At 39.3% G+C, this 282881-nt stretch overlaps 2 protein-coding genes across 14 annotated transcripts; one reads left to right on the plus strand and one right to left on the minus strand.

Moving 5' to 3' along the window:
* The first annotated feature begins 9890 nt into the window (after positions 1–9890).
* EPB41L2 (erythrocyte membrane protein band 4.1 like 2) lies at positions 9891–131680 on the plus strand. Of its 13 annotated transcripts, XM_054196290.1 has the most exons (26): positions 9891–9989; positions 13934–14015; positions 55755–56239; positions 57599–57808; positions 77054–77158; positions 83507–83549; positions 91458–91533; positions 93067–93285; positions 93741–93828; positions 95446–95598; positions 96728–96825; positions 100934–101106; positions 103309–103490; positions 105038–105685; positions 107658–107690; positions 107893–107955; positions 110695–110841; positions 112208–112312; positions 115162–115308; positions 116371–116424; positions 116633–117193; positions 119073–119195; positions 119711–119809; positions 121891–121971; positions 124592–124730; positions 130436–131680. In XM_054196290.1, the coding sequence occupies exons 3-25, from the start codon at positions 55769–55771 to the stop codon at positions 124697–124699; spliced, it is 3987 nt and encodes a 1328-aa protein (XP_054052265.1). In that variant the 5' UTR covers positions 9891–9989; positions 13934–14015; positions 55755–55768; the 3' UTR covers positions 124700–124730; positions 130436–131680. The 13 variants fall into 13 exon arrangements, with proteins under 13 accessions (XP_054052265.1, XP_054052254.1, XP_054052255.1 ...); XM_054196279.1 differs by lacking the exons at positions 105038–105685; positions 107658–107690; positions 112208–112312 and adding an exon at positions 25872–25943; XM_054196280.1 differs by lacking the exons at positions 105038–105685; positions 107658–107690; positions 115162–115308.
* Positions 131681–136909: 5229 nt separating this feature from the next.
* Positions 136910–141821, minus strand: SMLR1 (small leucine rich protein 1). The gene is made up of 2 exons (XM_054196305.1): positions 141593–141821; positions 136910–138348 (listed from the first exon to the last, which is right to left on the minus strand). Exons 1-2 carry the CDS (start codon positions 141723–141725, stop codon positions 138236–138238), a joined length of 246 nt encoding a protein of 81 aa, XP_054052280.1. The 5' UTR covers positions 141726–141821; the 3' UTR covers positions 136910–138235.
* Positions 141822–282881: the final 141060 nt, after the last annotated feature.

The raw sequence follows: 282881 nt of genomic DNA on the forward strand, positions 1-282881 counted from the left end.
GTTAGAGAGATGGATGTTTTATCTGGATCTCCCTCAGATATATACACTAATGTAATTCGTCACAGAACAAGAAAACTTCTAATAGTCAATCCTGATCTTTCTATGAGAAAAGAAAACACTGTGTGGAAGTTTAGTGTTATGGTCAAATGCCCATGTAGCAGTAGGAAACAACCAGCAAGCTAATTTTCTTCTTCAAGTTATTTTTATCTAATCTCTCAAAAGAGTTGATTCACACTACTGGGCCATATTTCAGTGTAAAACATACAGGATAAAAGTCAGGCCCCGTTGCTGTCAAGAGAGATTGTTTTTTAGTGAGGCAGTGAAGCTGGGATTTGACCTTTGTTTCTCTTATCATCATTAAATTCTTACATGGAATAGTGAGAATTACAAACATTGACATAAGTACCAATTTTTCTTTAAAATATATTTTTCAGACACATTTTCTGACAGCAGCGCACACGGCCTTTTGTCAAGGAATTTCCTATAAAGGTATCTAAGCTGCGCGGGAAATCTCTTGTGGGCAAAACTAGTTTCTAGCTCTGCAAACAGACAAAAAATATGAGCTATATACCTAAAGGTCTGCAGGAGTCAGGTCTTAGCAACCTTGGGCCGATCAATCCAAACATTAAAACTCAGTTATACGGTAAGTTGTCAATAGCCAGGTTCCCCGAATCAGCCATGGCTGTAATATAGATGGGGCCCTACAAGCTATTCAAAAAAACATTGCAAAAGCTGCTTGCCATTTAATGATTGCATTAACACCATTATCTACTACCTAATCAATGCTGTGATTGACAACTTTGCAAATCAGATTAGCTTTCAGTCTGTGTATGAAAGCAGCGTGGCTAGGAATGGAAAATTGCATGGGCCCCGATTTATGGCAGATGAACAGCAGTCAAAGGTACAAAACAGAAAATCACTGATATTGCAGATTAGTTGTAAGAACCAAACCCCAGAATCTATTAAAGTCAGCCCCTGTGATTTTATTCACAACTTGCGTCCCATCGCTCCAATGCTGCTCGCGTACAGTGAGGGGAAGTTCCCACCCAATGACATCATAGTTTGTCTTTGGCTACAGCCAGCTACATATTTTTAAAGAGGTCCTGTTTGTTCCATAACTGAACTCTTCACCTTTTGATTATATGTTTTGTTGGGGGGGGCAGGGGGTTAAAGGGAAAAAGCCTGCTAGTAAATTTACTTAAACTTGGCGTTCACAGGCTGAGACTTGGGTGGGCTGCATTCCCTCCTCCGGTTACACCCTACCTGAAATCCTTGTATGTTAAATCACTTGACTAGTTCAGCCTTAATGATTGGGTCATACCCTGGGAAGCAAGTTCAGAGATACTGGAAATGTGTGCTTACAAAAACACACATAATTGTAGAAAAATATGTGGATAAACTAAGACAAGAAGATTGTGACTGTACTGAGAAAAAAAGCAGTTATTTGGGAGAAAAAAATTATCTCTTAGTTGTGATGAAGTGTCACAAAATACACATAATGTGCTACATTTCCAGTGACACATATTTATGAATGAAAATAAAACGCCTGCTAATCAGGAAACTTTAGTTTTTCATACTAACACCAACTTGAATATTCCTCTCTTCTTCAGCTGCTGCAAATGCATTCCCTATTAGTTATATTTTCTTAGCCTACACAAACATCACACAAACACAGTCACCTCATGAGGGCTAGAATGGAGGAGGAGCTGGGTTGTCATGTAAGTACTGGTGTAAGAAAAAGAGATTTCTGTGAATTTCTAGATCTTCATGGCGTTGGAGTGAGCTATCGATAAGCTTGAACTATTGGAGACGTTTTATGTCACAATCAAGTGAAGTGGATTTATTATTACAGACACACAACTTTGTGTTTTCAATAGTAGCAATCTCCAAGATGGGATCTGCAGGCAATTTTGTAATGGTCTGTAGATAATTGATAGGATGCTAGTGCTGCTTCCTTGCTTCCAGATACTTGGAGGAGTAGCCAGGAAAAGAAAAGTCAGGAATCTTATTTAAGCACTTGGAACGGGATAGAAGTAAGTGTCTTAACTGCCTCTTGTATGCAATGTTCTCGCAGAGAAAGTGAAGGCCAGAACCACAGCTGGAACAGTTAGGAATGACTAAATATTTTCTTAATGTTACTTTTCCATTGGAGCAGTTGCTCTGGTTGTCCCTGTTTGATCCACAAATTAAACGGGAGGTGACCCACACCACCAATATTCTGTGGTCCTCACTACGGCCTGGGAATGCCTGCTTTAGAGGATCTTCAGCACATACCCCAAAGAAATGAAGCAGAGCAGATGCTCGATATGATTTTTGTGTTGAAGAAATGTTAGCTTTTGGGAAACAGGTGAGTGGTTGGATACGGTATCAAATTTGTGGTTTTACAACTTTACTAAAATTGTGAGGAGAAGAAATGGGTAAGTACTATTGCTACTTGGGTTTCTTGGTGGTCATTTTTCAGAGGGAAAAACGGGATGGTCGTTTTTCTGAATTGCTGATTTCATTTTGTGCCTATGCTGTGAATTCCTGTTTTTAACTTTTTGCCATTGGAAAGTCTTGAAAAATTAGCAGGAAAATGAAGTCAGTGACTGGTATAAACTTAAAACATTTTATAAAGGAATAGGGAATGTAAAGAAATATTCTGTTCAAAGCCCTAGCAGGAACATGACTTTATTCCTGTAGAAGTATTCTGATACATATTCTGATTTGTCTTTGTTGGAGTAATGAGGCCAAGACGCCCACGCAGAGTTGGGGGGTTAACACGTAACTCATCTAATTAACCAATGGCATCTTCTCTCACTGTGTGGTCTGTCACATTGCGATATGCTCTTTCCAAAGCACTCTTAGTGAGCGGTTTGGCTTCCTACCATAGGACACTGTGATACAAGAACTTCTTTAAAGAATCCTGGTGAGTCTGTTCCTACGAGGTGTTAAGTGATTTACACTAAGTTGTAATCAGCCTCGGTTTCTTTGAACTTTGCTAAGTGGTAAGGTTGCCTGCAGCTTGGCCTCAGGTTCTTTAGCTGGATGACTCTAGGAATATGTATGATAGATACTACGCTGGTGACATAAATATCAACATTACCACTGAGGATAATGGGACCAGGGTGGGACCCTAGCCTGTTTGGCACAGCTCTCATGGGACTCCAGTATAAATAAAAAACATCCCTCCCAGCCTATGTTTTTTCCAAGATTCTATGTATCAGCCCCATTAAAAAGCTTTTCAATTGTGATAATTATACATAGCTTTTGTCAGCTAAGTGAGAGCCCTCTCTCACATAACCCCATCTGCTCACTCTGAAATTGCAAGCTGAAAGTCAAACCAAGAAAATCTTTACGCTCAGGAGGAAAACAGATCAGCATGATCAGTGTGGTCCACAGGCCTTTTATAGCAGCAATTCTTCAAGCAGGAGTAGAGATCAGAGCTTATACGGGCACACAGAAATCTCCTGATGAGGCAATACCACCTGTGCACATCTCCGCACAAAGAACATGTAGGCTACTTCCTTGAATTAGCTTTATGAGATAGCTATAGGATGTGCCTCTCTAAGTTAGATGATGATGATTATTATGATTATTAATGCACGTGTATCCATTTTATCTAATCCTTTCCACACTAATATCAATATCTTAGAACTTTCTTCCAGTCCTCTCTTTTATATTCAGCTTCTTTCTTCTACACTGTACGAGTGAGCCTTGGCCTCCTTACAAGGTGTTTGTTCTCTCATCCTAAATGCTTTTCACTTTATGGCCTTACACCTAAAAGTTGTAGCTACTGTCTATGTGCCAAATTTATCCATCACAGCTTTTGACGTGATGAAGGCAAGCTCTCTCCAACCAGATTCCATTAGCTTTCATCGGTAGTTAAATAAATTAGAATCAGAAGCATTTTAGAGAGCTGTTAACAGAGATTGTATATGAATTGAGAATTATTGGCTTTGCAATTAAAATCACAGATATGCAACAATCACATTTTTACTCAGCTGCCAAAGACACGCATCCTTTGCTTTTCTTAAAATTATTTTTTTCCCCTGGAGTCTTCATTGGTTGTTATGGTACAGCTATGAAATAACATTGTTTTCTTTCTTAACGGGCTTTCGTCCTCTACCTTATTACCACACAATAATGTTTCAACTCCATTCCTTTTGGCATAACTGATTTTGAGTCCTGGTTGGCCTGCCAGGTTGGATCTTTCTGTTGTGGATGTTTGCTCTACAAACAAAATCTAGGTCTTCAGCAACACTTGCCACTTACTCATGCCAATATTTGTTATCCGCTTCACTACTCAGTCTGTAGCAGTGCCAAGCAGCAACATCAAGAGAATACAGGCTTTTCACATCAGCAGTCACTTTGAACTACTAGTTGGTTTTTGCTGTTCAGGGGAATTATGTTGTGGCATTGATTTTGATGCTTAACAACACTACAGAATCAAACAAATGGGGAAGATAAAAGACGAATACCACCTACGGGTATCAATTTCACAACCAACATGGTATATTTCCCATGTGTTTCTCTCTCCCTCCCTTATCTCCAGTCGAATAAAGAGTTTAAATTCATTGTGATTACCTTACATCACATACTGCTCATCTTCTGGATTTTGTTATTTTGTGTTTTGCCTTTAGCACTTGTGCCTCTACAACTTCTATTGCTATTAAAGGTGCAAAGCCCCTTAAGGTGTGCTTTTTCTTCCGGAGGTAAAAGCAGGCGTCTTTTCTTCAATGGTGTGGTCTGAAAACCAACATCTCCTTCTACAGGGGTGACATGTCCTAACTTGAGGACAATCTGACAATCTTCAAGTCAGTATAGCAGTAACCAGGAAGAATCTTAGCAATTCAGAAGGTGCACTCACAAGAAAGAGTCTTTTAACCAGTAGTGTCTGCAAGATTGGAATCTTAGTAATTCCAAAACCCCACAATTACATTTATCATCTTATAATCACCATACAAGAGCTGTCAGAGTGTCATTGCTGCATTTGTCCTCCCTGTCAGCACCACAGCTGGGGTGTGAGAAAACTCATGCCTTCATACTGCAGCAATATAACTTGTCTCTTGTTTTGGGCTGCGTCTGACGGGTCAAAATCCAAGGCCAGAGGGAATCCACTGCACGCTTCTACTGCCAGAGACGCAAAGCAGAATCACACATTAAAAAGTACCCAACTGGAAGGGGCATTCCTTGACCAGCAATCAAGTGTAGTAGCAACATCCACTCCTGCGATGCCAAGGGGTACCTTTCACATGATGTCATGCATGTGTATTAATCGTGTAACTCTGAGATGCTCCATACAAATCATAATACTGGGCACATGAAGCCTTGTGTGCTGAATGACTGAAAATGCTGTCCATGAAGAGGGTCTTGATTGATAATGCAGGTTTATCGCATTAAAGTTTCAGATACAATGAACTTCTTTTCCTAATGCACATTTTTATGCCATAGCACGTTTTCATTAATTATAGAAGATATTTTCACATGCTTTTTCAATGCTTGGAACCTCGCTGGATGCCAGCAGACGTGCCAGCAGACAGAATTCTGGACAAAAAAGGAGACAGATACATTTCCTTTCCAGAAAGCAGCCTTCTAGAAGCTTATTCCCACCTATAAGAAAACTTTATGGAAGAAGTGCCAACATGCAAGAAGAAGAGATACACTCTTTCAGGAGACCAGTTTCTAAACCACTCAGCATTTTATGCACACAATGGTGCGTAACCACAATAGTGGTGCTGAAGAATTAAACTAAAAATTAAGCTCAACAGTAGTTATATTATTGTAGTAGGACTAAACTTTGCAGGTTTTGCATTTACATCAGCATTTACAGCAGTATTGCATTTACATCAGCCATTTCTTTGAACTTTTTTCATTCTTCAAAATCTCTAAAATGGAGAAAGCCTTACAAACAAGAAGGCAGCATCAGTATTTTTCCTTATGCCCTGTTTTCTAACATCCAATAGTTTACAATAGGAAATGGGTATTTTTCCCATCATTTATTTTCTTTTGTAACAGGCAGTGCTGATGGCTGTGCAGCCAGGCTAATGTAGAGTCTTTGCTGAGTGAACATTATGAAGGAGGAGTTACATTAGTGTCATTTAGGTAAAGCAAAGAAGCAACTTACTGGTGCAAGAGTTGAGCAAATGGCCATTTTGACTACAGACTTATCATCTGTACAGAGAGCAGCTCCAACACAAGGTTTAAAAATTGCTATGCTTCCCGCCAGTTGTATGGCTGTAGTCTTTATTTCTGTTAAACGGTGCTTTGGTTGGATCAGCACATTCAAAAAATTTTGCATATTGAGTCCAACAACAGATTGATAACGGTTCTTATCACTGTGGCACCTACACAAAATTTAGACATAAACTCAGAAAAGCGGAGAGAGGGTGGAGGATAATATTTAAAACTGGATTAATGGCATTTCTCTAATACTAGTGCAGCAGCAGTACATCTCCTAAAAATTATCAGAGTATGAAAACCACCACCTGACATGCTGTAGACAGAATGACATAGACTTCATTTGGCTATCCAGATGTTTCATCACTCTGCTTATAAAATTCTCTACATCCTTCTACTCCTTAGGCCATGTGTGTCCCACAATAAAAGAGTTAAGAAGAGCATACACCAAAAATTGTATTACATTTTTTATTTTCTAAAACATAGCTTTTTAAACCGATGAAATTGCTAGAATATTTACTTTTGCAAAATTGTACATCAGAGAAGAAGAAAAGTTTGTCATAAGGCAGCAGATTGTTCCAGGAACAAACAGCCTAAAACCAGTGTGAGAAGAAACATCAGCGTAAATAAACCTCTCTGAGGGTTACTGCTAACTGGGGGTCTCAGCAGAGCTGTCTGAGGAGCAAAAAGAGGCAATTCTGAACCAGTTTCTTTTGAAATCTTCCTTAATTTTCTAATCTAGAGAAATTTCACTACAGGCATTTCCACTGGTTTTAGCAACATTGTGAACATTATTGAAGACAAGATTGTTGCAGGCGCAGCTGTTTTTATTACTATGCCAATTAAATTTGCTCAGGCCAATGGTATTAAATACTGGCAGCCACACAAGTGGTAGCAATAAGAAAAAGCAGTTTGGATGGTGCAAAATCAGGTACCTTACGAAAGCCGCAGAGACCGAGTGTCTCCCATTATGTCTGTAAATTCAGCCTTTAAAAGTAATAGTTACTGTTTTTAGGAAGGCGTGTGAAGCTGCTGTATCATTTTCTTCAGGAACTGGAGCATCTTCTGCTATCATTCCTTCATGCTTAGATGTTAAAGCATCTGAGGAATGAACCAGGGAAGATCATACATAGAGTTTTAGAGACTGTTCTGCATATAAAAAGCATCTAGAGGTAAAATCCTAATCTAGTTGGTATTGTGGTAGTTGTAGCATCTGCTATATCAAAGAAAGAACCACAGTGACTGGTTTTCCTGAAAAAGAAAAATGATACTCTATCTCCTCTTTGAAAGAGTTGAAGGCTTTTTTAATGCTGTTTTTGAACATGGAGCAAGAGATTCTGAAAATACTTCATTAGCTTTATTGAAATTATGCATTATAGTAATTAAAACATGAAGGTTACAACATCAAGCAATATAGGTATTAAGAATTAAAACTGCTTGTGCACATGCATTATAATTCCTTCTTTAATTATTAGTCCCTAACCTCTTTCACTGGATGCAGAATGAACAATGCTGAATTAAGCACAGATATCTAATACTGCTTGGTCTCTATTCATTGCCGACTCATTGCTTCTCTGTGTGCTTACATTAATTTCCTTTAACAGCACTCTCATGAGCTGCAGGGTTGCTTTTAGTTCTGAAGCACATGGATTAAAGAAGAGATATTCATCAGTATCTAATAGGATTTGATTTCTCAATTTCATGCATTATGAAATACCCAGAATATTTATGGTATGTTGCCTGTTGACTTCATTTTCAGTAGTCAGCTACTCTTAATGAGACCCCAGCATCTTAAGATTGGCATTGTGAAAACAGATCCCTCAACCCCTTCGCAAAATCATATTCCAGTGATGTGACACATGGTATCACAAAGAAATTTTTGATAAAGAAAACTTCATATCTTACAATGTCTTTAGAATTCTGTAAAGGATACTCAGCAGCCTGAATCATGATCCTGCTGTCACCCCCTCCTCCATTCTAATTTTCCTAGAAATGACACAGGGATTCCATAGAAAATAGCTTATTTTACTGCACAGCTCTGCTCCAAAGTAGAAAAATCTATTCTGTGCACTCAAAAAGTCATGTCTCAGTTTGCATTAAGAGAGTGAGGTGGGAAGCCTGTAGTTAACTTTAGGTTATAATGCATAAAAGGGAGGAACTGAAGTTGCACAAGCAACATATACTGCCCAAACCACGACGGCCACGTGCTGGATTTTGCAAATTCAGTATGAGTGCGTGTAATGTAAATAATTTTCTTAATGAGAAAAGATCAAATCTAAAAGAGGCCTTGCTTTCTTAACCAGACAGTTGTTTTGTTGGGGTTTTGTTGGTTTTTGGTTTTTTACACCTGTTTGTACTACATTTCTCTCCCAACTTTTTTCCTTCTCATACATACATGCACAAATTGCAGGCCACAGCATCACCTCTCGGTCCAAGATTTTACACACCTTTCATACGCTGGAAGAAAAGTTATAAAGAGAATGAAAAGGCCCATACATGGTTTAAAGGAGAGCTCAAAGGGCTAAGGTAAGAGTTGCCCTTAGGTGGGGAAGGCGCCAAGGGCAGTCTACCCACAGCACCCCTGGGGCTGCAGCCCATACAGTGCAGCAGCTGCCCTTACACTCCATCAGGGTATTCATATCCAGGCCTTCCAGCAGTCAGCATCCACAGACACATCCAACAGATCTTTAACAAAGCAGAAGACAGCCCCCATCAAGATTATTAGAAAATTCAGGTTGTAAGATCTCCAGCCTAACCTCCTGCTGACAGCAGGGCCAGCAGTCTGGCCAGAGCAGGCTGTTCGGGGCTGTGTCCCCTCCGGTGGGGAAAACCCGTGAGGAACCCACTCTGTTACCCGACTGTCCTCAACATGAAAAACCTTTTCCTGACACCCAGCCTGAACCTCCCATTTCAGCTCACACCCGCTGTCCCGCAGCCTCCCACCCTGTAGAGCCTGGCTGCGTCTTTGCGGCCCCCTCCCCACGGGTGCTGGGGGGCTGCTGTTACCCTCCCAGCAACATCTCTTCCCCCGGATGAGCCAACCCCGTCCCTCAGCCTCCATGGACGGGAGGGGTGTTGCGGCCCGGCCACCTCCGGGACCCCGCTGAGGTCCCTCCGGTGTGCCCGCGTTCCTCCCGGGCGGGGGGCCCGCCTGGAGGCAGAGCCAAAGCAGGGTCAGAGGAGCGCTGGGCTGAGAGGGGCTGCCACCTCCCTCCGGCCGCCGCCGCGCTCCCCTCCCGCACAGCCTGCGGCGCCGCTGGCCTCCTCCGCACCCGGCAAGGGCTCATTCCGCCTAACATCCATGGGTTACGAGCCTGCCTGGAGACCCCGCTGCCACAAGCGCTGCGGGGACAGCGGGACCACACCGCCCGCACGGCCGCCTCCCAGCCCGGCGAGGGGCGAGACGGCCCCTGCAGCACTCCCGCGCCACTCGCCCGGGGCCCTGGCCGGCCAGCAGCGCTGCGGGCAGCCACCCCTCCAGTGCGGGCGCCCACGCCGCAACAGCGTTCCTAAGCCCAGCCCCACTACCCGTCCACAGGCGCACAGAGCCCCCGCAGCCCTGACGGGCATCGGCCGTTGGAGACGGCCCTGAGAGGGGAGATGGGGGCAAAGCGTTCGCTCCGACGATTGACGAATGCCCCAGCCAATGGGGGCGAGGAGGCCCGGCTGAGGCGGTGCCGGGGGCGGGGCGAAGGGGCGGGCGGGGCGCGGATTGGCTGGGGGCGGGGCCGGCTGGGGTTTCTCCCGGGCTGGGCTGACGGCTGCGGTTGGGGAACTTCGATTTCGTATGTGAGCGCGAGCGGTGGCGGCAGCGGCCGTTGGGGCGGCAGGTACGGGCGGGGAGCGGGTCCTGCGGGGAGCGGGTCCTGCGGGGAGCGGGTCCTGCGGGGAGCGGGTCCTGCGGGGAGCGCGTCCTCCCGCCGCCGGCGGGGAGCGGGGGATGGCGGGGAGGAGGGCGCCGGGCAGCCGCAGCGCTGCGGGGGCGGGCGGCCGCACGCCGGGGGGCCGCTACGCCCCGGACCCGCCGGCGTTTTCTCCCGCTCCGTTCCGTCCGCCGCGGGCGGGGCTGAGCCGGGAGGGAGGGGGCAGCTCTGCCCGTAGGACGAGAGCCCGGCCCGGCCCCGGGCGGTTGGGGGCTGTCAGAGCCGCGGCCGGCTGTGGGAGGAGCGGGGACAGCAGGGGGCGGCAGCGGCCCCCGAGGAAGCGTGTCCGGAGCGGCGGCCGCGGCGGGGGAGAGCCCCTCCGCCTGGTGGGGCCTTTCCCTTCTCCTCGGGTGGGGAGGGGGGTCTCTGAGGGGGTCGGCTCCTCCCTCCCCTCCTTTCCGTGGCGGTCCAGGCGCTGGTCGCAGCGCAGCGAGCCGTGCGGGGCGCGTTCTTCGCCGCCCCCTTTGCAGATCTCCCTGGCGGGGGCTACCGCCGCGGGCAGAGCCCGGAGCCTCCGCCCGCCCGCCCCGCCGGGGGGCGGCACGTCCGGGCGGCCCGGCCTGGACCCGGCTGGACCCGCTCCGGCCGCCGTCCCCGCATCTGCTGCGCTTTAGGGTCGCCCGCTTCCTGGTCTGAGGCTGCCAGGCTGGAAAGAGAGGGGTGTTTTCCCCCCAAAATCTGTCCAGATTTCTGTCCGTCATTCTCCCGCACCCGTCGGCTGCATGCTTCGCGAGGAGAGGAGGCTTTTTTAATTTTTTTTCCCTCATGGAGCACTACTACTCATTCTGATAACTTCATCTGTTTACATTTTGGGCTGTTTCTTTCTTTCAACTGTAAGTGAGCAACTGCAGGAAAAAATGAGCTAAACAGGACCTGGCACTGAAGCTCTTTATTAATAATTAGGCAGGGGATGAAACTGGGGAAGACTGTACATTACTAATTTCCTTCCTCTTCAGGATTAGAATAAAAAAATCAGTGTAGAATCCTATTGTACGTTCTTTATCTGTTATTTAGAAAAGAAATAGTCTGCCTTTCAAGATGTGACAACCTGGCCTATGTATCGATATTATGCACTGAGATCTTTAAAAAAAAAATGAAGTATTATTTATAAATTTAGGTCCAGAGTTCTTTTCCTATTATTGTTCTTTTGTAAGGCTTTGATTACAGTGCTGTGAAGTCTGAATACTCTTAAAAGAGCTGTTAACACTGTAGTAACATTTTTAGTGCAGCATTTTTCCACAGATGAAGATCCCACTGAGGTGAAGTTAATCCCTTTTGATGTTAATAGTATTGTGCATGCATGTGTATGGTTAGAATTGACTTAAAGGAGGTTACTGTATGAATGATTGCTGATTGACATAAAGGGAGTTGGTTTGAGGGGTTGTCACCCTAATGATTATGATTTCCAGAAACAGCTTCTGAAATAAACCACTGCCAGGGAACAAATAATAGCCAGCTAGGGAGTAAACTTAGGTTAAGGTGCTTTGATACCAGTAACGACTAACAAACAGTTCAATTAGGATGGTTTTTTTTCTTCTTGTAAAGCTGTCTAAGACCAATTTTTAATTAAAACCATGTAATTTATAGCTTTTTCATTGACGTGTAGTGCTTTGCTTAGCTTTACTGCCTCATTTTCCTGTCTGCTAGCATGGGTGCTTCCAGAGTGTTAGTGAAATGCAACAAGCATGTAATTCTGGAAAACTTAGCTTTCAGCAAATTCTCATAAACTTGCATGTTTCCAGGCCTGGGGAGTTTGAAATGGCAAAGTACTTTTTTAACAGGATCTAAAAAATAAAGCCACGTCCTTTGTCATCATACTCTTAAGTTTCAACCATCAGATTAATGCAATCCCTAAGTTACAGAGCCAAGCAGTTACACAGAACAGACCCAGTTCAGACCCAGTTTCGTGGCATCCTGGGTTACGCAGGCATGGCCCTGAAAGGATATTCAGCTGAAGCGTTGTGCTTCAGCTGCTACTGTCCTCCCTTCCAACAAGTTTCCATTTCTGCTTGCTATGCTGTTTTCTATCTGGTGTTAACCTCTATGGTGGGAAGTTGAGCTGCTTTCTCTTGCTTAAATTGCAGCGTTCTGCTGAGTTTGATTCCCTTTGGGCTTAGAATGTGACCTTCCCTTCCATGTTTTCCGAGGTTAAGGTTCTCAAAGTTTATGTCAACAGTTTGTACCTGTGTCAGATGAGCTTGCATTGTAACAATGTCATTTAGAATGGTCTAGGCAAGACTTTCAAAACCATATATATTCTGCATGCACACATGCTGAAAATGGAGAAGAGGGAGCGTTCAAACTTCTTACCAGCTAGGGCTGTGTGGAATAGACTTCCAGGCATCATTCCTTTGGAAATATATATTTTATCCCACTTCTAATTTGATAAGTCTCCAGCAACTGCAGTCAATTCATGCAAAGTTTCTGATTTTTATTACCACTTTTTGATGTAACTTAAAAAGTAGGAGCAAAGGCAGCTCTCTGAAGCCAGTCAGACTTGCTGATGTCTGTTAATGGGCTTTCAGAGACAACACTGAATAGCTCTCATTTAGAAAGGGTAACCTGAAGAATAATTGTATTACTTATGATTCAGATCATATGGAATACAATTTAGTAAATGTGAATATAGGCAAAATATGCATTTTTCATGTCGCCAACTCCCAAGTCACACATTTAAAGATGAAGAACATGGGTCACGGGTGGAGAATGGGAAAGTATTCTGGGAAGTACAGACATTTAAAGGAGGTATTGTGGGTTGTGATTAATAATAATTTGAACATAAGATCTCTTTAAGTAGTTAAAAAAAATCAAACTAGGTATATAAACAACATAACTTATATGACAAGGTAATAATATATTTCTGTATTTGGTGCTTGTGGGATTCCTTTTTGAATTCTGTGTTCACTTTTGGCATTAAACTCTATAAAGTTGATAGTAGTAACCTGAAAGAATTTTGGGAGTTACAAGAACTGGGAAACATGTTTCGGTATGAAAGATTGACCTATTTAAGGATTAAAAAGGGGGGGAATGAAATAAAATGGTGATAGATGTACCTGTAATGTGGATGAGAGCGGATGATAGCGGCTATAAAAGGATTCAATGGCAGGAAAAGGATCTAAATGGCTTACATTTTTAACAGTTATGTCTGTAGTATACAGCATTACTCTAATTCTTGAAAGAGGACAAGTTTTCTACATTTTAGTTTACCATGTGTAAATTTCAATAGGGTAAAAATGATTTTGCCAAAGGTGGTAGTGTATAGTTTATTTGCTGTTAGACATTTTTAAAGATTGAATGCTTTCCTGCGAAAGATGTACGAATTCAAATGGTGTTTTTATTTTTGAACTGATCTTAAGTTGGGGGAGAATGAAAAGAGGGAACGTGGGCTATATTCCTCATTGCAGGCAAAATTAACCCAAGAAAAGCAGTATTCAAAACTGTTCATTGTATACTCACACAATGGCTGGACACAAGAAAGAGGATGGAAGAAAGAAAAGGGGATGTGGAAGTGTGTGATTGTGTTATAGCCTGAGTTATACAAGAAGTCAGACTGCATTGTAAGGGGTTGCTTCTGGCCTTCTAAATTGAAAGAAGACTCCTCTTGACTTTAAGAGCATTAGATTTATCGTGAACTGCTACACTTTTTTTTTTTTTTTGAAAGAGATAAAAGTTGAAATGCAAGTTAAATGATTGTGTATTTTTTTTCTTCCTATTTGAAAGGGTGTTCACATTTTAAAAATATATTTCTCATTTAAGCACAGTTCAGTTTCACTTACCGGGTTTTATAATTCACTCAGTTGACAGGAAAATTTTTGGTGTAATGTCACTCCAAATTTTACTCTCTCTTATAGGTAAAGAAGATATTGTGCTGTTATCCAGTTGTCATAGTTGATTGCATTCTACTAATCTTCAAGACTTTTACTGGAATTAGAGGTAACTTGTGATTTATTTTTTCAATATCAGAAAATTCTCTGTAGGAATTCACTAAATAGGTGAAGTTCTGTGGTTTGTTTCAACTTCTCAAATATTTTTGCTGTTAATGTGATAAATTTACATGGTTTAAGTTGTCAGTTTTGTAGTATTATACAAGAAAGACACACATGATGATACAGTGAATATTTTGACTTTCATGAAGTCTTAAATCCTTAATGAAAAGTTTGTGATATAAATTCTGTGAAGGTAATTTTACTAGTGAATTATTTCCTCCATAGACTTCACCTTGTATTTGAGTACTTTGTAAAGATTTACAGAAGTGAAGGCTGTATCAACAGAATATTGATTAATTACTATTGAGTAATACAAAAATAGTCATTCTGTTTGGCTAGTGAAATGAGAAAAGTATGTTCTGTGTATGGTATGAGATTATAATGCAAGTGGGACAGCTCGGTAAGAATACACGCTTGTTTATTTTAGCATACTTGGGGGAAAAAAGTTTATTTCCATTGCATTAATGTCTGATGTTATAGTGGCACTATGCAAACACTGCATTACAGCAACTCTGTAAGTGTTGCTACCTGCTCAGCTAGTTCTGTAGGCATTGCTGACAACGCTGAATAGTACTCTCTAGTTTCAGTTTACAGCTCATGGCTTTGTTTCTCCGTTTTACATTCTTTACGTAGTTCCTTACATCTGACATACTAATTTGAAAATAGAAACAGTCAGAAGAAATCTATGGACTTGATATGTAAAACTGCAAACCCCAGCAAAACAAAACTCAAATCCTGTTTCCCTTCTCAAATAATTCTCTTCACCTTCTTGCCTTCCACACTCCTGTACCCTGGGTTTTTTTCCCAGTTCTGGAGGAAAGCTGGGGCTGGATCTTTTCTCGTTCTATGAGAGCAGAGGACTCGATTATAGGTAATGTTTGAGGTCTCATAAAGGAGAAGTTAAGATTTTTTTTTTTTTTGCTCTGCATAGCACAACTTCCTTTGGTGGCATGATGTTTCATGACTGGACTCAAGTATGAGATGCTTTGAAGGCCTGACTTCTGCTAAGTTGGTCTCTTGTATAAATACTGATAGGATGGCTCTGAATATTCTCAGAAGCAGGTAGTAGTGTGGTGGTGTTTTTTTTTTTCTAATGGAGATAAGGTACTACTGCTGTTCATCTATGTAGTGCTTTTATTAACAGTAGCTTGACTCTTCAGAGACCTTGTTGTGAAGGAGCATTGCAAAATCATCTCTTTAAAACTGGAGACTTCAGTGTCTAGGGGGTTGACTGAATGCGTTACTTAATGTTATATATACCATGGTGCTCATATTCGTCTGTGTCTGGGTTTCCCCTCCCTGGATCCTTTCTGAAAATGTGATATGGCCTGTCTTTTAACTTACCTTGCTGTTACTAAGTGATGCGACCTGTGTGCTCTGTAAGGTCATTGTTAGAAGGCTTTGGCATTCAACAGTAAAATAGGGTTAGCTAAGGACAGTTTAAAGGGAACTGTGGATTGCTTTGGTGCTCTAGGTTTGAATCTTCCCTTTTGCTTCTAACGTTGTCTGTGCGGTTTTCTATTTGCAAAGCCCTAGTTCTGGAGAAATGTTCCATTGGAAAAGATGTTCAGTTACCAGGAAATAAAAATAGACTCTAAAAAAGAAGTGCGGACTGTCTGAAAGATTGGTTTCATCTTAAATTGCTTGCACTGATGACAAAGCAGAGTTTAACCAAATATTTATTGTTGAAATTACTCTGTAATTAGTAGTGTTGTACAGCTAAATGTAACACCAGATTTTACTGTAAATTACTGCTATCCCATTACCGTGGCTTGAGAAGTATAGACTATAACTGTGGTATTCTTTTTAGTGGCCTGGATAAGAATTTGACTACAACGTTTTAAGAACATAGTTTTTGTATTTTTAATAACATTCTTCAGTATGTATTTAAATGCATGATGTGATCTTTTACCACAATGGAAAATTAGAACAGCTTTTTCTAATTTGAAATGCTCAGTTATCCTGTATATGTGATTTAAAATATATATTCTTACTGCAAGCTTTTGAATTGGTATAAGACGACCTTTAAATTCTGATTGACTCAGCACGTATCCTACTTCTTCTGAAAATCAAACCAAAATTAAAATCTGATGATAAATACACACTTGGGTTTCACATTTGTTGAAACATTTTTGTTACTCACAAAAGCAAGGATTCATTAATAAAATATTTCAGAATATACTAAGTATGTCCTGCAAACTCGTTTGAGGATGAATGTTTCAATTTTGGATCTGAAAGTTCTTGTTCAATTTCCAAATGCAGTGTTTCGTACTTTGTAGAGACTATTTGTAAATGAACTATTTATGGTTTCCTCAGTTGAAAGAAGTTGTTTTATCCTCTGTTTGGCTTCCTCCTTTTGAAGTTCTGCTTAAGTGCCCTACTTAAATAATACTGTAACTGCAGTTGTTTCATCATTGATCAGTTGAAGAAATGTGACAAAATAGTAAGCCTGTATATCAGTGTTCTTCTCTTAGAGGATTGGATCCTGTTTCTTTGTGGCTTTTTGCGTACTTTTCCTGGTAGGATTTTGCATGATTGGACCATGAATTTGAAGCAAATCCAATGTCTGGAGGAAAAGAGGAGGGAAAAACCCACAACCAAAACCCAAAGAATGCCCTAGCATAAATTTCATACTTAAGTCCATGTTTGGTCCAAAGACTGCTTTGCCCCCCTGTATTGTAGTAATCTTTGGCAAGAGGTTAGCTATGCAAGGGTCAGAGGTCCCTTGGATCAAGCCCGGGATAGCAACATATCAATGATACTACTCCTTCTTTACAAACCCCAACTGCAAGTGATTTTAGTATTAAACCTGTTTGGGACCTTTAATTATGTCATGTTAATTAACTTAAGCTGTTGGACATTTGGGCTCACTTTATACGTGCTTTTTCCACTCTGTGTGCTTGAGGATGTGTCTTACAGAAAGCCATTAATGTTTAATGAGATCTGTGCACTTGCAGATTTATTCCCCCCCCACCTTGAGTATAGTATTTCCTTACAGCATGAGACCATTGTAACTTTTTCTGAATACATTGAAATATTTTCATTCGTAAGGATAAGATATATTTCTGAAGACTGAAATCCATATTCTCAGTCTTTATCTCTTAATTCCATTCAGTAGAAAAGGTGAAACACATAGCATGTTAAAACATTACATTTTTTTGGTCAGTTGAATTTAGTCCCAGTGTCATTTTGGAAAGTAAGGATGTTACTGAAGTTCCATGGGATAACTGCAGAATAGAATAATGACTTACAGTAGAGACCGAGTACTTGAGGTGTTGGGGGGAAAAGTTTACAGTATTATCAGCATATTGTTCTTTTACTGAACCAGTAATGAAACTCTATATAAGTGAATTTGGGAACACTTAAAGTCTGTGTTGTAGGTGAGAAAAATACTTGGAGACAAACTTTTTAGCAAGTGTCTTTCTCAGTGGTAGTATAGTGAGCCTCTGATCCTCTATATGCTCACTGCAAAACCCTAGGGGCCCTGTTGCGATAGGACAAGGGGGTAATGGCTTTAAACTAAAAGGGGGAAGATTTAGACTAGATATAAGGAAGAAATTTTTTACAATGAGGGTAATGAGACGCTGGAACAGGTTGCCCAGAGAGGCTGTAGATGCGCCATGTCTGGAGACATTCAAGGTCGGGTTGGATGGGGCTCTGAGCTGCCTGGTCCAGTTGAAGGTGTCCCTGCTTACTGCAGTAGAGGTTGGACTAGAAGACCTTTAAAGGTCCCTTCCAACCCAAACTATTCTATGATTGTTGTTTAGGTGTAGTTCAAACAACTTTCCTGCAGTTCAGAGTGAAAGGGAACCTAACAAAACCAAGTTGATTAAGGTATTGTAAATCTTTTGTATTGTCTATTTCATGGGCCATCATTAGGAGAGATGGTTAACTAGTACTTTTATTTAAAAACTTAAAGGTAGACTGGTTGACATGAAAATGGTGTTGATATAAAATTTCCTGTATCTTCTATAAGAAACTTTTAAAGTGTGTAGGGTTTTGATTTTTTTTTTTTGTGTGTTGTAGGTTGTTTGTTTGTTTTACTTCACATACTCATGTTGGAGGTGAATACTTTGCTCTGACCGTACTCCCCTGATATTGGACTGTGCTTTTGAAAAACTACCACTTCAGAGCTGAAATTGCTGTATTTTCAGTAATGATAAAAATCAAAGCAGGACTGAAGGACGTGAATTTTGTGTGTTAGAATTTGTACTACATGGTATATGAAGAAGTTATTCTAGTTCCTGTAATAGGGAAACTGCTTTACATTTTAGGCATTAGGAGCTAGTGCAAGACAATGTTATGAAATACATTTATGTTGTCACGGGTTTTTTTCTTTTTTTGCTTGCTTCTAACCTTGTAAAAAAACATGTCTCTTTCTTATTAGGAATTCTCTGTATTTTCCTTGAGTGCTATTTTCTTTTGGTCTACCTTCTATTTGTCATTGGATGCTGTTCTCCATTAAATTTTTAATTAAATTTTGAAGTTTCCCTCTTCGAGGTAACTTCTTAGTGGAAAATGTTGGTTTGTTTCTTTGTTTGGTTGTTTTTTTTTAATTTTAGTAAAGTTAGATGATTTTTTTTAATATGTAATTAGTAGAGCTGAAATTCAGTAGTGCAGCAGCCACTTACAGCTTCTTTTAGAAGAATACGCGGTTTTGTCGACCTCTTTGAATTACACTGTGTTACTTCCCCGTGGCTTCTGCAGCTTGTCAAATCTTGTTCTTCCCTCACCCTCTTTTTTTTTTTTTTTAAATATAAAATGGAATAAAGATGATCTTTCCTTTTGGGGGAAAGCGAAGTTTTGGTTGTTTGTGGTTTGGGTTTTTTGTTTGGTTTGGTCCCCCCCCGTCTCCCCCTACCATGGGTATGGAGTTTTTCCATTTCTTTTAGAGCAGAGCAAGTTCTGCTGACTACTTGCAGGCTCTGCCTCCCACCAACGTGTTGGAGCCAGTCACCTCCAAGTCTATTGGTGCCGTGTGTGCGTGTGAAGTCTGCAGGACAGTGCTGTGTTGTGACCACATTGGTCTGCTGTCAGATGACACCGATTCTTGACAGTATCTCCTGATTTGAGGAAGAGGGCTTCTGTATACTCTAGGCATTGCAATAGTGTTTCATGGCAGATGAGACTCTTGGATTAGGGTAGCTTTGTTACACAAATGCAAAAATGTCTGATTTTGTGCAGTTAAGTCTTTTTTTCCCCAGATAGTGTTATTCTCTGATAGTTCAAGAATGCAACTGATACTAGAATAATTGTGTGGAAATTGTCTTACTTAAGTTTCTTGGTATTGTAGAGACTTGAGTAACTTTCTCACAACAGAACAATGTTAGTTTGATTTCTATATGGAAACAAAGTTGGAAAGTTTTGCAGTGTATATTTCTTCTATAAAATGAAAGAGAAACAAAATGATAAAATAGCAACTTTGACATCTCTCAAAAGAAAGCTTCATGACTTAAATATTCTTATCAGAACAGCAAGATTCTGCTTTAATGGGAATTCCACCTGTACCTTTTTTCTAGTTGTTTGCTATTGTTAGGGTATGAACAGTTGTCTTTTTATAGAAGACAAACAATGTTTTGCTATCAGATTTTTGCAAGCTTAAAATTATAGTTATTTCTACTTTTCAGAAGCATAAAGTAAAATTACAGAAATTTGTTTTCTTTAAACATATTTTTGCAGAGCATTATTAGTCTGAAATGATATATGAACTATGATGGCATGGAGGGAGAATGTACTACTGTAGGAGTGAATTGGAGCGGGAGACACTTGAGACATTTCTGACTGTGACTCATTATTTCTTTGTCTGGTTTGGTGAGCTTAGAGAGCAGAATGTGACTTTTGTACCTTTGATCATATGTATCTTGTATGTGCAAACATTTGAACAGCAAATGTGGCCACTAACTGGGCTGTAATTTTTTTTTTCTTCAATACTAAACTTGAGCTTATTAGTGATGTCAGTGGGCAACTCTGTCCACAGACCAGTCAAGGACAGTACTTTTGAACTATTGCTCCTATCGTGGGACCTTTAATACAAGAATGTACTTAGGCCTTTAAATTAGCAGGCTGAGTATCTGTAGTCTGTATGGGGGTTACGTTAAGCAACCAAAGTTGGGCTTCCATTTACAGCAGCAGATATACTGGTTTGAGCATGATTTCTTTTCCCTCTCCTCCATTTCAATTTATCCTCTTAAAGGCATGGTTCCCTGTATTTTCTTTCCCCTTCATCCCTTCAATTCCAAGCCCTTTGTAACCTTCTCCTCCCCACTTCATTTTCTTCTGTTCTTTTGTCTTTTTTGTTCTCCTCTTGAATTAACTCTAAAGTAAACACTGCTGTTGTTTACAAAGTCCTGTACTACTGAAGAATTGAAGACGGCTTTTGCTCAGCTCGTCATGGCTAAAGAAACATTTGTAAGGAGTTGAGAGTAGTCTGATGGTGATACTCTGCAAAGGTATGCAAAACTCCTTGTGTCTGCTGTGAGCACTAAAATGTCACCTGAACCACAGCTGGTATTTTTAAATGCTACACATTAAGGGCGTAGCTGAAATTGAAGCAGCCACCTCAGAATTCTTTGTTTAAAAACAGGCAACATAGGTATTGACACAGATGAGATAATCTAATGTCAACATGATTGCAGTATAAAGACTCTTCTCTTGCAATATCAAACTAAGCTGAATGTGCTCCCATGCAGCGCTTCTATCCTTTTGTTTTGAAAACAGTTGTTGCTCCTTTCACCCTGCTAGACTAAGGGAGGGAGATGCCTTGTTATCTTTTGAGGTATATCTTCCTTTTCATGAAAAACCTTTCAATTTACTGACCTGTCTCTGTGCTTGAAAAGCACTGCCATAGGCTACACTTACTTTTCAAGAGTATACAAGTCATTCACATGACAAAACTGTCTTTGATGCTGATACCCCTGAAGGGCTGGTAATTCTGCAAAGTCTAAAATAAAAGCACTGAATTGCTGGCAAGAATTTTGCTAGCAATTCAGTGCTTTTCAGCCAAGAGAGCATGCGTACTATGTTCAGTTTTCCAGTTGGATCCACCGATTTGGTTGTACCTACTTTTTTGAATCATTTGTATGCTTTGTTGTTTTGCTGCTATTTTTCAAAACGTGTGTGGAAATTTTAGTTTAGATGTTTTGAGGAACCAAGCACAGCTATAAAACTCTTAAAATTCTTAGCTTGCTGCTGCACACGGAGAAGTGATAGCAAGAGAAAAGTCACTAATGCACGTGGAGCGTGCCTAGGAACAAGCTCCTGGGCTTTGACTTCCACTAGCTTTCCATTTCTGATTGCTGTGCTAAACAGGGCATAACTTTTGCAGTGGGAAGTAAGAGAAAAGGAGGAATCTAAAGTTACGAGTTTCTTTCTTTCTTTATTTATTTTGTTGGGGTGGGTTTTTTTTGTTCCGAAGTTACCTACAGTTTTTGTTCTGCAGCCTTTTGTACCTTGTTAGGATAAACTGTACTTATTCTGTCTCATGGACAAATGCTGCTAGTCTTTTTCTTCTTACAGCTGGTGGGCTTTGTGGCTATTTGTCTAGCATCATAGTGCAAGTGGTGATATTCAGAGATCTGACTGGCAGCTAGTTTTTAAATAGCATAAAGTACAATAAGTGAGAAGTGAAGAGACTTGCAGTTTGATGTAAGGCAATGACTGCATTATTGTGGTTTTGTGCTCACAAGACATTTGAGTCAGCATTACAATCTATGATCAGTAAGATGCTGCTTTATTTCCTGTGGGTGGTTTTATTTCCTCTTATATAGGGAATTTTGACTTAAACATTTAACTCAGTCTATAACGCTAACATATTTCTAAAACATCTTCACTGCCTGTTGTTGCTGCAGACTTACAGAATGTATAAGAAATACAGGAATATTAATTAGCAGAACTAACTTCTTCTGATTCTGATATACTGTCATTGCCTACAATAATATCATATTTTTAAACTGTGACTTCTCAGTTAAAAAGGTCCTGCATGAAAATGGTTAGTTACAGTGACTCTCTAAAATCACTGCCAGCAGTTCGCATGAGAGATGGTGTTGAAATACAGCAGATGATAGGTAGGCAGAAAAATACCTTTTTGGGAGAGATTTATTGTAGTGAAAACTATGATTCTTTTACCACAAAAATACAAAGACAGATGCATTAAGAGATTTCTGAATGTTTTTAATGACTTTATTTTTGGTGGTCTTATGACTATTGTATCCATGTTGTTCTGTAGGTTATGTAAGTGTTAGGAGACTGGAGTGTTATTAAATATGAGGTATCTCCTGACTTTTCAGAAAAGGTTGAGATGCCATTATGAGAGTTCTAAATCAGATCTGCTGAGTTCTTGCAATAAGATGCCAAAGACCCTTCACTTTTCTTCTCTTCCCCATGGAGTCTCAAGAGTATTGTAACTTGATTTATACTTTTGTTTTCTCTTCCAAGTCAATAAACTTAATTAAGCAGCTTAGGCTCCACACAGGTTGCAAATGAACTTCTCTAATGTATTTTATGATAGATATGTCTAACATAGCCTACTGACCTTGGTGTGTTCAAGAGAAATATATATGGAAGCTGGTGTAGTCAGCTCTCTGGGTGAGACCAAAGTGCTTCATATATTGCCTATATGTGAAGATGTGTCTGTGTCTAAACTATTATTGCAGCTTTGTAACTGTCCATTAGCGCTCAGATTGGAAGTATCTGTGAGTGAAGGTAACCTTTTGATGTGATGACATCAAATGGAAGCAGTGACACTTCTGTTGCCATACGCAGTGGTTGTGCTCTCTGCTTCCAGTCTGAGGTCACCATGGCCAATAAAGTAAACTGCAACAAATTCTGTGTCCTTGTGACAAGGGTACAGAAGTGATGCCATGAGTTAACTGTAGTCTGAGGAATTGCTCCTGCCAGAATTCCAGCATGGCTGTCTAAAGTTTTGTTTTCTCAGATCTGTCAGCTGCAACAGTTGAGGTACATTGATAATCAGGGTGAACTAATTTAGTTTGAATATTTGCAAAGCCATCATGACTATTTGACCAAAATTATCAAACTATCCATGCAGGAGACAGATGTTTTTATCTACATCATCTTCTCTGCATTATCACTTCACATACCTGCAGCAGGCAGAGCTTCCCAGCTCTGTCTTTGTGCTTTTATGATCAGCTAACTGTCCACCTGTTTCTGAACTCAGATTCTTTGGGTTAAAGGCACAAATTAGTTTGCATTCTGAGTGTAATGGTGGGAATGGGGAGTGGAAGGAAGACACCTAGAATGCAAAACTCATGAGAGTCCTGCAAGCTGAATAAACTGGATTTAGAGATCCCGTCTATCTAATATCAGTTGAAATTGGCTTATATTGCTGAATTTGCTTCTACTAACTTCTTTCAAAAACTTTCTAATGAATGTAGTAGTAGCAGCGTGGAAAAGCAGGACCTGAGCAGTAGAATTTGTAGGTAATAATCAGTTTTTCATATATTTGAAATATTGCTCCACTCATGTTCTTTCTCCTTTTTCCTCAGTTTGTGCTCTGATGCTCTACTATACAATATTCAGTAGTAGTTGTAAGTAGTAATCTGGGAATACTGAAAATACTAGCCTTTCTTAGCTAATGGTGACAAATATGTTGTTGACTTTCTTGTAATCCTCCTCAGAATTAAGTTCAAGTTTACCTGAAAGCATCAGGACTTTAAATACTTAAAACTTAAGTTCTAATGGAAGAACTTAATGAAGGATGTTTTTCTATGACTTTGTCTTGCTCTCCTTTATAACAAAATGTCAGCTTTCTTCCTGTCACTAATACATGTTTCTGTCCTGTCAGCATCTCCTTCCTTTGTTTTCTTCCATTATTCCCTAATTATACTTGATGCAGAACTGTCCAGATATCACTAGGTAAGCATCTATTTTGGCTTGCTGGTAAGTGTTGACGGTAAGGCCAGGAAGCCAAATAGAATAGGTTACTTACGGGTTCGTACTAGACACTCTTCACTTTGGATTTCTTTCCTGCCAAACTGCTTTTATGAGTCATGTAGAAATTAAGTATTATTGGGACCTCTGGGCCACTGCTAAACCTGGTTAAAATTGACCACTGAATGAAAACATTACTAGAGGAGGATTACAAACAGATAAACAGTAAGTATGATTGCACAGGTCTCATCTCCATAGGAAACCAGGCCAACATTTGTATTATTAGCTGGTTTGAGGTAGGGATTCTGGTTTTATTTTTGTGAAGTACTTGGAATTTGTCATAGGAGAACATAAAGGCATTTTTGTCTTAATTTTACATACTGTCTTTTTCCTGCTTCCCTTGGAAAACATGATTAGTCCTGTGCCAGAAGTCATAGACGTGGTGAGGTTGGAGGGGACCTCTGGAGATCACCCAGTCCAACCCCTTCTGCTGCCTAGTGCAGGGTCACAGAAACTTGTCCAGTCAGGTTTGAATACTTCTGAGGATAGAGACTCCACAGCTTCTTTAGGCAACCTGTTCCAGTGTTTGATGACCCTCAGAGTAAAAAAAGATACTAACTTCCTCCCCCCCTTATGTTTAAGTAGAATTTGCTGTATTTTGATTTGTCTCCATTCCATCATATCATTTCACTAGGTACCACTGTGTAGAACCTGCCTCTGTTTTCTTTACTACCCTCCATCAGGTATTTGTATACTGTGATAAGATCCCCTGACCCCAGGCCTTCTCTTTGCCAGGCTAAACAATCCCAGCTTTCTCAGCCTCTCCTCATACAGCAGATGCTGCAAGCCTTTAACCATCTTTGCTGGACTTGCTCCACTATGTCCAGCTTTCTTGTACTGGGGAGCCTAAAACTGGATGAACCTGCAAACCATAACGTGCATCGGCACAGACAATAGTCTACTGTGAATCCACAGGTGTGTTAGGTATGGGAGGGCGTCCTACTAGTTTGTCTTCTAATACTCTGGCATGTATGGTCTGTGTACATTTTGCCAATGATTACCTTGGTGTTCGTTATAAGAACATAGCGCTCATACTTGGTTCAGAAGACCAGCTTCCAGGCTTGGATAAGGTATTTAAGATGGCAGTAATAGGGTAGGAGAGGATTTGTCAAAAGAGGATCAATACAGAGAATGGGGTTTACTTTTAAGTATATATGCATATATATATATATAAAAAAAACATTTTCCTAGCTTGTGATCTATAAACTAATGACTGAAAAGGTACATGATTTAGCTTCTAAAGTAAAGGTGAGAGATGTCTTCTGTTTTGTTTCCTTTTGATCATTATTTATATGTAGAGATATGTCTTGAGGAGATGCCAGATCAGGCTTAAACTCAGTATGTGATGCACAGTAGTTAGACTTACAGCAGTTACGGAAATCTTACTACGGGGAGACAGAAGTCAACATTTCCAATTTCAGTTGAGAATTCTGGTTTACTTTAGCAGGCTTTTTTCCCTCTGAAATTGTTTACCCTTTTGCCCGCTTTTTGCTTCGAGAATGGTTAATGGTAAAGAATTCAAATTCAAGAATGGTTCTGGTAAAACTGGGTATTGTAGACTGCTTTTTGCTGTCAGGCAAATTTTGCTGCTGTACAAACTCACACTGTGTGTTGTTGACTTTTGTTCCAGAACCTATGTCAACTGTTTTGCTATATCCTCTTTTAACTTCACTCAGCTGAATATATCTTATTTAGCAACTGAAATCTCTGACAGCTTATCATGAGTAAAAGGTCTTATTTCCTCCTTTTTTACAAATAGGAAAAGATGTTAACTAGCAGAAGGATGTTGCAAGTTAGGGAAAATACAGTCGTCATTGTTACCTTATTAACAAGTCATTTTCTGGGCATCTTTCAGTATGTGGACAACTCTTCTGTGTTAGACCTAAATGACAACGGATTCTTCTTCTTTGGAAGGCTTATTATGAAAGTAAGAATTTTCTTAAATGCGTTCAGATTATTTTTGACAGAGTTTTAACATAGTTATTAATACCTTCTTCGCATTTGTTCTTCAACAAGATCTTTTGAATTTATTGTTAGCTACCCTTAGTTTTTACTAAATGAGGACTCTTGAAATCCTACCTCCTGGTTTGTCTAGTATTTTATTAGTATTGTTCATATGGCATTATACCAAATTGGTTACTAGAACATTGCCATGCTATAGTAATGAAGCAAACTGAGTACCTCAGCACTGTAATGCTGTCTGTTATTTGATTCCCTGATCCATATGTTTTGCTTTTCTACTTACTATCTTTCTGTTGCCTTTTTAAGCATCAGAAGCTATCCATCAACCTAGGGCATGCTGTGACTCAAGTACAAAACCCATAGTCCTTCACAGGTATTCCTTTACTGTTTCAGACCAAGGGAGAACCTACTAGTAGACCACACAGTATATAGTGGGCCTGGTGACAACTGGGGCCCTATTCACCAAATAAATCTGACCCTCCAACATGTTTTGAAGAGTTTCATGAGTAATGGGAGACAGAGTCTCTGTGTTAGATTACAAAAGTTGTCGTGGTGGTTGTCATCTGGGTTGTTAAAAAAATACAGAATATGCTTGACCAAATGAAGCTGAGTGTTCCAGGCAGGGAATTAACTGAGCTTCTTTTAAATGTGGAAGCTGTGCCTTTTCTTTTTCTCTGACCTTAAGCACGTGGGAAAGAAGATAGTTTCTAAGCAAAGGGAAAAGGAAATTGTCTCATATTTATTAAATCCTTTTCCTATCAGGAAGTATGCATCAGGATTATATGCTTGGCAAGCAAGAGTACATATTTTGGCACATACTTCTCTCTTTGTAACTTTAACAGCCTGCCAGCATTGCAGGCAACACTAGCAGCAGTCTGTGTCCCAGACAGTTTTGATTATAAATCCCAGTGCCTGCACTGGGGGAGAGAGCTCCATGGGGATGGGGGTACTATTTGGTCTTCTTGGCTCCTTTTCCTTCCCTAGTGCACTGGTGAAAGAGAGGGTAAGAAGTAGCTGGAGAAGGCAAGAGGCAAGTAACCCTCTCTGTATCCTAGTTAAATATCCTGTGAATATTGCTGAAATTTGAGGTTGTTCCAGGCTTGTTGTGATGGAACCAACGGTCTGCAATCTAATTGTATTTGAAAGATCTTCTATAAACCATTGTTTGAGTGCATCAGCCCCCAGAATTACAAATGGCATTGCCTACACAGGCATTCCAGAAATTTTATATGCAGTCTTTTCTTGCTTGTCAAATGCAAAGTTGATTGTTATTTCCAATTTTAAGTATATGGCTAAATCTTTTGTAAAGCTCCTCTCAGGCCAAAGTGTCGCGAACTTTAGTCCTCATTCAGTGATCAGATCTATATTGATAACTGTGCCATTTAATGTGACAGTGGCTTCCCCATTTGCATAAGAATGGGGCAAAAACAATTGAGCATAGTTATGTTTTCTGTTAAAACCTTGGGTGATAGTGACGACTACACTATTAAAATATTTCATTTAAAATATTTAAGCTAAAACTTCTGAAGTGTGGAGAGAGGCAAATGATGAGAGTAGGTACACTTGCATAGGAAAGTTTCTGGGGGAAAGACCGGATATCCAGTATCCTTTGGTTTTCAGGAAGTCTTTAGTATCTTTTTTATGCATGTTTTTTTAGAAACTCCAATTTGTTAATATAAATGTTTAATAAAGCTTAATAAGGTAGCTAAAGTGTTACGTTAACACAGTTTGAGTATTTTATGTAAACATGTTTTAAATAATTTGAATAGAATACAGTTCTGAAATTTTATGAAAATGTTCCATCTACAAATAATTTTGTCATCATTCTGTGGAATGAATATGAAGAGTACCAAGTAATGGAATCACGTATGTCTTTCCAACTTACGTCTTCAAGCAAATTTTATTGTATTTAAAACTTGCTTTAAAATGCGTAAAGCTTGCGTCCTAAAATCTAGTATATTCCCTTTAATGTTAAAGTTAATTCTTCGAAGTACTGGAGACAAATGTGTAAGGAATATTTTTAATAACTTGTTTGACTGTCAACTGCTTTTATGGAGCAGTTAAATACATATTCTGGTTTTGGTTAAAATGTGTTGATTTTCTTTTTTTTTTGTTCTGTGTTTTTTAAGAGAGACTTTTAAAGTCAGTTTTCTCAAATACTAAGGAGGTATTTAGGTTTTGAATAGCATCTTAACATAAAATGGAAACTTATCTACTGATGATGTTCACAATGCATAGCTTACATGAAGTTTATTTTTGTGGCATGTAAATTCCCTATCTACATATTTAGCTGTGTGAAATGTCTGACAATTACAAATTGTTGGTGCTCTTAGCTCAATTTTATCACATATGTGTTAGTCTGCGGTTTGATCTCAAAAGGAGCTTTTTAAGTCTGCAACAAGCAAAGCTACAAAGACTAAAAACTTTGGTTACTGTGCATGTAGAAGCTAGCTGCCATAATTCAAAGGAATTGGATTAACACAGCAATGTATTTGTTTTTCTTCAAGGGAGCACTGAACTGCTGCCAATAAAAGGACTGTTGAAATAACTGTAGAGTTATATCTCTCTGTATATGTGGTATATCTGCCACATGTGAAGTGTTTTGTATCTTACTAGAATCAAGGTATTAAACACAACTTAGTCATGAAGACAAAGAAGGGTTGTTTTTTTATCTAGTGTGAAGTCTGAAAATTGAGCTCGTAACTTCACTAATGTGTCTATGCTGCTTCCTGAAGATACTCATAACACTAGATTTCTCTGTATGGATATTCAAAAAGTAGATTTCCAAAGCCAGTACCACAGCTTGTAAAGCTTGATCTTTATCTCTAGACATCTCTTTTGAGGCAAGGAATCTCATTTTTGAGGGCTTGGTATTTCACAAGAGATGGTAGTCATAGACAAGACAAAAAATACATTACTATTATTACTTGCCTTAACCGTGTCATGTAGTTCATTCATTAAGTTGGTATGAACTAGCAGGAAAGGGTTATTGCTTACTTTGTAGATTATGTCTCTTGTCTTTATAGCATAAAAACAAACAGAAAGATTTGATTACTTGTAAAAATTCTTTTGGCAGTAATTCTCATTTAGGAAACTTCTGCCACTGTGTACGTTTTCCCTGTATCCCCCCTCTGTCTTACCACATAAGACCATTGCTTCAGCTTTCTCCACACTTCCTATAAAGACAGAAATATTGTTCTTTGTTTATTTTATTTAGCTGTTTAGGTGGCTTCTCCCTAAATTTGGTATGTGAAATAGTTCATTTTAGACATCAGCTAGGGAGATGAATCTTAAACCAAAATCGCAATGAGTAATTGTAGCCTTCCTAGATGGTACGAAACATACTTCTTCCAGGTATGGAACTGCTGTTAATTCAATTTTTTAAAATTAAACTTGATTAGGAATGGGCACATTTGATGTGCACTGCAATAAAAAAAGTTGTAAATTCTTTTTTACGGGTATCAGATGATGTAAGATTTAACTGGATGGATACCATAGTTTAAAAAAAAAAAATGGTGCTATCTCGCCTACCAATGCAGTCGTACACCTGTTTGGTATTCCTTTATGAAAGTAATAATGCTGCTTACTTTATAATTAGACACAAAAATAACTTTGAAATTACTATTGAAAATACTTTATGCCTATGGCATAATTCTGAATAAACTACAAAGCTCTTAATGACTGACAGATTGTGGAAAATAGTAGAGAATAGTTTTTAAACACTTAAGAATGAACCTATGGCTGAGAAATTCTGGCAAGTAACAGATAGTGCAGATATCAAGAGCAGTATTGAAGGGAAAATGCAGATATCATATAGTAGTTCTTAAAATTTATATGGCCTGAGTGTGTAAAACTCAGGTAGCTGATGGCAGCAGTTCAGTTAAGTGTAGCTGTAAACAGAGACAGCTGTAAAGGGATGAAGAATTTATAGTATAGCTTTGTAGAGTAATTGGAAGCTTAACGCAGAAGAATGTCTCCTGAGGCACTTCAGGAGGTTCCAGTGAAATAATTCACTGTAATAATTTCAGTGTAGCTGGAAACAAACTCATTTAATTTTGTTTTGCTCTAGTAGTAGTGTTAGCCTGATTTCCTCCTCTATTTGTCCTTACCCCCCAAAAAATGAAGTTTGACTGAAATACCTATTTTCAATTAAACACCTGTGAGAGCTGATAGGAATGATTACACAAAAGTTTGCCAAACAGCTGCTTTTTTTAACTAAAAGTTAATGTTGGAGGCAAAGTAATAGTTTTAATATTTTTGGAAGGAGAAGGTATAGACCAAGATTGCCCTTGTTATATGCTTTGCTTAACTGTCTTTTGTCACAGAATTGATACGTAGCGTGGGGGGCTGATAAGGGCAGCAAAACCTCAGCCTAAAACAGAAGGATGAGATTTGCTGGGTGGAGGCTCCGTGCTTTGCCTGCTTTGGCACAAGAGCTGCTGGAATGGCTCAGGGTGCTGATACTGAGCGAGGTCTGCAGCCCACGCCTCTGCCTCTGCACCTTGCCCCATCCTGTATTGGTGGTTGTTAGCTCTCTGTTGTGAGAAGCAGAGGCATGCGAGAGTGAAGCTTTATTCTTGCAGTATCCTTACCTCTTTCTGTTCACCTGCCTGAAACTGGGCAGATTTCTGGGAAGCTGTCAAAGTGTGGATATTTGGACTGAGAGGATGCAGGAGCACAGTGTGAGCGCAGTGGGGCTGGAGTCACTGTGCCAGTGAGGCTGGGGAGGTCACTGGGTCTCCTAAACTATGGGAGGAAGGATGGAAGTGGGAGCTAGTGCTGCTGTGGCAGCAAAAATGAATTTCACGGGAAAAAGTTGGTCTCGTCAGTACTGTTGAGAAGTCGTGAATTTGTGCTGCTCTGTCCCTAAACTTTCAAATTAATGAAACGGTTAGTGGGTTTACTCAGTCACATGACTTGTGTGTTTTAAGAAAATAGACAAATCTTGAAAAACTAAATGTCAGCTGTGTTTAAAAGTGCCTGTGTGATTTGCTTTTGAAAATGCATTCATAGTAAGTGATATCGTGCATGTCCTCTGATAGCCTCTCTTTTCTTTAAAATGTTTTCCTTTATTTCTTTGTCATATCAAGATGCTAGAAACAGGAGAAAAGGTTGAAGGAAACTTGAAAAGCTCTAGTGTTTCAATAATGTGTACAAAACTGAAAGCTAAGGTAATTTGAGAAATGTGGTGCTTGGCCTATGATACTGCTGTAACTTGCTCTTGGAATCAGATGAACTAGCCAAACCAGTAAATCCAGTGTGTAGAAAACAGTATTCTGGAAGAAGACCTCCTTCAACAAATACTTTATAAATCAAATAAATATGCTAACTACCAATAAAGACAATGCAGAATAACTAGTTTAATACTGGAATAAAGATGGTTGTGTCGTGACAATAGAAAAAATTTTACTACTAAAAATTTCACATGTCAAAATTGCTTCTTCCTAGTATTTCTGGAGGTACTAAATGTTAACCTTTAAAACTGTTTTCTACTTGTTGTATAATACAACCATTTAAAGAGAATTTATCATTAGTATTTGTTGTGTCTGTTGTGGTGAATACAGTTAAATCCAGTTGGTGGCCAGTCACAAGTGGTATTCCCCAGGGCTCAGTATTGGGGCCAGTTCTGTTTAATATCTTTATCAAAGAACTGGATGAGGGGATTGAGTGCGCCCTCAATAAGTTTGCAGGCGACACCAAGTTGGGCAGGAGTGTTGATCTGCTTGAGGGTAGGAAGGCTCTACAGAGGGATCTGGACAGGCTCGATCAATGGGCCGAGGTCAATGGTAGGAGGTTCAACAAAGCAAAGTGCCGGTCCTGCTCTTGGGTCACAACAACCCCATACAGCGCTACAGGGTTGGGAAGGGTGGCTGGAAAGCTGCCTGGAGGAAAAGGACCTGGGGGGTGTTAGTTGACAACTAGATGAATATGAGCCAACAGTGTGCCCAGGTGGCCAAGAAGGCCAATGGCATCCTGGCTTGTATCAGAACTAGTGTGGTGAGTAGGACTAGGGAAGTGATCGGTCCCCGTGTGCTTGGCACTGGTGAGGCCCCACCTCAAGCGCTGTGTTCAGTTTTGGACTACTCTCACTACAAGACAGACATTGAGGTGCTGGAACATGTCCAAAGGGCAACAAGCCTGGTGAAGGGTCTAGAGCACAAATCTTAGGAACAGCTGAGGGAGCTGGTGTTGTTCAACCTGGAGAAAAGGAGGCTGAGGGGAAACCTTATTGCTCTCTACAGTTACCTGAAAGGAGGGTGTAGCGAGGTAGGGGTCGGTCTCTTCCTCAGGTAGCAAGTGACTGGACAAGAGAAAATGGCCTCAAGTTGTGCCAGGGGAAGTTTAGATACTATGAAAAATTTCTTACTGAAAGGGTTGTCAAGCACTAGAACAGGCTGCCCAGGGACGTGGTTGGGTCATCATCCCTGGAGATATTTAAAAGATGCGTAGATGTAGTGTTGAGTGACGTAGTTTAGTGGTGGACTTGGCAGTGCTAGATTAATGGTTGGACTTGATGATCTTAAAGGTCTCTTCCAACCAAAACGATTCTATAATTACTTGGTTGTCAGTCTTTGGGTTGCCCTGTCAATGAGTTCTGAAATGATCAAATGCATCCACTGTAACTTTTAATGCATGTAGTGCCATATCTCATTTTCAGCAATACAGTATGCCTCAAACTGGAATTGATTATAAACTTACACTATACTCCAAAGGCAGCCTCACGTTAGAGATATTGAAAAGTCAGTCATTGCAAAGGAAGGCACTGTGTGTTCCAAGATAAAATAATTTTTCCTAGAAAATTTTATTTCTGAGGAATAATTTTCTCATTGTCCTGTGGAGTTTGATGCAAACAATGGCATTGTGTCAATCTGTTAGAATTTTGAAAAGTAGACTAGGAGAATCTATCTTATTTTCAATACAAGTCTAGGCACTTTCTTCCCCCCACCCCCTTATAGTAAGTATTCCTTTAATTATTTTGAAAATTTCAGAAGTACCCATCATTTTAAATAGACATTGAAACAAATCTGGTTTAACAGACAGTAGGAAACTGAATTGTTCACAGTTGTCTAGGGCCATCCTAAAGTAGTACTGCTGTTGAAATGACAGGCTTCTATGCTGTGTGAGTTCACACCAGAATTGTTGTCTGTCTGAGAACCCAGAAGTCACACATCCTTCCTCAGAAGGAGAGGGAAGCATTGGCAGTAGCTAATGGGTGGGAATGCTGAGCGCAGTGCATCCCTGTGGACCCACTCTGCCATTGCTGAGTTCTGGGATGATGCTGTGATGTCCCTATGACTAGTGGGGATTCAGGTGACCGTGTTTGCCATTGTGATAGCCTGATACCGATAATCAACTTGGAAGAGGAGCCACTAGGCTGCTGGGAGCTACATTTGCTGTAGTTGCGGACTGGCTGGGACCACGTTGTTGCTCAAGGGGTAAAGTGGAGTTAATTGGTTAGGCTTTTATAAGTCTTATATAAATAAGTTTATCTTATGCTTAAGTCCACAGAGACATTTCTGAAAAACAAAATTGCATTTCAGACTTAATTCTGAAACTCAAGACTTCCACAGAAGTGACAACTGGCAGTTTCTGGGAGTTTAATAATTTATATTAAATATCTGTATGAGTTGTATATAGTGAGGTACACGGTCTGGCTGGCATCTGTGCTTTCTGATAGGAAACAACTTACTTAGGGAGGTAGCAGGGGCATAAAATAAAAAACTTAACAACCAACAACCAAAACCCACCTTTTTTTGAAGAGAACCCCGATAGCCTAATTTTGGGTGAGCTTGATGGGGTGGATTTTTGTGTTGCTTTGCCTTATTCAGAATTTACATCTATTAATTGACAAGTAGCAGAACTGCGTTTTTAGTGCATGAGTCCGAAACATGAATTTTTCTGAATTAGAGATTCTAACCATGGCAAAGGCTTGGTTTATTTGCTAGTATTTGCTTATTGAGCTAGTATGTCTGACCTAATTGGGTAGTAAATTCCAGCTTTTGTTCTCAGCCTTTTCTGAGTGCTCAGCAGACTTTAAAACTGAACGTTTCATGAAAAATTGCTTCTCATCAACTCCTTTGGAAAATTCAACAATAGTAACCTTTGGAGCCTGAAAAGGTTTCTTATAAAGTATTTGCTTTAATTAAAAGTTACTTCAGTTCCTTCAGGTAGTTGCAGTGCTGCTCTATTGCGTTACAGTTTTGACACCTGAAAGTTGAATGGTGTAGTGATTTGTAGCTTAGTGACAAAGTAAGCAGAAGTTTTGCTATATTGGTCTTTTATTGCTTATAAAGAAATAACTCAAAGTATAGAATTTTCAGCTAACTGGAAAAAGTAACATTTCATGACATCAAACACTTGCAGAGGTTAAATTAAATGTCTTTAAATGGGGGAATAGTCGTGATGCTCTTGATACCAGTTTTGATGTATATAGTATATATACTTTCTTAGACACGCTTCGGATTTCTTATGGAAGTCACTTAATAACTTTCATTGTGAAAGCAGTTGCGCGCAAAGCAAGTTTTCTTCTAGCAGCCAAAAATTCCCTTTAAGACAAGAAATACCTAAGTGTCTGCCTAGTATATTGACTCTATTAATTAACTAGAGTGCATTGTATTAACAGATTGAGTGTCCATGAGGAAGACTAATTATACTCTGACTCATAGTCAAATCTTACTGCAATAAACAAAAACTTCCTCTGGTTTGTCTGGGAATCTTTTCTGGCAATGTTAAAGAAATACTCAATCTCTCTACATTGTGAAAATTGCATTGCTGTTTTGGTCAGGTACATTGTGGAGCACAGCATCATACAAACCAGAGTGTGTTCCAAATTGTCAGCATCTGCAGTTCTTCTGCAGTTTTTCTCCAGATAAATAAGTGGAGCTTTGGCAGGATGTAAAGTGATGTCTGCCATGTCTCCCATGTAGGTTACCCATAGCATCATACTGCTGCCAAAAGGATGGGTGGGTGAGGCTTCTGTAGTTTGCCAAGGACCTTCAATGTCTGAGTGCTCACAGTAATGCTTCTTTACTTGGGTTTCTTTTAAAACTTAGTGGTAGACCACTTCTAGGTTTATTGCATATCCTGACTGAAAATGTTAAAGCTGGAAACTGGGCTTTTTTTTTTTTTTAACACTATATTTTTAGTTATACCCTCTTCTTAAAAGGGAAGAGACGAGAAAACTTTAAGGAGCTGAGTATTGTGCAGGCGTTCTGCATATGGCACAAGAAAAGGCACAATTCAATGACGTACTCTATGTGAAATTATTATTATTGTTTTTCAACCACTCAATTTCAAAAACTAACAGTTGAAAATACTTACAAAGCTTTAGTATTCACGATAATCTGAATTATTTTCTGACCAGTCTTTATTATACTAGAAATTTGTATGATGTCTCATGTAGGAGAATATTTCCTGAGGAATTCTTGGCTAGTTGAGAGATAGAAGAGTATAGTATACACGTGTGTGCAAAAATTAAAAAAAAAAATGTGTGTACGCATGTGTCTGGTGTGTGTGTAGCTTCTGTGGTACTCCTCTGTCTGTTAGTAACTACTAATACATAATAATGAGTCTTGGATTAACAATGTGTTAGCGCTATCTCATAGCTGTTGCTAATATTGCTTGCATGACTTCATTAGCCTGACTGTGTGAGTAGGGCTTGTTAAACACGTGCAGGTGTATTGATCTGATTACTACTTTGCAACTCGTGATTGTTGCACAGTCCGATAGTGCCCAAGCCTTAATGTTTCTTCTGCAGCTCCAAACAACTCCTGTACTTCCAATAGCAGCTATGCTTTTAGTCTTTCAACACAAACAGCTATGTTGCTTATATCAGAGGACCTGTCAGCTACTGTGATGATATCAAGATGACGGTTTCCTCCCTGAGCACCTGATTTGAATGAGATATTATTACTGTAATTTAATATTAAAATTTGAAGTTGTAATTAGCCTACTGTCTGTGTAAACGTATGTTGAAGTAAACACTAAAACTATTGCTTGAAGGCTTCCCTTTGTTTCTCGTTTGAAAGTAGTATGAAAGACCATGAGACTTCTGGATTTAGCCTATGGATAATCAGAGGAAAGCAACTTGTTTGTTCACAAACTTTCCAGCAGCTCTGTAATAGATCTCTCGTGGCTGATACATGTGACTATGCTGCTCATAAGTGGACCATGCTTGAGTGCACTGATGATAAAATAAATGAGTGGATTATTTTTCACAATAGGCTGTTATGACTGACAGTGATTAAATTATGAGAGATTGCAGAACACATTCTTTTAGTGGCTACAAAGAGAGTTGTCTGTTCAAAGCAGCAGAGAAAGTACACTGCGTTTCTGTATTCTTATTCTGAACGAGTAAAGTGGTGCAGAAAGGGGATGCTGAGCACCATGACAGCAATATAAGTTGTCGAAGTCCTAGTTTCAGTTTTGGTGAGTATTAGGATGTTTGAATTGTTAGCTATTAAAGACTTGGAATAGGTCCCCTGGGTCATCAAGAATTGAAAGTAAACACATAACATGTTTCAAGGTCTTTACAAATGCTATTGAAAGGTTGGTTTGGTTTGTTCATCTTAGTACTTTTTAGGGAACGTGGCCCCAAAATCTCATTCATTTGTTGTATGAAAAAACACTTGTATTTAATGTAGTTATCCCAGAAATGTATACCTATTCATGTTTATGTCAGAATTTCTCAATTAAATTGTTTACAGTTTCCTTCTGATGTAGCTTTACTGTATAGTTCAGGTTTCCTCATCCAGTGGTAGGGGAACTCTGAAAGTTGCTGTAGCTCTTGCACTACAGCAAACGAATGAACTTAATGTGTGTATGTGTGTTTATAACATGCTTTTCTTTATTTTATGATATAATTTTTAATCAGAAGTAATGTGATGCAGAATATTCTGTAAGGCAAGCATATTTAGAGACTTCATTAAAAATTAACATTAATCACTTCAAGCATCTTGAGCTGTTTTGATATTTTTTTCTCTTTTTTTGCATAAACAGAACTCTTGTGTACTACAATATATGATGGGCAAATCGATACTGATTGTTGTTGTGGTGACTAGTGGAAAAATAATACGTCAGTTACCATTCATCCTTTATTTATATGTTTTTATACTCTTTTCCCATGAAACTTCCAGAAACAGGGCAAATGGAGTTCTGCACAAAGTGGCAGAACATTGTAGTCTGTTAGTACAGAGTATTACGTGAGCTAGGGAGTAGACATCTAAGTTGGCTGACATGGTTTACCTGAAGTAATATTACTGGCACAGATATGACTTAGTTTGTCTCCTCAGTAAGCATTTGTAAATACATTTCTTCTACTACGGTGTCTATTTTTTTTAACCTAGGAGATGGGGAGAAACAGAAGAGTGCTTGCATGCCTTTATATGCAAAAGCAATGTAGGTATTGACTGAAACATGAAAAGGACTCTTTTCATGGGGAATCACTTTTCCAGTGCACTTTTTGTTAGAGTGAATTAGCATTTGTTATGACTTTCTAATAAGTCTTTACCTGCTATTTTGTAGATGCTGTTTGTCAGGCTTAATGTGTTTAGTGAGCTTTGTATATTACTTTTTTCCTGTACTGGATCTTGTGCAGACTGATGCAGGATGTCCCTCCTAAAATGGCTGTTCCATTTTATGGGTATATATTCAGTTAAGACTTAACCAAATGATGCGGGTCATGAAAGTATGCAATACAAAACAGCAGTGCTGGTTGCTGATTGGGGTGAGCCTGCTAGGCTTGGCACAGCACCCCACAGGCTGCCTTGTTCTGTGTGTCAGCCTCCATCCTCTCCTGACACCTGACTTTTCAGCTCCTGCAGCAAAAATGATGAAGCAAGAGGTGGGCTGTGCTGTCTGGCACCTTGCCTTTCCCCTTTCTCATGTTCCTTAGAAGTGGTGTGTGTGGCACTCCAACAAAGTGCTGGAGCAGAGCTCTGTTGTGTGGAGAGGGGCTGCCAGCCTTGTGAAGGGTAGTGTTGGAGTCAGTATCTCAACATACTGAGGTGACATGAATGGATGAAGGGAGTGTAGCAAGGAGAAAGGAACATTCACCCCAACTAACTTTTTTTTGTCTAAAATATTTAATGTTATTGATAGATCTGGTGGTTTTGAAATACATTCTGATAGAACTGTTGGGAAAGATGTAAATTTACTAGCAATGCACATTGCTAGTAAACAGGGGCTAATCTGTGTGATCTGCACTGTGCAGAGCACTAGAACAGCTAGATTGTCGCTTCTTTTAGCTATAACTATTTGATCTGAAAAAAACCCCCAAGAAATCTTAACAGGAGTGACAGGCTGAGAAAAACACGAGCTTAAAATAAAGGGTTGTTGCTGTTCAGTCTAAGTTCATCCTATAGTTCCACAGCTCCGATACAAAGGGAATCACTTGCTTGTGAAGTCTTCTGGCAAGATGGAACTACCACTGGCTCGTGGACAGAACTGTTCCTGTTTTATAGCTATTCAGCTGCAGAATTTGTATGAAAAGTTTCCTTGGAGAGTTCATGATGCTGAAGGTGCAAAATGCACTGGATTTTTGTGTGTGATTTGCATGAAGGCCAATAATTAGGAAATGAGTTAAGAGTTCTATTGAGACTCCACCCTGCTCACTGAGACGCTTTTCAGCATGGAGCACCTGGTTCAGTAATGGATTAGTCATTATTTTCCTTTTTGCCCACTAAGGGTACATACATGATTTCAAGTATGAAAAGAAATCCCCCTATTTAAGGAAAAATCTGTGGTGCTGCTCAATTCAGCAAACTTGTCTAAGATCAGAATAGGATAATGCATATTAAAGCTGTGTTCTGTTAAAGTTTGGGTTAGAACAATATGGAGATTTGATAATGTATCCTGCAGGGATCAGAACTCACTGTATCTTCTTGGCATGTGTAATTGCCTACTGGTGATATCTAGGTTAAAGCTAGGAAGGGTCTGTTATCGATGTAGTAATCATGCATCTTGTTCATCCTGGAAACAGATCTTTTGGCTCACTAAGGGCATCTTTAACTCAAGATTTGAGTTAAAATACTCTTATTTCTGCCTATTGATGTAGCTATGAGAATTGGCCAAAATACCAAAAAAAGCTGCAACTTGGGCTACTGGCCCCAAAATGTAGCAGTTGCATCTGAATTTTACAGTTCTTGTTTCATAGCCATTGTTAGTATGTGAAGTAGTTTGGTTTACATGTAGTTGCTGCTTTGAGACACCAGAGACTACCACAACAGTAGCTATAAGACTAAGTTTTATAGAGACACATGATTTTAAAAATGAAAATTTTGGATAAGAAATTCTTGGCTTTAATTTATTTTCAGTACCATTTTTTTGAGATATAGTTAGGTCAGCCAAAGGGTATGTAAAGTGCTGATGCTTTTCATTAGGTGCTGATCTAAATACAAGTTCATGTGCTGATGTATATGTTCAGAATTGTGATATAACATCTTCTTTCTGAAGCTCTATGTAGTTTAGTTTGGGAACTAAATGATTGTTGTTAAGTATTGACGCAAAAATAGATATTTGGGCACAAAGCTTGAATTCAGAAGAGGGACAGATCAAATTCCTGTTGGATACATCTGTACTAATAAACCAACCCATGCCAAGCTTCTACCAAGCCTGGTAGAATCTGTAATAATATCCCATCTTGTTACCCTTCAAAATAGGATGACAGGCTGTTAGAGCAGTGCTAGAGCTGTAAAGAACAAATGGAATTATCCGATAGGTGTGTAAGAGACTAGGGAGTAGGAATGGGGCAAAGACCTTGCTGCTTTGTGTACTTTAAGTGACCGTATATTAAAATGCCATTAGCCTTTTCAATGTTGGCAATTTTTAAAAGCATGCTGAAAAGTAGAGAGAAGAAAACTAATTTTGAAGCTCTTACGTAATAGTTTTTAAATATTTTGACCTGTTGAATTTACAAAAACTAGTTTACCAACAAGAGATTGAGATATTTAATATAAGAAGTACATTAACAAGGGAAAAACAGTGGGGACCTGTGGGCTGCCTAACTTCTGAAAAGGAACATTGTCTTTAGAGTCTGGTTGGAAGCTGGGCCTGAGACACTCAAATTAAAAAGCCGGTCACTATGTTTTAGCAAGCATGATTAGTTTTGAAATCAGATTTGAGGACAGCGATGCACTTTGTACACGTCATGTCTGTAAGCAAGCTGGGTATCTTTGCAAAACTTCTATCTCACTGATGTAGTTTTAGTGTTCTATGCCATCTTTTGAAAACAAATTTCAGCTTCATTCTAAAAAGTATGATGCATTAATCGCAAGTAAAAAATAATTATTATCATTCAACATCATAAAGTGAAGACTAAAAATAAGTATATATTAAGGTAAATAACAACTTGAATGTGTGGGTAATTGTTTGATTACCACAATCATTTGGCAGCAATGCCAAACGTAACATTCGCCTTGCATTCTGCTAAATAAATCCATTTTACCAACTACTGAACAAAAAGAAATGGATGTTTCTTGAGAAAAAAACATGAAGACATCTATGTGCAGACATATGCACGCAGTTTGATAGAGCGTTACTGCCAACGAATTGAAATCGGGATGTATTATTAAGGTAGTTTTATCTTCAAATTAGTACAACCTGTGTGTCTAGTCAATCCCGAGAAATAAGGTCTTTCCACAGGCAGTGCTGACCTTTAGAGATAAGTTTTTCACCCCTTATTGATTGGACTTGATCCATGAATACTGGCTACAGGGCAATTGATTTAAAACTAGGGTGTATAATATATTGGGATACTTATTCTAGTTGTTAAAAAATACCACAATAAACTCTGTTTCAGTCCACGAAGTAGTCAGTTCTAGCTCTACTGAGAACATAAGTCAAAGTTGGCATCTAAACTTGCTTCGCCATACATGGAACTTTATTGTTCCTGGTTATGCTTTTTCAGAAGAAACCCTCACTTTATTCCTGAAAGATTAGACTGACTACTTTAGAAGGGCTTCACAGATGTCTCCAATGACAACTTTGAACATTTTTGGAAAGGGGCTTTACAGAATCTTACGGTCACTTCATTAATGAACTTGGAGATTTTTAACGTTTTAAACCCAGCTGTTGGATCTGTTTGAGCACCTGTGACTAAAGTAACCTAAGAGAATTTTAAAAACACAGCGACACAAACCAGGCTATTTCTTTATAAAGTTACTTCTTTTTTTTCTAAACAGTGTTTATAAATACTAGCTTTTTTCCATCGACTTAATTTTTAAACCTTAAGGGCTTTTCTTGGATCACTCCCAACAAAGTGCTCAGAAATAGAAGAAAAATTTGCTATAACACAACTTCTTAAAATTTGTTTGCATTCCTCTTATTCTTGCTGTGTTTCCTGAAGGGATTAAATACTAAGTAGAAGAAATACCGCATGGCTTCCAAGAGACTTCAGTATTTTTTCTTTTTCTGCAGGCCTGTAATGCTAGGAATTAGTGAAAAGACAAATGGCATCTCTCCCTCTTACAGTTTTTCTTTTGATAATTGATTTTTGTTCCTGCTGGGTTTATTTTAATTTATTAAAGGATATACTAAGGATTAGTTAGAGCCAGTTCTTAAGGTAGTGTCATGGTTAAAATTGAGAGGAAAAAGAATCTGATATTTCTACCACCTCTGCATGAGGTCTGCAAACAGTAAAACCTGCTCTGAGTTGAGTAGTGCGGAACATGTATTTTTTCCGAAACTTCTGTATTCGTTCTTCGAACTGGACAATTTACTCCTTAAATAAATGCAGTCCTCTATTAGAGCAAAGACGAGGGATATTCTTTGTCTGCTGGGCATGAGCAGATTGCAGCTCTCCACGTATCTTAACTTGTAGACAGACTGACATAGCCCGTGCAGCACAGCATGCTGCTTAAACCCTGGCTCAGATTGAGCAGTCATAAAATGGATTGGTGACTTAGGCTATTCATCCCAGCCATGACAGTTTAAAGGAGGTCACTGACAACGTCAACAGAGCGTACAATCCTTTTCTTCTAGATAGGCTTTGCCTTGGGTTTTTTGTCAGGCAGATTCTTTGAGAAGTATTAAGGCCTTCCACTTTCATCTCCATTAATCAGGGACTGTTCTGGAAGAGACTCCCGATGAAAAGAGCTCAAGTGTTGGTTTTTGATGCCTGTAATCTTTTCAGTTAGGGAATGTGGAGGTCTTCATAGACTATGGATCAAGAACATTACCAATTCACATTTTTCAGAACAAGATACCTCAGGAGATTAGAGCAGAAAAATCTAGTGATTTGTATCATTCTCAGGTTTGATTATCTCTTTGTTCTAAGAGGATTTCTGTTATTTCCCCAATTATCGTGGATGTTGAAAACACTAATGAACATGTGTTGTGATGCACAGAAAAGGAAGAACCAAATTCTTTTTTTTTCAGCCTCCCAAGACATCGTTGATACATTTGCTATACTGGTTTCCAGTTGCTTTTGATAGGAAAAACCCCACCCCAATACTAGGTAGTAGTATAGTTCTGATTAAAAAATTAGCTGCAGAAATACATTCTCTATTTCTGAAGCTGTTTCATTCATATTAAATATTTGACTCTGGCATAATTTGTGATTAGTTGAACAGCTTTTCTGTAGTACATTTGATTTCTTTGTTTGTTTGGTTTGGTTTTGATCGGTTAGCAAATGTTTTTGATCGTTTCCATAATTTTGCGAACAGCTTATTCTGCTTGTTCTCCTGTGGATATGATTTGATAGAAAAATCCAGCTTGCATATTGCATCGCTTACATTCTTTTTGTTCAAGTGAGGTGATAAACTGTCAGGATGTAAGCCAGTCTTTTGACACAGTTTGGCACCTGGCTTTCTAGCAATGGTGATGGAATTAAGAGTGGAAGGCATAGGACTTAATTGATAATCAGGAAGGTTCTAAAAAAAGTAAATAAGATTAAGTGAAGGTACAAGAGGGGAGGGAGAAGAAAAGAGGATGAAAGAGATGTTTACACATGAAACTAGTATGAAGCGAGAAGGGTGTCTGTGTGTTGCAAATGTTGAATCCTGCACATCACAGCTTAAAAAAGCATTGTTGCTATGTCTTGGGAATTTTAGGGAATCTGTTTCCCATTGCAGGATTATGGAACATTGTGCTCCAACATGATTGTTTTTTTCACCATTTCCATCTAAATGTCTCTTTATCGTATGGCTATATATATATGTATTTGAAAGGTTTATCTATGCATCTTAGCATAGGGTAACGCAAGCTGGTAATACATTTTCAAAATAAGAATTATATAAATAACTTCTCAATTTCTTTGAAATCTTTCTGTATCGCTTAGCATACTTCACATTTCATGTGAAGTATGGTACAATATTTTGGTTCATATAGCTTATGTGGGATGAAAAATTATTTTGTCTTTTCAACAATTTGAAACTCTTATTTGGAAGCCACATCAAGCGTGCTATACAGATATCTTAAAAGGAATGCCTTAAGCTACATTTCTGTTTCTCTGTTCCAGTAAGCTTACTTTAATCTTTACAATTTTTATCTCAAGTGTTGCAGTATATTTTGCAGATATGTGCAGTCTAAAATCCATTCTCCTTTGTTAAAGACGACAATGAAACATTGTTTTAATTGGCATAAGAAATGTATGAGAAATGCCGCAGTTTTTCTGTGTGGAAAAAAGACTGCTTATTCATTTTGCTTCAAGTATTGAATTGTTTCTGTGGAAATGTGGTCATGGTGATTAATGAAGTTGCAGGGAATCACTTGCTGACAGCAGTACCTCTTAAAAGGAATCTGCCAACATGGAATTCTTTCTTCACCTGTTGTGGATGAGAACGTGGTTCATTTGTGTATAACTGGATAATTCTAATTCCATTGAATTGGAATGTATAGTTACTGGTGTCTACCTCCTCCAGACTCGGATTTGACCTCGGATTTTTAGTGATGTCATACAAGCATGAATTAGTTTGGACTGTTCAACAGGAAAATGTTACATCACTTGACAAGAACTAACTTTTAGCTTGTATAATAGTTATTTCAGTGGAAATTGAGCTGGGAATGCTTCTGTTCCAGGCTATAATTTTAAAAGCAAAAAAAGCTCATTTCATAACTCTTCTTATAGTTTTCATAACTCCCACATAACCCAGTACTGACACTCCGTACATCTAATACAATTTTTGTGCATGTCTAGAAGATGTAGTAATGTAAACGGATTAAAAAGCCTTGTCTCCACTTTCTCTTTTCTCTGTGAAGTTTGGAAGTATTGCTATTGTCTAAGCAAAACTAAACTTCTCCTGTGGACTGTCACCCTTATATTTTTGGAGGGAACTGACCTCAGGGTTTCAACTGGAAATAAATGAGAGGCTATGATGTTGTTTCCTTACGTGGAATATCTAGAAGTACTTGAAGTCAGTATGTAAGAGAGGAGGCCTTGAGACCTAGTTTTATTTTGGTTCTACTGCTGTTCCAGTGAGCATGTTTTGGGTGTCATTTCATAGCACCCAAGTTTCTCTATCTGTAAAATTATTTTCTGTCAAAATCAGAAATATTTTTGTAGACTAACCAATTTTATAAATACCACAAAACAGCTTATGTCTTCAGATAGGTATTTTAGACAGGTGTTTGATCTTTGAGCTCTTCAACAAAACATAAATAGGATATAATTCATGGTGTGTTTTAAAACCAGAAATAAGCTTACTATGGAGGAACTGGTGAGCTGATGATGTAGTTAAATTGTTGAAATATTGTCCCTCAAGCCTTGGTATTGAATGGCACCAAAACACACACAGACATGTAGATATGCCTGAAAAACAGAAGTGAACTAGTGAGAAATCTGTCATTTTAGGTATTTGGGGATACAGTAACCCAGCCTTTCCAGGAAGTCCTACTTTTCACTTAATCCATTAGACAATCCAAACAAGCTTCTGCTGCTTAAAAATAAATACATACATAAATAATTACAAGTGCAAAGGAAGAAGCACTCTGCTTAAATCTTACAATAGAGGAACAGGTCTTGAAACTTGTTGTAAAGTTAATGTACAAAAATAAAGAAGCTACTGGAAAAGTCTTAAAAATATTGCCTCTTGTGAGGCATTTGATTGCATAGGAAAGAGATTTTAGTCTCTTAAAAAGACATTCTTCTGTGGAAACAGTATGTCATAAGGGTAGTGGGTTTAAGGGTTCAGCTTTTCCCACTTTTTCCCAAAGTGCATTTGCCCTTTCCTGCACAAATACTTTTGTGGTTAAACAACTTTACTAGCAGGATTTTAAATGTGAGGGTGAAACGATAGTTGCTGGATCTCCTGCGGCCTAGCACGTGAAGGACCAACTCTTGGAGATCATGTGTTCTGTCCGATAGCCTCTACAATGTAATTTAGCCCATACCGGGATTCTGGTGTCTTCCCACCCTGCCCCCCGCTCCCGCCTCTGCAGTTTTTTTGGCTGTTACACAAATCATGACCTTTTTTCCTGTTTTGTCTTCAGTGTCTGTTTCCTGTTTTCTCCTTCCCTCCCCCACACCATTTTTTACTCCTGACATTCTCTCCAGTGGTGTCTTTACTTTCTTTCACTGTTAGCTTGTTTTCCCAAGTTTTTTGTTCATAAAAAAAGGAAGAGAGAATTGAGAGCTATAAGTCCTTCCCTTTTACTGTGTTTCTGTATCCACACTTCTTGATGAATGTATTGAAAAACAAAATTCAAGTCTGTCATACGGATGTATTTCTCCCATCTTGACAGAGATGTACACATTTTCTAAGTACTAGAAGTTTTCACTGCTTTATTTTTTGAGGATCCTATGTTTAGGTAGACTTCTACAGTAGCACATCCCAGACTATATCCGGACCAGAGTTCCAGTTCTTGGTCTCTGATATCTCACTTGGGGAACTATTGTACAAGTAGTCTGGATTTCTGAGAGAATATGATAGCATTTCAAACAAGAGTCTGAGTCTTTTTTTGGTTAGTCTGTGCTTCCTATGGCTTCCACACAGGAATATGCTCTTGCCAAAAAAGAACAGTTAACCAGTATACCATGGTCAAGAAAAATTAGTTTGGTCTGTTTATATGTTTATACCAATTCTTCCTTTCTTCTTGCCTTATATTTCAAAGTACTTCAGAGGTGAATCCAGAGTTAAAGAAAATTTGGACAGGGTGGGGGAAATCCATGACTGTGAGCTCAAACATGGTCGTGGATATAAGTTTAAATGCCAGAGGCATACCCACGGAGAACAGCAGTACACTTGAGGGTAAATATGCTTTCAAGCATTTGTTCAGTCAGCATCTAAACTGATGAGCCCGAAAGGAGGCAAAGAAACCCCCAAACCCATGCAGATTCGGAGTTTAATTCAAACAAATAAGTCTTTTCTTTTTGGCGTGGAGTTCATAATGTTGTGCTATATGTGTTTGTGGAATAAAACTGGTGATAAATTGCTGTCAACTTGGATTTGTGTTTTCCTAGGACTGTTTCAAAGCTTTGAAACTTCTGTGATTATATAGAATGAGAACTGAGAATGTGACCCAAGAAGGCAGAATAAAACCTCTACTTAATTTGGCCTGAAAGCTTACTGTAATAGCACACCATCCCCAATTGTATGTGAACATTAAAAGGCTTTTCTGCAATGGGTGAGGCTGCTTTGGTAAACTGCACTTTGTGATGTATATTTATATGGGAATGGCATTGCAGTCGTGGTTTGGCAAGTCACTGTCTGTTTTTCCTTGTCTACAGGACAGTTCTGAATACTCCTCCCCACTCTGTTCTTGGTGTTCACAACTGAGTTATTCTTTTAAACCTTTCTTATCTGTCGTCTTTCTCTAACTCTCCAAAGAAAACTTTGTTTAAATAGTTACTCCCTTGGGACTTTCATGCATATCCTGTTATCTGTTTTATATTACAATCTTTCATGCTGGGAATGTCCTTCCAAAAAGCACAACACAGCTAAATCACTCAGATGACTAACAAACATGCTAAGTGCTGAAGTCCAGGCACAAAACCAGAATTATTAGCATAAATTTATCTTTTGCCTTCTCCCCCCCAAGTTAGTATTATTAGACTTGTTTCTCACCTTTAGGACATCCTTTAATTTCGTCTAGCCCGGAGATGTTGCAGTGATGGAAATGTTGTTAGTGGTGTAGCCATTGCTACGAAAAGCGGGAAACTTTTAGAAAGTTGCTGATATTTTCACTCATCTAATCAAATACCAGCATTCAGAAGAGCCTATGGGAGTGATGAAGTTTTGGCTGCTGATTTTATTTGCTCAGCTAAGAAGCATCTCTCTTTCACTGTTTTTTGTTGCTTGGGATTGGCAATGTTATGCTCCCACAAGAGCAGTAGATGCATACTTTTCCCGAAGAGCAGTATTATCTGTAGTATCAATACTTTGTTATATATTCAAGTAAACATAAGTAGGAAAATGTAAAGCAGGATACTCCAAACATCATTTTAGGTGCATTCTAATTATTTGGGGGGGTGGGGTGGTGATAGGACACCATTGAGCAAATTGTTTCTGCTCTTTCAAGGGAATACTTGTGTTCCAGTAGCACATGAAAGACTCAGCTAGCTTGTGCTAGCTACAAACATAAAGATTAAAATGACAACGCAAGACATCTCAGGCGGCTAACCTCTGAGGTTTGGGGAATGTGGGATAGCTGGCAGGGAATATGGAATAGCAATTATGCATTGTAGCTGCAGTTGTGACTTACCATGTTTTTAACTATTCTATTTTTCGTTTGTTTTTCATAAAATATGCTGTACAATCAATAGCCTGGATTTGTTTACTTGTATGTGTGTCAAGATTTCTGCAAGTCCTTCAACAGTTGATTCACATACTGGTAGCAACATACCCAGCAAAGAGACCACTAAAACTTACCTGCAGAAATCCAGAAATATTTCACATATAGCTTGAAACTTTGCACTTACTTGGAATTTGGTTTAACTTGTTTAAGATTAATTGCCAGGGATGCCATTTGACCAAGTATTTCAAACCGAGTTCATTATTGATAGGAAGTGGTGGCAGTATCAATTTTTGTATTTCAACTTGCGTCCTGCTTCAGGAAAACTGACATAAAAAAAAAATAGAACCAGCAGATTCTACAACTGTTGCCTATATATAATAATATATAATTTTAATGTCACTTTTTCCAAGTTTTTTGCTTCTCTCAGTAATGTCCAAACATCAACCAGTATTGTTAAACTAGCATGCCAAAGAGAACTGTTGTCTCTATAATGCTTGTATTTGACAATAGCAAAAATGGAGTGCACTTTACAGTTGAAATACAGAACTGATGTTGCTGCCAAAAAAGGCACTTCTGTGGCTGTGTTTACACCCTGAAGCTTTGTAAACAACGTTTGGCTGTTGAACTCTATTCTTGTACGTGACAGAGCAAACTGTCTTAATGCATTTGTCAGTTGGTTTCTGGCCATTGTTCCTAAGTTGGATTAGCTGAAATAAAAAGCCAATAGGCATTTCGAATGTGATCTCAGTAGTGCCTCCGTCTGTATGACGTTCAGCCTTGACATACTGGTGAAATAAAGTTACTGTTTTTATCTACTTATGAAAATTACTTGCGAGTGTGTTCTGTTTGTAGGCATCTGTGGGTAGTATTCTACCGAAAACACAGTTTAGTCAATTCTCATTTCTTATTCCTGACCTTGAATCCTGGTATTGCAGTTATTTCCCTCTTTTGCATGCTGTTGTACATTTCCTAAACGTGTGAGATGGTAATAATTCTCTATATGACTTCCACTGAAGAGGAAATGGATACTTGTCAAAACAATGATGTGTGTCTGGGATTCCAGCATCCAGGAGCTTTATTACACTGAGGGCTCTCAGTTCGTAGGAAAAAAATAATCTCAGTTACTAGTATGTTATTTTTCAACCCGAGTTGGAAAGTGCTTTGATTAACCATGTTATTGTAAGTGCCTTGGAAGCATACTTTATGCAAGAGTAAACTTAATGTTTTCAGTATAAAAAAACCCTGGTTTTAATCTTGCCATTACATTGTAAATAGAATCAAAGATGGAAATGAAAAATCTGTTGTGGCATCTAGAAATCATTCACAACCAAATCAGAACAAGCTAAATAATTCACAGAACCCAAATAGATTCCCCCTTCCCTGTGGAAAAAATGAAATGTTTGCCTGTGCTTCAGTGGAATTGTGGCACTGTTATAGAAACAGCCATTTGATGAGGTGGGATGGGGTGGAAGGAAGGGAATGGAGATTGGAGAGGACGACATTTCTCAGAGCAAATGATTGTTTACTGCTGTTTTTAATCTCTATAAAATTGTGGTTATCATGAGTGTTTACTGTGAACAGTCAAACCCCACTGTAAACTTGCAGTGTTGATTTTAAAGATAGGGAAGAGACTTTTCTCAAACTGTTGTTCTTAGTTTGTTGGACAGATAACAGGAAAACAGAGCTGTCTCTTGACCCATGCTCATTTTCTGGCTGCTGGAATGAATTTGGAACTAAATCCCGGTTTTCCACTGAGCATGCCCTTCTCAGCAGTGTCAGGGCTTGGGTGGGGTCGCTCTTGTTCAATACAGCTTTTCAAAAAGACTCTGGGATTCTTATCAGCTTACAACATTTTTTTCAGCACTGGGGAACAGCACAAAACTAGCTTGACAAACAGATTATATATGTGCATATATGCTCTGGCAAGGAGAGATTGCTTGATTTGAATTAAGTTCCTCTTTGAGATTTACTTTTTTGCCTTGATATATCAGTATTTGTAGATTGAAAATACAGAAGGAACAGATTCATGTTATCTCTGGATATGGTCTAGATAGCACTGAGGGCCCTGAAGGATGTATATTTGCTTAAATGTAATCTCAGAGAAATTTCGATGTGGGCATCACAACGTGGCTACATGTAGCATGTGAAAGGTATTTATGCTCTGATTTTGTTGAAAGTTTTGGGGTTGTTTTTTATGATGAGCTTTACATGTTGTATGGGTGCTGTTATACAAATGATGCAGTTCTCAGTGCATTTCATTTAGTTCTGGAAACAGCACTTCTTAATATTATTTTCTATGTTTAATAAAACACTTTTAGGCTGCTACCTAGTGTCAGGAGATAAATTTTGACAAAATAGTGTTTAAAGAATTCTCACTTGTTTTCCTGTGTAGTAGTATTATCTTTCCTTTCTGGAGAGTTGTTTCCCTTCAACTGAATTATCCTTTAAAAGTTATCCTTTTAAGTTGTATATGGATTGCAGTAACCAAGTTAATTCACCAGACAAATTAAAGATGGCCTGCAGCAGGTGGTATATGAAAAGTTGGGAGCACTTGAGTGGTAGGGAATAGATACATGCTGTTGTACTGCTTTAATGGGAAAAAGATTTTGAAAAATAGTTGCATTCCTGGATTCTGTTTTGACTTTATGAAGAATTGAGGTAATCTCCCTAGAGTTGCTTTACAGAAATTTGTCAGCATAGTAGAATATTTTCACAATAAAACTATCTAGGCTACAGATAACTCACTTCACAATTTTAGACAGAAATAGCTTTCTCTGTCTTGTTTCATTTGCTGTCTGTGTCCTTGATTTCTTCAGTGATCTTCAGAATTACTCTAGTATTCGTCTTTCACTGTTGTTTCAGGTGTATCTTTTTAAGTTCATACCATCCTATGTAGGGACTTGTCAGTGTTTTTCCGGTGAGTCCTGTGTATTGCAAGGCATGATGACACATTTGCAGTAATTTTCTAGCACTACAAAAATTAGTTCTAGAGACTTGAGGATATTTCTATATTTATATAAGGACAAAAATGTCTTCCTAGTAATGCGGGTAGGCTACTGTATTTGGGAGGGAAGCATTGTATGCTTGCAAATATTCAGCTGTATGATGGCATGGATGTAAACCCAAAGGCTAAAAAAAAACCCCTGTTATTTTGAATGGTGACTTCACTATCTAGGTGAAAAGATGCTTATGAGTATAGTTGCCATTAACTCTGGGACTGCTAGCCATTGTGATGTGCCTGGAGTATCTACTGGATTTCACAAACACAGGATCCTTTGGGAAGACACCATTTTGTGCCATTTCTGCTCTTGGAGATGAGCATAGAGGCTGTATGAATATGTGTATATACGTAGACACACACCTGTTCATGAAAGCATGTAGCTTAAATTTTTATTGTCATAGAGTAGTAATTCACTGTCCGGCTCTGAAGTTACATTTATTAAAATATGTTAATACTGATATGAAAAGATTTCAATTACTTGTCGAGACTTGGGAACTAAACTTGAAATTGGAATAGTGTTGCCGTTTCAAGTTTGACCTTTGAAATGTGCTACTGATTTTTAGAACTATTATGGCACCATCTGCTGACCAATGTACAGACTGACAGTGACAGTTTGCTCACCTGGTTCCCTCCTTGCAAGTAAGCTTCAGTTTAGGAGGCAGAAGAGGCAGAATCATAAGGAGAAAGGGTGATTTTTAGTTGACTTATGTTTGGCATAAATATTTTTAGCAGGAGATAATATCACAATGGCAAAAGCCTGAATCATAACACAGCTTTCGTTGTCTAGTCACCTGGATTATTGCATAAGACTCTTCCATGAACTGTGAGGCTTTAAAAGAAATAATCTTGGGGTTTTTTTGGCTATATGTGGTATGGGATTGTTCTTGGTATTTTGTTTATCAATGTGCTACCTTCTAAGTCTACAAAGAAGAGCCGTGACAGCCTGAGATCAGTTCAGGCCCCAGCTCTGGTGGTCTTGTCACAGCGTGGGAAACTGATGAACAGGCTTTTGCCCCGTGGCTACTGTTGAGACCCCAAAAAAAAGCAGGGTCTGTAGTGTGTCTCCTCTTCAGCCTCTGTGGTTAACCTTGATTTTTGTGCACAGTGATTGTCAGGGAAGGAGCAAACCAAAACAGTCCTCCTTGTCACATTCAGTGTGTAAATAATTAGGTTTGGTTTAAATTGCTAGAGATCATCTTAATTGTTTGAAAATAGGTGATTAGATTTCATGCATACAAAACATTTTTTCCTGTGGGTTCTCTGATGTAACTTTTTAAAACATTTTCAGTAGTGTGCTAAACTGTTGATCTTTGACTTTAGTCTCATCTATTTTTTTAAGGAATGTGCTTAAAAGTTAACTTAATCCAAATTATTAAATTCAATAGTCAAAGTACATCTGTTTGTATGTATTATATACAGTCCTCTGTGTGTATAAATACAGAGAAGGATGCAAGTTCCTATGAGAGCACTGAGGCTTTTTTGAGTTGATGCTTGACTGCCATCAATATTTTATTGGAAGCCATACAATGTAAATGTGGGTTGATGTAACTAAGACAATTTTAGGGATGTTTTTGCTTCCTTAAGGATTTCAAAATTTGAAAACTGTATTCTTTAGTTGTTAATTTATTTCTTTGGATTCAGAGAGCTCCATATCTTTGCAATTGCAGTAATCCACCTAAATAATGACTAAAAGGTGAAATTGGGTTTACCTTTGCTTTGTCTGCTAATTGAATGCATGCAAGTTATATTGGCACCTTCAGCAAAATGATGTAGCACGGTGGTGTGCTGCACAGAACCGTGTGGTGCCATGAGTTTTCTCCTGTTACATACTGACGATAAAACACAAGTCTTAAAGTGTATTTGTCAGTACATTCAGTCTGATTTGAAGTATAAAGTGTTGTACTCTACAGAAAATAAGCGAGTTATACTTTTGAAAAGTCTTCTGGGGGTAGTACCAAGTTCCTCAGATATACCTAGTGATTAAATCAGACCCTTTTACGCTCTGTAAAATTTGAATGACTGTTTCAGCTAGGATTTTACTTCCTTTATGGCTTTTATGTCAACAAATTTTATGTATTGAGACCAGCAAGCATATTGTTCGTAAATGATCTGTCCTAACCAACTGGAAATGGAGAGCAGTCTTCTGTGCTTCAAATCAATAATATGACAAGAAGTAAAAACCATTCTTTAAAACAAAACAAAAACCGTCTGAAATAAGTTGTGGAAGTACGCATGACACTGTTTCAGGTTTTCATACATATTTTTCAGATGTTCTTTGCTCTCTTTTTGTTCTTTTATGTATACCCCATGTGAGCACTAATATTTGGAAGTGCAAGTGTATTATTAGTTATTTTTTATGAAGATAATGATTTTTAAAAGGAATTATTAATAATATGGTGATCCAGAAAATTCCACGACTTGCGCAGACACCCACGTTGGCTTTTAGTACACTGAGTTGTAAATTATTTCAGTAGAAGCAGGAAGGTTTTTTTGGGTTGTGGTTTGTTGTGTTTGTTTTTTTTCTTCTATGACGTGATGGTTTGATATGTTTATCAAGTTCTCTAGAATTTTTTTAGCTACTTTCTGTGAAGAAATTGGTTCTTTCCGAAAGAGATGCATGAGAAAAAGATGACCACTGTCTCTGCTAATAATTAAACCTCCATTTTTGACTTTATTAAGCAGAGTGGATCACTGGTCTCCAATCAGTAGGAGTTCGGATTTTTCTCTCAGGGAAAGCTGATTTTGGTTTTACTTCTACATTATTATTATTATTATTATTATTATTAAGATTGATTAGGAAAGAACAGCAGCAATTCTGTGTAAGATACAAAGGTGATAGCGAAATGTAATTTGTCTAGTAGCACCTTTAAAAAGGCATACTTTAAATTGGCATACTAATATGTGGCTGGAAGTAGCAAATTCTTTAATCTTAAGAGCTAGTCAAATGGAAACCTGCCTTTCAGAGGCCTGTTACCTCTGAGATAAATAATACTTACATAAATATTAATACTCTATCACAATAAACTTTTAGCAGTATTAAAATTTGAAGGGCTTTATAGAAAGTGAAGGAAATAGTTAGGTAACTAATATTTAAGCTTGAAATGTGTTCAGAAGTCTCTAGTATAACAGTAAAGATACAAAATTTTCTTTTAATTTCCCCATTGGTGAATGTTTTGGTTTAGATAGTGAAGTTTAAGCTAGTGAACGCAGAAACACCTGCTTTTGGTCTCAGGATGCCTTCTTAATATGAATTTGCCTGTAGGTGGTTCAAGGCTCCTGTGTCTAAGCTTCTTACTAAGATAACTGTCAAGTTTGTTTCCTTTGGCTCAGTATTGTCCATCTCTTGCTAGAAGGGCTTCTCTCTTGTGTATTTGGGCATTTATAAGTTTCCTTATTTTCCTTTTTTTTTTTTTTCTTCTTTTTGTCCTTGGGAATTGCTTAGTTTCACTATTTCTGACTACTTAAGAATGTGCTTTGGAAACTTAGAGGCAACGTGCTGCTGCTGCCTTGTGATCTAAACTAGCTTCCAGTTGGTTTCAAGTGCCGTTTGAGGTGGTGTGCAAGTTAACCGCATCAAGGCAGAATAGATTACCTTCTCCTTGACTCTTTTTTTGGGCAGGGGTAGGGGCAGCAGCTGTTGAGTTCAGCCTCCTGACTAATGTCAGGCATTGATGGCAATCAATTTTAATCGAGAGGGCCCAGTGTTTTAAAGTTATACATGTGATTGTAACTAACCTGCTAACCTTCGGGGCAGACAAACAGACCATCAATTTAAAACTAATTGTTTGAAGAAGGCTGTAAATAAATATCAGTGACTTCTAATGGGATCTAACCATTTAAACTTTGTTGGACCCCAGTGTCCTTATTTTGGTTGGCTCACTTCAATAAATTGTAAATATTAGTTATGTTACACTTTCAAAGTAATGCAGCAAAATCCAGTGCCACACAGCTAACAAAATTTGTTTATTCTAGTTAATCTTTTTTGACGAAACAGCAAATAATGTTAAAAGATTATTATCGCATATCTTGTTGGTATAGTATTATGATTTTTCTTTAATTTCACTGAAGGAAAAACATGCAGAAGTGGTGAGAGTGTAAGACTTATGTATGATTCTATGTTGATCAGTATAAACTCATGACTAAGAAACCAATCTTACTTTAAAAGAAAAAAGTACACTTCCTAGCATTATGAGCAATTTCAACAGTCTCACTGACTTACAATTTCTAATTCTTTTTATACTCGGTGTCATGCTCGTTATCCTTTTTTCCTATTTTTTTGGTAAGCTTGCTCTTTCATTTTCCTCATCTCCACCCCTGGTTCACTGTGGACTAAGATAAGGGAATTGTGAAAATACACCTTTAACTTTAAAGGGAACAGATTTGTCTATAAACTAATACTTAAATACTAAAGCTGTGACTTCCCGTCTAAAATCAATGTCTGCTTCTGGTACTGTCAACTGTAAGCCTACTGGTTGCTTCTTTGCTGAAAAGGTATGGATGATAAGGAGTATGGAAGAGTTATTTAAGGTCTAAGAGTATAGATATTTTAACTGAGCTCTTTTAAGGCAAGAATTGCTTTTCCTAATGTAAAGAGGAACAACTAGAAGCATGCACTCTTTCTTGATTTAAAAAAGACTTCCAATGTAAAACTTGTGTTACATTGATGAGTGTCACTGAATAGTAGGAGGGTTGTATCTACCAGTTTAACTAGAGAAGGTGGATGCTTTTTTGAAATTTGAGCTTCTGGGTCAGCCAAGGAGTCCAGTAGAAAGAGAACTGAAATAATTTTGGCTGATAACATTAGGAGTAGCTTATAATAGAAAAATGCATTTCAGTGAGCACACTCACATTTTTAGCAAGGAGAAGGGAACTATTGGTAGATGTATCTCTCTAGAGTAGTATTTTCGAAAATCTTTACCTTCAAGCACTAAGTTTTAGCTTACTGGTTTTACTTGGAGCTGAGAATTTGAAAAGAAGTATGTCTTTAACCCCGCTAAGTGTAATTAGGAACTTTTGTAGATTATTACTACAAATTACTGCAAATAATGTGTCAGTAAAAGTAGTAATGCTACTTAACAAAACTATTTTTGTTGTTGCTGTTTTTAGTGTAAGTTCTGACAATGACAACTGAAGTTGGCTCAGAGACTGAAGTAAAGAAAGATTCTGAGCAGCTGGGACCAGACAAAGCCAAGGACAAGCCTGAAGAAGCATCAGAGACACCAGTAAATCAAAAGTCCAGGGAAACATCCTCTGAAGAAGCTCAAGATTCTTCCTCTGTCCCAGCACCAACTAGCCAAAGCAGTCCAGGTAGCCAGAAGAAGGAAAAAGCTTCACCTGAAAGCAAGGGTATTTCTCGTTTCCTTCCCCCCTGGCTTAAGAAACAAAAATCATATACCTTGGCTGAGCCCAAAGATGAGACCAAGAAAAGGACCACAGGGGAAGAACAAGTAGTTGAAGAAAGTGAAGGCCAGACATCAGAGGGGGTGGCTCAGCCAAAAAAGAGTTTAGAAGAAGCAGCGGCTGAAAATCAGCATAATGTTAAAGCAAACGACAAGGAAGAAAAACACTCCGTTAGTAGTGCTGAAACACAGGTATGTGTGGGAAGGCTAATGGGGGCTTTGGAGTAATTTTAATGAGACATGATTCATGTTGTATGTAATTCATGTAAGGCTTTGTTAGGATTGTATTGGGGCGGGGGGGGGAGGGTGGCCAAATAACAGCACTGACCTTTTGTGCAGTTGGGTTGATAGAGTTATGAGTAACGTGGCTGGTTTTAAAGGCCCCAACTCTGTGGCAGACTATTTTTTACTTCAGCTGTTCTAGATGTCTAATTTTAGTGTAACCTCGCACTTTGTCATAGTTCAAAGTAACATTGAACTGTATTGTTGTAGTAGAAATGAGCGAGGATAAGAGGAGAAGCTTCTTAAGTCAACTTTGTCTCTGAAGCCATTGGATTGCAGGAATCACCTCCCCAGTGATTTAAACACGAGAAGTAACAAATGGATTATCTTTGAGTCCTTATAATATCAATTTTTGTTACCCTTTACCTAGAAACCGTGCTTGTGGTCACTGTCCTTAGTGATTCATTCTGGGAGGTTGGTGCTGAGTTCCAAGCCAAATTGCAGTGCTCCAGAGTCTGTTTGAAAAGTTGCATGTCAGTTCTGGACACTTGGAACCTCGTGTTCTAGGGTGGCAAAGATGATTAAGGGCATAGAGTATCTTTCATATGAGGAGGGGCTGAGAGAGCTTGTAGTGTTCAGCCTGGAGAAGAGAAGGGTCAAGGGGGATCTCACAACATGTATAAATACCTGAAGGGAGGGAATGAAAAGGACCCAGACTATTCTTAGTGGTATGCAGTTAAACAACAAAAGGCAATGGGTACAAATTAAGAACATGAAATTCAATCTCAAATTACAAAAAAAATCTTTTTTTTATTGTGGTGGTGGGGCAAACATGGGAACAGATTGCCGAGAGAGGTTGTGGAGTGTCTATCTGTGAAGATACTCAAAACCCAAGTGGGATGCGACCCTAGGGGCATTGGACTATGATCTCAAGAGGTCCCTTGAACCTCAACCATTCTGTGATTCTGTATAGCTTCACTTTCATAAACACTACTTTTTAGTTTTGTATAATTCCTGGAGCTTCATGTTAAACTTGTTTCTGTTAGGAAAAAAGGCCAATAAAACATTCTTTTTTTTTTTTTTTAAAAAAAAAGCTAATTTCAAGGAAAGGAAAAAAAAAAAAAGACACCTTCTGTAGTTTGAGAGCAAGAATATCTGGTCCCCAAAGGAAGACCTTAATGGTTACACTGCCTATTGTGCTTCCAGTATGTATGTAACTTTTATGAAAGTTTGATGTCTTATTTTATTAGTAGCTTATAAAAGAAATGAACGAGTTAAAAATATCCATCTTCCTGAATTTCAATCATTGTTTAACTGTATTTTATATAGCCTGCCAAAGATGGTAAAGAAACAGAAGTAGAGAAAGTTGCAGAGGAAAAGGAAGAAAAACAAGAAGAAAAAGAAAAAAGAGAGACAAAAGAAGTGCAGACAGTTGAAATTAAAACAGAAATCATTCCTCAGAAGTCTCCCAAGAAAAGTAAAACTGTGCAGTGTAAAGTGATGCTTCTGGATGGCACGGAATACAGCTGTGACTTGGAGGTAAGGCATCAAATCTCTATATAAAGAGCTCTTTTTTCTATAGAGAAAAAGAAAATTTGTTTTCATTGCACCAAGAGTTTAACAAATACATTTTTGTATATCCAGTGATCTCATTACAATGTTACACTCATATCACTATCATTAAGGGCCAGTTAACATTTCATTTTAAAACTCCATCTTTAAGACCTCATCAGTTTATTCTTAAAAATGCATTCTGAGGTACACTAACAAATAAGATAAAATGCAATGTACAGATCCTTTCAATGGTGGTAGTCTGACAGCTCAAACTTGATTTTTTTTTTTTGTTTTGTTTTTTTGGCAAAAGATTAAGGTTTTCCTGAAAATAGTGTCACAAGTACTAATAAAGTTGTCTTGAGTTCATTAGTTTGTTTATTTTTTGTAAAGGTAACTCAGCTGGAGAACTAAAGTTTAAAAAAAAAGTTTACTTCCAAGAAAAATTTTGTTACAGGTATAAAATACATATTTGTATTTAAAGTCATGTTCTAGCTCCAAATTTTCATGGCTGCATGGATTGCTTGTTTACAACTGTAAATCACTGGGTTGGATATGGTGTATATTTATCTGTTAAATCTAAATTAAAAATCACTAAATGAAATAGGGATTGTGAGCTGAATGGAGAATGGCTTCTTGGTTTTTATGGCTTTAATATCCTTTGAATTTATCTATAATATATATATATGCACACACACACTTTCAATCTGATAATAATGTCCAGGTTCTAAGTCAAATAGTAGTTGTTTAATATTTTAGATCAAGATTAAATTATGAAACATGTAATTACATGAAAGGAGGAAAAAAGTTGCACTCCAAATCTTACTTCAGTTAAATAATCTTTGGTTTGATTTATTATGAGAATTTTTATAAGTAAGGCAGTAAGTCGATCTTACCAGCAGATTACTTCAGGGTAGTATTCTCCCAGAAGATGCCAGTCTCTTCAGTACAAAGGTGTGAGAGGCTGTTCTCTATTGGAAAGTTCAATTCTAATCAGTCTTGCCAGTGGAAGATGCAACACCGACTACTACAAACTGCACGACTTGTTCAGGTACCCTTTCTGAAAGGTCAGGAATTGTTTTAACAATTATGAAACTCCCTATTTCATAGTGGATTGATGGATACCCCAGAAATAAGCTTCGTTTAATACCGGGATATGGTGCCCCCTTGGAAAGAAGACAGTGTTCCTTGTAGGACAGTTTATATTTGGGAACCATACTTCCAGTCACTAAATTGTAAGACATGTCAAAATTTGCTGAGTTCTATTTTGTAATTCCAATAAACTTTGCAAACGCTTGAAAACCGTGTTCATAAAAGGGTTTAGCTTTGTATCTCCAAGTTTGTGTAGGTGATATTTTCAAAATTCTTCCAGCTAGTAGTGACAAAGGTAGATTCAAATAATGAGGCTTGGTTCCCTTGCACAGCTGCATCTGAATCCTAAAAAACCCTCTGCTCTTCAGCAATTGCTTCTGTAGGAAAAGAGCTCTAGGCTGTTCTTGCATTCAGTTATTTGTAAGCTTCTGGGAGAAAGAGGAATCCAGTGAATTAAACAACTGGTGACGTCTGTTTGGCTTTCTGATGCTTCACTTCTGCTTGTTGCTTCAAGTCATAGTCATTTCTCTTTGTGGAATTTGTCTCATTGCTGTTTGTTCTAGTGATGCAAGATGGCTGTAAGATGGTGAGATGTTTCTATGGCCATGTAAGCTGCTAGCTTAGAATGTCATCATTTTCATTTGTGGGTTCAGTAAGCTAAAGATGTGACCAAGCAACATGATATGATTCAGCATGTTCTGCAAAATGGTACCTAATACAACACCCACAGCAAGTAGACTTTTAAGTGAGCATTAGAAGCACGTGTTGGTGGTTATGTGGAGAATTAATATTTGTTACAGAGGTGATGGATTTCCTCATTAAAGTCAACTCCTCCTTTACGTTTCTGTTTTACGCGTTGTACTAGAATATCCATTTGTTTGGAATGGGGGAAAAACAGTTGTTTCGGACTACACTTGTGAATGTAGTTGTTACATTTTGTGTCATGTTTAAACTAACTGATTAGCTGTGCTGTCTGGACTGAATATCTGAGTTATAAAGAGTGGTTAAAATTTGTACCTTTTCTAAAACCAGACAGCTAGATACATCTTTCAGATTCATCAAAGGTCAAAACAGTGGTGATGATATGACATTTCCTAGAGCCAGCTGATTCCTTGAAAATATTCCTATTTTTGTCTAATGCAAATTGTTAAATTTTTGACTACATAGTAGTGGTAGTGCAGGCTTCTGATTGAAGCCTTTTGTCTTCTCTTGTGCTGTTTCATTTTTCCAGTGTCTGTCAGTCAGTCCCTACACTGTTTGATTGTGGATTTCATTAGGCTTCTGAGTAGTTTAATTGCTTATTGCGTACAAGTCCTTTTGTGTACTGTAATATAATACTGGATGGATACTGCTCACCTGTCCTTTGAGATCTTGAGAAACTAGTAGAGAAGAGTAAAAAAAGCCACCTGGTTTTTAAGACTTTCAGAAGTTTTATCACAACTTAAGTCTTATTTCATGCATTAGTACAGCTTTCTTCAAACGTGTTCTGAAGTAAAACTCTTCCTATCAGTTAAGAAATTCTTATTTGTTGTTCATCAATATGAAATACTCCTAGGGAATGTTTTGCTGCAGTTTGCTAGAATTTTTAAAGGTTTGTTTTATAGTTGTTAATAATACAAGCTTTCTGAAGCCTCCATTTGTTGAGTAGTTCCTATTCTTGATGTTAAAACCAAATCATTCCAATGTATGGTTCTTAAAGTACAGTATTTTAGCCCAACAGCCCTGTCAAATGTAGACCACTTCACTGTAAATTAAGTCAATTGTAAAAAGCAATAGTGAAGCCTTCGTTCATGTTAATTAAGACAACTTATTTTTTTATGCTGTGTTTACAGAAGAAAAAAATTATCAGAATAAACAAAACATGAATATGAAAAATATACAACAGAATAATTGCTCTCCAGAAGATGCTGCGTAGACAGTCTAAATTTGCAGGAATTTTGTCACCTAAAAGTTCTTGAAAAGTATTTTTATTGGTAAAATCTTATCAATATATATGGAGAGATATGTAGAGAATATATATATATATAGAGAGAGAGAGAAAATATATATATGTATATAAATAAAAATTGACATAGTGTAGTAACCTTGGAGTTCTTTTTAAATTTTTCACATAAATCATCACATAAATCAAGATGTTTAAATCTGAATGGTATCTCTGTATTAATTGAAGGCTTTATGAATTTTATCTTACTGGGCTTTTTCCCCATCCAAAATGCAACCCATATGAAGTTGTGGCTTACTGCACGTTAGAAAAGATACCACTTTGCATTTGCAACTAAAAGATTCTGTTTTGAGTCTGTCATGATTCAGTTAAGTTGGTTGGCAAGAAATATGTTTTCTGATTATTTGTAATAAATAAGAGTTTCCTGTAAGAAGAGGAGCAAAAATTAAGGAGGGGGACAAAGTGGTATAGAAACAATCTGGTTTGTATGGTCGTTTCGATCACTTATACAACATGAACAGTGCTGACTGCAATTTTATAAATGAATTCATGTTCTTAAATATATGTAGACTCTTATGTGCTACAACTGTATCAAAGTATTGATCATCTCAGAAAGCTGCTTCAACTGGTAACTGAAACTTCATTTTGTGCTCTCTGCAGTTTCTGATACTGACTTTTCTTTAGTCTTCCTTTAATATTTAGTGTTTGGGTAAATATTGGTTTATTACTGCTTTACAAAGTAACAGAAATGATACAAGATTTTAAAAGCAAATAAACAAAACCTCTGCTGCAGTCTAAGCACAAAGTTTAAAGCCCAGTTTACCTTTGTGGACTTTCTAGTAAATCAGGCTTTAGTTTGGAGCAATTTCCGTGGTTGAGATGTTCTTGATGCCTCTTCCAGTTTTGACTATGCTCTGTAGACCAACTTCGTTATATTTTATTTACATTAGACATACTTCTTTAAATATATATACTTGCTAATAAGAAAATAAAACTGAAAAATAGCTTGGTTTTATTACTGTTATTTTACAGACAGCTTTTGGTAGAACGCTGTCTTTTTCTAATTGCCATCTTAAACCTTCATGATAAATCAGTAATAAAATCCAGGCTAAAACAGAAGAGACCCCCCTAAATAGTGTATGAGTTATAATCACATTCCTTTTATCTTGTAGAACTACATCGATTTGTACTCATAAAACTTAAAAGGAGCATGAAAGAAAACAAAATATGACCCAGCACCTTGTTCTCTGTTAAATTTTGTCATTGTTCAGCCTTATTGCAGGTGTGTTTATATAAGACAATAGCTGGGAAAGAGCATAAAAGGAGATAAAGCCATGGTGCAGCAGCTTCAGTGTCAGCGTGCAGATCAATGCTGCTGTTAGCATAAGTGGGGTAGGATTCTCAGTGGTAACTAAATACTGAAACTTTTGTGGTGAATTAGTTGATACAGCATCGTACAATTAATTTGTAACAGTGGTGTAATCGTAATGTAAGAGGACTTGATAGTTGAGTTCAGATATAACATACCTTAAATTCACTAGAATCTTAATAGATAATCTTGAAGAGGATAGTAATGCCTTCTTTAAAAAAAAAAAAAAGGTAGTGATGCCAAATTCTTAGTCCATAAGCTGTTTTAGTAAGAAAAATGTTACTTTTCCAGCTTGATCATCTTCTTATCAGTAAATAGTTAATGGTAAAAGCCTGAAGATACAATTTGGAAATCAATGGAAAAAAGGAGGGTCAGGTTAGGGAAAACTGAAAGTAGAGATACAAGTCCCATGGGGCCTTATGGGATGCACCGATAAGTGCTGAGTGAGCTGGATGTTGTTACTGCAAGGCCATTTTTTTTTTGTCATCTATAAAAAGTCCCAGCAGTCAGGGGAGGTTCCTGGGATCTGGGGAGAAAAACAAAACAAATGTCATTCCTATTTTCAAGAAGGAAGATATGGGAAATGTCAGGCTGATCAGCCTCGCCTCAGTCCTTGGGAAGGTTGTGGTGCAAATAATAATCCTTTCCAAACTTCTTCAGGACTAAAAGGTGTTTGGAAGTAGTCAGCATGGAATTACAAAGGGGAAACCATACCTTGTACAATGTGGTGACTGTCCCTGTGGATGAGGGGTGAGCTGTAGATACAATCTCAGCTTTAGCAAGGCTTTTGACACTTTCCCATGATTGTTCTAGACAAACAGATGACATGGGCTAGGTAAATGGACAGTGAGGTGGACCGGGAACTGGCTCAACTGCTGGGTTCAGAAGATTGTGATCTGCAGCCTGAAGTCCAGCTGGAGGCTGGTCATTAATGCTGTACTGAAGGCATTGATACCAAGGCAATTAATGAACTGGATGATGACACAAAGTGCATCATCAGCAAGTTTGTAGATTATGATAAAAGCGGGAAGAGTGGCTGATGTATCAGAGGGACCTGGACAGGCTGGAGAAACAGGCAGAATCTTACGAAATTCCACAAAGAGAAATACGAAGTCCTGCACCTGGGCAGGAACAACCCCCTGTGCCAGCACAGGCTGGACTGATTGGCTGGAAAGCAGCTTTGCAGGGAAAGAATGGGGAGGGCTGATGGGGGGCTGTGTGTGTCCTAATGAATGAGGTGGCCATGGGCCAGCAATGGGCCCTTGCAGCAAAGGAGGCCAACACCTTCCTGGCCTACAGTAGGAAGAATGTTGACAGCGGGTCGAGGGAGATGGTCCTTCTTCTCTGCTCAGTACCTGGAGTGCTGTCCAGCGCAAGAGAGACTCGGACACACCAGAGAGAGTCCGGCAAAGGACTGCAGCATTGATTAAAGGCTTTAAGCATCTGATGTACAAGGAGAGGACTAACAGAGGCGGAACTGTTCAGCCTGGAGAGGAGGAGGCGGCTCAGGGAGGTTTTAGCTCTTTAGCTGGGGGATGAGTAAAAAAGATGGAGCGAGGCTCTTCTCAGTAGTGCCCAATGATGGAATGAGGAGAAACGAGAACAAACTGAAATACAGGGAATTCCATTTGAACATGAATGTGAGGGTTTATCAATTGAGAGTGATGAAACACCAGAACAGATTTCCTAGACAGGTTGTGGAGTCACCACCCTTTGAAATATTCAAAATCTTGACCAGCCTGTTGTGAGCAGCGGTGTTAGACTAGATGACCTCCAGAGGTCCCTTCAAACCTCAACTAATGTACATAATTATAGCTATATTTCACCACTGTAGGAGTATAATTTAGGAATTACTCTAAACATGTTAGTTGTGTTAATAATTTAATTTAGACTATCTAACGCATATTAGACACATACCCTGTCAGTTCAGAACTGATGATAGCATGAATGGTATTAATATACAATTATTATTAAAGAAATAAAACCAATGGCATCGCTGTAAATCCATGAAATTGACTGTTAATGTAACAATCACAGTGCCTATATGCAAACTGCCTCCAGAAACATTGCGCTGATCACTGCTTGATGCTACCATCTTGACGTGTGGCAAGGAGCTATCTAACGTGCTAGCTCAGTAACTCTTCTTCCCATACGTAGTCTTGGTGAATTGAAGCTCTGTTATGTTGGAGAGATAGCACCTGCTACCTGTTGTGGTATGGCATATCATTGAGGTGAAATGATGATTCTGACTTAGGCACTTTGTTAAAATATTAATCCTCATGCCAGCAGTATTTATCTGTGCTCTACAATTTTCACTTTAAAAAGATACTTCTGAAATAATATGGAGTTTACTGGAAAGGTGCTGTTGTTAAAAAAAGTGCAAATGGAGAAACAGCATAATTCAGTACAAAATGTTTTTTGTATTTTGAAGTTAAGAGTATGAAAGTAAATTCATTTTTTTTCTTTTGAAAACCTACGAAGACATAAAAAAGTAGTAGTTTTGCATGTGGTCCTTTTAGGAAGATGGTCACTTCTCACTTTTTCACTTGCACGAAAAAGCAGTTCCATAAAATCTTATCCGTTTATCACTGTTGTCCAAGTGTCTGTTTTTCTCTAGCTTTTTTGAAGTAAGACAATACATCTCTAAATAATGAAGAACTTCCTTAGGCTTTTTCCACACTTGTACAATTGGAAGGCTGCACTTTGAGACTTTATACTGTCTGGGAGTAGAGATGAGTTCAGGCATAATATCCCTATACAGCTTCTAAAATAGCAGCTCATTGAATTCCATGATCGAGGCCAATTGTTTAGTCTGACATCTATCTCTTTATTTCCCTCTATTTTCCTTTATTTTAAAAATCAATCTTAGTATAGATGCAAGTGCTACCTGTCTTCCTGTGTCTCAGTCCTGACAGGTTTATTTTTTTACTTTAATTTCCATTCTTTTTTCTGTCCATCTTGTTTTTCTTTTTTCCTGAAAGAACAGAATATCCACTGAAAATAGTCGGTGTGCTTAGGAAGAAATGCAATTTCAGTAGACCAGAAACTGCTCTCTAAGCTGCTATCCATGTGGTAGTTAGATTTCTGTCCTGTTTATATTTCCTTTTGCTTTGTGATCTTAATTTAGTTCTAGACACATTCGTGGCTACGTTTCTTCAGCTCCAGTGCATTAAAACACTTCAACATACTTAATTTTTTATAACATGGCTTTTGAATTTTGAATATTAAAAGAACTAAACCCTGTTTCATAGAACATACAAAAAAAAGAGTTCTTTGCCCCACTCTGCCCTTCCTCCCCCCCCCCCCCCCCCCCCCCACCAGTTGAAGATGGTTTTGTTCTTTATTTTGCACAGTGATGTGTTTAGTACAAATTAGATGAGATTAATTTCTCAAACAAAGCTGACTGGATATAGAAAGAATTCTTTCAAACTTAAAAAAAAATATATTTCAATTCAATAAGATGCTAGTGAGCTTTCATAGAATATATAAAATAATTGTATTGGAAAAGAGGTTACAGTTTTTGGTTAAGGTTAACAAAAGAAGTTCATCAGGAATTAGTTTTTAAAAGTGTATTATCTTTGAGATACAAACTAAGCAGCAAAAGCTGTATAGAGGTTGGTCTGGACCAGGCTCTCCATGCTTCACTAAACATGTTTAGAAATTTAGTGTTTATCAAGTGATAATTGGATATCATAACTTGCTGAAAGTTGAGTTCAGCTATATTCTGAAATGCTTGAATTCTGTAATACGAAGATGAGATAAGTAGAAGGATTAATTTAAGTAAATACGTGAAGTCTGTAATTGTGCTATGACTGAAGCCAGTTTCTTTATGTTGAGATACCTGTTTTGTGTCCTGGTTACCACAGATTGGTTTTTATACGAATAATCCTGATATTGCTCAAGGATCTTCTTGTGTTCTCAGGTGAGAGCTGTGTGATGACATGTGTGGCATTGTCTCTGTTTTTAATTGAGGGAGTGAGGGAAATTAATTTCCAAGGCAAGATTGAGAAAATTATAATCTTTAGCAAATGCTGTTGGTTACGTGAAGCAGGCTTACTGTTTTGAGTGAAAGGTACTCATATCTAATCCTTCATGTGTTTTCATGACCAAACTCAAATTGTTACCATTTTATCCTTCAGTGCCTCTCAGCCTCTTAAGTGTTCTGCAGCATCTGTGTTCAAAAACATAAAAAATGGTATTTAATTATGTGTATTATCAACATAGTTCTGCTCAAAGAGGGAAGAGTTAAGTGTTTTCGAGAATATCCTTCCCTTAACACAGTTTCTACTGTTTTTCAGAAGTTGCAGTATAGCTAAATGTTGTGCTCGTGTGGACACAAGTTGCTGCAAGGTTCACTCTGTGTTCTTGATCTGTTTAATTAAATTGGCCTTCCAAAATAATTATTTGGCATTTGAAATACCAGGTTACTTAAGCTGTCTCAGTTTCTTTGTCTGTAATTCTTTAGTGCAGCCAGTGGCCATTTAATTCACTTGAACAAGTTTTACTTTCCTGTCTTGATTTTTGTTTCTTACAAAGATGTCAACATGAGAGTCCTTGGGGAAAAAAGAAAAGTTAAGGATATGGTTTTTTTTAAAGCCCTATTATCCCACTGAATAGCTTGTCCATTCATGCATTTTTCTGGTGTATTTGAATGGACAAGATCATAGTTTTTCTTTACAAGTGCTAATTTATTTTGGAACCATGAGAAAAGTGAGAGATGAGCTGTTCCCAAAGGTCATCTGAGGAAAAGCTATGTTCTTAGCTTAATGATGGGCATTGTTTGTCCTATGTCATCCTCTGGTGGGGGGGCGGAAAGTTGTATTTTAGACTTTGTTTTCTTTGCAAACCTTACCTTTTCTTTCCAAACTTTACCTTTTTTTTTTTTCCCTTCCCCCGCGCCGCCCCCCCCCAAGACAAGCAATAGTGGTCACTCATATTCTTTGATGAAATATAGTTACCAGATTAAAGCTTATGCATTTTACCAGGTCTGTGGCACGCTCTGATTTCTACATAGCCCTCTTCAGAGTCGTCTTCTCTGGAAATATTCAAAACCTACCTGGACATGTTCCTGTGCAAGCTGCTCTAGGTGAACCTGCTTTGGCAGGGAGGCTGGACTAGGTGATCTCCAAAGGTCCCTTCCAACCTCTAACATTCTGTGGTTCTTTCTTCTGTTATTTTATACATGTTATCTGAGTTCCTTTCTTCTCTATGCACATGGTGAGTCTGGAAGAAGTAGTAATGGGACTCTGAAGAGGGCATATAATAGATGTAATAAGGGGAAGAGGGTGGAAAACAAATTTCCTGCCAACTTCAGGTTCAGTTTACACACAAAACTACTCCCGTTCTTTTTTTTTGTGGTACTAGAAGCTGTTGAAAGTCGTCTGAATACATTCCACGTCCTTTTTTTTTTTTAAGATTTCTGTTACAGAGTTTCTTGATAACATCACTTGGAGAGAGCAGTGAAGAAGCCCAGGAACAGTTTGGAGGTTCTGTCTTAGAGCCCTCCCAAGATGCAACAGGCCAATCATGATTAGCTGTGTTGCGTTCTATGTGAGCCTACCTTATGTCTCTGGCTACCCAACCTTCTTAAAGTGGCTGGTGTTACTTATTCCAACTGTCTGGATTATTACCTATAAATAATGATGAATTGCAAAAGTTTTCCTTCAGAGACGATGTTTGATATTGAAGTGTTTGACATTCTACATGATTGAGACTGACCCGCATTTAAGTTATTTTTCTTTGAGTAATTCTTGTTTTATGCACGGAATATTGAATTATATGCAGCAGAAATGGTATTTCTGCGTGGTTGCCACTGCTTGCACATGGCATCATAGGTAGTCATTTCTGAGAAGGTGACAGACTTTCACTGAAGAAAAAGCTGTCTGCTACTCTATCCACAGAATCAGAAAGAAGTTGCCTCTTTTTTTTTTTTTTTAATGGCCTTATTTAGCTGCCTTAGGGTAAGATTTCTGCACTTTAATATTAATAAGCACAACCATCTTTTAACAAACAGTAATGTTAAGTTTGTGGAGAAAACATAGGTTTTTTGCAGATGGCTCACATGAGTCTTTTTTCCCAAGCATCTTCGTCCCCCACCCCAGCACAATTAGTCAGGTTGACTTTGAAGGGCTGGAATAAGAGGCGTACAATTTGCTGAGCTGAAAATGCAGTGTGTCTGTGGCACTAACCAGTAGGCAGGGACAGTAAGTAGGTTGTGGTGTCTTGCTAGCTCTTCTATTCTTTGATTGGTTTTTTCGTTTGTTTTGTTTTTGTAGCTAAGCAACAGTTGTGAAGATGTTCTGGGATTTGGTTTGACCATGGAGTTTCACAAGTGCGTTGTGAAATACTAATCTAAAACTTATTCCTGTTTATACAGGAAAAATTGGAGTGTTCTAGGGCTTCTTATCCCTATGCTCTTGTAAGCAAGGGTTAATGCTACATTATCATCAACTGGAAAGGGCACGGGTAGAGGTAGGTTTTGCATAGGGGAATCGTATATCATGTCACTCTACCTTTCCCCCCCCCCCCCCCCCCTTTCCTGGAATCTTCAGAAAGGAGTTGAATTTGGGGAGCAAATATTTATAAGGAACTCTGATGAATCTATGTACTATCAATAATAAAAACAACCAAACAGCACAAATTGCAATGCAATTACAAACTTAGTTATATCAGTACAAAATTTGCATAGATATGCACTTTGTTCTAATTGGAATTATTTTAGTTTATTTTGAATGGATTAGGTATATGTGCAAACTTACCCTGTATTATATGAGTAAAATTGGGATTTATTACAATTTAAAGTCTAGTTAAAATCAAATTCTCGTAACTTCTGCATAGCAAGACATTTTCTTGGAATCTATATTAAGTCAAAGCACTTTCTGGAAAAAAGTGTATTTATATGTGACATGCAGAATGCATTGAGAGATATTTCAGAGTAAACAGAAATTGGTTTCTGAAAGCAAATTCCCGTGTATGTCATCTTCTTGACGTGTTGTATTCATTTGTTGGTGCATGCCGCAGACTAGAAACTGATAGGAGATGCTCAGTTAGGGGGAAAAAATAGCTTTAACATATTAAAATAAAATGCTTACATATGAAATTTGTTAGTGGGGAACAGAAACCAGTTCACTTATGGTGAATGTTTTTACTGTGATATAGAGACATCTTTGCAAGTGACTGTAATCTGATGCTGTTCTTTCATAGTTCAGAATTTGTCATCAAATGCTGCTGTAGGAGTACAGGTACATTTGTACCCTTCTTCTTTCTTTACCACTTGTTTTGTATATTTGTAATTGCTTTAAGTTCTATTTCTCAGCCACCTAGTGTTGTTTGACAACGGAATTATTTCTTCTGGCTTGTTTTTGCATGTCTTTCCTGTTGCCCAGGGCATGCCTGACATGGTTGATGTTTGGCTTCCAACATAAAGCACATCTCAGATATTTCCCTTTTTCGAGAGTTACTTTGTAAATTAATTTATCACCTCTGAGAGTAATCTGTTCATTCTTTTGCCCTTAGAACTCTTTATTTTGCCTTAATAGGTCTCTTCTGACTGGTGTGAACTTGCCAGTTTGAACTCTAAGTCAATAATTCTTTCTACAGAACTGTTTAAACAGGTATTTCATCTTCTTTTGTGATGATTTCCTTCATTTTTTTTTCTCATCTCTCTTTGTAGTTTTATTACTTTGCTTTTGTAGATGCAAATTTGAAGGACCTGGTTTAGAGTCTTTTTCATGAGTATAGCTTCTCCAGCTATGCTTGTCTGAATGTCAGTGTAGATACAGCATTTAAGGTACACCACTATTGCCCCAAAAAGTTCATAACCTGTCAGCATAATGAAGTTAAGCCTTGTACCAGGTGAAACCTACTCCTCAGTTCATTGTAATTTGAAATTCTTACTGTAGTGTTTCATGGTATTTGATTATACCCCTGCCTTCCAAAATGAACTGCAGTCAATTCTGTTGTCAGCATCTCTACACTGGTGTCTTGGATAGGTCATAAAGTATGTCTATGGTCTGTAAATGATTACTTCGTATCTTGGCTACTTGTTCTAAGGAATTAAAAACTTTAAGTGGGAGTAGTGTTATGAACTTTGATACCAGCCACTCTTCAAACTTGCTTTATTTTGGTTTTTGGGAACCTGTAAAGTTTCATAAGGAAGCAAAATAACCTCCATTGAAATGTTATATTTAAGCCCTTTAACTTTTCGTCTAAAATGTATACAGTAACTTAAGTCCACAGGTTCCATTTAACAAAATAGATTGATTTTCTGCATTCAGTAGCATTAAAGTAAAAATGTCCAAAGCTTTTTATTTCTAGGAAACTTCTGAAATATATTATGAAATAACTTTGCATGGAAATATTATACTAAAGAAGATGTTACGTGTAGACAGTATGTGCATACCTACAGAGCATAAGCAGTTAATTAAATTAATTTATTTTAACATTAAAACTACTGTAACACCTAGAGATAACGTCCACGTAGCCTCACACTCCTCAGAGTAATGCGTGAATGCCTGGAGGAGGAGGAATTCTCCAGGAAGGAGGAAATTCCTTCTGAGGGGGAAAGAGGAAGAAACTCGTTTGAATAGTTCTGGAGGAGCATGACTTAAAACAACTTTCACGAGCTGTGAACTGTTAGAAACTTTGGATTACCTTTTATTACTTTCTTTAAAGGGAGTTCAGTTCACTTACAGGGATAACAACATGTAAGTGTATCAGAGAGACTTGTCAAAGTATGTGACAATGAAAGACACTGAGTAGTATTTGCCAAAAAATGTAAATGACTGAATCTTTTTGCTTACTTGAAATGACAGAACCATATTAAAGGATAAAATAACTTAGCTTCATTCAATAATGTAATACTGGTGAGACATAATGGCAGTTGAGTTTTAATAGCTTGAGTGAGCAGGTGTTGGAATGTTTGAGATTTAATTTCTAGAAGCAATTTTAAATTTTTTTTTATCACTGCAAATGACATAATTTTAACCTGCTCCCTTCCTGATAATTGACATCTCTTGGAGCAGGTGCAAGTTATCTGTCTTTTAGGGTGATGTACATATGCCTCTTGCTTTCATGAGGGGGGAAAAATCAACTTGCCTTTTTTTCCCCCCCCCCTCTTATTCTGTGGTTTCTTAGGTAGTTGAGAGGAAACTCTGTCATCAAATTTGAAATCTGCACTAAAGACTTGTTCAGATTTTCTGCTTTGTATATGATCTAAGTTTAAGTAGAGGGATAACATAGTTTAAACCAATAAAAAGAAGTCCTAACTGCATAATGATTACTAGTTAGAAGCCAATGAAGATCCTATTGAGTTTGTTTACTGCAGTCAGTGTTCTAATTAAATATTTATAACAAAAAGCATTTAAAAGATGCCAGCACTGACCGTATTTTATGCACGTATGAACAAGTGAAATATATTGGAGTTGACATAGGTTCTGTGGTTACTTTCAGTTTGGTAATACAAAGTAAAAATACGTTTGCTTAATGTACAATTAAGATCAGTTTTTAACCCTGGATTAAGAAGAGTATGAATGAACTTGATATGAAACAGATGTTTAATCGTATTTGGGTTTTGATTTGCAAATCTTTATTTCCTGACTACTCAGATGTGTAGACTAGTGTTTGAATAAACCTAAGTGGTCTGTTTAAAGTACCACATCTTTTATTTAGAAAAAGAAAAATAGGGATGACATTAAATTTGACACACTCTAAAAATACTGGTTCATAGTGGGCCAACAGGCACCACTGAAAGTAATGTTTATGTGTGAAGTCATCTCAAAGCCAAAAGGTCCTCTCTACATCTCTGCAAAGTTCATACAGAGGGAACCAAACACCTTTCTTTCACCTCTGGCATCACTACAACCAAATGAACATATATGGTATAAATTCCCTATTTATATAGTCTAAATGTACATACCAATTTTGGCACCAACACACGAAATTACAAGAATAGTACCTTCCTTGCTCTTGCAGTACTCAAAATACTAAATCCTGAAGGAAGAAGAATTTGTCAGGGTTTTAAAATAGGTCTGAACATCTTCCCACAAATAAAAGTAGGCAAGTAACTCTCAGAAACGTTAAAGTCACTAATGAGCTCTGAAAGTGGCTGAAATGAGTTTTATATCCCATATAAACATGGCCAACTGCACAGCTTGGTTTCACTGGAAAAAGGGGAAGTCATGGTGATAGCAGCAATGGGCTATTTTTACAGTTCATAAGTCATCTTTGTTGTGCTTTGAGCATGGATCCAGATGTTCTAGGTCTGAAAATGATCAACCTTTCCACTGCAGCAGTGTAACTTCTGCTTACTTGTGGGTTTTTTTTGTTTTTTTTTTTTTTTTTTTTTTAAAACCTGTGTTACTTCTGTGGTGGTCTGTTAGTACCATCCATCCCAGCCTATGGCTATGGTTACTCTTTGGCTTTCCTCCATGCTGTGGCTGACAAAATCCACCCCTCTTGTTCCCCCAGAAAAGGGCTTGTGTCCAGCCAGATCCAAGTCCCTGGGTCCTCCTCACTGTGTGGCATGGCCATGATGTAAGCTCCGGCACAGAGAGGAGATGGCTGATAGAGATGGTCTCTGGACTGCAGAGTAGGTTTCTGACATGGCCTGAAGGAGGAGTAACAGCACTAGGTTTGTCCTTGAGAGCTGAGGGACAGAGGATGTGTTGGTGGTGCCTGGCAACTGTGCCCAGTGCGTGGTCACCAAGGGCAGGGACAGCTGCCTGGGCACAGGGGCTGCCTCAGGGCTAGCATCCCAAAGGTCTTTCTCCGAAGAATGCTGGACAAGAAGTCCATCGCAACAGGCTCTGCTAAAAAGTTTGTCCCCATCTTTCTTATAAGCCCCATTTAAATACTGAAAGGCTGCAATAAGGTCTCCCTGGAGCCCTGTTTCTCCAGGCTGAATAACCACAACTGTCTCAGCCTGTCTTCAGAGGAGATGGGCCCACTTCGTGAGCATGTCCAGGTTCCTCTGGATGGCATCCTGTCCCTCTGGCACGTCAACCACACCAGTCATATTGAGCCTGCTGTCAAGCAGCACTCCCAGATCCCTTTCTGCAGGGCCACTCCTCTCCAAATTTATACTTGTGCCTGGCATTACACTGTCCCAGGTGGGGAATACAGCACTTGGTCTTTTTAAATTTCATGCCGTTGATGATTGCCCGATACTCCAATCTATCTAGTTCTCTCTGCAAGGCCCTCTTGCCCTTTGAGAGAGGCAATAGCACCTCCCAGTTTCGTATCCTCCGCAAACTTGCTAATGGTGTGTTCAACTCCTGCATCCAGATCACTGTTAAAAATATTGAACAGAACTGGTAGCCCTGAGGAGCATCACTAGTGTTTATATTGCATTTATAGCTGGCAACTCTTTTATAGCCAAACAGATCCATAATACCCTATTCTGATTCCTAACGACATAGAAATTTCCATTCTGTGCAATTGCTTTGCTCTAGTTTGCTGTTTTTGTGAGAAGGAGGTAAAGGACAGAAACCTTGTTACTCCAGGTTTTGTGAAGTTGTATTATGCGGTGGCATCTGAGGTGTCTATATACATGGATGTGGAATTGGTACTGGAATAACCTTGGTGACGTATGTTCTTCGTATGTTCTAAAAAAACCCCAAACATAACTTAGGGGCAATACTGAATACTGCTGTTCTGAGTACTGTTGTGTTTTAACTACTGTCTCTGGGAGCATGTCCTCACTTCTTCTCGGCCTTTTTGTATTGCTAGGCTGAATATGCTCTCCTTCCTGGGGAGGCTGAGTATGGACTCATGGTTTTACTGCCATTTCAGCATTAGAATCTGGAATAAGGAGATTTCCTTGTTTTTGGTACTAATGTTTGTTGTGCTATATACACACATATATATATATGTGTGTGTATACCTATACATGAATGCATATCTATACATATAGGGTTACCAATTATCATTTTACATATTGCTTGTGACTATCACTTGACACCTCAACCAACTGGTAGAAAAAGAAATAGAATCCACTTTGAAGAGTAATGTTAAACTGTGTAAACCATGATGCTGCCTTCTTAGAGTTCCCTGATCTTCTATTAAACGGTTTCTAACTTCTGAAATGACTGAATCACAACAGTTTGTTCTCTATGTAACTTCAGTTCTTGTTTGGAGACACTCTCCTAGGAGCACAGGGTTTTCCAGAAAAATTATATTATTGTGTAATTTAAACTGTGTAGTAAAGCCTGTCCCCAAAGGGATTACAAAAAAATTGTACTTGAAAAGTTTGGTTTTGCAAATTAAATGCTTTTGCAGATTTTTAAAACTGTATCACAATATAAAACAAAATATTAAAGAACTAGGAGTCTCTTAATTTTTCAAGAAGGATTTTATAGTGAGAATTGTTACTGATACTGAGAGGCTTCTTATGCTTTTGTATCCATAACAGAGCTCTATAAATGTCACTTTCTGATGCTGTAACTTCTTCATATTGTGCTGCTGTCTAGAATGTAGACTAACATAACTCTAGAATGTAGACTAACATAAACTGTTTTTCCTCATGTGCAAGAGCTATAAACTTACAAAAAGATCTTTAAAGGTACAACAGATATTGCCAGGGTATTCAAGTTCTGTGTTGACTGTGACTTCCTAAGAAGATACTGTGCAGTATTTTACTGTTCTATTAATATGTTTCCTGTAAATTTGGCTGCTTTATGTTTCTATATGTCAAAGACTTGATATTACTGTGGTTTTTAGTTTATGAACTTTTTATAAAGCTACATAATTGTCAACTGACGCCAGATATGGACTTAATGATACCATATATTATTTCTGCGCTAATCTGTAGAATTCCTTGACTGAAATATGTATACCTGGAACTTGCCGTTGCAAGGTGTGATCACTGATGTGCACAATGATTTAGGGAGAAAAATGATACTTATTGCATCTATCTAAGCAGGCTGAGATTCTTCAGACCCTCTCTTATGCTTTTCCTGCTTTTGATTTAGCTCTTTTCTATATAGCTGATTTTTTTTTTATTAAGCTGAAGGTGAGCTGTCAAGAAAACTAAGCGGTTACTTGAGACTGCTAGGGAAAACAAGTCATCTATCTTTCTGAAGAGTAAAATTTTTGAAAGTACCAAACAGCTCCGTATTTTGAAAGTGACTCTTAAGTTCCACTGGCTCGCTGTGATGCTTGGGCTACTAAATGTGTTCATTTTATAAGTGTTTCCTTGAAAATTTTCTGATCTTTGGGACTGCTGAACAATGCAATCTTGAATAAATAAAGCTTTGGATTCTCGGGGAGTAAAACAACAATGCCTTCACTATTTGCTCAGTGCATACCTTCTCCTCTCCCGGCTGCCGGCTGTAACGTTCCGTGCAGCGGAGTCGAGCTGCAGGGAGGTGCCGAGCTGGGGCATGTTGTGAGCCCTCCGCGGCTGCTGGCAGGGACAATGGCTGCAGTGTCGCCAGGGCCTACGCAGGGGCAGTTGGTGGCGTTTCTGTGGAATTGCAGTGGTGTATGGCATCTGCTGAAATCTGTAGGATAAGCAACTGTAAAAATTCCTTTAAGCTGCCAGGCCTCTGAAAATGCCATCTTGCGGCCTCATTGATAAATGCCACAAATAGCAGAACAGTCATGAAGGAGTTGGTTGAAACTGGGAGACTGCATGCCATTCATGTTCAACTTTTAACTCTGGAAAGAAATTGTCATCTTCCCCAGCCCAGAGTATGTGTTGTGAGACGTCTGCTCTAAAACTTTGTCTTCTGTCAGCTGTTATCTTCAGTACAACAGATCTTTCCCCTAAAACCTGGTGCACAGAAGTAAGGCCTGGGCCTGCTCTTCATTACTTGCACTAGGGAGATACAGGGTGCCCTTGTTTACGTTCCCAGCTCCAGGTACAAGAAAAACAGAACAAAGCTTCAGGACTAATTGCCATTTGCTTAAGCTGCAGTGATATTGAGCTACAGCAAGCAGCCTTTTTAGGAGTGTGTTAAAATTATGATTCACTCTTCAATTACTACTATAAAGTAGCAGGCTACAATATTGAAACTAATGTCAAGTAAAAATGTGGTGTGTGGTTCGTCTTTTTTTGTTACTGACTTCCACAAATATTATTTTTAGGAAGAGTGCATTTCTTTAAGACTGTTTCTTATTTTTCAGTATCCAGTAGATTTGTTAGGTTCTGGGAGAGTTCATAAGTCTACAGATAGACAGCAGCCCTCTTATTTTCTGCCCCTCAAAACCTCTGCAGTATAGAGAGCTTATGCTCCGCGTACGCTTGTATGCTACTTGTACTGGTCCCCGACTTCTGGTAGTCTGCTTGTTCTTTTGATCTCTTGAAAATGATAACATGCTTTGCTTTTCTTGGGAGTACATATCACATGATTCATAAAAGTAATTGAGATGTGTGCCAAAGTGCTTGAAACGCAGAGGTTAACAGAAATTAACACTGTAGGAAGTATATTAATTTTTAGAAGATACTAATACACAAAAAGTTCTCTCAAATGAAGGAGTCCGGTTATTTTAAAAATATCCAGAAAAAGTAATTTAAGAACTAATTAGTGACACTGAATGGTGCAAAAATATTTAAATCATTTTAGATATTGAATTTTCCTTGTGCATTCAAGTCTATTTTTTTGATGAACTGAAAAAAATTGAAATGTCTTTATTTTTGTCAGTGATATGTATATCTTTCAAAATGTTGTGAACAGTGTTATCATAAAATAGATACAGCTTTATAATCTATTTTATTGATATTTAAAATTTTCCTAATATCAGTGAATTACAGTACCTGTAACAAGGATTTTACTGATTTTCTGATATTATTTTTTTCTTTTTTCTTTTTCTCCCCGCCCCCATCCCCCAGAAAAGAGCAAAAGGCCAAGTGCTATTTGACAAAGTGTGTGAACATCTCAATTTGTTGGAAAAGGACTACTTTGGGCTGGTGTTTTATGAGAATTCAGAACAGAAGGTAAGCCTGTATGAGGGTGTTATTTGTTTTTCTACATTGCTACTGACTTCAGTGGTTTGGTGAGGTATATTGTTGTAAATGTATACCATTACAAACACTTGAGTAAACTGTTCCAAAATGTCAATTCTAGTCTGCTGTAAACTTGCAACATGTGCAAGGTACTGATGTGTATGTGGATGTCTAAACAAACTGCCCATTTATTCTTTAGAGTGGGGGAACATTTGAAATATATGCATTTTTGAGAAAACTAATCAAGTAATTGCTAGGCTTAATAGTCAACCAGTAAAATAGTGTGGTAAAACAGTATTCCATCCCTGCAAGTGAAGATAGGGCATTTTAACTAATATCCTTGTCTTAACAGTTTAACAACTCCCCAAATTTCAGAACATTTTAATTATTTGCATTTTTTAAAAAAAACAAGCAAACAAAACTTTGGATGATAAATCATTAAAAAAAACCCCTTCTAACTGTCTTTCCAACAATTTTGCTGTCTTTTCTCATGTACGTTTAGTAATGCTTTGAATAGGAACATGAAGAAAATCTTGCCCCTAAGTCTGTAACTATTATGCATTTGAGTTCCTTCTTTATTAATTTTAATCTTATACAAAATTTTGGCATTTGTAAAGATGAGACTGGAGCTAGCCCATCACTAGGGGATGCTAATTTTAGAAATGAAGAGGTGTTTTGATATGACTATATTAAAATAGGATCTCTTAAGTACTTTTTGGTAAGTGATTTTCAGTCTCCTTTTGCACTTGCTTACACGTTGGATAGTCAAGCACATCTAGATAGCTGAGCTGAGAAAAATCTTAAATCAGTTGGTGGCATGCATTCCACTAATTACCAAAAGCCAATTTAGTTTTTTCCAGGACCTAAACATCTACAGTTAATTATGGACCATCTGTCACTTTGTTCATGAACTAAAGATATGCCTGTGGTCATCTTTTCCCTTGTAAAGAAAGCAGACTAACAATTACAAATTGAGGTGGAAAAAAATTCTTTTAATCTCTGTATTTGTAGCAGGAAACGTCATCATATGACAGCTATACTTAGTCTAGAAGCTTTTTCTTTTTTCTGTCGTATTTCTCATGTCACTATTGTGTTTGAAATGAACTCTAATTTAGTGGTCTGAATAAATCTGAATTTCTAGCAACTTCCATTCAAATAGTTGTTTCCTAGAGTTATTTGCTTTGCTGCAAGGCTTTCTGTGCAGCATTGAGCAAAATACTCAATCCCTCTGTATTAAGGATCCCCATATATAAAATGGGCTTGATGTATTTTTACTTGGTTATTTTATTTTTTGTTCTTAATTTGTAAACCATTTATAGAAATTATACAAGTGTAACAATGAAGAGCATCTCAGTTGATGCTCTGAGAAATATCATAATCTTAATTATTATTTGTTGTTATCACATGTCCCTTTATTTGTGCTACTGACTGTTGAAAAATCTATACACACAGAGCGAAGTAACATAAAACAACAGCCTGATCTCTGGCAAGAAAGAAAGGTCTAATAGCAGACCTGGGATCCTTGAACTATACCAGGGAAGAGGCCACTTGAGTAGATCCTAGGAGGGAGCCTTTGGCTTTTTAAAGTAGAGCAGAAAAGCCTGGATTGGTGTAGAGTTATGTCCGTTTTGTTTTCCTTTTCTAATGTGCTTTTAGTTGGACTAAGAGATTCTTGGTATTCCTCAGTCATGCAAATGCAGAAACAGAGTACCACGACCTAAAAAGAACCCATCTGTTTTTTCATATGTCTTTATCATTGGACGTATTAAAAACTTGACTGGGTGTGAGCCTGGTCAACCTGATGTAATTCAAAGCTGGCTCTGCCTTGAATCACAGTTGGACCAGTTATCCCCAGAGGCCCCTTTTAGCCTAAATGAGTCTTTGAGCTCTCTGTCATTGGCTGTGGAGGTGCTACTGTAGCAGCACTCATAAGCGAGGTATTTAAATAAATTAAATTAGAAATATCTGGATAATGGGGTCACTCTGGTTCGATTATGTATATGTCCAGGCTAAGTCTAGCACTCTATTCCAAAGAAGAGTAGACCGCTTGTGACCTGAATTATGGACAGCAGCAGCCTTTTATTTAAAAACTTCTGGAGAAATGTGGTCCAATTTGTTATGAAGACTAAAAACCCACAGTTGTTGGATTTTTGTCGTCTTCATCCAAGTAAGTTCTTACTGTTATTTGGAAAAACTGAAAAAGGAGTCAGATCTGCATTTCCCACTTCCTACTTTCTATTGCAGGATTAATCTTAATTTATGGTGAACTGCAGCAACTACAAGATTTTGAATGCCAGTGAGTAACAGTGAAGGAGGGGTTTATTTTAGATATTTCCTGTCTGGATAGCCCATATGCTCTAGGTTGTACCCTAAGTTCCATTATATGGATGGTACTATGCCTCTGGTGCAGCTCTAAGTTGTGATTGCCAGATGAGTGGGAATACCCAGGTTTTCAAAGAAGAATTTGAAAACGTGTGCTTTGGCATGAACTAGTCACTTGGCTAAGTGCTTACAGTCTTTTGCAGATTGGACAGTCTGTACTGTAACGTGCACATTTATATAGGCTTGCTTATTTTTATTGCTATTGTCACTCAAGCTAACCTAATTCAAAGCTACCACTTCTGCACAGCACTGTGTTTGGAAGTTTGTACACCAGTTATAGTATAAACATATCCTGATAATGTGAAGTGTAGCTCCTGCAGTGTCTTAGTATGGCAAGATTACCGTTTGTGTGCTGAGAAAGTTCCCCCTCCTCAACTGCCATTTCTTTCATGCTGTTAAGCTTGAAATTTTATAGCTAGACAGAATGTGCTCAGTAAGACTGGAGCACTCATTTTTGTTATCAAAGGGATTTTTTTAATTCATGGATGAAGATCATTTAAATTGTTTCCAGTATGTAATATTTGTGGTATAGTTTTAATGAATGCTTCTGTCTTAGGGTTTTTAAGTGTCTCAACTTTTTCTCATTCTTAAAAAAAAAAAAGAAAAGGCAAAACCAAACCATTTAACATTTTATTCTTTGATTTAATTAATAGATGGAAGTGTGGGGGGCTGATCAGTTTTGTTCAGCCATAGCTGCCAAAGAAAGCTTGGGGACTTGGAACTCTTACTGGTTTTAGGGCCTTCTCTTTTGTTCACCTCTATAGTAAGTTTGAATTCTTTTTTTCATCTCAGTTCCAGTTCTTTCTGATGCGTTTTTTTCTTCTGACTGTTAACCTCTTCAGATTAAAATGCCCCAAATCTCTGACCTCCAGGCCCGTCAGTACTAAATGCTGAATGATGTGTTTTTCTCATTCTTGTGCACTCATCACAGCCACCCATTTATGAGCCAGCTGTTGAACTCGACGGCAGCTGTGGGGTGTGGAAACTGAATGCCAGGCACTCTTTTGAATTAGAGCTGCTCCCTAATGCACCATCGGGGTACCATTGGAGGAGGAGTCCCATTTTCTCTTTGGGTGTTCTGTGCAGCTGGGAGAGATGTTGTGTCTTCAAATCAGACTCATTTTTGTTAGCTTTAATACACATTTTAAAACTATTTAGGTCAAATTATTCATTAATGATTTCTTTTGTTGTTTTGCAAATGTTAAATTTATTGGTCTAAAGTTTAGTTAGTGATTTCATTGCAGTACACCCTCAAAAATTTATGAATGCTCCATTCACACTGTAATTGGTCTGCAGAAGTGTTAGAAAGCTTCTGCTCTTATGTTCTGGGCACCAGCTGGAAATGCTGCTTTTCTGGATTTGTACAAAATACTTTTGTACTGGTAGAGAACGTTTTGTTGTTCTTAGACAATTCATTACTTTGTGTCATCTACAACCTTACCATTCACAAATTAAAACAAATAGATTTCTGCCTACTGGGGCAAAGTAGTGTGTATACACTTTGTCTTTTGTTTTGAAAGACAGACCTGTCTATTCTGCATTAAGAGGTCTATTTCAGGGTAGATTCTTTCAATAGTGTTTGTTTTATCCATAACAGAAGACACAGATGCAACAAAAACCACCCCTGTAATTATACATATAAATGGAATATAAGCATCTGATTTTATTTGACAGAACAGTAATGAAAGTTAGTGGCAGAGTCTGTTTCCAATAAGCTTACTTCAGGAAAATGAACTGTATAACTTCTGTAAAGAAATGATTATTCTTCTCATCTTGCAGCTTATTCTGTATTGTATGTTCTTTTCTCCTACTTTATAATGATAAAAGATAAAGCACTGAAAGTAACATATACTCACGAATGCTAGTTTTCTGCTGTCGTTACACCATGCTATATTCTATACTTATTTACTTACTTTACTTCATACTATACTTCATCTAAAATTTCAGAGTTTAAGCTACTTGTAGTTATCTCTGTAATTGGAAGCATATGGCTGTGTATCATTTCGGAGTGGAATTCATGCCAAAACTGAAAACCTAGGATGATAATTAGCTGAAGTGAGTCTCAGTTAAAATTATTTGAAGACTTCTGTTGTCTTCCAAGGCCTTTTCATGTCAAGGCTCTTCCAACAGATAGCAGTTTTTCTGACTTAAGCAGAATAAATGGTATCCAGATTTCTTGGAGGAGTGTTTTGTATATCTTCCTTTGTAACAATTATAGTAGCTATGAAATGTAGAGGTTGCAGACCTCTTTAAGCAAGAAATGTGAAATTATTATATTTTTTTTAATTACATCTATAAAAATGATGAGAAGGGGTTTTTGCATTTAATTTGTAAATGATGTTTGTCTAAATACACACGGTGCTTTTGTGCCGAAATCAGCTTGGATCAAGGTCATTTATAACAGGGAACTTAATATTTTTGGGGTAATACTCATAGAAGTCACATCCTTTATCAGCAGAAGTGATCTACAGAAAAGATTTGTAGTAGTGCAAAAATGTGTAGGTCCACATTCTCTTAATCCATACAGACCCATAAAACTGTAGACTAGAATGTTTTGTCTCTTGAAATAAATTTGACTTTGGGTGGAAAAGCCTGTGGTAAAGACGGAGGGATATGATGTTAGAAAACAATTGGGTCTGGAGTTTGGTACCTGAAGGTGACTGAAAGGTGAGTCACGTTATACCCAGTATCCTCTACTTGGCTGGGTAAGCAAGGAACATTGGTAGAGATGTGCCTTCAGCAACACTTGTGCTGGCACTGGGGGTCCCCTCTGACTTTAAAGCTGCTAGTATGTGCAGTGGTTTGTGGAAATGCAAATGTCATCCTTGAGCTTATAAGTCAGTTGCTGATTCCTCCCTACTTTGCATATCTCTCTTTGAAATGTGCCAAGTCTTGCTGGCAGGCTGGTTGTGTGCATGTGTATTTCTGCCATGTGTATGCTTGTGTATGTGTGTCTGGCTGTGGGAAATAAACGTTCAAACACTGTCTAACGTAAATTCTCAAGAATTGCAGTTAAAAGGCTTATGTTTCTAGTCTCTCGTTCAATCTATTTACTGACATGTATGGGTAAAAGTAATAAACAGGATTGTCTGAGTTACTGATGATTACACATGACTGATTTCTTAGTCTCACTTCCCAAAGTTAGATTTTGGATGATCAGTCACAAAAAAGTCTCTTTGCGCAGATCAATGTTAACCAAAATGCATGAACTATGTAATAGGTTGCATAGATTATATAAAAATATTTTTGGTATTGAGGATAGAACACATTTATAGTGAATCATCTAAATATGAAAAACTGACTTTTATTTGTCTTGCCTAAAATAGAGCTGAGCATCTAGATTTCGACCTTGCTAGTGTATCAGCGTTAACATAATACATGTTCACAGAGAACTTTGCTTTTGGGGAGGTCAGAAAAAAAGCATGACATTTGATTAGGTTTTTCCAAACATCTTTTAATGTTATCAGAACTAAAATGTATATGCCTTAAGACAAATGATGGGAATAGTAAGTGTCTGGAGTTCAAGAGCAATATTGTCTTAAGTAACTATATGGGCATATAAGCACAGACGTGTAGAGATTACATAGCCGTTCTTGAAAAGTTTGCTTATGTCAATAAAAGGAGTATTGCGTTTGTCAATTGTAATTTGCTAGACCACCTCCACTGTAAGACTGTCCATTTTTAAAATTACAGGTCATAAATAGTCTAAAAGAATAAGACAACCATGAAGACAGTGGCATTACACAGTTTCTCTCATGTTCATGGGTGGGGAGACGTGCTAGCAAATCACAAGTTCAATTTTAGAATTCTCTGGGTTATTTTAAAATAGAACAGATGTCTGAACAATACAAATTGTAACTGCACTGTATGAAATTACTTCACCATGTCCAGTCTGAAATGATTTTTAAACGCTGCCTGTGGTTTTGTTTTTTTCTTTTTTTTTTTTTTCTTTTCCAGAACTGGCTAGATTCTTCTAAGGAAATTAAGAGACAAATTCGAAGTAAGTACTTCTGTATTCAGCTGTTATGCTCCTTTTATTTCCTCACAGAAATATTCCTCATAAACAGAGTAGCCTGGATGTTGACTAAATTGTATACTTAGAAAATTAAAATAATTTATATCTGATAATGATGTATTCAGCCTTAGAACAGAAAGCAAAGCTGCTATTTCTGTCCGCTGTCCAAGAAGGAGAGAAAGAATTACTCAGCCTTGTGCTGTAGAAGTTAATCATTATACTGGCTGCTGCCTCCAAATTTTGCTGTGTTGTATGTAACTAATAGTTGAGCTTTTTGCATCCTGAAACCATACATGTTTTTCAACTTTGTGCTGATATTTGGGTTATGGGATGGAGAATATCATCTTGCAAAGATGGTCATGGTTGTTGCTATAGGATTGTCTAACTTCAAGACTCACCAGAATAATATGAAATTATGAAAAGAGAATCAATGTGTCTTACAGAAAATGGATATTCTTCGATACTGATCAGTCCAGCATTGGCTTTTTTGATGTATCCATCATTTCTAGAATGGAAATAAAATAGAGAACATAATCTTGGAATGTCTCTCTACAGTGCTTTTCAGACTGATTTAATATGAAAGGTCTTTCTGCTTCCTATACTATACACAATGAGTAATTTATTTTAGTCTGCATAAAACTCAGTCAAAACTCTTCACTAGCCAGATAGCTTTTGTAGTAGCTAGGGGAGTGGATGGAGAGTAAATTTAGGAGATACTCTTCCTGAGTCTACAAGTCACAAAATAAGTAGCCACTAAGAAGTGCTAGACAGCCCTTGACCTTACTGAAAAATCTTCTCATTTCTTTATTCATTTGTGGACAATGCAGGGATTTTTTTGTTGTTGTTTTGTTTTTGATGGAAACCTTTTTTTGGTAGTGTTTGATAGAAAATATAAGTGAGGAGGAGATGATGATGATAATAAGATTTACATGTCTACACTTCCAACACAACAAGAATTTAAGTTGTTTAAGAAACTGACTTTGAACTTTTTTGGGGAATGTGATCCAGTGGGAGCACTTGTAGTTAAGAACAGCAGCATGTTATTTACAGTGATAAACAGGTGGTTTTTTTACTATTGTTAATTTCCTATTTTAAGGCGGCATTCATACTTTTTCAGAAATCATAGTGGTGTTAATTCTTTCTTTATACCTTACTAGGAAGGTGTCGTGTGTATTTTCAGTGAAGAAATGGAAGTTACAGAAGTTTCCTTGGAAAATATTTTTTTGATCTAACATGCTCTTGTAAAAGCAAACTAGACCTATTAAAATAGTGAATGTATTAATATACTGTTGCAAGTAGAGGCCATCCTTTTAATTAAGGAAAAGTTACTGGTACTGTGACTTCTTATTCTGTAGGTCTTCAGTAAAAACCTATTAGTTGTCCAAATACATGGGTTAAAGGCTGTTTTGTTTGGATTTAGCATTTGACAAAATATTGAGGACACTGATACTTTTTGTTATTGTCTTCTGTAGTGATCTGCATGCTATCTAGCCTACAAATAAGTGTCATGAATCTGAAATGTAGGAATTGACCTGAAAAATTTTTGGATGCAGTATACAACATTGTTTTAATACTGTATAATATGTACTACAAAAATATTTCAAGGTGATGTGATTTTTCATACAGCATGAAGATCAACATTGTATACTGGAGATCATGTCCAGTTTCTTGAATTAGGCATCATGACTGGAATTTTTCCTCTGGTTTGTAGCACTTCAGAGCTGATAGATATCGTGTGTAAGGCAAACAATGAAGTAAGAACACCATTTTAAGTATTTTTAAAATGAAACTTGCTTACATCAATTTGCAAGTAATCGACATACTGTGAGTTGTGTCCCTCATAATCAGTATATTAAAGTTTCCAGATATTGGGATGTAACTGCAAAAGACAAGTTTTATCCCCCAATTACATGAGTATAAAGTAATGAGGCTTTTCTTTGTTTCAGGCTTAGTTCTAAATATATTTCTCTTTGAATCAAGAATGCAAATCTTATGTACATAAACTCAGTTCTAATAAGTTAAAGGTACCTGTAAAACCTACTAGTCCATTTGAACGTTTGACACGAAGAAACTAATTTCTTTTTCTCTTGTACAGCACAAACTGAAGTACTAGCTTGCTAGGCAAGTGTATCTGGACAAATACATTGATCTGAACACACAAAGGTGACAAATTTGGAAGTGGAGTTCAGCACATCAGTTTGCAACTTAATACTTATAACAATCTCTGTCTCTCTCTTACATGTGAGCAATACCAGTACTCTGCACGATGGGCATGTATGTACCACCTGTGACTGAAATAAGAATACTGTAGTCTCCCCCAAGTCATGTTCTGCATCACACTGCCTCTTGTTAAGTCAAGGTCCTAAAGCCTTCTATGTGATCTCTCATTTTCTCTAGATTGGCCTTTGGCTGGGCAGCTATGTTGGATCTCAGCAATTACCAATGTTACTTCGGCTAAAGAACCTGATCTACAAATTACTTGCTCTGTTCTCAGGGCTATGAAGGTGGCAAAAAGCTTGTTTGTTTTCAGCCAGCCTGATCTCTTCAGGAAAATTAATTCTTGAGGTTTTTTTAACTCATGTAATTGGATATCCACTGGCATGTGTTAAAACCTTGTAATTACCCACCTGTCGTTGATTGAATTACTTAAGTTCTGTCACTATCATCTTGAAAACTGCTACACCTAAAGTTGATTCAGGCTTTTGCAAAATCGAGAATTTCAGCTCGGATATAGTGATGGTACAAGCAGTAGCAACTGACCTTAGAATAGTCAAATCCCAGACCTCACAGAGAGTGTGGTGGTTCACCCTTATATAAAATTTAATTTGAGAATCTGTCTGTGTGAGATGTTGTACATGCAGTTTATATAGAACACATGATGTTCCACTCAGTTTTGTGTGGGGGTATTTTCATTCCTCTCATCCTCAGTGTAACAGGGTTGAATGAGTAAACTACATAAACTTGATTTCATCACAGCTAATTGCAGTTGAAGACCAGTCTTTTGTCTGCACTTCAAATGTTCACAGTTAAATCATGGGTAAAGATTCGAGGTGTGAACGTGTAAGCCATCAGTTTGGGGGAACCTAATTATTTGCTCTTGCTGTTTGTGTAATGGAAATATATGAACATGAGTTATAGAACTTCTCACAAGTTTTGAAACTATTTTCAGGATATGTCCTGGTTTTGGTGTGGATATAATTTATACTCTTCCAAATAGATATTTAACTTCCATGCTGTGTGAAATAGTTGCTTACATTCAAGGTAATGTTATGTCAGTTAAATCTATTTCCAGTCTGCAGCATGATTAGTATTTTTATTACCAAAAAAAAAATCTCTATGATAAAATATAGAAACTTCCCTGTCTCATATCCTGTCTTTTTTTCTTAAAAAAAAAAAAAAATGAGGATTTGGATGTTCTGAGGGCAGAATAGACTGGTGTAGGTGTGTTTTTCTGTGCATTCTCATCTGATAAAGGATAAATTTAGATGGTTTTGCTATTGAAGTTAGCTGTAAAGTTGTCTTATTGCCTTTTGTCAGGAGAATGCTTCTTTAGCCAGAAAGATTCTAGAAGCTCATCACTACCTAGAATATGATTAATCTGATCCTAATCTAGGTTAACTCTGTCTACCTAAGGTGATTGCACTTGTTTTCTTGAAGGAACAGGCACTTTCAGCAGGTGAGTTGAGTGCGTTCTGAAATGGGTGCCTGAGACAGGAACCAAGCCAGCCTTTGCAAATGTCTGGTTTTTTTCTATTGGCTATAAAGGGCATGGGTTGTGTCTTATGTAGATAACTAAATTTCAGTAGTCAAGGGTTGAATGAAACTGTATCCACTGGCATCAAAAAAGATAATGGTTTTGGTGATAGAAAAGTTACTTCCTTTTCAAAAAGGAGCGATTGACTGAAGGAGTGAAGACAAAAAACTTGATTTGCTTGTTACTTGATTCAGTTTAATTTTTGAGGGAGTTGAGAGAAATCCTCTGTAATTCTGTAGAAATGGATTGGAACAGATGAAACAGTACAATAGGTAAGGCAGCTGGTGGCAAATCTTGGGCTACAAGTTTAAACCTGGCTCCTTATTCATGTTGAAGGCCGTTCTCAGCATCCTTTTGTTTATGGTCATCCAGTCATTCAGATTGGGGAATATAAAAACAGCCAAATGGAATACTGGCTTTCTGTTTGAGACGTAAGTAGCCAAGAATTAAGGTAGTTCTGGGAATGTTGTGGAGTTGAAATGGATTTTTGATACTGGTTCTGTGGTATATCCTGCAATACAGCCTAAGCATCCTAAGTGCTCAGGAAAGAGGATGATATGGAAGGGTAATGATACGGTTAAATAGGTATATTTTCAAATTGCACAGTAAACCAAATGGTGATAAACTCATAAATACAATTATGTGAGAATAATACAGCATGAGTTTGAAATTTTGCAACACAGTAGACTGAAATATTTAAGAAATGTGTGTTTAAAGTGCTAAGGGAAGTTAGAATTAATTAAGCAATAGTCTTGCATTTTAAATGTACGGCTCTGGCTGTCTGATTTTACTAACAAAACACAGTTAAGCTCAGGCATCAAAATACGGTCGTTACTTTATGCAGGGACGCTTTATTTTATATCCATCTCTTTTATGTAATTAAATACACATCTGTAAAAGTTGTAGCTAATTTTGATCTAAGCTAATTACACTAGAGTCTAGCTTATAGTTGGTGAAGAGAAATAAGCACCTGTGCTAGGGAAGAGTTGTCCTGCAGAAGTGCTCCTGTTTGTCTACTAATTTTAAAGAATGATTTTGCAATTTGGAGATGTCTGAACTTGTGAGCTGAATCTTGTTAGTCCATCTAGGGCTGGCTGGACTCTGCCGGTTTTTTTATGTATTTTTGAAAATGTGTACTGGATATGGATCTTATTTCTTTAATTTTCTTGAAAGTAACTTAAGAAAAATTATAGAAGAAGTAATTTTCTTAATTTTACAGGGCTTTTTTCATCTATCTGTAAGCAGTTTATCTGTCCAAATCACACAGTACCCAAAAAATATTAGCTGAGACACAGAGGTATCATCAGCAAAAGCCAAAAAAAGCCCTTACTGGAAAAAAAACCCTCACTGATTTCCCAGTTTGAATGGGATGAATCACGTTAATTGTATGCTGCTAGCTGGTTGGTTATATTGCATTCTTTTTCTCTAAGAATGTGCCTGAAGTTGCCACAGAAGCATTTTTGAGGTAACATGCTGGCTAGAAAAAATTTTGACATTTCTATTGTCCATACCATTAAATATCAAAACAGAGAGCCTTATCAGGGACAGAATGCTAAATATCATTTTAAATATCAGACGTATTTATTTATTTTTGTCTTGGACACCAATTCAAAGTGCTAGCAATAGTGTGCATTATTGTGTGAAGACAATTATGTTTGTATGCTTCCATTATGTGGCTATAAACAGTATGCTGTACTGAGAAGTATAAATATAAACTGTGCACATTGTAATATACTTGCTAGTCTATATTCAGGGGATAAATGTGCTTTCAGTAATCAGCCAAAATATAAGGGCACCAACTGTCCAGAAAATATTTAGTAGAAAGTCAAACTACGACATTTTTTCTATGGATTAGCTATGGGAATTAGTATGAGTAGACATTGAAATTGTTCATATAGTGTATAGATTCTGAGGATTTATGCTCTTTTTAGCTTTCTATAAAGAATATAATTTATTTATTTATTTCTTCAAACAGTGTCCAGGTCTCCTGGCTACAGTCCTTTCTAAAAGCAAACTGTAGAAATGCTGACAAGAAAGAGAAATAGGTTAGAAGGACTTCATATGTGACTAGTTGAACTGCAATTTTAGACCAGGAAAAAATTGTTTCATTCCAGGAAAACTTGAAGACTGGTTTAATACCTGTGTGGAAGGACACATCCTTCATCCATCTCTCCCCATCCCACAGCCTTGTTAACATGGCAACTCTCCCTAAACACGTTTTACATAGGTGTTTTGAACCAGTTGCTTCTCTTCATCAGTTTGGCTTACTGAATATCAGCAACTTTTCATTAAATAATGGAAGTGAACTAATCTATTCCAACTTTAATTCTGTTTGTTCATGTTATATGTATTAATTATTGTTAGACATTTTTAAAGATATTTTTGTCTTAATTCTGTCTTGCACTTCATTGCAGTAGGTGATTCAATGAGGCATATTTTACCCGATTCAGTACTGTGTGTACAGCTGGTAAATTAGGCTTTCTCATTTAAGGTGTCCTGCCTTATTTTGTAAGCAAACTTATCATTAACATTAAGACACAGTAAAACCCTGAGCTCTCAAAACGAACCTGGTGACTTAGCAGCCAGGTGGAGAATGAGTTCACATTTAAGCAGAAATTGAAGTGCTGTAATGAAAAGTCATGTCTGAAAAATTGAGATAATTTTTGAAATGTTGAAGGACATTAGAAATTTTGACACAAAGCACCACTTCACCTTTAACAGCTGTGAAATTTTAGAATAGGTGTTTTTTTAAAGAGAATAACCTTAAACAAAAATGTCAGCACTCTTTTTCTAGCATAATATGGGAAATGGCACGTCAGTTTTTTTTTGGTTCTTTTAAAAATACACGTTTTTTTCAAAGCATGATTTATCTGTATAGGACAGATTTTAAAAATTATTTACTGTTCAAAATTCATTATCAAGCTTTTTAAAATTACAAACTTTTCTTACCAAAGATTATTTTTGCTAAGTCTTTCACCACGATATTTGTATTAGGAGAAAAGGGACAAGAGGAAGACAAAGATGGCTACCTAATTATTTTGATAATGTTTTGATTTATTTTCTTCTCTTTCTTCATCATTTTTAGCAGATCTACATTGTAGTGTTACTTTCATTATGTTTGGCAAGATATGATAAAGCTCAACTGCATTTGCTTTACAGCAGCACACAAAGCCAAACTATTAAATTTTTTTCCTAGGCTCCTATTTTGGGATTTTCTATTACTTATGTATGTCTGCATTGTACTTAATAAAATCTGTTTGAATTAGGAAGTTATACATTTTGTGAAGTTACTAGTACATCCCAACAAACATATTCCTCTTGCACATAGTTTACAATACTGGTAGAGTAACCTTCTGAGAATGTATTTTGATTATTGATGGGTGACCAGTTTTCAAATCTTAAAAATTTCTATAAAACTAGAGCTATGATGAAAGATAGCAATTTATGCTTTGTCAAATTATTAATCTAGTTTTAAGCATGCTTTTGCTTATAAAGTGCATGTGGTGTTAACAGTTCTAACACATGAGAATTTAAACCTAAAATATCATTGCTATTATGGATGCTAATGCTGTTGTTTCAGAAAAAATATTTTAAAGAAGGAATGGCTAATATTTTTTTCTTCCACGCATTCTGTATGAATATGAATAATTTACGTATTATCTTTCTGTTGTATGCAATGCAGACCTCATTTTGACATCTCATGTTCATAGTTATTGTACAGTCTCTCAAACTAACAGTCAGTTTGAGTAGGGGGAGACTGTTAGCCTTGGAGGAGTTGGAAATAAACACAAATTCAGTGCAAGTGTCTTTGAACACAGAATAACTTAAAAGCGTTAATATATTATGGTAGTTTTCACATTAAAAACTTATTCTGATATTTATGTAACTTATTGTAAAGCATCCTTTGAAAATAATTTTTCCCATGCTAATCTTTCACTCTATGTGTATATGAGTTACAACCTGATAATGAAAATAATCTATGCTTCTTACTAATATGTTTAAAAATAGGGGAAAAAAAAATTTCTTCAAGATTTTGGTGATCTAAGATTTATATGACTGACTAACATTTTTCAGTAAGGTTCTTTCTTTGCTTACTTCAACTTGTTTGAGACTAACAATCAGGCATTTCCCATGTTTAGGTTTACCTTGGATATTCACCTTTAATGTGAAGTTTTATCCTCCTGATCCTTCGCAGCTGACTGAAGATATCACTAGGTATGTGTAGTTCCTAATTTTAAACTTTAAAATGGCTGTTAGTCTAATTTGAAGGCCATGTAAAATTTCTTCTTCAGTTTCTGGATGCTGTAACAGGTTTGGCTATTACTGTAGAGCACTATAGATGTTCTTATATCAACTGCTTTGTGGAACGGGTTGAAAAGGCAAAGTGAAAACTTCAGGAGGAAACTTGAGAAAGAAGAATTTAATGAGAGGTCGGGATATGGTCTGGGCGGGAGGCAAGATGCAAATGATGATATTTGAAAGAAAACAGTGCTTTATTGTTGGGCTTCTGCTTTACTATATAGCAAATGAGGGTGTGGGTGTATTGATATTAAGAGCGAAGCTCAAGGGATCCAAGGTAATTCAGTAATATTCTAGGCTAGGTTGGTGAAAATATAGTTTTATACATATGCATTAAATAAAACCATAAACATAACAAAACCTGAAAAGAATTATCTTCCGAAGTTCCTAAATAGGAGGTATTTAGAATACAGTGGATATTGGGCACTTAAAAAGTAGCATTGTGAGACTAACATAACCAGGGAGTACAGTGCAGGGAATTGACGCTCATTTTTTTCAGGAGCGATGCAAAACCTAAACACCTAGTTTTGGTTTGGAGCTAGCTGACTCTGCTGAGGCAATATGTGTGTTACTATACATCACATTGTATCGGTCTTCTGCATAAAGTAAGATGGCTACACAAGTGTGTAGTTGATATATTACTACAAATAGTCTCAGACATTTAGTATGCAGTGTATTTCAAAGAAGCTGTTTTCTTTGAAAATTTTCAGCATGTTGGTTGACTTTCCAATTGCGTGTCCAGATGATAAAAACATTTTAATGGTTATAGCTTAAAGCTAAATTCCTTAAAATTTAAGCTTCACTTGTAAAACTTTTTTAAAATTTACATTATATACATTAAAAATATGTGTTAGGGATGTCTGCTGATTGTTAACTTGTTAAATTTGGTAGAAGACTGTATGCAGTACCTAAAATATTAAATTCTAATATATAGATGGTTTAAGGAAGGCAGTTATGGGTTCAGTACTGAACTGGATCTCTTTTGTGTGTTACGTGACTTGATTATCTCATGAACTGCAAGGGGTATAAAAGTTAGAATTTTAAAGCCAAAGGGAAATTTCAAAGGAAATGCGTGGGTTTTAATTTGTAAACCTTAGATACCTGCAGGCTGGAATGTGAAATGAAGGAGTTTCCAAGTCAACTTCTGTTACAAACTAGATACAGTTTTTCATTCATTTATATTGGGTATCAGAATTTTTCCTGCTTTTCAGGTTATTTATGAAAGTAATATTCACTCTTAAAAATGGAAGGGAAATCTACTGTGTGGCAATAATGCTCAAATAATATAAGTCAATGCGTTAATAATTTGTTACACCTCATTTATAAATATGTTTATATGATCACATGCATCTCAGTAAATTCTACTGTATTTCTCATAAACTTGCCATTGGTAACACTCTCTTTGTTCTTATATTTGTTTGTTTTTTCCTGCTTTCCTTTGTCTTGCAGATATTTCTTGTGCCTACAGCTTCGTCAGGATATTGCTTCTGGTCGACTGCCATGTTCTTTTGTGACTCACGCCCTGCTTGGTTCATATACCCTGCAGGCTGAGCTGGGTGATCATGACCCAGAGGAGCACCGCAGTGACTATATCAGTGAATTCCAATTTGCACCCAATCAAACTCAAGAAATGGAAGAGAAGGTAGCTGAGCTACACAAAACACACAGGTGTGTCAGATACAATGGGATTAAATGAAATCATCATGTCACCTTTATGTCAGTTCTCTTAAGAGGATGTATAAAACTGATAACCTGAAGTTGTTACTTTGGAAATCTTTTGCTATATAACTAGAACCTCTTACTTTCATGTGTTTGAAAATTTCAGTTTGAAAATAGTAGCTTCACCAAGATCTCAGAAGAAAACTTCTGGAGAAAATATTTTTACCTGAGCATATGGATTAGTTTGAGGAACGTACAGCTAGAATATTTTGCAAGACTGAAAGCAGAAATCTCTACTAAAGGAATATAATACGCTCTGAAAGAACATTTTCCATTTAGGGAAAAAATGCTATTGATACTTTACAAAATGAGGTTTTTCTATGTGTCTGAATTCCAGGATTCCATTCAGGTTTGATTCTCAGTTATTTTTGTCAATAAACTCAAGGCTTATTCAATGGTTTTAGGGGCTTGACTCCAGCACAGGCGGATTCCCAGTTCCTAGAAAATGCTAAGAGACTCTCCATGTATGGAGTGGATTTACATCATGCCAAGGTATTGGGGATTGGTTTGGTTTTGTTTTGTTTGAGGATAGACATGCTTAGTATTAAAGAACATAATATATATAGATAATTTAAAAAACTTCATACCTTCAGTTCTTAGATATAAGCCTTTTATCTCTTGCTCATGAAAATTACTCATTTTACAGCTCTAATGTACTTAAAATTAATTTTAAATCTAAGATTATTTAATGCATAGATGTATGTGCAGCTTAGAAATAATATTTTATTCATAAGAGTGGCTAAATACCTTTTGAATGACAGATTTTTGGTGCCAAGGAGATGTGGGGCCGTAAAGTAAAGCCTAAAAGAACATTTAATCATTTTTGTAATACCATGAGAGTTAAAAACAGAGGGGAAAGGAGGTCTTGGGGGAGGGTGGCTTTTGGTGCTTTTTCTTCTCCTCTGGGTAGGTCAAGTCAAATTTGCATTTCTAGTGGGATTTTTTTTTAGTTAAAAACCCAACTAACCAACCCCCTCCCACTCCCTCGCACAAATCCAGAGTCTCAAATCATTAGTAAAATTAATGCATTGTAAGCATATCAGTCCTATATTTAAAAAAAAACCAAAAACAAACAGCACCCAAGACTTCTAAGGACTGGAGAAACATTGCTTAATTCTGTTTCATATAGAAACAGTGTGCATTTGTCTTTGCAATTTTCCGTAGACTTTTTCCTGTGTTCTGTGAACACACTTGAAAGAAATATACTTAAATTTTAATTCACATACATTAACTATGTCTGTAACATTTATTAATTTTTAAATTCAAGTGCAGCATGGCATTTCATTTGGTCTCTAGTGTTTTAAGGAGTTTAGAATTTTAGAGTTTTATTGGAGCTTTCTTTTGACTAATGAAGTAACTGCAAGCATTAGAATTGTTGTTTGCCAGGATCTGCTTGCAGCTGTTAATTATGCTAGTGAAGCAACTTTTAAAGTTTTTAGTGTTGTAAGCTTTGAAGTGTTGGCATTTGATGTAGTTGACTTGTTGTTGGGGAAGACATGATATTCTGCTGTACAGTGTATCGAAGCCCTATCAGTAAGCGACGAGTTTTGTAGCCTGTAAAACTCGCATCAAACGCTGTCAGTGGAACAGGGTGCTCAGAAACCCAGCCCACCAGCACTTTGAAATCATTATCTTGATGCTTTCAGCCATTACTTCCATTCTCTACTGAAATAGGAGGTGATTGTAAAAGATCACCATGATCATCAACTTGTTCAGATTTCCACTGACTATGTTTTAATTTGGAAAGGCCTGTTTTTAATTTTTCTTCTTATAATATGTGTTGAAATTACTGGTAGCACAACCACCACACCTTTCCTTATGTGTAAGCTGTTGACTTGGTCCCTGTTGCAAGAATATCAAAGAATTTCCCAGAACTGTGGCATATGCAAGGGCATATGAGTGCCAAAGCCGTTACTTAAGAGTCCAAACCTTTCCTATAAAATTAATATACTTGGCTATTTCTGCCTTAAGAATCTCATTGTCAGGGTCTTTCAGGTTTGAATATGAAACAAGTCCCAGTTGCATTATTCCCTCAAGGTATGCCAGCAATAATTACTTGTTTGGAATGTTATTAAATTGGTTTTTATTGAATTGTCTCATACGTGCTAGGATTCTGAAGGTGTGGATATCATGCTGGGTGTATGTGCTAATGGACTGCTCATTTACAAAGATAGACTCCGGATCAACCGCTTTGCTTGGCCAAAAATTCTGAAGATTTCCTATAAGCGAAGTAATTTCTACATCAAAGTCAGGCCAGCAGAAGTAAGTAGTACCTTTCTGTCTTGTTTCTTTTGTGATACCATTTCTATCCAGCAACAAGATAACATCCTCATTTTTTTCCCCTGATGCCTCCACAGGCTTATGTTGGATTTGAGCAAAACTTAAGAGGGTTTTATTTTCCTCTTTAGCTTCTACTGATTGTATTAAACACTTGTCTTGATTAGTAAACGCAAACCGAGAAGGCATCTTGTTAATAGATGCCACCCTGTAACTTTTTTTTACTGTCTATACAAACTTGCAGTCCGGGGGGAGAGCCGGCCTCTCTTCCTCTTTGGGTACAATTGTTCACTAAATGTCAGCGTATCTAGTTGTATGGGTGTAACCAAAGGCTTGAGTTGTCCTGCAGGATGTCATAACTCTTTCTGTTAGCTGCTGTGGAAATAGTGAAGTCAAATTTCTTTTCAGATACCATTATAAGTTTGTGGGAGTTCCTGAAGGAGTGGGGATTACAATCTGAACACATTGTAACTGGAAATTAAAAAAAAAGCCCAAAAAACCAAAATGTCAAATACTATAATGCTTTTTCAAATTATACACTAAAATGTTTAAGGTAGCTTTAACTGTGTGAATTAAAAAAAAAAAAGAAGTCTAAATACCAACAGTACAATACGAATGTTGTAGTTGTAAGTTTTGGAACAAATGTGTTGTTCTTATACTTATTGATGGTGCATAGATGTAATATTTTTGCTAAGGAGCTATTATATAGTAAAAAGGATCAGATAAGCTTAACACTACCATATGGATTTCAGACTTTTATTTAATCCAAGGAAAGTGTATAGCACAACCTGCAGTACAATTACTTCATGGAATTAAAAAATAAATACATTGGGCAACTAGTCAGAAAATTAGCAAGGAACACTAAAGTATTATTGGATTTCTCAAAAGAGTCATTAGTACAGCTAGGAAGTGATAACATGATTATTACCCATCACAACTAGCCTGCCAAGTATAATTTTATTAAAAGGCTGGAAATTCTGATTTTTTTTTTTTTAAAATCTTATGAAGTTTTATGAGAGGAGAATTACAACTTGTTCCAGTAATAGAACTGTCTGAACTCTGCTTAATAGCCAGCTTAAGGAAATGGGTTAATTTATTTGTGGATTCTTTCCAGCTGGAACAGTTTGAGAGCACTATTGGGTTCAAACTGCCAAATCACCGGGCTGCTAAAAGGTTATGGAAGGTTTGTGTGGAGCACCATACTTTCTTCAGGTAAATGGTAATTCTTTGCTTCCCCTGCTTTGCCAGGTATGCTTATATATTTCTTTTAAAGGATATGAGGAAAGCTGAGGTTATTTCCCCCCTCTTTGCCCTGATTTCTCAGTCCAGTAAGTCCTTCTTAGACAGAAGACATGCTACCCCAAATTGACCCCAAATTACCAATTCTGAAGGTCTCAGGTACAATTAACTGTTTTATTTAAACTTTCAGAGTGCTGACAATGTGGAACTAAAATAGTGATCATATGTAAGACTTGCTTGAGAGATCAACTCTTCAGAGTGACCACCTAGAAAGCCACCGTACTCCTTCATAAGAAGTTCCCAGGGCTTGGCAGTAATCTTCATTCACTTCACTTTTCAGAATATTCTGCTGAGTGTAAATGCTTACAGCTGAATTTTTGCTTATTTATAAACTGGTCTGAGTTAACAGTCATTCTTTAAAGAACAGAGAATCACCTCAAAAAGAGACTACTATTTGTTTATATAATAATAACTTTGCATCTTTTTCCCCTGTAACTGATAAACATAAATTCTGAATTGGTCATTGAAACTGTGGTCTATTTGTAAATGAGCACTTTAACAGTAGGCCACAGAGTTGTTTCTCTTTCTGCTTCCTCCATTGAAAAGGAATTTGAAAAATCTTCATTTGATTTTTATAATAGCACAAACTCCATGAGGGAGTGCATGTGCCCCGTGCAGCCCAGGAGTCACAGATTTAGGTTGAATCTATTATGCATTGAATATGCATTGAATCGGAGTTTCTTGGTTCAAATGAGCACAGTAACTAGGGTATGTAAAAGGTAAGCTTTCTCCTTCTGCAGCCTGTTTTTTTATTAAAAAAAAAATAAATAAAATTGTGTTTTAAGGTAGATGCAATCCTGTCTCTTCATACTAGTCTAAGCTGAATGTACTTGCTAGACTGAGACCTTCAAAGAACTTGGGGAACATGAGACCTGGGCAGTTCATTACTTAAACTCTCTCCCTGTATGGTTTTCATTGAATGTAGAATATTCTTGAATGCTATATTAGAATTCCTGCTGAGATTGGCAGTCGGTCTCAAAATGCTTAATTTTGAAGCACTTCTCTTTTAAATCCCGATCAAAGATTTTTTTTTTTTTCATGTTTGATATAATTAATTGGTTAGGTTTATTGAGATGAGTAGTCCACCATTCTATTCTTTAAAAGTCTGCTTTGGCTGGTGATGTCCATTAGCACAAATACGGTGCAGTTCTGTCTGCAATGAAAAGTTTATCAACACTCTTCAAATAATTTACGCAGTGGTTAGGTTTGCTGGGAAACTGTATTTGCTAATTTTATAGTAACAAAATGGACCTCAATAGGGAAAAAACAAATCTTATGGAAGTAAAAAATCCTAAACTGAGAACTATCATTTGCAAATCTAAATTTCCAGGAGCATTAATACGTATTAGATAAATTTACCACAGAAATTCTGACATAATAAAAATAATTGGATTTTATTCCAATCAGAAGTGACTCTTATGAAGCAGGAATGACATTATAATGAGAATTATGTAAGAAATACTTGAACCATTCTGTAAAATCCATATACTCCACTGATGTCATCAGACAGAAAATCCTCAGAACCTCTCATCCTGATTTAAAAACAGTAAAATAAATCCAGCTCTATTTTTCTCCAAAGATAAAAAGCAGAAAGCAATTGCTACAGTCCAAGAGACTATTGATCTTTCAGAGCATGTATAAAGCTTGTGTGTGATACCACAGAAAATTGTATTCAGTCTAGATATACCAGATCTCTTAGCATGCCCTATATAACATTGTAAGATTCCTTGTGTTGTCTTTTGCAATGTTTCAGTTTTTCTGAAATAATTGCATTATGATCCATCTTCTTATAACGTATGGGAAGTTACTTATAAAAATTTGCAATGAACTGTATTGAAAATGACAATCCATAGGCATTGAATTCACTTGTATCAGCTCAACCTTATAGGATTCTAGTAACATTTTCAAAGAGCAGCAATCTGCTTTAAGAAATCCAGTCAGACTATGTACCTACATTAATCTTTTGTCTGCAGAGTCTGCAACTCTGGATCTTAACCAATGGCTGCAGAAACCTGCTTATAATTCTACTTTATCATGTTTTATTTGAAATTTCCATGATTATTTCACTGTTTCCCCAGAATGTCTTAAAATGGTAAAAGCATATTCTTCATTTATTTCATGTAATTAAGCTTGTAATACAAAAAATCCATTCAAATGCCCTTAATCAGGAAGTAATTAGTTCTCTTGTTTTTTTCACATTAAAAGATTAAAAGTTTATCTCAGCAGGGTGGAAGATAAAAATGGCAGTTAATGCTGTAGCCTTGCCAAGACTGGAAAAGAACAGAAAGAACCTTGGAAAAACCCTCTTAGCCTTCTTCCTCTTAATGCATAATACACACTCTCTTGGAAATAATGTGGAGAAATAATTGTCACAAAGATTGCATAAGGCTGCTTTATAGAAGCAGTGAAAGTGAAGCTCCAGATGCTTGTGATTTTATTATGTAGGTGGACTTAGTGCAGAAGGGTGGATTAGTCTGTCTTGAATTCTGTTTTCTTTAAAAATGTGTTGGAACAGATTAGGATTCAGGTGTTTGCGTATGCATCTCAGGCATGCAGGATTGGATCCTTCTGGCTAGCACGCTGACAAAGCTGTAAACATCCTCTCAGAGAAAATGGTAACCTTCTGCTTAGCTCACTGCTCTTTTTGCTAAGTATCTGAAAATCCTTCAGTTTTTCTGAAATATCTTTAGAATGACTGGCAGTTTTCAGAACCCACCACTGGATACTGTCTTAATATATGTTGGGTCAGATTCCACTGACACAGATATTCCCTGTGCAAATGCCTCAAAAGAGTAGAACAAAGTCAGCATACTTTTAAGTCTTGCTTGCTCGTTTGTGCCATCCTGAGTACAAAGGGTACAGGAGTTGCTGATTCTGCTTGAAAGAAGCTGATGTTCAGTGAGTTTCTCATTCCTTGCAGATCCTCAAATCAAAAAGCTTTATCTGTAATAGTCTGATGGCTTTATACAGAGGGAGACTAGGCCATGGAGACTGCCATGCTGGGTGAGCATGTATTTGCAGCACTACATTGATCCAAGGACAATATCAAGGACCTTTCTAGACGGGCTGAGGCTGAGAAGAGGTTCCTGCAGCGATGATTGTTTATCCTATCAGCAAGGATGGCGCTGGAACAAACAATGCAGATGAGGGTTAGACGAATAAGAGCTTGAAGATGTCATACTAAAGGAAATTCAGGGAGGTATAGAGGACCTGTCTCTTCAAACTCATGTGGTGTCAAAAACTGGTGGAACAAAGCGGAATCCCTCATAGCAAATTCTGCCACATTGTTACTTAAACTTTCTGACAATAACACTTTGGTACAAACATACATACCTCACATTAATAGCACTTGTAAATTAATCTCTTTTTCACCCTTTTCACAATACGCTTTATTCTTCTCCCCCCCTCCTTATATCCAGCAAGCATCAACTTATACAAATCTATAAATGGCATTGTAAAGAAACTGGAGTCAGAATCTAGCTTGTTAAACTTCATACTGTTGGGTCACAACTTCCCAGCCATCTCAAGCTTTTGTTCACTTGATACAGCCTTCTATGCAGCTTTGAGATGCCATTCCGTAACTTTGAGGAATAGCAGCTGCTGTATTGGTACCTCAGAATATAGGAAAGACAGTGGAAGTGGGATGTATAGTTTCTACAATAAGTAACATTCTAAGGAGAGAGATCTGAGAGGTATTGTACATGAACCTCTAATGTCCTCAGCTTTCTGGAAAAAATACCGTTTAACCAAGACAGCACCAGAAGATAAGGATCCCAGATGTTTAGTCATACTGTGGAAAATGTGATGGTTATCAGCATCACTTCAACTCCAACTGCAAATAATAAATAACGTGCATTGTTTTAGAAGTTCTTCTCAGAGCTTATGTTAGAATCCTTTCTTGGAATGCACAAATCATGCACGGTAAACTAAAGTTGAAACATAAAAATTAGCTTTAAAGCTATCTCATTAAATACATAAAATATAGCCTTTTTAATTGACTTTTCTCATATTTACGTTTTAGACTTGTATCGCCAGAACAACCTCCAAAAGCAAAGTTTCTAACCTTGGGTTCCAAGTTCCGCTACAGTGGACGAACGCAAGCACAGACACGACAGGCTAGCAACCTCATAGACAGACCAGCTCCGTACTTTGAGCGCACTTCAAGCAAACGTGTTTCCAGGAGCCTTGATGGAGGTATGAAATTGGACTTATTCCTTCAGTGCAATGATTACATTCTCTGTTGTCACTCAGATCTGACCAGTACTCAAAAATGTTGACGTTACGGATGGCCAGAATGTAAATTCACAAATTTATGAATTTGAGTTTCTGATGGGTGATGCGAGGAGTAGGCACTTTGGTTATTTGTCGATTTTAGGTGATGTAAACAGTAAGTTAAGCCACTGTCTAAGTTGTATGGTACTGCTGTGAATATATGGAGGATTCTATATTGGACATACAGCATCTGTGTTCACTACTCATATCTGTTTTATGGGATAGGCACTATATGCTGTTGATTAGAATTGTTTAGTCAGCAGCACCTTTTGGGCTTAGGGTTGGCCTGAGTACCTCTCTACAACAAACAGAAAAGGCAGAACAAGTTTTCTTTCTTCTAGTTTTGTATCATTTTACTCAGTATATTGTTATTCTAGTATATTTATTATTTACTTCTGTGTTTAGTAACAAGTTTTATGTTGAGGTTGTTTGAATAGCTAAAATTTTTGTGTCATTAATGGTGTCTGGTCTCTTTGAGCAGAAATACCTTCTGGTTTCCTTTATTGGAAACAGGCGTGCTTTCCAAAGGCAGGTATAGTAGGAGTATGTGTGAGATGTAGAAGCACATGTTTAACTCTAAATTGCTTCTGAAATAAAGTAGAAAAATTCTTGAGAAAAAAATCATACGAAGCTTGACTCTTATTCTAGTGAAGTTGTGTATGCCTGAATTTAAGTGAACTGTGACAATGGTATGACTTATCTACAATTCAGCTGTTAACTTTACCATTTTCTCTGAAAATCTTTCATTTAGAAGACTTCTGCAATTACTCATTTTTCTATATTGAGACAAATGAGCAAACTGTGACACTTGCTTGAGAAACCTACAAAGTCTTACCTTCTGAGAATCTAAGCAAAAATAAGAGGCAAAAGTGCTTGTAGTGTGTGATGAGTCCTTGTGGCAACCAAAAGGCTCATCCCCACCTCAGAGATATTGCTGTCTACAGCTACCTCCAGGGAAGGTATAGAAAAGATGGAGCCATGCTTTTCTCAGAGATGCCCAGTGATAAAGCAATGGGGAGTGCCTGCAAGATGAGACACAGCAAACTTCAGTTAGAAATAAGATGTTTGTTTGTTTGTTTGTTTGTTTGTTTGTTTGTTTAGAAAGACCTTGGATATGCTCAATACTTAGCTCAACAAATCCCTGAGTAACCTGGTCTAACTGGATCTGCTCTGAGCAGGGGGCTGACTGGCTGACCTCCAACCTAAATTATTCTGTGATTTGCCAAAAGCTGCTTCTGGAACTTGCGGGATGTATATCCAAGAAATGCTTTACTTGCCACTCAAATTGCAGAACCTACTACTTAAAGAGGCCCTAAAAGCCTAACATCCCAAATCCCACATTTGCCACTAGCTGGCCTTGGCTTCTCAGTAGCTTAAGGGAGTCTCTGATATGCAGCTGAGGCTGTTTATTAAAGTTACTTAATTTAATTAATTCTCCTGTTTTTCATTGCTACTATTTTGACTGAGCCAGTCATCCTAACTTAAAAAAAGCCATCCTGCTCATTAATCCTATTATGCTGAATCAAATAAGTGAAAAAACTAATTTAAGTCCTTTCACTCTCTTGTGCTTTGACTATATTCAAGTATACATATTCAGGTATTGCCCCCTTCCATTTTCTGCAAACGTATGAGGAAAAGTCTTACTTTCACTGAGCTGTTGTTTCTGCAGTTTTGCTAGGTTCCAGAATAAAAATACTGTGACAGTTATATGCATAGCTATTTCTATATTGTGTTAAAACAGTCCTCTCAAAATAGTGAATTTCCGCAAAACACAGTTGCATGTTTGTCTCTTTTGTTATGGTGATTTACACAGTCACAAGAACAGTACCTTCAATTTGTCTTCCAAGACTAATCAGAAGGTTGATAATTAAATACCTATCTGATATTCTGAGGGGTTTTTTCCCTCGCATGGTAAGTGCACATTATATGACAAGAGTACATTGCTGTTCATATTAGTGCAACCATAGAATTTTGTGCAGTCAAGAAGCTGAAAAATGTATTACTCAGTAACTAGCCTGTGTTGCTCATTGCTGACATCACCATAAAATCATTTTGTTAAGACGTCTTAAAACCAAAATGTTCTAACTTTCCCTCACTAACCAAAATTATTCTGTTCTTTAATAGCTCCCACGGGTATCTCAGACCAAAGTCTGTTAAGAGGCTTGCCTACTACTGGAGGGCAGGCTGCTGGAGATAAAATCCTTGACATTGAAGCTGCTGGTCAGGCCAAGTTAAAAGAAGGTGGTGAAGAAGAAGATGGAAGCCCAGTCAAAACTCCACAATTAGAATTGACTCAGGATGGAAAGGTATGGATAACTTTCACACCAAAATTATTTGTTCATGTGGTGTCCATGTGTGGTTATCTAGTGCCTATCACTTGTGAGTATCATACAGAACGTGGTATTAAAATATTAAAGGAAAATTGTCAAGTACTTTCTGTGGGTTTAACTTAATGTAAGTGCATGTAAGCAAAAGAGAATACAAACTTCTGAATGTCACTGACATGGGCCTTCTTTTATTGCTGTAAATTTAATTTGAATCCTCATTAAGCTTGCATAAGTTTTTGAAACAAATGTTTCAAAGAGTAAATAATGTTTTATTCATTTACCTAGTTTGTTTAGACTTTAAAAAAAAAATTGTTAGTACATCCATAGTTGTGTACGTTCTACAAAGTTGGGTATGACTGTGTTTAATTACCATAGGTAACAGTTTTGTTTTAGTAGCCACTGCAGAATTATTTAATCCTTTAAAAACTTGCATATTGACTGAAGCATAGATTTCTGTGAAAAGTTGAGTACTTTGGTGTGTTCCTGTTGCAAACAACCATTTACTTGTCTTGTTTGTTTGAGCTACTGGGGGAATAGATCAAAAAATTAACTTTAGATCTTGTGTGATTTGATGTAAAAACTTCCTTCCAAAGCGTCAGCAAAAATCTGCTGCTCTTCTCTCTTGGAGATCATTTCTTTTACTGACAGTTCTCCAGAACTTTCTTTCCTATTTAAAGAGTCATTTTATTTTCAAACATTTTTGCAAGTTAGCTACCCATTTGATTCTTGGGGAGACTGCTGAGTTTCTCTGTGTGGTTCATGTGTTTCCACTGCATTCAAGTGTAGGAAGGGAACAAATACCAACAGTTGCATTTTTTTTGTTCACTGGCAAGTTGAAATAATTTTGGATTACTCTAGGGAAAAGGCACACAGAGAGATTCTTTATGGGAGAAAAATGGTAAAATAAATTCCTAGGTTTTGACTTAGGGCTTGGTAAAATGGTGAAACTCCCTTGTTTTCAAGGTGGCAGTATTTTCTATATTTTAATCAAAAGAAGAAAAAAAAAAAGCAGTATTTTGGGAAATTGTTCCAGGAAGCTGTTCAGTAAGGTTTTGTTACACATGCCAATTCTGTGAACAGCTTTCTCTTCCCCCTAGTGCAGAAGCTTCTTTTCCTTTCTGGCTCTCTTTAAGTCTTAGAGGAAATGGTTATAAACCCAAGAATCAAAGTGCCAGCTTGTCTTTTGTGTACTGCACTGTCCCCTGACCTTTCTGCCAAAGCTCTGACTGTCTGTCCGCTTCTATCTGTTGTAACTGACTATTACAGTTCAAAAGTGCCCAGTTCTTTACAGTTCGAGAACAAAACATTAGTAATGGGTTCCTTTCATAATCCACAGAAGTAAACAAGTTGGCTGCTTGTAAAGGAGAAGGGGATTTCTGTTTTTATTTGGCATTTCTATTGCGTTAGTAGAGCTGTCCCTGCTTCTAAGTAAAAATTTTCACTAACTAATAATTTCTTTTTTTTCCCCCTCTTTTTGTGCCTTCAAACTTGCATTTTGTTGTGCTTTCATTTTCCACTGTGCACAGAATTTTTTTCTTCAGCTCACTCACGTACACCCATCATCACTACCCATGCATTCTGTGTCATCCCATCTCACAAACTGGTTACCTGTCCCTGAGATGGACATGCTTTCAGATATTTCAGAGGAGGATCCCGTGGGAGAGCCCCTCCTTACCATCCCAGACATCTCAGAGTGCAATTCCATGAAAGAAACACCAGATCATAATAAAAATGAAATAGCTTTACCGAATAATATCTTTGAATCTATAGGACAGCTAGCTAGTCAAGGCTCCCCTGCTGTGGAGGGAAAAATCCATACAAATGACTACAAAAGCACTGAGTTGTGTGTCTCATTCAGCTTTATCAGATGCTTTTCTTTTAGTTTCCATTCGCTGCTTGATGAGGATGGTTATATCACTTTTCCTAGCCTTCCTGATGTTTGCATCTCTTTCCTCCCACCTGGCCTTCAGCACTATATTCCTATTACCTCTCCTTCCTTTATCCCCTCTTTTCTCCTTATCTTTGTGCTGCTTCTGTCTGCTTTCCAGTCTATTCCTTTTTCACTCACACTTTCCCTGCCTCTTGCTCTGTCCCTCTGCTACCTGGAGCCTAAGGTGACTTCCTTTAGTGCCTCTAGTGACAATGACCTGAATGACAAAGCAGAGGAAGAGGAGGTGTGTAATTTTCTTGCTTAAATGTTGACACTCGCACATAGCTTTTATGCTTACGCTCCCAGAGGCTTGCTCAGTTTTGCACATTTCCTGGTATAGGGATGTGTCTGTGTATATGCCTGTATATATAAATACACACATACATATATACATATGTACGTATCTTTCTAACTTTTCTCATTTGTGAAACAGTGCCATTGCAGGATTTTAGTCCATAGATAGTTGGTGGTTTTTCTGCCTGAATTCCTGCAGCATGCATAATTTCATTAGATTCCACAGCTACTGAGCTGCAGGTAGAGTTGTTTTGTAGTTCAAAATGTTTACTAGCACATAAATCTGAATACTGAAAGTGCTGTGTAATAATAGATATATTATTACTTGTTACTATTTGCAAGTTGTGCTACTTGCGCTATCAGTTGGTGTTAAAATGCATGTCTCCAGCGTGCGTTGCCTGGAATGCACCTCTCCAAGGTTCTGTTTAGATCTGAAAAGTGAAATTCCTAAAAGCTGAATTCAGAAAATTGTGAATGCTTTAAAATTGGCTTTTTTGTTATTCCAAATTTCAGATGTTTCTGCTCTATAAGGGTGTGTGCAAAGTTGAGTCTGTCCAAGGTACTTTTTATTTTTGAAGTGCTTTTATTAATCTCTGTCAGCGGTTAAGGTCAAGACTGATTTCGTTCATGAGCTGGGATTGCAGGTTGTGTCAGACTTTAATGACTAGAGTCTGAACATTCCTTGAAATACACAGTTAATATTGTTGTACAGAAGCCTCAGTCACACTAATACATTGCTCTGATCATTTGGAGTCATTGACAAAATGCCTCCTTTCCTTATGTCTGCTGTGCATGTTACAGCAATGCTACTAGAAAAAGGTGGGTTATTTTGCTCTTCAAAGGAATGTTACAAATATTACAGAATCAAAAAGGAGAAGGCTTTTTCGATGTTACATTTAACAAAGTTTGTTAATAAACTGATTAAATCAATACAATGTACATACTAAAAACAAGCTAAATAGAACATATCATTAAAAACACCAATCTAAGTTTAAAATGATGAAAAGCATGACTTTAAAGACTTTCTCAATTTCTCTGTAGCCTAATTCAATCCATCATCTGTAATACAAATTTGCAGAAAATAGAACCTCAGATAAGCGAGAAATGAATAAAAATGCGATTATGTATCACATTATGTGTGCATTCACACAGAATCCAAAATGCAACAGTATGAGCAATAAGTAAACCCCTCTCCAAATTTATGTACTTGCACAGTGTTGAATTCTAAATGCAGCTTTTCCTAAGATGAGCAGTTCATAGTTGTACCTGTGGAAAGTCTAGGAAGTGGTTTGCTTTTTAAAGAATGCTGTTCCTTAAGGCATTCAGAATACTTGTAGGGAAGATAGGAAGATTAGCTGTCATTCCCAACAGAGTGCATTGCAGTTTGAGGAAGAATATATTCACCTAAACAGGGGGATGGGGGCGATGCAAATAACTCATCCCAAGACAGCAACATTCTTAAAATAATTAAGACAGTTTGTAAATACAGCATTTAGGTGTTTGATTTGAATCCTAGATTCTCACCAAAAGAACTCATGCATTAGATTCCATTTTCCCTTCAACTTGTTGCAAAGTTTAAGGCGCTTACCATAGAAATTATGCATATCATTTTTTTTGTCTATACTCATTGTTAAATTTCCATCTGGGAAAACATGGAAAAGTACAGCAAGAAAGGGACGTAGTGTGAAGCTTCCATTTTTCATGCCACTTATGCCAAATATTACTTCAGCCATTCTACAACAATGTAGGTGAAGGAAGACCAAGGTCGCTTAATAATTTCAACAACATCTGTGGCCGAAACAGTAAAGGTCTGTAAATATAGCACACTTTGCAGCATTTACAAAGAGATGAAGCCTCTGTGTTACTCTGTCAGCATATATTAACAGTTCCTTTTCTTGATAATTTGCCACGTGCTCACATAGGTGGAATCTGAAGAGGAAGAACAACAGCAGAAGGTGCATGATTGTTTTTTATAATTAAATCTGATTGTAGCTGCCTGCCTTCTTAGCACCCTACATTTTCTGTGGATTTCATCAGAATAGTGCCTTTTCACCATACCGTTTTGTTTCCTTTATTTAACTTTTTATTTACTTGCTGGTACATTTTATGTTCTTTTTTTTTTTTTTCATGTGTGTGTGTTTTGGCTTAATTTCACAGAGCAATTCCTTGAGAGTAGAAGGGGAAAATATTTATGTCAGACATAGCAATTTAATGTTAGAGGTTTGTATATCATAGTATATCATATAAGAAACACTTTCCTTTCTCACGGGCTGCCAGACTGCATGGGATGGGGGGGTCACTTGCAGGCTGTTGTGGACACAGTGCATGAAGTGCATGGGGGAAAAACAGCTTGGAAATGTTGCATGTTATCATCTTAGTTTCTGAGTTTAAATTTAAAAAAAAAAAAACCAAAAACCAAAGAAATCCAAACAAACCAAAAAAACCTCTCAGCTTGGATGTTGAATGTACATTTTGTATATTTTTGCTAGATGTTTTGATGTTTTCAAGGTGGCAACTGGGAATAATAGCCCTATTTAGATAATCCTAAATGGGATTTTTATACATAGCTTCTCGATGTGTGCATCTTCTGTTGAGCAGCATTTCTAGTTTTCACCAGTTTAATCAACCTTTATCAAATATATTATCTGAATAAATGGAGTTAGTAAGGCACAAGCAGTGATAGAACTATGGAGAAACTAATTCTGATTCTGATAATCATTGATTTTAGAAGCTTTGAGAAATGTATGCGAGGACTGGATTTTTAAGGGCAATGTTTAGATATACGTCTAAAATCTTTGCCTTTTTTCCACTTTTCAAATGGAAGTAATTCTTGCTTCCTAAAGATTGGTTTTCACTGAAGATAAGCAACAACAAAGAGCAACAGAGTATGTTAGCATGTAGTGCTTTGTCACTGAAGTAGAGTTTTTTGTTATAAGAATTTCCATATAGTCTGTTAACCTGGATTATTTTATCAAAGACTGTAGTTATGATCGGTGTCATTTAACTTGTGGTTAATAACATAAACTAGTAACTGAAGAAATTTTAGAAAATCCTACTGCTGTCTTTAATGTATTTTTTTTTCATCCAGATGGGGCTATAAATAATTCCCTTCGTCACAAAAACTGTCTTTTCAGAAATCATTGGGTTTGTTCAGTAATATGGAGATGTACGGATCGCAGTAACCCAACTAATACATTTTTTGGCTTTTTGCAGCTTTTGATCACTATTGAAACTTTGCTTGTGTATAACTTACTAAAGCACTGAAAGTGTGCATTGCGTAACTGTGCTTTGATCAAGTCCAAGAAATGTGCCTTGTGTCAAGCCAAGACAGGTTTTAAAATTAAGACGTGATTGTTACGAGCTTCAGTTGAGTAATGGAATGCCTTTGGCATAAGGTTTTAGTTCGCTTAGAAAATACATACTTTAGGGGGACATATTTAATGTCTCATTTGTCCTAGATTAAAAGTGAAGCCTTGGTCCTGTGACAATATGAACCTACTGAAGGTTCTTAGTGTTCAACGGGCATGTGTGAATATTTGCAGAATGAGGAAATAGATGTGCAGCACCAACCTGTTACTGGTGCTGAACACGCTTCAGTGAAAAGAAATCAGAAACTAATGAGTTTGTATTGGGTTTGGATTTTTCATGACTTAAGATGGCGTGTCTTTGCATTGTGAGCACTGACTAAATGTCAAAATGTTCTGTTACAAAGTACATGAATTCTTTGTACAAAACACAGATGCTTTACCTAAATTATTGTATTTGATTACATTCTTTTGGTAAAACTTCATTAATAATTACATTGATATTATTCCATTTTAATCTTCAATCTTTTAATTCTATACTAAAAATGGATCTGAGGCTTAAACTTGAATTTCACCACAGAATACTGAAAAAATATTCTTGTGTTAAAGTGTGCATAACCAGCGTAGGCTTTTCTCAAGACCTGGCATGCTGGAAGGAGGACAGATCATGAAAGACTGAAATCTGTTCTTCCCACCAAAGCCCAGAGTTGTATTTAAAGGATAATGAATTTCCAAGAGACCTAAGCAGATAGATTTTTGCCTACTTAACAGAATGGTTTTGTTTCTGTATAGCTACTGATCCTTATGTCTGCTCCTGCATCTGGTATAAAGCAAAAGACTAGCTTGTAATTATTTGATCCAAGGTGTTACAGTTTAGCCTCAGTGGGTCATCACAAAATCTAATTTGATATTCACGCTGTGGTGTCCCCTTTGGCACGTGCCTAGGTAGGTGTAATTTAGAGAGTGCATCTTTTCGGCGTTGGTGTGCACAAGAACTATCCCTACCTGCGTGCTGTGTCTGCTCTCAGGTTCTCAAATGTGGAATCAGCAGGTATCAGGCTTTAAGTCTTTAAATCTGATTCTTCCAGTAAGTTGAAGCCTACAGGACAGGCGCAGTGAGTAGTCCCTCTGAAGTTAAGCAGGTGTTAGTTGCTTGCATCTTTGGCCCTGTAGCAAAGATGTGTTTTTATAATGCTTCTTGGGTTAGACTATTCTTTACAGCTGCCTTCAGTCATGCTAGTTTTGCGATTACCCCAAAATGCTTGCTTCTGTGCTTACAAATTTTAGATGAGAGCAAGCAACTAGTGGAAATTGTTATTGCTTCATAGGACTGGTAGTTTCAAGTTTTGGATGAAAATAGCCCTCTGTTAAATAACCATGCACAGCATTATTTTTCCTTTGCCTTAAAATGTGAAAGAAACAGCATATGAGTGGCCCTTCATTACAAAAACAACCCCCCCCCCCAAAAAAAAAAATCTTAGTTCTCTTCTAGCCTTAAACTTTTTTATTTTAAGGCACTCCAAAGAAGAATAGCTCTTCAGACACAAGGCACTTTCCTTGGTGGGGTTTCTTTTGTTGTTTTTTTTCTTTTCCGGTTAAGTTTGCTTTTGTTGTTGTGTTTTGTCCTACTTTGTTTTACGTTGTGGGTTGCTAGGACCTGGATAAGACCCAGGACGACTTACTGAAACACCAGGCTAGCATTAGTGAGCTCAAGCGCAATTTCATGGAATCCACACCTGAACCACGCCCAAATGAGTGGGAAAAGCGGCGTATCACACCTCTGTCCCTACAGACACAAGGGGTATGTCACTGTAGACGCTTGTCTGCATGCATTTCCGTACAACCCTTTATGTAATACAGTAAATGCAGTTTGTCCTTTAGATTAACACTTTCTTTGGCTAATGTAATATTTGTTTATACTAAGTATACATTAACTTCTTACCACTTACCATTGGACCTGACTTTAAATAACGTGTGGAATTTTATTCTTCTACAAGAACAATTGAATTAAAATCACTAGAAAAAAATGGAGGTGATGGCAGTATTTTCCTGTCTTAAGGACATCTTAAATTTCACTCTGATTGACACGGATTGATGGAGATAACTTTTCAGTGACAGTAGAGCTTTTCCCTCCTTTTCCCTCTCTCACTCTTCATAGACAGCTTGTGCATAAACACACACACAGTTGTTTCAGAAGGACCTTATTATGATCAGTTAATTTACAGTGCTGACTTCTTCAGGACATACTTAATGTAGTTGTTAAAATTTACTCACCTTAGTCTCCAAAAGTCTGTCGCCTATTTCTGTATACCTCCTTCCTGACTGAACCTTAAAACAGTAGTTTGGAAAATGATTTTCTAGAAATATTGTCCTGAAGGCTTGTGGCAAGAAAACTACCCAAATAAATTTCTCTTGCTGTTGTGAAACTATTAGTTTTTTTGAGAAGTTGTTTGCTGCTTCTTTCATATAGTAGAAGAACAAATCAATCTTTGAAAGCAATGAATTTATCTTTTGTTGTTATTCTTTTCTTCCACCATTGTTTCTACCCTTCCCTCTTAAATGTATTGTTGTCCTATCCCATTAAATTCTTAAGTATTCTCTTCAGTCCCCAGAGAGGTGAACTTTCAATTAAGGTTGCTTGACACTACCAAATGATTCTTGTTAATAAGACATTATTTCGATAAGATGCTTAAGCAATCTGAGCTGTATGTGCATACAGATAATGCAGTCACTGAATGTATGGATCACTTCTTTAATGACTATTTTGTTAATTTATGGTTACTGCCAAGAAATTATTCCTCAGATTTCTGAGTAGGTACCTGAATATTTCTACGCATAGTGGTATATGCATAGGTACAAATGCTGGTCAAATCTTCAAGTGTCCACAACACATTGGTTCATTTAAAAGCTATAAATATCTTTTTGGTTAAAATAGATGTTTATGTAAAAGTGTAACTTAATTTCTGTTATGTGGTTGTGTGTATTTTCTATGTTGACTTCTTTGTGTTGAAGTTGAGGCCCCTTCAAGTTCTTTTATCTGCATTTTTTTCCACTCATCTAGTATGTTCTGTCACTTTCAGATGGTTTGGGTTTATGTTTATGTATACTGTGTGTCTGTCTCATTGCTTGTTGATTTACACTGGTTTTATAAAATGAAAACCAAATAGAAAAAAGGAGACCACATTTTCCAAGTGAAAACGCTACCTGGGAAGGAGAAGCAATGGACTGCAATGCCATGGATTGCTGGAGCAAAACCAGAGGAAACCGATAAGGTGGCTGCCCTGAAACCTACTGCCTTTTTGCTGTATCTGCTGTGGGCTAGCTTGGGCACTTCTTTCTCTTTCTTTTTTTTTTTCCCTGATGGAGATAACTTTAAGCCGGTACTGAAAGGGGAAGGTTGAGTTGTAAACCAGGATCTCTGTGTTTGTATATATATATACACATAAATGAATGCCAGCAACATTAAGCTTTAACACCAAACTAGCTGTGAAGTTCTACTATTTGAAAAGAAAACCATTTTTTCACTGGAAAATTACTGTATTTTATGTGACTAGAGTGACAGCAAAACATGTATTTCCATTCTATATGGAAATAATTGTCTGCAGTTATTTGACACTTCGCACAAATCTTTTGCTTTACGTGTTCACTGTCTAATCATTATTCAAACCAATAATGCTGTAGAAGAAGCTTCATTTCAAAGGCAGCCTGGTTCTGAGTACCTTTACACTTCCATACCTCTCTTTTCATCCAGGAAAAGAGGGAGGTTTTCTCCTCCATAAGCTGGTTTAACATCTGTGCAGTGGAAAACGCTATATAACCAGTGGGACTGCTACCAGTGTGACAGTGATAATGGGTACCAATTGTGATGTTGGTTTTTTACATCACTTCTGGACTATTTTCAACCAATTTGGGACAAAGGCAGGTTAATGTAAAGCTGTCAGTCCTATTTCATTAACATATATAAATGCAAGGTCTGGGAAACAGTGTATTTCCATCCTGAATTATTTGCTGATGGATGTAGATAAATTTGTGTTCAAGTGTTTTGTTACCCCCAATTTATAAACTTGCTGGTATTAGTAGAATAGTACATTGCTCAGTCCTGTTCCTGGACTGTGTATTTCCTTGCCTGTCTTAGGATAGTTGGACAATAGATGAGAATAAAGGAGGATGTCACTGCTCATATTCTTTCTTTTCTTCCTTCTTTTGCTCCAGTGAATATACTTGCAAATAAGTCATTTTCTGTGTATAGGAAATGTTAAGTACATCCCATTGTGCCACTGTACTTCTGTATCTCCGTACTCCCACAAATGCACAGCATCTGTGACTTAATTATAACAAGTATTGTGACATGTTGATATGTATGTCACAAATTAATATGTGAAATTTCATTGTCTTGTGTATACCTGCAATTTTTTTTTAATCCATCTCCCCTACCCCCACCGCTTGTAAACAGTATTTCACGTTAGTGTATATAACTGTGTCCCAGAAGGAATTTGCTAGAAATTTAAACATCTTCACAGGCTGATACATTATTGTCACTACAGTAGTTTGTTGAAAAGTGCCAATTCTATCTGTACACTTAATTATTTTTACTAAATGCCCCCTCAGGGAACAGGGGTTACATTATTAAACAAATTGTGTGACTGGGGCTTTCCTTTTAAAAGATTAGAAGACCAAAAAGTTCGGAGTTGGTAAAATGCAAAAAAGATGGGTGTTATGCACCTGTCTTTTATTATATACATATATGGGGAGAGAGATGCACACAGTTTGACCACTTTTTTTTTTCCCCACTGCTTTTTTTTTTTTTTTTTTTTTTTTTTTTTTACTGCTTTCAGCGGTTGGAAAACGTGGTACCAGAGACTGGTAGAAGCAGTATCATGAACGTTTATTGGGTGCAGTAAACTAGGAAAAGAAAGTGGGGTGAGAACCACATTGCCCTGATGGACATTGAATGGTGCATGAGGGTGGATTTAGTAACTTGCATCCATAACAAATTTTCTTAGCCATCTTTGAAACAGACTTTTTATTGTAGGGGAAAAAAAAATATAGGGGTTCTCTTTCTTTTCCTTCTCTGTTCTTCTGCATGCTGTATGTTATGTGTTGTGTAGTATATGCGCAGTAGCATGGCGTAACTTAATGTTGGCTTAGATCCTCCACTGCTGCTCACCCAGTGGGTCCAGGCGGGCCGCAGCTGTCTGCCTGCCACCTCGGCTCTCCTCTGGCCTCTGCTGCTGCCGGCAGCCGCTGTCCTAACGTTTCCCGGGACAGAAATGTGTCTTCTTGAACGTTGTCAAAATGTGTGTTATGTCCATCTTAGGTATTTGTTACATTATTGGCTTTTTATTTTAACTGTTTTTACTTCTAACTTAATGCAAGAGCTCATGGAAGGAAAACCAGAATAAAGACTTTTAGCCTTTTCAGGGGCTTGTGTACCCATGTGAATTTTAAGTTTGCTTTACCATACAGATTTATAGTACTACAGAAAATAGGCCTGACTATGAAACTGATTTATGCTTTAAAGCAACGTACCCTGTTACGTATGGTTGAATAAAACAAGTTTCCCTAGTAGAATGGGAAAGGCTTTTTGAAAACAGATTCTGTAGTAGAAACAAATTTGCTTTGGTTTTTTAGGCATTTGGAAAAAAAAAAAAATATATAACATATATTATAAAGAAAATTTCATATCAGTGTTGTGGGTATGCGTTGTTCAAAGCAAATGTATCTGACTGCCCTGAAGCTCTGAGCCAATTAGGCTTTAGGAGGTGTTAAAAATGGATTTTCAAAAGGGAAAAATCCCAGTAGTAAATACAGAGTTACTGCCCAAGTAAACTGTTCTGTTTGGAAAATGCATGGAAATGTTACTGTGTTTCATTTTTACCGTGTGATATGCCTGGTGGCGAGGTGCAGCATTCGAGTACGACTGTGTGTTGTGGTGACAGCAGTTTTTTGTGCGTCAGGTGTCACTTCTCCTTTCGGGAGCCGGGTGCCCCTGCGCTCCTGCAGCCTTCTCCCGTCCCTCTCTTTGTCGCCTGTCTCTCTCGCCAGACCTTTCCCTTGTAGGTGGCTGCCGCTCCGTCCGTCACTCTTTAATTCTTTCCTTTCCCTTCTCTAACTCGTCTAGAGCCTAGAAGAAGAGATAACGTCCATTTTATTTAGTAAGGAGGGCTTTGGCGCGAGCACCAGAGGGCCGTTCGCCGCCGCCCGCCCGCGGCCAGCAGAGGGCGCTGCGGGGGAAGAGACCGCCGCCTGCGCCGCGCCGCCGCCCCAGGTGCTGCCCCGCCGGCCGCGCAACGCTGGGGGCTGGGCGGGGGGCGGGGGGTTGGGGCTCTCACCCACCCCCCCACACGCCTGAAACATGGCAGAAAGGTGGCCGGCAGCTTGCTTCTGGTGTATCGGAGCCGGTAAGCCGGGTGCTTGCGTTAGAGGGGAGAGGGAGAGACCCGGGGAGAGGGAGAGACCCAGCTAGAGACAGGAATTCTGTATCTGCAACGCTCAAGATTAGTCGGTGCTTGTTTAAGCTTCACCAGGAGCGCTGGCTTACACTCTGTAGGTGCTTTGGTTAGTAAACGGCAAAAAAACTAGTATTAAGTCACAGATGATGTGTTCACCTTTGTATTCTAACATTTGCACTCAAATTTTGCTGCAAGCTTTTCACTAAAAAGTACGTTAGATCAAAAAAACCAACCTAATACATAATTCACGGTGGGCTTTCTGTGATATCCATCGCAGATTATTTTGTTACGGAACAAATACTAGTATAACTGCTTTAATCTCATCATTTGGGCTCCAAACTAAATCTTAATGGGATCATCTTGGTAATCATGTATTGCTATTCTGACAATGTACGACCCTAAACAATCTCCCTTTTGTTATTCATTAAGTTTCATAAAGTAACAGACCAGAGATGAACAACTAATAAAATCTTAAAGTCTTTTTTTTTATTTTCTATGGTGATAAACTGATAGTAGAATGCTAAATAGTTTGGTTATTTTACTTTTCCTTAATATTATTCATTTTTAATTCCTGATTTAACTAAGAGAAATAACTGCCTTAGCATCACTGACCAGTGCATTCATGCTTTTATTTTCAGTCTTTCATAATTAAATTCTTATCCCAATTAATAAAGTCCATAATTCTTACCTACTTTTGAATGGAATGTTTCAGTGAAGTGGAAGGAAAGGAGCATAGTTCCATGTGAATCTTGCAGTGAATACGCAGTATCTGGCTAGTATCAAGTATGTACGTTCTTAAAAGCTTGCTTGGAGGATGTTGTGCTGTTGGAAAGAGTTATGCATTGATTTTTGTCCTCTGATTGCTTTCTGTTTCACAGAGACATGCTTCCAGAACAGAAGGGCCTTGTACTGGAGTCAGCGATGCTGATAAGGTTCTACTGATTTTTTCCATAGTTAAATTTGGCTCTAACTCTTCCAATCCATCTTCATTCTTTCTTTCCTTCCTTTTTCAGTTAACCATCACAACCATCTTTTGTCTTCCACATGACATGAACCAGCCATCAGCTAATTTTGTTTCCATCGTTTTAATTTATTCATATACTCTACTTTTGTTTTTCCTCATCCGTGTTTTTTGTGCAGAGTTCACATGAGACTCTGGACATAGTGGAGGAGAAGAAGCAGGCAGAGGTTGGGATAGAAGAAACACTAGTCGTAGACGAAACCAACAAAGGGAAAATGCAAGTTGCCACTGATGCTGGGGAAGCATGTAAGGTGGAGCATCTGTCAAAAAAGGACTCTTCATCATTGCCATCAGATAGTAGCAGCAGCAGCAGTAGTAGTGAGAGTGAGGATGAAGAGGTGGGAGAATACCAGCCACATCATAGGGCAATTGAGGAAGTCATCAGGGAAGAACAGGAAGAAGAGGAAGACGTGAAAAGGAAAGAACATGAAGAAAAAATACAGCATGTGGAAGCCACAGCAGAAGGCAGTAAACTAAGTGTGCCAGTTGAGCACACACAAGTTACAACTGAAGATTTGGTCCAGGAAAATGCAGTTACCATAGCTACAGAAGAAAAGAATTTGTCAGAGGAAATTAAGCAAGATTTAGGTGAAGAAAAAGAGGAGGAACAGCTCAGACTCAATGGAGATGTGTCTCATGTTGACATTGATGTTGCACCACAAATAATTTGTTGTTCTGAGGTAAATGGTAGAACAGTTTGACAACTAGATTAAGCAGAGATATTTCTTGGGGTGAAAATATACCTGCCTTTCTTCTTCTATTCCTCCAACTCTTCAGGTAGCCAACAAGATTCAGATCATTTGGAAGGGGAAACCATTGATGAGCAGTGAAATTCTGTCTCCTTCAGTTATGGTTTCTGACTTTTTGCTAGAACTGAGTGAAAATCACCAGTAAGGCAAACCTTCCGAAGACTGACATCTCCTTTTGATCTCCCCCTTATTTTATATGCAAATACATAATGTATATTTATTATTTACACGTCTCCAATGTTTTAAGTCTTGTCTTGTCTATTTGTCAATTGTTTTTGACATGTAATGTCTATGACATGTAATTGTGATTGGAAAGCTATTGGCAATTGAAATTAGAAAAACCTGACACAAATTTTTGTTCCTTTTTCCCCCCCTCGTTGTTCACTGCTTTTCATAATTTTTTTTATTTTTTTTTTTTTATTTTTAAAAAATGTTGTAGGCTAGAATAAGTATGTCTAGAAATTGCATAGCTGGGAACACTGCATTGTAAAGGGATGAGGTGTATAGCATGATCTTACTATGAAGTCTTCTAGTGCAATAGGTATTTAGGGAAACACGCATGGTTCCATTTACAATCAGTTGTTTCAAGCCAAACAAGGTTAAAGGGTTCATTACTGGGCAGACTTTATAAAGAAGCAGAAAGGGGGAAAAAATGGAGCACAGGGATGCCTCTCTCTGTGAAGTTGGCATGGTTTTCTGCTGAGTTTTTCAACAATTGGATGCGTTTTTTCCTAGTTATCTCTACCTGCTTGTGCTTGTAATGGTGGCAAATTATTTTTTCTTTGTACTTAAATCCAAACAACTTACCTTCTTTCTTTTGTTGTCTTTTGCATACACGGATGTTCTGATTAATGATGTGAAAGAATTAGTTTATAAGACCTTTAGAAGTTGCAGGCACCCATACTTCCTAAAAACATAGCTAGTTTGGGGGAAGGGGAGAAAGGCTGCTGTGTGTGCAAATGTATGTGAGGGAAAGAAAGGAATTTTTATCCCCCCCCCCGGGATTTCCCCTCATATGCATCCAAAATCAACAGGAGATAGCAACTGATGCATCTAGAAGGATACCAAGATTATTTTTTTTTTTTAAGTTCTTAAATATATTGAAAATGTGCTCCAGTAAAATGTCACAAGTTCACTGGGTTGCAGACCCCTGGTTAATTGCTTTGTGATATTGCAAAGACAACGACTAACTCCAAATGGTTAAGATGGCTTTCTAGGATTGTTGTCAAAAGAAGCCATTGATTTCCAGAATTAATACATTGAATGTAGAGTGCTTAAAATCCAATTGTCAAAGTTGTTTTTCTGTTCCAGAAGTAGTACATATTCAAAAATTAAACTTTTACGTAATTTCCTTGGAATTTCTAGTCTGTATTTGCAGTTTGACAGAGAAATGATAGGTATTTTCCAGGATTAATTCTAATATGAAGCTTATGCATCTGAGCTAGCTATCAGCGTCTTCATGCAAACTAAGATTTTTTTAATATTTTTTCCTAGTGGTGCTTTTTTAAACACTTTCAAAACCTCTGTTGCAGATTGGTTTTAGCAGTTGCCTTTTGTGGTATGTACTGTTGGCTGAAACACAGAGCTTCAGTTATTAGGAGATTAAATTTTCCTGCCAGGTTATGTAGATAGTAGAGGGTTGGTGTATTAGTCTTCATTTCACTTTGCTTATTTATTGCATGCTTTTTGATGGGGAAGACAGTCAAATACTTACCTTACAGTTATGATTTTCTTTCGGTTGGGTTTTCTTGGTCCACTTTACAAACCTTCTTCTGTCTTTTGAATTGATTGGTTATTTCTTGCACCACAGCCTCCAGTAGTGAAAACAGAGATGGTAACCATTTCAGATGCCACACAGAGAACTGAAATCTCCACTAAAGAAGTTCCAATTGTTCAAACAGAAACTAAAACTATCACATATGAATCTCCACAGGTATGGTGGCTGGGATATTACATTGTTTGCAAGCTGGTTTTTATTCCAGTTACAGAACAGAGAATGTCCAAAAAATGCTTTTCAAAAGCCTATACTTTTTTCTAGCAGCTAAGATATACTTTGGCTGTGAATTAGGTAAGTGAAATTTTTGTAGACAAAGCAATATTACTTCTGAAGTTCTAAGTGTTGTTTGTTTTCGGTTTTGTTTTTTTTTTTTTAATTTAAGGGCTTAGTTGCTGTCTGCGAAGGTATAACTCATTTTTAGGTTTGGAAACTTGATTAAAATATCTCATTGCTCCCAAAAGGAACATGTAACTTTGAGCATAAATTTTCCACAAGAATGAACCATAACAACAGTCTTACATGGCGTGGTAAACTTGGATGGCCTCTATTTAGATTGCAGTTCTAACTGAACTAAAGAATGTGTTTAGTTAAGAAAACCAGCCTTTTCTCCTGTGAAAACAAAGCTTTTAAATGCCAAAATACAAAAATACCGTTTTTATTTTTCCTTACAGTTTGATGGCAGTGCTGCTGGCAATGCTGGTGTGCTGCTGAGTGCACAGACAATTACATCAGAGTCAATTTCTACTACCACAACTACACACATCACAAAGGTAAAATATAATAATGTCTTTCTGAACTAAAAATAACCCCGAACTCTCAAAATAAAGTCTTACATGAAGTGTGTTTTACATCTGCTGATTCTTTGAGAAAGCTGTCTTGAAATGGATTGGATTAATTCCAGGCATGTGTGAGAGTTAATGTTTCTGTACACAGATTTTGAACAGAGAAGCCCTAATGAATAAGCAGGAGAGGGAAAAGGAGAAAAACATGTTTAGTTTTTTTAGTACTTCATGTAGGTCTTATTTCTGTGTTTGACAAATGAGTGTGTACCTGAATTTTTACAGTTTCAGTCCTATCATCACTCACTGATACCTTACAGAATCTTTCTTAATGTAAATGATTTGTCTGAGGTCCACAGGAGCCTTGCTAATGGCATCAGTTATAAGGATGAACTGAAACAATGTTTTCTCAGCCTTTGTGTTGATAATCCTTGTGCTGCTAGGTTTAGAGCATATTTAAAAACAGATCATACCACTAGATTACTTTGCAAGGATATACGTTGCCAGAATATGTTAGAACTACCAGAGTGCAATAATGATTATTTTTATTATTGATTTATGTAAATATTTAACAAATTTTAGGGGTGCCCAACAACATAAGTTTGAACTCTGGTCTTTGAACTCTTAAAATAGTTTTCCAAGAAAATTACGGAAGGTATTATTTAAGGTAAAGCAAAAGGGAAGAGGGAAACGTAGGGTGAGAGTTTGGGATTTTTTTCCCTTCAAGACAGAAAGTTTCACATCATCACAGAATGGAACAATAATTCACTGCTCACTGGATATCTGTTAAATATATATATTCTAAAGATCGAAATGTTCTTAAGATTGAAAGTTGTATTCACAGAATGACAGTGGAAGGATGATGTTGGAATATTGTCAGATAAGTCACATGAAATGAAGTAAGCTTAGAATTTAAAATGTGTGTTTTGTTTCACAGACTAGTCAACAGGTCCTTTTCAGTCTCCTGCTCCCTTTTGTAATCATTAAGCCACCACCATTTTAGGAAAAAGTGTTTATTCAATAAATTGTGCTAACGCAGCTAGAGAGGGTGAAAAAAAATGTGCGTTTATTTGTCAGGTTCAGATATCAAGTAATGTTGCTTTTTGGAAGGAACCATTAAAGACAATGGTTTCAGTCTTGTCTTCTGCTAAAAAATTACTGGGATTACCCTAATGCAGCAGCAGATCCTTATCTTTTCTTACCGACTGTTTGAATTTTCTAAACTAACTTTCTATTTGACATCCCAAACTGTTCAGTATTGATAAAGTCACCTGGCAAAATAGTTTTAATATTCTAATGTTGTTCCTAACAGAATTATCTCGGATCTTTTCTAATATGGTCAGTTTACCTTAAGTGGTAGTTTATTATTTCCTCTTATACAGGCTGATTTTTTTTTAAAAAAGAAGCATTTAATGTTATTTCTGTGAGAATTTTTCTATAAGCTAAAATTTTTTAATCACTAGAGTAAGAAACGAAGAAACAAAGCACAAAATTATTTCCATCAGCAATGTGAAATATGTCGAAAGTATCTCACTAAGGTCCATTGTTGTGGTTTAACCCCAGCTGGCAACTAAGCACCACGCAGCCGCTCGCTTGCTCCCTGCCTGGTGGGATGGGGGATAGAATCAAACCAGCCAAAACCAGCACATACATGAATGGCAGTACTGAAAACCGGATCGTCTTTGTATTTAATGGCATAGGATTCTTCAGAGACTGAGAAGAGGCTGATGGTAGATAGGTTGAAATCAAAGAAAAGACTCCTGGGATTTCCTTGTTGCCAGATTTATATGGTGGAAGAAGCTGGAATTCCAGCTTGTCTGCATATCAAACTCGGGCTTCAGTAACAGAAGGCATTCTCTATTGCTTGGTTTTTATGAAGTTTAGCATTGCTAGAATTGACTAACTGTGTAACTGAAAAAGGAAAGGATGATTTAGCACCGAGAATATGTATGTACTACTAATTGCAACTCAGTCACAGAAATGTATTTGCTTTAGTGCAACAGAAAAAAGTGCTTTGTGGCAATATAGGATAATTACAAGGATGTTTTCTTCTTTTTTTGTGCCATCTGTAGATGGTAAAAGGTGGGGTATCAGAAACAAGAATTGAGAAGCGCATTGTCATTACCGGAGATGCAGATATTGACCATGATGAGGTGAGCATGTAAACTGTCAACACACACAATGTGCTTTTTGTAGTCCAGTGAGATCTAGATCGTATTTCAGAAACCAGAAATTAGAGAAAGGTAGAGAAGTTAAATAAGAGGACATAGAAAGATGCTGAGACTGTTAATTGTGGCAAAGTTGTTAAGCGATCAAAGTGTTTTGTGAAAAAGGAGCCATTAGAATATAACTGAAAGAAAAACAGCATTTGTAACTTTGCATCATAGATCATGTGGATGGATTTCTTACTGTTTTTAAATGGATTGCTTTTTTTTTGGAAGAGACCGGATTCATTTAGTGCTGCTTTGGCCATTTGGGAGTAGAAGCATTACTGAAGTAATCTTGTTTTGATACATTAATCTGGATAGATGGGAGTCTCTACTGCGTTGTGTCAGCAACATCTGAATGCAGCACTCATTTTGACTGAAAGTTTTGAAATACCTTCAAGCATAAACTGCTCGATTTAAAAAATAGGTTTTTGACTTGTGTTTATAGAATTCTGTATAACAAAAGTAATTGTTCATCTGTTGGAATCTTATGTAAGTACCTTTCATCTCTCTCAGTACCAAAGCAATATTTTACTTTGTCTTAGAAACTAAGGTTAAAATCACCTCTGCCTGCCCAATTAAGAAGGCTAAATTTAAGCAATACACGGGAGAATAATTGAGAAAGTGCAGTTATCTGTTCTTTGTGGTGATGATTAGATGATTTTACATCTAAGATACTGTAGTAATAAAGTAGATTAATAGTCACTGGATAATACAAGTGGAAAAGCCTACCTTCTACATAAAGTTGCAGTGAATCCAATTCTAACTTTGTGAAGGCTACACAAATCAACATAACGGGATTTAATTTAACTTCTTAATTGTAATATACTGAGAGCTCTCAGGGAATTTAATTTCACATTTTGATTTGCCTTCAGAAAGTGGCTCTTGACAAGTTGAATCTCTTCTTGAAACTCATAATTAAATGACAGGGCTGTTCAGCATCAGGCATGGCTCTTGTTTGCCTTGACGCACGTTTAGTGCACTTTGGACATCTGGAAAGGTCACACAATACCAGACAATATACCAGACAATTCTCTAAGCCCTTCTTTGTTTTGAGGTAAATGGGTAATGAAGCAAAAAATTAAATTATAAAAAAGGAAGTACAAAATACGATTTTAATCACTGAAGTTTAAAGCAACAGTCAGCAGCTTTTAGGAGATGTAATGTAAACTTATGTTAAATGCAAAACTACATGCTAGATGTTTATTCTTTTGGTTTTTAGCTCCCTACATCACTAAAACAGTTTTCAATACGAAAAAATATTTTAATTTGGAGTTTCCAGATACAAATGCTTGTATTACTTGTCATTTAACAATTAGAGACTTAAGGTTTCTTTTAAATCCTTATTTGTACTACAGAGATTACACTTGGCGTATTGTAAAATATGAACTAATAAAAAATTATTAGGAATAATACATCATCAAACATCAGTATTGTACCAATGCACACTTCTTTACATAATTCCTTAATAGGAATTCAGATTCATTATCATATAACACTTAAGATGGCTAATGTTGGTGTTTCCAATCTCTCTTCAGAATTAGTTATTTTTTCTCCCACTTACCACCTATGGCTCAGGAAACTCACTTTTCTAAATTAAGATAAACCTTCTTGTTGCATTTTATTTTTCTTGCTCCTTCTATTATATTTGGGGTTTTTTAGTTGTGGATGATACTAAGGTGAACAGTGAGCTTACTGTTGCTTTCAGAATGCCTTCCGGTTTCTCCTTTATTTTCTTGTGTTGTGTTCCAACAGTAGCGCAGCTCACTGAAATAAGATTTGGATCAGGGGAAGGAATAGAAGTCCTAGGTGCTCTTTTGCCTTTCCTGCCTCAGAGGGTGCTCTTATGTGGTTGACTGTAAAGCCTAGAATAGAGTAGAATATTTCAGTTGGAAGGGACCTACAATGATCATCTAGTCCAGGTGCTAGCTGTGTATATTGGTGTACCTCTTAAGAAAATAAAATTTCTTAAAATGTGGAGGAGGGATTATAAGAAACTGATTAATACTTATATTTACACTTCCCTGTGTTAAGATAGAGAAGTTCTTTTGAACTAGTAAAATGAAAAAAAAAAAAAAGGAAATTCTTCTGCTAAGGAAATTTCTATTACGATCCTCTTCCAGAGTTTCAGTACCATATTTAGTACAGATGCCAAAGTATCCTTCTATTTTGTTCAGGAAACTGAAGGCAACTGTTAATTTTCTGTACTATATACATTCTTGTTAACTCTTTATTTGCTAGATCTGTTGCAAAAGTTCAAAAACTTCCGGGGTATAAGAATACTTTTTGTCTCCTGGAATGAGCTATAAAAGTTACAGGGTAACTTTATGGTCATTTGTTACTTCCTGGAAATTTTGATAAATTTTTAGCATACTGTTTTGTTGGAGGTTTTTTGGTTGGGTTTTGTGTTTGAGGGGTTGGTTTGGTTTTTCTCATTTTTTATCCCAAGCCCTCTCAAGTTCAGGACAATTATAACCAAATTTTCCGATGCTACTCTCCCATTCTGTGGCCCCACATGAATGTCCTCTTGCTGTTGCTGAGTTACATATTTCAAATACATTTGCAGGCCCTGGCACAGGCAATCAAAGAAGCCAAAGAACAGCACCCTGACATGTCTGTTACAAGAGTGGTGGTGCACAAAGAAACTGAACTTGCTGAGGAAGATGAAGAATAAAATCAAAAATGTCCTCAAGCAAATACTTCAGGTAAGCTTGTGTATGTAATTAACATAGGAAAATGTAGCATCGGTTTTCTGTTGTGTTCTGTAATAAAAGGCTTGAAAAATATGGGGTGTCTTTGCTATCACAAAACGATGAGTTGAAACAGGCACTAATATTAGACTACTAGTGTGAGAATTTTTATCTGAAGTCCAGTCTGACATTATTTTAATTGCAAATTTTCTTGTCTATGTCTACCAGTTTTGTCACAGCACTCTCATGGCATTTCCTACGATGATGTGTCAATCTGTTGTAGTTTATATCAAAGTGAGTTTGGGCTATTTCTGCAAAACATGAAAGATGTGTCACGTTTTTCTGTTTACCTGTACAATTGAAGTCCTTGCCTTACATTTTGCTTGTTTACTGGGAAGACTATGTTTATTTCCCGGTAGTGAAAGGGCACACTTGGACATTTTAATTTAGTCAGCTAATTCTCAATCCTAAACACACTGAAATATTTACCCATTACCATTTTCCAAGGCAAGGAGGTAAATGCATTGCAAACTCAAGTTTTAAAGCCTCCTATCAGTTGAAAGAGGTATTTCAAGGAATGACATTTTATTAGGCCCTCATTCTAGGAAAAAAATAAAAAAAAAACAAAAGGACCCCATCTCTACCTGACGTATTCAATAGAAAGATCAGAATGAACACTGAATAAATCTACTGTTGCACTGATTATAGGCTAATGTCTTAAGGCTCAGTAACCATTTGGGTGCATAAAGCTTCATGTTTCCTTTGCTTGTCACACTGGTTGATGTCATGAAACTGAAGCTCCAGATTTTTTAAACTTGATGGTTTTGTTAATTGTAGATCCAGATTCAAGGAAAAGGTTTCGTTTGGAATGGTTAAATAGCAATGGGAGAGATTTAAAAATAAATAAAGCTTCAAAACCAATGTCTTTAGCCTTCTTTGGGAGACATTTAGTTTCTACTGATGAGTATTTAGCTAGAAGAGCAGAGGTATTACTCGCACATCTCCAGAGGGAAAACTGGTTTAATACAACTTTAAGCTTTTAATATGCATTTTGATCAACATTAATGTAGAGGGAGACAAGGTAAAAAAAATATATTTTGTACTTTTTAAAGAAATTAGAGTTGTGGTGATTCTTAATTCTTTGGTTCGGTTATTTAAACAGTGGTGGTTGTGGCCCTTGGAAAAGAGAGTTGTAGGTCCTGTACTGGCATGCATTCCCTTTGTATTGAAGGAAGTTTTTACCAAAGGAAACTATCTGTCATAAACTTCCTCTTGCAGCTTCAGAAGACTTCTAGATATCATGAGCACTATTCATGAAGTGCCAGGAATATATGAAAAATGAGACACTGACTTGATTCCAAATTTGATGTAAGCTGCTATAAAGGGAGGAGGACGTATTTCACATGGTGCTGATAATTTCCTGGGGTGAGAAGATCAGTTTCACTCCTGTGCCTGAGTTTCCTAGGAGCTGAAGATTTCACTGTCAGGTATCACTTCTGTGATCCAGAGGAGAAAAGATGCAAGCACCAGTTTGAGAGGATAGGAAGTGCACATACTGAATGCTGCTTTATGAAAGATGACTTTTATCAAGGAATCTGAGCCTTCCTGAACTAGTCACTGGTCACAGATGCTTATTTTCAGCTGAAAGATATAAGCTAAAGCCTTAGTTTATTCCATTTACCCACAAGTGTCTTGCTTTTCTTTAACATCTGGATAGGAGTGGAGGGGCCTGTGTGTCTGAGGAAAGGGACAGCTAATATACGTTGCCAACTGTTGATGTGTATACGGTCAGTTAGAGGCTGCATGTTGTAAGGTATTGGGAAGAGAGTTTTTCTCTGTTCTGAGATATCTGTTGGCAGAGTTGTTGGTTTCCATCGCTGTACACATCAACTCTTCTGGGAGTTTATCCTGAACTCCTGCTATCTGCAGCACTGCATAGAGAAAGTGTTGAATGCCATGGAGAGGTCCGCAAGGGTAAGAGTAGGATGCCTGCCCTCTGCCTGCGGAGAGAAAGTTTACCCACCTTCTCCATCAAAGTGTTTCCAGTTGCCTTTCCTGGCCTCTTACAGATTGTGCTAGAACTACAGTGTTTGTTTTCATTATGTGAGATTATAAATTACTTTTTGGCGAGTTTTCCTCTGCGCTGGCAGGGAAGCTAGAGGTTTTCATCAGAGTGGAGCTAAGTTTGAGCTGCTCCCTGAAAATTCCTTCCGTTTTGGTCAGATTATTGTATGTTTGAAAAGGAATGAATAATTTTTTCTCATAACTGTGCAAACCAGGAAAACAACATGGATCAAGTTTTGAAGTGCTAGGTCAACACTCACCTGGATTTTAATGTTATAAAATTACTATTTTTTTAATTATTATGACACTATATAATGTTATAAACTGTGGAAATAACAAAGGGGGGGTTGCTTGTGAGGGAGGATTAGCGAAAAGTCATGAAAAATTAGTAACTCTAAACAAATCTCTGTTTTTTCGCTTTGCTTTTATTTCAGTGTTCAATTAGATTTGCTTTGTTGCTTAGTGACACTGAAAACGGGTATAGCATGTATGTTTCAGCTTTGTTCTGAAAGCACAGGAGAGGACATAGAACTGCACTGGACTGTGAGACGGGGATGTGTGGATGAGTTCTCACATCACGTAAATGCCCCAAAAGGGCTTGGAAAAACCCACATCACTTCTGAGAGAGTTATTAGTTTGTAGAAAGAATGCCTGTGGTTTAGGTGGTTTTGCTGATCCCTTGGTACACAGCAACATTAAATCAAACCATCCTTCTCATATTTTCAGCATTTACATAGCAGGATCTAAGGTAGAAAAATACAGTGAGACAGCAGAACAGATCATTCTGATTTGCAAGGATTTACTATTATAGTAAGTGTCCCCACTAAGATTTTTCACATCTTATTTATGAGTGTGAATTTAAAGGGCTTGGGAGCAGGGTTTGCCTCTTCTGTTACGTTTGTGCAGAACATGACAGTTTCTTCGTGCTACCTTAATCCAGAAAAGTATCTTTCAAATCAGTGTTCAACATAATCTGTCCCATATAAGTAATTACAACATCTTTCTTGAAGGGCCTGTCATGGGAAGAAGAAACAATCTTGGCAGGTTTGCACCACATTTCTACGTTAGTGACTAAGTTAGTGACTAAGGCCGAGGTTCTCAACAACTTGTTTTCCTCAGTCTTCACTGGCAAGGGCTCCAGCCACACTCCCAGAGTCACAGAAGACAACAGCAGGGGTTGGAAAGAACTGCCCATTGTAAGTGAAGATCAGGTTTGTGACCATCTGATGAACCTGAAAGTGAACAAGTCCGTGGGACCCAATGGGATACACCCACGGGTACTGAAGGAACCGGTGGATGAGGCTGCTAAACCGCTCTCTATTATATTCCAAAAGTCATGTCAGTCTGGTGAAGTCCCCACTGACTGGAAAAGAGGAAACATAATCCCCATTTTCAAAAAGGGAAAGAAGGAGGAACCAGGGAATTACAGGCGAGTCAGTCTCACCTCTGTGCCTGGTAAGATTATGGAGCAGATCCTCCTGGAGGCACTGCTGAGGCAGAAGAACAATGAAGAGATGATTGGGTACAATCAACATGGCTTCACCAAGGGCAAATCGTGCCTGACAAACCTGGTGGCCTTCTCTGAGAAGGTCACAACATCAATAGACAAGGGGAGACCAACTGATGTCATTTACCTGGACCTGGGCAAAGCCTTTGACACTGGCCCACATGACATCATGGTCTCCAAGCTGATAAAATATGGATTTGATGGACTGACAATTCAGTGGATAAAGAACTGGCTTGATGGCTGCACCCATAGCGTGGCTATCAATGGGTCCATGTCCAAGTGGAGGCCAGTGACAAGTGGAGTCCCTCAAGGATCAGTACTGGGACTGGTCTTGTTTAACATCTTCGTCAGCGACATGGACAGTGGCATAGAGTGCACCCTCAGCAAGTTTGCTGACGACACCAAGCTGCGTGGGGCGGCTTACATGCTGGAGGGAAGGGATGCCATCCAGAGGGACCTTGACAGGCTGGAGAGGTGGGCCCATGCCAACCTCATGAAGTTCAACAAGACTAAGTGCAAGGTCCTCCATCTGGGTCGGGGCAATCCCAAGCACCGATATAGGCTGGGCAGCGACTGGCTTGAGAGCGGCCCTGAAGAAAAGGACTTGGGGATGCCGGTAGACGAGAGGCTCAACATGAGCCGTCAGTGTGCACTAGCGGCCCAAAAAGCCAATCGTATCCTGGGCCACATCAGGAGAAGCGTGGCCAGCAGGTCGAGGGAGGTGATTCTCCCCCTCTACTGCACTCTTGTGAGACCCCACCTGGTGTACTGTGTCCAGTTCTGGAGCCCCTATTACAAGAGAGATATGGACGTGCTGGAACGTGTCCAGAGAAGGGCCATGAGGATGATCAGAGGGCTGGAGCACCTCTCCTATGAGGACAGACTGAGAGAGCTGGGGTTGTTCAGTCTGGAGAAAAGAAGGCTCCGAGGAGACTTTATAGTGGCTTACCACTATCTTAAGGGGGCCTACAAGAAAGCTGGTGAGGGGCTTTTTAGGATGTTGGGTAATGGTAGGACTAGAGGGAATGGATTAAAACTAGAGATGGGTCGATTCAGACTGGACGTTAGGAAGAAGTTCTTCACCGTGAGGGTGGTGAGGCACTGGAACAGGTTGCCCAGAGAGGTGGTGGAAGCCCCATCCCTGGAAGTTTTTAAGGCCAGGCTGGATGGGGCTCTGAGCAACCTGATCTAGTGGGAGATGTCCCTGTCCATGGCAGGGGGGTTGAAGCTAGATGATCTTTAAGGTCCCTTCTAACCCTAACAATTCTATGATTCTAAGTTACTTCTGTTCCTTCATCAAATATTTAACTACTTTGTAAAAAATTTTATTCAGAAAAAACATTCAAAGAATTCCTTCTGTCTGCTGAGGGTGGTTTTGTGCTTTTTTTGAGAGTTATATAAATTGTGGCATGGTGTTTGCAGTGCATCAGAGAGTGTCAGATGTTCTTGTCCAAGTTTGCCAGTTGCTTTACAGCTCTTGGTCTGAAATGCTTGTGAGAGAGTAAGAGAGGACTAATATGAAGGCATTTCACCACGCTTTTGTATTTGAGACCTGGTGACTTGATTAATAATGCCTTTCAGTTAAACATTAAGGAATAACTTTAGTTGCCTAAACGCAGGCCACCTGAAGTGCCTTGAATATCTGTCCGCAGCTTGGACTATCAAGAGACCTATGTTCTCCTGTAGCAGGACCTGAAGAGCAGGTGGGACTGCAGAAACTGCTCTAGACAATTGTGTTTAGGCAATGGAATCAGGCCAAGACTCTTGATTAGCTGTTTCTAAGGTGATGAAAGCTCTGCCCCGATGATTGTGGCAGTATTGTTTGTGTAGACTTGCTTTCTCTAATAAAAGTGCACTTGATTGTGGATTAAAATTTTCAGTAAACAGTGCAGGTGATTACTATTAAAATACCATGAGAATTTTGGGGAGGGAAAAATATATTAAAGCAAGAAGAGCATTGATAGAAACTGGATTACTCTCTACCTCATGATTGAAGGGGGCTTTAGTTAATGCAACTGTTTTTTTATGAAATAACCTTCCCCCAAAATAACCTATATGGGAAAGATGACTTTTTGACTCAGATGGTGTGACATTCACATAGTATCTGTTACGAATGCTTATGTAATCTTCTTCCTCCTTTTTCTTCCAGAAGTAAAAATGATACTGACCGTGATCATGACCATGAAGAACTGTAATCATTCCAAGTCATCACTACTCTACCGAGTTCACCAACCGTAGCAATGGTGACCAGATATTCAAGACTTAAATGCCAATACCAAACTGCATTTTAACATCTTTGGTCTACATTCCCTTACAACTTTTCTTGTTTATTTTTTATAACCACTTCTTAACAATCTTAGATATTATTTTTTTTTAAATGAAGTTTTAGAGGGTATGATCTTCTTTTGCACAAATACTTGGTTTTTTTGAAGCTGATTCTTAATTATATGAAAGTGAACAAAAAGAAGTCTGGAAAGCATTGTTCACTGGAGCAGGTGGTAATTGTGCAAGAAAGGGGATCTTAACTAATTTAGATATAGTTTTTTCCAAATATTTCAAGTGAAATCTCTTACTGGAGTAATTTACAGATTTTTTTTTTTTGCAGATTATTCAGGTAAATATATGGTATCACATAACAAAGATTTTTATAAAAATACAACATTTCCTAAAATTTGAAAAAAATATATTTCTTTGGATAAATTTTATACTGATATCTCTGTAACTCTTTCTGTTCTAAGGTTCTCCTCTCTGTAGAGCAGAGATGGTGTGGCGGTCTGTAGAGGAGAAGGAGTTGCAGACACATTTCTTCTGACTGAGCACTGTGTTCTTTTGCACTTTGGTGCCAATGCTCAACTTCTTGCAGACGTTTTGCTGTCTGCAGCATTCCAGATAAGGAAAGAAGGAAGGACAAAATATCTTTCTCTTCTTCCAACAAGAGATGATCTAGGCAGCTTAAAACCTTAGTGCTTTTTTTCTTACTGTGTCCAAACTTCAACACTTCCATTAGTTGTAGAATGCTTGCTTTCTATTAAACCGCACTGTCTCCATGTTAGAACTGACATTTCTGTTATTGAGAAGGTATACGTTTCAGATGCTTCATCTAATGGTTGATACAGGTTTTTAAGATACTGAGTAAAAATATACGATGGACTCCATTCATAAAGTAGTAAGACAGTACCATCATTTGAGACTGCCATTGAGAAAACCTGTTAATTATTTGGGATCTTATTTTTATTTTGTTCTGCCAGGGGGGTTGTTTGTTTGTGGGTTTTTTTGCTGTTGACTCTGTGTATAGTTAAAATGCCAAATTAGATTTATAGCAGCTTGAAGTTGTATTAAGTGATATTTTGCTTTCTGTAATTCTGTTATAAAATAAAGTTGTTTATTCTCTGTATGACTTTGGCACTCAGACATAAGCTTGGAAGATAAAGTGAGTAGGTCAGTTACAAGAACTGCAATTCTAGAAGCCACAGAACCTTGAGAAGCAGGGATTGGTACCAGTAGTCTCCAGGGTTACCAGAAGGGTGGCGCAATTGTCTGGCTCCTAATACTGGTACTAAAGTATCAGTGTTCTTTAGACATCTTCCACTAAGCATCCAGGTTTCTGTGGTTCAGGGAAGAAATACTCAGATGCCAAAAAAGATGAGATTTGGACAGCACAGTGCAAGTTAAAATGCCCCTCATTTTAGTCTACAAGTGGTTCTACTGAGTTCATGGAGGTAGGTTCTATGATCTTCAAGTAACAAAACAAATCATAATACTTCTCAGAATGTTCTTTTTCACTTCTGAGCAATGTATTTTTGGTGCTACTCTCAGTTTAGACTGCTGCCATCTGTCAGCGTGTTTGCTTAACAGAAATTCCTGTTAGTTTTGGCTTCATACAATTTGGATAACATAAGACAACAGTAGCCAAGACATTGATTTTGTATGCATGTAGGTTTTCTCAATTCCATCCCACATTACTCTGAAAAATAGCAGATAACACTCTGACCTGCTTTTCTTCAAAAAGAGAGACATTCTACCTTTCAGAAAGGGGGAGAGAACCCCCCCAGCCTAATGACATAAGAACACTACCACAGCACTCTGCCGGAGTTGGGAGGTTGTCAAGGAAGTGGCACGTTTGGGATATGTAAGTGGAGGTCAGAATGGAGATACCTGCATTTAAGGGGATGTCTTAATGGCTTTTTCTTACAAAAGTGTGTAAGAAAAAGCTTTATAAATTCTTTGAGGTGTTTATGATTCGGTGTAGTATTAGTTGCAGAACTCGTTTGGTGGGTGGAAAGCGTATTACTTCCAGTTCCTTACTGATTTGGATCTTTCCAATTTGTTAAGACACTAGATCAATATTGGGTTTTATTGCAATTGTATTTAATCCTTATAACTACTAATACAATATTCTTGGAAAAAAATATTACTTTCACTGAGAGCTGTATTTCTTCAAGTAGTTATTAGAGCCTTTTGTGAGGGGAAAAATCAGTAGTGCTTTCAGGTCAGCATAGCTTGTGCATAGCTATCACTTCATTGATTAAACGTGTACTAATTAAACAACTGTTGTCATGCAGCAAAACTTAAGCCTTGAGTGTGATCAGACCTAAAAATAGTCAATTTTTATGGATTCTGGTTGTATGTAATTATTCAAATGTTCTGGAATATTGTGCTAGTCTGAGGTTTCATTGTTATTTTTTATATGTTATATCTGTAGCGAAAACTGCAACATGCAACAAAAGAAACGGTTCTCGAGGCATTTCAGAAGCCGGCTTTGTAATACATAGGCAATTTCAAGTACAATTGCAGGCCCATTTAATGAGAAGATATTTCAGTAATTAATTCTGCTTAAATACTGAGAAAAGTGAGTCGTGGATCCTACACAGAAATATGTAATACGTCTTTCTTTTTAATCACGATCACCTAAGGGTTCATAATAAATGTTGGAATTGTTCTACAGACTGCTTCCTAGATAAAGGTTTCACAAAGGACAAGCAAGCAACACTGGTGACAGGCTGGGGGTTTGTTTTTGGGTTTTTTTTAAATAAATTTCTTGCTCAAAGCAATGAGCAACTATAATACAGTGTTTATTGAAGTATTCTTCAATTTGACAACTCAAGCAACTTTTAGTTTGGCCACAGAAGAAATCAAATAGATGGAATGAAGTGCTATGACAGAGGTCAGAGTTTGTGAGATTTGATAGTGATCAGAACGACAACTAACTGTACCCTTGGTCAGGATGCAGCGGGAGCTTCTCAGCTTTTAGGCACGTAAACTGTGAAAGTGAGCTGCTTGGAGCAGCCAGAGTCCCGTGCTGTTGACCTGACCACACCTCTGGAAGGCTTGAAACCGTTTTGATTTTTCAGGCTGCTCAGTAGTTTGGGATTTTTATAGTGCACTTAAAATAAGATACTTGGATTAGTAATATGAGTACAAATTACAAGCATTAGAAATGCTGCTAATAACTGTAGCGTTGAATTATTCTGTTTGGCGTGAAGCAAATCTTACAAGTGTTTTTGGGGGTAAGTATGTATGAATGGCTGCACTGGGCCAGGCTAAATGACTAACACTGCCAGAGTCCTGTCTCTGAGGCCACTGGTGGTTGCGGAGGGGTGTGCGTAAAAATAAGTACTGGACTAGAAAGTAGTACCTTCCCAAATATTCTTCCAGCTTTCAACAATTTTCAAAGACTTCCTGGTCTATCAGTCTTTCACATTTATCTGCCTCTGTGCATTTTTGGCTAATTGCTTTTAAAAAACTTCCTCTGGCAGGCGCTTTCACCATTCCATGTGTCTTAAGAAAAAAAAAAACCACCTTTCATTTCTTTTGAGCCTGCCTCTGCTAGCTTCGTTTGATAGCACCACTGCAATTACTAGAAGAGACACCTAACAGTTATTCTCTCTTCAGACATTCCCCAGCCAAAAGCTATTCCACAGTTCTTTATCATTCTTATCACCTCTCTCTGTACCCTTCCGACTTAAATGCTGAGACTTTAAAAATTTTCTTCTGGGGCATGAAGCCATCACAGGTAGGCAGCAAGGTTTAAAACATGCTTACTGGTTGTAGATGGAGAGGAATCTTAGCTTCACATTATTGCTAGTGACAGGAAGGCAGAGGACTCCTCAGTGATGACAATAATTGAAAACAAATTATTTCCTTGCAATCACTGTTTTCATATATATTTAGAGAATGCTTTTGTAATTTATCTAGGAAAAGACTTAGTTCTGTGGTGTTACTTAAATATATATTTTAACTCTTCAAAGAAATTATATAAGATCCCATGATGTGCTTTATGCCGGTACCATGAAAACAGATATTTCTTCACACTATTCAGTAATGGAACTGAAAACAGCAAGGCCTAAGATATTCATGACGTGTTACCAAGTCTTGAATGCCTAAAGGGCAGCAATTACAGCTCAATAAGCAGTTGTGTCAAAGGCATCCAGTGTAACCATATAGTGTTCTCTTCAGTATCCACACCACCATTTTACAGTGAAGTGCTGTTAAAGAGTGATACCGCTCTTCAACATTTTAAATCTCTCTATTCTCAGTCCTTTTGTTAAATCTACAAAATCAATTTCATATTGTGGTAAGGCTTGCTAAACTTCAGTTCGGTATCTTTACATATGGTCCAGGCCAGTCTTTTCTTGGGTGGTGGGGGAGGGGGTGTTTGGAATTGGGGAGATGTTTGCGTTACTATTCCTTTAGCTTCTGATCAGAATCCAAAATCACTACTTTTCTAGTGGCAGCATCTTTCTTAAATATAAAAAGTCACTTCTTTGCAGCAACTGTCTCAACTTCCCTGCAAAGGATTGTGTAGATCGTGGTTAATAAAAGGAAGAATATATTACAGAGAGTACTTAAAGGTTTTCTTTAAAGATGCCAACATCACAGAAGTTTAGGTACTCGGGTAAACAGTCACTGGTGTGTCTGAAGAGTGGCCTCTTTTTCACTTCAAAGCTGCTGGTCTAATTAGAAAGCAATTTGTTATCTAAGGATTATGTAGGAAAACAGGAACTGTTCCATAGCACAGGATGCTGAATCAGTTGGCAGCGTGTCCTGCGTGTTGCAAGGATCTGTACCAGCTGCTTCTGAGGAGATGGTCAGACACTTAAATAGCAAATGGTGAAATTACATGCCTCTGGAGAGGTACAGAGCAGCGTCGTTCATGGCAGGAGGCCAGTAGGTCAAACTCATTGGTTCTGTACCATGGTTTTTCTAGGTGAGACAGCTGTAAGCAGAGGTGGATCATGAGAATCAAACTTTTTCTCCTGAGATGCCACGTTATACCTGATTTTAACTTTTGCATCTCTGCTATCTGCGGTGTATTTGATCTTTAACATCACAGCCTACAGGAACATTGATGATGAAGAAACTGAGTAACCAGGAGAACAGACCTTTTTATCTCTGTTAATAATAGCTATATGAGTTAAGACCACTTTTCTTAAGAATCTTAATGTATGGCATCTTGGTGTCTCAATCTGTGTGTCACATAAGTATTCATAAATACACTTCTGATGCTGCATAATAACTGTCTCTTGTTATTTTTTTAGAGAACCTTAAATATTTTATATAATGACATAGATCTAAGCTTAGAAGCATTAAAAATGAAATAAAGCATCACATTCTTTTCCATCGTCACTGCTTTCAGGAGATTGTGATGGATCTTTCAGTGAGAGCGGCGTTATTTTGTTTGCTTATTGCCAGCACTTAAAGTGCAAGAGCAGAGTTCACTACAGGTAGGAGTAGGCCAACGTCAAGACCTTTGGAGACTTGACCTTTGCAGTCAAGTCTGGATGTACTTGGTGTAAAGAAAGTGTGCGCTCCTTTGGTCTATGCAGTACTCGGCCTGCCAGGCAGTGCAGAAGCCCAGGTATGAGAGGAGCTCAGGGAGCAGGCGCTCCCCAGTATCCCGAGCAGCTGTGGATGAAAGGTCCGCTCAGCAGCTGGGCGATGGGGGGCTGTTGCCATTCCCTGTTTGAGAGCTGCTTTTGGAGTGCTTCTTCCCTTTTGGTCTCTGAAACACATCATGTTTTTCACTAGTGAAATGAAGTTTCTGGTGTGAAGTTTAAGAACTGAAGGACTGCACGCTTTTACCAGGAAGAACAAGCTCATACAAAGAGTAAAATCAGAAGAAAGCACTTGTGGCATGATGGCAGGTGGGGCATCTTGAACACACAGAGAACCTGCTAATGGGCATCTGGAGTGAATTGCCAGCTGGAGGTGGGGAGCCTTGCAATTGAACTGCACATTCCTCTGCCAGCTGACTGAGATAAACTTGTTTTTACTGTCTTTGCTCTTGTGGGTTTTGTTGTGGTTCTCTTACAGGGTTGCGTCCTTTGAGGAGTCGAAGTCCATGTGCCTATCTTGGGTTTAACTTTTGCTATTCATGTTAGCGCTGTGACTTCTGAATAACTGCCTGGCTTTTTCCCCCCAGCACCTTCTGCTGATTTCAAATGGAACTACAAAGTACTTTGCTTTTTCAGACAGAGGTAATTCTTTTGGGAACCTAAATAGAGACTACTGGATTGAATTATAGGTACTTGCATTTAAGCATTCTAACCTTTACTTTTATTATACAAGTGCTCTTTCCCAATAACAAACAATTGGCTCTTCACCTGCTCAATGCAATATGTTCTATGTTATTTGTGTAGATGTGTAAACCAGTGGTGATGCATTAAGTAGTTTTAAAAATAGGATAGTATTAAAATGTGATAGAGGACTTACATACAGTAAAGGTACTTTCTGTTTGAATCCTGTTTTCATCTCATAGGCTTCAATAAATTACAGTGTTTCTTAAACCCGTGGTCATGGCCTCGGTGTTTTTATAAAATGATTCAATGGAGTTCTTAAAAGTCTATGAGAACTGAGATTGCGCAAAAACACACATAATCTCAGACAAGGCATTATCCGTTTTGTTCTTGCAGGGTGGGTAATGACAAACAGCTGTAATGAAAGGTAATTGCCGACAGCGATTGCTAGCAGATAGGGACAGTGACTATCAGGGACAGTAATGATAGTCACTTCTCATTCTTCATCAGTTTGGGTTTAAACTTGAGAGTCAGAAACGGAGAAGCCAAAAGGCAGTAGTACTTTCAAACAGTTTGAGTTGCATTTTTGTGGGTCAATCAGAGTCAATCTATCTGAGGTGCACTAAAAATTGTACATCTACAGCTAATGGCGGGGGGGAGGGAGAATGTTCTGGGGTTTCTTTTTTATGTGTGACAAATGACACGCAAAAAAAGAAAACTCCATACTTGTGGGTTTTTTTTTAATTTGAGAAATCATCCATTTGTCCTTAAACTAGAATAATAACTGCTTTACAGAATACTGACTGAATCTTTTCATGGTTTCAAAATTTAGCACAGAGAAGTCCTTTTGTTTCCCATCACTGTTATATTTTCCTTCCAAATTCTATGGAAAGCATACTTTACAAACCCTACAATCTTTCCCAAAGTATACAAGCTAATAAAAAAAAAAAAGTCAGTTCCCCTTTATCATCCTTCTCAATTTCCTAGATGTCAGTGCTTGCTATGAACTTGCTGTTTATGCGTCTTCCATTTAACAAGACTGCCTTCCTTGTACAGGCGAGCTCATCTCTCTCGGGAGCTTGTTACATCGCTTTCTTCTCATTAGGCTAGGGAAGGGAAAGTGAGAGAGGTGCCTTCCCTCCCCCCAAATCCTGTGTCCTGTAAGGGAACTGACACAGTACGTTGCAGGAGGTCTCTGGTGTGCGGTGAGTTGCTTAAAGTGCGGCTTGCTTGCCCTCATGTGAGAAAGCAAAACTGTTAAACGACCTTTTTGAACGACAGCAGCTGTTTCATCTGTATGGCACAGCGCTAATCTCCGCTCCGTTTTGTTTTCCTCCCTGGTATTTATCTACAGCTGGTTATTTTTAAACCTGCAGAGCTGAGGGCTGGGTTTAAGCTTGCTTCGTGAGACATGAGACTCCCTTAAATGTCCTTCAGTTCTTGCATTTCTTCTCTTTCGGCCCAGATCTCCTGGGTTTCTGCCACTGGCCGTGGTAATTCAGGAAGGCCTTTGTGGGGTCTTGTGCCATGGCCAGTTCCTCATTAACTGAAAAATAAACCAAACAACACACAATACTTTGCAGTGCTTAATTTTTATAAAGAAAAGGAGCTGGCACATATTAGTAAAAACTAATCTCACTAAATTGAAGGTGCCTGAGCAGCATGCAAGTATCAGAGTATCATGCTCCTGGAGGAAAGTCTTCTGAGTCCGAGATTAGGACTGTGCCTATGCCCAGTGAAGCCCTGACACTAACTCTGTTGACATCAATAGAAACACAGTGTTCTCCTCTACCTCCACCAGCTTTCAATCAGAATAAAATCCTTAAATGGCAGCCAGGAGAGCAGTTAGCTTGTACTGGCAGTTTGTGTTCCGCTTTGTGCCGTGGGAGCCTCAAACTGGCCTGATCCTCCCGATGCTGCCGGTGGTACAAACCGAACAGAAAAATGATCTCTGCCCCCATAACCTGCCATCTTCAGAACAGGAGCGTGTCATCAGAGCCTTGGAGAATAGGAGAATATTTGGAGTGGGATGGGGAAACAGAGAAGACACACACACAAAAAAAAAACCCCAAAAAACCAAAAAAAACCCCCAAAAAACCCAAGGCCAGTTAGCATAAAACATTTTGTCACGGGATATTAGCTTCCCTTGTCATTGCTAGCTGCTCAGGGGAGAGGTGTGCTGTTTTGTTTGTTAGATTTAGCTTTATTTTTAATGAATCTTGAAGGGATGATATTAAGGCGGGTTTTAATATAATTACATGGAGCCCCTCTCTTGCTGCGCAGAGAAAAATGAAATGCTTATTTGACCATGAAACAAGACAGCCTTGCTTTTAGTAATGCAAATTTGATTTTATTGTATTTTTTTAAAAGACATCTAAGGTAATAGGCACCTAAAGCCTGCGGAATTTCTGAGGTTTGGTCAGAGAGGGAGGGTTGGCATTTGAACGAGTCTGTTGCCGTGCTTATCTGTGGCTAGTTGTTCTGCTCACCTGATGGTCTGAACTGAATCTGTCTCCGCTTGCCTGTTCAGGGGGAGCTGCTCGGGATGATTTATGTGAGTTGGCTGGAGGCCTAAGTGGTAGGTTGGATTCTGGCAGTCTCAGATCGAGCAAAAGAAGGGCTTGGAGGTAGAACTGGGACTGTGATGCCCAAAGCATTATGCAGGCAGGAATTCATCTCACATCCTCTTGAGAATGCCAGTCAGAACACCTGTGATCTGCAAACTGAGAATCTCTTTCCCCGAGGCACGGAACAGCCAGGTGATTCCTTTCAAGCATCCTTCTCGGTTATGAAAAGGAGAGCAATATTCCTTTGGCAAATTAGTCTGCCAACTACTCCATTCACCTCTCTCTCTTAAAGCCTTGATTGCTAATCTCAGCAAATTTAGGAAATCGCTACTTACTTAAATTCACTACAAATCCAAAGCTAAAAATTCTGTGCTTTAAGAGACGGAAGATTTAACATCTGGTTCTGCAGATTATTTCCAGATGTGCAGAAAAGTGCAGCCATAAGAAAGATTTGGGGACCGTGAAATGGGGCAGGCCGGCCCGGTTCAGCAGTTGCTCAGGCAGCACAAATGCGAACATCTGTGGGGTGTTTCACATGGGCTCTTTTGGCTGAGGGAACTGTTGTCTGAGCCTCAACAAAATACCCGAACTGATGGGATCTGTAACCCACCTGCTTTTCCTAGCTGGAATAGAAAAGCAAAAGCATCACCAGCTAAGAATGAGTCAGTAGTATCTCAGTATTATTTCATAATACCCAATGTCTAACCATCACAGATGGACACAGAGATGATTATTTGCTGAAAGGGAGAATCCCCACTTTTATCCAAAGTCTAATGCAATAATTTCATTGGCTTCCATTTCAACCTTTTTCAAGAAAAAGCTCTTAATACTTAGCCTTCCCATTCCCTCACGGATATTGAATTGCATGATGTTTTGGCACCACACCATTTTTTGGTAGTTGTTTACTAGTGTGTGAAAAGCTGTCAGCACCTTGCTCTACAGATAATTTATAGCCGAAGGCAGCGCTGGGTTAGGCATGCAGAACAGGCTTCCCTACTTGATTAATTCAGCATCTGAAAGCATGTCTTGAACAGGCAATGTTTGAGTCTTAGCAACTTGAAGGCAACTTCTGGTGTACACTTGTATGCAAACAGACACCCTTCCTCTCTGTTAAAGCCTCGGGTCTAAATGCCTGGAGATACAAAGTAGGAAGTGAATTCATGCTACATTTCTGGGTGTGTGTGACCTTCTAACTGTATAAATTGTGTTAAATTGCCAAGTTTTCAGGATTCCAGAAGGCTGCAGGATAGAGCAAGCTTAATGAATGTACAAATTACTGTGCTTGATGTGGCATCTAGGTAGGGCTCTTCCCTAGCCTTGCACTGGTGGGTAAATCTAGCCTTCTCCTGTGGGGCTGATGCACCTCGAGCCAGCTTGGGGTGAATGTCTCCGCTTATCTGCAGAGCCCTGTGGTCAGGATTGTCCTGTCTGCCCTATCCAAGTCTCTGCTTTTGAGATCACAGGTGAGCTGCTAGAGCCGAAACATGTGGCACGTGCATTGTGGACTGTTGTCCCAGGCAGGGACAAGCTGGACCAAGAAGCATCTGAAGTTTACAGAGGAAATCTAGGATGTCATCGTAGCTCCCCCAGCAGTCCCTATGGAGGAAAGGTTCAAAAGGCAGCTAATCTGAGGAACAAGCTCAGCCCAGTGTCTGCGAGAACATGTTTTGGAAGGGCTGGTTTTTGTTTTGGTTTTACTCTGAGGACAGATTCTTTTTGAAGTGAGTATAAGCTGATTTTAAAATAGAAAAAGCAACATGGCAAATGTGCATTTAGGTACAGATTTAAAAGCAAATATGTACCTTTGAAAGAACACAGACGGGTACTCAATAACCAGCTACTTACAGCATGTAAGTAAGTGCTGTTACCTGGCTCACTGAAGACTTGCACGGTGAAAGCACAGAGGAAAATGATCTGTACTTTAACCACTCTGTTCTTTTTCTCCCTTTTGATTGCCCCTTCTATTGTGTAGTGTATGGTGTAAAATCTTCTATAGTATGGTATGTAAAATTACAGGGTTTTAAGTGAGGGTTCAGTCCAAGTTCTAAACAAATTCCCATAACGTTTTTCAAATAGAAAATTGTCTAAAGTGCAGTGCCACTCCATAAAATTGTTTATGATCATAGTTCTTTTCAGTTCAATTAATGGTACAAGCCTAACTGTAGCTTATTGAATGAGAAGTTTTGTCCGTCTACCCATTCATTGCCCCCAAGCCTGACTCACCTTCTAATAGTTGGATCCTGAAGTAGGCAATTAGCAGCAGCAGGAGTAAAGTCACAGGCATAAAGATCCAACCAAAGAGAATGTAGCCTGGCAGCTCCCTCAAAAACTCCGAGAATATGTAACTTGCGCTCATTTTCCTCTATGGCAACCGTGCTGAGCAAGATCCTTCGGATCTCCAAGTGTGGACCTTATTTATCCTGCTTTCTTCCTTTTTTCCCTGCATCCACGTTCTGCCCTTTGCTCGGGCCATTATCTTTTTTTGGACTTTGGTTTGTTTGTGTAGGCTTGTGATTCCCAGTAGGACTGGAGTTCATTTGCGAAGTTACTCAACCACAAAGTTTAAAAGGGCATATTGAAGTAATGCAGGGCTTTGAAACCTTTGGATATGTCGGGCTGGGCAGAGCTCAGTATGTCTGAGCTGCTGCTTTTGAGCAATATAGGTTCCGTCACCTGCTAATGTTGTACAGGCTGTTCTCAATAATAAGCACCCTCTTTCTAGATATATTATTAATTTTACAATAGATCTCAAACGCTTGCTCAGGGTGAAGACCCTGTTATACAAACCGCACAGGTATACATGAGGTCTCTGCTCGGAAGAGTTTTCAAACCAGACCACTGAGGCAGCCAGCAAGCGACCGCGTGGGCGCTGTGCCAACAGCGTTTTTTCCAAAGAGCAGCTGCAGAACAGTGAAACTCAGGACAGTTTCTTTTTCAGCGAAATTGAAAATACGCGATATTTTTGCAGGGGGTACAAAGGACTCAAGAACCTTTTAAACATTCAAGTAACTGGGTTTGAGGTGTTCGGTTTTTCCCATCTGGTCACCAGCCTATGGCAGAACTGTGACTAGGATGAATTGATTGGTTTAAAAAGATGATTAGTCATTTGATGGCCCTTCCCTATACCTGCAGGTTTCTGAAAATACCTGGGTAGTGGACCTGACATCTTGGAAGTACTATTTCATGCAGGCTGCATTGACTTCACTTGGGGGCAATGCAGAATCTCACAGCTTGACCTGCCCGCGTGCTTGAATTGCAGCAGAGACGTGCTTCAGGTTGTTGGAGATCAGGTTAGTCTACCTGAACATTGAGTTCAGGCTTATCAAATCTGATGTCTACTGAAGGCATCAGGTAACATTAAGCACTGTGGGTTTGTGGCTTCAGCAGCTTGCTGTGACATGCACAAAAAATCTGGCTCATTTCATGTGCATTGGAGAGATGGTGAGGATTTTACTTCTTTAATACCTCCCAAATATGAAATTGAACCATGGGCCCAAGGTGAAAAAAAAACATTTTGAGAGCAGTTCTCTCTGGGCATCCAGAAAGGATGTACAAGATTTGCTTGACTAATTAGGTAGGTGGGTAGGCTGGAGCCAATGGGAAATGTAATAGATTTGTAGATTTTCAGGGGAAAGAGGGATTTATGTGTTCGCTCTATTTTCTTCGCCTTCTGTATTCAAAAGGCAAAGAAACCTCACCTAATAATTATTTTAGGTTTGTTTTTTTTTTTTTTAGCTGTAACATATTTGAGATTCTCCTTTTGTGACAACAAGTGATGGAGAATATCATGTTTGCAGGCAAATTCCTGGTTTTGTTAATCACCTGCTGTTGTGATTGATGAAAGAACAAATGGAGCGTGCCTTATTTCATGCTTATATTTGTTTGGCTTTGGCTTCTAACCATTGCATCTTATTCTGCCTTTTCCCCCTAGATGTTTGACCTCATTCGTAAAGTGCTTTATGATCTACTGATGAAAAGCATGGATTAAAAGCCAGGTGGTGAGGATATTAATATTATTATAGGCCCATCTGTTGCCAGATAATTCCTTCCTTGCATAGATACCTGTCAGCTGTGATCAATAAATTCCTTAAACAATTTATTTATTTTTTTTTCCACACAAAAAGGTAATTCAGATTTTTTTTTTCAGGCTATCGTGGATGTTAGTGTTCTGGTCTGTAAAACAGTTGCAATATTTTGACGAACCCTCCTCCAGATCCTTTAAAAATTCCTTCCTAACTGGTGTTCTTAAAAAAACCAAAACAGTATCTTGAGCAATGAGAGAGCTCAGCCTGCGAGACTGAAGTCTGTGACTGAATTCCAAGCGTTGTGACATTACAAAACGAGCCAGGTGTGTATTTCTCTTCGATACGCATGCATGGCTCACGGTAACGTTAATGGGAACTAAATGCCTGCATATACGAGGGCAAAACAGTCATTTGGATTTTTTAATTGGTTTTCCTTGTGCGCCTGAGATATTAGTTCTTTCTGTCAAATGCGCGTCAGGGGAGATGATGGAGTATGTACCTGCCTTGCTTGTCAGACCTGACTGTCGTGGGGCCGGACAGCTGGTGGAGGCAGAGCAGACAGCTTGGAAATGGTTATTTTCTGCCCAGGAAGAATAAGAAAAATTCTCAACCCTCCGTGTTTGTACAACCTCCCTGTGACATGGCAGGTGTCCGCTCCGATCACAGCAGCTGCGCCAGGAACAAAACTTGTCTAGCGACAGACATGTAAAGCAAGTTTCTGTATTGAGGCAGGACAAATGTGGGTGGAAACAAGGTTCAACATGTTTTTACCGGGAAGGCTGGGATGGCGGCGGGTGTGCGTACAGCTGCGGGGAGCTCCGCTGCCGCGCAGGGAGTGCTATTGGGCAGAGGGGGCTTCGGCAAGCCCCGCTCTGGGGTGGCGATGCCTCACGCTCTGCCATCGCGTCTTCCACAGCCAAAGGAAAACTGGGAAACATGGGCCAGGTGTGGATTAGTAACGCAGGAACATATGGTTTCCTGGATGATCTGTGAAGCTTGGGTGTATTTGGGAAAATAGATGGATCCCATGAGCTTTGCGAAAATGTCAGTGACTTCTCACCAGTTGGAAAGAAGCGACCGATTGCTCTTCACCCCCCCGGCGCTGCCGTACAGGGCGGATGTGCCGAAAGCCCCCTTTCTGTCTCACAAGAAATTCGGCCATTTAAAAATTTTCCTTTTGGCTTGAATCAGAAACTTAATTTCCTGTGAAATGGAATTTAAGGAACATTAATTTTAGAGCCACTAAAACTCTTATTTCAGCTGTATCATTTTGATTATTTACATAAAATATGAACACAAACGAATTCATTCAAGCTTTAAATGACTTCTGTTTCCAAAACCTGCCAACTAACATTAGATATGGTGAACATCACGCCTACCTCGTTGGAAGGAATTACTTTAACTTCTCATCTTTGTGTGCATTAAGCAACAAGTTCTTGTTGAATATTTTGATTTGATTACAGTTTCCAAAGGAAAACTTTCTCTTAAAGTTTTTAGGTGGCTTTACTAGGGAATACAAAAAGGGAAAATAAAACCTATTGGAGCTGAGGGGAAGAAGTAAGATCTGCCTGTGGAGACTCAACCACAGTAAACCAAAAAAATCCCTAGTTATTGCAGGTGTTTGAGAGCCTTTTGGGTGGTAACCAAGCCGCACACGTTCTCTAAAGGCAAATTGCCAGCGTGCACGGCAGCTGAACTGGCAGAGCTGAGGTTGCTCTTTCTCAGGGAAAACACTGAAAAGGTTTCTACGAGACTGAATTTTTTTTTTTTTTTTTTTTAAAATCAGTATTTCTGTAATTATGGTGGAAAGAGGAGGAGGGGGTTCGGTCCGGGCTCAGTAAGGACAGAGCGTTCCAGCACAGACCAGCAGACTCCTGTTTCTCCCTGAGCCAGGGTCAAAACTGGTCCCACGGGGATGGATATTCTACAAGTGTCCCCTGGCCCAGGGAGGGTGTTGGTAAACTGTGCCCGCTGCTCAGGAGACACATTTTGAATGCAAAAAGGGCTTTAGTTTCCTGGGCTATCAAGCTAAAAGGCTTCCTGAAAAGTGTATTAATTTTATTAAATTTAGATGCTAATTGTGCATTCAGATCTCGTCTTTCTCCTGGATGTGCTGCTAGAACACAAAAATCCTTTATTTTCCTCTTCAACCTAAATTTGATAAAGGCTATTAGATCAGGTAGTTTGATATCTTTATTATTACAGGCAATTTCATTTCCTTCCATGTCCTTTGTAAAATCCAATAAATTGACTGATTGAGACTTGTTTTCCCGAAAAGCATTTAGCCTTGGTTTGAAAACATGAGGAGACAGAGAATCACCTGTCCCTCTCCATGGCTTCTTCATGATGTAAAATGCTCGCCTTGTGTCTGGTTTGGAGTTTGCCACCCTTCTGCTTCCAGCTGCTCCTTCTGCTTGCCCCTTCCTCAGTGGGTCAGGGAGAGTTTGGGGACCCCGTATTTTTTCCCTGTGAAAGTACTTATGCCATGCAATGTCACTTCTTGATCTCTTTCCCGTTAAACTCCATGCACGGGTCTCTTAATTCCTTACACTAGGAATTTTTTTTGCCCACCCTTGAAACATCCTTGCAGGTTTTCTGTGTGTTCTCTGATTTTTAAAGATACCTTTTGAAATGTGGGCACACCAAAGGCTGCAATCTCGAAATCATGTCACCTGTGGCACTCCTAAAGGTAAAATTGTGTCTTTATTCCCACTTGCTGCTCTGCTGTTTGCTCATCAGAAGGGCTTATTAGCCGTGATTGCTGGAGTGTTTGGAGGCACTTGCGGCGTTGCACACCTGCGCTGGGTCTCAGTCCTCGGCAGGATTGGGGTTTCCCAGGACAATCTTTAACAAGATTAACAACCTGTTAATCTTGCTTCTAAATGTAAAACTTTGCTTTGGAAATGTTGCAATGTTTTTTCTTGTAATAAGCCCAGCCTCTTAAATGACCCAGATTGCGCAGCCTAACTGCTGTGTTCTCCTGATTGCTTACCATCGAGTCTTTGGTCATCTGCCCGTTTTAGAAGTGGTGATTTTATACCAATGTCTACTTTTTTTTTTTTCCCTCTTCTACTTTACCTATTTTCCTATTTTCTACTTTGTTGCTTTTCTAGTACAAGCATCTGTGTCTTCACATGGTGAACTGGTACAAGTTATTGATCCAGCTGAAAAGCTGCATAAGTTTCTGGGTTTTGAGGGAAAGGTATTAACTAGATTATTTTTTTAAACCAGATCTGTTCTCTGATTGAGTTTACTGTGTGGGCATCTGATGTGGCACAGGCTGTAAGTCGTGCAGAGGGGGCGACAAGCAGCCTTTAGGAAGGAGCCCCTTCCCCACTGCGGGGCAAGAGATGGAAAGGGCTCTGCTGCCAAATGCCTGACGGTGGCCCCACCAGGAGCCCTGCGTGCAGCGACTCCCTGTGGATATGGCTTTTAAGATCCCTGCAGCAATTCCTAATTTGTTACTCGAGTGCTTTATTGATACAGAAGTGTGATTACTTTTTGATGAGCACATCGCGTGTTACTAATTCCAGTGCCTTAGGACATCTAAGTGTATTGAAGCTGCGGTTGCCTTTATCAAACAAACTTGTAATCTCATTAACAAACTAACAGCTATTTTGCATAAACCGTGCTAAGTAGCTTATTTATATTCCAATCCTCTATCTGTCTGAACAATTTTTGCATTCTTCCTGCCTTGCATTTATTTTTCTTACCTATAACTAGGCCAAACCGTTTGAGCATTGGTATGAATATAACAGGTTTTTAGCCTCCTGGATGTTATGCTGAAGATTTATGAAAAATTAGCATCAGTCAAATAAAAACCTGTTTTTTGGTTGGTCAACTTCTAGCACTCTTCTAAGCTTCTTGATTTTCAAAATGTTTCTGTTCAGTACAGTTTGTTTAAACTTCTGCTTTGTTATTGATCACCTGTACAGGTGAATATTAATCTATGCAGAAGCATCTGGCAGTGGTACCAGTGGATGAGCCTTCTTTCCGAGTACAAACAAAAGTATTTATTGAACAGTAATACTCCCTATACATTATTGTTTAAACCACCTAGATATGGGCTGCTGTGAAGAGATCTCTTCCTTCCAGTATAACTTTAAAAGAATGGGAAAAAAAAGTAACATCCAATTCTTCCTACTGCTTTGCAGCTTTTTCCATGGTGAGAGGAGCCAAGGTGTCTGTTTTCTGTATTCATGGCTTCAGATGTGTTGCTTGCAATTCTTTTCTTTTTTTTTTTTCCCCTGCCTTTTTCCTAAGAAAAGAAGTTTATGGGATCACAATATCTGACTTACTACACTACACTTGGGCTACAAAGCTGGTGAGGGGTCTGGAGGACAAACCTTATGAAGAACGACTGAGGGAGCTGGGGTTGTTTAGCCTGGAGAAGAGGAGGCTGAGGGGAGACCTTATCACCCTCTACAGCTACCTGAAAGGAGGCTGTAGAGAGAGCAAGGCTGACCTCTTCTCCCTGGTGACAAGTGATAGGACAAGAGGAAACGGGTTCAAGTTACATCAGGGGAGGTTTAGATTGGATATTAGGAAACATTTTTTCCCTGAAAGGGTTATTAAACATTGGAATAGGCTGCCCAGGGAGGTGGTGGATTCACCATCCCTGGAGGTGTTTAAAAAAAGGGTAGACGGGGCACTTAGGGACATGGTTTAGAAGTGGTTTTTGTCAGGGTAGGTTAAAGGTTGGACTCGATGATCTTAAAGGTCCCTTCCAACCGCAGCAATTCTATGATTCTATGACTTTCGTAATAACTCTTAGCCAACTCCAAAAAAAAGTTGAGAGGCATAAAAAAACCTCAAAGTTACTTACCAGTACTGTGAGAATTAGTGGCTCAGCAGGAGAAAAACTGCAGTTAGGGCCCAAGCAGAGGGGAAGGAGAGCAGAGCTCAGCTCCCCTGTGTTAATTTGGGAGCAGGACACCAGCCACCCCCTCCGTACCTGCTGGCCACACCACACCAGCACACGTAGCCACTCGCCCCATTACGGTATCGCCAGGGGCACGGGTCCAACAGTAGAGTTCTTACAATGACAAGGGGTCTAGTAACAAAGGGTACAAGCTCATAAAAAAACAGGCTTTGCTACTTCTGCTGCTTGTGGGGGAAGATTATTTCTAGCTGCTGCCCTTCCCATTTAGCCAATAGGGAATTTTACTTGAAGTCATGCCTGTCCTTGGCTGGAAATACGACCCTGCAGGGAGTCAGTAAATGTTTCTTTAAGAGTTCGCATTTGTATTTCTGTTAACTATAAATTTATTATGTATGTTGGATGTTTTATTAAGTTAATAAATATTTATTCTTTTCCACCAAGCAATTTTGCTGAAAGTTTTGGAAATAGGTTAATTTCTAATACCCATTTTAGTGCGCATTCCTAGTTTCTTGTTAGAGTTGCCCACTGTTCACCTGTATCTAATCAGACGGGTTCCCAGTGACTGCTCTGTAAACAGCTGCAGTCCCAGCGCAGGGATTATTTCACCTGGACCTGGCATAACCCAGTCCACAGGGTCCCTCCCTGCCGCTGAATCCCATTTCTGTTAGAAGCTCATAGATCTTTAGAAGCCATATGATGAATGGTCTCCGCGTGAGACTTTGGAGCAGCAGTGTATTAAATGGAAGGGTGTCTTTATCTTTTTAAATAAACACTGCAAAACAAACCAAATCTCTTTCCATCCCATCTCTTGCACGGCTCACAGCTGCCTCCCGGTGTGCTTTTCTCCTTGATTAGCAAAGAGGAAATCAATGAAACATTCAGACAGCGTAGATAAGCGAGTGGTGAAAAACCATCCTGCTCTGACATCCCAGAAAGGCAGAGCGAGGTTGAACTGGGAATAGCTGTGCGGCGGTAGCACAGTGCTGTCTTTCTGTCTTACCCATAACCCCCGTCCCCGGCTATGATGGCAGTTTGCGGTATTAGTGTTTGCTCACTGGCAGGTCATTTTTCACCTGGCAACAAACAAAGCCACAGGATATGCTTCTAGAAACTGGGACAGATTCAACATTCATCTGGTGCCCCAATTTGTAACTGATGCTGAAACTGCTGTGTAAAAGTCCATAGAAGTGATCAGAGCAGTTGTAGAAATTGAGCTGATTTTTTTCATTTTTTTTTTTTTTTTTTTTAGCTGGCCTGATTTCAAATGTGTTATGCCATTTATTGCCTCTTAGTTAGCTAATACTTCTTGATATCACTTTGCAACATCACCGCTACCCTAAGTGCTGCTACCCTACCGTACTTTGGGCAGTTTTGAGTCCCCATGTAGCTGCAGTGCAATGCACACTTTCTCTGCCCACTTCCCCACAGTAAAAAAGGATGGAGAGCAGGCTACAGGGGCAAGATTTACAGTTGTGTCCTGCTAGCTCAAGAGGCTGGACTGGGTACGACCCCGTCATCTCCTGCGCATCTGCTGGGACAGCCTGACCCCAGTCCCGGGCAGATCCCAGGACACCCGGCTGGGGCAGCCACAGCATGGATGGAGGGGAAGCCTACCCGGTGACACAGGTTGTTTTTAACCCCTGTGAACAAGCTACACCGTGTGTCACTAATGCAAAAGCCCCATTTTATTCCCTGGCTAAATGTGCACAGGTGTGTAGGTGTGCTAGATTTGAGGCATGGCTCTGCAAAGTAAAAAAAAAAAAAAAAAAGTGGCATCTCCCAAATCAGAGTGCTTTTTGAGACCTGTTAGCTTATTTGTGTGCCATAAAAGCAACTTTAACCATGATGCCTCAGCTGCTTTTCAGGATGACTGAGGATTTTGCAGTATCTCCGTTTCAAGGTCCTTATTAGACAAGCTTGAAAAAAAGCCCAGGCTTTCATAGGGTTGGTAGAGTTGCAGAAAACTCCAGATCTGCACTAAAAGTGTCTGTGTCACTGTTGCCAGTAACCTGAGTCTTTTAAAGTTACTCATTAAAGGTCTGGCAGACATTTTATGTAGGTTTTCCCTATGAGATTCCCTCATAGCAAGCTTAACCGTGACTCCCTTCCGGGAGAAAGATGCTCCTCAGTGCAGCCCAATGCCAGGGAGAAAAGCTGCTGTTTAAACAGGGGTGAGCTATGGTTCCATCAGAAACTTATTGGGCTAAGGCTTAACGTAACCTGGGGGGAAAATAATTTACAGTGAAATGAAGAGTGCGTTACCGTCAGTAAGTAATGCTGGAGAGGTGCGTGTGTGTGCACAGCTACCTCCTCTGTCACGCTGGCTGGAAGGAAATAAAATCTCTGCGTGAGAGAAATTCTCAGCTTATCTGCTACTGCTAGCAAAAGCTATGGTTAGTTTAACGCTTTTTGTCAGTTAGCTAGTACTCGATTAATGTGACGTGAAATAAAATGGCATGAGCACATATCATTCTCTGTTATGTATTCCTGGCGAATGCTAATTAATTTGTCATTCCACTTCCCATGCTGTACATTTACACAGTAATGAGTTGTAGCCATCTGCTGGCATGAAATGATTTTTTTTTTTTTTTTTTCCTTTCCTCTCCCCAGAAAGGAGAAAGACAGACAGCCCTTCATGTTTTTCCTTATATTGTAACATATCCAGAAAACCTTATGCTCAGCCCTGACACTGGCATCAACAAATGCTGTTTTACACATGCAGCTATGTAAGACCAAGGAAAGAGTTTTTAACCCTACATTGTTTGATGATTTAAAAGAGTTGCTGTGAATATTTTGCCACGGGGTAGTTTCGTGTAGCGTTTTAAAAGAGCAACCTCTGCATTTTTTCCCCAGATGAGGAATGCACTTTCAGGTCTTTTACTCATTAGAGTGATAAGGTAAATATACTCCGTCCTCGTCAGAAAACTGCCCTACAGGCAGCAGCTTCTTGAGCGTAAATATTAAACCACGTAGAGCTGTGGCAGCAGGATAAAGGAGCTGCGAATTGATAAAATAGAAAGAAGGGGAAATAATTGAGACAAATGTTTCCTGCTTGAAAAAGGTATGGCTGCTTTGAGGATCTACTGCACCAGTTTGCTGACTTTTCAGATTGTGGGCCCGATTTATATGGAAAATGCCAATAGGCCCTGTAAAACCTCATCGATATAATAACAGATATATCTGTAGTAGGGGGCAAGACTATTTAGCTGATTTGTACAGGTACTTCAAGACATTGATTGAATAGTTGATCCTGAAGGATGACAGCGAGGGTAAATGAAATTGCTTTAAATTGCAATAAAATGCTTAATGACTCAAACCTAGGTGATGGTGAGGACATAGTTTTCTTATCTTGTAAAATCTGAAGCTCATAAATGCTTTTTTCCTCTCTTTTAAGTGTTAATTTTAGACTAGAACTAAGCAATAGCCTAATGGCAATATGATCATCCATTTGTGATAAAATGGTGAGGCATTTTGGGTTGAACAGAAAATTACGGATCTCCAGAATCTTCCGTTGAATTGTAATTGGCTTTGGCAAATTGACATTTTCCATAAAATAATGTTTTGACTAAAAAATTGCAGTCCACCCCTATTTTGGTCATTCTCCATTCCCTCCATGACCTCTTACTGTTGCCGAGCCAGATGCTCAGAGACACCGACTTGCAGGTCCAGCAGAAACCACACAAACTGTTCTTACGACATTTGTTTGGCCACTTCAGAAGTTTGTAAGAGAATATGTCCCTTTGCAGAAGCCGTGACGGCTCTTCCAAGTCAGGTTGTATTTATCCAGGAATTGAGTAATCCTGTTCTTTTATTCCTTTATTAGTGATTCTACTAATTTGCCTAATACAGACATCAGCTTTACCAGTTCTTTTATCCTGGAGTTCCCAAGGTTTCTCTTAAAACTCAGCGTCTATTTTGCACCACCAAGCCCTGAGATACCAAGGCAGTTTTAACTGGTTACCCACCACTCTTGGTACCTCACCTATTTTATCCTTGATTTCTTTTAGAACTTCTCAGGGAATAATGGGGATTTGTTAGTGTTCATTTTCACAATTTGTTCACTAAGTACTTCTACAGCCACTTAAAAATTCACATATTTGCTGCCCCTTATTTTCTACCAAGGAGTTCCAACACTGGAGTCTACCCAGTTTTTTCCAGAGCGGGTATTTACAGAAGGAATTAATTTGACTTCCCTGCAGTGGCTTGGCCGGGGGCTGCCCTCGTAGAGATGTCTGATCTTTATTTAAAAAGTACCTTAAGTACATTGACTCCTCGGAGGAATAGAAGTCACAAATGTGAGGAAGATCAAACAAAAAGGATGGGCAGGAAGAGCTGCAGATATGTTTAATGTACTGAGGACTCTAACTCGCCGTGTGCTATCAAGCCAGCTTTAGTTCATGTGGATTGAAAAGGGTACGAATGCAGAGTAGCTCTCTGGCTGCGCGGTGGGTATGCGCCCCCGGGCAGATTTTTACCTGCCCTTTCAACACGTGGTGGCGAATCACTCTCCTGGTGAGCATCCGCCAGGGTAGTAATTCAGAGAGTAGCTGTGAATTCACAGCCTACTCCACCTGCTCGCATATTTTTGTGTGTATGTGTACGCATGCATGGATCTGAAGACTATGATTTATCAGTCTTGAGTGTCTGGGCAGTTCTGTTGTTTACAAAAACAGAAACAACATGGCATCTGCAGAATTACCATCATCCGTAATTCCTGTTGCAGCATGATTCTTCTCTGGTAGGTTGAAAGGCTTGAGAGAAATTAGCAAAAATACACATTTTTAAGATTTCTGATTAATTTTCTTCCCCCATCACCTATACAGATGTCTCTCCCACACACTGTTTCTTCCATTCGTGCTGTTTTTATCTTGGTAGCATTATCTGTTTTCACTTATAGTTAGTCGTGTGACAGCAACCTGCTGATTTTTCAATGGCTTCCAACAGCATTTATTATCTAGCACTCTTCTTCAATCAGTGGATCGCGGAAGCACAGTGCACTCAGGGATACTCAGATAATGGGTTACAATCAACAACATTACAGAGATGTGCTCTCCTATCTTTCTGTAGTGCTTATTTGTGCATTTGGCAGAGAGTCATAATACCAACATTTGAAGTTGTAATAACCCTTTCTATCTAAGGGTCCCCAGGCGCTGTGCAAAGCGCTGATAGATTTGGTCTCTCAGATGCGCTGGGGACTTCAGTGCCTCCTGGGAACAATGGGATTAGCGATTCCTATTTCACAGCCACAAAACTAGGATTTTACCTTGTCTTAATAAATTCATAGGAAGAAAACAGCTTCCTTATCTTCTAAGCATTTAGGAAGGAAGGACTCACAGGACACCCGTAGCTGGCAGATGTCCCTGGAGCTGGTTGGAGGCAGAGATGAATCTCATTTAATCAGAGTGGCAGGGTATCTTAGCGTATCTTTATTTGGTCATAACCAAAGAACTAAGAAACATCTCCCATGCCACAAATCAGTGTGGAAAAAGTGGGATGGCACATTGACAGAAGATAAACAGGGGCTTCCTCCGGGCTCTGAACGCAAGTGAAGGCAGTGGCTGTAGTTTAATGGGCCTGTCTCTCTGAGGAAGAAACAAAAACAGAAGACACTCCAGGGAGACGGAGTAGAAGAAATCTCAGTGGCTCGGGCCTGAGAGAAATTCTGTTAATGGCAGTGTTGGCTGTTGAAAAGTTGGAAAGCAATGAAATGTCTTCCTATTTTTTGATAACTAAACAGTCATGTTTCTCAGAAATAAATAGATGCTCCTCTACCTAATTAACTTCTCTAACTAATAACGTAGGTTGGATGTGTTCGCTACCAGCTGAAGTGGGAAGGGGGCAAAAGAATGTCTCTTATAACCTCCTGTGGTAAAAGAGGGTGAGGAGCACAACGTATGCTGCTTCCATTAAGCTAACTCTCTGCTTGCTGGAAGTGAGAAAAGTAGGTTTAAATACTAGTAGCCAAAATTGCAAGGAGTTAATTGTGAAAGCAAATCTTAAATTCTCGTCTTACTGCTGGGACCCTACAAGAGGGAAGTGGCCTGGACAGTAAGGAACTTCTAGAGGGCCTTGAACTCTTTGGGAAGTAAGTCATGGGGCAACAAAAGTAGGTGGCTCTGTTTTCAGAAAAGATCTTGAAGGCTCAGAAAGAGGATATATCTTGGTAACTGGGATCATTCCACGAAAAATGGAAGAAAGGCAGCATCTTCAAGAAGATGACAAGGAGGAGACAGCCTAAGGAAATGGTGGGAGTCTTACAGAAAGAAACTTGATAGGTTTCCCTACAACCCTTGGAGAAGAAACTCCTCTAGAAGAGTTCCTATGGAGAGGAGCTATTGGAGAATATTTGTCTGGGGAAGAACTCATAGCTTTGAACCTACGGAATGCATTGGTGAGGAAATAACAGGTGGGAAAGGGTGCAAGAAGAGCCAAACATATTGTCACTACCCCCATAACTGAGGGAAGGAAAGGTGTTGCTAGTGACTTTCAGTAGATACCTTTTTTTTTTTTTTTTTTTTTTTTCCCCAGTTTTTGACTCACCCCCAATGCTGGAACATTGCTTGAGTATTCCCCATTTTGTACGTGTGCCTTTGAGTTTTGCTTCCAGCACGGTCCTTTGAACTTTGAATTTTATCCCTTTTAGACTATTCCTCCAATGGTTCAAATTCATTTTAAATGCTAATCTTCTCATCTTGCTATCACCTACATGCTAACCCATCACCTGAGTCATTGATAAAGATATGGAATAGATTGGTCTTGGGACAGACTATGTGACCTGACTTGAATGACCTTCTCATTTGAAGCAGATAGGCTGACATGTTAATGTGTGCCTACCTTATAGGCTTTCTTTCAAGCTCTTTTCTGAGAACAGAAATGGGACCGTATCAAAGGCTTACTAACATCAAGACGTGCTGCATCGGTAGTTTCTTCCTCTGCATGAGACTAGTCATCTTTTCAGAGAAAGAGATGAAAAGATTTCTTACAGCTTGTTCCTGACAAATACAGCATTGTTGAGGAAGGAGTTGCTTTCAGGGCTGGAAGCTCTGCAATGACACCAGTCAAAATGGTGGAGCATCAGTTTTCTTGATAGAAAGTTAGTAGCTTTTTTCCCACTCCTATCTTTGGACAGATGCGGTTTTGACATCCTCTTTCAGTTTAATTTCTTGTCAAACATGTATACTAGCTGAACTACAACCATTTTCTGAAAATGTTAGCTAGCCCGGTGACATTAATGGGGGTTTTTCTATTGCTTTAATTGGCCGGGGCCCTAACTGACTGCAGCCAAAAGCAGTTGAAAGCATGTTTCCATGCCAGCAGGAAAAAATAATTACGCTCAGCAAATATTACATCCTGGCAGTTGCAGCTGACAATCTCTGAACCCTGTAGCTCAAGTCTATTTTAGCCTATATTTATTCGGTTAACAGTTGTTTTATCTCGCAGTAACTAAGGTGGTTATAAAGCTATTTTGTTCTAGATATTAAACTGCATAAGTAATACAAATGAGCTGAAAATATGTTTTTTATATTCTAGCAATAAAAACAAGTAAGCAAGGAACTAAAGCAGCTTTACATGCCTTTCCTGTTTTTCATTAGCACGTACACACAACAGCGCTTGATACCCAGTTCACTTGGCAAGATATAGTGTTAAAGCTCATGCAGCTTTTAAATAATTTCCCAGCATGCTTTCTTTCTCACTTCTTTTCCATTTACCTTCTTATTATATAGTTTCACTTTCCTTCTACTATTTTCTCATCCTCTTTTTTTTCAGTTAAATATTTGGCTGTGGCCCATTCCCAGTTTGGCAGCGTGTAAGGAAGGAATTACCGGGAGCTGGAGGAATGGCTTGCCTGACATTAAGGTAGCGGGTTTTATACTGTGCCCGGCGGACTATGGAAAAGCCCCAGTACCCTCTTAGGTGCTGCTGGGATGCAAACTGCTCTGAAGGAGCTGGTGGCTGCCTGGTCCAACTTCTTCTGCCTGTTCCTGGTGCGGGGACTTTCCCATTGCTGATGGAGGCGGGAGCCAGCTGGGCAGGGGTCTGCATTGCAAGGGCGAGCGAGTGGACTGGAAGTAATTGATACAGGTTGTTTTGCACTAAAAGTCAACTGTACTTCTGCCCAATCTCATTCTGAGGTAAAATATAAAGGCCACCAGCGTGTTTGTGTGCTTTGGAGGGCAACAATGTGTGTTTTCAAGATAAGTCTAAGGGACAAAGCTTGGGTAGATCATGAGCTGTTCTACGCAAGACTGAAAGGTAGGTATTTTCCAGAGCAAGCCTATATTCTTGCCAAATAGCACACTGCTGCTTAGAGTAGCTTTCGTATTACTAGGTTTCTCCTTTCCCAATGGGCTGTGCTACTATTATGTTTTCCTGCATAATATTTACCCTTTGTCTGTAACCACATCTGTTAGAAGGGACGTTACCCAGCCAACAATACTTTTGATAGCATATGGTGCTCTTTAATTAAATGTAAGTATTCACAAAGCATAGAGTGTGCTCTAGTTTTTAGGCCTCCAGCTATCCCCCATGGCTCCCTTTATTCATTTAAATGTACTATCAGAAAGTCGGAAAGCTTTTTTCCTAAGACACAAGGCATAAAAAATGGAACCTGAAAGCATAATAATGGAACTATATGGTGTAGCTTGTAAAGTTCAGTGAATTTAAATCTTGGAGTGGAAACTTGCCTTCCCTTGTAAATGAAAAAAATCAATTAGGTACTTCCATATAGACAGATGGTTGCCTTCTACTAAAACCCAAGTATAAGACAGTTGTGAACTGAATCATGGCCATGACATCCAACATTTGGTAAAACTGTGAGCAGAAATGTAGTCATATTTTATTGTTTAATTTTCTTTATTGGGTTGTTTTCTGTGCACAGAGTGATTCCCTTCTCAGTTCTTATTTTCTTCTCTTCTTGAAATACCTGCTGTGGAAAATGAAGTGTTTTAGTTTTGCTCTCTAGTATTACAAAGATAATTATTACCAAAAATAGCAACACTTTACTTCTCTGTAAAAAAACATAGGTGTGTCATGCTGCCTTTTTACACCGATACCTATAACACAGCATGCACTGTTAGTCAAAAACATTTTGCTGTGTTGCGTTAATCCGCTGCCCATCATGGACTATACATACGTTGTTGTGGAAGCTTTAAATAAAGCTGAATAAAAAGCCTGCCTCGGAGAGTGTATAACCCAAGCAGACAGCAAGACAACAAACAGTTAGGTGTAGACAAAGAAACAAAAGACCACATTAGTCAATGTAATAAGCAACAGACTTGGCACAGTCACCATGACTTTTGGTAGCCGTCACAGCAAGGCAAGTTTTAAGAAATAATCTGAATGCAGTTACTGAGGAAATTTTAAGGTGCTACCTTCTGGACCACTTTCCATACATGGAGTAACTTGAAACTTCGTGGGTATATGATGCAAACTGGCGCTGTGAGCCTATCAGTCTCTTGGTATTATTCAGAAAAATAGGTCAATGAGGTGGGACAGAATATGGGATACCTTGGAAGAGGAAAGAAGTAGCCAAGACTGGATTATCTACAGGAAGAAGCAGCATGAATAGACTGCAAGATGAGATACCAAATCGATGGTCTAGAAAAGGACTCTCTGCAGGTGTGCTCTGTATGGATGAGAGCAGATGGAGGAGGGGGCATGGTTGTGCCTGTCTGAGCCAGGGAGGAGGAGGCTGCAGAAGCAGATGCATGGAGATGAAAACCTTTCAACCCATCCCTGCACATGCACTCACAACTGACTTGTTAGATTTTCGTGGTTTAAAGTGCATACTTCAGTTGTCTCAGTAATCTTTCATGGATTAAACCACTGTCACCGGAGAGACCATTAAGGCCAAGATGAGCTTACAATGTTAGGTCTACCCTTTACTGTCAAATCATACACAAGTTGAGATTTTATAGTAGCATATATTAGACTTTACCCTTAATCCTAAGGGATTCACAAAGAAAATATCTCTTGAAAAATGTAAATTCTGTGCAATATCTAAATTGTTCTGCAAAGCAAATGGCGAAGTTTACGCTAGCTTTCTGTGTTACAGGCTTATTTTTCCCCAGAAGGTACAAAGTAATCTGGATGAAATCTAGTGACAAGGTGGGGTTTGGGTCCCCCTGGGAATGAGAGGGCTTAATTCATCATTGCACGTTCCCATGAAAATCCACCAGCTATCATGCTGTACCATAGGAGGTAACAGAGCATCCCTCTCTGCCACTTATTGAAGCTGCCTAGTCTGTGAAAACAAAACCTCTCTTTAAAGCATCTTTAAAATGCTTCGTCAATGAAAACCTGAGAACTGGAGGAAAACTGATGTTAAATAGAACTTCTATTTAAATTCTTGTTTTCTTGTTTTTATTTGGGTAATTTTGTCAGCTCCCACATGATGTGCATATTGCTTTCAACCACCAGCAGAGCTTTCCATTGCTATGCAAAGAAGCTGGCAGTAAATTATAGATCTCTGACAATGTGCTTTTTTTCTTTATCCCAGTGGCATCCACCTACTTCACTACCTCTAAGTGGAAAATGCACCACAGTTAATACAGAAATTCATCTTGATGCATGTAATTGGTTACAAGAGAGGGGTTTAGGCTGGGGGTTTTTTTCCTGATTATTTTGCTTTTCTTTAAGGTCTCGGCTTTATAACGAACATCTCTCTGGAGATCTGCATTGACTTAATTTTTCCAGCTATGCATTTTTTGATGGATACATATCAAGTCTCAGATTATTGACCTGGATACAGTATAAAACAGGTGTTAGGAGCTGAGATTCATGACTACTTCACAGTAACCCTATGCCAAAATCTTGAATACGTGTATTGGAACAGCAACTACTCTCATTGTTGTCACATCAGTCTTAAAGTACTTAATGTCAGTCTGTCCTCTAATAGTGTTGTAACATCTGTCAAATCACGAGGCAGTGTCAAAACTTGCTGTTAAGCTCCATTTAGCTTAAACTGCTTGTTACTTTGCATTGGTTTCCAAAGCACTTCAAATGTTTAGAACGAGAAAGTTTCACTAAATCTTGGTAAGAATTCAGTGAGTGAAAGGAAATTCAGCGCAGATCTCTTGATGCTCTCACAGGTCAAGCATTCAGTCTTTGGACTTCTCTAAATTTTTGGCAACCACCACTTCGATTGAGACATGAGCTTGCATATATGAAATGATCATATTAACTGAAAAGATATTACACAATCTAGTGCCACTTTCCTTAGGATGTGCAATGTTTCCCTTTGCAAAACATCAGTGCTTAAAATTGTCAACAATTTCTTTCCACCAAAGCTTTCTAATTAAATACATCTTTCTAAAGTCTCTACTGAATGACTTTATTAAGTATGCTTTGTCACTTAAAAGCATTTTGTACACAAACCTGGGAGGAAATGAAGGAAATTCCCAAGGAAGGGAATGGGTTTGCAATATCCAGCACTACTAACCAATTATGTTTTTAATGTTACAACAAAGTCTTGGGGTCCGACAGAGTTAAGGAATTCTCCATATTAAGCACTTAACTGCTGTCCCCATTCTGGCTGTGTTGAGAACAGACAGCAGAGACCAATATTTGAAGGAAAAGGAAGTATTGCTATCTCCGTTTTACATGCAGTGGACCGGTGGAGGGAGGCTAAATGAGTGGCCAAAGGTCAGGTGTATGGGCCTTGCTAGAGTCAGAAATAGAAGCATGATGGCTGGAGCACTTAGTCCCAAGACCAGCCCCACTCTCTTAGATCTCTGATTGCAGTTAAGATGCTTGTTTATAACATTAAAAACCTCAGAAAGTTTGGTTCAGATAAGCGTTCATTCTTCTCAGTGCTTATCTTAGCCTAACTCAAACTCTCTGACTCCTCTGAGCCTGCAAAATGGATGTCTTACAAGAACTTTTCAAAAATACGTTTCTGTATTTTAAATTCCAGTTGGAAGCCAGCGCTAAGAGGGATGAAAAGGAAAGATAGCATGAAGCAAATAAATTAACTTGCAAATCCCAACATGATTTGATCTGGCTGGTTTTGGTGAAAGTCACTCTGGTTCAACTTTTTCACCCACCCCCCCCTTGCATTGGAAAAAACCCAAATTCAATTACTTCCATGTGTACTAGAATTAAAACAATCAGAAGGGGAGATGTTTTGCATGGACTGTGTGCCTAAAAAACTGCTGGCAAAGCGCTCTCGTCCCCGTAATCTCTGAAGTGACTGAAATGCTTGTTTGTGGATGTGTTGTAAAAACATTTAAAATGGTATGTTTATGATAATAGATACAGGAAATCATGTGTAATGTTTAATAAGTAGTGGGGTTGGGTTTGGCAATAGAAAAGACACAACACTTTCGTTAGCAGCACAGGGGCTTAGTTCAGTCTGATTTGGCTCTGGCTTCTGGGCAGATTTATTTTCTATTGGATGTGCTTAGAGGTTCAGTGCAGGTATCTGCAGTCTGTCTCCATGATAAGTTGGAACAGGCTGGTGCTACTATTCAATGCTAACATGGCTGAGAACTTCCCATTACACAGACCCTATTTTCGCTTGCTTAAATTTCACAAACCTGAAACGGTTTGGGCCGTAAACATCAGTCTCAAATGGAATAGGACATGGAGAGAACAAAAATCTTCAAGGGGTCTGGAGAGGGTCAGGCAGCAAGAGCTGGACTTCAGAAAAATGAGTGGAAGAACATCTGCCCACCTGAGCTGTCCTGTCCCACAGCTGGAACGAGACCTGAGATTCCCAGTCCGCAGCTACCTGAGCCATGACCTGGCTTAGTGCCCCGCTGAGAGGCTAAACGTCTAGTCTCGTTAGACTCTCCATTAGCTCAAGTAGCAGAAAGTTCTGGCATGGTAACCTGCCCATATGATGACCACTTGGAAATTAGATTTCAGCTCATTTTTTAAAATTGGGAAAACATTTATCTGACCCACATGAAAGTACAACCCATACACAGAATATAAAAGTTACAAAATCCAATGTGCAAGAATGAAGACGTCCATGGAATTTTAATTAATCCCTGTGTGTCCATTATAACAATCTTTAATTACTAAGATTCCAAATCTTCCTGAGCTTGGTAAAAACAGTGCGAAGGTACTTCTTGATCTTAGAATTTCTCTTGGGGCAAATACATTGTACTTGAGAACTTCAAAACAACAGCAATATACACATATTGCTTTTTAAAATGTAGGTTCATGTGCCAAGCCTATGCATACAATATGGGAATGCAAATTGCACCATAGCCAAGGGTAAGGACACCTATGTGATTTCTTTAAGGTTGTGGGAAAAAAATTGAAAAAAAATGAGATAAAATGTTATTTACTGGTAAATTAGACCATAGAGCAGACCAATATAATTTCTGAACCAAATGGACTTTAGGCAGATTTAGCCAGGCTTCTAAGGTACTTTCAAGGCTTCTGGCATCTTTCTATTACTGTAAACGAGTTCAAGCATTCTTTCCACTTTAAGAATAATAGTTTTACTCTGTCCAAGCATGTTATGAAATTATTCTCTTGTGCTGCATATGATATTTTAATGCATCTTAATAGTTTAACTGGTGAAACTGTGAGACTTTCAAGCTGTATTTTTACTGACACAAAAGTTCTTGCAAATGTGTTTTTTTAAATTATTTTTAACATTATAAATCTTTTTTTTTATTATTTTTTTGCAGAATATTTTACTATCAAACCAAGATTTAGGGAATTATGATCATAAGGGCTCTTGCCAGTACATTCTTACTGGAGCTGCAAATAATCCACTCTTCAGACCATAACAAGAATTTAATCCCCAATGCTTTTAATTTAGAGTTAGTTTTCTGCTTCTGTTTCCTCGCTGCATTCCCTCCCAAAAAATTGTTTGTTATACCACTCTCATTAGCCAAAACCACTATCTCCTTTAATAAAATAGAGTTTGAGAGTTCCTCTTCCCCTGGGAAGTCAATACAGATAAAATCATTTCAGCTGTTTGGCTCTTGATTAAGTTCATGGGAATCCAAAGCAGTCTCATTTATTTAGGTGGAGTAAATCTGGACTTACTAAAGAGCAATTCTGAGCAGAACATAAATCCATAATTTCAGTACATCCAGATTCTCTCTTCAGTTGTTTTCCCAGTTCCATGTGTGCGTATTATGTGTGTATATGAAGGGCTGTTGTTGGGTACTGACATCTAGTGTGGTCCAACTTACATACATGTTGGTTTGATCCTAGTTATAGCTTCATTAGTACTTGCAACAATCTGTAAGTGCAACTTCCTTGCCCTTATAAACATCACTGAAATTTTAAGGAAAATTACCATTTTACTTTTATCTAAGGCAATGAATTGGTGAATGTACCTCTATGAAAAAAAAAAAGGTGTTGAGATTATTTGCCAAATGGCATTAAATACTTATCATAATCATTATATAGTGAAGGAAGAGCTGTTGCTGGGGGGTCTTGGATGCTTCCATGTGGTTAAATAGCAATTCCTGTTTTCTAAATGGTGACAAACATTTGTCTCCAACTTATATTTATGAATTCAGTGTCCGAGAGCAACATCAGAGACTTTATGAAAAGAGGGGAGAAATTTGTGGCAGCTCTGCAGAAAATCTACTCTATGTTGTAATATTTTTGATTTTTTTTTTTAGTATTTTTGAAAGGACTAATATTTTAGGCATCTCTGAGTTTCCATGTCACCAACTGCCCCCATTCTTGGCCTTGGCCTCTAAGACGGGAGTTATGGCAACATTAGAAGAATGAGTGAGAGCTGCAGTGAGATTTAATTAGGCTTTCTTCTTCAGAAGTTAAAGCAGCTAGAAGCTTTTAAATGTTTCTGGAGCTTTGACATGAAACAGTTTGGATAACTACAAGAACTGTTGGGACTTCAAAGGATACATCTTCACATCACACACGGAAAAGGAATGCATGTATTAGAAGAAGATCTTATGCCAGTTCAAGTTCATCTGGAAAATATTTTTTGTGCTACAGAGGCTGGTGCACCAGCAAATTTGCCCTGGTGACAGGCAAGTCTCTGAAGTAGCCTCACTTTCTGTGTTTTACGATGTGTATGCTCAGGTTCTCCTCAACTTGTTCCCACAAAGCAGAGAAAAAGGACTCTGCAAAGAGAAATTGTGACTCTGCTCTGCCTCTTGAAACCCTTTCAGTCTTCAAATACAGTCAAACGATGGGCTGTGTGACTCTCTCATCTAATGCTTTTCCCTACAGGCGATGACATCCCAGACAAAATCTTGAGCACTTCCCCTAGCCCAGAACCTCTTTGGTGAGCTGTTGCCCTCCTTGGCTTGTGAAGAAGTATTGACTGCTGTTGTCCAAGATCTCCTGACGGTTTGAGGGAGGAGAGATTATTTCAACCCAATAAAGTCTCAGTTTCAGGCCAGAAGGAGCTAGCAAGCAGGATGAAGCAACCAGAGACCACTATTTGCTGAACCTGCTTTGTGCTGACAAAGCCCCTAGCTCACTGGCAGGCTTCAGCTCAGCTTTCCTACCTTGTCTCAAACCACCCTCACCCCACTTGTTAGGCATCAGAAATGTCATAGCAAGTTCTGGAAAGTCATTCTAAGGGAGGATGGGACAAGATAAAGGGCAAAAAGCCAAATATGAGAGATGTACAGAGGAGTTGGTATGTTTGAGAGCAGCATCTGCTGTGACAGGCTACTACCCAATATTAGCCATGCATTTACCATTCCTGTTGATCCTTTTCAGCTGAGCTGTTCCTGGCAGGACTTCCCTAAGGGATGGAGCATGACAGCATTGCATTCCTTCTCTTGCAGCCAAACTTCAAGAACAACTGGATATCACTCTGTGTTTTTTGGGTAACATTAGCCCTGAAACTTTCCTGTCTTCTTCCAGGCTTTGTCCAGTTTTTATAGATCTCTCTCTTCAACCACCCTTTGCCTTTTGCATCATATTACGTGATAGCTAGTGGAAGGCTGTGTAGTTTCCCGGGTAGGGATGAGACTGATATTTTTTTTTGTCTGCAGGCCTATCTTAGGGAAAATGTTTTGGTCAGGTATGGTTTCTATATGCGCAGAAGCAAGAACCTTCCTCCACAAAGCCTTTGAGGATCTAGAATTGAGATGTGCTCTAATGGTTACTTTGTCTTTACTATCAATTCTGGGCAGTGGCCCTAATACTAACATCATGACTTGCGTGAAAAACGCCTCATACCTTTGTCCTTGTCAGGTCTTCTACGACTTCCTTACCGTTTCTGTCCTTTGAATGCCAAGATCTCCTTGCATTGTCTCTGAAATACCTTGTTTACTTCAGTTATGTTTCTGGGTACAGGCTTGCGGGATGTTAGATGTTCTTGGTCTGTGGTCCAGGCCTCATGGGTTACTGAAATACAAGTACCTTTAAATGAGTAAAACCATGAACTCATGCCACTGTCACTGTATAGATATTAATTATAAGTGACTGTTTAAAGGGAGATACAACCCTCTTTAGCAATAATGTAATGGCTGCAGAATCTTTCTCACCTCTATCACCTTTCCATTTTCTACATGTAAAGAAAAAAAATAGTATTTCCAGTGCTCTCTAATATTGTTTGCCTCAGATAGATGTTAACCATTACACTATTAGCATATCTCATTCTTACAGTATATCTCCTGAAGAACAAGCAAGGTTATTCACAGACAATTAAGTAGTCAAGGTCTAGAGTTTGTCTCAAGAGATTATTTTGCTTAATAAGTTGCTGTTAGACAGATGCTTCCTGAATCAGTGAATAATCCCTTTGATTTTGTCATGATGGCAGTGAAAGCTGATGCTCATCAGCCCTAGATAAATCATAGGCCGCAGAGATCTGCTCCGTTAAAAAGTCTGCAATTAGAGTGTCAGCTTCCTAAGAGGAGCCCTGCCCACAGCTGTGTCACCCCATCCAAGAGAGAAGCTCCGTCCTCCATCCTCTGATCTAACAATTGTCATTTGAACTACTTGGAAAGTTAATCTTTGAAATAATGTACCTTGGCCAGACTGTACGATAAAGCCCTTGAAACTATATTTATTACTAGTTTATTATGTGTGTATCTGCAGAAATAATTTCTTATTAAATGTTGCTCCAGCTTCTATTTAATTTTGAGGGATTCGCATGAGTATTAGAAATGCAGGTTGACAAGAAGGCAGGATAATTATGTGAAAGGTAATTCCAACTTAACAAACCACTGAAATACTATCATGGAACAAGTCTCCTTAAAAAGTTATAAGCTAGGAGTGCAGTACAGAGTTTCATATTTAGTCCATGGTAATGAAATATGTTCGTGTTATCCTTTGAATGAATCTATCAAAACTCAAAGTGGTGCTGATTGTTCTTACTTAGCCTGCTAAATATCCTGAGAAACACAGGGCTGAAGTGAGGAGGTTTTGTTGCACAGGAAATGTGATTTCCTGTTTGCTAATTCCACTCTACCCATTATCACCTAAGGCCTTCTTTGCTTTGTGTACCCTCTTTGTTCCCCTGCCCACCCAGTCTGCATCTCGATATGACAGTGTACAGGGGAAATGTGGCAGAGGATCTTGGAGATCAGCCCTGTAGAGTCGCTGGGGGCAATATTTTCAGCCTGAGAAGGCAGCGCCTGGGAGCTGGATGCAGAGTCCTCCACCACCCACGCTTGACCCTCCTCCAAATCCATGGCTTTTATGGCAAAGCTTCACTCTCACCCTGCCCTCATTTCATACCTGTTCCTCTCACAGGGAGAACCCTGAGAAGGTGCTTTCCTTGGCCATTTCGAGGCCTAAACTGAAAACTGAGAGCAAAGTCAACATATCCCACCCTGTGCCATACAAACGAACCTTTCCCCCACCGCTTCAGTGGCAGCTGTGCTCCTGGAGATTCCCTTGCATCCCCCTTCCTTGCGTCTCCTCCTCTTGGCATCTTAATTCCCTGGAGGAAAAGCTGCTCTTAATTTATTCATTTGTTTCACTTGAGTTCCCCCAGCAGCTCTCAGCTTTTGAGATACATTTCTGTACAGCAGATTCTGTACAGTTGTGCTGTATGTGTGAGGATAGGAGACCTCGACATATTTACTGCCACAAAAAATGGGACAGCTCGTCTCTGCCATCTCTGTGGTCTCTTTATGAACCAGAGACGCTGCGCGTCACGGTGTGTCAGGGGGACAATATGTGAGCAATAACTCTCTGCTCTCTTTCAGAAGCTCTTGCTCAGAAAGATCAGACCCTGAGAGGAGTCCGAGTGACCTTACAAATCCATCAGGATATTGTCTTAGCGAAGAGATGAGTCTCACGCTGTGCTCTGAAAATTGAGGAAGGGGAATTTATTCTGCTGCTGTCACTAGTGAGTGCCAAAAATAGCAACGAACACTTGAACTGGTGAAAACTAACTTTTTCCACCGAGAACGTAGGGCCCTGTTTTTAAAAAGCTGCTGTGTTTTTCCAGCATGTTTGTAATATGTCTTCCAGGCATGCTGTTGGGTATAGTGGCTTCAGGGGTTTATGTGATTTGTAAATGTTAAGGAGTATAAGAAATACGAAAAGGATTAAATAGTGTTACAGTTTCCTTGCAATGATCACATTGCAAATTTTCTTTTAGTACTTCTGGGCAAACAGGTCATAACGTCTAAAGCAATTTAGAAAGCTTTATTAATTGCTTTTATGCTTTAAATAAATTCTCAGAGTAACATTAGCACATGGACATGTTTGTGCTGGGGTGTCGGGTAATTTGCCATGTGTATGTATGCGATCAAATGCAGTCACAAAGTAAAGAAAAACCTGGTTTTGGATCAGGGGATGATAGTACTGCTATCTGGAAAGGAATATTTCCACAGAGGGCATCTCTGTCTGGGCTCTCTATTCCAGAAATGATTGTGAACCAGGCGCATCTGTAGTCTTGTGTGTTGACTCAACAAGAAGGAGTGAATGGACAGCTTGAACGTACGTTCCCTAGCGATGGTCCCTTAATTTGGTTCAAGGCACAAGCACGTGCAGGGGTAGAGAAGCTCCTGTTGCCATTAAAGGGTCTAAGAGGGCTGCCCCCATTGGACCAGTTCAGCTCCTTTACAGTGGCTGTTGCTCTTGGTGGAGCATCAGGCATAGTCACGGTACAGCTCTGCGTCTCAAACCGCCCTCCTTCTTTTCGAGACTTATTTTCAAGGTATCACAGTGCAACCACAGCTACTTAACAAACCTAAGATGTCAACCTTCTAAACAAGTTTTAAAAATTAATTATTAAATTAGCATAAATCTCAGAGCTAAAAATAGCTGCATTTGGATTAATACACACAGCCGCTTAGTCTGTTTGTAATCCAGTTTTCCCTGTGGTATCTGGCAGTCAGAGCATAAAAAGGCATTCTTGAAATTAAATTATTTCTAGGACTCTTATATACAAAGGCATCTGGATACTTGGGAGGAAAAAAATGGGAAAATGAACATTGCTCAGACATTGCAGTGCTTATTAAAAGATAAATGCTTTCCAGGGATGTATTTCTGCTTAAAATAATCTTGAAAAATCTCCAGAAGACAATAGATGTAGAGAATGAGCACAGCATATGTGGCACAACGTTTCCTTGCAATCCACCCATGCTTGAAGGAAGAGTGGTATTTTAAGTTCCTGATTGCAACTAGTTTTCTTGGAAGTCAGGGTTCAATTTACATTTACAATTGCCTGAAGCTATTTTAAGGAGTCCAAATAAAACAATAGCCCGCCTTCAAAGCTGTCTCAGAAATGACACAGAAAATGTTAGGCATACCTGTGGCTTGCACTTGAGTCGTTTGTTATTATCAAACTTATATTGCCTCCGGTTTTGAAATCTTACGGGAACATTTTTTCTGCAAAGTGGTGCCTTAAAATGTAGATGTGTTTTCTGAAATGCATTTTGTTATCACTTCTGAAATATTTTTGATCTTTTTTTTTTAATTTCTCCTTTGAAAAAACAAAAAAACCCTACAGAAAACAAACACGTTCCTTGCCCTTACAGCAAAAGTTTAAGAAAGAAGGAAACAAACCAGCCAACCAGGAAACCTTTTCGTGACTGTGGAGTTGAAGCAATTGTCAGGGTAGCTCTTCAGATAAGGCAAATTTTGGAGGCCTTTAAGAGATATGGACCTATTTTAAAATATGCTGTAAAACCACAGCAGCTCCCATACTAAAATAGGGCCAGCTGGCAGGGACTGGGCCTGTGGACCAGATTAGCAACAGCACGCTGGCACCGCACCTGCTTTTCAGGAGCACACCCAGCACAAGTGGTCCTGGAGCCCTCTGCCAGGCAACACCTCCTGCCTCGTCTGTGCCACTGCTAACGGGGTACCCTCCTGTGAAGTGCCTGGAGCATCCACCCAGGGAGACAGGAGACCGAGAGGATAGCAAGCTTTGCCTTACTGAAGTACTTGGGTGAAAAGACCAGCTGAGTGTTGTGAAGACAGTATTCACCACATATTGCCGGTATAATTCACTCGAAGGGGTTGAATTTTTAGCGGAGCTCAGAGGGGTTGGCCAGTGCTTTGCACTGGAACTGCTGGGGCCTGACTGTGCTGTGAGCATCCCTAAAAGGCCAAAAAGGTTTCAAGCTTTGACAAGCCAGGTGCTATTAGAAAACAAGCCATGATCGTTAACATTTTGTTTAGAGAAAACTCCGCATCTAGGGAAGAGACAACAGAAATAAAAGGTTTATAAGTCACTCTCTCCCTTCCCTCTGCAGGACTGATGCTTTCTGCTTTCATTTCAGCCAGCTCAGTGGATTTCTGATTGTAGCAAACTCTGTGCAGTCCTCTGTGGTCCCTAGGAAGGTTGTTCCTGTCACACGTAAGGTGACTTCTTATCTCTGTCCCTCTCAGCAACCTCCCTGCTAAACCCATGTCTCTCACTGTCTCACCACTGCCTTCTCTGTGGTGCTCTCAGGTCTTCCCCTGTGCAGCTCAGTTGCCTCTTGGAAGACGATCAACCCCCTTCTCTCAGGGGATTTCACACAACACCATTCCTTTTTCCTAAGGGAAGAGCTCGCAGCACGCAACCAAAATGCACACAATCTGCCACCAGTGCTTCACCTGCATTTCATCAGAGCCCTGGGTGAACAGAAAGGTGTTGCTGGTGTTGTAGGCAAAGGGGACCTGGCAGTCAGTGTCCTGGTCTTATCTCAGGGGATGTGGCAAACGTGTCCTGAAATAGCTATCAGCACGTGCCCTTATGCATTCCCATTTACAGCCAGGAATAAAAGAGAAAGCTAGAGAGTGCTTCTGGTGGCTGACCTTCCCCCAGTCTCCAGCAGTTTCAGTGTATGTTTGAACTAGTTGGAAATAGCTATTAACTCGGAGGAGTTATAGGGGATAAAATTTGGACTTTCTTTATTTCTTCAAGGTCCAAAAGATAAAAAACATCCTTATTAGCAGCTTCTCTTGTTTGAGGTTTTTTTTTAGCCTGGATAAATGCTACTTGTATCAACCAAGAAAGGCACTTAATGCTCTGTAAGCTCAAGAGATATTAATTTGCAATTTATGGATTATCATACAGCTCTCTGTGCATTATCTTGGGCACAGAAATGCAGTTAAGAAGTCTTTGTCCTCAGTGATTTATTCGCAGTTTCCTCACTTGAGCTCATTCATCTCTCCATGAAACCAAACTGGAATGTGGATTGCTGAGAACATCAGAGTTTAAATAAGTCAAAACTGAGTTTTATTTTGGTTTTCTGTGTGATGGAGATGGAACAATTAGTGTTTAGCTTTGGGCAGCAAGGAGCACAGGGGAGGCAGGAAGTTTTGCAGCCAAAGAGAAGGTACCTAAAACTGCCTGAATTCAGAACATAGTGCTGCGGTACTAAGTCACACCTTTTAAGCTCATCTAGGCTCAATATCTTGTCCCTGAGGGGTATCAAACTCAGAAGTCTCAAAAAGACTCTCATCACTAAGTGTATCTACTTATACCTCTCTGTGGTATTCCCAGATGTCTGGGCTAGGGCAGGGTACGCTTTCCACATTAACCCATCAAAGGATTTTGGAAGTTTACAGTAGCATTTGTAAAAGCAGAAGTCAAAGGAACAAGCCTTTCCCACCAGCTGCATCAGTTATAAACTGATGAAATGGAAGACAATGAATATTTCTGGACTGCTGATTATCAGCGTAGAAATTCTGATAGAATACATCAGGGGACCCAGCTCATTTCCAGCTTAACAGCATTTTGAAAGCCATCACGTAGTTTCTTTTGAATGACAACACCCCCTCTGAAATTCAGATCTGTGGAAGTACCTTCATTCCATTCCTGCCTACCTCCCCACCGGCCTCCCCAAGCCACTGCCAAGGACTGAAAGTGATCCCATTGTCGTGCTGCCAAAGTAAATTAACATGATTCACAATTTTCCGTAATAACTATTCAAAATTAAAGCAGTTGGTAATTAAAGTAATCCTTGCTCCCTGGTGACACATGCAGCATGACAAAACAGAAGTAACGCGACAGCAGCAGAACCTGTCTCCTTTATTTACTCGCTGCTTCAGTGCCTTGTTCTGCAGAGTGACTGATCTTCTACTGAACTACAGAAGGGCAACTGAGTTAAATTAGAGTGAATATTTGTGGTGAAAATGCTAGCGTGAAAGTATCTGCTGTGATAGCCCATAAAATAAAATCAATATACTTCCAGATTCATCATGCCGCTCCTGGGTCTGTGGTTAATTTCGCTGCGGTTTTCATGGAAGCGAAGGAGCTCTGCAGCTCAGCTGCCGGACGGGGCCTGGGAAACTCTAACCTGGAGACTTACAGCCCAGAGAGCCCAAATAAGATGCACAGCACAGAGCGGGTTGCTTTGAAACCACCTCCACCCAATGTTACATCAGCAGCCTTGGAAAAGGTACTTTTAAACATAGAAACCAGTTAAAATTGGAACAAAACATTAGTTTAAGTTCTCTGCGCCAGCCTGGGGAGGTCCTAGCAGCGTTGCCTTCTTCAGGATAGTCTCCAGGAGAACTGTAGTGCCACAGCACTTGACAGAAAGATTGCTTTCTTGTATGATTAAAAGTCTTAGTTTAAATAATAGACTGAATTCAGAATAAATTGACGAAGGGAAAAGAATGGGCACTTTTCTTTTTTTTTTTTTCTTTTTTTTTTGAGTTGTGAGATGTTTGCCTTTTTGCATTCATTCTCCAAAACAAGAATGATGACATCTGGATCCTTTGTGCTTTTGTACTGTTCCAGTAGCATAAATCTACATTGCAGTTAACAAATACAACATGAAATGCAATTTGTCCTCAAGAGATACTATGTGAATCAGGACAAAATAACAGTTTGAGGTAAAAGATAAAAAATAAGCTTTAGTGATGAGTGAAATCTTAGGCAAAAGTAGCTGCTTACAAAGTCTTTGGAAGATGGAGATTGAGCACACTTGGCACAGTTAGCGCAGTCCTTCCTGCAGAACGCTGGGCGGAGGAGTGAGTCCAAGGAAGCACAACGAGAAAAGCTGTGGTGACAGCAGAGATGGGGATGGGATTACACTGATTCTTTAAAATGACTGCTGAAGGAAGGGCCTGACGCTCAGAAACAGTGCCCAAGGAGACATCAAATGAAGGAGTGGGAAACAAATTTCATTTTAACTTTAGCATGGTTTGGAGGGAAGATTAAACTGAACAGAAACAATTGTTCCCATCTCATTGGTGCTGCACAAGATGGTACACCAGGCAGGGCGAAAGCCTCAGAGTCGTAAACCTTCATCTCACAGTCTGCTCTGACACAGCCCTTTTGTACGATGGGGGCAATGCTCTCGTTCTCCACATGCTTCTGCCTTCTCCCTGTCTTCAGTGGCATGAGGGTGATAAATTCCTGAGGGTAGGAAAGGGAGATGTGGATTCAAAACTTATGGAGCGCTCAGAGACAGTAATGTGCTCTCTGCCACTAAAAATCCTGTATTCATTTCTCCATTTGCTAATTGGAGTTGAGGCATGACTATTTACTCATGTAAGCTGAGTGGAAAATACAGTTTCTCACTCTAGATGTGCAGCTCCATAAAGACAAGAAGCTTTACTTCAGAAGCTTTATTTCAAAGGCTAAACTATGACCAGCTGATAAGTATACCTGGGAAAAGAACAGCTACTATTATAAAAGGTTTTATTCTGTTGCTATAGGAACCTCTACAGCATGGAGTGTCTTGTATGTGAATGGTACAGAAGAAGAAATACAGAAAAAACATTTTATTATACAAGACCAAGAGAACATGGTATTTCTTTTTGTACTTGTGGAAAACAAGAAATACCTTTTCAGCAAAGAGTGCAGTTATTTTAAATATTTTGTTACTGGACCATTTGTTCTTAAGTGCTACCTCCTCTGAGTTTTGAGAAAGGAAAGTGCTAGCTCCACTTTGATTTCAAGCAGTATCCCGTAATTCTCTCTCAGGGACCCTTGAGAGACCTTTAAAATACTTAATATTCACTCCCTCTGCTCAGTGTTTCTAAATTATTTTAATGACATGAAGAAAAATGCAATTTAATCCACTTCTGTGTGTGAAGGTGTCTGGACAGGAGCTCAGACAGAGAAAAACACAAACAAGACAGTTTATATTTTCCGAGTTGTTTTCAAAAGCACCTAAAATGCTCCCAGTGCAACTTGAAGTTATGGGTCCGTATGCAGATGAACATGGTGGCCACAGTGGGAAGGCAGCTAACTAAAGCACAGCTAACTGAAAAAAGTTTAATTCCTCCTGTTGTTACCCTAGTTAAAATCCTGCATGAGGGGTGAGGCGGACTGATGTGTCTCCTCAATTTCAACTCTGATCCATGCATGAAAAGAACTCCAGGTTGAAAATGACCCCCCTGTGAAACCCACCCAAGCTCAAATCCTCAGGGAGACATTTGCAGTAGCTAAAATGTCCAGGCTGTAATTCTGCTGGAATTCACACAGCTGTCCAAGAAGACAGCCTGGCTATTTTGCTTTACACAGATTTGCATTATGCTTTGAACTATATCTGCAGTGATTTGCAGCCTTCTGTCCCCAGGTGACCTGCAGCGCTGCTCAGACTGGGCAGCACAGATTGCACTTCAGTCCGTCTTTCCAGATGTCAGTGTGCCTAAGCCAGTGCAGGAGGCAAGTGCTTTCTCAAGGTCGTAAACGACTGAGTTAAAATTGCCTCCCCGCTATCAGCTGAGCTGTGGTATCAGACTGTGTATGCCTCAGCCATGAAGTAAAACGAGTTAGCTGAAATCACTCAAGTCAGTGGCTTTACTGTTAAGAGGTAATTTGCACTCACAGTGTGTTGGTTTTGAATAAGCCTTAAGTTTTAAAGCAAACATTGCGCAAATCAAGTGATGCTCCACAGTTTTCTCCCAAGAAAAATATTCATATTGCTAATGCATAAATTCTGTCTTTAAATCACGCCTCCCCTAGCTCACTGGAGCCTATGTTTACCTAGCCAGCAAAGTAAAAATGTTGAGATGACACACTAGCAAATTTTCTTGGTTTTTAGCTTGACCTCCCAATTTGAAGAAGTACAAATAAAGTTGGTCTGTATTAAACTTCTGAACACTAGAAGAGATACCAAGATATCAAGAGATGGGATGGTGGTTGTTGCTGCTGTTGTGGTGTTTAACTTTGTGGGTTTTCAGACAGCTTTCAAAGTGGTCAAGTTCATCTCTGAAATTCGGAGGCATCTCAGAGTGAAGAAAGGCACCAGAAAGTGAAAACCTGATCAACCTGGTAAGTGTGCTTTGCTCTAGCTATCCATCTCCTGGCCTGGTTGTTGCAAAGGGGCCACCACTGTTCTTACAGGGAGTGTTGTTTCAGGCACTACCAATGCTCAACATGTGTTTGAGACCTTTTAAGACACAACCCTTGTGAAAATCAGATTATCTGTATGCTTAGCAGCGAGATCAAACATATGTCCTTGGCTAAATTCCCATTTTTGCTGAGAGCAGAGCAAATGGCTCTAAACATGAATTGCAGTCATGAATGCAGGTCTTCTTCCCTTTCTGCTCCCAAACACCTAAGGGCAGTTGTTTCTCATATTTTTTGACTTTTTCGGTGTGGTGAAAATTCTTTCAAACCCCATATTAGCATATTTCAAGTCATGGATAGCTTCTGAGCCTCTCTGTGTCCTTGGTTTTCTGGATTTATTTTTTTTTCTCCAATTAAATTTTATTCTGCCTTTGCGATTTTCAAGATGTTGTCTGTTATTTGTGTGGGTAAACAGAACAGGATTTAACTCTTGATTTTCATGTTATCATCATGACACCTAACAGTCCAAAGTCCATTTACTTATAAATGCATAAGTAGATTTTGATATAATTAGCTAAGTAAGCATATGGCAAAAGGCATAACTGATGTGTGTGTTTATGCAAAGCAGGTCAATGCTTGATTTACATCAGAACACACATGATTTGCTCTGAAACTATTAAAATGCCTTTTTTGGGACACTTTAAACTTATCAGTTTTGGCTCCTATTTTTACATGACTCATAATGCTTCTTACATGTGACTTCAATTCTTTCCAGGTTTTGGTATGTTAGGTTATGACACAGTAACATGCAAAGAAAGTTGAATGTTCTTTCTTGCTTGTAGAAAACCAATATGCGCCTGTCTTGTTCACGTGTGTTGAAGTGTGGAAGTACACGGACAGATTCTAAAATCCTGAATGTACCTCATGATCTTAAGGTAGAAATACGGTTTTCTTGACAGAGTTCTGAGAACCATCCTTCTAATAGTCTAATAGTTGCCTGTTACTGTCGTTGGAATAATATTTCATGTTATGTGTCTTATCCTTAAGGAACACCTATGAGCATGTCTCACTGACTAGAAACTAATTAACAGGGACCATAATTAGCCGTCTTGGAAATGGTTATAATTACTGTTGCTGAAAGGATTGGCCCTTCAGGTGAACTCTGTGCTAGTCAACCAAGGATTTTGATGTGAAGCAAATGCTTCACACTGGGAAGCACTACTGGAGCCGAGTAAATCCACGCTTTTTAAACAGACAAACCATTGCAATATTTAACTAAATTAAAGAGAATCTGCTCTATAACAAAGTATGTTTTTTAACATTTCTGTGTGCCCTGGTATAGTCTGTCATATTTTAGACATCCCAGCTGAAGTTTGTGAGAGAAATGTTTGGGGATTTTTCCCCATCTTGATCATGTCATCAAACAAAAGACTAGAAAAGCTCCTAATGAGAGAAACCCTCTCCCAGATTGGAAATGGAGGTGGTGGTTGTTTTAATGCTATTTGAGGACAAATTGTTGCAGATTCAGCTTGAGTACATCGTCTCTTGGACTGCCTGAGAAAGAACCTAGTTGATGTTATGGAACAGAGTGAGAGACTGGCATGCAGAGAAATAAATGGCAGAGGTGCTTATGGTAGATGGCTGAGAAGAATCTATCCTAATAGAATTTAATGTACAAAAGTGGTTTTATTGTTTTACACAGAGCTGGATTGATGGTGCCCAGTAGTCTCGGGGCAGGGTGTGTGTGTGGAGAACAGGCTACACCTCTCTGATCTTGCAGAAGACCAAGCTCACTACAGCTTTGTGTTTCCCTGAACAAGAATGCAATACATGCTTGTTATCAAATTGGTTGTCTCTTTTTACAGTGTTGGCAGTATATAAAAAAAATCACTGTCATTAGAAGACATTGAAATCACCCTTAATTTTACTATCCTAGTGATCCAGATAAAGGTACACAATGTTTGAAGACATTTTTAGTTTTTTGTTAATGTCACCTTGCTTCTACTTACTGCGAACAGACATTGTAACAGTGCAAGTTTATCTGTATTTAAATCCCCTTGAACTGAAAGCGTGATTGAAAGCTGAATTGTGATATCTTTGTGCATGAAGAAAAGACACTCATTTATTTATATTAATGTCAAGCCTGTCTACTGCACTTTTTTCTTCATCTTAATTGAATGTGCCTGCAGTAGCACACAGGGCATGTGCTTAAATAGGAAGGACTAATTGGAAGAAGCTGTCAGGTTAACAGAGATTTAGCTGGATAGATTGCACTTCAGTAGAAAAATCTCCTCAGGATAAGTTTGCACAGTTTATGAAGGCGCATGATGGCTGCATGAGGAAGGGGATAGGAAAACACCTTTTTGGGAAATGTGTAAGGCTGCTGTGTAATTACAATGGATCTTTTAATCTAGAATGGATAAAATACTAAATACACGAGTTCCCTGTATGTTATTGAGGCTTTCACAGTTCCTTTTTCATCTTATTTCAGCTCCTCTTTATGCCTCCTGCACTCTAGACAGGGGAGTTAGTTGGTTTCTTGTGTCACCACTGAAGTAACAGAGGTATAACAGGCAAAAGAAGACACATTCTCCATCTGTTATGTCTCACTGTTATGGCTGCAAAGCTGTGAAGGCTTGTTTCTACCATCAACTTACTGAAAAAATATCTAACGCTAGACTGAGTATATATAAACACAGTGTTAGTCTTGCAATTCTTGACGAAATTCTTAGAGAAGATAATGAACTGCTCCTAATGTTAATATGTCCTTATTTAAATTAAACTCAAGCCTCTTTTTTTCTTTTCTCCCAAACACATCTTTAGCACGTTATCATAATAACCGTATAGTTTAATCTTTTAATAGTGGGTATCTAAACACTCTTCAAGCCTAGCTTTATAAAAATGGTGGCGTTGATGCAGACCTTCCTTTTGAGAGGTCTCAGCTGCTCACTGGTCTCCGATCTGTCCGGCTGTTTTAAAGGCCGTATCTAACAGAAGGATCTGTTATTGCTGATGCCTGCGCAGTGCCCTAGTTTGGCAGCACAGCTGCGGTATCCACTGGGACAAATCTTGCATAGTCTTCTAGGAATGGGAGAAGAAAAATGGAGGGGGAAGGCAGGGGAAGTACTTGCTGCTGACCTTTGAAGTGGGCAGGGTGACTGTGCGTCTTGCTGGACGCGTTAGCCACGGACAGGCCACTCAGAGCCTGAGATGCTGACTAGCATCAGGAGCTACGGCAAGTGCCGGGGCTGCTCTCAGCGCAGTGACCTACCCTTAAATGGTGCTTATGTGCTGGTTTTATATGGTGATACATTTTATTGACACGTTAGTAAACAGGAAGATAGTTAACCTATTTTTAGCTTTTGTTTTATACCACTATTTACAAAGAGTGAGCTGCCCCCAAGCTCTCTGAATAAACAGACTGAGTGTGCAATTTTCCAATGCTTTACATAAAGAATGGCTGTGAGAGAAAACTGTGTTACCCTGTTTCTTCTGAAATGAGCAAAAGCTTTTTTTCCACTGAGAACAGTCTACCTGTTTGCACCTACATTCCCAGCCCTTACTGCAGCTGCAGATGGCCTAACTGCATTGCTCTTTCTTTCTCAAAATAGATTATACAGAATCCCTCCTGCTCCCAAAGGTTGCTTAGGCACTTCCAATGGAGGAAGACTTCGGTGCAATATTTATACTAGGAGATTCCCGCTCTGAGTCTAACAACATTTTCAGTTAGCTTGATGGCGATAGTGCACTTGCACTAAAAAACTGCCAATTTTATTTTTTTTAAAGAATGCAAGCAACTGGTTTATGCTTTAGGTAATTCCATCTGGAGAATACTCCAAACATAAATTCATGTTCCAGAAATGTATCTGTGTGTATTTCCCCATAGATCTAGAGGAAAACAGAAGGAAAATCAGTCAAGAAAATATTTGATGTTGCACTAGGAGCTGTAGCACTGTCCCTTTATTTACAGAAACCTGAAAAAGTTGGGAAAATACTTGTTCCAGATGGATACATTGTACTTTTGCTTTTTTTGGTGTCTCCCATGGTGACCTGCTGGGGCCTGGTAAAGTTCATACGCTTACAGAAGTAATTCAGTGCTTTATGAAACTGCAGCTGTGCTTTACTTGCACTATTTCATAATTACATTGTATGAGGAAGAGGTGAATATTTTTCCTCTCATTAAATTATAATGGAAAGTAGCATCAGCCTATTGGAAATTTCAGGTTCCACCCACTGATTGTCTGAGTCAATTACCAGTATCATTGGTTCTAGCTCAGCAAGCTACACCTGTTGAGCAAGACATTGCAAGCAGATGGTCTTAAAATTAAATATGCGCTTAAGCCCTCTTTCTCTTTTCAGTAGTTTTTAGCATGCACTTGATGTTACACTGAATAGACTTACGGATTTACACATATTTAAATTTTTGCTCTGTTGTGAACTTGTCCCCTGCTTGGATCATTTAGCATTTGAAAGAGATAGTACTCATTCTTATTTTAATTTGCAAAATCTTTGTGCCTTAGCCTGTTTGAGGGCTTTTTTGCCCTCCTGCTGGCACCGGAGATTCTGAAGAAACTCCGGTTTCTTCATTGGTCGGAAGTGACAATCGAAAATAGTTCTATTAAATTTTGCCACTTGGTGGCACTAAGAAATAACACAACTGCCCTTGAAAACGATGCTGTAAAACATGGCCAAGTGGCTGGTGATAAGCGAGCCCGGTGGCCCTCAGAAAGGAAGATGTCAAGTGAGCAGAAATCCCATCGCTGCTTTGCTTGCTGTAGATGTTAGTACATTTTCAGCAGAGAACATGCCTGTTGGGATGCTACTCTTGCACTCTGACGTGCACAGCAAATCCCTTCCCTCCTCCTTCGCTCTGCTGGCAGATGTTCTATACTCATCTTCTGTTTGCTACTTAAGAATCAGCTGTACCTACCTGGACGGGTTTTTGCTGGAAGACAAGGAGGAGAAAGTCACAAAGCTTTTGTTTCTAGTGCCTTAGTTCAGGCACCGCTGGAGAGTTTCTCTTGGACAAGGAGATTTGCATGAATCTCCCTGGGGAGCCCCCAGTGTAAATATTATTGCCTGCTCGGTTAGAAGAGGCACGGCAAAGCCATGTAAGGAATAAACTCACTCCAGGGTGTGTGTATGTATGTGTGTCTGTGTGTATGATTTTACTGACTTACAACCACTGCTAGTACAGAAAATGAAAGAACTGGACCTAGCATTTATCCAGGTTCTTTCGCATCTTGGTCAATAATACTCAGTAAAGGTCAAGTGCCCTAGGAGCTGATTTCATTTGCGGTTACGCTCCCTCTCCCTGGTGCAGCTCTTCATTCAGATCGGAACTGAAATATTGTTTTTCTCCTTCCCCCTGCACAAGGTTTTTCTTGCTGGGGTTATTTATTCAGAACTGAGAGCTGGTTTTCTGTCTGATTTTTTTTTTCTTCTGTCAGTGCTTCTTGTAGTGTGTCTTTGAGTCCCTTTAAAGCTCCTATTAAAGAAAAAAAACTATAATTTGTCTAAGCCTTTTAAACAGGGAGAAGTTTTTAGAGTGGAAACAGCTTGTGACAAAAAGGGAACAGGCATCTGAAAAGCAGTGTCCTTATTTAATTTCCCTGTATTTCTAGAATTAAGGCTACATCTACGCTATTGAGTAGGAGCACATTTATAGAGCAGAGGAGTTGGTCCTGAGGACTTGGTGTGCACCCCACATACCTTTCAGAGGGTGTGAGCTCAGGCATGGGTCTGCCCTGTGGAAGGAAGAGCTGTGGAGGCTGGAGCAGACCTGCCAGGTAGCTTTGGCTCAGGAGGACTCCAGCCCCTGCCTTCCCCTGCTGCTCAGCAAAACGAACCGAAGGCCAGCAAGTGAAAATCCCTGGGACATTCACCACGGATGAGGCCTCCTGAGCTGAACAAAACTGCTTCTGTTTTCTGAGACGAGAGCCAAATTCCCTGTCGCGCCTCTCAGGCTGTGGGCAACACAATGGAATTGCAAATTGCTGCTCTCACAATATGTTAATGAGGATAATGAAGTAGGCTGGCCTGGGAGTTTATTACTGACAGAATTATTACATTATTCAATTATTTAAACCTATCTGCAGAGACTGGAAGTTAGCACCAGCACGTGAGTGAGTGTCTTGCTGAGTTAATATAACCGGTCCAGGAGGATGGTGCCCATCTAATGCGTAACAAGTGCTGCTGGCAGTGCCCCAACCCATGCTGAGAAGCAGATTTTTGTGTTTTGGGTGTCCTGGAAAACTCTTTGGACATTGCAAGAGCCAGAGATGAGACCGTAGAGTTGACAGACTCAAGGAAGGGCAGGGACAGATGTCATGGTGATGGGTGAAAAGAGTTAAGGAGGGAGTGAGAAGATGGATAGGAATATAAATAAGAAAAATCAGTTTTTGCCATCCTGAGCTTGAAAGCTGGGTGAACTTCCACCCTGATGGATAAGTGCACGGCCAGGAAAAGCCATCTCTGCACAGAACTGCTTAAGCTCAAAATAGAGATGATCCAAAAGTAATGAAAATAATCTCTCTGAGTAGACACCCAAACGAGTCTCTGCAGGAACAGCCATTATCATCTGGTTTGTACAGCACCTGGCAAGCTGGAACTTCGCCCATGGCAGCTTATAGTTTTTACAATATAGATGTTTGAGGCTAAATAAAAGCAATCAGATCCATGCTATTCTTTTAACAAGCAATAACTGAGTGAAAAGCATTCTTGCAAGAGCTCCTCAGTCTTTGTGAGATTTAATGTAGTTAATAACTTTACTCATTTATTCATTTGTGGCTTTTATATAGGCCCACCATAACTGACAATACTAATAATAAATATCGTGTCAGAAAGACAGTCATACAACTGAAATATAGACATGAAGTTATGACTCCTGGGTACATTTCTGGTGTGTCACTGTCTGTCTCCTAAATGTTATCAGAAACTAATTTTTTGAGTTTTACCACAATAGGCTATATCACTGTCAGGAGCAAACATGAACTAAGAAAAAATGACCTTTAAAAAAAGGCCTTTAAGAGGTTAAGTTTACTGTGTACTGCTGACACTATGAAAAGTAACAAACATATTGCAAAAATCACACTTTAAAAACAAAAGCCAGACAAAAATGTCCATTAGAATTATTCACTCAGCAAAAGCAAAATTGCTGAAAGGTATTCTTCTACCATGCTCAGGCAGTAGCAGGTTTACTTGGTCATAAACAAAAGCTGAGGCAATCATCTTGCCAAACACCACATTAATAGCACAAACTGCCTTTAATAGTCAAAAGCAGTGAAACAGCAGGAGGGGTCTCATTAAAACAACACATTCCTCTTTAAAGCAGACAGCCATTCAAGGCAGTGGCTATTTGGCAGTAACTTCCACAAAAAAAAAAATGAAAATATATATATATATATATTTGAAAACTTTCTAACATTTGGTGCTCACTGAGCATGAAATTTTATCTTGCATACTTGGGCTGTGACTTTCTCCAGTGATTTGCTTCTTGTTTACATTTGATTTACGTCTCATTTACGTGGGAAATCAAATGTGTGAACTGCCTTTGTGTGAACTTCTAAACAGACAGTTTTATATGTTGAAGGGATTCACGTCACTGGGTGATCATACAAAAATAGCAAGTAGACCACCAAAAAAAAAAGATGCTTGCTTTACAAACTCCCTCCCTCCTTTTTGTTAATGATGATGGAACATGCACCCTAAAAATTTCAAGAATTACAAGATAAACTACAAGATTACATCCACCCTGCTGTAGCCCAAATCCATCTTTATCAGGCATCAGCACCCGGGTATCATCATCAGAAACTAAGGATGGTCACCCTTGCTCCATCGTGGGAGTTCAAACAAGAGGTGGGAACAGGCACGGTCTTCTTTATAACAGCCACCAGAAATGATGGAGCAGTCTCCAGATAGAGTTACTATAGGAAACACATTATCATAAGATACCTTTTTTTTCTGGCTAATTTACAGCCATGTAAAGGTTAATGCTAAAATCAACTCCCAGCAAATGCTATAGGTAATTGTTGCGAACTTACAAACTTTAATTATACCTCACATCATTCTCTACAGGGTATTCAATTAACAGATGAAAAATTAAGAACTTAACATCCTGATCCTGCTCATACGAAAAACTGTATCACAATGCAACTGGTTCCAAAGTACCAGAAGCTTCAATATGAACACAGTGGAAGGTGGCAAGTACAACAATATTTTAAAACAGCCACTAATACAAGGAAGTTGAGATCACTAAGTCTGACTTTCATACTAGCAAAGCTAGATGAAACCACAATAATATAAAGAACTGATTTTTGCAGAAGCACAGAAGAATAATATAATAGCTTCAACAGTTTACTATGAGTATATGCTGCAATCTGTGTTGTAAATGCTCTTGAAGACGGAGTGAATAGAGAGACACACGATGACATTTTTACTATGGAAAAATTAGAGCAATCCAAACTAAAATTGATTGTAAACTGCCTCAGAAAAGTCACGCAATACTGAATGACTGGGTAAAAAAAATGCCAGGTGAAACATAAAGTGATACAGATGGAGGGGGAAGTGATGCATTTGTGATGACAGACTTTGTTAGCTATTACCAGCCAGAAAAGAGATCTTGTCGTCATTGTAGAAGCTTCTGAAAACATCATCTCATCACTCAGCAGTAGCCAAAAGGACAAACACAGTCCAATTCATTGATAGGAAAAGAAGAGCAGCAGAAATAGAAAATAACTCTAGGCCTATATAGATAGGCAACATATTTGTCACATCTTGAGTGTCATGTACAATTCTAGATACTTCAATTTCTGAGAAGATGTAGAGAAAAAGCATAGAGAAGGCTATTACGGTGATTAGAAGTAAGAAATTTCTTCTGTAGATGCAGAGATTTTATCTCTTCATCTTATAAAGATTCTCTCTCAGAGAGAATAGGTGAGAGATTTACTAAAACAAGACTGGTATGAAGAATGTGAGCAGGGAACTATACACCTTTCATCACAGCACAAAGTTAGAGACACTAAATTAAATAGTTTGGAAGCAAATTTAAAAGAAAGAAGAAAATATTTTTCATATAATGTTAGTCAATTGCTGAACTCCTTGGTAGAGGAAGCTTTGGAGGCCAGGAGGTTAAATGGGCTCAGAAAAGTGATTAGTCAAATTGAAAGAAGTTTGTCAGAGGTTGTTAAACTCAATAACCATGATACATCCTCAAACCCTGGAAGCCCCTGAACAGGGACTAGCAAGGGGCTAGGAGTTGTGGATACATTACTACGTATTCAGCCTGTTCTTGTTATCTTTCTCTAATCATACGCTGCTTCCCGCAGTATCCTCCCTTTAGCCCTATAGGCTAGAGGCAGACCTTTAACTGAAACAGTATGGACACTCACAGGGTCCCAAATCTGTATTTTAGCCAAGAACATGCCAATTTTTTTGCAAAACTGAAAGTAGCCAAGAATCCTGACTTCCATTTATTCGTCTTGGAAATCTTCGTTAGGTTGCATTTACTCTGTAGTCATTGCCACATACTGCAGGCTGAGCAGCTGGTATCAAACTTTATGGTGGTATTTCTTGGTGGTGTGAGATTTTTTTGTTTGGTTGGTGTTTTTTAAGTAATGTTATACATTTAGATGGTAATAGAAACAACCCTTCTAGAGAAAAATGAGACTTGTATTTGTTTTCATCTCTCTTAATCTCAGGCTGCTTTAAATAGGATACTGTGCTACAAGGATTTTCAGGAATGGAAATTACGCTATTCTGTAATTACTGCCTTACTCCTCAGGTACCTGCCATTTCCATGACTGTGTTTTTCAATATTTTTTGCTGTTAAAGCCTTGAAGTTCAAGTTGACAGTTATAGATCTCTTTTATAGTGCCCAAGATAATCTGCTGTTGCTTTAGGATCGGGCTAAACCTATTCAAATTTTTATTCTTTGCTACTAATTGTAGTTCATAATGCAATTGGAATATCTGTCACTGAAGATATAGGGCACTGTAGATTTCAGCTTTGAGTTTAAAATGCTTTGAGGAAATTGCATTTTAGAAAACTGGAAAATTTAGCATTTGACCCCCATTTACAGAAGAGTTTTCCCTCTAACTGGAGATAACATTCATGCCCCGTGATTTGTATGTTATATTCTAGACTGTTTAAATCAAACTGTTTATTTGTGCCTTGTATTATGCTAAATCCCTTGTTAGAGTGCAATTGTTAGCATAAGACACACAGTTATCTGTGTGTTTCTGTGTATCATACTGATGGATCGTTACAGCTGACACATTTTTGGGCATTGCTAAAACCAATGTTTAAATTCTTTGGGTTTTAGTCTTCAATGCATCTATGTCAGAAAGGAACAAATCCGAAACCGGCAGGTGCAAGGAGTGCTGAACTTCTGGTCCTATTCACTTTATCTTATGGCAAAACAGATGAAATTATTGAATCCAAATAAGACGAAACTATGCAAAAGGAGACAAGGAGGTTTGAAGCCTGGATTCTCCCTTATCTTCTCTTGTCTCAGTGTTATACCTTTCCCCACCATGTTTTCCTGTACACTTTTGTCTTCAGATACAAGGCAAATATGCTCCATCTCCTCAGTCTTTGCAGATGAAGAAACAAGAAAGAGAACCTGTTGACATCACAATATTGACTTTCTCTCAACCCGACTTTAGAAAAAAACAGCCTTATTTTCACGCCTATCTCCCCATCTCCAGTTTTCCCTCATCCTTGTTTCCTTTACCAGCTCTAGTGGTGCCTAAAGAGTGCATTTTCCCTGCTATAGTTTGCATGTAGGTTCATCCCTGCAGAGTGTGTTGACAAAAGGAGACCATAAAGAAAAATCCTGAATCCCATCAAAATATGCAGGCCTTTTGCAAAATGAAGGAAAGGGTTCAAAACTGGAGTCCCACACCAAAACTCTTTTCAGTGTACTGAAAGAAAAAAATGAAAGCCATGGCATAAAATAATCTTTAGCATTTACTTTGTTCCCTTTTGTACTGGACTTCGTGCAAATAATGGGAATTTGTCCTTAGAGACTACTTGCAGTGTCCTGGAATACGAGAGAGACCATTGAGATCTCCACAATACTTATACTCCAGTGGTTGAATCCTATATTCTTATGCAAGCTACTTTCCCTACTGGAGCTGATAGGAATTTTGCCAAGCTATTGCCTTGAATTGAAATGGTATGTGTGGGAGGACTGTGGAGTGACGCTCTGAGGATATTTAGGCATGGTAGATACTCATTATGCACTCAGAAATATTTCATAATGAAATGTTATAAATTACAGGCGGTGATATTTCCTTCTAAATTGTTTCAAAAATAAAACACATCAAGAAATTTATCTATAAAGCTGCCTTTACGTTCCTTGTCCTTCAAATGGATCTGTCAAGTATTTGTTCCACATTTTGCAAATGTCTTAAGCTGACTTTTTCCCCCCCTTTTTATCTCCTGTTGGACACATCTATTTAATGCAAATTCTGTGAATGAGGGAAACATCAGGCTTCCCACTTAAAAGGAAGCCATGCTCATGCTAATCAGCATATCACTCTGAAAACCCATGTGGAAGGAGACATTTTTGCCTCACATTAATTCTGAAATGTGCTTGAAAGCTGTTTTTTTTTTCCCTGAATCTTATTGTTGGAGACAGTTATCTTGCTAAAAGATGACATTCGCTGTGACATGGGCAGATAGGGAGCCTCACTGCAAGGAAAAGGTGCCATTCTGTTTTATAATGATTTAGCTGCAATGGAAAAACGTGACTTTATGTGATTTACAAGCTTCTCTGTAAAACACGGTGGGGTTTCTTCTACTGAGCTCCACCAGTGGCTCCATTGACTCTATGGATGCAAGATGAGCACCCTCATGCATCGGTCCCTCAGATGCCTCCACTGGCTGAGACAGCAAAGTTATATACTGCACGGAAAAAGAATCGGGATCAGCAGTGAATGGTTTGCTTATCCTTCCCTGCGGTACATATTTTTAGCTCTTGGTTTTGTACGAGTTTTAGGACAGGAAATTTAAGGAGAACTTGCTGTTGCACAGCTAGCAAACAGGCTACGAGCGCCTGGAATGGCAAACGAGGCTGCCTTGAGGAAAAGAATTGAAACATAAAATACACAGAACTCCCTTAATTTGCATAGAGTGAAGTAGTCTTTACCCTCATGAGAAAATTGTGGGTGCCAGAGGTTTATGTAATGAGGAAAAGCTTAATAAGAACCACTTGTCAGAAGCTGAAGTTATATTTGCAATTCAGTACCTCTCAGGTAGAGAGGCAAATAAAAAATCTGATTATGAGGTTTGGCAAAATGATGACCAAGTGAAATATAATGAGATTTGACGCCCAGGTGGCCAGAGTAGATGATGCAATGGTTTCTTTTGATTTCTTAGGTGCTGTGAAAGTGTTCAGGCTGTTGCTTTGGCCACGTGTAACAGTGTGTCGGTATCCGTCTGCTGAAAATTAATATGCCTTGCTGAGAAATGTGGTTTGTTTCTGTTATCTTGCAAAGGTAATTAGACAACTGAGATAATAAATTGTTTGTTTCTGAAAAGACTAAATCTAAAAATTCTAATGAAGTCAGGGATATTTTGATTTAAATTATTAATTACATAACTCACAGAAATTGGTCTAAGCTATTCCTTCCTATCAGAATTTCTCCTATTTTGCCTGTTTAAGGCCTAGCTTAGATGTACTGTTCCTTCGTACAGATCATTGCTAAATTTTGCGTAATCTGAAAGATGATGCTTTTTATATTCAATACAATGAAGTTGTAGAACTCCATTGGCAGTCAAAATGCCAAAACTGGTATTTTGGCAGTTCATCTCTTCGTAGGGCTTCAAACAATCTCAGAGGATTAGACTAACTGAGAGCTTTGGTACTAAATAACCCAGTTTGCCCACAACAGTGTTCTGAGTTTCATTTAAAACAAGGAATTCAATTTCAGGGCATATCTGCTGACCTCTAAAGCTTCTTAGAGCTTGATTTTTTCACAAATAACTGTAATCTGTTGGCATGAAGAGATCCAGCAGGATATACTTATTTCAGATGGGAGACCTCACCACAGAAACAAAAAACAAGTACACAGTCTGCTTCATATTTCAGCTGAAAGTGGACATCTGAAGTAGCCGCAGCTGGTAGATGATGTTGGAAACATCATGTGTCTTTGTTTTTAACTAGTTTATCAATTAGCTTACTTGAAAAGTGAAGACTTGAGTTAAAGATGCTCGGTAATGAGCACGGCATAAATGGCATGTATTGCTATTGCATTCTGTTTAGAAAACACCATCCACATAGATAAATGATGCTGCTGCTGTTTTTCTCCTGAAAAGCATGATGGGACATTAGTTTAGTAAAAAATATATGTTTTAGTTGAAGGGTTTGAATCTTGCCTTAATTCTATAAGGAATATAAATGATCATTGCATCTTTGTAAAAGGGAACTATTCACATGAATTGCCACAGGGGAAATGTACAGAAATTATGAACTAGAAATGCCATCACTAAATCAGCTTCAATGTATTTATTAATGATTGCAAATGAGGAATAGTGGGTTTTACCTGCATTAGCCACTATGAAATTTCTTTAGAGAGAAGAGATAGGGATGCCTTAAAGCACCTTGGAAGATGAAACTAAAATTGACTGTCAAGTACGGCAATACCTTTCCCCTCTACTCTTGACAATATAGATAATTCTGCTCTAGGATGTGTTCATGAGGATTTAACTTGTGTATCTTAGATGAAAAATTGGCCTTTTGTAAGGAGGTTAGATCTTGTCCTGATGGCTGAGTAATACAAGACAAATGACAGGATATTTCCTTAGCTCCTTTGGCATTTCCTTAAATTGCATGTAAAAATGGAATGAGAATAAAAGTCATATAATTGTAGCTGATTTTATAGCTGATAAAAAAAGAAACTATTTACAAAGAACAGTGAGAAAAATATGGAATTTGGTTCTCTGTTTTAGCATGAAGATACGAGTTTCTGGCAGAACAGAACATTCCATACAAAAAACTTCTACTCAAATGCACATGACTGAAAAATCTCCACTTCTCCTGCTCCAATAGATACCTTACAAGTATCTAAAGGGTGGGTTTAAGGAGGAGGGAGCCAGAGTCTTGGAGGTCCCTTCCAACTCTGAAATTCCGTGATTCCGTGATTCCATAAAACTATACAGTAGACCTCAGGCAATATCTGCAGGAAAAGAAAGGGTTAGCAGTTGTCCAGAAACAGTTAGGATAGCCTTGCAGGCCTCAGGCGTAGCTTCATGGGGGATTGAAAGGACTCTGAGCTGAAAACCTTGGTAATTAGGATCAACTGATCAATGACAACACTGGGTTGGTGCTCATAGGAGTCTGAAAAGTTACTTATTAGTATTAGGAATTGTTGGGAAAGAAATAGAGACTGAAGAAGAAAATGTCATTTTGCCATTGCATAAATCAATGGTTCTCTCACACCATGGATAAAGTAGGCAATTCTGGTTACCTCATCTCTGAAAAGATACAGAAGAACTAGACAAGTTTTGGAGAAAGGCCACAGGCATGATCAGAAGAACTAAATATTTTCCACATAAGAAGTGATCAAGTCATCCGGGGAGAAAAGAAGGAGAAATTTGAGGAGGACTTGACAGACATCTACAAAATTATGAGTTCCACGGAGAAGAAAGATAGAGGTCAGTTGTTCCCTGTCTTTTCCAGTAGAATTAGAGGCAATCACATGAATCCAGCCAGAAGCAGATTCAAAACCAAAAAATAAAATCTTTTTCATTCCACAGTTTGCAGCCCTGCCAGCGGATGTGTGGGCAAGAAGGTTACATGGCTTCTCAGGGAGACTGGATTGCAGGTGACCAAAAAGACAAACTACAAAAAGGCTCAGGGAAACCCTCGTCTGAAAAAGGTGAGAGGCTAAAGGATGATTCCTCAGGGGGTGTTTCACTAGTAAAAATTATGCCCTAATGACCTAGGATAATCAGTGCTTCTCCACCAGCCAACTGTGAATGTTGCTCAAGTTGCATAATGTTGCTAAAGACAAATAAACAAGCGACAGCCAACCATATCCTGGGCTACATCAAAAGACGCATGGCCAGCAGGTTAAGGGAAGTGATTCTGCCCCTCTGCTCCTCTCTACTGAGACTCCACCCTTTTCACACCATAACTTTTCATAGAATCATAGAATCACAGAATAGTTTGGGTTGGAAGGTACCTTTAAAGGTCTTCTAGTCCAACCTCTGTTGCAATGAGCAGGTACACCTTCAACTAGATCAGGTTGCTCAGAGCCCCATCCAACCTGACCTTGAATGTTTACAGGGATGGGGCATCTACCACCTCTCTGGGCAATCTGGTCTAGTGTTTCACCAGCCTCACTGTAAAACAATTCTTCTTCATATCTAGTCTAAATCTACCCTCTTTTAGTTTAAAACCATTACCCCTTGTCCTATTGAAACAGGGCCTGCTAAAACGTTTGTCCCCATCTTTCCCGTAGACCCCTTTAGGTACAGGAAGGCTGCTATAAGGTCTCCCTGGAGCCTTCTCTTCTCCAGGCTGAACAACCCCAGCTCTCTCAGCCTGTTCTCATAGGAGAAGCGTGCCATCCCTCTGATGATTTTTCGGCCCTCCTTCACATTTCCTTCTCATTTACAACATCTCCTTCAAAATCTACTAGGAACAGCCATCTTGGATCCCAGTTTCATAAATAAATTGCATACTTAATTACCCTAATTTCTTTGGGTTACTAAAAAAACTGATTTATGTTTGCAGCTATTGACTGTGTAACTACTCATATGTACCCAATTACACCACTTTTGAACTGCCTTTTCTTTCTGTGGCTAGACCTAATAATAACTCAGGAAGATCACAAGCAAATTCTATTCTTAAAATAAACTCAGTTTCCATGATAATCTTTTGGGTATATCTTTTATGCATAATTACTCATTTATTTTTTCCTTTTTATGCATCATTTATTTTCACAATTGTGACATTCATGTATCACACTTATCCAAGTATCAAGCCAAGCTGGTTTTGCTGTTCTTCAAGAAAACTCTTCTTAGAATAGTAGAATGTGTTGGGTTAGAAGGGACCTTTAAAGGCCATCTAGTCCAACCCCCCTGCAGTGGGCAGGGACGTCTTTAACTAGATCAGATTGCTCAGAGCCTCATCAAGCCTGGCCTTGAACATCTCCAGGGATGGGGACTCCACCACCTCTCTGGGCAACCTCACCACCCTCATTGTAAAGAATTCTTATAGCAGGTGTTTCACATCATACTTGCACCTATTCTTACATTTCGAGTCAAAGTCCATGAGTGGCAGCAACCAACATGGAGGAGGGGGGAACTGAGGGCAATCAGGGTTTAAATGAACATAGGAATCATCCCCACTTCCATCTGTCCTATGGGTGATGGCTGTGGTGTCCTTTGCCACCCACCTGTTCCACTTCAAGTAGGCATTGCTTATGAGAAGCCTGGCTGTATTTCTTTCCAGGAGGTTGCCTGATGAACAAAGGGCGAACTTTTTGCCATTTAGGAAAGACCAGAAGTATGCCATTACTTGGATAAATATGCTGCTTGTATTTCATGAGATAGCTCTACAGGGCAGTGCTATGCTCCACAGCATCTTCATGAATCTCTCTCATATTTCCCCTGTCTTTTTTCCCCTGCCCCTTTGATGCTTTGGATTTGGAATTTAACTGTCATGAAATGAAAGACTCAGTTAATAGACTTTTGTTAACACAAGATCTTAAATTTTTTTTCATCAAATCTGTGTGACATTTTATGTCTTTGGTAGGAGAGCAATTTGGACCAAAAATATTTCTGCTAAGAATTCGTCTTATCCTATGAAGAACAGATTAAAAAGAAACAGATGCAGGCATCTGGACCCTGAAAAGAAAAATCTCAGCAGGATCTATAAAAGATGACATTCACCTTGTTGCGGAAGCTTACACATAAAATCCTAAGGTACCACTGTTTGTCTCAGCGGCAGCTAAATCTAGGGATACTTGATTGTCCCTGTGGCAGCTGAAACCTCGCAGAGAGCAGCCTCTGAATGTGCCCTTCTGCCACAGACTGCGGAGCTGCTGCTGCTGCTCATGGCAGGAACAGGGGAAAGGAGGAGGGAGGACTGTCCCCTCTGCAACCTTCCAGCTCCCTCGTGCCAGCTGCAGCCAGCTGTTGAGGTCTAGCTGCCAAAAGACGGTACTTAGGTCTTTATGCAAATCTGCTTCTTGAACAGCTGCATTTCATCCTGTCTGCATCGATGCAACAAGACAGGCAATGCTGGCTCTTTTTCTAGCATCTTAAATCTCTTGCAAGTTGGGAAATAAGGGCAAAGGTTCTATTTTGGAAGACATCTCTATGAAAGGGAATTTCATTGCGAGTTATCATATTTTTTCTTCTAATAATCTTTATTTGAATTAGAACTGTAGGTATTTCACAGAAATAACCTGAAAATTAGCATTATAGGCAGTCTGGCTCTGTTGCTGTTGATTATATTTCAATACCAAAGTGTCAAGATGTTTTGCAAAAATGTATCTGATTATTTTATTTGGAAAATTAGTAAAATCCTGACAAAAGGCCGGTGGTCTAAGTTTCAGGAAATTTCCTAGGAAAGTCTTCATCTGAGACAGACGTGGGTCCCTCACATGCCTCCAAAGCCCTCTGAACATCAAGCAACCTCTTTTTCCCAGCATTTTAGTTCGCCTTGTTTGCCTTTGGATTCACAACCGGTTTTTCTTCTTCTTCTTTAAGCTTGAAAACATTGGAAAAATAGCTTCCTGTCTGATGTAGTTGTATTCTTTAATCAGATCTTTCATTATGAGCTGCCCAAAATCAAGTGTCTGCTTTTATTAAATGACAGGTAGACTGAAGAATGGCAAGTTGACAGGTTGACAGGAGAATGACAAATGTGATAAAAGATTTGGATAGTTAGATCTGTTAGTCTGAAGGAAAGATAGCTGTACTGGGAAAGGCGTGCCTTGGAATAGGGATAGGAAAATTGAGAGCAAATAAGCTTCAATCACAGAAAGTAATTACACGGAAAATGGAGCCTGGTTTGTTTGCTAGACAATAAAGGTACATGAATAAACTTCATTAAATGATTCAAGGAAATCTTTGCTTAATTCTTTTGTAAGTGAAAAAGGGTATTTCAAGCAAGGTGAAAAACTTCCTGAGGGAGATATGGCATATTGTTACAGTAACAACGAGAGTTATAAAAATGAGATAGGAATAATCGAATTGACAAACTGAAAATGCAAAATTTACAGCTGTGAAAACTCCTGTCCATCCATATTCTCATTGTATTAAGACTCACCACTGCAAATTTAAACTGATCTTTCAAGAAAGTATCTGAGGTAAGAGTGGTGAGGGCCATGGAGCAGAGCCCATGTGCTGGTGGCTTGCAGGGTTTCTACTTGTACAACATCTACACAATGCGGGATGGACAATAGGTCTCTCCAAGAAACCAAAAAGGAGCAGTAAAAGTGGATACGGTATCTTGTGGCAATTATGTATGCTATTTAGAGGAAAGGCATCTGATGGCCAAGTGTGAAAGAAAAACCTTGATTGCCAGATTCATGATCAAAGACTGATTGCTGCCTCACAGCTGCCCAAATGCTACCCCACAGTCTAATCCAAAGCCCTCTGAAAGTAGCGAGTCTTTTCATCCATTTGAACAAGCCTTCGAACAAGCCTTGTGTCTCAAGAGAAGTTTATACACTGTTAATGCTAAAAACCAAGGAAGGCATGTAAGTGTTCATTACATATCAAAAGGATGGGCAAACACTTCTGCACTTTACATTTCCAAATTGAAAACTGATAGGAAAACCCAGTGGTGATCTTGGATATTTAGTGGAAAGTAAAAGCTGTCTCTGACTAAGACTTTTTTTATGTAACCATTATAGGCCATGGGAAAACTCAAAGATTTGCCATACGTTCACATCAGCAATCTGTTGTCAAGAGCTTTATGCAGCGAGAAATGAGGTTTTCATAAAACCGAAGTTTATAGGTTTAAAAAAAAAAGCTCAGTTGCTTGTCACCTCAGATCTAACTTTCCTGCGCAGCACATTTTCGGTGACAGCTTGTAACGCAGATCAGATAATCTGCTGAATGTCATGGATATGATTCAAAATGCCAAAACAAAGCATAATTATTAAAACAAATCAGAGTGAAGAAGAAAATGTAACAGAGCACAAAATGAGCATACCTATGAAAAGTTATTTTGGTCTGCAATTTTTTTGAGAGCAACACCAAAACGGTAGCACTTAGCATGTATGTTTCTTTTATAGCACTGACTTCTGATTTTAATATCACAATGTCTGTGAGCATACCTATACTTAAAAATGTTTTGGAAGAAACAGTTTCAGGTATTTCCTCACCTATACTTTCGGCATCTTTTGAGGTGCACGTACTTTTCGGTGTAGCACTGGCCTTCATGACTTAAGTGGGCATGTTACCATGGCTTTCAATTTAGCAATTTCAACGCACGCAGTTAGCCCAGAAGGAGAAATGCACAGCTAAATGCAGTGAACAATGCTAGACTAAGTGAGGCTTATGGGCCATCTAGTCAAGATCTTTTGTTCGGGGGTAACAAAAGGAAATGTTTGTCTCAGAGGTACTTAAAAATAACAATATGATCCCCATATAATATAGCTGATATAAAGGAAATGCCTTCTTGTCTTTACTGATACTGTGAGAATTGCTGAGGCAAGGTAGATGAGGTTTAGGTCAGCAAATATTTTGTTGCTGTTTTCATGGCTGTACAATAGAGCTGGAGAAATAATTTGCAACATTTATTCTCCTTGTCTGCTACTGGAAAATCAGTGACAAGATCATGATTGCCTTCAAATACATCCACACCTATATCCATGCATGCTACTGTGCAATGTTACTTACCAGAGAACACTCATGCCTGTAAGAGGCATGCTGTCAATGGTCAACAAGGACAGAGATCGCTGTGGTCCCCATCACTGTTAGTGTTGTCCTTGTCAGGTGCTACTTAGGCTTCAGTGCAGAGGTATCAAGAACTCCAGTGTAAGAAAATTTACATTGAAGAGATCTCAATATTTAGACTACTCTAAATGACCACAGGCTTTATTCTGTGGCAAAGTTTTAACCAGCATTATTGCATCAAACCCAGATCAGCATGTTTATCGGTACGTTAGGATAATTATTATTCTAATAATTGTCAGGTCAGGAGTTGAAGCCCATGTTCCTGTGATAAAGTGGTTTACATAATATCTAATGGCGTTCCCTTAGCCCACTACATTCATTGCCACGTCTTGTTCCTCTTTTATAGTAGGATCAAACAACACAGAATATTACACTCCATTTTAATCTTTGTTTATAGGCTATAATGTCCTCAACGCCCTTATTCCAGCCTTATCTGGATCGCACTGTGCCTGGTCCAGCCTTCCTTGCTTATGACTCCGACAAGACTGCACAGCTGGGGCAATGGCTTGCTGAGCCTCCATGGGAGCCATGCACAGGGAGCAGTGCCCCAAGAAGACTGGCAGCCTCTCCGAGATACACTTAAGTACAGCTCCTCTGGCCGAGCACATGATATTCCTGTTGGCCTCCTCTAGGCAAAGGCAAAGGCAAAGGAAACTTGCCCAGTCTAATCAAGTGGAAACAGTCTGTGATTGTAGCCATTTAAGAAACCTATTTAATCAGCAAATGTGTGTGGTAAGGCATGTAGAGTACTTGCCTAGACATAGGTCTATATTCCTCAGCTCAGAATGGCTTACAAGGAAAAGTAGCAACCAGCAGAGTATTCCCCAGCATGGAGGCTGGAGTATTGGCAGTTCTGTCACCATCCCCAGAGGTATTTAAAAGATGTGTAGATGTGGTGGTTAGAGACATGGTTTAGTGGTGGACTTGGCAGTGCTAGTTTAATGGTTGGTCTTAAAGGTCTTTTCCAACCTAAACGATTCTATGATTCTGTGATTCAATGATTCTATGACTGGAAAAATATGAAATGGGGCCAAGAAGTGACATCTGCTGAGTTAAGATAATTTATATCAGTTGATGTAAGGGCACTGTTCTTCATATTAGTGAGCTCATACTGATTTATGGCTGTTCTGTCTGGCCTACATCTGCGATTCTTCTATATTTTACACATTTGGGTGGAAGAATTAACTGACCTCATTCAGGTAGATGATCTGTTTCTCTTATATATGCCAGGAGACAAAGATATCAAACATTTATTTAAGCTTGCAAATATTACAAAATAAAAGAAAAAGTATGCTTGAGCAGTCTGCAGCAGAATGGTAATGTTCTTTGAGAGCCTTATGTTCGCTGCTCCCCAGGAAATAAATGGTATCAGCTATTCTAATATTGATTTTTCATTCTTCATCATACTTAGTCAAGCCTCTCCAAACTAGGCATCAGCTATTCTAACAAAGGCTGAGCCAAGGAATAGGAGGAGGGTAATATATATACTCAGTGCAGGCGGTTCCCCTGACTACCCCAAGTGATCCATTTTAGCAATTTTCTCTGCTTCCAGTGACCCGTGTCACTGATGGTGGTGCAAACACAAGCTAAACTCTTTAGAGCCATGACAGCAATTTAGTCTCAGCTTTTATTACAAAAGCATTTTCTTCAGTGATTAGCTCGCTCATTTTTTCAGTTAATGTCCTGGTCTAGTTCTATATATAACTTTCAATGAAGGAAAATAAGAAGAAAAAACCCTAATGTGAGACCAGATACTGGCTGTCAGGGCACTGCCATGGGCTGATGCCACCATTCCTGGGCCCCTCATTGGTGGCCCCTCATTCCCTTTGGCATGTGGTACGTGCCACAGAGCTCTGGCAGAGCAGGACCACCTGCAGGAGAGCACCAAACTGCCCTTGTAGCCAACCCCTACGTTTAGTAAAAGCATGAAAATGATATTGTGGACGCATTATAGTGCTAAGCGTTTTCCTTTTACAGCTGCTTTATAAAACTTCTGAAGACAATTACATCAATCCTGACACAGTGAAAATCCCTTAAAAATCAAAAAGTTAATAGCTTTTTTGGCTTAGGAGATGTGTTTTACATACTAGATATTCTGGCCCCAACAGCATCCAGCAATCATGGTTTTCCAAGCCACTTCTGCTTTTAAGGTGAATGGGAGTTCTGCCAACAGGCGCTTATCGGAGTGGAAGCAGGCAACTGCCTACACACCTTGACTTGGCCTACCTGTCCTTCTGACTCCAGTGTGAACTCTTCTTATCTCACTTGGGAAAAAAAGAAAATCAAAACAGGAGAAAGCCTGGTTTCCTCGGTAAGGAGAACAATGTGTTTAACAGTACGCTTCTGGCTCCTAGACAACCTACGCAGTCAGGATGGTCTCCAGGAAAGAAAAAGGAGGGGAGAAACTGTGAAAATGTTTTAGAATAAAATCCTATTGGGACCCATACTTTATAATCTCCAAACTAATATTGTGGTTGTTATGAAAATATCAACATTTTTCCATTACATTTTTTTCTGCAAAGTGATTCTCTGTAACTAATAAAGTTAACAGTGTACATAAAGATAATGATAGCTATTAAAAAGCCTTTAATTATTACTATGAATTAGGGAGGGCAGAAACGTTAACAAGTAATAACCAAAGTTGCATTACTAGAATTTTTATTCCTCATTTTTCTGAGGGCTCAACAAAAGGTGTGACTATGCCACCACTGGAAACCAGAAAAGTTACCAGATGGCAATCATTACAAAAAGAAAACAAAACTGTAAGCCATATCCTCAGCAGGTATAGGTAAAAAAATCCTACGGAGAGCAGAGGGGACCTGGACCCCATGGCTAGACCTTTGTGCCCAGGGAAACGTTGTGGCTGAGCAGAATGACAGGTGGGATGCTCTTTCCCTCCAGAAGTTTCTCTTTCTCTCTCTATCATGGGTGCTGCTTCAGTAGCTATTTCCCATGCCTGATACTCTGTTTTTCAGACATATTCATCTGAGTAAAAGCTTTTACCATCCAAGTTTTAATAATAAATAAAGTTCTTCATATCTGGTTTTACATCTGCTCTGCCTGTCCTCTTCATACTGCCCTGCGTAGCACTCTGTGCTGTGTCTGCTGTCTGTGTCTGAGCTGTGTGTGGGTAGTGCTATAACTCCCTTGCCTCCATCTAAGCTTCTCTCCCTCTTTCATTTTCGAATTGTCATTTATTTCATCACTGATAAGCACTAGAAGTCAAAGTTAATCCCAAATGTGGACTCTCTTAAATGTCCTGAAGTGGTGCAGTTTGAGTAGAGACACTGCCAACGTTTGCCTCCAGCACTTTAAACTAGAATATGTAGTGCTCATGAGTTGATTTTTGAGATGATAGTCTCCCACTGAGAATTAAAGGACTCTTGAGTGTTTGGCATGAGATTCTTATAATCAGCCTGAGAAAACCAGGAGGTGGAAGTGCAATGCCCTGTTGCCAATGGGATTTTAGTCCCATTTAATAGTAATTTCACTGAATCTCTAACTTTATGGAATGTGCACAGGATATGCCCTGTGTTTTCATATGTTCTTCCTAGGACCTCATCTTCTCTTGTTGAAGCTCATGGGTGAATGCCTACTGATTAAATAGGACTAGTGTTCTGGTCTTTTAGAAGGAACATAATATTGGGAGTTGACAGGTTTGTGATTCTGCAGCACGTTTCCTGAGAAGCCATTAAATCTCTCTTTGCCTCAACTCCGTTGCATTCTTTAGCAATAATAAAAATACATAGATTTTATATATAAAACATGCAAGTGCTATTGTAATAACATTTTTTCCATCCTCAATTCTTAAGTTGTCTTCTAAAGAATTTTGTATTCCATTAGTAGTAAGAGAAGCTTTTGAAAGCCACCAGCACAAAAGTTAATTCCATCTGTTTTATGACTCTGCCATCTTCCTTCTGTGCTTGCCTCTCTTATTCCTTGTGGAGACCATGTTAATTCTTTCCTGAAAAACCTGATTTGCCTCCCTTGTTTTCTCACTTCTTTTTGGGGCAATGTTCTGTTTCTCCTTTCTTTCATTTCTTTCTGTCCTTTGAGCCTTACACTTACACTCCCTCTTTCTTTCCTTTTTAGATATATTTCTTTTTCTATGCCTCTTTCATTAATTCTCTTACTCTTCCTGTCAGAAAATTTAAGACTTAGTGTTACCTTCTAAATGCTATTTGAAGTTTTTTGGTGGGCACACTATAAATCAGCATAGTTTCTCTTGTCTTTACTTTCCACCCTTTTCCCCACCTAAACTGCAAAATTGGTCAATGAAATTGAGCTTGTGAGATTTCAAATCTCTGAAGTAATGTCTAGGGAAAGAAAAAAATTGAAATTTTACTGAGGATTGTTTTAGATTAGTCTATTGCAAAATACCTCAAGAAAAGAAGAATTCTCTACGTGACTTCTCCAAGTACAATACCCATTGCACTGAAAGCTCTCCAGGTGGGTTTGCAGCCTGGGTTCAGTTATTAGACAACTTGTTGCTGCACAGTGAGAGAGGTGGCATTATTACAGCCATAATAATATAACTTAAATTTCTCCATTTTAGGAGAATGAAGCCCTGAATTTTCCTGAGTGAAATTATAGAATCTCCAGTAATGATGGTTATAAAACATAGGTTAGACAATCAATTGTCCAAATGATTCAGGAGTGACTGAGCTTGATCTGAGGAAGGTACATGACTTAGAAAACAAATGATCCCATCCTACATTTGGATGAGGATTGCAAATTCTTGATCACCATGTGCATCTTTCACTTACTTTTCACATAGTACTTATGACTTGTGTGAAAGTGGAAGGCAGCTACGTTTGCTGCAATCTCCTTCTGAGATCTCTGTTAGCCTGGGATCACGCTGGAGAAGAAAGCTCCTATGGGAATAGACACATGGAAGCTATTTCATCCCCCTTTGTCAGTCCCAGGGAGATTTCCAGAGAAGTGCTGCTTTTGGTGCAGTAGCTTTCATGCAGGATCTGCTCCCACGGGAGCTGCAGGTGGACTCACACAGGCTGGAGCAGGACTCACCGCAGGAAGACTCCTATGTCAGCCATGATGCAAGGAGGCTGCTGGTTGTGTGGGTGGAAAAAAGGCCCCCATCTGGTCCACAGAGCCTGTGGGGCTGCGTGTGCATCCCCAAATGCAGAGGCATAAAAAACTCTCCCACTTCAATGAGACATCAGTCAGCGCGTAGTTGCAGGGAGTTCTACAGACCAATTAGGATCACAGGGTAGAAGTAATTTTCTGCAGAGCACGGCAAGCACCATACCAGGCAGACATTTTTTTCATGTGGCCTGTTCTTATACTGATAGCAAGAATGAAGAGTTAAGCTGCAGATTTGGGAACATGCCTGTTGTACATGCATGCTGGAGTAGTCAGACCTGAGAGGGGTTCCCTGTGCAGTGGAAGTGTGCAATATCTTACAGCAGTATTAGCTGTAGTTTCTTTAGACACGTTGGTGTGTAGAACTTTAATGAAATAAAACCAAAACACACAAGTGAGTTTCCTTCATAGTCAATCACAGTGAAATCCCGCCCTTAACAATGAACTTGGGTGCCTCAGTTTACTACAATAACACAAGCTTTGTTGTTGTTGTCACCTTAGCCAATGGCTGATTGTTCTAAAAACTGCTATTGTGCCAAATCTCCTAAGAAGAAGATTGTTTAAACAGAACCTGAAAAGTCTTAATATGCCAAAAATTAGGATTAAAGAAATTAAAAAAGCAGAAAAAAACCCCCAACATTAATTACAATCATCTTTTGTTTAGCGATCTTCATATTCTGGGCGGATCTAAAACTTTATTTGGCAGCGTAGGCTGAAGCTTAGTGTTCACACCTGCTGAAGCATCAGTTATGGTAGTAGTACCATCTGAATAGGTGTTCTGTTTAAGCGGAATCTCTGCTATGTCTTAATTAAGCCTCCATCACTGTCACCTTGCTGCCATTAGATGGAAACCAATTCACAGAAGCTGTCCCAGCTGAGTATGTGAGCTCCAGTTAAATAAAGAAGCTCTTCAGTTCAGTATGGCTGGAACATGAGCCTTGGTTAGTGTTATTAACTTCTATATGCTAACAGAAACACGCAGTTACTTCTTAATTGAGCAACTATTTTAGATGCATGAACTCAAGAAGCATTTTAAATGGAGCCTAGCTTCTCCATGTATTAAAACCTACGTTATGTCTGTCATGATGACCTAAAATGCTCAGAAAGGGAAGCATTCTTCCTTGAGCTAGCACTAGTCTCATCTATTCTATCACATTAGCCTTTCATGAAACAACAGAATAAGATTAGAGAACAAAATCCATTGTACTGTTCATATAAATTAATTGCATTCAGGAACACTGTGTACCACCAGAAATCAATGAACTGGTTTCATTAATGGTCAGGCTTAGACACAGCTTTCTGCCTTTTGTGATTTGTAGCAGCTTCACTAAAGAACAATTATACTTATCAAACAGAGCACACAGAGAGAAATAATAGCATGAAACATGGAAAATCCCTGTTCTTTGAAACCAGGACTCATTCTTCAGTTTTAGGGACTGATTCAGATACATGAGTGCTTCAAGTGGGACGTAGGCAGAGACTGGAGTCCAACATGTAGGTACACAGTACCCACAACTCATGCTTCACCCCCTCAGCCCTGCAAGTGCTTGGGAGTTCAGAGCACTGCCCAGAAATGCCTCCAAGGTGGTACTGCAGAGTGTCTCAGTGTTTATTTCATGCTTACGCCAATTCATGGCTGACAGCCTTGTCACTACCTGTCCTGAAGCCCTGTTCAGTGGTTATGCCCACAGTGCAAGTCATCTATAGCATTTGTGCCCAGGGCTTGTCACTTGGCAGCCATTTGTATTCAAAATATACCCCAAAGGGATGATGCTCCTGCCCAGGTCCCTTTTTATACATTAGCATACTGTCTATGGTACTCAGCCATGACCTGGGAAGTCTGTAGGCTGAGAGGGTTCAGTCCCACAGGATTTCCCACCTTTTAAGCCAACAAGAAGGATATATAGACTGAATGCTTAATTTATAAAAGACTTGTGGCTAGCAGAAAGCAGAAGCCGACCCTATGTGTCTCCTCCTGGCCTAAGGTGCGTTTAGGAGCACGGGGCACCATGATCTACAGCCTGACGTGTCCCATACAGAGCAAACTGGGGAGGAGCCGCAGAGCCGATGTCACCAGCTCCGCTATCAGCACTGCTAGGGGAGCAAAACACAATCCTGTCCAGGGTCCCCTTGATTCCACTTGCTTCTGTTTATCTTTCGAGTGGGCAGTCGCAGGGCTGCTCAGATGGACTGACAGGGATGGCTGGTCCTGGGCCAGTCTGTATGGGTATGTCTGTTATGTCTCTATTGCACTGCTGAAACCAAAGGGATCTCCCTGGGTTAGCACTTGAGCTCACTGTAGACAGGAAAACTAATTTATAAACCTTGCAAAACTAAATGGAAGGTGTTCAAACACCATATTTCTTTTTTTTTTTTTGCATGCAAGATCTTTAGTCAAAGCACCATAATAGATTGTTGAGGACTGTCAGGAAAATTATACCACATTAAAAGATTTATGTCTGGAGTATTTCTGGACTGTCTGATGGGGCTTACTGCCATAAATTAAGGAAGAAAATGATCTTTAAGCTTAGTTATCAACCAGAGGAGACAATACTTTTCAAATCTTGATTTTTATTTTTTTCAGGTGAAATCCAGCCAGTTAACAATAAATGTTCCTTATTTTGCACCTTAATGGTGCTTTTTAATTAAATTCTCCAGTAAGCTGAATACTAAACAAATTTCGTGGGTCAGAGGATGAAGCATTTGCAGATGATTACTTGCTCAAGTCTTGTTTTGGATCCCACTGAAGTTAAAAGAATTCTTTTCAACTACTTCAGTGGGTTTGGGACTAGGCAGTGAAGTAGTTTGATTGGAGCAGATGAGAGAACTCCATGTAAGGGACTACCATCTTGTACAAGAAGGGAGTCGAATGTCTCATCCAAAAAATAGATAGAGACTTAATGGTTATTAATGTAAATGTTATGGAATTAAAAATCAGCTGTCACTAATGTGACAAACTATTTTTTAACAAAGGAAATGGCAGTATGGTTGGCTCCAGAGAACATCAGTTTATCAGTGTCTACTCTGTTGTATTTGAGGTCATAGGAATGCTTTTGTATAATTAGGAGTCCACAAAAGGCTTATATTTTATATGTGTATATATGTACACATACTTACATAAAAATATTTGTATAAAAAATTCCAACTACACTTCAATTACCACAATTAACAACAGAATTTTGTAACATTTATGGCTTTTCATACTCCTTTGTCAGATGCTGTCATGTGGGTATTTTCATCTCTGCCTTTAAGTGCAAAACCTTTTATTTATCCAGAAATATGAAATCAGTGACAGCCTGTGAATTAAAATATTACTCACTCAGGGGAAAATGACCTTCTAAAGATTGATGGAAAAACCACCAGAAACTTAAAGAAATTATGTTTACCATTTTCTAAATGGTAACAGCTTGAACTGATTCCGATCTTTCTGTATTTCACGTCTATCTCCAACTCATTTGTAGCAGACCAACAAAAACAAACATAGGTGCAGATAGATATTTAATCGTGTGATGTTAAGTCATTATTCTCTTGCAATTTCCTGCCTTTTAAATGTGTACACGTTTATGATATGACTCCCTACTGAGTAATGTAAATAACCATTTTTTTATAATTATTTACAATCATAACCATGGGAGGTTTATTGGTTTTGTTAGTGTTATTGTGAAAGCATTTTAAAGCCCTATTAAAGATCAGGATCTTTTTGTACCAACATCTGTCCTCACTAGATATAAACAGTTTCTATTCCAGACAGTTCACATTTAAAAGACCCAGTGTGGAGGTTGCAAGCATGTGGTCACCAAAATAAGAGGTAAGAAAAATAGGCTGTAATCAAGTATTCACTGGTCATTTGTAACTGGCTCCTTAAAGGCTAAAAAGTGTATAACTCCAAGAGGTTTAGCACAAAACTATGTTCTTCTAACTCCATAAATTATTCCTGGTATGGAATATGTTAGATAATGATCTATAGGTTCTTAACCAAAGAACAAGTCTGAAGCCATCTTTCTCCATGAAACCTACTGTTCAGTACCAACCAGACTGCAATTTATTACAATGCTTAGAAAATAGACCAGTATCCTTTCTTATAGAAAAATCAGCAAAGATGGCAGGCAAGCTCATAAGCCATAAGAAATGTTTACCCAAAAAAGAAAATCTGTGAAGTCCTTGTTATAATCCTCGTTGTGGTTTAACCCTGGTGGGCTGCTAAGCACCACACAGCTCACTTTCCCCTCCTTCAGTGGGATGAGGGAAGAAGAAAGGAAGAATAAAAGCAAGAAAACTGGGGGGTCAACATAAAACAAACCAAAAAAATTGTTTAATAAGTGAAGGATAAGTGTTAGAATCACAGAATCACAGAATGGTAGGGGTTGGAAGGGACCTCCGGAGATCATCTAGTCCAACCCCCCTGCCAGAGCAGGGTCACCTAGAGCAGGTTGCACAGGAACGCGTCCAGGCAGGTTTTGAATGTCTCCAGAGGCGGAGACTCCACCACCTCTCTGGGCAGCCTGTTCCAGGGCTCTGACACCCTCAAAGTAAAGAAGTTCCTCCTCATGTTTAGATGGAACTTCCTATGCTCACGTTTGTGCCCATTACCTCTTGTCCTGTCATAGGGCACCACTGAAAAGAGCCTGGCCCCACCATCCTGACACCCACCCCTTAAGTATTTATAAGCATTGATAAGATCCCACCTCAGTCGTCTTTTTTCCAGACTGAAGAGACCCAAATCCCTCAGCCTTTCTTCATAAGAGAGGTGTTCCAGTCCCCTAATCATCTTGGTAGCCCTTTGCTACACCCTCTCCAGCAGTTCCTTGTCCTTCTTGAACTGGGGAGCCCAGAACTGGACACAGTACTCCACGTGCGGCCTCCCCAAGGCAGAGTAGAGGGGGAGGATGACCTCCCTCGACCTGCTGACCACGCTCTTCTTGATGCACCCCAGGATGCCATTGGCCTTTTTGACCACAAGGGCACATCGCTGGCCCATGGTCATCCTGTTGTCCACCAGGACTCCCACGTCTCTTTCCACCGAGCTGCTCTCCAGCAGGTCAGCCCCCAACCTGTACTGGTGCATGGGGTTATTCCTCCCCAGGTGCAGCACCCTACACTTGGCCTTACTGAATTTCATAAGGTTTCTCTCTGCCCAACTCTCCAGCCTGTCCAGGTCTCTCTGTATGGCAGCACAGCCTTCTGATGTGTCAGCCACCCCTCTCAGCTTTGCGTCATCAGCAAACTTGCTGAGGGTGCACTCCGTCCCTTCATCCAGATCATTGATGAATATATTGAACAGGACTGGACCCAGTACTGACCCCTGGGGAATACCACTTGTCACTGACCTCCAACTAGACTCTGTGCCCCTAATCACAACCCTCTGAGCTCTGTCTTTCAACCAGTTTTCTATCCACCCCACTGTCCATTCATCTAACCCACACTTCCTAAGCTTCCCTATGAGGATGCTGTGGGAGATAGTGCCAAAAGCCTTGCTGAAGTCAAAGCAGACAACATCCACTGCCCTCCCCTCATCTATCCATCCAGTCATTCCATCATAGAAGGCTATCAGATTAGTCAGACATGATTTCAGATTAGTCAGACAGAAGAGGGAAGAAAACAAAACAAGCGATGCAAAGGCATTCATTCACCACCTCCCTGTAGGCAGATCCATGCCCAGCCAGCTCCTGAGCAAAAAGATGGCTAACACCCTTAAAACCTCCTCTTCTATTGCCGAGCATGACATTATACGGTATGGAATAACTCTTTGGTTAGTTCATCTCTTTAGTCAGTTTGTGTCACCTGACCACATATGTCCCCTCCCAGCCTATTGCGCACACCCCCCCGTCTCTTCACTGGAGGGGCAGAGTGAGAAACAGAGAGGGCCTTGATGCTATGCAAATGCTGCTCAGGGAAAGCTAGAACACTGGTGTGTTACCAGTACTGGTTTGGTCACAAATCTAAAGCACAGCACCATGTGAGCTGATATGAAGAAAATTATCTTAACCAGGCCCAGTAAAGTCCTTTTAATTTTTCCTCCCCAAATCCAGTCTTAGCAGATGTCTATTAGCAGAAATCTAAAATATTCTTGTTTTTACAAATTTTACCTGGAACTTCCAGCTATTAAGACAGCATCCTATAGAAGACAAAAAGACTGCCTTCCTTGTGGTGCTTCTTCTCATTCTGGGGAAAAGTTAATCTTCTCTTTATTCAAATGTCTTTTTTATGGGGGGATGTAGTTATTGCTCCCTGTCCAATAGCCAGCAGATGAATTGTACTGCCTCTCTGAATAGTCTGATGTTTCACGTTTTAATATCTTGCTTGTGTGATATGGAGGACATCGGGAGAATGGGGGATTCTCGTGTCCTTCCAGAAATCAGAACAGCCCCAGGAGCTGTCGCTCTCTGGTAGGCGGTGCCTGACCTCCCTGCCAGCTGAATCGGAGGGCAAACCTCCCTTTGACGTGCGTGAGCAAGATGGGGACCCTCGAGAGCCAGCACAGCCCGATAGTTGTCACCCCAAGAGACACAAGAGTTTCAAAAGGTCAGGGAAGATTTTTGAGGCATACATTTTGCACAAAGCCATGTCACATTAGATCCCCGTTGCTAGGGAAGTTACACCAAGCTGTGCATGGAGCCTACAACTGCTGGAAATTTCTTTCAGCTCAATGTGATTCACAGGCATGAGGACTAATAAGAACATAGTGTATTATTAAAAATATCAGCTTGACAGGGCTCAGCAAGTGCCTGTAGCAAGCGTACCTTAGAAACAGGGAAAAAGCCTGACTCCATTAACTCTCCGCATCTGAGCCTTCTTACTTATCTGCGGAGAGAGGCAGAGAAATTACATGAGGTTGAGATTTTAATGAGAAGAAGTAGAGGACTAATGAAATGCTAATGAGATCAACATAATCCAGTGTGTCACTGCAGGCTCTCAGTCCTTTCAAGCCTGGTAAACAAAATAGCAACCATTAATTTGCCTGAAGTAGATTCATGAATTTAGCAATGGAATTTAGAAAGCATTGAAAAATACCCCATGTGCTCAGCAGTGAAACCAAATCTTGGTTTTTTTAAAGATATTTCCCAAAGGTGGAAGTAAGGCCTCCATTTGCTAAGAAGGTTTCTTGCTAAGAAGGTTTCAGAGTCAGCCGGTTGCCACATGCGGTGACTTGGTGGTTTACACAAGGTTTCTGCTCAGCTAATAAGTTGTTTTAGGAAGGACACCTGACAGACAAGTAGAGGTGGATGGTGAGTTTTCATGGAAAACATCCATTCAGAAACACAAGGCGTCTCTAAGTGCTGGTACTGGTGGGCTGTCTGCACAACAAGGGCTCTTGCTTCACGTCCGACCAGCGCATCCCTCCACTTGAGGCCCAGCGTATCTCAGGCTTACAAGATGCTTTCAGGCAAGTGTTTTCCGTTCCAGAGCAACATAACTCTGGGCCCAAATAGGCTGTGTCATAAAACCGGAGAGCTAAGAAAGGCAGAAGTAGGTTGAAACTATTTTTACAGCTCTGTGATCCAAAGGCGATCTTTGCCTTACACAGGAGAGAACAAGTTTCAAGCTGTTCTGTTTTGCTTTGGGTTCTTTTTACAGCCCTCGGTAGCCTGCACCACTCCTCAGGGATCAGTGGGACATGGGGCCATGGCTGCCACTCATCTCCCTTCCAGCAAAAGGACTTGAATCCACAGAGGAATAATTTAAGTCAGATCTCTCCCAGTACAGAAACAGCCGAAGGCACTACAGAATATGTCCAAAATTACTCTTTTGTGTTGCATCATCTGATTTTTTTATACACGGCTCCTAAAAAACCTTATATATGAACTGTTCGATGTTCCTGTTCATCACAGATACATTTGCAAGTTTGAGGCCTTATTAAAGAGGACTTATAACTAGTTCTTCTAACTCAGAAGATAATTCTTACCTCAGCAGCTAACTAACTGACTGACTAACTTTCGTTTGGATCCTCCATTTATAGCATCAAATTACTGATTCCAAATACTTGTTCCAGACAAATTGCTCATTTCCCACAGGGAGAAGAAAAATACAGAGAAAGAAAATAAAAGCAGTCATTCAGAGCATCTTCAGACATATTTTACCTCGAATCTGTCTTGTTCTAGATTTTAAATTTTGTTCTTCCAAAGAAGAAATCTCTTTCCCTTACAACATTTCTTTTCAGTTATACATATATCACAATAATTTAGCATACATTTCTCTAATCTTTGATTAATGTCTTACCTTTTACTTAAATACCCATTAACATGAAATTGTCACAGTAATTTTGGTTGAATCCCCGTATCACTGACATACTGTTAATGAAAACAAGATTAGCATCTGAAGCTTTCAAGGGATGATTGCTGTAGTGTTTGGATTCTTTCCTGACAGGATATACTCTCTAATTCTTTTCAACGAGAAAAAAAAAAAAGCATCAGATGCTTCCACCCAGACTTCCACACTTCTTTATGTGCAGAGTCCCAAGTCAAGTCAAGTGAACAATTCACGAGAGTTAGGGATTCAGTATTGGGGCAAAAAGTGCGCTCAGGTCTGACATGCTGACCTTGTAATTTCTCCATTTTTTCCTGACTGATCTGTGGGTCTCCATCAGACCTTTGTCTTCCATCTGGCTTTTAAAGAGTCTGGGGCAGGGATTACCTCTTACGGAAACACAAGTAACAATATATTTTATCTTCTAAAATTCCCCTTCTGAAACAAATTTTGCCTTCATTTATATGGAACCAAATGCAAATCACATCCATTCTAAAAAGTCCTCTTCAACAAAAATAGTCCTCCATATGCCTTTGTTGATTTAGTTACCTGCTATATTAAAAATAAGTTTCAAGTGCCATAATTCAGTGACTGACAGTGCATTTGTGTTTATAGCAAAAACTTTCAAGATCCACTGAAAATCTCAAAGGCAGCCCTGAGAATGGCAAAAAATAACGCTCCCAAAGTCCCTCTACCTTTGTTCTCTCGTACATAAAATGAGAGTAGTACTGACTTGACAGAACTACAACACAAGGCTTGAATTCGTCAGTATTTGAAAATACTTCAGGACTCCGAAGTGAAGTTCACTTAAAATACTGTTACCTTAAGAAAAGTTGATCTTTTCTTGTCTTTTTCTAATATTATCTCAGAACTAGAATAATGTAGGTTTAACCCTGAAAGACAATTTGCGCATGAAGTGTTTTTGCACTACCTTGTGCTCCAGTACCACCCTTGTCCCTTTCCTCATGAGTCGTGTGATCCACTTGGACGTACTAATAGCTAACACTATCTGCCCTAGATGTGCAAAACCAGGGAAGAGGAGTTTGTAGGGAGCCACGTGCTGCTCTTTCTGGCAGCGCAGTGTCTGCGTGAAGGAACTCAGATGTTTTTGCTTTGAATGCAAATTGGGTCAGCTGCCGAAATTGTCCCCTGATACCACTGCCGAGGCTTCACCGCTGCTGCTCCCTCCTGCTGTGTAGATTCATCTCTTTCAGATATCAGTAGGGGAGGACCTCTGCCTCTGACAGAGAAAAGGTTATCCTTATCCACCTCTTGCCCTTACTCTGATTGCCACTGACCCTGGTTTTTTTCTTGTGTTAATGAGGACTGACCCGTGTTTTCCTTTGGGCGGGGTCTGATATTCAAAGCCCAGCGTGAGCGGCCCCTGTGCTTTGCCTGGTTTAGCTTAGTCAATTGTGTCATGTATTTACATGGTTTGCTACACTCCTTGCACTGTTTAATTGAATGAAAATTACCTGAGGTTCAGTTTGTCCTCTGTGCAATCTAAGTGACTGGTATCCTGTGGTTAAAAAACACTGCTCTTGTTTGCTGAACTTGTCTTTCTCCTGCGTTAATTATTAGGATGTCCACTTCACACACCCACCACTGTGGTCCTCAGCCTGAATACTCTTGTACACATTGCTTACTGTAAGCATGCAAATGGCTCTATGGAAGCAAAGCCTCCAGTTTTTATATAATTATCACATAATATAGCATAATTATAATGTAGTATTGGGGCTGTTTCTAGATTATTAGGATGTTGTCTCATAGGAATGATGACGACGTCACTTACCTCCTCATCCTGCTCATGTTTACTTCATGCTGCATTTTACTCATTTGTAAATCAGATAGTCTCCACCTTATATGGTCCACATCACAGTAATATCATAGCAGTATTATTAGAAGTCCTATGCAACACAAGTGTACAGGTCTCTAAATAGCGTCATCTGCACCTTAGATGTTTAGTAGAAAATTAGTTATTACAATAACAGAAGCACTAGGCTGATTTTTGCAATGATTATACCAATTCAAAACCACTAAAATATTTTCCTTGCATCCAAGGTTTCGACTGGCATGTGTAGAGTAGGGTATTAAGGCAACTTCTGGAAACAGTTGAGCAGTTAAATAAACCATAAATGCAGAGAACAGAAGAATGCAGTTTGAGGAGCAATTGGTGAAGACAAAATGAAGAACAAAAAGACAATTTAGAAAGCAAATTCAAATGTAGTTCAATGTTAGTCAAGGGGAAAGAGGTAAAATTAAGCAACAATGTGCTACTCATCTAGATTTTTGTTAGAACAAAGGCCTACATTTTAGTTTGTTTATTTTCAAAGGTCCTGTATAGCTGATGGAAAGAGAGAGATACCATTCTAGTGTGGATCATACATCCCTGAAATCAATGTCTAAAATATCACCCTTCTAACTTCTTTGTGTGTGTCTCTCTCCAACAATGGATCAAGGAATACATCCTAGTTTTTGTTACTGTTACAGTTATAATGGTGCAAGCTTCACCTTGCAAGGATTTCCCAGATTATTCTTATGACAAGTATTCATATAGGGCACACCAGAACTGTAGTGCTAATGAGCTGGGGAAGAACTAGGTGTAATTAAAAAAAAAAAGGAAATAAAAGAAAGGTACTTCTCGGGCTTTTGTTATTTTTCAGAAGGGTGGTGGATGTGCTGAGTATTTATAGAGAAGGTCAACATCCAAGTATACTGTTTACAAAATATTTTCAACGAGATAGGATTTTTTGCCAATTCCCAGTCCTAGATAAGAAATGTGAATATTTTCACAAAAACTCCTTATTTGATCACTATTTGCATCAGACTTCACTCAGAAAAATGGTGCAGTCAGTAAGAAAATGGAGTTCGCACATCACATTGCCTGGCTTGTAAAAGGTGGAGGGAGAAACCTGGCGTTGCAGATGTAGCTCAAAGCTCACACCTCAAGAGCTACAACAGCCTTTACACTACCTTCACACCCTCCAGCCCAAATGGTATCATCCAGATAGAGCCTTAGAAATTAAGCTGGGCATGCAAAGTGCAGATAGCCATGAAATTGAAGCTAGACATTCACTGGTTGTCTAAGGACAGGAGCACTGTTTGAAGTCCCCTCAGCAGAGGTGCCATATCCTTCCTCAACATGGTCTCCTGCCCCATCCCTGCCAAACTCCCAGGCTACGTTAGGAGTGTGTTGCGTCTTCCTTCCTTTGTGCTGGAAGATTCGTCCTCCAGCAGAGCCCCTCCACAACCTGTGCTGGGGCCCTGGAGGCAGGGCACTTCCCTCTGGATTAAAGGCACTGAATCTAACCTGGAGGCACCAAGTGCCTGAATGTCTCCCAGGAGGTGTGCCTCTAACCAGTGAGGAGGCCCACGAACACCAGCACATGCTAGCACCACTTTTGCCTGCAACGCAAAATGATGCAAGGCTATAGGTTTGATGGGAATTCATAATAACTTGGTTTACTGAAGAGGTGCAGTGGTAAATAAAACAAGCTTGACTCTGTCCTGGATCACAGGACTCTTCAGGCTTCAGCTGGCCTTCCCATGAGAGCCCAAAGCCCAGCAGATGCCTGCAGGGTGACACGAGCCCTTCGCCTTCACTCAGGTTGGCTTTGGTGGTAGGGAGGCACAGTGTGGCAGGCCCAGAGTGGCAGGCTCCAGGGCTGTTTCTGCTGCTCTCACCAAAAGAGGGAAAAGGAGACACACTGATTTCAAATGCCAAACCCTCCCTTTGAGAGCAGCTGAGCAGTGAGGGTGGCAAGACGGAAGCGGGAACAGCCTTGTGTGGTTCAGAGGTGGTGGAAATGGCCAGCACTGGCTCACATGGCACATTTAATTGTCTTCCTTGAACACTCTTTCTGCTTTTAGATGTTTTAATTTTCTGTAATCTTTACACAGTCACATGTGGTCAAGTAAACAGATTGTTTTGAATCAAACAGCTGTGCTAATTTATTGCACTGTTTAAAGCAAAGCTTGAACATGCCCTTAACTACACACAGGGACTGGAGGTACTGGCAGATATGAATGGATACGTATCTCCCTACAAATAAAAACATCCACAGCAAGCAGCAGACTGGCCAGCAGGCAGGTTGGTTTCTGGCCATCGGATTCCTCCTGGGTCTGTGTGCAGAGGAGGCTGGGACTGTACCTGAGCTATGGGTGGGAAGGGGCCTGGGGCCAGCCATCCCCAGGGCAGGAGGGGACAGACCCCCCTCCCTGGCTTGACAGTACCCTGCTTGGTCCTTGCAGCACCTCTGAGCGAACCGTGACCATCTCCCATTTCTGGAGCTAGTGAGGCTCCTGGGGGGATTTGGTCAGTGCTGGGGAGCTGTGTCACTCAAGGCAGCTGGTTTCCAGCCTCCCACACCATGGGGCTTGCAAGGCCTGTCCCCTCCATGTTTTTCCTTCTTGTTCTGCCATGTCTCCTTTGCAAGGCAATGAACATTTTCTTGTCCAGAGCCTGTACTCTGGGCCAGAACAAAAACAACCCATAACAGAAGATAAAACGGACACTTCACAGACTGGAGCTCCCAAGTTCTTACAACAGTTCATACTCCACAATTAAGGCCAGAGCAAATCAAAGGATTCAGGGAAATATCCTAAAACCACAGAGCAGGTAAAACTGATTTTGAACTCAGAGGCTCCCGGTGGTCAAGGTCACTCCACTATTTATATAGCAATTCTGCCTTTTCCTTAGATGAGCCACAATCTCAAACATGTCGCTTTTCCATAAATTCTTCTTTCTGCTTGGAAGGCATTTCGGGTACCCCAAACATCTTTATTGAATGAGAAGCATGAGAAATGGAAAGCCATTATCCCCTTGTGAACTGGTCTGGAAAAATATGCATATGAAATGAGACTATGGAGGAAGCCAAAGGAGGTTGCGGTCAAGATCAAGTAATATTTTTTCTTAGTTTGGGTTTTGTTGTCAGTAGATTTTGAGTTTACTCTCCTTTGCAATTCTTACATCTGAGATTCAATCTTCTAAAAACTTCCCTGAATTTCTACATCATGCTTCAGTGAACATTTCTACAAGGAGCGAAGGAACAAAATTGCAATAGCATTCCTAATTGTCTAATGGCACACGAGAGATCTGCCTGTATTTACCTCTGCACCATGTCCTGACTGTCCCTGACCTGACACAATCTTAAGAGAAAAGTCCAGTTAGCCTCCCTGATAGGTAAACAGCAGTTTGAAAAACAAGTTCCAGGTTTCCCCAATGTTTATTCCTAGGTTAGCAAGTCGGGTATTTAAAAAACAAAACAAAACAAAACAAAACTAGGCTACTACATATATACATATATGTATATATATATTTGTGGCTGTTTCTGCAAGGAAATGCCCCAGAATGATGTGTTCTGCAAGTTGTATACTGAAAATAAACAATGTGGATGGGTCCCTGGCTGACAAAACCCAACAATGTTAGACAGGAAAGAAACTTTAGGAAAAAAAAAAAAAAAAAAAAAGACACAGAGAGAAGGAAAAAAGGAAACAGGTGGCTTGTTCCAGGCCTGCCAGGAACATTTTGGAGCCTTGAGAACATGCACTCCCCTGCTTGGCTGAGTGTTGTTTCTGTCTCGTCCACTGAGTGATTTCTTGTCCTTCCCACAGCTTCCTTCTGCCGCCTGCAAACAACCTGCTCTCTGCTCATTTTATCTGTTCCCTCGGGGTGGGCCTCATCATTTGATTCTCCACGTTTCCTCGTCTTGGTGTCAGATCTTCCTGTTTTGCAGATGCCAGGTACTGATAGATGATTGCCTTCTTTGTGCTCTCACTTTCCCCATTCTTCCCATTCTTCACCCCAACCAAATAAGTCAACACTTCAAATGCTTTATTTTGTGGCTGAAAATGTTGCAGTTTCTGTGTGATATATTGACAGTATTGGTGAATACAGATGCTCAGGGCAATCATGAGCAAAGGTATGATCTTCCTCAGACCACATATCTTCCTTCTTCACCACTGAAAACCAGTCCAGCACTTACAGAAAAAATTGTCTTTTCTTTTTACTTTAGTAGGAGTCCCACTGAGTCCCTTGGGCTGCAGCTAGCCCTCTGACTTTAATAAAAGCAGGACATTAGTCCTCATTCCTCATCCATGCTTTAGAACTCCAGTTCATTCTAACTAGGAGTATTACAGTGAATTACAGCATTGACAAATAGATTTATTTATGCTTTTTCTTGCTCAGTAGAAGACCACATATTCCCTGAAATGCTTATATACTCCCAGGATTACCTCCGTAAAATCTCTACCATACTTCATGAATACAGAAGTAGTGCTTTCATATCTTTTTGGATTTCTTAAACAAAAATGAACATGCATGTGCCAAACATTGTGCAGTGAGTTCAGTGCATTTGGGACACATTAAACCCCAAAGCTTTCGTACAATTCATGTGTGCATGTGCAGAGTCTGTCCTTTGGGATTTCCAGATGTCTGGAGCCTGGCCAAAGCTACTCCTTCATCATGGCATCTGGACATCTGGAAATTCCAGACAAGTGGCTAAAGCCCACTTTTTATGTGGGCAACATTTCTGGGGTGAAAAAGAGAACATAAGCAGAAACCCAGATGTATGTATGTAACTTATCCAGAAACCCTAGAACAAGATGAGGATACTTTCAGTGTAGTAAAAAAGAGAGCATCAAAAAAAAAAAAGACGTCGATATCCTACTGAAGGCAAATAGCAGATGAAAGCCAAATTCCTCTCCGAGGCTCTCAAAACCTACGTCATATCTTATTTTGCCTTGGCTTTATTACAATTCCTTTCATTCCATCCATTTTGCCTAAACAGACACCCTCAGTAACTTCTTTCCTTCCATCTTCACTGTGAAAACGTTTCTGAATATCACATTATGCAATGAACTTTAAAGCTCCCTTGCTTGCTCTCCCTCTATGTTCAGCATCAGTCCTGTTATGTTGGCTTTTTCTTCTCCCATGGCTTCATAATTTATGCTTCTCGGGGGACCAGTAGGGTATTTCTTACTGACACACCACTCGCTGCATGATATGTGTGTACGTCTTTATAGTACTGCTATATAAATACTTGATATGAGCTGTGCGTTGCTTTATGAAACTACAGTTGAGTAGGCTATTTTTTCAAAACCAAACGACCTATTTTTGTTTCTTTAGAGATCATGAATACATTGTAAAATGAGTTTAATTTGTGCTGAAAACAGTGTGGTCAAAGGGAAGGTTCGTGCCCAGAATATTTGGGATGACTAAATATGCATGGACACTTTGCTACTACTGTGGTAAGAATCTAAGTCCTGATTAATGGATATAACTTCTGTGGTCAGAATGATAAATTAGACAGTAAGATTGCAGAGAAACTGATTTTAAAAAAGTTTTATGGACCCATAGGGAAAACGTTTGCATGCTGCAATCGTCAAAGGAATAACAGAACACCAGGTGTTATTTTTGGCCAGATGGTTTGCAGTTAATTTGATATACTTAACCTGTAAATTAACAATTATTCAGGGATATAAGAACACGCTAATAGTTCAGAAAAAACATATAGATAGATAAAACATAAGCAGTATCAGGGTCAGGAAAGTAGGAATTACTTCAGATCATGAACCTGTTAAGTCTCACACCTGGAGTTAATGTCAGGAGTTGCTCATAATGCCTGCGTTGAAGGGTCTTTTCAGATAGTTAATTCTGTTACTTACAGGTTGGTAATCTGTGTTGGAACTTTCTTTACATTTTTGTTTATAACTATAAATCTATTCTATTCCTCTGTGCAGTATTTATATTGGCATTTTTTGCTTGCAGATATTATGGCTCAAAGAATAGTAATTTGTAAGTTCCTTACCATTCTTGCCAGAGGCGGAATTTTCTTTAATGGCGTGAAACTATTATGAGGAATCACAGATAGAGACAACAGATCAAGAGAAATAACTGGAGCTGTATTGTAAGAGAATAAATAGTTGCAGGCAAAGCTGTCTGTAGCCTGGAGAAAGTACGAGAAAGTTTATTTTAGGATTAAATTGTGAATAAATCAAAGAACGTTTGAAAACTGAAATGAGTTCCTTAATTGTGTATGGACACCAGACAATGGGGGTGGGTGTTGCTATTGCCCACAGTAGGTTGTGTTCTACTGTACAAGTAGGGTGGCTTGGTCTTTCTTTAGCCCATAGGTTAAAATTTTTGTTGTTGCAAACTTAAATAAGTCATCTTCGTATTTTTATATGTTCATTAAATATCCTGTTTGAAATGAATTTGAGAAGAATAATTATTACTGCTTTCTAAGCCTATGAGAATGAGAAAAAAAACCCCATGCCATGGTTTGAAAATTCTGGTGGAAATTTTTACAGCTTCATCTGGCAATTTTTGTTGCTGTCCTGATATTTTTCTTGCCAGCAATTTTCTTCTCCTAGATTGTTCCATCTTTTAATATTAATATATGTCCAGTTAGGACTGCTGGGTTTTCCCAGGCTGCTTTCAGTTGTTCAACACTTTGAAGGCCAAAGAATTGAGTAGCAACACTCATGGGCATTTCAAATAAACGCAGTGCACGTCCATGTTGGCACAGGAGACAGGCTGCCTAGGAATAAATTCTACAATTAAAACATATTTTAAGTTAATCTTAAATGTGTCTTAGTTTTATAAAAATAGAAAAAATCCTTTTCTGTGTAAGATCCTGGAAAGCTTAGGTCATTCTGAAAGAAAACCAGAATGTGTTCTGTAGAGGGTGAAGGGTTCACGTGTTCAATTTTAGACTAAAGATCACATGCAGAATCTTTCTTCTCTTACTTTTTAATATGTCAGAGCAGGTGAAACTAGGAAGATAATAATGAGTGTATATATATGTATTTAAAAGAATATGAAGGCATTTTAACTCAAAGCAAAGAACAGTAAATAAAATAGTCTGATCTCTGTTTTTGTGTTGTTGGGTTTGGGGATTGTGGTGTGTTTGGTTGGTTTTTTTTTTTCACACAGTGGCTCTTGTAAGCCCCTTGTTGCATTTACTCCCGATGACAACTGTAACACTGGCTTTAAAATGAGGGAGTGATATCTTTCAGTGAAAGATTGTATTGAAATGCAAAATATTTGTATTGATAAATGGTCATCATTCATTATTAGTATAATAATCACACTCTAAGCAAAAAGGAGTTGAGATTTACGTCCCATAATTAAGGTTTTTATAGTAGTAAGATGTAAAGGAAATGGACTCTGAGGAAAGTTAATCTTTTTATGAAATATATGATAAAGATCTCTAGCTGATGAGTTGATGGAAATAATGGATTCCAAAGCAGGTTTCAAATGGATTTCTGATGGATTGAAATAATGATTAAAAAAAAGGGGGGAAAAAGTCTGCATTATCCAAGAATAAATGTAATCTGTAATTTAATGCATAATAGTTACTCTAACACAGACGTTACCCTGCCACAATCTGACTCATTATTGCATAAAAATGAATACCTTGAAAATGCTAAGTGCTATGTGAAATCAAGTAGTATTTACATTTTGAGTGGCAAAATCTTCAGAAATAAAAAAGTTTCTTTCCAGATCTTTACCAAATCACACAGCTGACCATGTTAAGAAAGGCAAGATAATAATTGTGCCCCCATAATGTGAGTAAAAAAAAAAAATCAGAGCTCCTTTCTGGCAGTTCTCATTTTCAGGAATTAAAAGCCTATTTCTCAACCCACAGGTAAAAGCCCATGTCCTGCTAATCTGTATTCACTTGAGAAAGCAGATGGGATTTCCAGAATCAGTAAGAACTTGCATCATCAGGTTCTTTGACAGATTATAACATTTTAAAACTCAATTTGAATGATCTTTCGCTGTAACACATAGTTTTGGGAAGTGAAATGCATTTTCTATCTGTTGCTTGTTTCTCACTGAAAAATTGTTCCATATGAGGAGCAGTTTTCTTTTATTTAGAGTGAAAAGTAGAGATCAGATGAAAAACAATTTAATTCCTTCTTTGAGAAATCCCAATTGTCACATTCGGTTGTTAGTTTTAGGGAGAAAGGTGAACTTTTAATTGCAATTCTTGAAGTATAAACTTACAATTTTATTTTCTGTAGAAGTCTACAGTAAAGGAAAAGTTTAATTTGTTTTCTTATAAACATTAAAACCTATTTCTAAAAACCTTTTCCTGAAGGTCATATCTTGTCCTCAACTTGATTCAACCAGTTTGAAATGTTTCCTCCCAAACTGCCTCTCTTCAAACTTCTATTGACTGACACAGTCATTTAGCTGTCTGAAAAGCGTGGTGGGTTTGACAGTGGAAGACTATATTTCTTGTTCCTTGTTCTGTTGAGTGATATTGATCATGGCATTTGGAAGAAAAATTCTCTTTCATCCCTCGTAATTATTTTCTCTCATGTATTTTCTTGAGTTTTGTGTTTGGATGCATCTACACAACATAACACAGAGCCTTGGAAGTATATGCAAGTTACCTTGGGCACCAAAAGTAGTACAGCATCATTAACACAGTGTCTAGGTTAATTGACCCTGCTGAGAAGATATGTAGGTGGAGCGTCACACTGATACTGTAGCCTTTATTGCATCAGAATTAGGTTGCAGGATATTTCTGAGCAATAGCACAGACTTCCAGCATCTCAAGCAGGAAGGTGAGGATGGAGCTCTGAGGGGCAGAAGACTTGCTTAGAGAGCACCTTGGTCTGCCCTGGCTGTCAAAGCCACAGCCACAATTAGTTCCTGACAAATGCTGATGAAGACTGAAAGTAGCTGTCTGCGAGGAATACTGGAAGTCAAAGAACGTGTTCATGACACTTGTCCAGGATTATGAAAATCAAATCTTACAATCTGTGAAGAATACCAGTGTGTCAGAAACAACTCACATTTTCCAGAGGTATTCTCTGAAGGATGCTGTTCAGCATACCGAGTCCAAGTCTTTTGTTGCTAATGGTGACTGCAAGGATTGCGTTGCTCTTGAAGACAAATGGTTCCACAATTGTGGGGCTACCTTTTTGGCTACTCTGTCTCATGATAGTCCAAAAAGAGAAGGAAACAGACAAGCATTTTATGGTATCTTGAATTTCACTGGTCACCATCAGCGTGCACCAGCTGGTTTATTTCCAACCTTGTACAGTATAGGAAGAATCTTGTTAAAGATACTTGAAAAATTTGAAAATAGTCTAACTTCAATCTGAAAGAAATTCAAAGTAAAAAAATTCTCCCCAAAAAACAACAACTTTGTTCAATATTTTTAAAATTGTCTTAGTCTCCGTAATGGCTGATAGGATAAACACATGCATCAAAAAACAATCTGTAGACTCAAACAGATCCATAACGTGTCCATACTTTTATGAATGGCTACAAATGCAACTAATTCAATGGCTTTGATTTGTTCTGTGGAACCTGAAATGGAATCATGAAAAAGCAAATACTCAGGGTAAATTTATGGAAGTGCATGTTTGCTGATAAATAGTTTGGAAACAGAAGTCTTTCTCCACATAAACCATCTGTATGGATTGCTCTGACTCAAGGCTTCAAATGAATGCAAAAGAAATTACACTGTATTAAAAAAAAGTGTTGTTCAATGAGCTGTTGGAATACTGAGTTATACAGATCCTTTTGCAACAAAGGCAGAGAAATTAGTAAAGTATGGTGGTGTTTACTGCAAGTCTGGCTGTTAAACAAACTTTGGTTTGCAGTAGGGACACTGTAAGTTACAACCAAAACAGAATTAAATCAACAGAAGTGCTGTTAATGATCATTAGTGGTTCATTAGTGTTCCCTTTGGAGAGAAACACAGTTCAGAAAATATGACATTTCTTCTTAAACAAATTAAAATAACTGTACTTTGCAATGGCATTGACTGGAGTTGGAATTGTTATGCACTGGGAATGTGTTAGCTGCAATTTTACACAGATAATTTACACCAAAATGATTTCTAGCAAGAACCTGGTTTGGAGCTGACCAGAACCTCAGAAATGGCACTTTAAGCAACTTGGGGATCTCTGTACTGATGAGCTGATCAGGCTGTACCTAGAAGACACAGGCAGGACCATGCAAGATGAGCTGTTTATGTTGTCATATTATAGGCAACTGCAATTCCTGATTCATTTAATCACCTGAGGTCAGACCTGGTGTGTCCTGGTGACCTCTCAGAGAATTAACACTGGGCTTCGAAACCACATAGATATTACACTGTGAAATTTACCTGTTAAATTTCCTAGTTTTTCCTAGGATTGCCTAAATTCTCCTAAAATTTCCTAAATTTTCCTAGAAGTGCTATTAAAATTGGCTTGCAGTTATAGTGTAGCTATGAAATGCTGTCCAGAAGGTGAGTTAGCAGCATATGCATTTACAGATAGTTTTTGAATTAACACAGCTATATTGTTTAGTAATTCATAGCTTCAGTGGTTCAAAAATTTATGTTACTTAATCAGATGAAGTCAACATGAAGGCAAACGCCTCACATTCTCAATTGATTTCTTATCAGAACTATTTAACAGGCTTTAAAAATTTTCTTCCAAGTACTTAAATATTGTATCTAGCATTTATTTTTAGCCCTGGTGCAAATCTTTGTCATCCATAAATTTACCCAGTCTTTTGTAGATTTGCCACAGAATGAAATGTCATATATAAATAAAGAATAAGAACAAGCAAGATATCTGACATTGCTGATGGGTCAGCAACAGCCCCACTAATCACTGCTCATCTTGAGCACCATGCGATTCTTGTAGGTAAACAAGACACCAATTCTACCTGCATGAATGAAGTAAGACACAGGAACTATGGTCTCTGAAAGCAAATGCCTGTACTAAACCTCTTTAACCCACTAGTCATCTACCCCAGCCTGAATCTTGCTTAGCCGAAGTAAAGGGGGATGGCAGATCCCAGAAACTTGGAAAGGTGGATGTAGGGCCAGAAATGTCGCCATGGATCCTCCAGTGGAGCCAAAGTTTGTGGAGGTGAAGCTTTGTGTTCAATCATGGTATAACCACTGGGTGACAAGGGCTTGTAACGGGGGAATAGACATGATGTATAAAGTGTAAATAAGTGTTTTACGGAAGTAAGGAAAGGAGGGGGAGAGGGTTTTGATTTTGAGGAGTTAGGGAAAAGGAAGATGAAGAAGGCTATAGTGGTTATAGTGAAAAGCAAGGAGGGAGGAAAAATAAAATAGAAAAATAAAATGATGAGCAAGAAGGAAACACCAAAACTAGGGAGACAGACATCTTCATTTAATTTGATGCAATATAGAATAAAGAAAGGGTTATTTCCTATTGGTTTACCCATGCTCTGTTTCTATGACATGAATCAGTACCATTTATATCTGAAATTTTCAAAAGAATCTCTGACATATAATTTCACTTGGGATTACTGTGAATCTGATAAATTGAGAAAAATATATACAGGTTTTTGTGGGCTGTAGGGAATAGCTTCACGAGACTATGGGTTGGCTGCATGGCTAAGCTGGATGTACCCAAAGGAAGGGGCTGAAAAAAGGCACCAAAAGACTAGAGCAAAGCAGGTGAGCAGATAGACTAGTCTTGAGGAGGCTGCACATGCAAAAAAAGTTGGTGTAGTTTTTCTTAATCCAAGATAATTCCTGAACCATATCAGGATATAGAGGATTAACAAAGCTACTAGCCAGCCTGCTGATACAGCTCCTTCTCAGAAGTGAAATCCCTCATCAAACCATAACATTTAGAAAAGCTCCTAGAATTTATCCTGTGTCTGTAACATTTGGACACTGATTAAACAGGATCATTAAATGGGATCATCAGTATCCAGTTATACAGAGCAGTATTTTCAAAAATTAAATCACTCTGATTCACAACAGATGAACTTGTGATGTAAACTACAGAAAGGAGCACCAGTGAAGAGCCTGAGACAGACACATGGGCTCCAGCAGCTACATCTGAAATACTAGATCAGCAGTTAGAGCTGAAATAATTTTTTTAATGTGCTCCTAGTAAGTGTCAAAAAGATAATATGGATCTGAAATGGCATTTATTCTCTTTTACTAATTATGTATAAAAAGCTACAGTCACTGCATTAGTGTGTAAGAAAATTGTCAGAAAACAATTTTTTTTATTAAATGTGTATGTCAAGGATTTTTGAGGGCACAGATTACTCCTGTGTATTTTTCATGCAGGAATCCACAATGCGGAGCCAACTGTGGTAGAATGATTTATCTTCACCCCTGACATCCGTGTGATGGTTTTGTATCTGTGTGCATGTGTGTGTACAGATGCATGGAAAGGCCCGCTGGTCACATTCGAACTGGTTTCAGGCTCTTTCAATGTACATCCATAAGAGGAAGCTGAAGGCAGAATTCCTTCAGGAAGTTTCACCTGCCGTGGAAGCCATTTGGAAGGGGCTTTTTTTGACAGGATTCTCAAGACGCTTTTTTAACATCTTGCAATATTTTTTTTTCTTTTTTTTTTTTTTTTGATTTTTCATGCAAGGATGGAAGAAGAGAAGGTCTTACTATGAATAAATGAAGACTGTCTTCAGTAGCTACATGGTGCAAGTTTTGCATTTTTAAGGTTTTGCGTAGGCTCCCAGGAACTTAAATTTATTGTCAAACCTGCTCCTCGTGTAAGTGATTTATTTACAGTCTATGGATGACGTGGGCACACAGAGTTCCCGTGCCTTTGATGTCGGTGCCTACGGGTAGTGTGAAATAGCCTTGGTTTAGGATTTCCTTCCAGGAGGGCTTAAGGAGTTTCCTTAGGATTTCATGCATCCAGTTCTGTGACTGGAGTTTGCCAGATGACTGGTCGCACGTTCAAATGTTCAACGCAATGAATTCAGCCTACAATGTGTACTGTACAACACATGTGAGTTCTGGTGCAGAGCACTACAGAAATAAGTATCATTCTAGGTGTAGTAAAAAGTGGACTAGAATATGTTTGTACAGAAATGTACAGTTAAGTATGTAAAACATGGAATTTTTTCCTATTTTGATCGAGATAATGCTGCCTCTTCTGCTCTGCTGTGCTCTTGGGACTATATCTGTTGATGTGGCACAGGTTGAATCACGAAGATTTCTATTATTCATGCTACTAATTGGAATTGATGGGAAAAATTGATGGGAGGTTTTGTTTTCCAACTAAATTCCAAAGTCTTCTTGGGCAGCACAGACTGGCTAATGCCCTGACTCAGTCAATGAAAAAAATCTTTGGCAGACATATCTCCAGCAAGGTGTGATTTGTCCACACATTTGAGATCAGTACACACAAAATGGTTCTCGTACCTTGCCACATCCTGTCTTTAAATGCTGATTTTAAGGAATTGAGCAAAATAGTACATTTGAGGGTCTGATCCTCTGCATTCACACGGGCTTAAGTGGTCTTACTTAAGGTTTCATTCACCTGTGTGAATAACAGGCTAGCTAGGCCACACCCCACCGGATGATGAACATTTGATGACATATTGATGAGTTCAGTCAGATATAATTAACATTTTAATAAAAAATCTTTAGAGAAAATCCAAAGCCTAAGCAGAAACGGATCTTTTTTGTGCTTGTCCTGAAAGGTGTAGAGAAGTCTTTTAACAAAACTATTTGAACGTGCAGAATAATTGACCAAGACTTTTGTGCAACCTAAATTTCAGTGAAAGTAATGATTTCTGTGTGCCTATACGTTTCTTACGTTTCCTTGTATATGTGCCGTATGTGCACATATTATTTTGTCTTAAGCGCTTAATAGGTACTGCTCTTTAATAATTAAAGGTTCACTCAATAATTTATAAATGCGAGACAGCGAAGAATTTAGTCAGAGTATTTAATATGTCCTTAGAATAGAACAGGTGAAGTTCAAACAATTATAGTTTTAACATTTGGCACTCCACGCAGAAATAATTCCAGTCCTTTCTCTTCCTCCTGCTCTGCCCTTGTCTTACTTCTGTACGGTCCTGTGAGGGTTAAGTCGCTATTGCAATACGGAGCCCACTGGAAAGCTTCCAGCTAAATGCTAAATAACAAGCATTCGCAAAATGTAATAAACCCATCTGTGGGTATAATGATGGACAGCCTGGAGAGCCTAATAATTCTGTTCAGTTTACCCTCATATTTTCACCCAGACTGGGCATGTTTCACTTGGTGTTAGAGTTAGCAACTGGTTCCAAATATTTGCTGAAGAGACATTGAATGACTTTCTTGTAACAAATTTTTACTAACTGTTACTGTTTTGCAGTGTATGCAAGTTTACCTGCCATTAATTCTTTTTAGAAAGAGGAAAATACTCAGTATTTTGTCAGAGTGTAATTGGATAAGCCCTAACTTATGACTTAGGAAAAAACCCATCAGCCGACATTATAATGCACAAGACTAGATTCCACTCAATTATGCTGATATAAATCCACTGTAATTCCATTAGTCAATGAAGTTTTTCCAGATTAATGCCAAAGTGACTGACATTCAAATGCTTCCCATAACTTCTGTTGTCATCTTGAAGCAAAAGGCAAAGTCTCTTTGTCTTTTTCTTTCTTCTCCGACAGTTTATAAGAGGGACTGAGGAAACATTAGGTGAAGATGAATAGTGCATCTCTACATGGATTTTTAATATATGAAGGCAAAATTTTTGGATCCCTGTACAAGAAAGTGGAAATACTGCATTTCTGCATTTTTTTGACAGGGAACAGGCAAAAAGTATGCTGCACCTATGCCCTTGCTCTGCAAGAGACCCGAGTGGAGCACTGCAGACACGCTCGTCAGGCTGGGGATATTCCCAGGGGGCACAGAGCCCACCTTCAATTAGCTCTGCTCTTTCCCATATGTAAATACGTATGCCTGGCCTTTTTCCAGGTGTAATTATGCAGTATCACTACTACTGCTTCCTACGTGTACCTACAGTTGACCAGGCACCAAAGGTTGGTGATTCCAAGCCTTTTTCCAGATAACCATCCATTAATTAGATGCTTGCCACGCTTTTCTAAACCGGTTACCCCGGAGCTGTACAATTATTTTTTTCTAAATCAATTATAACAATAAAAACCAGGTGACATTATGGCTGTGTTTCAATTATGGTGAATAATTCCTTTAGTAAGACAGGAGATTTAGTCCTGAAAAACTGAAAAGTACTGTTATACCTAGAAATGCTATATTACCTTTATTATGAAGAGGTAAATGACATTCTACTGCCTAAGGACAAGAATTTGAAAAATGGGGAAATATCTCCGAAGAATATTTTAAATTTAATTATTTTAAAAAATTTATTTTATCACAGTGTATCTGTTTGGAAGAACTTTTCCAAGATCAAGCATGCATCTGCAATCCATACCAGAATGTGCACATTTTAGAAATTTCAAGAAGCTCTGCAATGTGGTCAGTATAGCTGGAGCAAAATATAATGTCATGCTTGAAGCTACACATTTAAGTCTCTCTCAGTTATACACTTCTGGGGGAAAAAGGAGCCTTTAAAAAAGACTTTTACAGTATATCTAAATTCTGTAAAATGAATGCTCAGATGGGCTGCTTTCTTCATGGCAACTATGCATTACTTTATCAGGCAGTCCTATGAATTTTAACTTCTATTGTTCACTTCTTCACAGTTTCCTGAGGTGAGCTCATTTGGAGTTGAGGTTAGAACACAATCACATCAGATTGCTTTGAAAAATCTGGTCAAAACTTTCTGAAGTGATTATTGTCATGAAAACTTGAGGGCAGTTGGTTCAGTTCCTCTTCCATTTTCTGTGTGCTGTGACGGGGAGAAATCTCTTTGCCTTATAATCAAAACCATTGGGCCAGATGCTGTCGCTGTGCGATATCAAGCATAGAAGTAACATGCTTCAAACGGTGAGACTGTGTGTCAGTTCTTGAAACGAATGGACTTCCACATTTGATATGGAAATAGGAGAATGATATCAGGTACCTGCATCTTCTTATGCTATTTGCATTAATGTTCATGCAGCCTACCTCCTTCATGGAAAGAAAGTACGTTTAGAAATATTAAAGTCAACAGGAATAGGTAGGTGCTTCAGGGTGCTCATTTATTCAGGTTTTCCAAACTGATCTTTAAAACACGCTTCATCTTCACCTTGAGAGATCTGACATTTGTTAAGACTGCTTGCCTCCCAGTTGACTTAAATTGGAAATCATTTCAATTTTGAGTACGCTGATATTGATGAAAATATTCTGAAGCATAAAATTCAAACTGAAACTAGGAATGACATTAGGAATTTACTCTCTATAAAAAAATTATACCAGTTCAGTTCTATCCATTTCTATCAGACCTAATTTCTCCACGTTTTGGTTTTTTTTAATAACTCTTGCTTGTTTTAGTTTCGGAATGATAACATGGTATGTGGTTGAGCTTCAAAGATATGCAGCTGTGCCAGTACACAGAGCGGATGCTTTGTAGATAAGAAAATGTTGCCTAAGCAGTGATTGGGAAGATATTTATAATATACAGAATCAGTAACTGGCATCAGAATTCGCTGCCTTTCACTCAGCATGTTTTCTCTTTTATTAAATGTAATTCTTGCTAGAAAGCCTAGCTAGCTTTAGTCTGCAATGTAAACTAACTTGGGAATGGGTCAGTAGTCATCCTGCTCGCTGACACGGAACACAACACAACTTAATTTTCCCAAAGAAGCTGTTGTCACTGATACAGAATGGCATTCACCTGGCATCTGCACCTTAGGAGTTCATGTTTCTATTCATGTTCCAAAATTAACAGTCCATATCGCAGGCATGCAAATGAAAAGTCTGAGGTTCAAACTCACGTGTAATAAGGTCTATAAAATTCCTTTCCAAGCAGAAAACTGATAGATAGCTCGGGGAGTTTTAAGACTTCTGACCTTTTCTAAACATGAGATTAGTGTTTCATTGCTGTATATTTAGAATCTCTTGTTATTTAAACTTTTTTGGGTTTTGACTTCCAGCTGAACGTCTGGGAAATGTGAAAACAGGATTGCAAACAGTAAAAAAGTGGAAGGAGGGATTTTGTTTTGTATTTGTGAAACATTCAGGTTTCGGTTTCTTTTCATTTTATTTTCCTATCTAAATTATGCTTTGCAAACAGTCAAATGATCAATACTACAGTGTGTGCTTAAGCATGAAAGCTTCTTATTTAGGAAATAAAATGGTCTTAACTTGTTGTTGACACAGAAACCAAAGTCATTGACAGCTTTTCTATGAGAGCATCAGAAAAAGAATCTGAATCTTCATCATTTTCAATCAGTAGATAGCAGGGTTTTACATTCATTTTAGTCATTATGGCCGAGTGAAACAGCTAGAGCATCACAGAAGCATTTCCTGCCTTCATCTCCTGACATGTGATATCAGGGCAGGTTACAGCCACATCTGTCTGTGGTAACGAAAGGAGGACATACATTTCATACCAAAGCGTAATGCTTTTTCTACAGGATGAGTTGCAGTTATGGAGCAGTTGCTCTTATAATCTGGTGCTAGCGCTTTCCTGCAGTTAGAGGGGGAATCAGGTGAGAAGAGACAAAAATGCACCCTCACCCCTTCTCCATCTTTTTTCTTTCATGTCCGATTAAAATTTCACTGCAAGCAAAGCAGACGAGGGTGTAGAAAACCCCCCAGGGATTTTATTTTCTATGCTAAATTGTACGACTCCTAATCTCTTCACAGTTTCTGAGACTCTGGTGATTGATAAACCGTCACTGATATCAGTCAGTGGTGCTTAATGGGGCATACAGCTGACCAAGTGAGCTGTGAAGCTCTCCCTAAGAGCTTTCCAGCTGGGAAGAAATTCTTGTCAACCTCAAGCTACTATCTCAGTTTGCAGTTTAATTTCGTTTGGACTGCTGTCACACCACATTAGCTCTCTGAACATTTCTGATGGTAGCAAAATACAGATTTGTGCCATAAAAATGACATAGGAAGATATGGATTTTCTGTTATTCAGTGACTCAAGTGTAATCATTGCATAAAAAAAATAATTCCCCCAAATTGCCTAATTGGTAGCCTTAAACCCCTAACTCAGGACCTTAAAGCATAGGTCTTTCTGCAAGAGACAGTGGGTGATCTGGCTGCCAGCAGCTGCTCTGATCTGAATCCAGCTGTGGCGGTGGGAGAAGTGGAAGGGCCACTTATCCCTCACTTCACTTATCACTGTTTCTCTATGGGAAATTACTGCCCGTCAGGCTTGGTGGCTGAGCTGCCTGTTTTCTGCTTGTTGTGTAAACTGCTTCTTGTGTAAACTGCACCTTAATTTGCTTCAATCAAAATAAGCTACGTTGAACAGTTTATAGAGTAGGCTTTACTAACCTGGCTCTGCTTGGTGCAGTTATCTCAATACCCTCCAGTCTGAAGAGCCCACATTTCCTGATCCAACAGTGATCAGGATCATCCAGGTGAGGTACCAAGGAGTTACAGACTAACTCTTCCCTTGCCTGTGATAAAGTATATATTTGTCTGCATCAGTGACTGATTATTGGCAGGAGATAGCATTTTTTGCTCATGCTGCTGACAGGCTCTGAAAAAAACAAACAAAGCAAAAACTTTCTAAAATGTCACTGAAAGCAGAAGAAACCACAGCTTGCGTGAGGAAGAAGATGCTGTTTTTCATAAAAAATTTACCCTATTTTTCACTTTAACAAGACTCTACTACTTATGAACAGGGGTTTTGCTCTGTTTACCTTTCCATGCTATGCCCAGGAACAGAGTCTTTAGTTGCAACTCACTGTTTGCTGTATAAGATTGACATGGAAACATCATCGTTTCCCAAATGCAGAGTTTTACCACTTGTATTTTCTTGAAGGCTGCCTCCCCCTGTTCTACTACATTTCTACTAGTGAAGTAATTTTTGTTCCAGTCCAAAAGCACTAGCGTAATGGGGCAATTGGAAAGATGCAGGGCAAGTGGCATTGCCCTCACTGAGACCTTTTTAAAAATGTCTGTTGACGTCTTCCTTCATCCCACGGTGCCAAAGAGGGTCTGGTCCAGGCTAGAGCCCATCTCAGTGTCATCTCAGTAACTGCCTGCAGAAAATATTCAAATTCTGTTTTTACAACTGTTGTTTAAAAACTAGGCCCATTTTCTCAGTTTCTTGACACACTTTATGATACCGTGTCCCTGGTTTCAAACTTGTCGTCATACTTTACTACCTTCCTTCTAAATTTACTTCATTCCTTTCCAAGTCATCTTCTTCAAGAGACTTTACATTACAAGTTCTAAAACTCGAAATACACTATCCAAACAAGATCTTTGCTCTGCAACAAATACTGCTGGGGAGTTCAAAGCTTCAGCTTACATTAAAGGCAATTTTTCACACATCTATTTTTGTCTCCAAAGTCATCAGATGGAATAATTTGTGAGAATTTGCATGAGACTTCCAATTGCTTGTTTTTCTTCTCAGCTCCACCTGTAACTCTGCTTATTTCACTGTGGTTACTCCAGGTTTACACATCAGGCTCAATGTGAAGTCAATAGTGGCTGACTTCAATACGTAATGCCAAACATGCTGAAAAATCAGATACGAGGTATTATATTGTAGCCATTCAGGGTTAGTAGATTCTCTGGAGTGAAATCTCTGGCCTACATCCATAAAGGGAAGGTCCAAGGAGATATCCAGAGGTGTAGTATCCAGCCAGTACGTACAGCTAGACCTTCTACTTTTTGCTATGTTTATGCAGAGAACCACTTACATCCTGCCAGCTCTGAGTTGCTTGGATCATCCTCCACAGGTTAACTGGCTTCACAAAACAGGCTCAACTCTGATCCAAAAATTTCTAAATAAAAGGGAGAGTTTTGGATAATGAGACTGAGCATGACAGAAACAGGAAAGGTAGGTTGTAGTCCCTGCTCTGGTGAAGAGATGCTTACATAAAGTGAGCTTCACAGGGAGAGACTGATGGCTCAGATTAATCATGGACAGTATACCAATACCATAGTAAGAAATGTCTGCTGATAATAAACCTACCGTATTCTGCCGTGATGCTGAACTGTCAGCAACGCTACTTGGATGCCCTGAGCTGGGGACACAATGAGGTGCTGCTCTGCCCAAATCAGCTGGGCTCCTGACTTCAGCCTTCTCTTTTTCCAGATGTAGTCGATGCTAGAAAGCCAGGCGAGTGTTGCTGCACAGTTGGAGCACAGGCCTCTCCTCTCCTGAATCCGCAGTGTGGGGAGCTCAGGAAGGGTCTCTGCTTGGTTTGAAAATACCACACTTTTGGAGAGAGGAGGAGATCAGTTTCTAGGAAAAAATCCACAGGGTCAAGTCCCAGCTCTACAGCAAGAACAGAGCAGTGGGAGAGCAGAGGGGCAGTGAGGAGAAAAGAAACACTCTCTGAAACCCCATCTCCAAAAAACCTACAAGCACTGCAGTACCTGCTGGTGTTATGATATGGTATATTTGTTTTCAGTTTCGGTACTGTCATATCCAATTAGCATTGATCCAAATTAAATCTAGTTATGCAGAAGAAGGGTTTGAATCTATTTTCTGTAATATAGATAAAAGCTATTACCTACAGACTAGAGTGCACAAGAAGAATGGCACTGACTCCATCAGCCCAGTGTGCTCTCATTTAATCCCAGAGGTATGTCCTTAGCTGTGAATCTTGAGGGGAATGGAGGTCTCTCAGTCTTGGAAAAACAGTGCTGACTCTGTACCCCTCTTGACAACATATTTCCTTGGCTAGCTAATGATGTTCTTTACTCTGTTTGCTGTGGGCCAGGCACTAAATGGCAGGGTATTTAAAAAGTACATGCTGCAAATTTCACCCTAAATCTTCCTCGGAAACTAATTCCCATGTTTTCATTCTCAGTTTTGAACATGGGATAACTACTCTCTCCTACTTTGCATGGATGTTGAAGAAATGCATTCAGGTCTAAGAAGAACTCAGATACCATAGTGGGGGGAAAGGCAGAAAAGCCTACAGACATATTAGTAATTCTAACTTCAGAAGAGATTATAGAGTGTGGTAAATGACATTTGGTGAGCTGCATGCTGGAAAACAAGAAGAAATCAAAACATTAAATAGCTGGCAGCTGCATGAGATCCTTGTGCTGAATGGGAGTGAAGTTAAAAAAACAGTAAATCACAAAAGTGTGTCATAATTTATAGACAAACAGTGAAATAATGAAGATCGTACTGGCTTCCCCTAAATGTCAATATATAAAAGCAGTAAATACTAAATTTTGTTCTGGTGTATACATATACAGGGTTTATCTTTGAAAATGAAGTCATGTAATTTCCTGAGAGAGATTGTCCTTGTCCCACGATAACTTTCTTATGTAAAAGTAAACATGAAGGGTGTCCTGTTGAAGGAGTGGGCTGGTTTCTCTTATTCTGTCTTTCACTTTGTGTGGTACCTTTCTCCAGGGCAGACCTGCACAGACAGGTCCCTGCTAGAGCTCTGTGGTTCACGCTACGCTTACCTGAATCACCAGGCTCCTGTGTCCCCTACTCCCAATACCAGGCTATAATTTCCTGGACATGCACCCTGCAAGCTGGGGACACCTGCAGATTCCTGTGGGGTGGCTTCTCTGTTGCCCTCCACGCAGGAGTGTGCAGAGCCCAGCTGTGCCTGGTGGCTGCATGGCCCTCTCCTCTCTGCGTGTCTGCAACCAGCGCCTGGTTGGAGAAGATCAGAGCAGCTGCTGCCAGCTGTGGGTGTTGCTCATTTACCCACAGACACAGAGCGGGCAGAAAAGTGTTAAACACACCCATGTCTGCTCATCTGCATCTTATCTACCTTTCTTAGAGCTTAGGTGGATGTCCAGCTGTCTCAAGCACACACAGTTAAGTCCCAATTCTCCCTCCATTTCTGCTGAAGGCACTACATATATGCCAGGGGTTTATATATGTATATGTATATGTATATGTATATGTATATGTGTGTATATATATGTTTTTATATATAAATATATATATATATAGGTATATACTTATCTCTTCCTAAACTACTGCTGCTTGCTCACCTTCTTTTTCTCTTTTGTCAACATATTATATTGTTTTTTCAGGACGGCATTTGTCTGAACTTAGATTTGACCTCAGCTTGCGTACCTCACAGCAAGCAAGTAGGTGTTTTCTGATAACTCGCTCTCTTCTTGCTCCCTGAAGAGCCCTCAATTCTATTGTTCATCCCTCTGACCCACACCTGGCAGTCTCAGAGCCAGCGGGTACAGTGAAGAGCCATGCAAAAGTCACTGACTTCCTAAAGTCACAGACTTTATAATGCAGAGCAAAGCAAGTGAAGGTCTCAGCTTCTTTCCATAGTTATATTATCTACCCAAATTCTTTTGCACTGAAAGCTTTACCATTTTGCATCACCATAGCCAGGCTTTGGCCTTTGCCAACTTTAATTAACCTTTTGAAGAGCTCAATGTGGTTCCCTTTTGAGGTTGTCATGCTGATGTAGGAGGACTTAAGAGATGACTCCTGCTACAACAGGCAGCTTTAGGAACAGTGCTGGCTGACTGCGCCGGGAAACTGATGGCGCAAAAGAGGAAAAGGGGACAAATAATTTTCTTTGTCCTTCCCGCATGCACATTAAACTTCTGTTTGCCACTGAAAAGCAGAAGCTTGGAAACATGTAATTAACTTGTCTTTCTATGAATTTCATTTTCAAGCTGTGACAGAAAACAGAAAACCAGTGATAATCTGGTATCTGTAGCAGATACTTCAAAGCGGGTCTTCCTTTGCTTGAAACACATTGGAACAAAGCTTCCAGAACCAACATCAAGATATGAAGTCCATGCACGATAATCAGTGTGCTAACAGAGTGCTGTCAACCCCTTCTGCTCTAAAGGAATTAATTAAAAAGCATCATTTTAGCTGGCCGAAAAAATAGGGGATCAAAGAAGTATTGTAGTTTGCAAAATGTCTCACATTGACTTTAAGATTTTTTTATATCCCTGAGCCCAGACCTGTGTTTTATATCAAGCCTTTCAAACCCTTTATATCAAGCCTTTCAAACCCTTTGTATCTAGATTACATGCAGATCCTGAAACAGTAGCCAGAGCACGATGGCCAGGCAGTTCCTGTATTTGGCAAAAGTAGCTCAGTTTCCTCGTGTGGTAAGGTCCATGGTTTGTAAAAATGTCTGATTTACCAAGCTCACTGTTTCCTATGGCCTCAGGTGGAACTGGAAAAATGGGGAGCTCAGTTTTGGATTTGTAGAAGATACAGGGAAATTATGCTTCAAAATCGAAAGAAAAGTGTTAATGTCCAGCCCCCTCTTACTAAACCAGCCTTGTACTTTTTATATAGCACAACTTGATGTTATGACATGATTAGCTGGCTTTTTAGCACCTAACATATTGTGTTCAGAGCACGGAGATGGGGAGCTCTCCTCATACCTTATGCAATGTGCCATTTATTCCATTGACAGCTGAGAGGGCCAAGAGCAGCAATGACTTTAACATCGGTGTATAGAAATCAGACAAAAATAAAGACTTCAACTTTATCATATCTAAAAGTATCTCATGGCATTAGGATTAACCACAGAAGATATGAGTAGATAGATAGCTATACATATTATTTTAATTTTAAAGCTTCAGTAACTTCCTGAAATAAGGCCTTGTCTTCTTGGTACCACTCAGTTCTAATTTCAGAAGTTTCCTCTTGCTGTCTTTATTTAGTCTTTCAAAGCTTCAACAGTAAGCAAATATTTTTGGTTGTGAGACGGAGCCAAAATTATTTCTCTGTTCTTCTTTCAGAATAATGGCAAGTAGCATCCTTCAAGATCAACTCAGTTAAAGGAAACTTTGGGTTTGATTTTTAACATAAAAAATACTCCAGAAGAACCTATGGGTAGGGGGTAATGTTTTTCCTCACAATTTCTTCATGAATTAGCACAGAGTTAATAAAGCTTTAAACAGGCATATCTAATGATCTTTAACAACAGGTGGTAAAACTCACTTACCCAGTTTACCCGATACTAGCTGTAAATGAGTGTCCCTCAGGAGAACCAGCCACAGAATGGCTCACTTCTTTTAATAATACCAACCTCTGTTTCTATGGAAACAGCACATCATGTTTGCTGCTTGCAAGACATGTGTTTAGCCCCTCTTAAAATAAACTGTGATCTCTTTACATTGTTTTTAAGACTGAAAGAAGCACTCTGCTTCCAACACACCAAATTATTAATCCTTCTCTTTCCCCTCTAAATAAAAATAAAACATTGGATGCGTAGCCTGTAATTGCTAATTATCATGAGAAATAAAGGCATTTTTGTAGTTACAGTTTCTAAGATGAATGGATATCTCACTGCTTTATGGTAGGGCATTGGAAATTTTGGAATTATGGCTAAAAAGGAATGCTACCATGTTAAAAATGGCACCATTTGGCTTCAGTAAGCACATATTCTCCTGCATGTTTTTTCATACGTCAGAATTTGGAGTCTCGCATCACCACACTTTGAAAGTGCTTGCTCTTCATATCGCTAGGTACTTAAAGATGTTAAAAGGCCATCTGTCAAATACCTAATGTGTCACATGCGCGTGCACATACTTACCTATGCTTGTACCGGGCCATCCGTTTTTCAGCCTGAGTCACCACTAAAATTAATGGGGTTTTCCTCCCAAATTGCCAATATGAAACAGCACTGAGCAATTATATTGCAAATAAAATAAGATGTTAAAAGCTGCAACTTGTCTATGTCATCAATGGGTGCTTAGATCATTCTGAAACAATTTTATAATCTGATAAGTTTACCATGGAAGCTGTTTTTATAGCTTCCCGTATCTCGAGCAGTGAAAATAGAACGGTCTGTTTCAAGCTGTGATGGAATGAAGATTTACAGAGCTTGGACAGTCAAAAGGATGGCATTATAGGGTTGTCAGAGTAACAGGCCTTGGGAATCTGCACTGTTTACATTTAAAGGGAGAAGTCAGCTGGAGGCAGACATCTGAGGCATGTTGGATTGATTTGCAGCTTAAAAGCAGATTGTGTTTGGAGAGAGAAGAATGGAATTCTGGCTCGCATCTGTCTCTCAGATAATATAACAGAAAGACATTTTCTTGAAAAAATGTTATTAATGCAGGCCCACTTTCAAACACCTAGTGAAACACAGCCCCGCCTTCCCAGTAGGTCATTAAGAGAGAAAGTTGGTGTCATGACTGAAAGCAAAGCAAACCAGTCCAATCCAGTTAAAAATTCAAAAATAAAAAGAAGAGTTATTCAAGTTTTAAAGAAAGATGCATATTTCATACACCACTTCATATGACGTTTGAATATGACTGTTTGAAGTATGGACGAGATTTGATCCTACATTTCTCACTCAGCTCATGGACTGGGGCTTTCTTCAATGCTCATGAGCCAAGGATAAAAGAATAATTTGCATATTGAACTTAAAAACTAGCATTGTGGTGAATATAGGTTGGGATGAGAGAAATCTCAGATGTTGTAGAGCATTGCCAAGATCAAATGAAGGATTTATGAAATCTATAAATTAACTCCCTTGATTCACAGTACAAACATGGCTGATAGAAAACTAAATGTCTCTGTCTTTCTCTTGTGGAAAATAGAAGTTTTACAGTGTTAGAAGGCTTTTGATACTTCTGTTTTTCTAGCACTTCCCGGAGTTATTCTCTGTAATTCATTACTGCAATGGAATTCCTTGCCTGTTAGTTAAATAATACTGCTCCTTAGCCATTTTGTGAAGATTTTCTGTCTACTTCTATTGTGCTAAATTGTACTTCGACTCTTATTACTGTAGCGTTTTCAATTCTTTATTGATCAATATGGTGCACTGTCATTTAAAGGAGAATATTTTCGCTGGAGTTGAAAAGGTTTTGTACAAGCCACACAGTAATTTTCTTTCAGGCGAGTTGTTTTTCCCTCTTCCTTGTTCTACGCTATTTCTCTGAGTCTTCCTGTTACAAAGAAAATTTTTAATATGAGCTTTTAAAGACACACAGGATGTGTCTCTATTACAGCCAAAACTGTTAATTAAATGGCTTGAGATATCACAAATTTTTTTAGTTGATTCTTCATAGCTACTTTAACCCTCAATTCCACATAATCCAAGCTACTTCTAGAAGCACCTTTATAGTCTATAATAATAGGGTATTTAGGCCTCTCCATTTTTAGTTTCTGTTTGAATAAAAGTGTTTTCTGGAATCACCTGGGCATTTCTATGTAATTCTGTACAGGGGGATAAGGACCATCGATCTGCCTTTTGATTTTGTCCTCCTCTCTTCCTAACGTTTTTTTTTTCTGCTTTTTGTCACAGAGTGCTGGGATGCCTGACTTGTACAGCACATCTTCTATGGACCCTTGTCCTGGCTTGAGTTACACAGGACTAATTTATCTTCTAATGCCAGGGAAAACTGCACTTTTAGAAGACTCTAGTGTCTGAATTTGTGAAAATATTAACCTTATAGCCAGCTATGGTATGTGGGTTTCAAGGTCTCCATGTTTTCGAGCCTTGCCAGGTGCAGGGATGAGGAGGAGTGAGAGCCAGGCACTTGACCCAAGCTGGCTAATGGGATCATTTCATACCATGAACGTCACATTCAATATAAATTAGAAGTTTGCCACATAGTGCGCGCGCTCTCTCTTTCTCCTTCTCTCCCTCGATGGCAGTGGTCCAGAGAACCTCTTGCCCCAGTGCTGGACCCCCGAGGCCTCCTCTTCCTCCCGAAGCCATAGCACTCGCAGCGTCCAACATTTGCTGTCCGCTGCTGGGAGTGCACAGCTTCCTACTGATAGAATTGGCTGAGTAGAGTCCTTGTATATTTTATTTTGGTATCGGGATCAATACTGGTTCTTTAGTAATATTAATGTTAATTATTTAGCCTTATTAAATCTGTTTACATTTCAACCCTTGTGTTTGTTTTTCCACAGTTCCACTTCCTGGGTGGGGAGGGGTCATTGGGTGATAGAATAATTGTCTAAATGACTATAAAGTGTTGTGGGTTTCTCAAACCATAACAACCCTCTAACTGTCTATTAAACAGATAAATACAACAGGCAGGGACAGTGCTTTTGTGTTCGATGAGCAGAGCCTAAAACATCAGAGAAACACATATATGCAATTTATGGGTTGCAAGTGAAAAAAACAGTGCTACAGGGGGGAGGAACTGCGCACTTTGTGAGGTCTTTCCTCACACGGGAGAGCACCCAAGGCCTCCCCCTGCACCTCGGGTGTCCCACACCGCTGCAGCTCCTAGAGCATCCCTCTGACATAACAGGCATTGTCAGACTATATATCATCTTTTCTAGTACAGCTGTAACAGCCTAAATGTTGTGTCCAAACCGGTATTTCTTTAGCTGACATTTTCTTTGCTGGTACCCAGGCTGTCAGAGAGGGCTCTCCTTCCTGGTCTTTCCTCTCAACGTCTGTTTAAGAAGTCAGGATTGGATGCAGAAGGAGAAAGTACAGGTAAAAAACGCTTTTCTTTCATCAGCAATAGCCAGAGTAAAATACTTATCTCTGTTTTTCCAGCTGTTGAAAAATGTAAGCCTCTGAATGAACTTTTTTCAATAAACAGAAGAAGAAATATGGTTTTGCAAGTGTCATGGAGAATTATTCTAGGCTTTAATTGTTAAATTATTTCTTCCTGCTTGTTGTTCCTCAGCAAATTTTGAACGGCTGGCATGCAGGTTCTGATACACGTCCAAAAATACCATCTGAAGTTTCACAAAGTCAATTCTTTTAAGGCCAGGAGGTACTATGATTATTTTGTTCTCCTGTTAAAGGTAAACCAGGAAGATGCATTCAGTAAATACAAATTCATGCTGAAACTCATCAGGTCTGTCTATTTGACTTCAGTCTTTCTCACACAATTAACTTCAATATTACTTCTTCACTCTCAAGTATCAATTACTGCAGTGCAAAGATTTCTTTTCATATTTAAAACCCTTCTTATTTTATAAAATCTCTACAATTTGTATGACATGATATGGCAATGCTTGCTTGTACTCAGAATTGTATTTTTTGTGCTACCTTTGCACAAGTAATAGCAGTTTGTCCCATTCATGGGCTGTGGCATAGCTAAGAAGCTGTAATGAGAGTTTAGGAACTGGACCCCTCAGTGGTCAAATCTGGTTCCAAGACATAGTTTGGCAATGAAAAGGAGGATGTTTCTGCACCCATGTTCACCAAAGAAGATGAGGAAAAAGGGTCTTTTATTACTTGGAGCTTTAAAAGGTCATCAACGTTGTACACCAGCATATAAAGGGCAACTTCGATTATAAAACCCATTATCAAAATCTTAATTTTCATTGAAGATAAGAACAGAAGGAGAAGGGAGAAAGCACTGATGAAGCATTTAAATACAGATTTCTCTCATTTTAATAATTTTCTCTTTTCATTTGAGCTATGTGAAATATTGTATGGGATGATTTGCAAGGACATCACCAGCTGTTGCACTTCCTTGCAAATTATTCTGAAGTAAGAAAGACTTTTAGCAGTACTGCCATGTTCATATTTAGCGTTTAGGTTGCCTTTCTGGACACAGCATCACAACACTGAGCCAAACAACATTGCTAGAAACTCTAGTATGAGAAGCAGAGTAGCCATGGGGAGCAGTGGAGAGAACGGTTGCTCCTTCCAGCCTTCCCTTCTTCTCCTATTCAGTGGCCATCAGATAAACAACACTCAAGCAGAAAAATACGATCTGGTTAAAATTAACTGTTTCAAATACAGTCCGCTGGTTTTAGCTACACGATTTCTCCCATTTCTAGTATCTTTCAGATTATGATTGTTTTTCATAATCTTGAAGACCCTTCAACACAGCTCTTGTAACATTCAGTTCAGTCATTTTGGTTTTTTACACTGGCCTACAAAAAACTGTGTCATAATCCCAAGTAGGCTTCTGCTATCTCAGGCCACTTAGAATAAAAGTCCCAGTCCCTGAACCTCATTTGAACTATCAGATGCAGCTCAGCAGCTATTCCCAAAGCTAAATGTCAAGGTGGTGCTGTGACCAAGCTGTGAACTTGATGAAGAGAAGACCCAGACAAAAGCCATGACAGCCACTGCTGCTTCCTATGGCCAGCAAAAGCACCCAAGCAACTACATCTGCATTTCTGTTCTTCAGTTGTGCTTCCTTTTTCACTAATCAAAGCCTTCCAGTGCAAGTTTTGTGGCACTACTTAGTGTTTTGCCTGGCTAGGGACAGATAGCGACTGAACAAGCACTAGGATTTAAAGAGGGAGAAAACAGGAAGTATAACACAGAAACCTTTCAAGAAGGTAATGAATTAATGAATTCAAAATTGTGATAGTGAGCTGTCATAGTACAGAAGCATAAAAATGTCAGATAAAAAAAAAATGAGTTGATTGCCTCCGTTCTCCAAACAAACCCACAATAATTCTCTTTGTTCTTCCTTGTTTGGAAGAGCCGAGCTTGACCTATACCAAAAATCAAAATCATGCATGTTCTTATCCCTTTTTCTAGAATCCCACACACGAATTCAGCTGAGATGAAAGGGGAGAGTGAAGATTCCAGTTGAAAGTCTTTTCTCTTGAAGTTTGTTGTGCCAATCCATAGGACTTACAGTTTGGATAATATATTGTAGTCCCAGAGGCACACCAGTTAAACCTAAACCAGCTGGATAATCGATTGAGCTTTGACAAGTTTAACCTTATGGACATTTTCTTAGTTAGTTTTTTCTCTTTAAAAATCTGCATTTTATTAGAAACCTACAAACTCTTTTCTGTGTTCTATAAAATAGAAAGATCCTATGTTAGTGCGTTACACTCAATTTTTTTTCAAGATCAATGTTTCCCATAAGTCTGTACATAAGTCTGTGAAAGAGTACTAAAGTGAGAGGAAATTCAGTACTTCTTTGCTGACCATTATGAATCCCGTACAAACTGGGACACATGTGTATGCATGTGTTTCTGTGTGCCTATGTGTGCTTATGTATTAAACCTTCTTTTCGCAGGCTCTGACACCTCCAGCTTCCATCATCTGCATGCCGGCTTCCAGGATAGGCAGAATGGAAAGCAAAAATGGTGCCAAAACATAACTGTAGGTATCTGTGCAGGGAGATTTAAATTTTCTTATATAGAAATCCAACGACAGATTTTAAAAACTATTTTGTTTTTCTACTAACCTGTGCAAACACCTGTAAAAGTACAATGTCTCTAGAATGCCACTTCTGGCTGAACAGCTTCTCTATGAGAAACTGAAACAAACTGTTACCAGTGTTAGCAACCAGATCTCTCTTTCTTCCCCAGTTATTATTCTCTACCAGTGTTCATCAGCATGATTGCATCAATCTTTGCTTCTTGGCTTATGTAAAAAGAATAAGGGAAAATAAGAGGGTCACCTACATATCACAGACTTGCCAGAGACTAGAATTTGCGGTAAAAGATTGAGACTATGATTGTTACATGATTGCTAGGATAAATTGACAGGATCTCTGTTCGTAAGGATAGGATGGCAATTAGTACACTCTTAGTATACTTTTATCAGAGACTGGTAACGGCAGAGATAAGCAGGGACTTGGCTATGCACCTCCCAGGTGCAGACAATATTGCTCTGCAGAGTTGGCTCCGCTGCTCTTTTTGCCAGCCCAAAAGAACAGCAGGAAACGCTGCTTTTACAGGGAGGATTTCAACCTTGTAGCTTTCTCTAAATGCATAATTTCGAAATGTTATATTTATTTCCGAGTAGATTTCCTGTGGGAATACAAAGCCGGAACAGACCTTCTGATTCATCAAGGCCAGTGCTCTGCTTTGTCTGCAGTCTCAGGCAATCATATCACACGCTCCTCTAATAACTGTTTAAGTGCCGTCTTAAAGCTAGATGCACTCAGATATTTTGTGCATTTGGAGACACTTCCGGAACGGTTCTTGGGCTAAAACCTCATAATTTCTTAGTCTAACAAACTAAGTAAAAGCATTTGTAACTGGATATATGCTTTCATGACCCAATAGGCTATAGACTTGATGAGACTAGATGACTAGTTGGACTAGATGATCTCTAGCGGTCCCTTCCCACTCTGAAAAGTTACGTGATTCCATGATCCCTGACTTAAAGTCAGTCTTGTTTCTACCTCGGGCTGGGTTGTTCCCATTCCCCTTATTCACTCAGCCTTTGGCCTGGTGTCCCCATTTTCATATCAGTCCTTTCCCTTGCCCTGTAAGTTCTCTCTGTGTTCTTAAATATTATTTTTTTTTGAGATGGCTTAAAGATTTTCGGTAAATATTTCCCCTTTTTATAGAATCATAGAATTGCTGAGGTTGGAAGGGACCTTTAAGATCATCAAGTCCAACCATTAACCTACCCTGACAAAAACCACTTCTAAACCATGTCCCTAAGTACCACATCTACCCTTTTTTTAAACACCTCCAGGGATGGTGAATCCACCACCTCCCTGGGCAGCCTGTTCCAATGCTTGACAACCCTTGCAGTGAAGAAATTTTTCCTAATATCCAGTCTAAACCTCCCTCGGCACAACTTGAGGCCATTTCCTCTTGTCCTATCACTTGTTACTTGGGAGAAGAGACCGACCCCCACCTTGCTACAGCCTCCTTTCAGGTAGTTGTAGAGAGTGATAAGGTCTCCCCTCAGCCTCCTTTTCTCCAGGCTGAACAACCCCAGCTCCCTCAGCCGCTCCTCATAAGACTTGTGCTCTAGACCCTTCACCAGCTTCGTTGCCCTTCTCTGGACCTGCTCCAGCACCTCAATGTCTTTTTTCTAGTGAGGGGCCCAAAACTGGACACAGTACTCGAGGTGGGGCCTCACCAGTGCCGAGTACAGGGGGATGATCACTTCCCTGGTCCGGCTCACCACACTATTCCTGATACAGGCTAGGATGCTGTTGGCCTTCTTGGCCACCTGGGCACACTGCTGGCTCATATTCAGCCGGCTGTCCACCAACACCCCCAGGTCCTTTTCTGCCGGGCAGCTTTCAAGCCACTCTTCCCCAATCCTGTAGCGCTGCATGGGGTTGTTGTGACCCATGTGCAGGACCCGGCACTTGGCCTTGTTGAACCTCATACCATTGGCCTCAGCCCATCGGTCCAGCCTGTCCAGGTCCCTCTGCAGACCCAACCTACCCTCAAGCAGATCAACACGCCCGCCTAGTTTGGTGTCATCTGCAAAGTTACTGAGGGTGCATTCGATCCCCTCATCCAGATCATTGATAAAGATATTAAAGAGAACCGGCCCCAGCACCGAGCCCTGGGGGACACCACTTGTGACTGGACACCAACTGGATTTAAATCCATTTACCACCACTCTCTGGGCATGGCCATCCAGCCAGTTTTTTACCCAGCGAAGAGTACACCTGTCCAGGCCATGAGCAGCCAGTTTCTCCAGGAGAATGCTGTGGGAAACGGTGTCAAAAGCTTTGCAAAAATCCAGGTAGACAACATCCACAGCCTTTCCCTCATCCACTAAGTGGGTCACCTTATCATAGAAGGAAATCAGGTTTGACAGGCATGACCTGCCTTTCACAAACTTATGCTGACTGGGCCTGATCACCCTGTTCTCCTGCATGTGCCGTGTAACGGCACTGAGGAGGATCTGTTCCATGACCTTCCTAGGCACCGAGGTCAGACTGACTGGCCTGTAGTTCCCCGGATCCTCCTTCCGGCCCTTCTTGTGGATGGGTGTCACATTTGCTAACCTCCAGTCAGCTGGGACATCCCCGGTTATCCAGGACTGATCATAAATGATGCAAAGTGGCCTGGCGAGCACTTCCGCCAGCTCCTTCAGTACCCTTGGGTGGATCCCATCTGGCCCCATAGATTTGTGCACCTCCAGGTGCTGAAGCAGGTCCCTCATCATTTCCCTTTGGATTACAGGGGCTTCATTCTGCTCCCCATCCCTGTCTTCTAGCTCAGAGGTCTGGGTACTCAGGGAACAACTGGTCCTACTGCTGAAGACTGAGGCAAAGATGGTGTTAAGTACCTCAGCCTTTTCCTCATCCTTGGTCACTATGTTACTGGCCCCATCTACTAGAGGACAGAGATTATCCTTAGTCCTCTTTTTATTGCTAATATATTTATAGAAACTTTTTTTGTTGTCCTTGACAACAGAAGCCAGGTTTAGTTGTAGCTGGGCTTTGGCCCTCCTGATTTTTTCCCTACATAGCTTCACTACCTCTTTGTAGTCCTCTTGAGTCGCCTGCCTTCCTTCCAAAGGCCATAAATCCTCTTTTTTTCCCTAAGTTGCAACACTAGCTCCCTGTTTAGCCAAGCCGGTCTTTTTCCCCGATGGCTTGTCTTCCGGCACATGGGGACAGCCTGCTCCTGCGCCTTTAAGACTTCCTTCTTGAAAAACATCCAGGCTTCCTGGGCTCCTTTGCCCTGGAGGACTGCCTCCCAGGGGACTTTGTCAACCAGGCTCCTGAAAAGCCCAAAGTCCGCCCTCCGGAAGTCCAAGGTAGCAGTTCTGCTGACCCCTCTCCTTGCTTCTCGTAGAATCGAAAACTCTATCATTTCATGGTCACTGTTCCCGAGACAGCCTCCAACCATCACATCCCCCACAAGACTTCCCTGTTTACAAACAACAGATCCAGCAGGGCACCTTCCCTAGTTGGCTCTCTCACCAGCTGTCAGGAAGTTATCCCCAGTACATTCCAGGAACCTTCTAGACTGTTCCCTCCCTGCTGTATTGTATTCCCAGCAGATCTCCGGCAAATTGAAGTCCCCCAAGAGGACAAGAGCTCGCGATCTTGAGACTTCTCCCAGCTGTTTATAGAATTTTTCATCTGCCTCCTCATCCTGATTGGGCGGTCTATAACAGACTCCTACTACGATATCCGCCTTGTTAGCCCTGCCCCTGATTCTTACCCATAAACACTCAGTCTCATTATCACCATCATTAAGTTCAAAGCATTCGTAACACTCCCTGACATACAGGGCCACACCCCCGCCTCTCCTTGCTTGCCTATCCTTCCTGAAGAGCCTATAGGCATCCATGGCAGCACTAGAGCTATGTGAGTCATCCCACCACGTTTCTGTGCTGGCGACTACATCATAATTATCCTGCTGTACAATGGCTTCCAGCTCCTCCTGTTTGTTACCCATGCTACATGCATTAGTGTATAAGCACTTCAGCTGGGCTATTGGTCCTTTCTCCTTTTTACTGGAGGGAGCCAAAATTCTGCCACCCCCAGACTTATTCCTAAGGAGCCTGGTTATGCCCCCTATCTTTTCCAAGTCTAGTGCCAGCATGCCACCTTCAGGCTTTTTGCTAGCAAGCTTGGATCTATCCCCATCCCCCTTCCAATCTAATTTAAAGCTCTGTCAGTGAGCCCCGCCAACTCTTGCCCTAAAACCCTTTTCCCCCTCTAAGACAGGCTTTTACTGCCTGTTGCCAGCGGGCCTGGTGTCCTGAAAAGCAGCCCATGATCAAAGAACCTGAAGTTTTTGATGTGACTGAAGTTCCAGATAGGTCGTAGTTGATCTCTGACTGATCTTTGACATTAGCTTTCAAATGCTTGAACACTCCAGGCTCCTTCACCACCTTTGGATTCACCACCGTTGGCTTTGCCTCCATTCCACCCTCATGGTTGCTCCCAGGATTTGTAATTCAGCAGGAAGGGTTAAAAGCACTTGAGCTCATCAGGGCATGAGGCTTGAAAGTGTTAAGTATAAAGTGGAATAAAAATGCCTGAGATAAGTCCATAGCAATCAGGAATAAAAAAAAAAAAAAAAAGAAAAGAGAGCGGACCAGAAGATTTGGCCAGATTTGATCTCTCTGCATCCTCATAACTCAGTTTTTATGCAGGGGAGGTTGGTTCCAGGGAACGGAATAAGGAGGGCTGGCAAGAGGTCGCACAAGAGTCTGCTCAGGACAGCACACACAGTTGCTTACAAAAGCAGAAATATTCTGGCTGAGGTATGGCAGCTGGTGAGGAAGTAGCTGAAAATGGTAAGCCATGTAAACTCAAAATACATCAAATTGCAATCAAACACAACTTCCGAAATGCGCACACTGCCAGTCCCACAGCATCTGCATTGTCTGGCAGCGCAGAGGCCCAGCATGTGGTCAGTTTTTCACCACCTCCTCCTGAAGCTACTTGGAGCTACAGGAGGCAATTCTGTAACTAAAAAAATGATGGAAAATGTTTTTTGCCTTCAACTAAATTGTGAAAAGGCTGAGCTGTATAGAGGATGAATGAATACTAGGGAGGCTTTGCCTTTTTACGTGCTTAATAGCATAGCAATCTGTGGGGGTCATGTTTTCTATCAGCTGAAGGAAATTGTGTACGTCTAATGCATACCATCTAGCTGAAGGCATACTTGCAACAGATGATCCTTCACAAAGTGTCTATGTATTCTTTAAATGTTCAATTATTTCGTGTGTTTATGGTAATTGTACGTCTCAGGCTCAGTACCATGAGATGAAATACACTTTAGTGCATGATTCAGCTCCTGAGAGTGTATTGCTCTAATATTTAAACATGGGGAAATGAGTTGCTGATTACTTTTCAGTCATTACTTTTGATTTCTTGGTTTTGTAGATTTAATCAGATCCTATTTATTTAAATACTCAAAATTACCTTGTGATTTAAAACATGCAGCTGGCTATGCTGGTTAGCGTTTAATACAGTGAACAAATCACTGCTTTTTCGTGTTACAGTTTTTCTGATGTTTTATATCATGGCTAATATAAATGACATAATTTTCCCTCAGTACTTTTCATCTTAAAGAGCTGTAAAGCCTTATCACAAGCATAATAGCAATGTGGGTTTTTGTATCTCCTTCATTTTACAATAATAAAATAATGTGAAATCTCTTGGCACTGTTCCAAGTTACGACTTTTCCAGTATATGTATATGTGAACTTTGTTGTGTATAGAAAAATCTCCTTTATGCACTGCATGAGATCTACTTAAATCAGTGGGAAAAAAAATTCTTTTAAGTTTGTCATACCAGTGAATGTTTTAATCTTCCAACATTCTTTTTTCTTCCTTTAATCACCATAGGAGTGGCACTATAAGTAGAAAACTTATGCCACCAGCATCATAGTATCTATATTATCTTAGTCCTAATGTCAGTTAAACTTCAGAAATCTTCAGTTAGGCTCCAAAATTCTTCTAAATGACTGTCCTGTTGAGGATTACTAATACAGATCCAAGTTTAAGGAGTTCTTCCAGTATTTAGCATTCTGTTCAAATGCAGTTATAGTAGCTCAAATTGGGACATACTGATTTTAAATTTTTATCATCTGTTTCACTAAATGAGGAAGAAAGTAGTAACTCCATTTGTGCATTATTATGTTGAGCCATTTTAAAATTTTATTTTTGCAGCTGACCACGGAAAAATCATCACTGAGAGGTAAGTAATTTAGATCAGCAAAAAAGAATATACCTGAGTCATCCTGCCCCCATCCCTCCACACACAGCAGACTCTGTTCTGAGGAACACTGATCCCTGAGGATCTCATCCAGTTCCTGACTGAGGTTTTATGTGAATATAGAGTAGGTTCCTGTGTACTCAAGGGTTCTGTACTCCACGGTAAACCCAAAAGACCTAATGCACGTGGCTGCAGGAACTTAAGCTGATTCACTAAGCATAGCCCCGGCAGCGCCTTATTTTTTACAGCAATTGGTCTGTTGATCATTCTCAATCTATTCCCATGTGGATGCTTCATTATCTTGACTGAGTAACCCAGGATGCCATTGAGGAATAGGCACACCAACAGAGAGGAAGAAGAGGTTCAGTGATGGAAGTGTATCTTGAAGCATGTTAATGGCAGAGAACAAAACTCCTCTTCTGTGTTTATTTGATCATGTATGCATTCTCACTACAAGCACTTCTAAGGGGCAAAATCCCTTTTAGCTTATCTGGAGGAAGACCTAGAAGTCTTCAAGCTAAGAGCCACTGCTCCTGACACACTCTGCTACCAAAACTGACATTGAACATTTGTTCTGTTCTGTTCTGTTCTGTTCTGATATAATGCACAGATCTCTCTGGCGACTGGAGAGATCAGGTGTTGGCAACTTGCTGTGACCACAAAAACCTCTGCTTGCTACATAACACGTAGGCATCCGCAAGTTTTCTTTGTGTTTCTAGGAGGAAGGATGACAACCGAGTATTGATGAGTCCCAGCCTCATGAGGACTCTGGGAAAAGACCCTAGTTTTAAGTCATTGTAACTGGCATAAACCAGCAGCACCACCGGTTAGCCTGGGCGCTTATGGAGGGACCACATTTTTCTCAGTGTCAGGATGGGTGATATTTACAGGAACAACAGTAGGAAATTGTCTGCTTGCAGCCCACAGGAACGATTAGGCTTGCCTCAACTGAGGCAGTGAACAGCAATTTCATGAAATGATTGTGTTTGGAATGTGCTTGTACTATATATGTTGCCCATTGATTACAAAGGCCAGTCACTGCACAAAATGAGTGGAATTACAGCATTAAACTATTTGACCATTCCATGCTGTAATTACATGACACCAAAGCATTTTAAGCTTTCATGTAATGACTACTGTGTTGTCGCTGTAATTCTGTTGTGAAGCCTGGTGCCGTGACATCCTACTGCCTGAATGTCCTGCTAGGTGGACACTTCTGCAGAAAACAGAGTCACCAGCAAGTGATCAGTGAGAAGTTCATCACAGGGACTTTTATCATGAGGCAAGCTAACCTCACCAATAAGCAGTCTGTGTCTCAAGATACTTTCCAATGGGAAACACTGTACTGTAGCTGTTCCACAACACACAGGTGAGCAGTACTAGTGGCTGTTCAGATGGTGACCTCTTCCACCTCCAAGTTCCCCCAGGTGCTGGGGTATGGCAATGGGACTGAATTCAGCCAAACGCAATCTGAGCCTAAAAGCTTTTGCTGCCTGAACACTGCCTGATCCATGTGAAATGTGGATATCCTCGCAGCCAGGGGACTTTCCAGTGGGGATATGAAGGACATACTTGTAGCACTGATAGCACCTCATAATTCAAAGGACTGGGCAATCCCTGTAGAAGCCTATGCATGATATGCAATAACTCAAGCTCAGATTAGACACTCATTTAGTGTTCACCTCACCGTGGATTTACTGCAGCCTATGGATATCAATGGCCACCTGCACAGGGAAGCTGTTCTGCTCTTCATACCCATTTCTCTTTCTATCATCTGCTGTCTTTCAGAAGACAGTCCTGTCCCTCTGCCTGAAACTGCTCTGGATCACCGTGCTTATGCTAATATTACTGTTCTCACTGAGGCTACACCATTTCCTTTTGATGAGTCTCTGAACAGATTCAGCAGAAAGTGCAGAGCCGCCCACCTACAAAGACCTGAGAGGACCACAGCTCTTAGCTGTAGGGATCCCAGGTGTCTGACAAGTCCCCCACAGGGAGCCCTCCCCCAGGAGTCATCCGCTTTTGCCAACAAAACACTACTGGGAAAAACGCGGGAGACCACGCTACCCAAATTTCTGATACAGAAATTTTGGTAAAGTACAATCATCATCAGTGAACCCAGGAGAATGTGGTCTTCCCTGTTGCAATGGCTAACAGAGGCAGCAGAGACCTGTGCTGCATAGCAGGCATCGCTGCAGGCAGAGGTGAGCTTACCCTGCTATGAGAAAATGTAGTTCTCCAAGAAACGCACAGAGGATCATTTGACTTGTCTTGCCAATATCTTCTGATGATGAAACTATAAAGAGAAAAAAGCTTCTGTCAATGCAAGAAGCTCTTCCCAGATATTCTGGCAGTAGAAGTTTTGAAAAATGTAGTTGAAACAGCCTGAGAAAATATGAAACAAACAGATGAAAATGTTTCAAAGCAAAACAGAAGTGTAAAAGTTGATACCTCAATCTGAAAAATAAACTTTACTCTGTGAAGCAGCATTTGTTGCTGTAGGCTTAGAATTAAATATATGTCCATTGTTGTGGTTTTGGCCAGACTGGCCAATCAGAACAACAGATGGCCCTTCCCCCCCTCTCTCCTCAGAGAGGAGAGGAAGTGATAAGGAGATTTACGAGTTTAGAAAATGAACTAAACTACTTTAATGAAAATAATAATAAATAAGAAAATAGTAAATAATAATAGAATAATAAAAATTAAAGAAAAAAAAGTATACAATATATACAAAACCGTATCCAGCTCCCAGGATGACGAGCGCGTCACCAGCAGACACAGGGAAAGTCCCAGACTGGAGTCAGCAATGGACAGGAGCTGAATTCCAGAACTAGAGTCAGGAATGCTCGGATCGGGATCAAAGGCAGATGAACAGACACGGTCCTCCTCAGACGTCGGCCATTGAAGAAAGGGCAAGCCAGAGGAGCCTTGCCCCTTTGGTCCCTCAGCTTTTATACTGAGCGTGATGCAGATGGGATGGAAAACCCTGTTGGTCCGTTTTGGGTCACCTGTCCCGTCTGTTCCTCCTGCAGGTGGGACCCCTCTACGTTTCTCCGCTTCCGACCCTCTAACGGGGCAAACAGCGAAGTTAGCTGACCTTGGTTGTTATAGCAATAAGTCTAAGCAAGAGCCTCTGTGCATACCGTTCCCTGGTATAATCAGGTTTTATCACTCTGAGAGTGAACAGTTTCTGAACAATATGCTGTTAATTTCAGACTTTAGTCAGTTAGAAGAGGCCCAGCTAAAAAGTAAAATTACAAATCAGAAAATTGGTTCTGTTTTACCTCAAACCAGGACATCCATAAGCATAATAGAAAAGCAATTTTTACATATCCTTTTGAATTGGAAATTATCAGGAAATAGTTTTTTCAAAATAAGGCCTACCGTTTTTTTCCTACCCCATTTGCAGAGTAACTGATATTTTCAATCTTTTTTTTAAATGACCAGTTGCTCAGTGTGACTGTAAAGCATAAACTCAGAAAGAAAAACTGAGCACAGTTTGATTCAGAATGCAAAGTTAATCTCAAAACTGAATTTGTGGTTTTATTACTAAGTATGTATTGGGGAGCCAGGCGGAACCCCACAAGCATGAAATCAATTTCTATGTGCAGTCATAAATCTCAAAAGCACTGTTTTTATCAGCAAGAAAAATAAGTCATGACTCATTTTGACTTTGTGCATTTGTACATCATCCTGGTTTCATTGGTTTTGGGTTTTTTTTCTCCGCTACATATACTCTCTTCAGAGGGTTCGAGCATTGTGTCTACCTATTTTTGTTCTCTCATTGCCACGAAAATGTATGCAATGTTTAGAGGAAGGACAAAAGCTTTGTGTTTAGCGTAGTCCATTGTACTGATAGGTCTGTTAGCTGGTCAGCTAGTGACAGGTATTGACACGATTCCCAGTAAAAAATCAAGAGATGTGGGACAGAAGATTAGGTGGGATTAGGGATTTAGCGTAGGGATGCATAGCTTTACAGGTGCTGTGTAACCCCTGCCCCACATACGCATCCCAGTGTGATACAGGAAAGGCTGCTGAGGAAAAATGGCAATCGGGAGCAAGACTGCCAGATTTACATCTGCCAGATTAATTCACCCTGTCTGAAGCTGAATGTCTAGAGGAGGCAGCCAGAAAGAGGACCAATGGGCCAGGTGATGAATTTTCTCAAGGGTTGGATTTGAATCACAGAGTGTGGGCTGAGTGCTCCTCACCTTGGGAGTGCAGGTTTGACTTCACCACAGGCCACTGAAAGTTGGATTGGTTTCAGCTCAAAGGAAAGAGGACAAAATGGATATTTACAAAGTCAAAAGCAATGGTGTTTTATGCATGAGTCACCTGCTGTATAATCCCATTTGGTGGAGAAGGCAAGAAGGAAGTGGTTTTTGGAGTGCTTCCTCACTAGCACAGAGGGGCTTGAAGCCAAACTGGACACATTCCTTGTGATCTGTTTATGTCTGTATTTTCAGTGCCTTTGCTATTGCTGCTCTGATGTCATATGTGCCGTATGTGTCTCCAAATCTTTCTCTGCAATTGTTTATCATTCAACATATCTTTCCTTCAGGTGGCAATTTAATAGAAGAGTAACCACTTTTGAGAAAGATCATACTTCTCAGATGTTGATCAAGCCAAACACAAATCCCATTTTATATTAAGGTGACAGATGAAGGAAGTGAACATGCCAAGGGAGAGCACTGCAGTGGGCAATACTTGCACTGTAGTTGTGAATTCTTACTGTTGACCCCACATTTTTCTAATTTCATTCCCCAGGATCTTTGTTAATGTTCAGATCATGATATCATAGAATAATTTCAGTTGGAAGGGATCTCTGCAGGTATGTCATGTTGTATGCTCCTTGAGAAAATAATATAGAATGACACTTTCAAATGTCATGAGAGTGTTTGTTTTCCCTTTCTCTATATGCAGGAAAAGGTTTCATCAGAAAAAAATGTTTCTTAGTGATTATACTTGGGGCCAATAAATCAGATCACATACTTACTAGGACCATTCCATTAACTCCTGAAACTGCTAGGCCAAATATTAACACCAGTTACACCATATTCACTTAGCTGCATTTGGAATGAGAACCCAGCTTTCCTACCAACTTACTTTTTGAAAATTGTCTAAAAATAATGAAGTGGAATTATAATTGGTGGTGATCTATACAGCACCACAAACTAGAAATAGCTGGTCTGTTAAAAGTAGCTCTTTGCCCTCCTGCTTAATGCTGTGAAATCTGACACAGAGATAGGGTAAATAATTTGACTTACAGTATTTATACTTCGGAACTCAGAATGCTAGTTTTAATGCAAAGCTTTGTCAAAGCCACAGTGTTCTTCTGAAGGTGTTGCCCTCAGAACTCTCTGGCCCTCAAAACGCAGGCGCCACCAATGGTTGTAGAGGAGAGAGAAGGAGATTTGTCCTCAAAGACATGCCCCAGCAACTGTCTGGGTAGTGCGTTCGCCTGCTAATATGTTGAGAGAAGATCCATGTGATGCCTGCTGAAAGCTGAGGGTGCACACAAGAGCATGGGTTTGCAGAATGCATGAACTGTCAATGTCAATAGGCTTATGATACAGGGCACAGAGTTGCGCAGCCCACAAATGATGAAGATGATGACATGTGCAGGTCAGTGGTGCAATGGGTCCTGACACTTACCTTCCTCATAAGCAAGGCCGATGTGGGAGATACCCTATCTATTTGACTGCATAAAATCTTATCAGAGAAACTTTTCCTCTGATTTTTCTAAAAAGCCTGTCGGAGAAAGTGGATGCAACACGACGCTGAAAAATACTGTTTCAGCACAATACCCAATCCACTTTGCATGCGGCTATTGCTCAAATGAGAAAAAATGAGTGTCATGAGCCAGCTGGACACATCTTTTGACCATCTGTTCCATATTTATTTATTTTTTCAACATTTGATTTACTGTTTAATGTTTATATTTCTCATAGTTGGTACTCAGTGGAGAACTACAAAAAGCCATCAACACTTCCTTCCCTTCCAGCCACCCTGGAATTCCCACAGTCAAAAATGGCTGCAAAACCAAGCACAAGCTTTGTCACCAAGCAGACTGGTGTTTTATTTATGGGCTTATAACAGTTCCAATAACTGTATATTTTCCAGCTATCTTCAGGCACTTGTCCCATCAGCACCATAATGATAATAATCAGCAGTTCGAGGGAGGTGATTCTGCCCCTCTACTCCACTCTTGTGAGACCCCAGCTGGAGTACTGTGTCCAGCTCTGGAGCCCCCAACATAAGAAGGACATGGACCTGTTGGAACAGGTCCAGAGGAGGGCCACAAAAATGATCAGAGGGCTGGAACACCTCTCCTATGAAGACAGTCTGAGAAAGTTGCGGTTTTTCAGCCTGGAGAAGAGAAGGCTCCAAGGAGACCTTATAGCGGCCTTCCAGTACCTAAAGGGGGCCTACAGGAAAGATGGGGAGGGACTCTTTATCAGGCGGTGTAGTGATAGGACAAGGGGTAAAGGTTTTAAACTGAAAGAGGGGAGATTTAGGTTAGATATTAGGAAGAAATTCTTTACTGTGACACTGGTCAGACACTGGAACAGGTTGCCCGGGGAAGCTGTGGATGCCCCATCCCTGGAAGTGTTCAAGGCCAGGCTGGATGGGGCTTTGAGCAACCTGGTCTAGTGGGAGGTGTCCCTGCCCATGGCAGGGGGGTTGGAATGAGATGATGTCTAAGGTCCCTTCCAACCCAAACCATTCTATGATTCTATGATTCTATAATATTCTCCAGGATAAAATAATGTAGAACTTGAAGTTGGAGTTTTCTCCTTTCCTTTCAAAGAATAAATAAATTTCTAATTGATGAACAAATCATAATCCTAAGACTAGTACAGGAGCCATCCTAAATCCTCAGACCCTTTCTTCACTTGCCGCCTTTAAAAGACAAGAAACACAATACGTTTATTCTTGGAAAATTTAGCAGATATTCTTGGGGGAAGAACTGGAGGGAAATGAATCCTAATGCTGAATGTGTCTCATAGGATGTGCCCTTCAGTTCCGATTTCAGTCAGTCATTGTATCTCTGGGAATTGCAAAGGCTGATAACCTGCTTTGGAAAGCAATTTCACAGATACAGTCTCAATAAATTAGTTTAGTTTTGTTCTTACAAGACTGTTTCTTCATACTTGTTAATATTTGTACTGTAGCCCTGTTGCCAGAGGGACACAAGAAAAGAGAACTGGGAGAAGAAAAGAGTTACCAAGTGACCATAACCTTAATCAGCATTTAATGATACAAGGGATCCCCTAACAATCACCACTCCTGGCAGCAGGGAGAGCTAGAGCCAGATCAGGTTATTCTTGCTTTGAACAGCTAAATCTTAAGTACTCCCAAACATCTCAGACCTGGCAAGTCTAGGAAGCCTACATGCAGGAGCTGCGGTTTCGAAGGGGCTGCAGCCTGTGATACATGGTTTGCGATCAGCGTTACTGCAGTTCAGCAGTAAGCACTGTCACACCACTCTCTACCATTTTGCTGGGTCAGGAACACAGTCTGAAGTTACCAGTTTTATCAGCACTGCAGGAAAATCTGATTTTCCCTGGAAGGAACAACCACTTGAAGTGTTATCCTGCATGTCTAAGCTTAGCAGTGTCTGCTATTTTTTCATTAATCCATTGCACATGCTGCTGTTTGGAAGACCACAAACAACAGCCCAGGGGTTAGGCAGGACACAAATAGTTACAGGGCACATGTTGAGTCCTGCAGATCTTGAAAATTATCTGAAAAGATTTAGATATGTTTGCCATATATTAGGGCAGCATCAGACCCACTATCCCTTATGCCAGCTGCTTGGGAATTGCACATTGTGACATGCTGGGGACATAAGGTTGGGCTCAGTAAGGCCCTAATGCCTGCAACCAGAGAGGTGCGTTCCACCTGATGCAGCTTTTTGCCTCTCAGATAATCTCTGTCAGAAGAGGAGGGGATGACTTAAAGAAAATGTAGTTTTTCTCCATCCGATTTCATGACACAAAGTCACAAGATATAGTCAAGGATCTGTTTGGGAAGAGAAAATTTATTTTTGAAGTAAACTTCTTAAGCTCTGTTGCTGGTACCGTGCCAAGATTATCCTTATTTGTGTATGTGTAGGGCCCCAAAGTTAATAACTTTATATTTAATCAGCAGAAAGCACTTTCACAATTAACTTTATTTAGAAGAGTGTCTGGCTTTATAATGTTGATTTTACACTTCATTGGACTGATTATTACATTGCTGTGGAAGGACCACAGCATTTTATGTATGATTACTATTGTTAAAGACAAAGCAGAGTTAAAAGACTTACCACCTGCCATGGCTACTACAGGTAACTAAGATAAAGTAGAAACAGCTGCAAAAATAAGAATCACTTCCTCCATACCCACTCCAACTTTCCTGATGATCTTCATGACCTTGTCATGAACCCAACAGAATTGATTGGATTTGATGCAAAGTGCTGGTGTTTTCTTTTCTCTGTATTAATATCCAGAACCAGTGCCACGGGATCAAAGAGAAAAAGCAGAAGCCTGGACAGAACTGGAAGGAATAAAAAGTTCCTCCAAACAAAGCATGTGGCTATGCTTCCCTCCCCAAATCTCCCTCACAGACCAGCCTAGGCAAGGTGAATGCTACCTGGTGTGTCGTACCAGTGAATCCACATGGCTGGTCCTGAGCGCAGTGCGTGAGTCCTAATTGGGTTTAATGTTCCTGATGGCAGCTAAATCTACTGCACCCACTTTAGCCAGCTCGTGTGGGAGGTATAAATGTAGGTGCAGGGAGAAAAATGATCAGATATTATTCTATACATTGTTCTTCATCTTGTTAAAGGGAAAAAAAAGTTCTATTGTGTGTTTTGTTACAACGCATTAATTAAAGTACACAGACACACCCCTGGAAGAATGGAAACAGTGGTTAGAGAGAGTAAAATGACAGAACCACTGTAATAAAAAAAAAATGCTTAACTTATTAATACCTTTAAAAATATCTTGACCAAAACTCTACTTATATGACTAGGTTGTGTTATCAGTTTAGTAACTGCTCTCTTTCTCCTTCTGTTCATAGGCTCTTTGTTTACTCGTGTATAAGAGCATTTTTGGGACCAGATCTTTTTGGAGGCAGGGTCCGTGTCAGAGTTATGTGTGTACACAAATAACCAAGAGTCAGGCTGTCTCTGTGGGCAAACGGCAATGTAATAAGATGTGGGGGAAAAATGGGAACTTGGAGACGTTGTTGTTGAATGGAGCCAAGCCCCTGTCTTGTCCAGAAGGTACCACATCCCTGAGACAAGAATAGCAGGTTGTGTGGTGGCTGGGAACTCCAGGACTTATCTTATATGGCTCTTCTGCTTCCTTTTCTGTCTGCCAAGAGCTATTAGCCACACACATGCACAAACAAACCAAGAATAGTTAGACGTGCTTTTAAAAAGCTTTCACTTGATTTGCTGCTTAAAAAAGCATATTTATACAGCCAACAAAGCCAAAAATATCCCCCAGCCAGTCAGTTACACTCACTATTTCTTGTAAAATGCACTCTAAATCCTCCCCTACTCTCCCCAGTCACTCCTCCCACACCCCAGTGGAGGGCCGCTGGTTGCAGCTTCTTGCCCTTGCACTCCGCTTTTGACTCTATTCGGGCAGTATTCGAAAAGCCATGCTCCATCTTGTCATGGGGTGGATCCCTCTACAGGAGCAATGGCATTCCTCTTTCATGCAACAGGAAGCAACACTCAGTGCTGGGGGAAGGGGAAAAGGAGGTTTCAGGTCCAATAGTCTCCCGCTTAAATTCACGTGCAGACTCAATGCAGTAGAGCTGGCTGTGGCTGAATCCTGCAGAGCATTTTGTGCCGAAGAGCATCCTTGTGTGGTCTGCTATGCTCCTGAAACATCTGTTGCATTTTGGTGTTCAAAATGCTTTACTGCAAAGTGACTGAAAAGAAAAGAATTCATAGGCAGGAAAACACTGAGCAATTTACAGGACGCACGAAGACACAGCAGGAATTGACTGAAGGTTTGATTAGGTTCATTAGTCTATAGATGTTGAAACTCACTAATTAATACTGAGTGGTGATATCGATTATTTAATTAGCAGTCTCCAATGCACAGCAGCTGCTGAATTTTGTATTGTAGTCATTTCCAATAAAGGAACATTGCTTTTCTTTCTTACCTCTTAGGAACAGAGCTAAAAGAAATTAGATTTTGATGCAAGGTTCCAAAATAGCAATTCCAGAGAATCAAGTCATCCAATTACCTAAAGCACCGCGGTGCAAACTTTCCCAATTGCCATGACAATGTGTCTAACACCGCCATGGAGAAGCCCAGCACAAAGTGTTGAGTGGGTGTTTCATACTCCTTGCTTATTAAAACCTTGGTCTCTGCTCCAACTTTCACAATGGCTCCCTATTAGTGCCAATTGTGGTGATGGTTTTGACCATGTGGATGCTTTTCCTCCAGGAAGTGGAGTGAGGTGCCACTGCAGCTCTGAAACAAGGATTCTTCAGTAGGAAAGCGAATCTAGGAGTTCCAAGAATAGCATCTCTGAATGCAGTTTAAATTATATATTTGCATTGTATTAACATCCTTCAGATAGCAAGCTTATAAAAAATGTATTATGAGGAAAACAATGATAAATAATAATACCAAAATATACCCTGTTCTTTAAGATAGCAGTAGCAATTACTTTTCAGAAACCAGAGGAGAGCAGTGATAGGGAGCAGTTAATATAAGTGACAGGCTGCAAATGTGAGATAATTTTGCACAAAGCCACTACTATCACAAGGTATTACTTAAATTATTTGTCTGTGTTCTAAAAATCATTTGGACCAGCCATACCTGACTCTTAGTGCATATCAGTATCTGTTATTATTAAAATAAATCAATTCTCCAAAGATGTTATTGAAATAACTTTTTGCATTTCAAAGAGGTTTTGAGCAGTATTACTTGGGTTACTTCTGAAATTAAGGCATGTAAGTGATGAGCATTTCTATAGAGACAGAATGACTTGAGGTCAATGCAATTTTGTCTCTATCAAAATTCATTATACATGTTGGGAAATGTAACAATGAGAGAGGACTGGGAATCTTTAGAGGATGTATAAAGGTTCAGAAGCTTTTGGCTTGGCATCATTAGCAAATTCTTACTCATACAAATTGAATAGAAAGAAAACAGAGAAACAGAATGGAAGAAAACTCCTGCATACATGCATGCTAAGCCACGTGAGCACGCAGAAAGCCGAAGTGGCAGCAGTGGAGACAGCTCAGAGAAAGCCTGAATAGCCTGTAAACAGTCCCTAATGTGGGAGAGAGACCAGATCAGAGCAGACAGAAGTATACTGCTACTACCGAATTTCAGTGGCTTTGACGCTTCCCCCTTGAAGTTTTAGATCTGTACGTGTGGACTGGGAGGTGGTATTCCTGGCAGACAAGAAGGGCTTTTTGTTTTATTAGCGCAACATCATCTGTAGCACATTATTAGCAAACACCTGGCCAGAGGTTCTGAGAGAGGCAGCAGGGAGGCTCAGCTATGCAAGTACAGATTTCTTAAAAGATATCATTCCCAAAACAAATTTATGCACCCCTCTTAATCTAGAAGCCTCATAGCAAAATTATTCTTGTAAAATACAAATTTCACCCTAGTTGGAACTATCCTGATGAATATGAGTAGACATCATGTGGATGTTTAGGCCAAAGGCAAAAGGCCTCCCTTTTTCCTACTTGAGCTTATTTCTTTAAAAGAGGATGTCCTTTTTGTTGAACCAGAGGGAACATCAGTCACAGCAGAGGGAAGGTGGGAGCTATGTCAGTGCACAGGGAGAAATGCTAAACTTTTTTTTGTCCCCGTACTACCTTTTTTTTCTCTGGAAACAAGATAATTTAATGAAATTGTGTCTTCTCATGTTCACACCACGTAATCCCTCTGCATTTGAACTAAATTTGGCTCAGGTGATCATCCAGATTGTGTATGCAACTAGTCAAAACACTAACAGCTGAAATGGAAAGATGAGCAGGTATTTGTTCTAGAATAGCTGTACTGTAGAAGAATGATTCAAAGACCCCTATAATTATTCTTTTTTTTTTAAGTATCGAGGGATACCAGATATTTTCAGCTTTTGAAACATTTTCATTCAGCATCTTTCTGTTGGTTTAATGGTTTGTTTGATTTTTCCTCACAGGCTGTTCTGAAAAAAAGTTATATGATTGGCTGTGCTTCAGAAAATCTAAAATCCGACAGAGGAAAAGAAAATTGACATTTCCACATATCCGCTAGATGAACCAGACAAGTAATTGGATTTATGCGCTGTTAGCATAGAAATGGGAAGTTCTGTTTTAATTCATTGCATGTAAACTTCAGCTCTACCAGGATGGCCAGTTCTTAGCACAGAATCAGCTTTACAGCCCAGTCTGCGCCTCAGCAAAACATAAATTTGGTCTTTTGTGCAGAGAAGTATATGTTCAGTCCTTTCCATATATTGTGCCAACATCTTTGGATCAAGCTACCAAGCAGACTTTGGTCATCTTATTTTTCTTCCGGGTACTGCCAGCACAGTGGGAAAATTCTGTGACACATTAGCACTCCTGGATTTCTGCTTACACTAGGTGTTCACAAAGAGCCATGCTCAAACTATTAGTCCTAACCAGGAAGAGATTTCTTCCCATCTCATCCCACGGTGACCTCATCTGGTTATTTATGCTCTTGTCCCTGCCAGACCACTTCATTGATCTTCAGGCCTGAAGACCTCTGTCTTCAGATCAGCGTGAGGAGCCAGAGCCACTGTTTGTCCTCTGCCATGGATTTTGATGGAATGGAGTCAAGCCCAGGATGTTTGGAAAAAGCTGGGAACTTACATTCATGCTAAATTTAGGCCTAGAATCCCTTTACTAATTGGTGGACAGAGGAGCTTTCTGAGGTGCTCTGAATTGCCCTTCTGTACACTCTGCTGTTTAGGTATCATTTCTGGGTTTGTAGGGAGCTAAACTGGGTTTCACGTGTGACTGAACAAGTGCACAGGGGTGAAATTCATTAACATCTACTAGACACAAAGACACTGAGTGGGCAGCAAAATGTCATAGGCTAGAAGAGAAGCCCCAGGGAAGTAGCTTTACACATTTTCTCTATTTTTTGACTCTCTCTGAGGCATTTTCTGTTGGTTAGTTCTATGAGTACTTTGCATTTACTTATATCTGTGACGTGAAACAGTCTGAACCCAGAGAAGCTGAAAATCTTCACCTGCTGCAGAAGATAAATTATACACTGCAGTTCGGCTGTGCCAACACATCAGAATAAACCTTGTCTATGGAGCTTTTGAAGATCTGACTCACAGGTACCTCTCCCTCTCTAATCATTTAGCAGTCTGACCACCAAGCTTATGAATTGCACCAGATGTCTAGATGCTGGTGTACTTCGCTGTTGTCAGTGTTAAGACTGAAGACACAGCTTTGTCTTAAGTCTTAGAAAGGCAGAAAAAGGGAGGCTGTAGGTATCTTGCCCAACAAAGTCTTAAATGAGCAGCCTGCAAGAAAAGAGACTAGAGCTCTAAGAGTGAAAAGGATTAGCACTCTGGAGCATGCAAAGACACATGACGCTTTACTATGTTTAGGACAAAGGATGTGTTAAGCATGTGTTTCAGATACTTAATACACAGTAACAATCTATTTTAAGGAAAAATGCAGTTATTTTCTACACTTAGGACCCAGTCAGAGCACATTGAAGATAAAGAAAAAAATGTTTAGGAACTTTGGAGGGCTTTGGATCTGGCTTTTGCAAGACAACAAACATCAAAAAAAAACAGGTCACGTTGTGTTTGAGCTGTGCCCAGTGCCAAGGACTCCTTCATTTTTTAAGAGTTTTTTTGGTATAATAAAGTCATAGAGAGCATCCTGGGAATTAATTTGTCCCTTTTCTAGAACCAGACAGTCTACTATATAATGTAAATGACACTTTCAGAGTCTGTAATGGCTTTCATACTTGGTTATAAATCAGTCACTGCTGAGATGCCAGGAAGGTTATAGAGCACTCTGCAGTGTAGCGAAGCCTTGAGGTGTGTTGATGTGTAGAGCAAACAGGAGCACAGTTGCAGTATTCCTTCCTGAATCAAAGCAATGTTTCATTTTCACATCTTGACCTACCTTAACCTACTACCAAGAGATGAGGAATGGGAAACACACAATTAAAATCTTCTGCCTTTACTGTCACTGAAAATTGAGGGAAAAAGCCATTGAACATACCTGTATTTTCGTCAAGCTCCCTCATATCTGCAAAGCAACAATGTTCAGAAAAGTCCTAAGGCAACCTCTCGAAAACATTTTACCTGAAGTTGCAATGCCTAATTGTGTTGTGACACAAGTCTGAAAAAATTCTTCCCACACCAAGCAACATTTCATGCCAGGATTATGTAACCTTTATAGTATGTTCCCTCCTATCGCGGATGGAATGACGCACTTCACTCGTAAGACGGTAGCAGCAATATGTTTATTGATACAAAACAATGATTTAACAAAGTTTGATAGTGAGGGTGACAGTGGTATAACAAGATTTGATGGTAAGTTCCCTTGACTATTTACTGCGTAGAGGATTGGGTAAGTCAGACACATCAGTGAGATCCTCCCATTGAGTTAGGAGGTCCAGAGAGGACCCTCTTGCTTTCTAAACTCCTACTCAGAGGAGCCTGGGTGCAGCTGGATCCACTCCTAGTCCCAGACTTGGTCAATGGTTTATATCTAAAGGATTATATGTGCAAAATCAATCTAAGATATAATCCTTGCGAAGCTTACAAAGTTTAGCAAGCTATCAGTCACTTGCCAAGGATCTGTCACGGCAAGGAATCTCTCAATATTGAGGAGTAAGAGATCTCTGCAGCAGGCGTAACCTTGAGAGACGTCCCTGCTCAAGGGGAGATGCAGCCCGCTGCCGTGCAGGAGAGCTCAAAGGGCTCTTGGGCTGCTCACTATTTATGGGGTAAGATAATTGACTCATTGTCATATTTACATACCGACAACAGATGTTAGTTTCTTCCAAATTTGGCTTCAGTCAGACATTGATCAGCACTGTGGATAGGTGGGTACATTGCCCAAATTAGTTCTTGGCTATTGTGGTGTTATCTGTCTCCCCCAAATTCACTTTGAGCCGGACGCAGCCATCACGACCAGACACATCCATTACTACCCACTGCCAGTGGTGGTTATCACTTGAGCAGGGTTACGGGAAATAAAGGACAGGTTTCTGGGGGAAGCACACCGTCACACCTCCACATACGGTTGTGTCTGGAGACTATCAAAGTAAGCTTTGTAAGGAATTCTGGTAACCATATTAAATTAAGGAAGTGGAAGGTATGTTTCATTGCAATTAATCTCATTTTGCTGTTTAACCCTGCCATATGCTCAGTTCAAGGAAATACGGTACTCCTTCATTGCAGTTGTACAAAGAGGAATTTTTAGGTTATTTATCTTTGAAGACTCTATAGACTGAATTAAAATATATTTTTTCTCCATTTTGACATAAATGCACACCCACATGTGAGAAAGTATATCCCACAGCAAGACATATTTATAGAAAAGCCAGCTCTACATATTGTGCTGCATCGACAATGATAACAGTGGAAACAAAAAAAAAAAAATCAAGTTCACATCTATGTTTTGCCTGTGTCCAATTATTGTCTGAGTTGGACAGAATGCCAGTTTGTAGCACCTGCTAAAACCATATTTTTCTTGATGTCAAAGAGAATTGCCTTATGCAACAAGAATATGTTTCAAGAAAATCTTGACAGTGTTATTTAGGAACCAAAAAAAATTGTAAACCTCTTGCATCCATCCTCACCCTGAAAACACAAACCAGTAGCTGCTTATGATAATAGTTCCTAAAATAGAAAATTAAATATTAACTCAGAATAAATTGGGCCTGAAATGAAACAGCTACACTTGCCGCAAGCAGCTCAGATCTCAGCCTTGCTCCATAAGGTTTCAGGTTTTGCTAGGCAACTGTACATGCACCTTTTAAATTTTAAAGGCATTGCATCTATTGTCTGTGGGAGTAAAAAATAAATGTTTCGCATTGCTTGGCTGCCTGGGAGAGGCTTTATACTAAGAAACTAGCTATGTAAGTGTGGTCAGTTTATAGTAGCAAGGGAAAATATAGATGAAATTAAGTTGGGCATTTTCAGCAAAGAAAAAACTTTGGACAAAACAGATTGGACAACCCAGTGTAAATTAAGAAAGACAGTTAATTTGGTATATGGCATAACACAATCTGCAGCACTGCTAGCTCAGTGTTAATGAAACATTTCTACTAGTTATGAAAAATAACACTTTCTAATTACAATTAATGTAAGTAAAATGTACACGCATCACTTAGCAGAAGCAAAATATCCTATGTAAAATTCTGAAGAATTCTGATCAGAGATTGTTCTTAGTGTGATTCTGGTTATGAAGTCTTGGTTTACTAAATTAACTACATGAAGAACATGTTTGACCAGGAATTCCATAGTTTCTTCCCTGAACATGACATTAACTCTGAAAGGTTTCACCTGATTAAAAAATAGTATGCAAAGTAGGACAGTTATATTACAACACCTTGCACTCATTATGTAATTCCTTTCATCAGGCAGGAGGAAAGAGAGGAAGTCACTAAAGCCATGTTGTCCCATGAGAGACAGGACATGGTTTGACACAAGTAACACAACGGATCATTTGTATTGCAAAGAATTCACATTTTAATCCCCAAATTACACACATATTGACAGTGATAGGGTTAGATCTTCTTTCCAAATATGTTGATGGTGTTGGTTTTGTTATTAATAGTATTAACATTAGTATTAATGGAGTGTTTGCAGATCCTTATTCAGGACTAGGGCTTTGTTATGTCAGATGCTGCAAACATGCACACAGTGATGGTAATCCCTCTCTGAAAGATCTTTCAAATCAGAGTTTTTCAACCATTTATTTATAATTACATTATTTTTCTTATGAGTCCACCTGTTCCTCAAGCCAGAAACAATTTGATTTTTGGAGGAGATCAGAGTTGAACCGTTATTGGAAGATGTGTCAGTCTTCCTCACATTAATGCTAGTGAATATTTATTTAAGACCAGACATACCACACCATAATGTTCATTAACGAGAATCTTTTCTTCAGACCGGGTTAATGCCAGAAATTTCTTAGTGCTGGCTTATACTTGACATTTTTACTAACTATATTTCTTAGTTGTTTCAGTAGGAGAGTAATTAACTGAACTCCATTATTAGTTTTCATCATTCATTCCCTGATTTTACTCTGACTATAGGAATAAACTTAAATGTTAGAACAATACTGCTACTACTGCAGTTTTGGTTAGTAAGTTTGTTTAAAAGCAAAACCAAAGTGTAACTGTCCCTCAGAAAGTAAACATTCAGCGTATTCCCCAAATAAACAGAAAACCTGAGACAGCAAAATTGTATGTTCCTTTGACCAAAAAAAAAAATGTCTATTTCCTTCCATTCTGTTCCAACAAGCATGAATATTCTCACTCGCCCACAGTGGCAAGTGCAGGAGTGGAGAAGCTGGCACTTGCAGCTGGAACACCTGCGTGCCTGAAGATGTTACTCTCAAAAAATAGTTTCTTTTCTGAGATAGCCATGAGATAATGGAGTGGATTCAATCCTGACACCCACTTCTGACTAACTCCCAGCATAATTAGAAAGCTGAGATTAAAGCCTTTCACTTCTAAAATGAAATGTCTGCAGGACCAAGCCTTAATAATTACAAAGTGGGAGGAATCAGGCATAGTGCGTGGAAAATGCAAATACTACAGCGAGTGGCCTGCAGGTAGATGAATTATTTTGGCATGCCTGTTTTAATAACGGCTACGGCTGGGAGGAGGCTGCAGGCCCCCAGGCCTGCCAGAAGTGTTTTCTGAGTTTCCTGGGACCAGTCAGGTAAGTAAACAGGAAGAAGAACGTAGAGAAGAGGTTGAGTTAGAAAATATACAGGAAGGCTGTTTGTATCTGTCACCTTCTCAGATGCCCTTCAGACGGGAGTCCACAGGAGGCAGCTGCCTTCAAAGCCTTGCAAACCATTTAGAAACAGTTCTCGCTAGATCCCCGCCTCCCTATCTCTTTGTGTACTTTCACTGCTCTCAGCTGAAAAAGTAAATGTCGTCAAATAACGGCCTGGAATTGGCTAAAGTTCTAGAAAAAATACTGGTAAAATCATACCGTGCTAATTAGCGCTGGGCAAATTTTTAAAGGCAGAAGCATAAATAAGGAAATGCTCTGTTTGTAGTCAAATAATACAAAATCCACTTAGTGTGGCAGTTGTGGTAAGGCAAACTGGTGTCGAAGAAGACAGAAATGAAAGCTGAAATTTGACATACAAACTAATTAGCCAACATGGGAGTAATACATTTCAAAGTTACATAGATTTTCATAATGAACTAAGGGCTCAGACACTCTTTGTTCTATCGTATCATCAATATAAGCGCAACCACTGTTTCAGAAATCACGGTAGTGTTTAGTTACTTCGAATTCTCATTGTCAAAATTTCAAAAGGAACTAATTCTGCACTAATGAGCAAGCAACCTGAAAGGTTTCTTGTTTGTAAATTAGCTTTGGTTTAATCTGCAAGAGTTCAAAGAAAGGAGCTATGACTACTGAACATGTAGTGTAGTTAATGTCGGTTTAAGGTTTCCAATAAAAAAAGATATCTGCTTACCTTCAGATCCAGGTTTTGGGAAACATCACAGCAGTGACTCCTCACAGCCATAGAACAAAGCATCAAGGACAAAATCTGCCTTCTCAGGCCATGTTGAACAAAAAGCTAACATGAATCGCTTAGCATAAGTGCAGACTGTGCTTCTGTAATGCTTAGGAACCCTCCTGAAGGACTGAAGATGGTCCCATTGTGTTATATGCTTTGCGAATGCATAAAAATGACCATCTTTGCCCCCGTGACAACCATGACAACAGCCTTCAAGTATGGGGGGAGTATACAGAACATATGAGAAAATATCATTTCCCACAGAAGATAGGGATTTCAGTACACCAACAGTATAACCACTGTCAAGATTGGTTTGAAGGCATCATGGCAAAGGAGACCATAGGGAGGGTTTTGTGGTGATTATGTGGATCTTTGCTTCTCAGGCAGGAGGGTCAACCATGACAATAACATGGCAAGGGAAATTGGTCTTGCAGACCATTTTAAACACGTAAGGGGGCAATGTGCAGGTGTAACCATCACAGTACTAAACGAGAACTGCAGTGTTGCACTCTGTTCAAGAAGATTTTTATAATTTTTACTGAGAGCAACTTCAGCAAGACACGGAAGCCAAATGGAGAGGTATGAGGGCCAGCACAACAGCATACAGGACAGCAACGGACCTGATACATGCATGGGAGAAGAGCAGAAGTTGCTGGAGGGTAAGAGGATTCACTGGTCAGATTTAGATAGGTTTGACTTGTGAGCAAAAAGTGTCAAAAGAAATAACCACAATCAGTAAAGGGGAGCTGAAAATTACTTGTGCAAGTGAAGAAGAGCCAAGGAGAGGAAAGCAGACAAGAAATCTCTCTGTATGTCAGAAAGTGAGAGAAGAGAGTTGAAGGAAGGGAAGCCAACAAGAGAATTAGACGAGCAGGAAGACAAGTACTCTGTCAACTTTCTCTTTGAGTAAATCCCGTGGAGCAAGAGGAGTGGAGTGAGAAAAAGAGGATGGAAAAGAAGTGATGCAAAGACAGCAGGAAAACCGTGGACTACCACTAGAAAAAGATGCCCGAGACTGCGACTGCCTGCAACCACCCCCCAGCCTACCCTTCTCCCCAGCTGGGGAAGGCCAGGCAGGACATCCAACTACCCACTACCAACTACCCATCCAGCCAGCGACCATCCCACTACCTCCTTCCCACCTGACCTGGTCACCAGACACCCACATTTCTGCCACTCTGGCAATGGGCGAGAAGGACTTCGTGATTTCCTAAATTTTGTTCTCCTTCAGACTTCTCTCCAGAGAGGAAAGCAGTGACTCTGAACTCCCACCCACTGCCTTACGTAGCAGGTTCACCCCAGTGATCCTCCTGATGCCCATGAGGCTGGAGAACCCTGAGGCCAAACAAGGAAAGAGTTACCAAGCCCGTAATTTGGAGTTGGGTGTCTCATTTCCATCAGCTTGTGGCTTTAGTGTTCTAAGTCCCTTAAAATAGAGCTGCTTGAGGCCCCAGATATCATCTAAAATGGCAGCATGATTAGTCCAAATACAGCAAATAAAATCCCACACTCTTGAGGGATTGCATCTTAGTCATCATGCCACTAGTTATGAAAAATACAGCTGATTGATCATTATCAAATAATTTAAATTGAACTTCAAAGGTAATATTTGTAGCTTTAAAATGTGCCCTTATATCAAAGATCAGGATCAGAGTATATGTTGATTTAAAAGAGTAGGAAAAGAGTAATAAAGCGTGTTCTGGAAGTACGTTAAATAGTTTGGAAGCAGAACAGACTAACTTATGGAGCAGTGAATTATATTATTCCCAAGATCAGTATCATACCAAACAGCACATTTGTCACAGGATGAGATATTTTGGTAAGAATGAGACAAATTGCAGCACCCTTCCTTTAGGAAAAATATAGTGCCCTCCATTTCTCCTTGAGTAATAACTCCTTAGTCAAAGCCCTGCAAATGAAAACAACAGTTACAAAGGGGTGAGTTGGCATGAATTTATACTCTACTCATTGCAATTCTGAGGTGGGACTGTATGGAGAATATGAACCTGGACGAAGATTACCAAAGTGGTTTAAACTATTAATAATCCCTGAAGTAAAGGTATTTCAAGTATCTTTTGTCCAGAAAATATTTTAAATACGAACCCAACCCAATTCGCACCAGGTATTTTTCTTAAACAGTTCTTAAAGGATCCAAAGTTCTAAGTGTCTCCCGTGAAGTGCTGAGAACTGTCGGTTTTCATGGTCATCAATCATTTCTTCCAGCACACAAATTCAGAACACTTTCCTCTCTAAGGACCATTAAGGTCAATGAGGAGCAGGAGATGGGTGAAGAGAGAGAAAAATGCACGCAGAACTGCCACTGCTGATCTAGGTAACCAGGTACAGGAAATAGGAATCCAACTACTAAAGCATTCTTTGTTAAGAAACCTGCTGTAGTACCCCTCTCTTAAACCGTCAGTGTCACAATTTTCTGAAAATATACTGATTTCATTTGACACTCCTAACCCCGAGACTGCTGCGTAAGAAGTTTAACCACACTATCTGTTAGAGCCTCCGAGGTTCTACTTCCACAGAGAGCTGAGGGCTTCAGTGCTTCCATTTGTATTGTATGAATAATGCATATAGCTTTAACATCTCAGAAATCTTATTAGCCCTCGTGTAATGGGGCTTCTTATTATCAGCACCAAAGTTTCTGTGAGGTTTTATGTGTGCTAAAAGTAACCACGCAGTGTAAAACACATACACCTCTGATAAAATCAATAATCGCTCAAATTTGTGCAAGTGAATTCCGTAAATATAGAGGGAAAAGAATCTCCCTGCCAGCTTAAGAGAACACCTATCTTAATAGCTCTGTAATTGCAAAAAATGGCCATCATCCTTCGTCTTCTCCTGTCTAAACATGTTTTCACTCATGTATTCATCAGTCCCTATGATGATTATTGCACATGTAGTGCTGGGTACGTGTTGCTAGTTACCAGCTATTTAAGAAGCAAAGCCAAGAATTGGTTACCACTATGTGTTTCCAGAAAGGGGAATGAGTGATCAAAACCCTGGCCTGCAGCTAGACTGTATTTCCATAGAAATGTATCACTAAGATACCTAGCTTATTTTTATTCACTGAACTAGAATGGCAGTCAAACATGGGCAAACTGGGAAGCTGGAGAGAGGAGTACTGGGTTCTCCTTTCTGCCATGGCACCTATTCACTGTGGAATCCCACCAGATATGCCAGGCACCATGTGCAGCCATTACTTCTGCAAAACAGGGCTTTACCCCTTCACAGAGATGCTTATTATTCTGTACCTGGGTAGGCATTATAGGCATGCTAATTTGTTTTTTTTAATTGGACTGCGGTTTCCTGAGGTTAGTTAAATTGACATTTTAAGTTCAGTGCTTGCAATCCATGGATAAAACATATTCTAGGAGAATAAAATATTGTTTAATTTTCAATCAGTGGAAACCACACATTTAGACTTGCTCAACTAATTGCTTCTAGTCCTTATCCGCTCTATCTGTGAATAAACAGTCTTTGCTGTAGACAGCATCAGGAAACAAAAGAATGGAAAATACTGGGATGAAATAATTTTCCTCAAGAAAAGAAAATACTGACAAATTCTTTCTGCATCCAAGTGATCTGTTGATAAAAGGTAACCTGTAAAACCTGTAAAAAGGTAAACTGTAAAAACCACAGTTTGAGCAGTGGCATCTGCCTCAGTACAGCTTATCTTCATTACAGTCAGTGAGGCTTCTCGTGAGCTGACCACAGCATCTATTTAAACCCCCTTGAAAGCAGCTGGGGACTGCTCTTTGGAGCATTCAAAGCATCAGCTGATGGTATTCTTGGAACAGAGAAGATTCATTCAACCTTCGGTTGATAAATCATAGTTCCGTGGAAAAGGTTTATCAGCCTTTCTAGTACATTTTCATACTGACATATGACTGTATTTCTTGAAGCAGTTTTCCTTCTGTTTTTCAAAATAACACATAGAATCCAATAAATTGCTTCCTCATGTATTTGTCATAGACATTAAGTTCTAGGATGGCACTAGCAAACACAGAACATTGCATTGAGACAACTAAAGGTCTTGATTTATTTTAAATATGCTATGTATCCATTTGTTATATAATTTGAATTACTATCAATATAGTATCAACCCGTTACTCAGCAAAGGAGCTGTCAGGAACATGTGAACAGATTACTGATTTTTTCTGCGGCATTTCTGATATCTAGCATAATTTTTCACAAAAATACTTGCTACAGAAGACAAGCAAATGGATTCATGTCAGTCCGGACAGGGAGAAACCAGAGAAAGCATTTCTCTAGTAATACATTAAAGTACACATATATTAATACAAGCCTTTGAAGGATTGGCACTGTATATATGCAGTGAATTTCAAAAAAATTTGTCTCTGCATGAGACCAATGGCAGAGGGTCATGATGGGAATTTTATAGATGTAAGGTTTGGAGAACCTGATTTGTGTTTTAACTCTTTGCATGCAAAATATGACCAACATTTTTCTATATATTACCTTGACAAAATATATCACATCACCTTTAGACTCTTAGCCAAGCCAAGGTTTGCTGTTCAGGCACTATTGAGAAGAGCATAATTTGTAGCAAGCTTAGAAATGTTTATGCACGTGCTTAATTTTCTGCCACGAGTGGCCTCACAGAAGCCAATGAAGCTATTCTCATCAGCAAAGTTAAATATGCACAGAAATGTAAATGATAACAGGGATCCAGCCTGCAGTTAGATTCAGGCAAGAACTGAAGGGGGTTTGGGTTGAGTTTAGGACTCAGGCACCAAAATGTATCATGCTTTCTTGTCAGAAATAGTTTTTGAATTGCATTTCTGACTTTCATCTCAAAAATGTATTTGCAACAACACTGAGTACTGCCTTTGTTTTCTCTCTGTCTCCTCAAGGAAAACATTTAGCAAGACTGCTATGAAGATAAATGTCATGATTTTCAAAAACACAAAGGGGAAAGGGAAAGGAGTGTTCTTTCCATCATACAAAAGGGAAAGGGAATTTCTAAAGGATTCTCTGTACTGGAGGATGAAATGGTAAAAGCTTGGTTTTGCAAGGAGATAGACTCTTCCTGATTTTGGGGGGAGGAAAAGATGCTTAGGCCTTCATAAAGCTAGGGTATTTGTGACTTGTGCCAGTGGAAGCTGAAAGAAGAAGTAAGAGTAGACCTGCGTAGAATTTCTTGTCCTCTGACTCTACACCTACAACAAATCACTGCAGTGCATTCATGCCTTGGTGTGGAATCCTATCCATTTATTACATAGCCAAGAAAATGTGAGGCACTTGGAGAATAAATTGCAAGCCTCAAGTCATGCTTAGAGATCTTAAATTAGCCAAACCAAATTTAAATATAGCTCCAGATATGGAGCACTCAGCTGGTTAATCATGCTAGCTTGCATTCGAGCAACTCATATAAGAAGGTAATCAGAAGTGATCTACCACACCCTTCTCCCATGCCCAACCACAAAATTAGATGAATGGTTGTGTTAATGAAAAACATTTATGTGGAAGCAATCTGTTAAAATTCATAATAACATGTAGACATTCACCAAAATATTCAGGATAGATACTCCATTCGCTTGAAAAAATCTGATCTTCATTCTTGCCATAAGAGATATTATTAGTTGGAAATTTTGGTGGAAGCAGGGGTGCCTGTGATAACAACTAAATTTAAGAACTTAGAAGATTTTTAGTGCAGGAAGAAGCCAGTTTTATTCTCTTCCAGAGAGTCCAGCATTTTGGATAAAATTAAATTTAAAAATTGATGGCAGAAGAAAGATACAAATCAGGGACATACAGCCTTTCCTAAGATAAGTGTTTACTTATTCATCGGCGAGCTTTCCAATTTAATGAAGAATTATATCCTCAAGTTCATCTTGTTCACATGGAACTACAGAAAAATAGAAGTGGAAGGGATTTTCAGAGACAGTGACATCCGTCTCCCTGCTCTGTAGTACAAACAGAGACCAAAATGACAAAAATTGAGTATCCTTCTCTTAAAATTGCCATCTGCTGAAAACCTTCAAGCAGTGTCCCTTGAATATCAAGGCAGGGAGGAGAGGAAAGTGGTAGATTCATGAAAAGGTGTCAAGAAGACCACAAAGCAGCGAGCAGCAGCTCTTTTTCACCTGGAAGTGAGAAGGGGTTGTGGGCACTGGCTGTGACCATTCATGGGAAGCAGAGAGCTGATAACTAACATTAAGCACAGGCATGTAGCAATTCTTCCTGGGGAGGAATGAATGTTTTCAGTACGAGACATGACATGGGAAAAAATGATCCAGAAGGAACTCACACTTCCAAAAAGCTGGAGGAGCAATGATTTTGGGTATCTATCTTCTATTCAAATTGCCAGACATTTTTTTTCCTCTTAATTGTAATAAAATCTTAGTTGCTTCAGTTTAAACCTATTGCTTTTTATTCCATCCACGCCTCCAGTCTTTCCTGATGAGCATTTTCACTGCTGGGTTCCTTTTAATTGGTCTTCGTGTCTCTTGAACCATGGATATGCAGTATGGCCTTGTACCCACTTTTTCATATAGCTGTCTATTAGTTTCAGTGAGAATAAGTCTTCTTGGATGGGTTGTATGAGCATGTCATGAAGCAATTTTTCAAAACATACAAGACATCTACTATTTTTCTCCCACTCACAAAGCGTATTACCTTGTCCTCGAAGGAAGTTACAGCAGACTGATGTGATTTATTCTTGAAAAATCTTTTTCCTCATTATCTGCTAATTCTCACCCACACTTTGCTTATTTATTACAGAATTTTCAAGAGATAGAAAGTTACTTGCCCAGAGCCAAAATTCTGGCTCTCCCTTTTTCTCTTTTTTAAGGATTACTACATCTAGACTTTTCAACCCTTTCACAAACTTACCCATCATCCATAGTTTTTCAGATCATCACTCTGTCCTGAAATAGCCTTTCTCTGTTCCCAGGCTAGTGTAACTCATCTGAGAACTGCTAAGCAAATTGAAAATATCCAAAGAAACTAACTTGAGCACCTAAACTTTTAATCCAAAATCTAGTCTGGTTCTATAGTCTTTTTACTCTCATATTATCTATATAATTTGACTGTTTATGGTTAGCTTTTCAAAAAGATGTTAACCCCTTCAGACTTCTCTCCTTCATCCATTAATATCATTCATCCATTGTTGAGTAGCTGGAAAATATTTTGTCTTCCTCTTAAGACTTAACATACTTTTAAAATTTATTGTTAGCTTTTCTCTTTGAATACCCTGTCATATCCTTTCAGTGTTCTTTTGTATGCTACAATTCTTTATCTTTTAAATACACCCTTCAAATCTGATGTTGTTTCTGCTTTATCTACGCTTTCTGGTTTTTCTGTGATGCCATTGCAGAGTTATCATCAGTATAATTAGCTTAGTCTTCTAGTACCTTTCTCATTGGGACAGTTAGCATTCGCAGTTCTGGTGTTACTACTTTCTGGAACGGTCAGTTTCCCACAATCTAGCCTATCTAGCAGCTTCACTCATAAAGAATACAAGCTGAAAGTGATCACAGCTATTCTGATATTTTAATACTGCTCATCTTTTTTTCACTTGACACATTTAAGACCACATCTAGAGGTGGAGGAAAACCAAGGCTATTATACTTCTGATTCTGGATGGGGAAACGTTCTCTAATTGTACTCATGAACGGGGAGAAATATTTTCATTCTTTTCATTTTTCTAAAAACAGGTAAGCATGGAAACATTTTCAACATTAAAAAAGAATAAAATACGTTGTGAATATTTACCTAAATCCATTGAAGCTATTTATTTTGCTCAGCACTGAAAAAAAGTTTATAGTATCTCAAACCAAATTGGCTATGGATGTCAATAGCAATGCTTTATGTAAATATGAGATAAGAGCACGCTTTGGTAGACATGTCTTCTCTTACAAGTCACTGTTAAATTTTAAACCTTTCATGTATTGGGAAAGTGCATGAAAAACTGATCCTCAAGAACAAATTTAAGGAAAATTGAATGTTATGCCAGCTTAATGACAATAGTAAAAGTTCCTCATAGAGATCTAGCATTTTCAGGCAATTCCTGTGTTTTAGAAAAAGATGTTAATGTACAAGATTTGATATTCACTTCTTATTCATGGAGAAGCTGAAAGAATGAATGACAGCACAAGTGTTAGAGTGCTGACTGAAGCACAAAGAGTGCTTTACTCATAGAATACCTAAATTATTTGATGGTAGTGCTAACAAGATCTAATTTTTTTACTTATTTTTGACAAATTTTTTTTCACAGACTTTTGTGGAATTAACATTTTAATATGGCTAAAACTGTAAAACCTTGGAACAGGATTCTGTCCATAAAGCTCCACTTTTGTAAAGGACTATAAAAATTTTCCTAGTACCAGCTGATGTACTCTGATTAAGTACGAAAATTCTCAATGGTTAGTTTTTCTCAGAGTACCGTGGATGTGTGGAATATATGCTTTCATAAGACTAAAAGTATATCCATTTACATTCCAGTGTGGCATGTGTGACTGTGGGATGTGTGCTATATGGTTTTCAGTTTTCTCTTAATAGCAAAAAAATCCCAAAATAAAAGCATATCCTTCTTGGACCACCATCAAGAAGTAGGAGGAAGAACTTGAGAAATATAGAGTTATTTTTCTTCAGAGATGCTCAGCTACATTACACCAGGTCATAATTAAATCAGCAGAGAGTGATATCTCTGGAACACCCGTTGTAAGTCAGACTGGTATTAATCATCTCCAAGGTGATCCCAGTTACTATGGGAACTATGATATTTGTTTGTGTTCTTAGCACTGGCTGGTCGGCCAAGTTTGGCAGCCTCCTTATAGTAATCCAGCAGATTAGAAATGTTAAGTCTCCATCATGAATTTTTCATTACTGCTGTCGGTATGAATCTGTCCTTTACAGAAATAATTACTAATTAATAAATCCTACTCTGTGTTCAGATGGGAAAGGTTGTCTGTGCTAAACCTGCCCTTTTGTAACCAAGCTGTTTAAACCCTTTTGGATTTTGTCAAGCAAAGAAAGCATCATTTTTTCACTTGCTGAGCTCTTCTTTCAAAACTGTGTAAACTCCTTGCCGTTCCTTTTTTTCCTGTGACTTTTAGAAATATTTATTGAAAAAAGATGGATCATCCTGAATGGAGGCTTGACTCAGAAAGATCCTTGCCTCTCGTTTAATTAATTTCTGCTCTCCAGCTGCTCCAGAGAATTTCTCTGGTTAATAAAAGAGTGTCTGAAGATGTAGCACCCTTCTCCTCTCCCAGAGCTGAGTGACACATGGCTCTGCCCTCACCACCCAATTGGGGGAGGCATGGGCTGTCCTGCACCCCACACAGGTCCCCACCACCCCGGGTACCCCAGCAGGGGCAGTCCCCAGCAGCACTCTGGGTGGTCCTGTCTTGGGAGGTCCTGAACCTCCTGCTGAGGTTCATCATGCCTCAACTACAGAGAAAGTGCCTGAGATTCGTTAGAACCCACCAAACCCGATGCAAAACAGAAAAAACTTGAGCTGACTGTCCCAGGAGTGGGAAGGCAAGGGAGAAAGAGAGAAGAAACATTCTAAAATTCCCAGAAACCCCCAAAAGTAATTTATCATCCTGGAAAAAAAAAAAAAACTTGTGATTCTTAACTATGTACTAGAAAAGATATCGCACAAAAACCTGGATGAATTATTGAAAATGTAATTGGAGGAGGGGAAGGGAAAGCAGACAGCTAGCTAGAGAGCATTTCGTTTTCCTGCTTCAGTGGATATCTTTCCTCTGTGTAGATGCCATGCTTTGCTTCCCTTTTTGTTTTGACGGGAGAGAAGCGGACAGCCCTTATAAAGTCAGTTCCATTTGAATCATGCAGAAAATCTGATCTCACTTCACTACGAAGCAATATAAACTCTCAAAGAGATCTTTATTGTGACGGTGAGGTATGGAGGTATCACAGTACCTGGTGTTCTTATACTTTTTTTCTACAAAGACATGCTTATCCTGAAGAAGTTGCAACCACCCTGTCCCTTCGCTTTTTTCTCTTCTTTCATTTTTATCCTTTAAAGGGCCTGTTTCAGCAGCCATATCTAAGCCTTACTCAAGCACCCATATCAACCTTACTCAAATTTGATCTGAGCCCAAACCAGGAGAAGTTCAGGCAGCTCCCTATGAAGTCTCTTTGCAGGAATGGGGCTTTAGTGATACTACTGGAGAGAAGTTCAGACCTCTAACAGGTTGACAAAAGAAATAAGGGAACAACATGCAGGAGCTGGGGAGGACAGGCTAGGAGGCAGAGTCTGGGCTGCTCTACAGGAGAGCACTTCTAGGCAAAGTGGAAATTTTCATCTGAACTCTGTTACTGATGTTTTATTTTAGCCAAACAAGTTAATTGGCATAATTAATTTGTGCCGAGGAATTTGCATCTCCATTTTAAACAGTGCTGTCTTCCAAAATGGTTTTTGAACACAAGATGTGAGAATGCTAAGGAAAAATCAGTCAAGCGGTTAGAGCCAACTGAAAGAAAATTTTGAAATCTAAATGTTTGAAATCCTGTACTAGCAGGGTTATTACCCTAAACGACCTGACATTTCAGGCATTAACCTGAAATAAAAACACAGGAATCCCAGAAAAATGGTGTTAGAAAGTGTAGGTGATTTATATTATGCTAGCAACTCTTCAAAGTACGACTCTATTCCACTATACACTTTGAATACAACGTTGTAGAAACCTTATCATGACAGTTTGATAAAACATAATTTAAATAGATATATTCAGTAAGAACGAAGACAAAGAATTTCATTCAAAAATGAGACCTAAAAATGAATCTAGAAAAATACTCTTGTGAAAATTTGAGAATATTTTTGCCATTATTCTGTAAAAATAATCAAATAGAAATTAAAAATTCATTCAGAATAAACTTTTCAGGTTCTTAATGAAGCACAAATTTGTCAAAGCATTAGATATTGAAAATTTAGTACAAAAAGTCTCTCCATTCTGCCACATCTTTCTGAATTTTTTAATGCTAAAATATGTGAAGTCACATTCAAGAAGCATCACTGAAAATATTTACATCAACTTTGTAGCACCACAGAAAAAAACCCAAAAGCATCTGCAATTTCAGAGACAGAGGGAAAATAACTGGTTAATTGATTGGCAAAAATATTGGCCACTGAAAATTTTACATGAAAATACAATCAGATTTCTGAGAACATTGTTTCTTTGCATAACACAGAGAACTGAAATCAATTATCATCAAAACTGTAGATCTACTACCAGCATTAGACAATGTTATGGAGTTTCTAAGTACATAATTTATACTTCTCAAATTATGGAGGTTATTCTTTACTTCTATGAAATATTCATCAGGAAGATTATTTCATATTGTTAAACAAGTGCAATTGTTTGTTGTTTTTTTTCTTTTCCATTAAAACAGACATTTAGACAAAGCAAGTTTGATTTAATGCTTTGCTCCTTGGAGACGGAGCTTTTCAAAGATGAAAACAGCGATGGCCACACAGGCAGGCACCTAATCCAAGGTTCCTGGCTTTGTCCAGTCGTTAATCTAATGTCGTGGCATGCTGCACCTCACTTTAGATGTAACAAATTAGAACTTTTGACATTCTTAATTTGGAAAGGCAAGGCACCCTCATAGTCACAATTCACTGAACTTTGTGCTACCAGCAGCTCAGCGCTTAACTGCATGTACCAAAGAAATGCCAAAGGTTTATATCAGTGTATTCTCAACATCAGTACTCCAGCCCAGTTGTAGCTACTTTAAATTTAGATGCAGTATGTGTCAGACATGTAGAGATGATCAAGCTAGAATTAATTAAGATCCTTAGTCACACTGATCATGCCATAAATCAAAGCAAAAGTTAAAAAGAAAAACAAACTCCTTTTCAAGTTTCTCTGAGCAGATGCTACACAATACGATTTAAGAATTTGGGTTATTCTCTGCTCAGCCTACCATATTTTATGCATGTGTTCAGTAAAATACTCACAGAGATTCAAAACTCATTTAAGAGGATATCCTTCCTCATCAAAAATGAAAGAGCACATTACATGAATAACGATGAGACTGAAATTAGCTCTTGTTCCTTAGAGGAGCACCAGCTCTGTCTAGTTTAGAGGTAGTTAGGGAAGAAAGGCGGTCCTGGTGTCACAATTGGTTTTTTAAACTTATGTTGTCCACAGGCTATGACCACACTCTGTGAATCATTCATGCAAGGCACCCTCATGAAAAGCACACTTTTCCTGGAACTTCTTCAGGGAAGGAAGCTGCAGTGGAGGGGATGATAGCTAAGTTGCTTAGTCCTTTCATAATGAATTTATTCCTTGTGAAATGTATCAGATGAAAGGGTCTTCAGGACTGCCTACCCGCATCATAGGTATGGCCAAACTTACCCACAGGGATCTGGCAGTGTTCCTTGCTCCTCAGAAAAAGCATCTTCAGACATAACAGGCCAGTTCAGCCTTTGCGTCCAGCCACACTTTCTTTCCTCTGCCATCTACAGAGGCAGTCAACTTGCCTGCCTGCAGCTCAGGCAGGGGACACCACAGTCTACGGTAGCATATCAACAGCAAAACTAGGACTGCGTGATAACTATAAAATTTAGTACAAACATTTGAAATCTGTTCTGATGGCTAATGCAGTGATACCAGGCAAATATTTGTAAAAACTAGGTTTTGGTTGCCTAAATGCCTAAATATTTGGGAGCTGTTCTTCATAAATGCCAATATCTCCACATACAGAAAAACTCTTGTGTATAAATAGTATTATTCAGTATCTACTTTTCATTGCTCTTCTGTTTAAAAAGCTTCTATCACCTAGGCAGACAACAAAGGAAATATTATGAAATGTAAGGCTGCAGTTTCCAAAGGCATCTCAGCAGTTAACTGTTCGAATAACACAGGAGTTTACAAACGCTCCTGAGCTCTATTAAGAACGCCAGCTTGGATGAGCATTCAAATGTCTCAGCTATTGTACAACAACCAGCGATGTAAAGAAAAATCAGGTTGCAAACCCCGCTTTGGGTCTAAACACAAAGGTACAAACAGAATTTAATTGGGACTAGCCTACTTTTGGATCAGTAGAGGCTAACCAAGTGAACAGCTGTCCGCCATAAGTTTGAGTATTTCTCTGGATATTTCTTTTCCAAATCAATATTTTACAATAAAATCAAATTTTATGAAACTGATAATATACCTCATTGCAGGAAGCACATTTTAAAGACAAAAGCTGAAAACTTGTGAGAAGAAAGTGGAATATTATTTAAATCCTATCAGGAAGCCGGTAGTAACTGTTTGTATGAGTACAGGGCTTTTGGTGGGAGGGGAAGGAGGAGTTATGCTTTCGCATAGCTGTTCATGACAGAAAATTAACATAAGATTTGCTTTTCCTATTGTATTTTTATCCCCCAAGAACTGAAAAGATAAATGGCTATGTCAGCTCCGTAAGTGGAACTGTGCTGAAAAAATACCCAACGGAAAATTAACCCTACATAAGCAACCACGCTAGAAATAAACCCAAAAGCATTAATTGCTCTGCACATGCAGTAAGACAACTCAGATGTCAGTCCTTCATTTTGATTTCTTTCCTCCATAGGCATGCAGCATTCATGGTTGCCAGCAAAGACCAGCATTGCACTACAATGAATGTCAAATCGGTGAAGCTGAAAAATTAAACTGAAGACAGCCTGGTGACTTCAACTGCCGGCTTCACCTGCCGCGAGGTGCTCACCCTGGGACGTGCCCAACAGGGCCCCAGCTCTTCATGCAACCGCCTTGACAGCGATGCCTGCACTCTGTGACAATACAAAGCTGCAGATTTCAACCTGTGAAGTACTTCTGCAGGCGAACGGGTCATTTTTTAACGTCAGCAAGCTCAAAGATGTATTTGACCTTAGCTGAATACGAGGTTGTGTCTGTCTCCCTCATCCTTGCCTTTTGGAAGGAGAAGAGGGCTGGGCAAAATGTCTCGCGGAAAGTCTTGTGCAAGGCTTTCCTTCTGGGACTAATTTTCAGAACAGCAGTATGTTGCTTTTTGAGGAAAGAACTAAAAAAACTTGGTCGAATAAATTAAAATTATCACAATTCATTTTATTATTGAATTTAGTATATCGGTTTAAGGCCAATGTTGGCATTATGTATATTGACTTATAGCTTAAGCTCGTATCCTAATAATCAGTCATATATAGCTAGCTTAATTTTTTCAGTACATTTTTTCAGTAAAGCTGTAACCAGATGTAGCAATGGAAGAAGCAACGTCATAACTGAAGAAATCTGCTTGCACTGTCACTCTAAATCCTAGTAAAAAATATAGGCTTATCACCTATATACATTATGTCATTACACTTACGGATAGATAAAGCCGATGTGATATTGCTGCTAGGTGGACAGAATTCTTGCTCCAGTACTATCCTCAATGGCTAGACAGACTATCACATACCCTCTGACTTCCAATAAGTTTTAAATTCCCACACTGCTTAATTAGGGAGAATAATTCCCCAGGGTCCCCTTCCCTACCAGCAGAGAGAAATAGGCTCCTCCAGAAGGTTATTGGGTTTTCAGATATGCTGGATCACCTACAGCAGAGATCCTTTTTTTCATTTATTTATTAAATGAAAAGAAGGCATTGGGCAACTTAACCTCACTTTCGAGTTTGTTTCAAGTATGGCTGATACGTGCGTATGTTTAATGGAAGGGAAAAGAAAAGGTTTCAAATTCCTTTGCATAACTAATAAGTTGCAATAGTTTTGTGTGACAGTATATGCTAACTAACTTCTGCAGCTGTCAGTAGGAGCCATTGATTCAAGAGGAAATGACAAACTTCTGAATGTTTGTCAAGAAAAGTAACCCTCAAATCTGTCTTTTCTAACCCCTCTGGATCATTTGCGAAATGACGGACAGAATTATTGGTCAGTTGGGATCCAAGTCTTATTTTCATTATAATATAATTTATCCCCACATTTCAGGACTCATGACAGAGCTATGTTCAGGGACATTAGAATAAATAAAAGTCAGACCAAATGCTACTAATAAGGGAATGTTGTCAGAGTGATAACAATGCAGTAATGGCACAGATCGTCCAGAGAAATGAGTAACGTAATGGCTCGCTTTTTCTTTTAATTGCTTTTCCTTTTACTGAAAGATTCAGGCTCTGCTTTTCATCCAAATCTTTACACAAGTAATTAGTGGGTGCAAACTTCTGTCAGAAGTGCATATTTTTCCATAGTCCTCAAACTAAAGTAGGCAACAGAACATTAGGTCTGGCATTTCTAATTACAACTCTAATTATATAAAATCTTTTTGCCCAAAACAGCAAGAAACAGTTCCTACTGCTTAATGGGAGTAGCGCTTTCACCAGTCAACATTCTGGTACAGTATTCATCTATGTAAAAGTCAATTGCTGCATACTACCCACTGCCAACTGTTACCCACATGTAGCTTGAGTGGCAAAATTCGTCTATCGGTGTATGATCCTTCCAGCTTTCTTTAAAATTCTGCCCCAGCGTGGTGCCTTTCTTTTTTTAATAAGTACATTGTCAACAAAAAACTAATATCAGAAGCAACAGGGAATCACCGCTGCAAGCCAGCAAGTTCCAATGTTCTTCAAACTATCACCGGTGTGTTCTATAACGCTTTGTCAGTATTTCTGCGTCTTAACAGCCTGCGAGGCCACTGGTAGCCGATACTTCTCACATCTAAATACTATACAGTGTTACTCACCGGTGCAAAATCTTTCACACATAGGCAAGGAAGAGGAATGGAACAAAACTAAACAAATACCCAGAACAGAAAGTTAGGATGCCCAAAGATGGAATAGCTCGCCCTGTGCAGGCAGGAAGGGGAGCCGGGGAGGTGTCTCGTGATGCACTTTTCATGTTATTTTGCCTCCTCTAACTACCTGAAGAAATACATAGCCCTACAGGACAAAAAGACATGGGCAAACACCATCATAACCAGGGTTTCCTCCAGTTTTTCTTTAGTCAGATGTAAAAGAATCTGTGAGTTCATATGAGTAAAAGGCAAACAGAGAAGGCAAATGTTTCCCAGTAAAAGCAGCTTTCTGCCTTTGGGAAATGCCAAACAGCAGTCCAGGGAAGAAACATATCTTCCCAGCACAGCAGGCTCTGTAGCAACTAATAAAGGTGGGGGACGATTTTACACTCTTCATGCAGAGTGTTTGGATGTACGTGGACCACATCAAGCTCAAAGAGATAAGACCATGCTCTTGCCTAGGTGCTTGTGCCAGCCTGTAATATTAGTTAGGTATGGACCAAACAAATTCTTGCAAAGCAGCCGAAGAGTTGTTAATCCTGCTTTTACACAGGCATCCCGGATAAGGAGTTAGAGGAAGTCTTCCCACCTGCTTGTGCAGAGCTTATGCTCAAATTCTGAAGCATAGTTTAAATAATAGCAAAATTTGACCAAGAGCTAATTTTTTTTAAGGCGTTTAGGTGCCTGTCTCGCATTGCTGCCTTAAAAAACCCACAGTGAACAGCGTAAATTTGGCTTCACCCATATACAGGCAATTTTGATTCCTGTGCATATATGACATCAGATCCGTGGGCACATTTCCAGTGGTATGTCTGTAATTTTCAGCTGTATTCCCAGAGGCTCAATGCTGTAGAAAGGCTTCTGATAAAAAATGCTGATAAAATGGAAAAGATTCCATTGCAGTTGTGCTGTAGCACTTCCACATCAAATGTCCTTCCATGGGCTATGAACAGATCTTTGGCCTCTGCTGGGAATAACAAAAGTGTAGCCCCAAGTCTTTGTCTTACCAGCACAAATCTCTGTGCCTGAGCCACTAAAATTCTCATGTTCACAGCAGTTGCAAAAATGGTGCAAAATGTTCCTTTGTTTGAGAAAACACAGATAAAGAGAGAAATAACACATTTTTTCCTTGTTGCTTGAGGTTAGTGGTTAGGATACTATAGATTCTGCCTAGTCATAGTTAGGAAAATTGGAAGAGTGTCAGCAATTAGGTAGCAGATCAGCACGTACATCCAACTAAGCTACAAGGTCATTGAGGGAGCACACAAACACTGAAGAACAGCAATGAGAAGGAGCCTTCGAGAAAGGAAGCCAGCACCTCCATTCCCAACAGACAGAAAGGCAATTCACCGCGGGAAGAGCTGATCAATATGCCATCAGTCGGCTAATTGTATCGTTCCTTACCCAGATCTCAAGCATGACCTTTTAAATAGACTTCTGCCTTGACTGACAGGCTGGAGCTGGTTTCTCCCTCGAATTCTCACCAGAATTTCTCACTTGCCTTAGTCATGAGAACAAGATGTCAAAGGCATGCATATGCTTAACAGAAAACAACTGTCCTTTTGAGCTAGTTAAAGCATTCTTCCTCTTCACCTTTAAATCTTCCATTTATTTAAAAAATTGTCATTATGCATTGCTCTCATGACTTTTGCTTCTCCACCCTGCAGGAGAATCAGCCCCAGGTAGGTGATAGCCTGCAGGGAACACCACCCTGTGGGGGGTTTGCCGCTGGGTCCTGCGAGACCATACGAGCCCCGCAGGGCTCTGCCACGCAGGAAAGCAGCCCCCATTCTGAGCCTTTCTTTGGGGTGCGTTTGCTGTTACACACCCCTCAAATGATGATAGCGGACTCTTTCTGTAAACAGTGCTTTCTCGCATTCTATATTTGCAGGGGAAATCAAATTACAAATTCACTTCTCTAGGTTATGCTTCTTACATAAGAACCACCCGTTCCGACGTTGATTGCCCCAAGAGTCAGCACATGCGTAATTCGCCCTGCCCTGGGGTCTCTCATCTATTTTTACCGTCCGTGTAATGTCTCCGTGTGGTGCTGTTTTCCCCCTCCATGGGGGGCTGAAGGCTCTGCTGCAGCCTGCAAGGCGGGATGGCACTCTGTGTGGGTAAGAATGTATATTTAGCCATCAAGCAGCAGTTGTTTAGGAGCCGCTCTGTCTGTCAAGTGCAAAGGAGGGACAGGATTCAGGGCAGTGTAGACAGAAATGGCAGTGAATGCATCTATTTCAGGGTGCTTACTCCACTCGCATCAGCTTCCAGCCACCAGCACCAGCTAAAGCAGGTGTTTGACTTGTGAGTTAGGACAGAAGCAGAACAGAGCCCCTTGTTCTGATGTGGCCGCTTTGCAGGCTGACACGCTTGTGTATAGCTGGTGTGTGCCTCAAGAACGTATTACGGCAGCCTCACGTGTCTGGTCCCAGGCAGGATTCACCCCACAAAATGTTATAGGCATGGGAGTCCATAGGGTCCCTGCAGGCTCCTGCATAACAGGCAGCGTTAAACCAAATACTGAGCCACCTCGTTTGAAAATCTGCTGAGCCAAGGGTCTGTAGATACTTAACTGTTTCTGATGATCTTTGGAGTCACGCAGACAGACCTGCGCCTGGGAGGCGAACGCTCTTTCCTTTTCCTAGCTCACAAGTCAAATGATCCCTTTTCACATTGCTTTGTTTCAAAAAGAGGTTCAATAAATAAGGGACCAAGAAGTCAAAGACAGAGAATGAGACAACCTTACACATCCAGGAAATGCTCAGCTTTCACTTTCTTCTGTTCACTAGCTCTGGGTTTTGATCTGGCACTCACTGAATTAAATGGTTCTTAGTACAGGTCTCCTTTCCTGTCAAATCCTGTCATCAGTCACTTCAGAGTAAAGAAACAGATCATTCTGAAATCCAATCCTGAAATAAATATAGTCAAGCGAGAAACATCATTTTTTTTCCTATCTCTACACAAAAGCACAGAAACGACACTTTGAAATGAGATTTCTTTTCTGCTCTCTCTTCCATGTTCTCTTGTAAGGACACTAAATAAAAAAAGCAAGAACTGGAGAAAAAGGTATTATAGCATGAATCTCTCCACATACACCTGCAGTTGTGTGGTTAATTCAGGGGGTGTAAACTCATCCACCCAGTTAAACAATACGAATCCCACG

This window comes from Rissa tridactyla, chromosome 3, assembly GCF_028500815.1.
Source record: "Rissa tridactyla isolate bRisTri1 chromosome 3, bRisTri1.patW.cur.20221130, whole genome shotgun sequence".
Taxonomy (NCBI): Eukaryota; Metazoa; Chordata; class Aves; order Charadriiformes; family Laridae; genus Rissa; species Rissa tridactyla.

Coding starts and splice junctions, on each gene's coding strand:
- EPB41L2 (XM_054196290.1), top strand. CDS start 55,769: ATGACAACTGAAGTTGGCTCAGAGACTGAAGTAAAGAAAGATTCTGAG. Junction 57,809..77,053: donor AATACAGCTGTGACTTGGAG/GTAAGGCATCAA, acceptor CCCATCCCCCAG/AAAAGAGCAAAAGGCCAAGT. Junction 77,159..83,506: donor ATGAGAATTCAGAACAGAAG/GTAAGCCTGTAT, acceptor TTTCTTTTCCAG/AACTGGCTAGATTCTTCTAA.
- SMLR1 (XM_054196305.1), bottom strand. CDS start 141,725: ATGAGCGCAAGTTACATATTCTCGGAGTTTTTGAGGGAGCTGCCAGGC. Junction 138,349..141,592: donor CAGGATCCAACTATTAGAAG/GTGAGTCAGGCT, acceptor TTTATTTTTCAG/TTAATGAGGAACTGGCCATG.